Source organism: Siphateles boraxobius, unplaced genomic scaffold (assembly GCF_051911475.1).
Source record: "Siphateles boraxobius isolate OS27281-9 unplaced genomic scaffold, OSU_SipBor_1 65, whole genome shotgun sequence".
Taxonomy (NCBI): domain Eukaryota; kingdom Metazoa; phylum Chordata; class Actinopteri; order Cypriniformes; family Leuciscidae; genus Siphateles; species Siphateles boraxobius.
Window position 1 is genome coordinate 3,742,501 of NW_027509192.1, and position 262,500 is coordinate 4,005,000.

General features: G+C 38.7%; 8 protein-coding genes across 17 annotated transcripts in view; 4 read left to right on the top strand and 4 right to left on the bottom strand.

Moving 5' to 3' along the window:
* Positions 1-24,885: 24,885 nt before the first annotated feature.
* On the bottom strand, positions 24,886-45,993 carry rhcgb (Rh family, C glycoprotein b). Its single transcript, XM_077210189.1, has 11 exons — positions 45,698-45,993; positions 42,486-42,678; positions 41,791-41,941; positions 40,760-40,907; positions 40,430-40,596; positions 29,112-29,249; positions 28,536-28,672; positions 27,921-28,045; positions 27,524-27,597; positions 26,262-26,338; positions 24,886-25,680 (listed from the first exon to the last, which is right to left on the bottom strand). Exons 1-11 carry the CDS (start codon positions 45,912-45,914, stop codon positions 25,650-25,652), a joined length of 1,458 nt encoding a protein of 485 aa, XP_077066304.1. The 5' UTR covers positions 45,915-45,993; the 3' UTR covers positions 24,886-25,649.
* Positions 45,994-52,369: 6,376 nt separating this feature from the next.
* gdpgp1 (GDP-D-glucose phosphorylase 1) lies at positions 52,370-53,698 on the bottom strand. The gene has a single exon (XM_077209889.1). The coding sequence runs from the start codon at positions 53,569-53,571 to the stop codon at positions 52,525-52,527; it is 1,047 nt and encodes a 348-aa protein (XP_077066004.1). The 5' UTR covers positions 53,572-53,698; the 3' UTR covers positions 52,370-52,524.
* An 834-nt stretch (positions 53,699-54,532) lies between these two features.
* unc45a (unc-45 myosin chaperone A) lies at positions 54,533-62,634 on the bottom strand. Its single transcript, XM_077210188.1, has 19 exons — positions 62,449-62,634; positions 61,937-62,138; positions 61,685-61,860; positions 61,506-61,595; positions 61,252-61,419; positions 60,989-61,157; positions 60,133-60,303; positions 59,820-59,991; positions 59,399-59,699; positions 59,205-59,299; positions 58,238-58,379; positions 58,009-58,149; positions 57,573-57,700; positions 57,238-57,304; positions 57,008-57,121; positions 56,817-56,932; positions 56,371-56,488; positions 56,122-56,277; positions 54,533-55,302 (listed from the first exon to the last, which is right to left on the bottom strand). Exons 2-19 carry the CDS (start codon positions 62,136-62,138, stop codon positions 55,021-55,023), a joined length of 2,808 nt encoding a protein of 935 aa, XP_077066303.1. The 5' UTR covers positions 62,449-62,634; the 3' UTR covers positions 54,533-55,020.
* Positions 62,635-63,174: 540 nt separating this feature from the next.
* On the top strand, positions 63,175-92,178 carry man2a2 (mannosidase, alpha, class 2A, member 2). 6 transcript variants are annotated; one of them, XM_077210190.1, is made up of 25 exons: positions 63,175-63,292; positions 64,992-65,843; positions 68,302-68,457; positions 69,538-69,795; positions 70,994-71,138; positions 73,083-73,254; positions 73,835-73,962; positions 74,081-74,254; positions 75,236-75,422; positions 76,736-76,913; positions 78,641-78,843; positions 80,767-80,949; positions 81,126-81,240; positions 81,325-81,392; positions 81,468-81,633; positions 81,716-81,952; positions 83,039-83,161; positions 83,240-83,354; positions 83,474-83,607; positions 83,795-83,936; positions 85,555-85,688; positions 87,754-87,831; positions 88,428-88,622; positions 90,069-90,182; positions 90,286-92,178. In XM_077210190.1, the coding sequence occupies exons 3-25, from the start codon at positions 68,326-68,328 to the stop codon at positions 90,436-90,438; spliced, it is 3,534 nt and encodes a 1,177-aa protein (XP_077066305.1). In that variant the 5' UTR covers positions 63,175-63,292; positions 64,992-65,843; positions 68,302-68,325; the 3' UTR covers positions 90,439-92,178. The 6 variants fall into 6 exon arrangements, with proteins under 6 accessions (XP_077066305.1, XP_077066307.1, XP_077066309.1 ...); XM_077210192.1 differs by having other exon boundaries at positions 90,072-90,182; XM_077210194.1 differs by lacking the exon at positions 87,754-87,831.
* A 3,961-nt stretch (positions 92,179-96,139) lies between these two features.
* On the bottom strand, positions 96,140-205,456 carry furinb (furin (paired basic amino acid cleaving enzyme) b). Of its 2 annotated transcripts, XM_077210326.1 has the most exons (17): positions 204,962-205,383; positions 198,367-198,645; positions 176,244-176,387; positions 136,728-136,826; positions 130,170-130,265; positions 126,296-126,424; positions 125,044-125,120; positions 115,615-115,703; positions 114,347-114,519; positions 110,725-110,937; positions 107,158-107,258; positions 102,670-102,773; positions 102,444-102,561; positions 102,079-102,258; positions 100,223-100,347; positions 99,621-99,749; positions 96,140-97,370 (listed from the first exon to the last, which is right to left on the bottom strand). In XM_077210326.1, exons 2-17 carry the CDS (start codon positions 198,544-198,546, stop codon positions 96,718-96,720), a joined length of 2,610 nt encoding a protein of 869 aa, XP_077066441.1. In that variant the 5' UTR covers positions 198,547-198,645; positions 204,962-205,383; the 3' UTR covers positions 96,140-96,717. The 2 variants fall into 2 exon arrangements, with proteins under 2 accessions (XP_077066441.1, XP_077066442.1); XM_077210327.1 differs by lacking the exon at positions 176,244-176,387 and having other exon boundaries at positions 204,962-205,456.
* A 2,293-nt stretch (positions 205,457-207,749) lies between these two features.
* Positions 207,750-262,500, top strand: part of accs (1-aminocyclopropane-1-carboxylate synthase homolog (Arabidopsis)(non-functional)) — a 258,310-nt gene continuing 203,559 nt past the window's right edge. Inside the window, exons 1-15 of one of the 2 annotated variants that reach the window (XM_077210325.1) lie at positions 207,750-208,683; positions 211,045-211,649; positions 212,728-212,787; positions 214,017-214,087; positions 214,201-214,270; positions 214,391-214,457; positions 215,913-216,010; positions 216,118-216,195; positions 217,008-217,108; positions 218,649-218,738; positions 219,059-219,104; positions 219,190-219,331; positions 221,819-221,961; positions 222,082-222,235; positions 223,160-225,102. In XM_077210325.1, coding sequence (XP_077066440.1) covers positions 208,071-208,683; positions 211,045-211,649; positions 212,728-212,787; positions 214,017-214,087; positions 214,201-214,270; positions 214,391-214,457; positions 215,913-216,010; positions 216,118-216,195; positions 217,008-217,108; positions 218,649-218,738; positions 219,059-219,104; positions 219,190-219,331; positions 221,819-221,961; positions 222,082-222,235; positions 223,160-223,566 — 2,745 coding nt within the window. In that variant the 5' untranslated portion in view covers positions 207,750-208,070 and the 3' untranslated portion in view covers positions 223,567-225,102. Of the gene's footprint in view, positions 208,684-211,044; positions 211,650-212,727; positions 212,788-214,016; positions 214,088-214,200; positions 214,271-214,390; positions 214,458-215,912; positions 216,011-216,117; positions 216,196-217,007; positions 217,109-218,648; positions 218,739-219,058; positions 219,105-219,189; positions 219,332-221,818; positions 221,962-222,081; positions 222,236-223,159; positions 225,103-262,500 lie in introns of those variants that run through there. The other variant, XR_013196616.1, reaches the window with a different exon arrangement.
* On the top strand, positions 233,736-237,208 carry LOC143720409 (uncharacterized). The gene is made up of 4 exons (XM_077209890.1): positions 233,736-233,826; positions 233,929-234,110; positions 235,581-235,772; positions 235,859-237,208. The coding sequence occupies exons 2-4, from the start codon at positions 233,933-233,935 to the stop codon at positions 236,167-236,169; spliced, it is 681 nt and encodes a 226-aa protein (XP_077066005.1). The 5' UTR covers positions 233,736-233,826; positions 233,929-233,932; the 3' UTR covers positions 236,170-237,208.
* Positions 256,244-262,500, top strand: part of rag1 (recombination activating 1) — a 7,287-nt gene continuing 1,030 nt past the window's right edge. Inside the window, exons 1-4 of one of the 3 annotated variants that reach the window (XM_077210197.1) lie at positions 256,244-256,406; positions 257,490-257,810; positions 257,938-259,073; positions 260,385-262,500. The exon at positions 260,385-262,500 is cut by the window's right edge and continues 1,030 nt beyond it. In XM_077210197.1, the coding sequence (XP_077066312.1) occupies positions 257,509-257,810; positions 257,938-259,073; positions 260,385-262,132 (3,186 nt within the window). In that variant the 5' untranslated portion in view covers positions 256,244-256,406; positions 257,490-257,508 and the 3' untranslated portion in view covers positions 262,133-262,500. Of the gene's footprint in view, positions 256,600-257,486; positions 257,811-257,937; positions 259,074-260,384 lie in introns of all 3 variants that reach the window. The other 2 variants (XM_077210198.1, XM_077210199.1) reach the window with 2 other exon arrangements.

The following is a 262,500-nucleotide window of genomic DNA, read 5'->3' on the forward strand; positions in this document are numbered from 1 at the left end:
TTAAACGTTCAGGTGCTTGAGGCTCCCATTGTTCTCTCAGGATGCATAATTAGTCGATTTTCATACCACAAGTGTGTATCCATCGAGTTCTGTAAAAGAGAAACAGATCAATGCTTTACCAGAGGTGCATTAACTTACAATCTAAAAGACCTGCTTCCTTAAACAGTGATTTTTTTTATTGCACAGTCATTATTAGTCAAATGATCAGGGCCGTTGCATCTGCCGCTCAAAACACAATCCCGTACAGCTTCACACAGAGACGTAGAGGACGATGATACAATTTTAATATTTTCACGTTCCACGCTCATCATAAGCAAAATAAGTGATCCGTAATCAATTTCTTTCTCTCTTATTCAATGAGGCTTTGTAAACAGTGTAAGCGCTCTGTCACAGTGTTCAAATATTATGCATAGAGGTTCCTGATGCCTTTCATTACCACAGGGGAGCAGCTTCAAGTCTTTCTCTGTTAATTTCCACCCTCTCCTCTATATGCGAGCTCTCGCTTTCTCTTTCTGCCCACACAACGTAGGATTTGTCCTTTTTTTTCTTCCTTGTTGTTTTCCTCCGAACACCCTCTTTGGGCTCCATGCAGCTTATGCAAATGTCTCCTTTTATTATAGGCTACCCTCCTGCTGCCCGACAGACACACACACACATTCTTACACACAGTAATTCTCTTTCCGACTCCAACACGCACCTTCAGAGCATCGACAACCAATTACAAAACCGACAAGCGACGCCGGTCTTACTTGGCAGATCTCCATTTATATTTACTGAGCAGTGCGTAAAAACACACATGCATTACCGCAATTACAACTAAACCTTTGCACCTTGATATTATGGGACTAGATTTGAACTTGGGCCCAGAGCGGGATGGTGCAGATGGTGGGGTGAGAATACGGCTAGACTGAGTCTCGGTGGGGGGTGGACCAGGTCTGAGCCCGAAGATTCCCAGGCTCCGGGACCGTGCCCAGCTGCGGAGAGAGGCGGGGAGGGGGGACGTCACTAGACAGTCCTGACAGCACGGCCCTTTCACGGGAACATTACTGAACCCTCTCGCCCACGTTCCATAGCAACTTACGCACGGGTCAAAGGGCAGACAGAGCCCCTGAATGTAAAGAAAGAGGGACGGTATAGAACGGGACGGGTCTAGACATCTGTGAACTTGAACTTGACTTCATTGACTGTTCGCATCGTTTCGTAAAATCAGTCACCCTTCAGAAGTGGCTAAATTAGTTAAGGCAAGACACCCCAGGTAAATAGGGTTTTTTAACTAATAAATCACCATACTTCCCTAATGTTGAGACCTTAAAAATCGTCCTTGGGTTTTGGAAAGGGACTGTAAAAATAAAACATTAATATTATTATAAGTTTAAGTTTTCTGAAATTGTATTTAAATATGCAAATGAGGATTTATCTTATTAAAAATGCAGTAATTTGCATACATTTCCAGAACTACACAATTTGACACAATGGATAAAGCCAGGTTTTAAAAAATGGTTTCATCTCGCTAGGGGCCGTTTACACAACACTGTTTTCAACTAAAAACAGAAAACTTTTAATGCGTTTTGGCCATTCAATTACACGACATCGGCGTTTTGGGAGCCTGAAAACGCAAACTTTTGAAACGGGTTTCAAAGTGCAAGTTTTTGAAAATGAAACCGTTATCAACTCTGTGTAAACTACAAAAACATAGATTATTATGTATAGATTTTGTATAGATTCTTTACAAAGTGACATCGCCATCTACTGACCTGGCAGCAGAATACAGTGTTTTTTGGTATCTAAAATACGCGCATCCGTGTGAACGGGATCGTTCTGACAACGTTGTCATTTGTCAGCGAAAGTTTTCAAAAACACATAGGAAAAACGTTTCCGTTTTTAGTACATTGTTATTGTGTAATAGAGTTAAAGATTTTGCCTGTAGTGTCTTGCCTTAAAGAGATAGTTCTCCCCAATATGAAAATTATATTATGTTTTGCTCGCTCTCACAAAATAAGATATTTTTAAAAGATGTCTGAAAGTTCCCCTTAACTTTCATTATATGGACAAAACAGAGGAAAAAGAAAGTCACACAGGTTTGGAAAGACATGAGGAAGGTGAGTAAATGATTACTGGATTTTCATTTTGTGGGTGAACTATCTCTTTAAGTCCTAGTTTAGCTGATGTTTGAGCTGTTGTCTTCACCAGGCTTTTCCTGCGTTTCACCACAGACGCTCAATTAAACTCACGAGCCTCAAGGGTTACAGGCGCTTTGCATCAGCTAATGAGCGGCCCTAATAAATAAACTATAAACATCTTTTTCAATACTCTGGTAATTTAATTGGCTCGTGTGCTAATGCACATTTCCAGCGACTAAACCATAAACAAACCAACATATATCTGTGGATGAAGAAATCGGACAACTGAGCGAAATCTCACACAAAAATCAGGTCAAGTGCTTCTCGTGAGCTTGTTCTGCTTTGCCGCTCATCTGAAGGGGGCTTCTTGATAGATTAGTTCTTCATGGCCAATGTTATATTAAGAGACTAAGATTACTGTCAGGACTCTGAATGGCACACGACGGATCTATCTATCTATCTATCTATCTATCTATCTATCTATCTATCTATCTATCTATCTATCTATCTATCTATCTATCTATCTATCCTGTATCTGTTTGCATTTCTATCTATCTATCTATCTATCTATCTATCTATCTATCTATCTATCTATCTATCTATCTATCTATCTATCCATCTATCTATCCTGTATCTGTTTGGATATCTATCTATCTATCTATCTATCTATCTATCTATCTATCTATCTATCTATCTATCTATCTATCTATCCTGTATCTGTTTGCATATCTATCTATCTATCTATCTATCTATCTATCTATCTATCTATCTATCTATCTATCTATCTATCTATCTATCTATCTATCTATCTATCTGTCTGTCTATCTATCTATCTATCTATCTATCTATCTATCTATCCATCTATCCATCTATCTATCCTGTATCTGTTTGCATATCTATCTATCTATCTATCTATCTATCTATCTATCTATCTATCTATCTATCTATCTATCTATCTATCTATCTATCTATCTATCTATCTATCTATCTATCTGTATGTCTATCTATCTATCTATCTATCTATCTATCTGTCTGTCTGTCTGTCTCTCTGTCTGTCTGTCTATCTATCACACGATGCTTACATGTTTAACAGCTAAATTGATTACATGGTAAATAAAGGAATTATTACACAATATAACTTATATTATTAGAAATACTATTTTCTGGTGATAAGTAACTTTACCACTTGCAGTTAATGACTTTAACACTTAAAGTGCATCCTATATAAGAGCAGATGCAGTTGATAGAACGACTTCAGCCCGGTTTAAAGAGCACACTGTCAAAGATGTCTAAAGAAGACAGACTTCTGCTCATGGCTGTTGACCTAAATACACAGCAGACGTGATCTTGATTTAATCTTACCGGACTGTGTTAACAGATAAAGCAAGACGCTTCTCTTAATCCAGCTTGCGATCAAACAGCGTGGTGATTGTCTACACAGTCAAGCAGGCGACGGATGGATTGAATATCACAAAACAAGCTAAGCTCTTGGTTAACAGAGAAACACATTTCGAAAATAAAATAAACCCAATAGACTTTCAGTGAAATACTTCTGTTTTATTCAGTGATTAGCATGTTTTTGTGATCTTTTTTGATATTAGACAGTAAAGAGAGGTCAGTCAATCCACTGTATCACAGCAATTAGCACGTTTTAATGCAAATAGCATAATGTTTAGTGAAATTTATATAACCCAATTACAAACCTTTTTCACAGCTTGTATTTCTTTTCACACACTTAGATTCTCTGATTACTGTGATTAAACAAAGGGTTAAATCTTTAATAATATCCTCCTGCTGGGTTTTAATTAGGTCAGAGGAACTTATTATAAGAGTCTGAAGGCCAAATAAGAGGTTCATTTAAAATGACTATTATCCTTGTCCTTTTAATTCAAATATCACTGTCTGTGGTCTCAGGGAACCCAACCATTAAAATCAATCTCAATAGAAGATCACCATTGGTTTTAGATATTACATATCACACAAGCATTCAAAAGTTTAAGGTCAGTAAGTTTTTTTTATTTTTTATAAGAAATTAATTATTTTATTCTGCAAGGACATTAAATTGATCGGAAGTGACAGTAAAGACATTTATATTGCCAAAAATTTCTATTTCAAATAAATGCTGTCTTTTTTAACTGTCTCTTCATCAAAGAATCCTGAAAAAAGGTTCCCACAAAAATATTAAGCACTTTTCAACATTGATAATACAGTAAGAATAAATGCTTTTTGAGCATCAAATATCAGAATGATTTCTGAAGGAAGACTGGAGGATGACACTGAAGACTGGAGTAATGATGCCAACACACAAATGAATTACATAATAAAATATATTCAAATAGAAAACAGTTAATATAATAGTAAAATGTTTACACTATTACTGTTTTACTGCATATTTGATCAATAAATGCAGCTGTGGTAAGCATAGAGACTTCTTTTTAAAAAATCATTATAAAATGTACCAAACCCAAACTTACTTGCTAACTATTAACTAACTAACTAATAACAAATGAATCAAATAAATTCTGATAGATGTTTTTTCTCCTTCTCTATAGGTGTCCAATTAGCATGCAGACCTGTGGTTTACAAAACATGGCTCCTGGTCACATGTCCACCCCTCCTTCCTGCCGTCCTCTGAATCTATCAGTCTTGCAACGTGTCACTAAAACCCGTTCCTCTATTCCTTCTTTTCCTTTTTAATTTTCAAACCTTTCTTAGTGTAATGCCATATTATCCGCAGCATTATGGTTTTCTTTGACTGTCTTTGATGAGGTGAGACTGAGGTGGGCTTGATGGTTTCTTTACTCCGCCTCTGATGTCATATGACCTTCATCACGGTGCCGATGCAAATCACCAACCCATGCAGCCATGTACATTTCCCAGAGGTCTATTCATTCCATCAACAAACAGTGTCGCTCTTCACTGTATCTGAAGAGACTGATGTCTGAGGACATTCCTCAATTATTTACACCATCAGTAAGTACCACAAGTACATCACTGCAGTTCCACTGGCACAACGATCAATTTATATTGTTTGGTGCCTGTTAAATATACAATATACACTGCCAATATGATTTTTAGTGGCCCCAAAAAGTTCTAAGTCACACTTAAATATGTTTGATAAGTATGTGAAATATTGTGCTTGAAAAATGTATATGTGTGATACAATAAATAATGTCACTCGGCTTAATGTTTTGTTATTTGATGATTTTCATACTGTATATTCTGTGTATATATATATATATATATACACACAAAAACACTACAGTTAAAAAAATTAGGGTTGGTAAAAAAATATTCATGTTTCAAAGTCTCTTATGCTTGCCAAGACTGCATTTATTTTTGTCAAAAAATAGTTAAAACATAATATTATGAAGTATTTTTACAATTTGATATAACTGATCTCTATTTTAATATAGTTTAAAATGTAATTTACTTTAATACAATTTTTTGATTCAAAGCTGAATTTTCAGCAGTATTAATCCAGAAGTCCTTCAGAAATCATTCTAATATGCTGATTTGCTGCATATAAAGAAATATTTCTTATTACCACTCTTGTGATATTTTAAATGTGTTTACTGTCACTTTTGTTCAATTTAATGTATCCTTGCTGAATGAAGGTATCCATTTTCAAATATATATATTATTGACCCTAATCTCTAAAACTTTTAGGTTACATTTTAATCGATAACACTTTACAATAAGGTTTCAATAATTAACTACAATAGTTAACATGAACTAATAAAGAAACTGCACCATTTATTAATCTTAATGTTAATTTCAACATTTACTAATACATTATTAAAATCAAAAGGTGTATTTGTTAACATTAGTTAATGCACTGAGAACTAACATGAACAAATATAGAACAGCTGTATTTTTATTATCTAACATTAACAAAGATAAACAAATACAGTAACAAATGTATGGACCATAGTTAGTTCATGTTAGTTAATCCTAATGCTAACAAATGGAACCTTACTGTAAAGTGTTACCAATTTATCAAATCTAAAACAATAGAGCGTTTATTAAAAACTCTAAATGATTTTAACACAGCTAAATTTGGATGCAATAAAGAAATGAAAATCAACAAAATAACCTTAAGCACATTGTGTACGGCGAAGAAAAAAACACACACTTGGCACATTTACATCTGCATCCCACTCAGACTCAGACACCTATTAACTACATGCAAGCTAATTAAGATGATCAGGTGGCGTACAGCCTCCGTCTGTAAACATACACACCCCTGTACACACACACACACAAAGGGCCCTGCGATCTGCATAACCGTCTCGTGTCTTTGGCATCTGGTGGTGTCTGGTCTGCATCGGTGTTTCCCACCCTGCCCCCTCTCTCGTGCCGCAGGAGCAGCGGCCCTGACAATGGTGGGAAAGCGGAGCTCTTTATAAAGGAGGGGGCCTCCATTGAGCGCGAGGGACCAGCCGCGAGCTGGGCAGAATATTAATGGCCGACACCACGTTCTGTTCATTAAAGCCACGCATGCTGCAGCTGCCGGCCCTCATACCAGCTTCACCCTTCACAAACCCCTCGAACCAGATCGCCAGGGGCACGACGGGCCGTTTCTGCCAGGGCCTGGGACACACGCTGTTTGGAAAATTGCATTGTGTCTGTGTGAAGGCCAAAGAGCAAGATCAAGATACTCTGACTTCCACGAGTTTAGCTTTTTATGAAGATTTTAGGTTCAAACCCTTAATTTTAATATATAAGGGAAAGGATATATAAAATCATTTAAAATATTATTCCCCGGTTTCACAGACAAGGCTCAATCCTAGACTAAAATGCATGTTTGAGCCGTTTTAACTAAAAGCAACTTGCACTGACATATCTTAAAATATCTCAGATCCACTGTTTTGTCTCAAGGTGTTTTTTTTGTTGTTGTTTTTTCTAATGCATGTTTATAAAAGCTACTTACATGTCCAAATTAAACTAAGGCCTAATCCTGGCTTGATCTAAGCTCTGTCTGTGAAACCAGGCCTTTAGCTGTTTAAATATTATTTTTGACTATTTTGAATCACCTTTTCTGCCTTTACTAAACTGAAGAAAATTTGGTGTTGAAAACATTTTCTCTCAGAAATTCCTAGTCAACAGAAAGTAGCACATTGAATTAAACAGTAACACTTTACAATAAGGTCTCAATTGTGAAATAATGAAATAACTAACATGAACACTGTAAAAAAAAGGTTTCTGCATTCAATTTTTAAGCACAATCAACTTGGATGTTTAAGTCAATTCAACTTAAATTACATTAAACCGACTTAAGAAATGAGTTGAATCTCGTATAACTTATAAAATAAGTTGAAAATTGCTTTTTGATGAGCAATGTAAAACTTATTGATCATATAATTTTTTACAGTGAACAAATGCGGATATACACCGCATTTATTAACGTTTGTTAAATAGAAACCTTCATGTTCATGCTAGTTCACAGTGCATCAACTAGCCTAATGTTATACAACTTTTGATTTTAATAATGTAAATGCTGAGATTAACACTAAATGGTGTAAAAGTTTTGTTCATTGTTAGTTTGTGTTAACTAATGTAGTTAACTAATGAAACTTTATTGTAAATTGTTATTTTGAAGTAGAAAGACTGAAATTTTGTATTTTCTTGTTATACTCAATCTTTGTATTTATATATATTTAAAGTATGATAAATGCATTTTAGAGTAAAAACATTCTAGCTATTCTCTCAACTGATCTAAAGACCATAATAATATATAAAATTACATACATCGCAGGCCAAGTTTCCATGTCAACTACCTGAATATCTTATTAATTTGGCAAGAGGTATAATATGAATATATATACATTTTGAATGAGAGGAAAATGTTCAAAGCAATTCTAAATTGCATTTGACAAAATGTGATTATCTACATTCAGATTGATTGCATTTTTCAAAAGATTACACAGTCACATGTACATTCCCTAGTTCAATCGTGCTCTTTAAACATGCATTTGTTCGTTCGTAATTATGTTGCCTGATTTGGTATTCTAAAACTTTTGAATGTGTGAAAATAGAATAAATCCCGTGAAAATAGAATAATGCTGGGACGCGGCCTGTCTCTTGAAACCAGCCCTCACCCTCATTCACTGCATCTCTGTCAAGAGGATCTTAGCTTAGCGCCACTTATTAGCCCTAGTTTCATTATTTTCTCTTTTTTTATCCTCCCAGCCCTCGTTATCCGTCCTCAGCTACAAAACTATTTGCTATAGGAAAAAAAAAACTTAATTGTAAATGAGCCTGCTAGAAGTACATTTATCTTTTTGTGGGGAATAAAAAGGACTAAAACAAAAGTGTAGAATAATTTTTCACTTCTTTAGGTGCATAAAATGGATTTCATGTGGCTTATTGAACTGCAGAGCACCCTGCAAATTTATAAAAATATCTAATTACAATTATAATTGTCTGATAATCCTTATTAAATTCTTATTAAAATGATTTTGTTATATGTGTATAAATATTTTTTATTAAGAATTATCAGATATATGTATATATATATATATATATGAATGGATGGATGGACAATGAGACAAACCTAATTTGTGAGTTTTATATTTTTTGGCGATGAATCTTAACGAACACTCTGAGATCTCTGTTAATTCATTATGGAGGCACACTGCATCTTTAACAAAGGAAGATGGCAGTCGCTGCTACAGTCATTGCCATTTATTTTCTTTGCTTCCCTCCCTTCCTCGCCAAGCTCCCGCCAAAACTCTCTCGCTAATTAGTGTAGTAAGATCAGATAGGCTAGAAGCAGGGGGGGGGGGGGGGGGGCTATAAATGAAGGGGGCTATAATATCCCCCATAAACACACACAAGCACAAAAAAAGACCATGATGCAACTCACCTCATGTGCCAGCCCAGCCATCTTAGCTTCTCGTGTAAGATCTCCGTCAAGATGGCCTCCCTTCTCTCCCTGTGCCGTCTGTGTCGGGGATCCAGCAGAGGGTTGTGTCGCCGCTGGCACTGGCACGGGTTCTCTCGCACCCCACAGGGGTACAGATGGCACTGGGTGTTTCTGGGTATAGGCGGAGAAAAGAAGATGTAGCAAATGGAAACTGCCATGTTCCTCCAAGCATCTCTCTCACTGATGGCTGTGCCCTTGTTGTCTTTATTGTGCCATATTGTGGATGGAATTAAGAGTCTGTATGAAAGGCGAGAGGGAAAGAGTGAGTACAAGACAATGAGAGAGAGAAAAAGAAATGGTAATATCAAGAAGACAGATACAAAATGAAAAGCACACTTCATTATTATTGCCAAGCTGATTCCATGGCATTTATATATATATATATATATATATATATATATATATATATATATATATATATATATATATCATAAAATAAATAAATAAATAAATAATATTAAAATAATTGTAATAAAATAAATAAATGATATATATATATATATATATATATATATATATATATATATATATATATATATATATATAGGCTATAGAAACAATATACATAATATAACAAAAATATTAAAAAAACTATTAATAGATGCAAAATAAATATTATAATATATTAAACTTAAAAATTCTAAATGATTGAATATTTTACAAAATATATATATATATATATATATATATATATATATATACATTACATAATATTTATTATCATATTTGTTATAATTTTTTTAAATATATAGGCAAATTTGATTAAAAATTAACCACAAACATGCATTTTTATATGCATGCTTTTGAAGATGTCCAATCCAGAAAGTGCAGAAGCGCATGAGAATATCCTCATGTTACTCTCAAGCTATAAAATGCTCTCCATTGAGTCTAATCAATTAGCCAGCGTATATCATTACCCACTGCAATGGATTTCTGTTCTATCGAGAGGTTTTTCCTAAAGAATTAAACGCAGCCTCATTTAGGCAGCCACTGAATGCAATGATAGGCCGCTTTCCCTGTGTGTGTGTGTGAGAATGAATAAGTGTTTGTACTGCTGCCATTGTTTCTGTCTTTCACATGGGGAAATCCAGCAGAAAGAGTCTAAATGGGACTACAGGACAATCCTAAGGCCTCCGTTTAGGCTACAGACCACCACAAATAGCCTTCGAGTACCTCTTTTAATGCTGAGCTATAGTGAGTGTCCCACCAGTCAGAATCCAATGCCTTTCAACCGACGATATCATCAAAATGAGCCGAAATGAGCAAAATGGACATCTCTCGAAAGTGTTTGAAAAGCACTGCATGATTTTGTTAGTAATAGTGCAGGTCCATCTTTTAAAATGATTGTCAAGAGAAAAGATCAAAAAGACTCTCATTACAAATGCAGATTATCCACATTTCAGTGGAGACAATGTTCTGATCTGCATTCGCACTGCTTTACACTGCTGACTAAACATCATTTGTGAATTAACATATTCTGAAAAACAAATCACAATCTGGAATAATTCTAATTTGATGATTTAAAAAAATAAATAAAACATCCATGTGAAATTACCTGAAGTAAAAGCGGGTGTTCTCTCTTGCTTTCAGGGTATTTTCAACAGATTTTGAGAATTATTTCTACTTTCGGTTATCTAGCTTTATGAAAAGTGTTAAAACTCATACAGCTAGATAACCAAAGAGAGAAACCAACCCTCGGAAAGAGGTTTCAGGCCATAGAAGTGTGTGTTCGTACATCGCTGGTCCGGATGTTATGACTGCAGAAACACATCTACAAAAAAATTGCAAGCATTTCGTTAAAATATATTATCAACAACCAAAAGAAATGGCAAAAAAAGCAGAAGAAACACATCAGCAGGCCAGAACTAAAACACACACACACACACACACACACACACATATATATATATATATATATATATATATATATATATATATGTATGTTTGTATGTATATATATATTTTTTTTTATATTGTACTTTTAATATTTCCTTTTTATGTACTTACAACACAATTGTAAAATGTGTGTATCATTAAATAAACTAAGCATATTATTGAACAATATTTATTATTATTCAAATTATTTTTCTATGGTGCTCAAGTGACATTGATCAGATTTTTGTGTATATTTATATAATTCTACTAATATCTAATTTCAAATCTCACATTTATGTAATGCCAACTCCTGCAATCCGAAATTAAGCTTTTTTAACAGTCTAAAATACATATTACAGAACAAATCACTACTATAATCAAACAAGATTCATACTATAAAGGATATATGCCTTATATATATTTGAGAATAAAAAAGATGATTATGTTGTGCAAAACCCCACATATTCAATGAAGAAAGTACATTTCTAAAAACATACACTCTTATTGCATGTCATCTCACCAAAACACACACACACACACACACACACACACACTTTGAGTTTAAGGCACCCATGTGTTCGGGTGACATCATTTAGTGATATAGACCTATATGGAAACTTTTATTTCTTTATGCTATTATAATTACGCCTTTCATCAAGAACACAGGCAAACTCCCTTCTATTAAATCTTATTTTAAGAATATTCTCTGATGATGAACTATACAACCTCTGACCACTAGTTTACTAAACACTCTTTAAGCTAAAATATGACATTTATTAGGCCTAAACCATCAACAATATGTGGGATATTAGTCAGCTTTCATGTCTGAGAAAATAGGTTATCTATTGACTCAACGGTCAAGGATGAACGAACTCCATTGGGTTTGCTTTTTTTTTGTGATCCAATGTAAAATTTTAGGCGTTTATAAAGGATCCACTTTAATTAAAGCGAACCACTAAATTCGCAAAGAGCCAAGTGCATGATAAATCTATCAATAATGAGGTTACAATATTTAATTCTGGGTTTTCTTAATTCAAATGGACTTCAATCAAAAGGCATTTGAGATGAAATAGTGCACGGCTTACCTCATGAATCCCTCCGTGCAAATGGCATCACCATCAGCATCCTCGTGCAACTGCACATGGAACACACGAAACATGCAGCATGCCTGTAATCCACAATGTCTCCCTTTCTCCCTAAATGTGCCTCTCAGGCTCACCAAACAATGGATTTCTCCTCAAAACAAGCCCGCTCTACTCTTTTTGGTCGCGTGCTGCCCGAAACATTTACAACAGGTGGCAAACTCTCCTCAGCAGCATTGATTATATTGATTATGATGATGCCGATGATGCTGGTCTCGCAGCTATGGTACCAGTCCTCAGCATCATGCCCAGTATGTTCTCTCCTGCAGTGACGTGAGCTGCGGACCGGCCAATCACAGCCTCGGCTGAGCGCAGTGCTGCGGAGTGGCCAATCAGAGCGCGAGGACGCAGGTCGCTTTTGTGCGCCGGGTATGAGATGATGTGATCGAGGCTCCGATGCCACGTTTCTTAATGAGCAGATGTGGATGAGTTTTGATCAGCTTGTTTATTCATTTACTGACTATTGTGGCTTAAAAAATGGTTATGAATTAAACACGCAATTTATTGGTTAGATAAAACGCGACTTGGCCAAAAACGTTCTGAAAAAATTAGACAAATCTATTAAAAATCCCATATTAATCCCTTGATTAAAAATACATAAAAACTAGCTATACAAAGTAGCCTACTTTGTGATTGTGTCATTTCAAAAGCTGATTTTGCAGCTTTTTTTAAATTACAACAAGTAGCCTAAAAACAACAAAACACAGAAGACGAGCATTGGACTGATTTAAACAACTGTGGAAAAAATATTTTGCTCAAATATAGGCTACATTAAAAAAATCTACAATTTTATTTGCTATAAATATTTTCCAAAACAAATACAGAGAAAGAATGGTTGAACATGTGCGGGGTTATTTTGTCTGAATTGTATTAATTGTTAAAAGTTCATCTGCGTTCAACACAAAACACCATTGTCTATTTTTTTAAATAAAATCTAACAGTTAAAACCAACTGAAGCAGAATGAATTAACTATCAAATCAACGACAATCAGCGTGTTTACACATTGTGCGTAAAAAGGTCTATTTTATCTTTCTCAAAACGTTGTTTTTATTATTAGTTTTCGTTTGAATCTATATTATATTATGTTATTATATTAGACTATATTATATTATATTATATTATATTATATTATATTATATTATATTATATTATATTATATTATATTAGCCTATATTATTATTATTATATTACTATATTTCCTTACACGTGTCTTTTCCTTTCATTCACATCAGCATTAGGCTACATTTAAGGAGCTTTAGATTGTACGAACAAGTGCAACAATTGTCCTGAAAACAGATTTTAAGTATTTTTTCGTTAAAAAAATGACTATATCTGTAGGATTAGAGGAGCATAACGTATTGAGAGATCGAAAAAATGGTCAGATGTCAAAACTTTAGTTAATCGTCAATTCAGATGATCATGTTTAACTAAAACATCGAAACGTTATTTTTCCAACATATAGCTAACCAAGTAAAAGAGAAGGAAGAAACAATAAAGTTAAATTCAAAAAGAACGTTTATAAGGGGAAAAAAATAGGAGGAGTTCGTTAAAAGGAAAAAAAAATGTTTTTAAAGCGCGCTGAATTCAGCTCTTCTCGCTGTAAAAGGGAGACCGGGGCTAGTTGTCACACTTTTACTCCACTCTATATTTTCAGAGCGGGTTTATATCATTTTCTGCACAGATAAGGTCTTGCCTTGAAAAAAGAAAGCGGTAAAACTTTAGATAGTTAACATTAATATACTTCTTTAGTTAACATGAACTAAGAATTAACAATACTTCTTCTGCATGTATTAATCTTAGTTAATATTAATTAAAATTAATGGTTGTATTTGTTAACATTAGTAAATGCACTGTGAACGAACATGAACAAACAATGAACAGATGTATTTTTTTGAACTAACATTAACAAAGATGAAAAAAATACTGTAACAAATGTTTTGCTCATTGTTAGTTCATGTTAGTTAATACATTAACTAATGTTAACTAATGAACCATATTGTTAAGTGTTACCAAAAAGGCTATTGGACATTTGCACTGTTAAAGCCCAGGAAAAAATACAGATATTCAACCAAACAGCATAACAATCATAAAACACAAAACAATTCAGGAGTATGAAAGGAAACATAATCTGGTCAACAAATATTGTAATTGATAAACTGAATAAACAACTCTTAAACATGTTAAAATGTGACAACTTGCCCCAACTTCACATTTATGAAAAATACTTTTGTCCCGCATGTTTAACTTCAGTTAAAATTAAGGAAAATATGCTGACATGAATTTTAGTTTGGATAGAATTCACAAAAAGTATTTAAAAATATATATCTACATTTAAATAAGGTGTTTGAAACCAACAAACACACTGCTGTAGAAATCACACATTTGTGTAAATATAATTTTGACTAAAAAAACAGTTAAATTGATCTGTCTCAGATAACTGGACTTTCACTGAACAAACGTTTTTCAGACAATTGAATGACTTTGGACTTGAACTTCAGCTCAAGGACATCCGTCTCTTCACAGAGCAAATGTGCTTTCAAAGCTCTTTAAAACCATCATATCACGAAATTAACAAATCAAATATGAATAATAGGCTACATATCAGATTTTATATGTACATTTGAAACATACTTTATAAAAAAAAATTCTATTCATCATGAAAACATTACATTTGTATATAAATATAACTTCAAACTAATATGTTTCTTCATGACCAAGTTTTGAGCAGTTTTAATACATGCTTACTTGTTGCAGTATTGTCTCTCTCTGATGAGACGTCCCGAGGAATGTCCGTCTGCATTCCTCCGTCCCTTAATCAGGACTATAATGCAGCAGTGGGGTGAAGTGACAGCTGGTGTTGACCTCTGACCCCTGCTGTCTGGAGGCCTGCGCTCACACAGGGGGTCATGGTTCTCTCAGCCCCTGTAGGGAGGGTGGCTGTCTGGGAAAACACATCCAGACAGTCCTAGAGTATAGGGAGGAGAGCGGAGACATGTTCGGGACAATGTGGTACCCATATATCCCAGAGTGTGAGTAAGGCGCCCCACCTCAGGGCTCTGACTGGGGCACGGGGGGGGGGCAGACACCAGGAGTGTGATCAGCATACACAAACACACACTGACACGGTATGGGAAAACAGCTACCTTTATTCATGGCATGATTGTAATATTAATGATAAGGCATCATTTTTGCAAAGTTGCAAAGCATTCAGTTTTGCAAATCAATGAGAGTGTTGAAAATATTACATCAGGCTCTTGTTTAAACGTTTTTGAATATAGAAAATAATGTGACGATACATAATTAATTTTGACATAATTTAAATAGATTCTGAAAAATATATCAGCATACAGGAAAAAGACAGATGTTTTAGTAAATGGTCTGGCTTTTCTGATGTCATAATATTCCAGACAGGTGATACATTTTAATGAAAAAAAAAAAGTTTGTTTGCAATATTTGATTAAAATTACTGTTTTGTAACAAACTTATCTGAGTATTTTGATGTTAAGATACATTTTAAGAACATTTAAACTTTTTAAAAATTAATATTTATAAATATTATTATTATTAAATTATCTGATTGTCTTGATTTAAAGATATTAAGAAAAAGAATTCTAAATTCTTATTTGAAATATTATTAATATTGTAATCTTATTGTATTATTTGATATTTATACATTATTATTACATTTATCAAAGATATTAGGACAACGTTTTTAAGTTAACTTTATTTTTTTAATGAATGTTTATTTATTTATTAATTATTTTTAGTAGTTGTAGTAGTATTAAATTATCTGAATGTTTTAATATTAAAAGTATTTGGAATTTTTATATTAGGATACATTTAAAAACAAACTGACATTATTTTTTAAATTAATATTTTCATTATTATTAAATTATCGGAGTGTTTTAATAGGCTATTAAAACATTAAGAAATATTAGAAGAAATCATTAAGAAAAAAGTATTTAAACTTTTTTTAATTAGGCTAATTCTAAATTGTTGTTCTTATTATTATTACATTTATCTGAGTGTTCTGGTATTTTTTCAAATTACATTTTTACATTTTTTAAAACATCTATTATTATCATTATTATTAGTGCTTGCATCACTTTTGTTCTCCTGCATACTTAGCTTTACAGAAAGTGCATTTGAGAAATGTACATAGAAAAATACAGTTAGTTAATCATGTAGTAATTTACGGCATAACATATTGCCGGCGTTGAGTCTTCTCTTCACAGGCGTCGAGTCGTCTCTTCACAGGCGTTTAGTCATCTCATCGCAGGTGTTGGGGCATCTGAAGTCTCCGTGAGAGGCTGGATACAAACTGGAGCTGACGAACGCCGTTTACCTCGGGACTAGCGTCCCGAGATAACAGCAGAAAAGCAGATGGGAGAAAATTAGCATAGCTGCTGTTCATTATATTAATGCATTAATGATTAATGATCTGATTCAACAGTGGTATAAAAGGTAAGCATTAAGTGAATGCTTGGCTAAAGAGATGCGTCTTTAATCTAGTTTTAAACTGGGACAGTGAGTCTGAGCCTCGAACAATATCAGGAAGGCTATTCCAGAGTTTAGGAGCTAAATGCGAGAACGCCCTTCCTCCTTTAGTGGACTTAGATATCCTAGGAATGACCAGAAGCCTCGAATTTAGTGATCTTAAAGAGCACGATGGATTGTAGGGCGATAGAAGGTCCATTAAATACACATGAGCTAAACCATTTAGGGCTTTATAGGTCAGTAGTAGTACTTTGTAATTGATACGGAACTTGATAGGTAACCAGTGTAGAGATGATAAAATAGGTGTTATATGATCATATTTTCTTGACCTAGTAAGAACTCTAGCAGCTGCATTTTGCACTAACTGTAGCTTGTTTATTGAGGATGGAGGACAGCCAGCTAATAAAGCATTACAGTAATCTATTCTCGATGTCATGAATGCATGAACTAACTTTTCTGCATCAGAAACAGATAGCATGTTACGTAGCTTAGCAATGTTTCTAAGGTGGAAAAAGGCTGTTCTTGTAACATATGAAATATGATTTTCGAAAGACAAGTAGTGGTCTAGTATAACACCCAGGTCTTTTACTGTAGTGGATAAAGTAACAGGACATCCTTCTAAATTAAAGTTGTATTGTACGAGGTTTTGTGGGTAGTTTTTTTGACCAATAAGTAATACCTCCGTTTTATCTGAATTTAATAGCAGGAAATTACACGTCATCCAGCATTTTATATCTTTGAGACACTCTGTCAATTTAGATGAGTTAGTGTTTTCATCTGGTCGTGATGAAATATATAATTGAGTGTCATCAGCATAACACAACACATGTTTTCTTATAATATTACCAAGTGGCAGCATGTATATTGAGAATAGCAGAGGGCCTAACACCGATCCTTGCGGCACTCCATAGTCTACTGACGTTATCTTCGATTTTTCCCCATTTAAACAGACAAAATGATAACGGTCTGATAAGTACGATCTAAACCAGCTTAATGCCAGTCCCTGAACACCACTGTAGTTTTGTAGTCGATCCAGTATTTTATGATCTACAGTGTCGAACGCAGCGCTAAGATCGAGTAGAACTAGTATTGAGATACAGCCTTGGTCAGAAGCTAAAAGTAAATCATTTGTAATTTTAACTAGCGCAGTTTCTGTGCTATGATGCGGTCTGAATCCTGACTGAAATTTTTCATAGATATAATTTTCTTGCAAGAAAGAGCAAAATTGAGCGGACACAACATTTTGTAGTATTTTAGACATAAATGGAAGATTTGAAGATTTACAAATTATAGGCATACATTTTTAACTCCTCTATTAGTTGTTCAGAAAATTCCCCTTCAGCTTGGTTGATTAAAATGCACTAAAAGCTTTTTGAGCCCAAAAAAATAAAAAATAATCAGGCCATAAATATTAAATGCGATAATGATTGCAGTATACACATGCATGCATAACAAATACAATATATGGTGAAGATCCACTATAAATCTAATGGTTGCACTTTATTTCACAGTCTGTGTACTTAAGAAAACACTGTGTAATATAAGGTAACTACATGGGCTAAGGTTATAGGTTTAGGTGTAGGTTCAGGGTTACGCAGTAATTGTAATTACTGTTATAATTACTTAGGAAACAGGACTGTAAAATAAAGTGCTACCAATGCAATGTATTGAAAACAAAGCATCTGCTTCCACTATGGCTGTGCTTTCAGAAAAGTATGGGATCATCAAGGCAGGAGTCCAGCCATCCAATATTACGCAGGCGGTGCTCAGGCCGATGCCCTCAAACGGAAGTGTGTGTGATCTCACAGAGCATGATGGGAAACATGGCCTCCACACCATCTTCAGGTCAGAGGACTCAACACACTCTCAGACAGGTGCCGGGGAGCCGAGCGTGCAGCCTCACGTCAGTCAGACGCTAACAGAGACGTCTCAGACATCTGCAGTGGCATCCTCCTCATTTATCCTGTGAAAGAGACCCTTTGTCACAGAGAGCCATTCAGAAGCCAACCAGCCGTAGTCACCGTACTGAAGCGAGGGCTTTTTTTCCTGGTGGGCTTCTATTCAGGCCAGGGATTCCAACGCTGACCTGAAAGCCACGGCTCCTCCTCCAGGTTGAAGGAACAGCGAGAGGAACGCAGGAGAAGGATTGAGTGGATTGGATTAGGGTTAATCTCTTGTTCCTCACTGCGGTGTGCTGACAGGGGCACTCACCGACCCTTTGAGTCACCGGATACCTGGAGTGTGCGAGGCGCACAGCCGGCGGCGGGTCGCCAATTATGACAGGTGGGGGGGGTCTGGGTTCAGAAGGAGGACATTGTACAAATAAACAAATAAATCAAGCAGGAACACCTCAGATTATACAAATAATTGGCATCTCACTTCTTAAACATGTATTCTTGCTAAGAAACTTCAAGCCACAATCAAAAGTGTAGATAATAATATTCAGAAATGAATTTTATTCTTTTATTCAGCAAGGACGCATTCAATTGATTAACTGTAACAGTAAAGACATTTATAATGTCACAAAATGGTTCTATTTCTAATAAATGCTGTTCTTTTGAACTTTAAATTCAATGTATCATGGTTTTCACAGAAATATGAAGCAGCACAACTGTGTTCAACATTGATTATAATAATAATAATAAAAAGTTTCTTGATCAGCAAATCATTATTTTAGAATGATTTCTGAAGGATCATGTAACACTGAAGACTGGAGTAATGATGCTGAAAATTGATTGTGGTTCTGTTGACTGGATGAATGTTATCAGCTGATGCTTTAGGGCTCAAAATACACAAACATTGACAATCAGGCTGGTCGATATACTGGTCCATCACTAGAAACAAAAGAAAAAACCTCAGTTAAGGACTGATAAAACTAACGCTAATCAGGTATTTTTTTACTGAAGAGCTGCATCCTAACACAGGGCAGCAATCATTAAAAGGTTTTACTGCTGCTTTTCCTGAATGAGATTTACACCAACATCCCATAATACTTACAGATTCCTCAATGAAACTAGAATGGACCTTTGTAAACGTGTTTATGGAGCTGTGTCTGGATTTACAGGCTGGTTTATGAGTGCAGAACACAGAAACACTCATGACCTCACAATCTTACTGGGTTCCTACACATCAGACCAGCAGAAATACAGTGGAAAACATTTTAATTGTACGATTAAAACGTTAAACGCAAAGCTAAATAAATAACGAATACTAATTTCTATTATGAAGCTACATCAAGGCACCCCAAAAAGTATTTGGACACTAAGGATATGTTTACACGACAACGATGTAATAAAAATGGAAACGTTTTTCCTTTGCGATTTCATGTACAGACAACAACATTGTGAAAACAATCCCCGTTCACACAAATCTGTGAAAACGACTAAAAACACTGTATTATTCATGCCAGGCCAGTAGATGGCGATGTCAATTTGTAAAGAAACAGGACACGGCTATAGACTGAACACGTGATTTGCATGCACATGACATCACCGTTTTCACAAATTCGTTTCTTTGTTGGCCCCCAAAACATCGTTGTTGTGTAAATGAATGGCCAAAAAACATTTTTCACAGTTTTCCATTTTTAGTTGAAAACTGTGTGGTGTAAACAGCCACTAAAGTTGCACATAACTTTTCTGATCCATTTTTGCAATGATTTTTAGGGTACATTTAAACGACAATGATGTACTTAAAACAGAAAAAAATTTCCTTTGGATTTTTCGTGTACAACATGGATCCGCGAAAACGACTAAAAATGCTTTATTATTCATGCCAGGCCAGTAGATGGCGATGTCACTTTGTAAAGAAACACTACGCACCTATAGACTGAATATGTAATACACATGCACATGACATCACCGTTTTCACAAATTTGCTATTTTGTATACACGGAAACGATAAAGCTATCGTTTTCAAAACCGTACATTTTAAAACCACTTTTCAAAAGTTTGATAAAATTTTCGGGCCCCCAAAACACCGTTGTTGTGTAAATGAACGGCCAAAACGCATTCAAAGTTTTCAGTTTTTAGTTGAAAACGGTGTAAAACGCCCCTTAAATTTGTGTCAGCAAGATTTTTATTTGATGTATGAAGTCAGTTCCTCCTCAAATTCACATTGTTGTAGTAAACTATCACATTTTCTATGAACACTGCTTTAAAACCTAATAATAATAGTACAATTTAAATATTATATTAGACACTAATATACTGTATGTATATGTTTATAAATATTTGTATAATAAATGTAGGCCTATATGTATTAGTTTTGATATTTTATTAACTGCAATAAATGGTTTTAATGTGTGGTTTGAGCATCTCAACACATTTCAGGGCCATAATGCCCACGTTTAATTCCACATTATCCTTTCTAATCTTGGTAAAACATTTATCTGTAATATTCAGCGTGCTGCTGAGCGTCTGTAACGGTCACAGCTAATTTACCGGCGTGGAGATGCTCACCAAAGCCTCTCTTCTCACACACACACACAATGTCCTAACCTTCATTTCTCACAGCTCAACATCAACCCCACCCAGAACTTTCCCACCCTTCAGCTCCACACTGGCTGTCAATCAAAAAGCGGGCAATCAGTCATCAGCCGTGAAAAGACCTCGCCCCACTATCCCCTCATTCCCTCCTATAACGCTCCTTTATTCCTTTATCCCAGCGCTTCTGAATGGGCGTGACATATTTTAATCTCCAGCACGCCTTCTCTAAATTCCCGCCGTTGGGCTCGCCGTGTCTGCCATTGGTCAGCTTAATCACCAGAGGCAGACACTGCTGTCTTTTTTAGGGGGCTATAGGATCAAACTCACCCCTCCCTCGCTCTACCCTTCTCTGCGTCTTCAGGGTCACGGCCCCCCTGAGACCGGGGCCCTTTGAGCCTGGCGAAAAGGATCATGTCATGAATGGAGCTTGATTTAGTTTTAACAGGGTGCTGTGTCCGTCCTTTAAGTGGTAAATGAATATACATTAGCCGCGAAAGGCCTGCAGGGACGAGAGAATGAGAGCGAGGGATCTGAATGCTGAGAAGGTGGAGAAGGGGAGTGTGAGTGCAAATAGAAAGGAGGGGGTTTCCCGCTTCCCTCTGCAGGATCCCAAAGCAGTTAATTGGAACGTTTGTTTGTTCCTCGCGTCCTTTGACGAGATGGGAGCGAAGATCTAAGTATGTCACATGCTGACTTCCCAGAGAGGGGAAATTAAAGGCTTGCGTTCATGGATACAGACGGGAAGACAGTTTGATTAAATGTTGTGTTTGAAACTGTGAAACGACACAAAATGGAACGAGAATTGTGTAGTGAACAACTTCAGGAAAGAGTTGATGTGTGCTGGGCATTTGTTGGCTTTTTTTCTTCAATAACTTATCCTCTCCATCTCTTTAAAAACAAAAAAGCTATTTTTTTACTTTATAACTGTATATTTGAATGCATAGGCACAATGTAGCCTATATGTGTCTACAAAAATAACTGTAAGCATTTAAGAATAAACCTTCTGATCAAACATTTCAAAACGAGAAACAAATTCATTCATTTCTTCAAACTTTCGGCTGTTGTTAGTTTCATTCATTTCAAATATTTTCACTGTTAATAAAATAAAATAAAATAAAAACTGTCAAATTTTTGAAACATTAAATTTTTTTATGTTTTTGAAAGAGGTTTATTAAGCTCACCAAGGCTACATCTTTTGATCAAAAATACAGTAAAAACTGAAGTATTGTTAAATATTTTTACAAATTAAAATAACTGTTTTCTATTTGAATAATAATTCAAAATGTAATTCATTGCTGTGATGCAAAGTTTTATTTTCAGCATCATTACTCCCCCAGCCTTCCGTGTCACATGATCCTTCAGAAATCATACTAATATTCTGCTAAATATTTTGAATATAATTTCCTGCAAAAAAAGACTAATAATATACTGTAGTGTATAAATAATAATAATACCGTTTATTTGTAATGCACCTTTCTTAAACCCAAAGCGCTACAGTAAGATAAACAGAAACAACAAGGGCAATAAAACAAATGAAAGAAAAACAGCCTTAAATAAATGTGTCTTAATCAACGTTTTAAAGTGTCCCAACACTGGTGCATTTCTGATGGTAAGAAGAAGCACATTCCATAGCTTGGGGGCTTTGCATGAGGCTCTTTCCCCCATGGTCTTGAGCTTACATAAAGGCTGATGTAGTAAAAGAGAGTTAGCAGAACGGAGAGAATGTGATGGAGTATAAGGGCCAATGAGATCACAAAGATACTCTGGTGCAGTCCCATATAGTGCCTTGTATGTTAAAATAAGAATTTTAAAATCAATTCTCACATTTATGGGAAGCCAGTGCAACCGGTGTAATGTGTTCATGAGGAGAAGTACGAGTGAGCACACAGAATTTTGAATGTACTGTGTGGTGTTTGAATTTCAAATGCTTATACTGCATTCCTCTACCCTCTGACCTCCAACATCCAGATATCTGTTTGGTCTTGTGTTTAATGAGACAAACATGTGGCAACATCACCTCTTTCATCAACCAATCGACCCCAGACAAGCAAAGGTCATGACCTTTCACCCTGATGGGCACTATGAGTCTATAGGGAGGGACATCAAGATGGTCACTGGCCAAAAAAGGACTGGAATCCTCAAAAGGGTCAAAACAAAGTTTACACAGCGGAACATCCTTCCTCTGTGAGACAGTATTTCAACAAGTGCACTTTCTTTAACAATTATCTTTTGTAAACTTTTAGAACAAAACTTTCAGGGGGTTCTAGACACAATTTATAATGCCAAAAAGGTTCTATATAAGGAGAAACGATTGAATAATACTTTCATGTTTAAAGGATATTTCAATTTTTTGTAGAAAAAAAAACGTAGCTTACGTGACGAGTCTTTCAAAACGGATGCATGAAAAACGGATGCATTGGGCAAGTGTCCATGCAGGGGCACCACGTAAATATTGTTTTCTCTTTTAAGCCATTCATTCTCAAACGTATTTCTACCCTAGGCCTATATATAGGCTATATAACGTTATAGGCTATACACACGCGCCCTTTCATCGGAAACGTTCTACATTCGCTGAATGTTTTGTTGAAAGTGTATTATTTTAATTATTTTATAAGTTGTTTTGTTGTGTGGACGCGTAATTTACCGCGAGATTCACACTTGAGTACATGCGTTTGATTTCAACGCCCATATTCTTACACTAGCGTGTCCACTGGCACCGAGCAGACCGAGTGTTTTCAATTCATTCAAAATCGAAGTTGAGCTTTAGCTCGTGACGCTAAACTTCTACATGAGGTGAAAACGGTTTTGCGTCCTTTCAATCGAAATGAAACTGCCTCGCGATGCTCATGAAGGTGCGAATCCACTGCAGAGCTACAGCCTTGCACTTTCACGTTGTAGGCCTACTTTGCAAAAAAGTTGTAGAAAGAGGCAGAGTGTAAACAAGTGACTTTTTACATTTTATTTTCAGTCAAGGGCAGTCTAAAACCTTGGCATGTTTGCATTTCATTTTTCAATTGTTAAGATTTAGTTCAGTTATGTTTTGCAGCATGCTTTGTTCAAATGTATATCATAGTTTGAAGTGAAACAGATGTTTATTATATTATGCCTGTAACAGGGTTCACTAGTTATAAAATGTTTAAGGTTACATACTTGTAGCAGGTTATCTATAACATTTGTGTTCACACGTTTATTTATTATCATTTATAGAGTAGGCTACATTGCAAAAAGTGGTAACCTGATTTTGTAAGAAAGTTTTCTACTTGAGCTAACATTGATGTAACCCTCTGTTGTCAGATAAGTTTATTAATATGAATTACTTTGGAATAGGCTATAGTAAATTAATAATAACTGAATGTACATTTTCACATTAAACATTAATTAATAAATTATTTATTTCTTAGTGGTTAGGGGTCAGTGCTGAAAGTTGGGTTCTCGACGGCAACTAGTCTTAATCCGACACAAAAAAGGCAGTTTTAAGAATTACACAAAAGAGCATTTGAAAATACGATTTGAGCAGCCAGAACATCTAATCAGAAGCATCTGTAAAAGTCTGAGTGGAATCACATTTCAAACCAACACCAAATGTGCGGTGAATCAGATTTAAAAAATAATGTTTTTTGTTGCAAAAAACTCATCTGAATAAAATCTGGCTATGCAAAATAAATAAATCAGATTTAGCCTAAAAGATTAGCCTTAATGAGCAAATCAAAAAACAGGACCAAATTAAATGTGCTATACTTTATGTGCTAGGAATGAGTGTGGAATTGTAGAAGGAAAAAAAGCACATTAACCTGAGGCAAGAATCACTTCAATAATTGAATATGGTATTGGACAGTAGTGAAAGTTTTAATATTATTTATTTTTTTACAATCCTACAATAAAGATAACGCATTGAAAGTTGAAAACAAACTAAATGTTACATTATTAGATACAGGAAAAACATGTAGGGATATTTACATACAGATATTGCACATTGTTGCCACCGTTTGGTCAAATTTGTTAAAGCATTAAAAATGACAAATATTGGATTTAGCGAGGTTATGGGCATGCTGATTGACATGGACAAGAAAATGATTGGGTCTATAAATAAAAGATTATAGACTTTTGATTTTATATGTAAATACAACATGCGGTTTCTCACCTACAATTTTAAGACAAACATTTTTATATTCTTATAAAAAAAAATAATTACATCATAATGACAAGAAAAAAGCTTTAATAACAATGCTTAAATGAACAACTGTAAAATTAATTTAATTAAAAATGTAACAGCTTGGAGGTTTAGAGGTTGTGGGTTTTTGGCCACATTTTCTCTCAACACATTTACAGGAAAGTCACTGTAATCTAGAATCATTTCCTTTAAGATTTTTTTTCTTTTTCATTTTATAATTCTGATTAATCTGATAATCTTTTTGAAATGCAAATATATTAAGTAGTTATTTGGATCTGCAAATTGGATGAAAATAAATGCATTCTCTGTTTCATTAAGATATTGTGGATCTGTGCTTCATGGGTTCTTTCTATTTTTTGTCCGGTAGTGAGTCTTGTTGTCTTCAGGGAAAACAGATGTTTCTCCCAGTGACACGGATCTGATTCCGTGTGTTAATGCTGCTCCACGAAGTTTGTCTCTGTCCTGTATGAGAAACCATGTGTTACTTTCAGCTTTCAGTTTGATTTTGCTGGTCCGAAAATAAACGCGGTCATCAAGCGCCACCTTGTGGTGGAGAGATCACATGATCTGAGATGGCCAAATAGAAATACTACACATCAAAGTTATCTTTCAATCTTTCTTTTAATAAAATAAATTTAACATATTTATTATTATTCATTTTATTATGATAAAGATAACAACAAGTTTCAAATACAAGTATTACTAATGTATGTATTAATTCACTGTGCAGTTTCAATTCAGTGGCTGTTATGTATGCTTAGCATTTTAACAATTAAGCTTTAAACAATTGTTGCATTTAAACAATTACACTGTTTAGTGTACAAATGTCTCTAAAAGTGAAAAAAGCATCCTGAACTTTAACCAATGCCTCTATTGTCCTTCTAAGCCCTCGTGTGCCCCCTGGTGGATATGTTATGTATGACAAGTAATTGTTATAGGATATCAGATATAATTTTACTCTAGAATTCAGATAAACAAACCAGCAACTGAAGAAGACATGTCCCATTTTAAAGTTGGGCTTACAGTTTTATTTCTGTACTCACATGTTTGCATGTTTGTTGTGGATCATGTGGTTGTTGTAGGTAAGGATGGGAGCAACACTTTCTTCATCCTCTGGAACCTGCAACAAAGTAAAAAAAGAAAAAAGAAAAAAAATATATATATATATAATTTGTATATAAATAAAAAAAATATATATATTTACCAAAAAAAAGTATATAAAAAATATTTCTTTAATAATATAATATATTAAAGAAGTATTTTTACATAATTTAATAATAAAAATAAGTTAACTTCTCTGATGTCGTTAATGACATGCAGGTAAATAATTTTTTTGTAAGTTTTATTTTGATTTATATATACTTACAAAATGTAGTTGGTTAATTATTCCAAATTACATGACAAAAATTCATATAGTAATGTAATCCATTACATTTATTACACATTTAAGGTACAGTAATATATCTGATTGCTTTTTGATTATTTTAGATTACTTTTGATGTAACTCGTTTATCACATTGATTTGTAGAAGATAATCTTGTACAATATTGATATAAAATTTAAAGAGAAAGAATATATTATATTCTTTGTTATCAATAACCAGAAGTGCATTAAATATTACATTGCGTCAGGGTTTCATGATGGAACTGCAGGTGATTTGTGAGTTTAATGAAAAGCTATTAAGTAATAGCTAGGCTAAGCTAATTGCTAAGTAGTAAAATTATACATTTTAATAATTTTTTGAATACAAATCAAAACTTACAAAAAAGATTTAAAACCATATGTTTTTCTTTACCTGCATGTCATGTGACCATTATCTGACCTCACAGAACTTAATTGTATTATTAACTTCAAATCGCAGGCGGTACTTCAAGTAAATATATTGGGGAAAAGAGGTTCAGCGGACAAAAAAAAAGTTGGGGAATCCCTGCATTACATGTAAATATGAAATGACTGAAATTGTACATTTTAATGTGCTTGAAAGACAAAAGCCTTCCACAGAAATACATGGTTAATGGACTCCTTGAGTGATAATTCAAATTAATCAAATGATAAACAACGTGTTCATCAGTAGTTGATATATATATATATATATATTACACATATTTATATATACAAATACGGATAATTGCTGTTTATTTTCATGTTAAATATTTATTTTTTCTCAGATAGAGAGCGAGAGAGAGAGAGAGAGAGAGAGAGAGAGAGAGAGAGAGAGAGAGCGCGAGAGAGAGAGAGAGAGAGAGATATTAGCCTTGTAAAACAATTTCTCTGTAAACATTAACAGAAAAAACATTTGTCTGACCTCCCAATAGATCTCGTCCTCAAAGCAGTTTTCGTCTGCAGGATCACCCCAGATGGGCAGCTTCAGAACAAGGCCTGTTGGTGGAACAATACAGCTATGTCAACATGATAAATGTGACATTTCCATTACAAACTGAAATCTAATACGCCTGTCCATTCACGTTAGCTGAAGTTCAGGTGTATTTGTAGACCGACTACTAAAATGTCATCCTACACTTTCCTCTCTAGATTTAATGTTACAAGCACCACACCTGTGCCACGACAAAACAAACAGATTGCAACAAAAGCCCTTCAGATCCGCAAGCTTTTCATAAGTATTGTATGGTGTGCTGCGGCATACAATGAGAATCCATCACAGTATTCACTTAAAATGGATTCATCTCTCAAATGACTCTTACCAACTAATATACCGCCTCCGATTCCAAAACACAAGGCCACACAGAGTCCTGCAGCCTGGTATCCTCCCTGCACAGAGGGCACACGTTTCGCAATAGCTCCCGTAAAGTCAAATGTGTTTTCCAACCTGAAATAGACAAATATTGCAGTGAACAAACTGGGCACAATAATAATAATAATAATTTTTGTAATAAAATTACTACTAATAATAAATTATTAATATTACTACTTAGTCTTTTTTAATTATATTAAATAATAATGTTAATATTGGTACTGTTGTTGATTGTTGTTCGTGTATATTATTCAACTATAATCAATAACATTAATATTAAATACTATTGTTCATAATAATATCAACATTTAACAATATTAATATTGTTATTTAATTATAATACATAACATTATTAATATTAAGTACTATTTTTAATAATAATAATAATAAACAATATCATTGTTATTTAATTATAATAAATATTATTAATAGTAAATACTATTAAGACAATTGTTATTATTATTATGCAAAGGTTATTTTTTTAATGCAATCTGAAACTTATATTTTACATGAAATACATATATTGTAATTTTTATTTATTTATTATTATTTACAGTTTACTCACCCTAACTCTCCATAAACGGTGCTGGTGGCGGCAGCGGCTGAGATGGCACCCACAATTCCTCCAATGACCCCTGGCATAGCGTGCAGGTTATGGATTCCACACGTGTCCTGGATCTTCAGTTTCTCCTCTAAGAACGGCTGAGGAGCAGAGACCAATGAGAGATTTATGTAATGATAAGGGATAGTTCGCCCAAAGATGAAAATTCTGTCATCATTTACTCACCCTCAAGTTGTTCCAAACCTGTATGAGTTTCGTTCTTCTGCTGAACACAAAATAAAGATATTTTGAAGAATGTCAGTGACCACACAGTTGACAGTAGCGATTGACTTCCTTTTCCCATACTACCATCAACTGTTTGGTTACCGACAATTTTCTAAATATCTTCTTTTGTGTTCAGCAGAAGAAAGAAATTCATACAGGTATGGAACAACTTGTGAGTGAGTATCCCTATAACATAAGACAATTTCTGCAAAGCTTTCACTGTCACAATGTTCTTGATCGGTAAATAATTGAAGAAACGCAGATGGTTTAAAATAAGAAATAACTGGAATAATTCATCTGACAGGGAAGACTCACCGAAATAAAAATGTAACCCATCGTGGAAATAATGCCACAGAAGAAACCCACAATCAAAGAACCGTATGGCATCAGCATAAACTCAGCGGCTGTTCCCACAGCGACTCCGCCTGCCAGCGTGGAGTTCTGGATGTGAACCTGGAAGGAGAAAAACATGGCATTTTAACCTCTAGCAGGACTTGGGTTCAAAGTCACATATGCACAGTGCTCGAAGTGGGGGAAAAACGTGAGAAGTGTCAGTACGCAAGAAAAAGTGAGGGTACGCGTACGCACTGCATATGCATTACTGACTCTACAACTGAATTACTGACTGGACAATCATAAAAATTTGTTTTTATGATAGACTTGTACTGTTATTGCATTAACTGGATAATAATAATAAATAGAATGTACATTTCCAGAAGAAAATGTGAAGTGGTGCTGGCAGTGGCAAAACTCGCCACTCGGTTGCTAGGGTGTGGTACATGATTGCATACGAGCCAACAAGCATGTCTCTATGTTCTGGTGCTGAGATATGGCTTATTCATGTTGTTCAGGTGGTTGCTAGGTGGTTGCTAGGGTGTTCTGAGTGGTTGCTAGGGTGTTTTGGGTGGTTGCTAGGGTATTCTGGGTGGTTGCTAGGGCGTTGCTAGGGTGTTCTGGGTGGTTGATAGGCGCTTGCTAGGGTGTTTTGAGTGGTTGTTATGGTGTTGCTAAGCGGTTGCTAGGGTATTCTGGGTGGTTGCTAGGGTGTTGCTAGGTGGTTACTATGAGGTTGCTAGGTGGTTGCTATGAGGTTGCTAGGTGGTTGCTAGGGTGATCTGGGTGGTTGCTAGGCAGTTGCTATGGTGTTTTGGGTGGTTGCTATGATGTTGCTAGGTGGTTGCTAGGATATTCTGGGTGGTTGCTATGGTGTTGCTAGGCAGTTGCTATGGAATTTTGGGTGGTTGCTAGGGCGTTCTGGGCAGTTGCTAAGGTATTCTAGGTGGTTGCTATGATGTTACTAGGTGGTTGGTAGTTGTCACAGATGGTTACTATTGGAGTTATTAGCATTTTCTTGGCATGATTTAGCACTTACCTAATTGCTATTAGCATGTAGCTATTCACAGCTAGCATGTGTACCATTTTGGAAGTCCTGTTTGCTAGCATGAGTCAAAAGAACCAACCCCCATCTCTATACAATGTTCTGATGCAGAGATATAGGTCTTGCAAAATGGTTGCTAGGATGCTCTGTTTGGTTGCTAGGGAGTGGCTTGGCAGCTGCCAGTCATGAAACTGAAAAGGCTGATTGTCAGTGTGAATGATATAAACCAACTCCCATGCCTCTGTGACATTCAGAATGGAAGATATCCCTCTATGGATTTTGGTTGCTAAGGTGCTCGACAATGGTTGCTAGGGAGGGGCTACGTAGTGTTGAGGTGATTCATTATTGGTTGTTTACTGCCCCGAGTCAAACGAGTCCGCCCTTGTGTTTCTATGACACTTCTATCCGGAAATATGCTTTTGATCTCTTTCAATAGAAGTCTATGGAACTTGTTGCTAAGGTGCTCTAAATGGTTGCTAGGGGGTGGCTTAATAGCTTCACAATGATCCTGAGAGACTGATTGGTCATCTGAGTAAAATGAGCCCGTCCCGTTGTCTCTATGACACTGTGATCCAGAGCTATGTTCAATACAAAATCCCTATGCAATGTGTAGAACGGCCCATTTCATGGGCCGTCCTACACCATAGTAAGTCAATGGGGCAACTTTGAGCAGCTCCTGAACCCCAGGGGTGCAACTTTTACCCCATTGTGAGGTATGTTCTTACAGAGCCTGTCAGCCTCTTCAAATGTGGCAAATCACACGTTTCTGTGAAATCTGATTTCTGAGCTATGACTCGTCAAAGTTTGTTGCAATGTTAAGTCTATGGGATTTTTTTGGACGCTTTTTTGCCCCTGGGGCAATTACCGTACCCCCGATCTCTTAGAAAAGATGTAGCACACCTCTCCTCAATAAGCCGCACGATTTGACGCCTTTCTCAGGGGTCCCTGATGTCAGCATGTATTTTTTATAACATAGTAAAAGATAGTTACTATAGAGTTATTATAGAGTTCTTAAAATATTTATTAAAAAGTGCCTTTGGTATGGCCTACGGTTGCTAGGGTGCTGTAATTGGTTGCTAGATTGAGGCTATGAAGATTTTAGACCATTACTTATTGGCTGCTTGATAATATAAATCCTCTGAGGGAGAGAGAGAGGGAGAGAAATGCAGGGGTGTCAGGCCCTTTGTGTCTGTGTGTGTGAAAAAGTCGGTTGGGATTTGAAATTCTGAACATTCCGCAATGTTAAGTCAATGGGATTTTTTTGGCCGCTTTTTCGTCCGCTGTGCGAACATCGTACACCCGATCGCTTATAAAAGTCATAGCACACCTCTCCTCAATGAGCCGCATGATTTGACGCCTCACTCGGGGGTCTGTGACAAAATTTGCGGGACGAGTTATGCGCCAAACTTTGTCCAGAATAATAAGAAGAAGAACTAGAATGTACATTTCCAGAAGAAAATGTGAAGTGGTGCTTGCAGTGGCAAAACTCGCCACTCGGTTGCTAGGGCGTTGCTAGGCGGTTGCCAGGGTATTCTGGGTGGTTGCTATGGTGTTGCTAGGCGGTTGCTAGGGTGTTCTGGGTGGTTGCTAGGGTGTTGCTAGGCAGTTGCTAGGGTGTTGCTAGGGTAGTTGCTATGGTGTTGCTAGGAGGTTGCTAGGGTATTCTGGGTGGTTGCTAGGGTGTTGCTAGGCGGTTGCTATGGTGTTCTGGGTGGTTGCAATGGTGTTGCTAGGCGGTTGCTAGGGTATTCTGGGTGGTTGCTAGGTGGTTGCTAGAGTGTTCTGGGTGGTTGCTAGGGTGTTGCTAGGCGGTTGCTAGGGTATTCTGGGTGGTTGCTATGGTGTTGCTAGTTGGTTGCTAGGTTGTTCTGGTGGTTGCTAGGGTGTTCTGGGTGGTTGCTAGGGCGTTGCTAGGCAGTTGCTAGGGTGTTCTGGGTGGTTGCTAGGGTGTTGCTAGCGTAATCTGGGTGGTTGCTATGGTGTTCTGGGTGGTTGCAATGGTGTTGCTAGGCGGTTGCTAGGGTATTCTGGGTGGTTGCTAGACGGTTGCTAGAGTGTTCTGGGTGGTTGCTAGGGTGTTGCTCGGCGGTTGCTAGGGTATTCTGGGTGGTTGCTATGGTATTGCTAGGTGATTGCTAGGGTGTTCTGGTGGTTGCTAGGGTGTTGCTAGGGTAATCTGGGTGGTTGCTATGGTGTTACTAGGTGGTTGGTAGTTGTCAAAGATGGTTACTGTTGAGTTTGTAGCATTTTATTGGCATGATTTAGCACTTAGCTAATCAATATTAGCATGTAGCTATTCACTGCTAGCATGTGTAGCATGTAGCAAGTCCTGTTTGCTAGCATGAGTTTCAAGTTTCAAGTTTACTTTATTTATATAGCACATTTAAAACAGTCGCAGACTGACCAAAGTGCTTCACAACAAAAGAACAGAACAAAATAACATTAAATGAGCACAATCCACAATAAGGCATACAGTTTCTGGTCCAACAAGGTTTCCATATTAGGCAATACTACAATCCTAATATGCCAAAGAGAACAAATGAGTTTTTAAAAGAGACTTAAAAATGGTCAAACTCGGAGCCAGTCGAATTTCCACTGGTAAGTCGTTCCAGAGGCGCGGACCGATTACCGAAAAGGCACGGTCACCTCTGCGTTTAAGTCTCGAATGTGGAATTAAAATAAGATTCTGTTCTCCAGATCTTAAGCTTCTTGATGGGATATACTGATGCAGCAGGTCAGATAGGTAGCCAGGTGACTGAAAGTGCAATGATTTAAAAACAAATAGAAGAATTTTAAAATGTATTCTAAATTGCACTGGCAACCAATGAAGGGCCTTTAAAAGTGGAGTGGCGTGATCCCTTTTCTTCTTTTTCAACAGAAATCTTGAGGCAGCATTTTGAACTAACTGAAGACGGGCAATTTGGGCCTTAGAAATGCCACAGTATAACGAATTGCAATAGTCAAGACGTGACGTGATAAATGCATGCACTGCCATCTCCAAAGTCTTATCAGTAAGGAAATGTTTAATTTTTGCAAGTAGACGGAGCTGGTGAAAACTGGACCCAACTACTGAAGAAATCTGTTTATCAAATTTTAAAGAGTCATCCAGGATAACACCCAGATTCCGTGCCTGCGAGGACCTAAAAGTCGATAGTGACCCCAAATCCATGTTAAGTGATTTCGTATTTTCAGAAGGGCCAAAAACAATTACTTCGGTTTTCTCCTTATTTAAGGATAAAAAATTTAGAGATAACCAGGATTTAACCTCATCTAGACAAAAGGAAAGAGCAGGCATGGCCAATCGATCATTTTTTCTGAAAGGCAAATAGATTTGGGTATCATCGGCGTAAAAATGATACGACACTCCATGTTTTCTAAAAATAGATCCCAGAGGCAGCATATATAATGAAAATAGAGAGGGGGCCAAAATCGAGCCTTGAGGAAGGCCACATGGGAGAGGAGCAGTAGAAGATAAAAATTCTCCTGTCCTAACCACAAATTTCCTGTCAGATAAAAATGACTGGAACCATTTTAGAACTGTACCAGAAAGACCCACCCAAGATTTCAGTCTATCAATTAAAACCGAATGGTTAACAGTGTCAAAAGCAGATGATAGATCTAAAAGAACGAGGACCACAGAGCTACCCGTATCAGTTGCCAAATAAATGTCATTTAACACTCTCAGAAGGGCTGTTTCAGTGCTGTGGGCAGTTTTAAAACCAGATTGAAAATGTTCAAACAAAGTATTTGCAGCTAGGAAGGATTGTAGTTGAAAAAACACAATCTTTTCCAAAACCTTGGAGATAAAAGGCAAAACAGAGATAGGGCGATAATTTTTTAAAATAGACAGATCAAGTGAAGGCTTCTTTAAAAGAGGTATGACAGTTGCCACTTTCAGAAAAGCAGGAACCACCCCAGTTAGAAGACATTTATTTAAAAACGACATTAGACCTGGCCCAATTGAGTCAATAATTTGCTTTAAATACCTAGGGTGAATAACATCATATGAAGAAAAGGAAGGTTTCAGCTTGGCAATGATGTCACTGAGTGTCAGAAGGGAGACAGGTTCAAAGACATCCCACGATATAGACAACTGTGGATGGAGAGGCAGCTCAATAGAGGGAGTATGAGTTACTGGTCCTAAATTAACTGCTTTATCCTTAAAAAACCTCAAGAAGCTTTCAGAAAGAGCAGCAGAGGCAACAGACAGAGTATTGACTGGAGGGTTAACAACAGAATTAATAATGCATGAGTCATGCGCATGAGCATGAGTCAAAAGAGCCAACCCCCATCTCTATACGATGTTCTGATGCAGAGATATTGGTCTTGCAAAACAGTTGCTAGGGTACTCTGTTTAGTTGCTAGGGAGTGGCTTGGCAGCTGCCAATCATGAAGCTCCAAAGTCAATGTGAATGTATCAACCAAACCCCATCTCTATACGATGTTTTGATGCAGAGATATAGGTCTTGCAAAATGGTTGCTAGGGTACTCTGTTTGGTTGCTAGGGAGTGGCTTGGCAGCTGCCAATCATGAAACTCCAAAGGCTTCTTGTCAGTATGAATGATATAAACTAAATCCCACGCCTTTGTGACATTCAGAATGGAAGATATCCCTCTTTGGATTTTTGTTGCTAAGGTGCTTGACAATGGTTGCTAGGGAGGGGTTAGGATGTGTTGAGGTGATTCAGGATTGGCTGTTTGCTGCCCCGAGTCAAACGAGCCCACCCTCATGTTTCTATGACTCTTATATCCTGAGATATCCCTTTGATCTGTTTCAATGGAAGTCTATGGAACTTGTTGCTAAGGAGCTCTAAATGGTTGCTAGGGCGTGGCTTGATAGCTTCACAATGATCCTGAGAGACTGATTGGCGGTCTGAGTAAAATGAGCCTGCCCCTTTGTCTCTATGACACTGTGATCCAGAGTTATGTTCAATATAAAAGCGGTTTCTATGGTGTACACCATAGTAAGTCAATGGGGCAACTTTGGGCCGCTCCTGCCCCCCAGGGGTGCAACTTTTACCCCATTGTGTGGTATGTTCTTACAGAGCCTGTCAGCCTCTTCAAATGTGGTAAATTACACGTTTCTGCGACATCCTCGTTCCGAGCTACGACTCGTCAAAGTTTGACGCAGTGTTAAGTCTATGGGATTTTTCGGCCGGTTTTTCGCCCCTGGGGCAAACATCGTACCCCCGATCCCTTATAAAAGTCATAGCACACCATTCCCGAACAGGCCGCACGTTTTGACACCTCATTCATGGGTCTGTGACAAAAACTGCGGGAGGAGTAGCGCGTCAAAAAGTGGCCAGAAGAATAAGAATAAGAACTAGAATGTACATTTCCAGAAGAAAATGTGAAGTGGTGCTTGCAGTGGCAAAACTCGCCACTCGGTTGCTAGGGTGTGGTACATGATTGCATACTAGGCAACAAACATGTCTGTACTATGTTCTGGTGCTGAGATATGGCTTATTCATGTTGTTCAGGTGGTTGCTAGGGCATTGCTAAGGTGTTCTGAGTGGTTGCTAGGGTATTCTGGGTGGTTGCTAGGGTGTTCTGGTTGGTTGCTAGGGTATTTTGGGTGGTTGCTAGGGCATTGCTAGGGTGTTCTGGGTGGTTGCTAGGTGGTTGCTAGGGTGTTCTGGGTGGTTGCTATGGTGTTGCTAGGTGGTTGCTAGGGTATTCTGGGTGGTTGCTAGGGCGTTACTAGGCGGTTGCTAGGGTATTCTGGGTGGTTGCTAGGGCGTTGCTAGGCGGTTGCTAGGGTGTTCTGGGTGGTTGCCTGGGTGTTGCTAGGCGGTTGCTAGGGTATTCTGGATGGTTGCCAGGGTGTTGCTAGGCGGTTGCTAGGGTGTTTTGGGTGGTTGCTAGGGTGTTGCTAGGTGGTTGCTAGGGTGTTCTGAGTGGTTGCTAGGGTGTTGCTAGGCGGTTGCTAGGGTATCCTGGGTGGTTGCTAGGGCGTTGCTAGGCAGTTGCTAGGGTGTTCTGGGTGGTTGCTAGGGTGTTGCTAGGGTAATTTGGGTGGTTGCTATGGTGTTACTAGGTGGTTGGTAGTTGTCAAAGATGGTTACTGTTGAGTTTGTAGCATTTTATTGGCATGATTTAGCACTTAGCTAATCAATATTAGCATGTAGCTATTCACTGCTAGCATGTTTAGCATGTAGCAAGTCCTGTTTGCTAGCATGAGTAAAAAGAGCCAACCCCCATCTCTATACGATGTTTTGATGCAGAGATATAGGTCTTGCAAAACGGTTGCTAGGGTACTATGTTTGGTTGCTAGGGAGTGGCTTGGCAGCTGCCAATCATGAAGCTCCAAAGTCAATGTGAATGTATAAACCAACCCCCATCTCTATACGATGTTTTGATGCAGAGATATAGGTCTTGCAAAATGGTTGCTAGGGTACTCTGTTTGGTTGCTAGGGAGTGGCTTGGCAGCTGCCAATCATGAAACTCCAAAGGCTGCTTGTCAGTATGAATGATATAAACCAACTCCCATGCCTCTGTGACATTCAGAATGGAAGATATCCCTCTTTGGATTTTGGTTGCTAAGGTGCTCGACAATGGTTGCTAGGGCGTGGCTAGGAAGTGTTGAGGTGATTCATGATTGGCTGTTTGCTGCCCCGAGTCAAACGAGACCACCCTCATGTTTCTATGACAATTCAGTCCAGAGATATCCCTTCGATCTCTTTCAATGGAAGTCTATGGGAGTTGTTGCTAAGGTGCTCTAAATGGTTGCTAGGGCGTGGCTTGATAGCTTCACAATGATCCTGAGAGACTGATTGGTTGTCTGAGTAAAATGAGCCCGCCCCTTTGTCTCTACGACACTGTGATCCAGAGTTATGTTCAATATAAAAGCGGTTTCTATGGTGTAGGACGGCCCATTTCATGGGCCGTCCTACACCATAGTAAGTCAATGGGGAAACTTTGGGCAGCTCCTGCCCCCCAGGGGTGCAACTTTTACCCCATTGTGTGGTATGTTCTTACAGAGCCTGTCAGCCTCTTCAAATGTGGTAAATTACACGTTTCTGCGACATCCTCGTTTCGAGCTACGACTCGTCAAAGTTTGACGCAATGTTAAGTCTATGGGATTTTTCGGTCGGTTTTTCGCCCCTGGGGCAAACATCGTACCCCCGATCGCTTATAAAAGTCATAGCACACCATTCCCGAACAGGCCGCACGTTTTGACACCTCATTCATGGGTCTGTGACAAAAACTGAGGGAGGAGTAGCGCGTCAAAAAGTGGCCAGAAGAATAAGAAGAATAAGAAGAATAAGTATGCACAATAACACTAGTGTTGCTTTGCCATAGGCAAGCACCACTAACTAGAAACAGAGCATTTCCTGCGGAACATGCGTGTGAATGCTTAAAATGCTTAACTGAAATGCAAAGAAAGAAAGAAAGAAAGAAAGAAAGAAAGAAAGAAAGAAAGAAAGAAAGAAAGAAAGAAAGAAAGAAAGAAAGAAAGAAAGAAAGAAAGAAAGAAAGAAAGAAAGAAAGAAAGAAAGAAAGAAAGAAAGAAAGAAAGAAAGAAAGAAAGAAAGAAAGAAAGAAAGAAAGAAAGAAAGAAAGAAAGAAAGAAAGAAAGAAAGAAAGAAAGAAAGAAAGAAAGAAAGAAAGAAAGAAAGAAAGAAAGAAAGATGGATTAGTTAGAAAGAAAGAAAGATGGATTAGTTAAAGAAAGAAAGAAAGAAAGAAAGAAAGAAAGAAAGAAAGAAAGAAAGAAAGAAAGAAAGAAAGAAAGAAAAAGAAAGAAAGAAAGAAAGAAAGAAAGAAAAAGAAAGAAGGATTAGTTAGAAAGAAAGAAAGATGGATTAGTTAGAAAGAAAGAAATATGGATTAGTTACAAAGAAAGAAAGAAAGAAAAAAAGAAAGAAAGAAAAAGAAAGAAGGATTAGTTACAAAGAAAGAAAGATGGATTAGTTAGAAAGAAGGAGATTAGGTAGAAAGAAAGAAAGAAAGAAAGAAAGAAAGAAAGAAAGAAGGATTAGTTAGAAAGAAAGAAAGATGGATTAGTTAGAAAGAAAGAAAGATTAGGTAGAAAGAAAGAAAGATTAGGTAGAAAGAAAGAAAGAAAGATTAGGTAGAAAGAAAGAAAGAAAGATTAGGTAGAAAGAAAGAAAGAAAGATTAGGTAGAAAGAAAGAGAAAGATTAGGTAGAAAGAAAGAAAGAAAGAAAGAGAGAAAGAAAGAAAGAAAGAAAGAAAGAAAGAAAGAGAGAAAGAAAGAAAGAAAGAAAGAAAGAAAGAAAGAAAGAAAGAAAGAAAGAAAGAAAGAAAGAAAGAAAGAAAGAAAGAAAGAAAGAAAGAAAGAAAGAAAGAAAGAAAGAAAGAAAGAAAGAAAGAAAAAGAAAGAAAGAAAGAAAGAAAGAAAGAAAGAAAGAAAGAAAGAAAAAGAAAGAAGGATTAGTTAGAAAGAAAGAAAGATTAGGTAGAAAGAAAGAAAGAAAGAAAGAAAGAAAGAAAGAAAGAAAGAAAGAAAGAAAGGTTAGAAAGAAAGAAAGAAAGATGGATTAGTTAGAAAGAAAGAAAGATTAGGTAGAAAGAAAGAAATAAGGATTAGGTAGAAAGAAAGATAGATTAGTTACAAAGAGAAAGAAAGAGGGAGGGAGAACAGGAGAAGCAGAAGCATAAATGCAACAAAAACCTGTAAAGTTCCTTCAGAAAAGAGCTCAGTGACTGTGCACCAATCAGAACACAGGACCAATTATGTGTGTCTCCCTTTGATCTGTGCCCCTTTGATCTGTGCTAATCAACATCACCTGTGCAATCAGCTTTCCTATTTAGACAGAGGGCAAAATCGCTGATACTTGGCCTCGAACAAACCTCCCTAGAGACAAAACTATAGGTTGTATCGGCGAAATGACCTGACCGTGAGCGAGACAAGGCCTTTGTGAACGATGTGATGTATTTTTTGTGTGGATAGAGTTGAAAAAAGAGACCACTTTGGCAAGTTGAAAAACTAGTGATCAGAGCATTACGGACCAAAGTTTGACCTGAATTTATAATTGCTGCCAATGGAGGATTGTCTGTCACTCTTGTCCTTTGGAAGGACACAGAGGAAAAACTGTAAGTCCGAGGGATTTACTAAACACACGTGAGGAAGCACAACAAAAATACCTACGTTTCAAGTATAATTACATGCCCGAAGAGTTAAAATTGTGGCCAGGCCAGCGATTTAAAAACTATTTTTTACGATTAGTTTTCAAGCTGGCTCACTCTAGCAGATGACATCACGTGCTCTAGCTCTGAACAGTCTCTCTCATCCGCTTCCATTAAAATCTGAGAAACGGCTTGAAAAACTTCATGAGACTAAAGTAGAGATTGTGAAAAAAGTATAGAAGATTTCAAAAAGTTGAATACAACGTTAATAGCTTAAAGATTTCTCAACATTTTAAAGTTGAAATGACAAAAATAGCTGAAAGTATGCAGAAGTAGTGGGCTTTGAAAGCAGAAGGAGCATAAAGCAGGATTTGAAGAATTCTCCATTGACTTACATGTTAAAAAAAATGCACAAAAAGATTAATAATTTAAAAAGTATAAAAGTTATAAAAAAGAAAAATAATAGCACACATGTCCTTGAAAAGCTGAACATTTTGATACTTGAATGGTTTTTGTAGCACAAAGTAGAGAGGAGTTGAAAGCGACCACGGAAGAATACGGAATAATAATAATAAAGATTTGAATTTCAATAGTGTGAATGCTTGAAAGCATTCACAGTAATAAGTATGCACAATAACAATAGTGATGCCTTGCCTTTGGCAAGCACCACTAATAATAAGTATGCACAATAACAATAGTGATGCCTTGCCTTTGGCAAGCACCACTAATAATAAGTATGCACAATAACAATAGTGATGCCTTGCCTTTGGCAAGCACCACTAATTAGAAAAATAAACTAATAATTTAAGTAATAGTTAGGGGTGTGATGATACACTTGGCACACAAGACAATACACGATATTGAGTTCATGAGAACGTACAATATTTTAAAACCATTTTTTAAGAAATCTTCAATGACAAAATATGGTGTGTTATTCGACTTAAAGACGTCACAATGCAGGTGCATTTTGAAACGTTTCAACTATTCTACGGCTGTCAAAGATAATTTTGGTAATCGATTAATTGGTCGATTATTTAGCGATCTAAATTCTTATTATTCGTTATTCTTCGATCTTTTCAGATCTTATTTAAGTATTACCTTATGCATAAGTGAATCAGGTCTGCCAAAAAAATAAAAATAATAATAATAATAAAGGAGGCTCACCATGTCAAGTTTCCCAGTTTTCTCGAACAGGCTGGAAATGGCGACAGTCGTGAGGACGGTGGAGGCTAAGGCCAGGTATGTGTTGATGGCAGCTCTGTGCTGACCGTCTCCATGATCAGCAATGGCAGAGTTGAAACTTGGCCAGAACATCCACAGGAAGAGCGTTCCTGCACAAGACACCAGAACGATCATGTAAACACTATCTGAGCCTTCAATAAAGCGAGCTTTAGTTCGAGCTGCACAGAATGTCCAGTTGTCCTTTCAGTTTCTAAAACGCTTCATGTTTAATCCTAAAATATAACGCAAGCTTAAGCTCAACAAGACTCTTACCAATCATGGCGAACACGTCCGAGTGGTAGACGGACCCGTTCTTATGTTGACTCTTATCCAAATCAGGGCGATACAAAACCCATGAAATGGACAGACCATAATAAGCTCCAAAAGTGTGGATCACCATGGAGCCGCCAGCATCTTTGGCCTAACGGGGATTGAATCATTGATCAATATAATAGTATAATATAAAATAATATAATAGGGGTGAAACAATGTATCGTGTCACAATATATCGCAATTCAAAAGTGACAATATGTAATGTGTATAGTTCACCCAAAATAAAAAATTTTAATTTTAGTGTCAGTACTACATTAAACCACTATATATAATGTTGAATATAATGTATAATAATGCAATGGGGGAATATTTGTGGGTCCTGATAATGCCAAATGTCTGATGTTACCAGTAAAAAGCCTGGCCTATACATTCTTTTAAATGCATCTAGTCAGTGAAAGAGTGCAAGCATATTCATCTAAAATAATTCAGTTTTTTCAGCTTCAGAATCATGAATATTTTTATGCTGTTGTCACCATTGTCCTGTGCATTGGGTTTCCAGCACCAAGTTCAAGCCTATTCATTTACACCCACAAATGTAATACCAAATGTAGCATTTTAATCAACAGTACATTTTTGTTAACCGTGTCTAGGAGTATCACATTAATATCGTATCGTGAGAGGTATGGAATCGTGGGATGAGGGTATGGTCGGTCACACGCACACGCACACGCGCACGCACACGCGCACGCACACGCGCACGCACACGCGCACGCACACGCGCACACACACGCGCACACACACACGCACACACACACACACACGCACACACACACACACACACACACACACACACACACACACACACACACACACACACACACACACACACACACACACACACACACACACACACACACACACACACACACACACACACACCAGTGATCGTAAATGTATAAAACACTTTGTTAAAACATTTGAATAATGTCTTAGGTGCTTATTATCTTTGATATTCTAGCGATGAGACTCACACGGAGGACGCTCAGGATGATGTTCTCTTCAACAGCGAACAGTGTGACTCCTAACAGCGTCATCACCAACAGCTGCACGGGACTGACCTTCCCCAGCACGGCCCCGTAGGCGATCAGACACCCCGCCACACAGAAATCTGCATTGATCAAGCTGAACACAGGGGACATCGCTTCAATCAAACATTCGTTCCATTCGTTTCAGCCCTGAACTTACATTACGTTTTGATTTAATTCAGTTTGAAGAGTGTACTTTGTACACAACCAAAAGTGTTACATGACCATAAATTTGGCATTTTTATATGTTTTTCAGGTTCATGTCCTTCATGCAAAGTAACAAAAAGTGATGATTACAAAATAAAGTGGTGCCTGCATCTGCAAAATAGGGTCATTCACTTTCCAGTTTGGTCAGGCTGTTTTTCTAATTACTGTTTAAATGCAAAACAAAATCCTTCATTCCCGCAGGGAAGTGACACCTGCAAACTGGTTTGTCTGTATAGTGTCCTAAGTTATCAACACTACGTTCACGTGCAAAAACTGCAGCTTTTGTACATAAATCCTCAAACAAATGTGCAAATCAGCTCATTCTGATGCAGAGATTTATATATCAGTATTAATTAGGAGAGTATAGGTTTTAATTTAAATAAAACTTTTTTGGCCCCCTTGACAACTGTAATAACTCACAAAAAAGAACATACTTTTCTATCCCAATCTTGATCTTTCCATCAGTTGGGTCCAGAGAATGGAACCAGCCTTGCATCAGAAGAGCCCACTGGATGCCGAAAGCCGCAATCAGGAAGTTGAATCCGACGGCGCCAAAGCTATAACGCTTCAGGAAGGTCATGAGAAACCCAAAGCCCACGAAGATCATGACATGAACATCCTGAAAACCTGCAGAAAAAACATACAAAACGTTTCCAATTCAGCCAATCAAAATCATAGCGAGGATCATAAGAAATCAAATAGAAAGAAGTGTTGTCAAGGGTGTAAACACATATTTAGGATTGAAAACCCAAGAACCTTTGAAAAACATCTGAATATTTGGTCTATGGTGGTTAGGTCCATAAAGACGGATGTCCTTTAGAGCCAAGGACACACACAATTGATTATATCCTTCCGAATATATAAAGGCAGCTCAATTATACATGTACAGCTAAATATTTTTATGTAGATTACAGTTTAAAAGTCACGTCAGTAAGATTTTTTTACGTTTTTAGAAGTCTCTTCTGCTAACCAAGGCTGCAATTATTTGATCAAAAATATAGTAAAAACAGTAATATTATGAAATACGGTTACATTTTAAAATAACTGTTTATTTCCATATATTTTAAAATATAATTTATTCTTGTAATCAAAGCTAAATTTTCAGCATCATTACTCCAGTATTCAGGGCAACATGATCCTTCAGAAATCATTCTAATATGCTGATCAAGAAACATTTATTATCGACGTTGAAACCAGTTGCTGCTTATTATTTTTGTGGAGACCGACACATTTTTTCAGTATTCTTTGATGAATAGAACAGCATTTCTTGTAAATATTTGTGTGATTTTTTTGTAACAAGGTGTTCACTGTTACGTTTGATCAAAGTTTTCAATGGTAGTGTATAAAAAATATTACTGTGTGAGAAAATACTAAATCATTTTAAATCAGGTTAAAATAAATAAAAATAAAACAAAGTGTCAATATATTAAATCAGACCTTTATATTCAGAAATATTATCTGAATTACAATATAAACTATTTATATTTATCATTTTATTTTTTAAGTTACCATCATAAACTTCACATCCGCCTTTAGAAAGCAAAATTAAATTGTACTACAGACAAATGTGTTTTAGCAAGTCACAAACTGTAATCTGAGCCCTTTGGTGACATAACTGCGAATTCGACTAAAATGTAGCAGAGATGAAAAGTAATGATACTTCAATTTCTCAGAACAAGACCAGGCGGGGCTGGTTACTGTGAAGATGTTCTGGTAGAAATGCACTACAAGGACATCTAGATGCTTGTAACACCATAGAAAACCGCGAATGAAAACAGACAGTGCTGTGGTTTCTGAACAAGCCCTTATTTCCACAGAGAAAAAGAGTTACCGTGAAATCTCTCCCAGAAACTGATAACACTTCTTGCTTCTTTAGCAAGGTTGTCCTTTCACTCTGGCCTGGCATGAAGCTTCACCTTGAAAACCTTCTCAACCGATGATGCAGGTTTCAGGTTGGTGTAAAAAAAAAAAACATAACTCCTACAGTAAAAGCTGCCTGGGTAAATTATGAATCTTACTAAGTTGTCTGGACTGCATTTATACACAAAGGACATTTTCTGTGACAAGTAATTCAAGTTCATTCGGATGTAGCAGGTGTTATTCATTCATTTTCAGGTACATTTAAGGATTAGTAGTTTATCCAAAGGTCATGTCGGCTCCAAACCCTTTCGTTCATCTTCGGAACACAAATGAAATATTTTTGATGAAATCGGAGAGCTTTCTATCCCTTCACAGACAGCCACGCAACTACCACTTTGGCGCTTCAAAAAGTTCATAAAAAGATCGTAAAACTGATTCATATGAATTGAAACTTTATAAATGAACGGATTGAATTTAGGCTTTTATCCACTTATAAATATTAATCAGCAAACATAAACAGAAGCTCAACCAAACCTGCTTGATGCGCGAGAATGAACCTAATTGGTACTTGCTGAAGCTCAAATGTGTACAGTGTAGTCCACATTTTTTGAAGAGACTTTATATTTTGAACGGATTAAATTTATTCTTTTATCTACTTATAAAAATTCATCAACTCACACATCAGTTGTGGTAAACGGAAGCTCAAGCAAGTTCACTTGACGCGAGAACCAATGAGGTTCATTCGTGTGTTACGCAGCACGTTTGAGCTTCAGCAAGAACCAATGAGGTTCATTCTCGCACATCAAGCAGGTTTGGTTGAGCTTCTGTTTGCTGATTAATATTTATATGAGGATAAAAGCCTAAATTCAATCTGTTCATTATAAAGTCTCAATTCATATGGATTAATTTTGCAATCTCTTTATGAACTTTTTGAAGTGTCAAAGTTGCATAGCTGTCAGTGGAGTAACAGAAAGCTCTCAGATTCCATCCAAAAAAGATCTTCGGTTTTGTTTTGAAGATGAATGAAAGTCATTGTCAGAAATTACAGAATTTTCATTTTTGGGTGTACTATCCCTTTAAGTGGTTTCATATCACACTTCTAACAAATGAGCTCAAGCTTATCATCATTGCTCTTGTGTATATACCAAGCACTCCACAAAATCCTTGCTCTATCAGTGAACATTTTCATAACCAGTCTGAAAGTGGACTTCAAGAAGATGAACTCCAACAGACTTCTGCGGCGAGTCATACCTCAGCAATGACAAAACACGTCCAATGACATCTGATCAGTCCGCAAACAATAGTTTGTGTCCGAGTTCATACACCACCTGTCATCCAACACATTGATAGTTGGAGAACAGTGGATAGTTTGACCAGAAGACTGAAGATCACATGACTGAAAAATTCAACCACACCTTCAAAGATTCAAAAGATGACAATGGATACTGATCCTTACATAATCATAGAGCAAACAAACCCCCTGTACCACTGTCCCCAATGTGCATAAGGAGGTATGCATGTTTTCGAGAGAAAAGCTTACAGATGAAGCAACTGATAAACATTAATACCACAATCAATGAAAAGTGATGCATTTGTTGGATTTTTAAGAAAGACAGACAGACAGATGGATAAAATAAATAAGAAACCACGACATTAAACCAACAAATATTAATAAAATATAAGTTAATTATTTTGTCGGTATATACATGATTTTCATATTGTAAATATATATATATCATAGATTCTTATATTTATCTTAGATTGATCCATAAAATGATGCACTTACTTGGATATCTGAAGTAGAAGTCATTCTCAATATCACTTGTGATATTTTTCTCCTTTCTGATGTCAACCCAGTGCGTGTCTGACTCCTCATCATACCGCACAAATACCCCAAAAAGAATTATCATAGACAACTGCCAGACGAAACACACGGCAGGTAAACTGAATTTGATGTTAGTGTTCTTTGACCCGTTGCACCTGTTTCCAATGCAGTTCCCCATGTCTGCAGGTTGTTCTGAGGACTCGTGATGTTGTTAGGAGACGTGGACGCGCATTAGTGTCACTTTTAAACGGTGGGAGCGGGAGGTGTGTCTGCATCTCCAATACTCGCCCCCTTCCTCAGAAAAGAAAACATACATTTGCGACAAATGTCTAAGGATGAATGAATGCTAAGTTATGCAACATGTTGCTAATTTAGGATGCTTTGGAGTAATTTTTAAATCACCTGTTTTCTTGCAGGGGAATTTGGAGTCAGTTCAGATCTGATATGTGTATACGATATTTCGGGGTAAAACTTCTGATTGATCGCACTGACGCCATACTACGCCATCAAACGCTACAAAGATGTCGTAATTTGCGCGGGAAATTATTTGGCTACGTTCTAAATGAACAGCTAGTGTGCTACTTCCCGAATTCCATGAATACTATACACTCAGGTTTCACAAGACGTTTTAAAAGCATTATTTTATTCATTTTTGAAAAGATACAAATCACGTGATTTGTTGTGAGAACTCGATAAGTTTGACTCATAACATAAAATTACCCCCCCCATTTTATTTATTGGAATTATATGTTTAAATAAATACATACAAATTAACATTTGGTAAAAAAAATTATTGCTAGATTTATTTAGGCTAAATTTGAAACTGTTTTTCTGTTAATAGAAAATGAATGCCATACATTTTGTGTATATTTGATGAAATAATAATTATAATTTAAAATGCTTTCTTGGAAATACAAACATAGTCGAAATGGCTATAGACTGTCAAACTTACCTCAAAAGTTGATATGTCAATGCTTGGATTTTGTTTAATACGAATTCATTTATTTAAACATTTTTACAGAACATTTTAGGAACATTTAGTTTTTGCTGGGATTCTTCTTGCAATTGTTTCTGAATCAGATGGATGGATGTATTTTGCTAAAGAAGGTAATTATCCCTATTAGTAGAGCATTTTTAAACTTTTCACCAGTTTCATCATTGGTACATTATACACTAATTTGAGCAACGTGCACGTATGTTACAGTTAAACTTGGTAAGCTTTTCTTTCTCCAAGCATTGACTCAATGGATGTGTTTGATGTCAGTGGATTAAACTTGTTAATGATTGATCTGACAGAATATGTACTTGTGTGCATGAATGAGACCATTAATTTTCACTGTTTCCCCTTGTAATTAATTGTGAAGACTGAGAACTTTAACATGGTGAAGGAGTATTTCCCGAGGCTCAGAATATTTTTAGAAAAGGGACACACCTTAAACCTCCTGCTTAAATGGAACATTTACTCTCTCCATTGGGTATTTGACATTGTCCCAAATGGCTCACTTAATGTGTACTTGTGGTCTTACGATCGTTGTCAAATGAGCCGTTTGTTCTGACAGGCTATGTGGCATTACGTCACCAAAGTATGGACCAGGAGAAGGACAAGCAAGGTCTTAAGACGCCATGCTTCATGGGTTCCTAAGGCAGAGTTTATAGAGTGCAACAGTGCTTGCCCACTTTTTCAGCGGGATTGGTTCTGGAAGTATTTTTTCCATTCATTTCTCCAATGGGGATTTCAAAAAAGGGAGAGGGTGCTTTTCTGTACAGCTTTCAGGATTATTAGTTCTAGTCAGTTTCGTTTTTTAGATCTGCCTCGGGTCTTGCGGTCTCCAGCTCCACCTTGACAAGGGGACAAGCCGCCGAATCCGGCATTTCACCTCGCCTTGTTGACCAATAGGCTCCACCGGTCCACCTCGTCCCTCGGGCTTCGCCTCGGTCAGTCATCGCTCTACCTGCGCCATGGACTCCGCCTCAGTCCTCTGGCACCCTTGCTCCACCTCGAATGTTTGATGCTCTGGCTCCTCATTGGTCTCCAATGTCATCAGTGTCGAGTGGTCTCATTGGCTCTTCGGGTCTCCACTTCCTTCAGGTCCATTTCAGTCTGTCATCCCTCACGAATCCTCCCTCCTTCAACTCCGCCATGGGCATTCGTCCTGCTCTCTCCCTCCCTCGCTGCCAGGACATACTATACCGGCAGGAGGGAAGGGGGATGTGTCCGGGTTATGTTCTACAGTTCAGTTTTCTTGGTGTTTCATTTTCATTCTGTTTCTTGTTCTGTTTGCTACTTAGTTCGCTTAGTTGCTGATTAAGTCCACCTGTTGTTCATTCAGTTACCTCATTACTCCCTGTGCATTTAAGCCCTTAGTTTCCTTTGTTCATTGTGCCGTGTTGTTTTTGTTATAGTGGTTGTAAGTTTCTTGCCTGTTCCCTTTGGATTTTGTTTATTAAAGACTGTTTTGAATTCTCCATTGTTGTGCGCTTTATAACAGACAGTCAGTGTGACAACAGCATCATGGGTAATGTAGTTTTGACCACAAATTCTACTGTTAAACATGATTATTTTAAAATAAGCTAAAATAATGCAGGCTGATGTCTTCAACAGAAGCAAATACCTTCGATTAACAACCTACATAGCTCACAGTAGGTCTGTCTTTAACACTTTATAAGTTAACGTTAAAAAATAGATTTTCCTATGAAGAAAATAAATGGAGTTTTTACTTCCAGAACCCGACTGTTGCACTCTATCCCACAAACCGGACTCGATATGCTTCAGGGAATTGCTGTAGCCACTATAACCTGCCTAGACATTGACATGTTTATGCTCTTGTTAGATCCAGACAGTTTATTTAGAAGTTGCGCTGGAGGGTTTAAATGTTTCATGTGTAATGTAAATGTTAACCGTTGCGCTCTGCTAACGTTCTTCTCTCTGCAGGCGTCACTGAGTGCTGCTTATCCTGGATCTTTGAGTGCTGAATAATATTTGTTACTGATTCATGGAGAATGTGGCTTTATGCATGAGCAAGACTTTTCTTTTTTATTCTTTATCTTTGCAAATGTAAAAACAAAACATTATTATTTGCTTTAAAGGTTCATGCATACTCACTCCATTTAAGTTCAACTTCTGTTTTCCCTTGTTTAAGTCCCAAGGGTCACTACATTGTGAGGAGAGGGGGTCGTAGTATATATATTCGTATATATGTGTGTTTTTCTTATAAGATTTATTTCACTTATGTAATGCATTGTACCAATTAAAGAGATTAGCCTAAAGGGTAGAAATTATTCATCATAAATTACTGCCACCTCCGGTCCTCCAACCTTGGGTGGTGATGGCGCAGTGGATGAGACACATTTGGTGTGAGAGACCCGGGTTTGAATCCACTGTGAGACACCAATGTGTCCCTGAGCAAGACACTTAAAGGGTTAGTTCACCCAAAAATGAAAATTAAGTCATTAATTACTCACCCCCATGCTGTACCAACCCCGTAAGACCTTCGTTCATCTTCGGAACACAAATGAAGATATTTTTGATTAAATCTGAGAGGTGGATCACTGCTACATAGGCTGCCAGAGGGAATGAAACTTGACGGCCCAGAAAGTCATTAAAGAACATGTTTAAATATTCCATGTGCCTACAGTGGCTCAACTATAAGTTTATCAAGCGACGAGAATACTTTTTTTCCGAAAAAAAAACATAATTAACGACTTTATTCGACTATTCCTTTTCTTCCTTGTGGGCCTGAGACGAGAGTTCAAGAGATTTCCACGACGCATGCGCGAGAACTGAACAAGAAGTATTAGAAGAAGAACGTCCTCTTCTCAGTTCTCGCGCATGCGTCGTGGAAATCTCTTGAACTCTCGTCTCAGGCCCACAAGGATGAAAAGGAATAGTCGAATAAAGTCGTTATTTATGGGGTTTTTTTCGGAAAAAAAGTATTCTCGTCGCTTGATAAACTTATAGTTGAGCCACTGTAGGCACATGGAATATTTAAACATGTTCTTTAATGACTTTCTGGGCCGTCAAGTTTCATTCCCTCTGGCAGCCTATGTAGCAGTGATCCACCTCTCAGATTTAATCAAAAATATCTTCATTTGTGTTCCGAAGATGAACGAAGGTCTTACGGGGTTGGTACAGCATGGGTGTGAGTAATTAATGACTTAATTTTCATTTTTGGGTGAACTAACCCTTTAACCCCTAGTTGCTCCAGAGGCGTGCGACCTCTGACATATATAGCAATTGTAAGTCGCTTTGGAGAAAAGCGTCAGATAAATGTAAATGTCAACCTATTTTGTATTGTTTTAGTATTGGCCAATTAAAGTCCTTTTTGGTAGGTTTGACTGGAATTTAATAATATTGAACTTTTTGATACGGATTTACTGATTGGACAAATGATATATAAGCATGTCCTCTGTTTAGGTGTTATGAGGCGCCATCAAACCCTTATTTGGACCTTGTTTAGTCATCACTGTTTCATTGATTGATGCTGAATGTACTTGAAATCAAGTCAGGGTTTGACCTCTATTGGTTGATTCAAACCTAAGCAACAAGTAGGATCAGTTCATTAAAGTACAAGGCCAATGTATCACCTCTGGAGTGTTTGTGGTACCAGGTTAGATTGCAGATAAAAGATATCTACAAGATACAAGATACACAGCAGGGCTTTTGTTTGGTGGCGTGAAACAGATGACACAGGTCTCCTCAGACCGGTTTAGTGTTAGTTACAGCAACCATCACCTGGAATTAATAGGTATTCTCGGCCACAGAGAGCGTTTAAATGATGCCAGAGTGGTTTTGCGTTGTCTGGGATGGATCTTCTCAGGCGTGCGGTTTCGATTCGGCATGTGGGAGGGATATTCACCTCACTGAGCTGTAAACAGGACAGTCAAACTGTGCTTTGAGGTGAAATTCCTGTTGAATAACTATTATGAGCCGCAAGGGAAGATTAATATCTTTTCACCATCAAACTAGCTTTTCTTTCAGGCTCCTTTTGTAATGAAGAAACATACACCTCATGCTTGAATGAGCGTTAGGTGTAGCACAACCTGTTTTGTTCATCACGACACGATCCGATCAAGAACGAATTCAGACAAATTATTGTCCACTTACCTGGAGTTTCTATGAAATACTGCCATTGTGTACTTGAGACATCAGGCTGCTTGTTTGGATGGAACATTCCGTAATGGAACCATGATATTATCAGAAATCATGTTTATAGCGTATTAGTCCTGATCAGTGTTGGGTGTTATTATTTAAGCATAGCCTGGATGATTTAAGCAGGCTAATCAAATTACAATAACTTAATTAATTTTCCCTTGAAAAAGTAAAGTAAGGGATTACTTTAGAATGTTCTGTAATTCATGAGGCCTACTTCTGATGTAACTGCATGTAGCCATGTAGCCAGAACAAATCTACAGGCCTGGATTTAACATCAAAATGTAATGTTAAAATGTATGTTTTTAATGTAACCTTCTTCCTTTACACAGTTTGGCTAGTTCAAGAAAAATGTATGCAATTGTATATCGTTTATTTGAAAGAATCAAAAGTGCAGTTTTGTGTCTTGTTTTGTTCAACTGGTTAGAGGTTGATATGTAATCAAATAATTTTGAGTTAGTTCAGTAATCTAACACTTTTAAAAGGTGTAGGCCTAATTAATACTTTTGTAGAGTAACTTCACAACACTGGTCCTGAGATGGACAAAATAATGGTTGATGAAATTTTATAATGAAATAAATGAAGTATTGAATAAATGAAATATCATTAAATTAATTAGACATTAATGTAGCCTAATATCCAATTAAATGCTTATTTTATTTCCCAAATCTAAATATTTTAACCTCAAAGACCACTAGAGAGAGCTATAGAGTAGGATATCAAGTATTGAGCTTTACGGAAGCATACTACTTTGCTGTAGTATATGCCATGTATGTTGTGCACATGATTTTTTTTTTTTTTTTTGCATATATAAAATACCTATTACCAAATATATCTGCTAAAATAAATGCTGAATTTAGAACCACATACTACTTTTACCACACCTTTCAATGGCAGGAATAGTAGTTGTAGCCTATGCTAGTTTGGAACTCCAAATTCAGCAAAAGTATCCAACACAGATTATTGCCTGGAATACTGTATCCCACAATACAATGTCTTTCCTTTTACAGTTAAAAAATGTACAGTATTTTTGACTCGATATTTGATCTGACTTCACAAAATTGGATTAAAAAGCAAAATGTGAAGTGATGAGGTCACGAGATAGGGACTGCAGATGAAAATGAGCTTGTATGGCTAAATCTGTCAAATTGACATGATGGACACAAGTGCTAATATTTATTAATGTGCATTCTCTTTAAAAAACAAACCAAAAAAACAAACAAACATAGCACACAACTGTTTGAAATGTTTATTATATTGTTGTAGATGGCATTGTTGTAGAATACAATTGTATTAAATAATCATATTATCTATTAAATATTATACATGTATATTAATTTAATAATGTATATAATTTAATACAAATGTGAATATACATAATTTGTTACCACACATATAATTTTATTAATACTTTAGTTTTATTATATATATATACACACACACACACACACACACACACACACACACACACACACACACACATATAATCTTATGCAGCACTTCGCAACTTCAAGTGACAGATTAAAACATTTGTGTTCATACGTCATTATATTTAATACCCCAAAATGTTTTATATATTCCCTGAAATTCTCATTCAGATAAAGGATAATTTGATGTGTGCTTAAAATAAAAGTGCCATCTATAATAAACATTTCGTGACATGCTTTTGCAATTCCCTGAATTCTTCTTGCGGCAGCAAATATTTCCGGATGATGTCTTGCACCCCGTCCTCAGTGGCTGTGTCATAGTCTTCTCTGTTTTTGAAGGGAAGGTGACCGGCGAGCTCACACAGGGCCACATTGAAGGCAGACTCTTCTTTGGCCCCAAAACAAGACAACCGGGGCCATACGATAACCCTCACCCCGATTCGTGATGAAGACTGTTCATGCTCCCTCTGTGGAGAGCAACCTCGGGTGAAGAAGAGGTTGTGTGCGATGTTCCTGTCAACCAGAATATCAGTGAGATTGCACACTGCATTGACTGTCAAATCCAGGTTTGGTCCCTCGGTGTAGAACAGAAAGCCTGCTGGGAAGTCCAGGAGCTCGTACACGTGTTTTTTAGGCAGGATCGGTTCTGCTGGGGAGCTCTCAATCCTCAGTTGGTGCTTTAGGTAGTAGCCGTGGAGATGGAGATGGTTAACTGAGGCAAACCCACCCAGGCTGTTGAAGCCCACCCTGAATCCTGGATCAGCGCTCAGCAGAACCGTTTCTATCCCCATCTGGACCGCCAAAGGGGTCAGTATCTGTGGGTGACACCGGTCCGGTTCAGGTACGAGCAGACAGTGACCGAATTCCAGCGGACTCACGTTTATTATAACCTTGCACTTCCGTTTTGAAGCATTTTGATGGCACCCCTCTTCACACTGTAACTCAAAGAGCAGCTCTTTGAGGTTGATTTTGTTGAAATTGAACTGCTTTGGGTCAAAGTTCTGCCGGACGCTCAGGATCTCCTGAGGTTTTCGTCTCTCGATGCCTCTCATGATGTTCAGCTGAGCGATGTATCCACAGGGACCAGGGAGGATCCGCGTCTTCAGATCGTCCAGCTGGTACCGAAACAACCCGGTGTTCTTCCTCTCAATCCATCCGGACCGCAGCGCGATGTCAAATCTGGACCGGTTCGGATTTCCGGAACAAACATCATTTATAAAGTCCTTGTTAGTGTAGGTGAAAATGGCACAACCATCCATAGTTATATATTACACTTGTAAATAACTATTTCCCTATTCAAAAAACGCCAACGTGAGTAGCATGAATGAAGCAGAGCCATAGAGAAGAACTACAACTCCTGCACGTATTGAACGTCTCTGATTGGTCACGAAGAGTCATATGACACAATTGAGAACTATGGAAAGTGAGAGGGCTCGTGCCGCTTGTTTCAACGCGATTTGTAGTTAATTTACACTACTGTTCAAAAGTTTGGGGTTCAGTATTTTAAATAACATTGAATACTTTTCTAAGAAAACAGGCATTACATTGATCGAGTAAAGACAAGATTCATATTTCAAATGAACAGAAGTCCAAAAGAACATTGGAGTTTCTGTTAATCAGAGAATCCTGTTTTCAACATTATATAATAAAAAATGTTTTTTGAGCAGCAAATCAGCATATTAGAATGATTTCTGAAAGATCATGTGACACTGAAGTCTGAAAATTCACCTTTCGCCATCAGGGGAATGCATTTTATTGTAAAATAAATAAAAATAGAAAACAGTACTTTGAATTATATTTCACAATATGACAATTTTTACTTTATTTCTGATCATATAAATAAAGCTTTGGTGAACATAGGGGACTTCTTTCAAAAATATTAAAAACATTTTACTGATCCCAAACTTTTGAACAGTAGTGTATGAAAATAATAATTTAGTTTTTTTGTTTGTTTTATAATCAGAAAATCAGTTAAAATATGTTTATTCAACAAAATACAAAAAACATTTTTTTAATGTAAATTAATGTTTTGTCCCTTTTAGGAAAAATATTTTTTTAGAAAACCCCTCTCAATTATCAGCAATATCACTTTAATCCAAACTTTAAAAATCAAGTATTTTCACCAGTAATATACGAGAAAACTGCCACTAGAAAATGGCCTCTGAAATATTTAAACCAATTCCCATGTAAGAGGAAATGGCGATAAATTAAAATTAAATCTTTAGAAATTAAACATTTTATTAAGTTATTTTTTTAATGTTTGGAAGTTGCAAAACAGTGTGAAAAAGTCAACATTGTTAAACCCAAACAAATCTACTTAATCTGGGAGTTAACAAAATCAAGAATAAAAAAAAAAAGACCACCGCACCTCAAACAAAAGTAGTGTTTATATAAAATCAGAAAGCATAATTTCACAATTCACATTCAACAATTAAGACTTGAATACACATGGTGAGGTGGTCAGACAAAGCATAAATAACACAAGATTAATAATTTTCAGTGTGTGCTGTTCACACATTTAAGTAGAATAATCGTATAATATCTTGGAATGTGCATGTAAAATAAATTGAGTGCACTTAATGGAATGGAAGTGAACAAGCTCAATATTTGGTCTCTTTAGGCAGTATGAAATGTGTGCTATATTTTTATCCATTATGGATAAAAGGCTCTAAACCTCCAGGTTGGGAAATTAACCCCATTAGACGGCATTACATGGAATTACCATTAACTCCTCCCTCATTGTTTCGGATGAGGCCGTACTCCATTGCCAGATCCAAGCAGCGCTGGGCGGCTTTCCGAACAGAGTCCTGGTTGGGATTGTCTCCTTTAGCCAGGACAGACAGGATCTCCAGTGCCTCACTCTCAATCAGTTTCTCTGCCAGACTTTTGTCAGCCTGCATGATGTTCATTATGATGACCACTCCACGGTGCCGCAGGTCCAGGTTTTCGCTGAGCAACAGAGCCTGAAAGATCTCCAGCCAGTGGCTCGTCTAGAGAAAAGGAGGAAAGAAAGTGGGCTGAGAATGAGATGAAGAATGTGAGAATTCCACTGATTACGCTTTTTCGAATATTATCTTTCATGTAGTTTGTAATATAGCTGTTTGTAAATATGAAAGCTCTGTAAAGTTTCAAAGATCAAAGTGCACGATAATCATTATTGTCTCACAAAAAAATAACTAGTCATCAGTAATTCCAGTTTTACTTCCTGCAAGAACCTACTAAGGGGTGTAACAAATTTTGCATAATGCCAGCCAATGGTCTTCATTGGCTGCCCAATGAAGTGCCCAATGGCCAATGAATAACGTCTACTTTGACCCTCAAACACTGTAGTCGTAGCTGAAGCTGGAAGAGTTTGGTTTGTGTTGACAATATATCAAGAAGACCCTGTTTTCTGTGTTGTGAAAGCAAATCCACTTTGATGCACTTGACTCAAATTGATATGGTAAAACCAACACCATCGTTAATGTTCATATCACTTTGTAACAAGCCCGGAGGAAGATGAAATTCGGATATGGTAATGGCCATTTCATTTCCGACATGTGCTATAAGCAGTAGACCAATCACAACAGACTGGGCCATCTGACCAATCAGAGCAGAGTAGACTCCGAGAGAAGAGGGATTTAGAAAGACCGAATCCTTTATCAAACCGTTTCAGACACTGTGAGAAATGAGGTGATGTGCAATGTATATTATGAGAAGAAAAAAAAGTTTTTGAATGCATGTAAACCTATTGCAGAAGATCCCCGAAACAAATTAGGAACCTTTAAAATAGCATAATAGAGGCGCACTTTAATCAAAGTGTTACTCACCGTGTCAGGAATACGTGTACACAGCTCGGGCATTTCCCCTGTCAGCACAGCCAGTGTGCCTGAAGCAGCCTTCCTCAGTCGCTCATCATCTTCACCACTGTAGAGCACCAGCAACTTGAGACGGTCACTGTCTGTAACCAGGTAACTCTTCTGCACCTGACGCATCAGCAAAACCAGAAAAATCTGTCTTTTCCAGAAGGATTTACCTCAAAATTAGGCCCAAAAACTGAATACTGTCATGTGACATACCTCAGCGCTTAAGGCCAGATTGCACATACACTCTGTGGCAGCAGCACGCACCATCTCGTGCTCCTCAAACATGTAGCCCTCAACTTTAGGCACAGCTTTCTCCTTAATGATCTTCTGCCTGTGGGGTTGAAATGTGGTTTGACTGGGGCTTGTTCTACTGTTCAGTGGCTTAAAGTCACCATGAAACCAAAATGGACAATTTTTGTTTTTTTAATGGAATATTGCAATATTTATTATAAAAGATTGATCATTGCACATTATATTTTTTTAAAAATCGATGTATCTTCGTAATCTTTAATCAAACTAACTCTCTTCTCTGTTGATGTGTTTACAGATGTGAGGGCGGGACAACCTGTCACTGACGGACAAAACCAAGTCTCGCCCTACATTTTTTCTTGTTCAAGAAGCTATACGTCACAAATTCATTTTAGTGGGTGACAGCTGACCTGAGTCTCTCACTGAAACCAGCCAGGTTGGTGAGGGCCATCAGAGCCTCGAAGTTCTGCAGCATCGTGCAGTCAAGCGCCAAAAGACTGACCAGGGGTCTCACCACCTCATAGACCTGCACAAACACATACATCATCATATAATTCCTGATTGAAATCAGTGAGAAAGGTTGAACAGGTTTCTGACGTACCCTCTCGCCCGGAAATGCGATCTCAGGGTTGGATGTGATGGTGATCTTGGCTAGAGCTTGTGCTGCTTTGATCTTTCCTCGATCTGTGCTCTCAGAAACCAATGGTAGCAAGGCCTGCATCAAGCAAACAAGAAAACTGTCGTGTACTACTACTCTCAAGCTTGAGATCAGTAAAATTTGGCCCCGGGTGGAACTGAAGCTTAACGGGCATGATGTGAGAATATACCTACTTTTCCTCCTCCTTGTGCCACAACTAAACCTCTGTCCTCATGTCTCTCCACCAGAGCCAAAATCACCCTGTCAGGAAGAGACAGAGTGTCGCTCATTTCATCTGATAAAAAGGCCACTTCCTTTGATGGAAATCAACCATTTTGCACACTAAAATCCATTTTCAAACAATCTCGCCTGATGGAGCAAATTGATCCAAGGCTTAATCTGAATTTGGGACAGTATTTGTGCCAGCAGTGGGAAAGGGCCAAAGCTGAGTGCAAATAAAGTACTTTTACAGTAGCAGTAGAATTCTGCCAAAATTTTCCAAATTGATTGAGCTTCATAGTGAGCAGACCTGGCGATACACTCTCTGCAGGCCTCCGAAAGAGCGGGACTCTCGTGTTTCACCATACAAACCAATGCTGACACCACTCCAGCCTCCAGGAGCTTCATCACTCTCTTCTCTACAAACGATTGGGCATCCTACACAAAAACACAAGAAAAAATGTGGTCATTTATTCTCCCTCATGACGTTTCAAACCTGTACGACTGACTTCTTCCAAAACAACAGGAAAGAGATGAGCAAGACAGGAGCTTGACAGGCCCAGGTCAATAAATACTTTTGTTGTACGGAGGATAGCAGCATGAACACTCAAAAAAAAAATACAAAAAATAATGATACAGGTTTGAAATGACAAATGGATACAGATTACATAAATAATGATAGTACGTTCATTTTTGGTGGATGTATCCCTCCTCGGTGGATATATGATTGAGTGTTTATGTGTTACCTTTGGATGCTCCTCGGGTACATGCTGTTTAGCATATTTAGCAAGTTCCACCATCTGAGGGTCTGGTTTCTCAACATCATAGCTGTTGGTGCAGTTAACCAGTGTAGATCCGACGGCAAATAACACTGTTTTGTCCTCAGACTGCAAAGAACATGAGGGAGTTGCTGTAGCTGTCAAGGATTAGTATAATGGGGGATGTGCATCTCTAAAACAGCAGGAAGGGTGGTACCTTAGCCAGCTCAAACATGGCCTGAAGGGCTTTCTTATCCTCCACCAGGTCCTCTTTCACATCGGCGTCCAGCGTGAGGTAGGCCAGGCCCTCGATGGCCCAGCGACGGGAGGTTGGAGGAAGAGCTTCGTTGCAGAGCCACCTGGAAGAGAAAGACGGCTAAAGGCCACCTGCACATAACACCTGAGCAATTATAGATCAACCTTTTTAAACCTTTTAGGTCTAGATTACACATGCACTCACAGTTGCTTTTGCTGCAGCTGGAAAACTAAAGCATGGTACATGGTACTGGTACATGCAGCTCAACACGAGCAGATTCTGATGGTACTGGTACATGCAGCTCAACACGAGCAGATTCTGATGGTACTGGTACATGCAGCTCAACACGAGCAGATTCTGATTTGTACAAATATGACAGACTTCCTTCTTAAAATATAAAGGCAACAATATATGTTAATGTGTGAAAAATGTGTAATGTTTCATGTCTATAAGACATTATACTATTATAAAGACTTGATGTATGTAAAGACGTATAGATTCTAATATTACATAATTGTATATTTTTTTATTTTATATTATCAATGTAATAATGTAATAGAAAATAATGACTTAAACAATAAATCAAATAATTCAATAAAAATAATAAAAGCAAAATGAATAGAATAAAATAATTTATTAAATAAATATTATTACATAAATTAAAAATATTTACAGAATAACAATTAACAATACATTAATAAACACATTATAAATATATAAATTATTTCATTAAACATATTATTATACAAAGTAAATATGTTACATTGAGAGTGCCTAAAAACATTGTGCTAAATCTCCTTTTTTTCAGCCCCCTGACATCAGTTTGAAAATGAAAACACATTCAAACTAGATTTTTTACTCACTGAGTGTGGTTGCCTAATATGCATAACTGATTGCTAAGATGTTATTAGCAAAGCTCCAAACCTACTTCCTGCACTGCTTGGCGAGTTTAAGTGTTGAACCTTCTGCAAACTGCTTCATGCTGAAATCAGTGCCTCCAGCAGAGCCAAGTTTGCACAACCCCTAGAAAACACACACACACACACAAACAGGGGCACCATACAGTATTCCTCAAACAAAGCCTAACTCCAAACGCAGATGTCTGTGAGTCTGAATACTCACCACCAGCGCTCGCACACGTATTCGGTCATTTTCGCTTTTCTTGTACAGGTCTTTCAGCAGAGCCACACCATTGGCTGTGATGAATGATGCTCTCTTGGCTTTGCCCGCAGCGTGAATGAGCGCCTCCACTGCCACCTGCTGGTGAGTGATGTTTTCAGACGCACAGAGGGAGATGACGGCCTCCATGATCCCGCTCAGCTCCAGGGTGCAGTTTCCCACATCACTGGGGCCCTGCAGCAGAACAGAGACCGTCTGTATCGCTCGAAGTTTCCTCTCCATGTCTGAGCTGCCAAAGTGATGCCTGTAGAAAACGTCAATGGACAATGAAAAGAAAATCAAAGTATTTTTCTAGTTTCTACCAAGCAATAACAGATATAACACAATACATATAAGTATATAATAAATATAACATGTCACTTACTGGACATATTCCTCACAGAGCTTGCTGAAGTTTTCCCTCTCTTTATCACTCTTCAGGTCATCATAAAGCTTATTAAGTAGAACGGAGCAGCTCATGGGAGTGTTGTCCGTGAGCGGCAGCCCACCCTCGACCTCAGGAACAGTTCCTGCTACTTCTAGAATCTTTTTTAACCCTAAAAGGAAAAGGAAAACCATGAAATAATCTGTTCAGGTTTCACAGATTGTGTAGCATCAGTGATTTCCACAGGGAAAAACCAGTCCACAGTAAATGTCAAATGCGAGCAGATCTTGTGGTCAAACACTGTCAAACTTACCCTGGTCGATGACCCACAGTGTGAGCGAGTTGTCTGGGTTTTTCAAAGATTTTCGCGGCACCTGTTTGACCAGCAGGTTGATGGCGCTGTCACGGCCGGCTCCAGACACGCTGGACGCAGGGAGCATTTCAATTAGATGACGCAACATGGAACGCAGCTCACGGGACGGTTCTGGAATGCAAACAAAGCATTTTCAAAATTGATGCCTTTTCAGTTATTCTTTACACCAGTTACACCAGAAATGTCTAATTGTATTAATATAATACCAAGGGGTGTTTTGCATATGTTATTAAAGTATTTTCCTACAGTTATGTTTTAGAAGACTGTTTTGCATTGGACTGTTTGCAGACTGGAGGAAATATAAAAAATGTGAAGAAAATGATGCCATGGCTCTCTGGAATACTTGAATCTGATTGGTCAATCGCAGAATTCTGCAGTGAAATATTTGTAATTTTTCAATTTTGCTGTCTCAGGAAATCGATTTCCTGCATAGCTGTGCTAGATTTTCATATGATAATTTTTCATATCACTATTTCTTCTATAATACAATAAAAAAACTCAGTATTTCATATATATTTTATCACAATTTCATCAATATTTATGCATGTTTGTATTTCTTTGTTTACTTATTTGAGTAGTCATGTAATAAGTGTGATAATGGGGGTCTGATCCACCTGTTACGATTATATGGTTATATAGCGATTATGGCCATAAACACGAATTTAAGACTGTACACTGCCATAACCCAATCTTAAAGAAGTAGAACAGATATTCTCTGCTGGAATTTTTTTCTGGCCTTGTCATGGGCTTAAAGTAGGTCGCTGAACTGAGCTCTCAAAGTGAAGGTCGGTCTCACCTGGCAGTATGGCTTCATCTTTCCCTCTGATCTCTTTCTTCATGCCCTCCGTAAGAGCCTCAAACATGACCTGGAGCAGATGGCATGCTGAAAGAGACACGGTGGAAGCAGCAGAACCCATGACGCCACACAACCTGTCCATGCCGACTTCATTCACAATGGCCACGGTCTACAACCACAACAATTTGCATAAATTGAGAACCTTCAGATACCATACCTGTGGGCTTAACTATCAAACTTGATTATAATGGGAAGCTATTCACCCTCGACTGGTGTCCGGTACACAGGCCAACCAGAGTTCTGAGAGCAGAAAGGATCAGTTCCTCCTGTTGGGACTCAAGAAGCTTTTGGAGGAGTTTGACTCCATCATTCCTGAAGATCTGCTCTGCGCCTGCATCCTCCCGTGAAAGAAACACCAGATTCTGAGCAGCCTGATTAAAAATGCAAACATAAGCAGAGAACATCACAAAGACTGCATGTTAAAAGTCATAATAAGTTTAATGGTAGTCTTGCCCACCTTATGTCTGTCTGAAATCGATGCTGAGCTGTCCAGAAGGAGTTTGAACATCTGTTGAACTCGTGAGTCTGTGGAGGAGAGCTGTGCTGCCTATGTATAAACACAATATGGCTTCATTTTCAGATCACAAATAGTAGCAGTGATATGTTTCTTTGCAAGAATCCCCCATGACCTCCCACCTTCTGTTGGATCTGTGCTCCTAACTGTCTGAGGAGATCCTGGAAAGCTTTATTCTTGGGTTCCAGCTGTGCACAAGTCTGAGTGTCCATAAACGCCTGATCCAACCGTCCGAGCTTCTGCAGAGCCTGCGCTCGACGGAATCGGGCCTTGACGTCACCTGGATCTACGTCCAAAGCTTGAGGAACACAACTCGGTTAGAGTGATGAATGAGATTGCTGATGAAGGTAATACCCTAAAATAATTTTATTTACCTTTGGTGGCATCAGCCTCTGCTTTGGTATAGTCCTCAATTTTAAGATAGCATGCTGCTCGGTTGCGGTAGAGAACTGCACTCTCGGACTGACAGTCGCTGATCTTCAGCGCTTTGGTGTAGCAGCTGAGAGCTTCTTGCACATCACCGGCTTTAAAATGGCTGTTTCCTTCCTCCCTCAGCACAGAGGAGTCCTGGGTCATCTAAATATTCATAAAAACACATTACATTTGGAAACAGAATAGAATACAATAGAACAGATCTTTTTTTTGCCATTGACTGTGGCTAATCGTACATACTGAATAGGTACAATTGTGAAGTACAAATGAATTTAAAAATAAAGGACAATAAGAATCAATAAACATAAAGTCCTGAATTATGTTAAATGTTTTTGCAAATAATACACATTGCATTATGTATTAGTATAATATACAGGCATCATAACATCTGTGCCTAGAGCTGTAACAGTAACTATGGTGAAGTTGCATGGTGACCATACATATACCATCTCACCTTTCTCCGCGTCTTTGTCTTTGCTTTTCAGGTTAAAAAAAATACTTCCGGGTATTGTATACAGTCTACACTGTTTGTATATTTTAAAAACGCCGTAAAATATCCCTAGTTGTACAAATAGTTGCAGTAGTTCTGTTCACTCTGTTCTCGACTGTTCTGCCTGTACACTTCCTGGTTTTGAAGCGCAATGATGACGCTACTGAATCTTACTGGTCAAACGTCTTGTTACTTCATTTATATTCATGAAATTCTGGACTACTGTAGGATTCGAAGCTCCGCCTCATTTTCTCGTCTTGACCATATAAGTCCAGTAAAAGCCAACGTTAGAGTTCAGTTGCACACTGGTGATGAATAGGACTGAATATTTAATTAGCTATCAATATGTGACAATTAATTATTACTTAATTGCTAAAGCTCTCATTATGCACCATAAGAAATGTAGAATCTATCTATCTATCTATCTATCTATCTATCTATCTATCTATCTATCTATCTATCTATCTATCTATCTATCTATCTATCTATCTATCTATCTATCTATCTATCACATTGACTTTCAACTAACCCCGGTCTTCATATAATGATAAGGGAGTTATAAAATTCATCATCTGAATTATATTCTTATATATTTAACTATATATGAACTACACTCTTTAACGCCTACAATAATCTAACCAATCAGAGACAAGTGCGCCTCAGCCCTCAGAAAACTTCACTTCCCACAATGCTCTGCTCCATTCTCAAGCTCTTGCACAGGATCACAGACGTCTTTCAGAAGGAAATTACGGGGAAATATTTGATGTCCCGTGACTGCTTTCTCGTTTAAAATCCTCGCCACCAACAGGTAAGCCGTTTCAAAAAGCGTTAGAAGTGCATTGTAATGATTTTAAACGTTAGAAAGGTGTTTTCTGTTGCTTGATCGCGCGTTTGTATTGAAGAATAGAGCAGAGGCAATGTATTTACATGCTCCACGAGAATACTACGCGATCTTACCTACGGATCTAGCTGATAAACTCTTATATATGTCTGATCTTGAGTGGGAATGTCAGCTAGAGGTGAATAGATCCGATCTAAAGCGTTAAACGAGTAACTTGCATCCATATGCAGATATAGGCTAACTGTTAAGGCTTGCAGTGGATATCAGTGGATCTGTCTATGGCAACAAGCTGGTTTAATGACGAACTATGTGCTTCAATGGTCTGTCAGATATCAGTGCTGTTGATAAAATTCACACATAATTATTCCAGGCATATTTCTAGGCAGTAGGCAAATAATTCTCCTGCAGTTATGTTGAGGTCTGTGAGACTTTCAGGGCAAGATCAGGCTGCTGTAGTTTTACATACTGATCTCTTTCCTCACTTATGATTGCTTATCTTATAGTGTAATATATATGTATATTTGAACCTCTTCTTCTTTTATTCATTATTCATTTGAAAGCAGTCAGTGATTCTTTCAGTTTCGGGGATGCACCAATATAATGTTTTTTTTATTTTTTATTATGGGCAAACTCCGATATTATAAATCTACACTCTTTTCTCTGTTCAGTGTTCACAATTAGGCCTAGTGTTTGACCAATGTGGGATTTTAAATGACTGATGCCAATACAGATGGTGTTGGATGACCAATATTAAGAAAAACATTTTACACAATATTCATTCAAAATGTACTAAAAATGTTTATTACTCATTGATGAGGCTTTTTGGAACTAGCTTCTGATAATCAGTTAAACAGACTTAATTATCTGCCAACTATATTAATAACAGCCAAATAATCAACCTGGCCGATATATCGGACTTTCATTGTTCACTGTGAAGCTCCAATCAATTCTTCATGCTTTATTTAGATATTTGAAAGGATGATATAAAGAATGGATGAAAAACTATTAGTGATGCACCAAAATATTATTATTTATTTATTTTTAAATGTTTTTACAGAAACCGATAAAGTAAAACATTTGAAAAATAAATAGTTTTTATTTACCCCAATCGAAATTGAAATCGCAAATATAGTTTGGGTAATTGCTGCTCAGTGTGTTGTGTTCTCAGCTGATAAATTAAAGCAGTCGTAGTAAAGATCTTCAGCAACAAGCTGCCTCTCGATAATTCAGTTGAACAAATTGTACATGTTTTAAATCTAGCCTCATTTTCATTTTTCATTTTTCAAGTGCTTCCCGCTGCTTCTCTAACGCATCATGGGAGAAACATTAATTAAAAATTCACTGTTTTGGTCAAAGATTTTGGCCCTCAAACATTTTCGACCAAAACCGAAAATTCTATTTTAAACTATTTTAGACAAATATTTTTGTTTTCCGAAATCCTCTTTGGATCACTAATAACAATTTAGTATGCTTTTTAAATTATAATTTAAAATATAAATTATATCATTTAATATTATATGTTCACAAAATCTTTAGCTTGTGTAATAATCAATAAATTATAAAAAAAAAAAAAAAAATATATAATGTAACAAATATTGACTGCAATTGTTAAGATTTCCGCTTTAGTAGACGCGCATTAAACTACACTGTTCACTTGTTTCAACAGGGGCTCGGCTCTCCGTTTCTGACACTTGCTGTGGAAATCTGAGCTTCAGAATAGAAAACATGGAAGAAAGACCTTCAAACCAGTCCTAATCATTAGTTTTATAAAACTAGGTTTTCCATCTTCCGTTAAGAGCAGTTCCATTAAGATTCCCTTTTGTAGCCTTCTTAGTTTATGTAGCCATTCCTGGAACCTCTCCATTTTGGACATGGGATCGTTTGAGCCGTTTAGCAGTGCTGGAGGAAAGGCTTAATCCCAAGTCTTTCTGGAGAGCGCTAAGACACTGCCTGACGCGGAGTTGACAGGATTACCTTCATATTAGATTTGTGAGACAAAGGAGGAAGAACACCTGCTTGTTTTTACAGGCAAATCCAGGCCACGCTGCTCTGGGTTTGTCTTTCTTTTTCAAATCTTGTATGCGAGACGCCACCTTCCATTGTCAAATTTTGCACAATTCGTGCACTTCCCAGAATTGCCTCCTGTTGTAGGACTTTATAATCCAAAATCATTCAGAATCAAGGTCAGTCGTCCAAGAGTGTAGAAAAGGTACGCTAGTCGTGTTCGGCCGCAAAATATTAAAACTAGTGACTTTGTTGGATACATTATGGAGTTTAAAGGATAGTGGACAAGCAGATCTGCATCATCAGTGTCCGAGAAGACCCATCAGCCAAGCTGGAAAGAGAGAAAAAAAAAGTACAAGAAAGAGCCAGGTCGTTCTTATTCCACTCTGGTCCTTTCTCTGCTTGGTGGGAATTCATTCTTGAATTGAATTGGTGGTCTGCATTCGTTACGATGGATCCTCGACCGACTCAGACTGGAGCGACCACTGCCGTGTGAAGAACTACACTCTACCCTGTAAGTGAGAACACACACACACACACACACACACACACACACACACACACACACACACACACACACACACACGGGCATCACAAGGTTAAGACACTTGGGTGGTACTGATGTGCTGGTTGTGACATCATAAATTGGAAAAGATTATATATATATATATATATATATATATATATAGTCATATATATATATAAACAAACTTTTATCTTGGATGCGATTAATCGATTTGACTGCACTAATTATATTATATTAAATATATATTTTTATTATATTGTATAATTATGCTTTGTATTTTATATACCGGTATATATGTGTGTGTGTGTGTGTATATATACACTCACCTAAAGGATTATTAGGAACACCTGTTCAATTTCTCATTAATGCAATTATCTAATCAACCAATCACATGGCAGTTGCTTCAATGCATGTAGGGGTGTGGTCCTGGTCAAGACAATCTCCTGAACTCCAAACTGGATGTCAGAATGGGAAAGAAAGGTGATTTAAGCAATTTTGAGCGTGGCATGGTTGTTGGTGCCAAACGGGCCGGTCTGAGTATTTCACAATCTGCTCAGTTACTGGGATTTTCACGCACAACCATTTCTAGGGTTTACAAAGAATGGTGTGAAAAGGGAAAAACATCCAGTATGCGGCAGTCCTTTGGGCGAAAATGCCTTGTTGATGCTAGAGGTCAGAGGAGAATGGGCCGACTGATTCAAGCTGATAGAAGAGCAACTTTGACTGAAATATCCACTCGTTACAACCAAGGTATGCAGCAAAGCATTTGTGAAGCCACAAAACGCACTTTCTACATTTTTCTATTTGGATAGAGAAAATGTATTTATTTATTTAAAAAAAATGTTATTTCACATCCTGCTCAATGATATCCAAACAATGTTGATATTGAATGATATGGAAACAAATATAGGGAATGTAATGTAGGCTATGCAATATTATGTGCAAAAAGGTGGTTAAAATCACATTGCATCCTAACATTGTAACATTACAAACTAAAAACAAAAATAATGCTTTTGTTTTTAAAAATGACTAAAGGCTAAACTAAAAATGAAAATAAAAACAAAAGCACGAACTAATAATATTAGCCTGCATTTGATTACCCCATTATAATGGTCACTTTCATAAAAATATACTTGTAGGTTTAAAATTCCACATATGGCACATTTATTGTCTCCAACAACAAATATTTGTTTTCTTGGCACACTTTGGGCCCCTTAGTGCCAATTGGGCATCGTTTAAATGCCACGGCCTACCTGAGCATTGTTTCTGACCATGTCCATCCCTTTATGGCCACCATGTACCCATCCTCTGATGGCTACTTCCAGCAGGATAATGCACCATGTCACAAAGCTCGAATCATTTCAAATTGGTTTCTTGAACATGACAATGAGTTCACTGTACTAAAATGGCCCCCACAGTCACCAGATCTCAACCCAATAGAGCATCTTTGGGATATGGTCGAACGGGAGCTTCGTGCCCTGGATGTGCATCCCACAAATCTCCATCAAATGCAAGATGCTATCCTATCAATATGGGCCAACATTTGGAAAGAATGCTTTCAGCACCTTGTTTAATCAATGCCACGTAGAATTAAGGCACTTCTGATGGCGAAAGCGGGTAAAACACAGTATTGGTATGGTGTTCCTAATAATCCTTTAGGTGAGTGTGTATATATAAATATGTATGCATGTGTTTATGTATATTGTGTTTTTTGTGTGTATTAATATATATTCTTTTATCAACCTCATTTGAAGGGTTCTGGGTTCTAATTTGCCCTTTTATATAAACTTTAAAATAAAATAAAATTTATAACCAAAATTGTCACTGAACATCATTCGATGAATTTCATGAGTGGACGGACATTTGTTTGCATTTAGTTTTGTAATTTCAGTGTAACGATGCGTTTCTGAGAGCAGAGCAGGAATGAACATTACCTAGTAACAAAATGAAAACTGCCCAAGAACTGGAGATGCTTCCTCCGTATTACATCCACCCCTGTCGGAAGCTGTTTGATAAAGTGCTGGGGACATGTCCTCACCGAACGACATCTATATGCACACACACACACACATATAGACAGGCTTTGCCGGAGGGACACTAGATCCCTGTCTGGGCTCCCACTGTTTAGAACCTGTGTTATTCTTTTCCCCCCTCTTCCTTTCTTGGGTTTGAATGGTTGAGGACAAGGGGCACTTTGAAGGAGGCTGAAATTAGCTGTGGTTTGGTCACAGTTGACAGACTTCTGCTGGGCTCCCACTGATCAGTGTCCCCCGTGTATATATACACCGCCCCCCCTATCCCACGAGCCCCTGCTATAGAATAGAGAGCAGAGGTGGACTTTAAACATCGCTGACAAATCCCATCACAGAGTTTTTTCCAGCAACACTGCACTTTTTCCACTTTTGGGACACGCCTTCATCAGACTTCTTTTGTCTCTCGACATCAGCGTCCGTGAGATAAGCAGAGGAGGATGAAACTGAAGAAGCAGGTGACCGTTTGTGGCGGGGCCATCTTCTGTGTTGCCGTCTTCTCTCTCTACCTGATGTTGGACCGCGTCCAGCACGATCCCGCCAGGAGACAGAACGCAGGGAACTTTCCGAGGGTGAGTCAGTGACTTCTTTATGAATTCCCTTTGTCCTGGATAAATATATATATATTTTTTTGTGTTGGTCTGTTTGAATGGCTCCATTTGTCAAAGCCTTCGGTGGATTTTTCTTTTTCTTTTTCAGCCTAGCAAGTGTAAAGCTAGAGATGTGACCAATTTGTTTCTGGCTCTGTCTGGAGCCAATTAACTACTAAATTAGCTTGTGAATAACTCTATGTGAGTGCTGGCTTTTTTTTCCTATCACAAACCAAAGGCTTTTTTTAAATGCAAAAAACCTAATTATTAGAAAAATGTGTTGGTGTTCTTCTAGAAATTGCATTCAGAATGACACATAGTTGATGGTGTGGGAATTAGCACATTTTATGTGCTTCATATCGGAAGCCTCGGGAAAAAGAACGCACATTATGCAAATGCAGATATTGTTTGTATCCAAAGCCAGTACTAAATCTTTTTTCAATTTGATTGTCAGTGAGCTTTGCACCAGCGAACACTTACAGCTGCAGTGACACTTGATAATAGTAACACTTGCTAAGGCAAGGGATTTAAACAAACTTCCAATCCTAAGTTTTATGTTAACATCTAACTCATCCCTCACTCTTTGTACTACGGATCTAAATGATACCTCAAATCGTGCAATCTGTTGAGAAGAGGTGTGCTATTATTTTTCTAAGCTATCAGACTTGTGATCTGCCTGGGGGATGATAAAATGGCTAAAGAAATCCCATAAATTTAGACCGAAGAATGGACCTGTGACATATCTAAGTACCAGAATATATCATTTCTTTTGACTATTAGGGGGCAGCCCTATCGGTTTTCGACCATAACTTTACAGGAATTATCATCAGCATAAATTATCAGTGCATTCCTACTCAGAATCACGAGGACACTACTCAAGTTTTCTTTCGAAAATGTAAAAGTTTCGTTTGTTTATGATAGTTGTAGACGTGTTAGATGCTAGCCATGCCTGTCCTGTGTGCCTTGGTGTGCCGTCCCCTCTAGAGCGCTCAGGTCAGTTGTGTGATGTTGTAGATTGTGTTGGTAGATAGATTACACCTCCATCCCCCTCCTTGTTTTCAGAGCCAGATTTCGGTGTTGCAGAACCGCATCGAGCAGCTGGAGCAGCTCTTGGAGGAGAACCATCAGATCATCAGCCACATCAAAGACTCTGTGCTGGAGCTCACAGATACAGGGGCCATCTCTCCCAGCGGGCATCTCCCCTTCCGGAGCGCCAATGGCTCCTGGGTGCTGCCCTTTGATGGCAGGCCCACCTTTCTCTCCGTCAAGCCACTGGATTGCCAGTTCGCACTTGGCCGCAGGAGCCAGACTGACCTGCAGGTGAGAATCGAAACAGCGTCTCAGTGGGTTGGAGTGTGTGTGTGGAAGGACTACAATTGAATGCAGTGTTATCTGGGAGCGGATTGCAGTGCGGCTTTGGGATTCCCTTGTTGTGGTTAGAGTAGTCAAAAAGTACCGACTTCGGTACCAAGTCGATACTGAAATTTAGTGACGCTTTGAGCGCTGTTGAGCGGAATTGTAAACACCTCTGATTGGACATTGGTTTCACGCGCTCATCGGATATGTCTGTGATTGGCTACTATGACCAACGCATGGGAGCGTTTTAGAACACACAGAAGTGTTTGAAAGTTTTTTTAAAAACGGTAGCGAGAGGTTTTGAAATCACAAGCAGGTGTCTATCAGTGGACCACTCCGGTGATAGACGCCTGCTTTCAAACGCTCACGTGTGTATCTGTGCAAGCGCTCGGTGAAGAGCGTCATTGATGTATAGGCTATTTACAACGTTTTTGAAGCATTGTAGCCAATTACAGACATATCTGATGAGCGCGTGAGAACAATGCCCAATTCAGAGGTGTTTACGATTCCGCTCAACATCGCTCAAAGTGTCACATTTTTAAAATGTTAATGTCTTTTTGACATCTCTAGTGGCAGTTATAGAATTACGTCAGTAATCAGAGTTTTGAATCTGCAACATTTGACTTTGCCTTTCTGCAGTTACATGACTAATAGTGATGACTTGTATTTCACAAGGATGGCAATAGTATTCTATTAAGCTTGCTTTGTCATGTGCTCCTACACAAGATATATTTCAGTCAATATAATGTCTAATGTGCTTTTTTTAAATAACAGTAAAACTGTTGGTTTTTGAAATCAACCCAAACAACCCTTTATTGCTCAGCCCCCAAAAAGCATGAACACACAATTCATGGATGCTTGTGAACAGGCACTTTTTGTCTCCATTGGGTGCATTGTTATGCTTCAGTCAGTCACGCCTACTCTAAATACAGTTCTTTGTCATCTGTCAGTTATATCAAATTGCCATGAGATGTATTTCTAAGGAAGTCCGCGCCATGTCCTGTTTTGTGGAAAATCGCTGAATGTAACGTCTTTATCACATTTTTGTGTCTTCAAGTGGAGGTTCTGAGGCTTTTGTAAAGATGTTTAGAATTTTGAAATGGATCAAGTCTTCCAGATGAATCAGTGGAATGACATCTCTGTATTGATTGTTTGGCCATAGATGCTGGATGTATACTCCTTGCTAAACTTCGATAATGTGGACGGAGGTGTTTGGAAGCAAGGTTTTGAGATCACCTACGAGCCCAACGAGTGGGACGAAGAGCCCCTGCAAGTGTTTGTGGTCCCTCATTCGCACAACGATCCAGGTAGGGATCGAAACTTCATTCACTCAAACATGCATCAACCTCTTGTACTGAAGAATTTATGAAGTTGGGTCTGATTCACTCTACACAGGCAACATTTAACCCTGAGTCAAGCCTTTAGCTGTGTTTATATGTCAAGTTGTTGAATCGGAATTGTGCTGCTTAATGCTGTAATCGGATTTCTTGCTACATGCATAATGCATTAGTGTTAAGCGTAACTATAGTTTTGAGATTTCTGTTGGTGTAACTGGAAGTTTCAAAACGGACACACAAGTACAATTAAAGTATCAATAGTTTCACTAATAATGTTTATCTTCCTTAGATTTTCAGTTAACCTCCCACTGGAGAAGGTTTTCATTGAGTAAACAAATAAAATTTCTCATTTAGAGCTATCATATGGCTTCAGAAGCACATGAGTTGTATGGACCTTTATGTAGCAATGCTCCAATCAAATGGCTGCTAATTGGTGATCTTTCGACTTCGACGAGCACATAACTTATTGATATTTTGATGCAAACCTACTTGACCCCACTTTCAGAGGTAGAGTATGAGAGTTATTGAGACTATGAACAGCTTGCAAAACTGTTATTTTTGATGTTCGCCAACAGCTGAAGCAGATGTGGCGAAATAATAATAACCCCTGGTTATAAGTCTTTATTAAAAAAAAAAATCCTGAGCAAATGATATTAACAGCAGCAGCTGTTCATTCGCTTTCTCACAAGTGCATGTTCCCTTCATTAAAGGAAAAAAACTAAAAAATATATAAAAAAGTAAAATGTAATGGAAAAAATAATAATAATATTGGTAACTAATAATAAAATATACTATAATACACATGTCACATTAATTTTAACTACACCTATAGTTTGTATTTAATATCAATTTGTATTTCCTTATAAACATGCCTTATAGATACTCATGCTCACCAGGGCTGCAATGTATTTGATCAAAAATCATTAAAAAAAGTAATATTGAGAAATATTATTACAATTTAAAATAATTGTGATCTTTTTCAGGATTTTCAAAGTTCAAAAGAACAGCATTTATTTGAAATGGAAAGCTTTTGTAGCATAACATGGTTTGGATAATATTTCATTAAAGACAAAAATGTAAAAAAAAACATTGCCTACTTCATGATATTTTCTTATCCTTTTTTGAAGTTTAAATGACTATAATTTCTTTAAGAAACCTAAACATGTCGTAAAGTTTCAATCTCTCCCATAAAGTTTTCACCCACAGTCCTTAAGTGGATGCAACATTATTCATTTTACTTTTCCTTAGTTGTTGATGCAGCATCCTCAGTCTAACAGCTAGCCATGTGTATCCGAAAGAGTCGTGCAGGTAAAGTGGGTCAATGCTGGGCTTGCGTTTTGCAGCGTAGGCACAATTTGTGAAGCACCTTATGAAAAACACAATGCGTATCACCCACAGGACAGATACGTTTCCAAATCTGCTTGCGAAACCCCTGCAGTTGGCATTTTTTTTGCAGCATTATGATTGAAAGAACTGTAGGACTGAATCGAATACATTAAAGTCAGTGACCCGTTTCCCTGTTGTTTTATTGGTGTCGGTACCGTGTCACTGGTCTTTGTGGTGATGCTTGTTTAATGCAGATTGTGTAATTCTGAAAGCGTTCCAATATGTTTCTGTCAGCTTTCCGGATCTGCCGTTCTCAGGGTCAGCACGGATCTGTTCTTCCTGCCCTGAGATCAGCAGTGCCTCTGAATTCTGAACAGACAAGTTTTATTTTGAACAGATTGTTCTTTGGAGAACAAAGTGCTGCCAAAAGGCTATCCTTCTTCTAAAGTTATTAGTGTTTTATCAAAAGAACGTTTGTTTTTAGCACAGATTCTGTTGTCACTTCATTGTGTGGTGGCAGCTACATCAGATCTGGATGCCTTCCTTTGATTTTAACTGTGATTTCATGCTGCACTTCTTTTGCGACAGGATGGATCAAAACATTTGACAAGTACTACTATGACCAGACCCAGCATATCTTCAACAACATGTTGGTGAAGCTGGCGGAAGATCCTCGTCGGAAGTTCATTTGGTCGGAAATATCATACTTCGCCAAATGGTGGGAAAGTGCGGACGTACAAAAACAAGAGGCGATGCGCAAGTGAGTCATTTTTGTATTAGATAAACATTTGAAGCTAAAGGTCTAAGGGTGTCTTCGTAATCTTTTATCAAAATGTAATGACTTTCTACACCTCTGAAATTACAGTTTTTTTTAAATACATGGCTGCTGGAAATTCAGCTTTTCCATCACAGGAATAAATTGCATTTTAAAATATATTCAAATATAAAACAGATTTTTAAAAATTGTAATAATATTTATTTTTACTGCATTTTCTGATCAAATAAATGCAGCCTTGGTGAGCATAAAATACTTTTAAAAACATTAAAAAAACAATTTAAAAATGCAACCCCAAAATCTTGAACGGTAGTGAACCATTTTTCAGTTCAATCAATCCAATCAGCGCTCTTGTTCACACTGTTGTGTTTTGATTCAGTCCCACATTCTTGATCAGTTCATCTTCTTAACTCTGTAATCTGCTGACGGTTCATTAGTCCATATGCTTGTGGTACAAGTGATATGCTCCTTATATAGCCTGATCTAATGTTGTGGATTTCCTCACCTCGTCTTGCGACCTGTGCTTTCAGTTTTAAGAATCCTCTTTAAACCCGTTTTCTTTCAGGCTGATCCTCAGCGGACAGCTTGAGATGGTGACAGGAGGCTGGGTCATGACGGATGAAGCCAACTCTCACTATTTCGCCATGATCGATCAGCTCATTGAAGGCCATCAGTGGCTGGAGAGAAATCTGGGTATGATTATTTTGTGGGGTGGTGTGGCTTAGTGGTTACCGTATTTGCATTTGCTCTAGATATGGGAGATGCAGGCTTGATCCTAAAAGTGGAATATTTAATCTGTGTGTTACTGCAGGTGTGACCCCTCGCTCAGGCTGGGCCGTTGATCCGTTCGGGCACAGCGCCACGATGCCTTACCTACTGAAACGGGCGAACATGACCAGCATGCTGATCCAGAGGGTCCATTACTCCATCAAAAAGCACTTTTCTGCCACTCGGAGCCTGGAGTTCATGTGGAGGCAGGCCTGGGGTAAATGACTACAAATATAAAAACATGCATTCACATTTAATCCACGCGGTTTCAAATTAGTACAGATAAAATGCACGAAGTTACCTTATAAGCATTGCTATTTTAGTATTATTTTTAAACTGTAATTTATTCATATTTTTTTATTTTCAGATTCTATTTCAATTTTAGTTTATTGTAGTAATTTTGTTATATGCTTTTGTCATTTTTATTAGTTTTTGCTTTATTTTTTAAATATTTTTATTTAGCTCAATTTAGTAGTTTTAGTACTTCTTCAACTTTTTTTGTTTTTTTGTTTCGGTTAGTTGCCAAGGCTATATTTTTTATATCCTCATTTTTTTTAATATAGTTAAGTTTTTTTTTTTTCAATTTACAAAAACAATTGAAACAAATTAGTTTTATGCTACAGACATGAACGATATATCCTTATCAAAATATCCTTTAGAATCGCTTTGAATGGACCAAAGCCATATCTGGAGAGCAGAATATCATAGATATTTTGGGTATGTGCTCTTGACCTGGGCCAATTAGCTGCCTAGTAACGCCCTAGAAACCGTACAGCAATAGCAACACCTTAGCAACAACCCTAGCATTGTGGCAGTGTGTAAACCTCACTCCCCTGGGCTCAAGAGGCACACCTGGGCTCGCTAGGAGTGACGCTAGAGATTGCGGTCTTCAGTGTCCTTGTTAGTGTGCCCGCCTCCCATACCGAAGAACGCCAATTCGAATCCCACTCAGAGAGGGTCAAATTGAACCGGTTACACAAGCACCACTCATATTTCTTCAAAAATGTTACAATTTTGTTAATGGCTATTAGATCAGAATAAAGCATTTATAATCATTTTCTACATGTTGGAAATGCTTTAAATGTCTAAAGAAGTTTTAAGAAAAACACAAACCCTTGGCAGCCATTTTTGAAAGCTTTGCCAATGAGTCTTGCCAACCCATCTCAGAGTTTGATTAATTCTTTTTTTTAATCTACAGATATTGAATCGAGCACAGACATGTTCTGCCACATGATGCCGTTTTACAGCTACGACGTGCCGCACACGTGTGGCCCAGACCCGAAGATTTGCTGCCAGTTTGATTTCAAGAGGCTGCCGGGCAGTCGAGTCAACTGCCCCTGGAAGGTGCCGCCCCGAGCAATCTCAGATGCCAACGTGGCCGAGAGGTGAGGCAGGCTGTAGGGCTGATTAATACGCAACCAGGAGATTAATGTGATTCGGGGGAGTTTAGCCAAAGAATGAATGTAGGTTAATTTCCTGTGTTAGCCAACAAAATTCATTTGTCCATCACCCAGCTGATGCCAGCTGTATTTATATGGGTTGTGCTTGAACTGGGCTCAAATTCAAATCCATCCCTCTCTCTCTCTCTCTCTCTTTAGCTCCATAGAGGAAAACCCGGATATTAACAAGCTTGTAGCAATTAATTTGCACCTGTCCTTACACTTCAGAGGTCTTTGAGGTTTACTGGAATAGGTAGAGGGTTTTATGAGGACACTTTTAGCTTCATGAGTCATTTCCTCCCAAATGTTCAAATGTGTAGTCTTCCTTTTCGGTATGACTACAAATGTAACTGCTGAGATGGAAACTAGGGAATTTAAATACATTCATTCACTTGATATTAATTTATATACAATTAAAATAATATAATGATAGTAAATTATTAAAATGAATACTTTAAAAAAACTATTAATTTGATTTGAAATTAATATCTTGTATTTACAAAAATTTATTAAATGAGCACAATTAATGATGCCCCCTACATAAATATATCGTCATGTATTTAAAATAAAAAATTTAAGGTTATATATATATATATATATATATATATATATATATATATATATATATATATACTACCATGTGTAAGAAATGTTTTTTTTTAAATAAGTTTCTTTTGCTCATCGAAGGCTGCATTTATTTGATCAAAAATACAGTAAAAACTTAAAATAAAAATTTAAAATAAATCTTAAAATGTGGTTAGAGAAAATAAAATGTTCTATTGTAATATATTTTAAAATTTAAACGCAAAGCTGTATGTTCAGCATCATTACTCCAGTCTTCAGTGTCACATGATCCTTCAGAAATCATGCTAATATATGCTAATACTTATCTAATTATTATCAATGGTGAAAAAAGTTGTGCTGCTTAATATTTTTGTGGAAACCGTGATACATTTTTTTCATTAATCTTTGATGAATAAAAAAAATCTATATCAAGTAAATGCTGTTCTAATGAACTTTCTGTTACATTATAAAATGTCTTCATTGTCCCTTTTGACCAATTTAATGCTTCCTTGAATAAAAGTATACATTTCTTTATTTAAAAATCTGCTGAGCCAAAACTTATTGATTTAAGTCTATTTAATACTTAAATTGTTTTAATCGATTGACAGCCTTAATATATATATATATATATATATATATATATATAAAAAAACAATCCAGTGGATTTACTTTATATTTGACATTTTCTGTTTCAGAGCTGGGGTCCTGCTTGATCAGTACCGTAAAAAGTCCAAGCTGTTCCGTAGTAAAGTGTTGCTGGTACCTCTGGGGGACGACTTCCGCTACGACAAAGCAGTAGAGTGGGACCAGCAGTACTTCAACTATCAGAAACTGTTCGATTACATGAACTCTCACCCAGAAATGCATGTAAAGGTATGTTTACAGATGTAGGATCTGACCTGTCTATCGATACACAACTACAATAACCAGTGTAGGCAGGAACGCTACTGCCGTACGTAACGTTACTAGTAACGTATTACTGTAACGCAGTTACTTTTGACAGTAACTCATACTGAAAGGCATTACTTTTTAAATAAATTAACTCCGTTACCGTTACCATACGGTGCGTTGTCCGTTACTTTTTTAAATTAATTAATTTTGGCTGAAGTGTAGCCTACAACCTAACCTGTTTGCAGCAGCGACGCATTGTAGGATTTGTGGTAGGGTTGCTTGCCACCCGTCCCTTAAAATACGGAATTGTCCCTTAAAATACGGAATTGTCCCGTATTTACAAGTAAAATGATGCGTCCCGTATCAAATCAATAAGGGAAACGATTTGTCCCGTATTTTACATAAGGCCCACACATAGCCTAGTTGTATAAAAACATAAGGATTTACTATACTAATAGCAAATAGCCTATAAAGAAATACATTTTACAATAATGTTACATTATGATTAGAATCAAATTATTTTTTCCATTTTCTAAGCTTAGAAAATACACATTTATACGGGCTGAATTTTATACGCCTAAAATATTGTTTAGTAATTCTGTGAATTACACTGCGCAAACCAAATGATGATGAAGGGTTGGCTCTCTCCACAGAACAAAATATTTATTTTATTTTATTTTTAGTGTTCTCATTTATGAGGAAGAAACAATGTTACGGACGTGACAGTTCTCCGTACGTGAGCGCTCTGAAAGCGGCACTAAAAGATGCTTTAAAACTTTCACAGAGACATCGAACAGAAAGCACAAAACCTTTCTTTAAGGTGAATTTCGTTTTGTATTAATTGTATCTTAATTTTAATCAATGTTTCATCAACCAATTGCCTGGATTTAATAAATAAGAAGTAAATATAGCAGACGAGAGATAATCACGAAACGGAGGCGCCGGCGCGTGAACTGGAGCTCGTCTCATAAATGAAGTGAAACTCGGCGTATAAGGTAACCTACTTGCCTCACAGACATGTCTACTTTTAAACAGAACAATTCAAAACGATAGAAAACAGACTACAGACTGCTGTCTGCTAATGTAATCCGTATGAAATGTGCATTTCTCTCTGGCGCGTCTACTGCGAAGATCACGAGTCAGCATAGCGAGTCACCTCAGAAATCCTTGTGATATATTCAGTTTGTGCTGGTCTGACTTAAATAAAATAGTGTTTAAAAATTACTTTCTGTTTAAGTCAGTTTTGTGTTTGTGTAGACCATAACGCATAAAAGAACATTAATGGGAACATTAAATAATGGTTTTTTTTAAAAAATGTTAAAATGTACTTTTAACAGTAATGTACTTTTCTTACTTTTTGGTGTAAGTAATCAACAAAGTAATTGAGTTACTTTTTGAATGAAGTTAGTAGAAACTGTAACTAGTTACTATATCTTAGTAACTAGCACAACACTGACAATAACTGCCTGCATGTTTGTCAGGAGGATTCTTTAATCAGGTCTGGACCTATTGCTGCAATGTCAAAAATAAAGTTAAAAAAAAAAAACAACAACACCGCTCTTTTACCTCAGCATTGATGTACAACTAGGAATAATTTAAATGAATAATTTAACTTGTTTGTGAGTGAAGAAAAGAGTGAAGATGTTTTTGATTTAGGAAAATGCAGAATTAATTGGAATTGCCCTATAAGCAAATCTCTGTGTTCTCAGGCCCAGTTTGCAACGCTGACAGACTACTTTAATGCGGTGTACAAGGCTAATGGAGTTGCCCAGGGGACGAGACCACCCGATTACCCAGTGCTGAGTGGAGACTTCTTCGCCTATGCGGATAGAGAGGACCATTACTGGAGTGGATACTATACCTCACGTCCCTTCTACAAAAACCTGGACCGTGTGCTAGAGTCTCACCTACGGTTAGTCCGAGAAACATCCAACTTATGTCTAATATCTCACTGTTAATAGATGAAAAGAAATTGATTTAGCCAGGGATGCGTGCTATATTAGTATTATAGTTAGTAGCTTATATACACTCACCAGAAACTTTAATAGGTACACCTTGCTAGTACCGGGTTGGACACCTTTTGCCTTCAGAACTGCCTTAATTCTTCGTGACATAGATTCAACAAGGTGCTGGAATTATTCCTTTGAGTTTTAGCTCCAAATTGACATGATAGCATCACATTGTTGTTGCACATCCATGATGAGAATCTCCCGTTTAACCACATCCCAAATCTGCTCTATTGGATTGAGATCTGGGGACTGTGACGGCCATTTGAGTTTAGTGAACTTGTTGTCATATGCAAGAAACCAGTTTGAGATGATTTGAGCTTTGTGACATGGGCCTGTTATCCTGCTGGAAGTAGCCATCAGAAGATGTGTACACTGTGGTCATAAAGGGATTGACATGTTCAGCAACAATACTCAGGTAGGCTGTGGCGTTTAAACAATGCACACTTGGTACAAAGGGGCAAAAGAAAATAGAAAAAAATAGAAAAAGAAAATGCGCCCCACACCATTACACCACCAGCAGCCTGAACCGCTGATACATGTCAGGATGAATCCATGCTTTCATGCGGTTTACGCCAAATTCTGACCCTACCATCTGAACGTCTCGAAAGAATCCAGATTCATCAGACCAGACAATCTTCTATTGCCCAATTTGGATGAGCCTGTGTGAATTGTTGGCTCAGTTTCCTTTTCTTAGCTGACAGGAGTGTCACCCGGTGTGTTTTTTTTTGGCTGATGTTTATTTGTTCATGCTCATTTCCCAATTTTTACATGTACATTACATTTGCCATCATCTAGCGGTCAATTAAAGTGAATCAATCTATTGAAAACCCTAATGATTTTATTATACTGTTAAATGTAATCTTTAGCAAATCCTATATTAATATCTTTTTAACTGTACATTATAATTTTGTGACGCCTAAATTCACTTGTAGCATGTTGTAGCATGTGTTTTATATTACAATTTTCATTTAAAAGCATCTTCTAAAGCTGCTTATTAATCTTTAAACACTAACAATTTAACAACCCTGTAATCTGAAAATCTAAAAATGAATATCCATTTTTTATACTTTACATGGTTTTGATGCCTAAATTAACTTGTAGCATTTAAAATTATTTGATTGTGGTTTTAGTGTTTTATTTAAAAGTATTAAATATTAATAGCAGCTATTTATTGGTTTTTTGCTATTTTGTATTTTTTTAATTTGTATTTATCCTTATTGGCCAAAACGTTATTAAAATGTAATTTTAATCAGTGCATAGTGCACAGCGTTTAGTTAAAATTCTCATAGAAATCAAACTACAAATGGTTCATTTATAACAGTCTCTGCAATTTAAGCTGGGATTGAAGAGCTTTTTTGCACAAAGCTGTTATTTAACACATTGTTAACAATTCAACAAGTAGCTTTCAGTCAAACAGTTTTGCTAACAAGGTTTTGTGGAAGCTTTTTAATTTTTAATTGGCAACAATTTAAATTTGCACTGACAAACTGCCATTGGGGTATCAGAATTTAATCCATTATTTTAGCAACTTTGAAAAGTGTCTGTTTTTATTTGCCAGAGATTCAATTATGTTTTGAATAATGGCCTGTTCTCTGCGGTATTACTGGGGAATAATTAAAATAGTGATTCTCCACGTGGGTGAGCGTTTTTCTCCTAAATTAAGCACGAGGCATTGCCTAATTACTGTTAAATTACTCGTTTTTTTAAATTCTATTATCATTGGTTTCTTTGCTTGTCTAGTCTTGCTCTTTCGTTCAGTGTCATGCATAATTGCATTTGAAAACTGAATGCTTGTTTGGTTTTGTGTATGTCTTCGTTTCTTGTAGAGGGGCAGAAATTCTCTACAGTTTGGCGGTGGCTCACGCACGACGTGCGGGCATGGAAGGGCGTTACCCCATTTCAGATTACTCCCTCCTGACCGATGCCAGGCGTAACATAGGGCTGTTCCAGCACCATGATGCCATCACGGGCACTGCCAAGGAGGCTGTTGTCATCGACTATGGAAACAGGTCTCTGGATAAAAGCTTGCAGATTTGATCCTCATTAACTTGAAGATGTTAAGAGATCGAAGGAAGTCTCTTAGGGTGATGTTTGTGAAATATCTTTGACGGGCCATTTTCAGGATTGGATTTAAATCCTTTCGATATGTGAGCGGTTCTTAATTCGTTTATTTTCCCTTCTGCAGGCTATTACGTTCTCTGGTCGGTCTGAAACGAGTAATCATGAATGCTGCACACTTCCTGGTAATAAAGAATAAAGACATTTACCGCTTCTACCAGACGGAGCCTTTCTTAGAGACGGTGAGGAGCAGCGTTGGTTTTTCTAAAAAATCAGCCAGTGTGTTTTAAGAGTCTGACCTTTGACCTCTGTCCCTGTGACTGTAGGACGATAGACGCGCCACACAGGATTCTCTCCCGCAGCGCACACTTATCGAGCTGGAATCTTCTCCCAGGTGAGATGCGTCATCCACAGATCTTGAATGCCTCAAATGCGGTCGTATGATTTTCATCATCTTCCTCTTCCTCAGGTATCTAGTGCTGTTTAACCCTGTCGAGCAGGAGCGTCTGTGTGTGGTCACCGTTCTGGTGAATTCGGCGAGGGTTAGGGTGCTGACAGAAGACGGACAGACGTTACCGGTTCAACTCAGCGCACAGTGGATGTCCGCCGTTGAGATGAGTGGAGAGGTTTACCAGGTGTGTCCAGTTGTGTCTATTTTCTTTGGAAGCATCTTAAATAAATGTAATCTCAAAACCTAATGCTTGTTTCTCCCGTCAGGCCTCTTTCATGGCACGCCTCCCCGCTCTGGGATTGGCCGTCTTCCACCTGTACGACTCTGCTGACTCGCCCATGACCCTGCGCTCTGATACGCTGCTCAGGATACCAGGACGGGGTCAGGGCATACGAGGGTTGGACCCTCTGCCCGTGCGATCGCAAACGGTAGACGCCCAGCCGTTCTACATCCAGAGCCAGTCTCTCACTCTAGGCTTCTCTGGAACCACAGGCCTGTTGGAGGTGAGATGATATTTTTGATGCATTATCTTTGATTTAAATTACAGGAAGTAAAGTGAGAAATGAACCAGGGCTGAGGGTAAAATGCAAAAATGTTTAGTGAATTAAGAATAAAATTATTACTAACTTTTTTATTTATTTAATACTGTTTGTTATTTTTTGTTTTGTTTATATGTATGAGTGAATTCACTCTATGGTTTTTATATGAAAAGAAAAAACAGGGCTGTCCAATATAGTGTTTAACATTTCAATATTAGAAATGTTTAATTCGACATCAGCCTATATATAGCTGACATTATATATTTGCGCATACTCATTTCCCATATTTTTTTGCAAATCTAACAATGAACATCCTTTTATATACTTTACATTGATAATGTTGTGATGCTTAAATTCACTTGTAGCATTTAAAATTATATCTTTTTTTAATTTATTTTGGCAACATAGTATAGAATTTTAATATTGGCCATTTATCAGTTATCAGCTAATATTAGAGATGTTTAAGTTATATTATATTTATGATTTTAAATTAAAATTTAAGATATATTTTATTAATTTATCAGTCTATATGGTGTATATATCAGGTAGTATTGGATATTTAATTGTGCATGCTCATTTCATGTTAAATGCTGTTAAATGTAATTTTTTAGCAAATCTCACAATGAATATCTATTTTAAATACTGTATAATGTTGATGATAATAGTACTGAATTTTGATATCGGCCATAATATGAATTATAATAATACATTTAACGATAATTATCAGCCATAATTGTAATATCTGTGCATCACTAGAAAATATTTGGAAGGAAAAATGCCCTGAAAAATGCCGAAAATCAACTCCACGGAGCAAATATTGCATTGTTAATAAAAAGGAAGTTTCCAAGCTATGACATCAGCATTCTATTTTTATGTTCAGTCATCTGGAGAAGTGTTTTTATTTTTATTGGTTGCCAAATGAAATGAAACGCATCCCTGTCCTATTTTTGCAGTACATATGCTGTCGTGTCCTTTTTTAGAATCTGAGTCAGCAGGTAAGTCTATAATGATTAATTCTCTCTCTCTCTCTTACACTCTTTTCTCCATCAGAGCATTCGACGTAAAGACGATCCCCTGGAGGTGAGGGTACAGATTGAGTTCCTCACATACGGAACTCGACCTTCCAAGGACAAGAGCGGGGCCTATCTCTTCCTGCCGGACGGAAGTGCCAAGGTAGTCTTGACTGGGGTGAAAAGCGATTTATCAAACAACGTGGGGTGAATTAACAACTTCCTTTCCGCTCGTTCTCAGCCCTATTTGCAGAGAGAAGCCCCTATAGTGCGTGTGGTGGAAGGTCCTCTCTTCTCTGAGGTTGTGGCACATTATCAACACTTCCAGCAGACGGTCCGCATTCATAACGTTCCAGGTACTCTCTCCATCCTTCAGGCGTCCATCTGTTCGACACACAAGTTCGATCGCCCAGGGACATCTTGTCCTGTCTGATCATTTATTCCTGACATATCACTCTTTGTCTCTGTTATTCAGGAGTTGATGGTCTTTCTCTGGACATCACCACCATGGTGGACATCAGAGATCAAAATAACAAGGAGCTGGCCATGCGGCTGGTTACCGACATCCAGAGCGAAGACACTTTCTACACAGACCTCAACGGCTTCCAGGTGAAGTCCTCTACAAACTTTTAATCTGTCAGGTTTAATCAGATGTGGCACATCATACTTGCGTGCTGTTCTTTTGAGTCTTTAAAATGATAAAATAAAGCATCATGGAGCAAAAGTTCATAGGCCTAGACCCAGATTACTCTACCAGATAATCAAGCTAATGCTACACCGTTTCCCTCCTCTTCAGATGCAGCCTCGTCGGTACTTCCAGAAACTTCCACTGCAAGCTAATTTCTACCCCATGCCCACCACGGCATATATTCAGGACAGCCAGTACCGACTCACGCTCCACACGGCCCAGGCACTGGGGGTCAGCAGCGTGTCCAGCGGTGAGTGGGGTTTGCAAATACTGATGTTACAGTGGTCCATGCCAGATCAGTGAAATTTCATGCACAATATATATCGTTACCATATTGCTTATTGTCCAGTGTTATTGTTTTTTTTATTAACTTTTATTTATCATTATGCTGGTATATTACAATATTAATTAAGTTACATCATTTTTTTGATACAAATTTATATATATATTTAAACTAAAATGCCATTAAATCAGTGATATCACTACCAGGGCTTGACATTAACTTTTTTACCCCCAAAGTTACTAGCCGCTCAGCATTTTCACTGGCCACAATTTTGACGTTGATACCATAAGGGCTAACTGCCATATCTCTATTTTTTGCAGTAGGTAAATTAGGCTGCTTTCACTTTAAGACCTGACACACTGATCCATAATACTGTTACAGTACAGTATACTGTGTTTTATTTCTTAACTGTTTACGTTCACTTAAAACATAACCGACTGTTTATGTGAATACTCACCAAGACCGGCATTTTGACATTTTGTGTCTATTTGACGGTTTAGGCGCAATAAGCAGCAAAAATAATTCAATTTAGTACTGAGAGGCGTATTTATGTGCATGCACTTTGGGTGTGAGAACAAATCTGCGGGAATGAGTAAAATTATGCGGAATACGTGCCCGTCCCATGGCAAAATTCAAGTCCTGTAACACCAACAATGTTCATCCGGAGCAAATGAAGCGAGTGAGTGAGGAGAAGGAGGGTTTGTGTGTCACTCTGTCTGAGAGATGACAGAGAGTGAGCAAGAGCAGCTGGAGAGTGTATCTGTTCTGCGGAAAATGAGTATTGGAAGGTATTTCAGTATCGATATGTATTGAAAAATCTATATTTTTGACAAAATAACATTGCATTTAGTTTATTATATCAGATGCCTTTTTAAATAAAAGACTACAATTGAAATGTATAAATTTCATCCCGCTAAAGTGGCTAGTAATAGTGACTGCTGAAATCCACCTGCATTTGGCGGGTGTTTATGTCAAGCCCTGATCAGTACCTTATTAGTTATCGGCCAGTATTAGAGATTTTTATTTTAAATTTTTTAAATACAAATTTTGGTGCAAAAACTAATTAAACACACCACTTTAATAGGATATTATTTACATAAACTTTAAAATGACAGCATGTAGCCCAACTTTTTAATTGGTTACGATGCTTCAGGAAGGTTACTAAGCAACAAAAGCATGTCCTAATAATTAATATTCACGTGTTGAGCCTTTGGCGTGGCAGGATTCAAACTTTTGTTTGATACAAACCTATGTACTGGGTATCGAGCTGCCAATACTGTTGAAAAACTTGCCTTTTTATGCTGTTTTCAATTGAGTATCGACTTAGTAGCGAAGTACCGGTACTTTTTCGGTCCGTAGCGGTGAGTTCTTAGCAGAATGTGAACATGAATCAGGGACTGAGACGGCAGGGAGGTGGAAAACACTAACAGTGGGACACAGCGCTCAGGTTTTATATTGATTTGATGCAATGTATCCAATAATGAAGATGAAGTGAGTGTACTGTCTAATGCTTTGCCTCCCTCTATCCTATTATCCTCCTCTACCTCTTCATCTTTCCCTCTTATGCTCTTTCCATCTTCTACAGGTCAGCTGGAGGTGATTCTAGACCGCAGACTGATGCAAGATGATAACAGGGGTCTAGGGCAGGGCCTGAAGGACAACAAACGAACGGCCAACCGCTTCCGCCTTCTGCTGGAGAAGAGGAGCAGCAGTCAAGATGTGAGTTCTGATTGCACAGGCACATGAATGAACTAAACCAGTCCATCTCAAACTTTGGTTGATTTACATGTCAATCAGTTGGCGGTTCTTGGTCGGAATAAGCATGTACTATTCTAATCACACAAATTAAAATTACATTTAAAGGTACAGTATGTAATATTGAGAGCTAGTGGTTGAACTCCGTACGCGAGTCCAAATTCAAAATATTGGAGAGGGTTGTTTCTCCCGCCCCCTCTTTACACTCGTTGCTCATGCGGGTTGCCACATTGAGGACACACAACAAGAACGAGCAGAATTGACAGTAGAAGGTGACGAGCTTTACACTGTAAGTTGATGAGTTGACTTAGCCGCGTTTTTATATGCCTCTGGACATAGAGCTTTTTAGATGGATGCCGAGGCTTTTTAGTCGGGTATAATATGCGATCTCTGACTCGGTTCGTTTGCTGGCTTCCATGGCTACAATACGCTGTGTTTTCCGTCAAATTGCAACCCAGGGTGTTGAAATACTATTGGGTAAATTGGCAGTGGGCGGGATCACAGAGACTAAAACAATTAGACATTCAGACACGAAGCGCGCATTTCAAATTAGAATAACTGGCTGTAGCATTGTTTTTTTTGGAGAAACAAGTATGTGAACTTAACATGTTTCCTAAATCTCAGCAAGTTTTAGTTTAGTCAAAACATACATACAGCACTACATACAGCACCTTTAAGATTCTTCTGTAATAATAATCTGTAATGATAATAATTTAAAATAACATTAAAAAACTGATCACAGATTACTTGGTACTTAGTAGCTCAAACTAAACAAAATATATTTTAAGAATTGGATGTCAAAATTCATGACTAGTTCTTCTCCGGGTTTTTGGTTAGTACACGCTTATTCCCACCTACTTAGGGGAAGAGATTGCCTGACAGACATGTAAAGCAGCCTATCACACAATATAAATTAAATTAAAACCAGCCTATCACACAATATAAATTAAATTAAAACCAGCCTATCACACAATATAAATTAAATTAAAACCAACCTATCACATAATATAAATTAAATTAAAACAAGTTAAAATCCTGGCCAAATTTGCCCCTTGGGCTCTGTCCATCATGGCGTCCTAATCATCCCCATATACTGATTGGCTTCATCACTGTCTCCGGATGTGTGGTTGGCGTTCTGGCGCAGTATGACTGCCGTCACATCATCCAGGAGATGCTGCACATTGGTGGTGGTTGAGGAGATTCCCCCTTCCATGTAAAAGCGCTTTGAGTACCCAGAAAAGCACTATATAAATGTAAAGAGTTATTATATTATTTATTATTATTATTATTAAAATGAAAAGATCTTTTAAAGTAAAAAATATTTTTGTGGGTCGAGGAATGTCTTATTTCTGGGTTTTTTTCTATAATAATAATAAGTCTATAGATAAAAAAAAAAATGAACAAGGTTTACATGCTCCTGGGGGTCTCAAACAAAAATTTAAAATATTTGAAGTATTAGATGTGACAAACCATGATTAGGTCTTTCTCAGAAGTGCAGCCCAATACCTTTTTAATACATTTTTATTTCCTGGCTGACTGATAAAAAACCTGTGCACTCTGACTGGCACAAGTCGTGTAGCAGATGATTAATCTGATTGGAGCCTGCAATTTCGGCTTCACGAGAGAGACACTGTTATGCATACCAAAATATGTGTGTCCTGTATGAGTGTGAGCAGTATATAAACTCTACTGTCACTCTGTGGCCTGTAGGGGGCTCTCTATCGTTACTCATGAGAGCTTTGTGAAGGCTCCAGGGACAGTATGGTTCTTAGACTAGTGTCTAAAAGCTGGCAAGTGTGTAATAATAGTTAATGGGCTTTAGAGTTTTTACACGCCGACTCGAATTGATTTGATTAATATACTTTTTCATTCAAATCATGCTGTCGCCTGAAAGATTATAAATAATATAGTGATATTGGATAATAATATAGGGGCTTTAACAAGGCTCCCATTTCACAACCTCTTTTTGTTTTTTTGTTCCTGTCTGTCTATCACTTATCATCATGTCTTTCTCCCCTCATGCATGCAGCCTGCTGGCTCCTATGCCAAATTCACCAACATGATAAACAAAATCATTGCAGGTATTTTAGGAGACGACCAGGAAGAGGTAACATTACTGCAGTGGTGGAGATTAGTGCTGTGTAGCAGTTTTGAGAGCCCTAGTTCAGTTTGTTACCATAGCAACAAGCGACAGGTTTCCACCTGGATTAAGAGGCCAAAGGTCGTTGCCTGTCTGCTATCTCTCCCTCTGTGGCTGAGCCCCCAAACCTTTTATTCACCTTATTTTATAACATAAGAGTTGGCGAGGCCGCTGCTACTTTGGCTTCTGGAGTCATTCGCTTCCAGATATTTTACTTGTAGAAAAACAGTCAGTTATGCTGCATGATTAGCATAATCATGAACACTGGTATGTAGATTTTTAGATCTATCGTTACTGCACTTTGTTATTCTTCTAGTTACTTACCTATAGTGGCTAATGAATCAGAAGTCTCACACACTCAAAGAAAATAGCCTGCTTTTGCGTTGCAAAATAAGGTGGATAGTATAACAGGCAGCAGATCAGTAGTATATAGAGACAGAATCTGACCGCATACAGTGACCCCAAAAAGTGTCCAAATTCTTTGGTATGTCAAGTGAAGGTAAGTGCACTTTCATCAGGTTGTTTTACTTGTGTGTTTTCTGATGCATGTCTGTGTCTTCCAGCCGGTGGACAGTAGACCAGTCAGCTTCCCGTCGCTGCTCAGTCACATGACCTCCACCATTCTGAACCACGAGGTGCTGGCACTGCCTGTGTTGCCCAGGAAACATGGCGTGCCACCCATGCGTACCTTCGCTCCATTGGCTGGCACCCTGCCCTGCGACTTCCACCTGCTGAACCTCAGGAGCATCCAAAGCCCGGTAAATGAGAGTCCTGAGAAAAAGAAAAAAAAAGTGTGTCCGTATTGATTTCACCTGCGGAGCAACTGATGAGGACTTGAGTTCATAATGAGAAGGAGAAAATAAAAGTCACACTTTAAAGCAGAACTAAGTAACTTTTTTACCTTAGCCGAACAGCTTTGGAGTCATTGTAATGTTTATATTACTGATTTCGTGTTGAATGGTGGTCGTCTCGCAACCCCCTGGTGCCTGTGAGCCGCAAAACCACCCTTGTAACTTTGGGCCGCCGGCCTCAGTGTTAGGAAGTATCGTGTGATATCAGGTCTCGCGAGGTAACGAATTGCTTTACGGCACTGCACGCGTACACGCCCCCATCCAGGATACGGCTAGCTATAAGAACAACTATCGTCCCATGGCAAAGCCGACATATAAGAAGCAGAAAGCTAGAAAAGCATTGTCGGAGGAACAGAGAAAGAGGAAATGGCAGACTGACCGAGCGAGGAGTCAGACACGAGTAAACATCGGACCTGCGTTTTCAGAATGGCGGAAAAAAACGAAGAAAGCGCGTTCGGAAGAGTCTAGAAAAAGGTAACGAGAATCTGACAGCACGAGGAACCGGACAAGAGTCCCACTTGCTCAGTCTTTCACTGTTAAAGTTGATTCCTGCGATTATCATGAGTACAGTTGGCAATATCTCACATAATTATCAGGACATAAATAAGCCTACATGTTGTAAATAGTGTAAATGAGCGCAATTTGCTAACTATTATGATAAATTTCAATAATCATATCTAACAACATCATTTCGGACATTGTTACGAAATCAGGGCTCTCAAGTGTATCGCATTGAGCGTGATAGTCACTCATTTTGGTCTTTTGTCACGCTCTCCTGCCACACATTGTATTTCTCACGCTGAAAAACTATTTGTAATATATTTAATATGCCAAAACTCTTGCCGCGCCGCTCTCACTGTGGAACCGGCAGGAATCAAGCGCGTCTCCTCTGGTGTTGTTCGTCGAGCTACACAATAGCCAATCAGAAAATAGCACTATTGTATCTGGGTAAGATTTAACGCAACAATCAATGACAAAAATGTATCTGTCGGCTGGATGTCACTCTTGCCTGTCTTCAAAACTTGAGAGCCCTGCGAAATAATGCGACGTACATGATACACTTTATTGGTGTCATCTGGCATTTAGGCTCAGGTAAGCCTAACGCGGTAGGCTACTTTATTATTATGAAGTGCAGAGGCCGTGAGTGCAGATACGCTCTGCGTGAGTGGTGTTTACGACAGTAACGTTAAATACAAGTACTCTACAGCGACTCTAGGGATCGCTGTTTGACAAAAACAGAAATCCTACATAGTGCTGCTTTAAGTGTTTGAGATCTTGTGGATTTATTGTGGGTGTGTTTGGTGGGAGATCTGTTTTAATCGACATTTATTTCATATTGTTTAATTTTTTCAGCAGGACGCTCACTCTCCATCTCCTCATGCGGCTCTGCTCCTCCATCGACTGGGCTTGGACTGTGGTCTGGAGGCCCAGAACCCTGGTTTCAACTGCTCCACCACGCAAGGCCAGGTCAGTGTCCTTAGAGAGCACACACACATGAATATACATAGTGTGTGGATGCATGTAGGTCTGATAAAGGCTATTTTTAGTCATTCTAAATCTTTCTTCCTAGCTCTCCATTTCTGGGCTGTTCCGTGGGCTGGATCTCCAGCTCCTGCAGCCCATGTCTCTGTCTCTAATGCACTCTCAGCCTCCGCTCTCCAACGACTCCTCCATCAATCTGGAGCCGATGGAGATCTCCGCCTACAAGCTCAAGCTGTGCTAGAGTGGTGTTGCACCAGAACCGGGCTCTCCGTGTGGACCCTCGGAACCTGTGCTAAAGCAGAGAACCACAGCTGGATGAGCAGAGGACTCTTTCGGAGATCGTTTATCCAGACTTAACGTATCTGAATCAACACAAAGGCGCTAACTATACCCTCAAAATTGGGGGGAAACAACTTGAGGAGGAGAGCGTTCCAGCCAAAGTCATATTTGGTAGCCGGTCCGGGTGCTGAGATAAGAATGTCCATGATTGTTTTTTTAAAATCAGGTTTTAGTAGGCAGAACACTAATTGATCAACATCTTTTTATTCCAGCAGTGCTGACCGTTGTTTTCAGCTTGTCGTATTGTTTTTTCCCCTTTTGTCTTTGGCTGGAACCGCTGACCGTTTCACAATCTTTTTATCATTCTGTCATCCCTGCACTTTGTACTGTATGTAAATATCTCAAAAGCTACATTCACAACTGGATCTATACAAAATTGTGGGACTCAGTGCAATATGTGAAGCTTCTCTTGCTGTTTTATTTCTCCATTTTATTTGTTTTCTACTCCTAACGCCCCAGAAGCTAGCTACGCTTGAATCTGTGTCATTGTCGTTTTGAGCTCACGCAGTTCTATTTCTTTATCTCGACTGTGGACGGTTCTGTCTACGCTCGGCGGCCACTTGTTTTTTTTCTATGAATGTCAATCACCATGCTCGGCCTGCGAAGGCTGTCAGTGCTGTAACAGACGCGGCATTTACAGCTCTTTCTTTCAGGGCGGCTCGCAACACTTCGCTGACAGCAGAAGACATCCACGACCCAGCAGCGGTCAGGTCTTCAGATAGCTCCTTCATTGTTTTTGTTTTTTTAATAGGTTATTGCTCAAATCGCATGATGAGAGCTGACTCAGTGTATTCGCTTGATATACCTTATCACAATATTTTCAGGTAAAGGTACCAGTGTGGGTAGCAACGGGTTCCCGTGGTCAAATTTAGCCAATTTCCCACATGAAAATGCGTTTAGGCCTTATCTCGCTGTAGAAAACCCATCTGTAATGTGTAGCAGAGCCATCTCAGTCTTTGTCTGTCACCTCGGTTTGCTCGATTCTGATCATTTTGAACATGAAAATGCAGTCTGTCAACCTATCGTGTCGTCTTGTGTCTCGCCTCTCCTATCCTGTCTGTCTGACACAGGAAAATCTGTACTGTCTCTGATTTAAATTACAGAAAAATATTCTCACTTCTCTGACTTTCAACTCCTCGCCTGATTATCTCTTTGTACGCCCACGTCCCTTTACATCAGTCAGACCATCAGCCGTCTTCTCCAGCTAATCAAGTTCCAGAAAAGCATCCTATCAGGAAGATAATTCCTCTCAGGAGGAACTCCGAGTATGGAGTGCCAAACGTCTGTCCGATTGCTTTGGAACAGATTCTGGCGCGTTTGCTATTCCAGAATGTTCTCCCTTCTGTAATTCGGTCTCGTCTGATTCAAATTTCACTGACATGCTTGTTTTTCCTGTGCATACGCTTTCCGATCTGACAGATATCTTTGTTAATGTCTTTCATTTCTGTTGTGTGTTCTGAGATGGAAAAGATTTACTGTTTTCATTTTCTTTCTTAAGAAATTAAAGTGAATTGAGAGGTTTGAGCTTAATTTTTTTTTTCTGTTTTGGTTTCCTATTGAGAGTGTTCATAAAAATGACTCGTACAAGCAAATACAAAGACATTAAAGTGGAGGTTTATTAAAGATCACACATGATAAAAAAGGAATTCTTGGTTGTTGTGCACATTTTGAAGTGATATTTCGCATTTGTTTCCCTTTGTTGCCAGAAGCTTAATTGTTGTGCTCTGAATCTCAGACAGGGGGCAATAGGGAGTCGTCTGCCATTTAATGTGGCTTGAGCGGGAGAGAGGCGTGGGGTGTGAAATGTTGAGTTCAGTTAACAAAAGCTCACAAGAGATGTTGCTTTTTATATCTAAACATCCTCCATGATAGCTGGGATATCGGGTACTGATTTACCAGAGAGCTGGAAATTCCACCATCTTCTCACTAAGCTGACAGGTCTACTGAAATCACACTGGCTTTGTTTTTTTTGTTTGTATATATTTTTTTTAGATGCCCTTTCATGCTCAGTTGAGACCAGATTCGGTTCCCTCCACAGCAGATGGGTTTGTGTGCTAAAAGGGCGACTTGCTCTCTGAGCCTAGGCGTTTGAGAAAGGCCATTCTTCTTAATAAGTCTGAGGGCTGAGACGGCAATAAAACTCAATTTCGCCGCTGAGGATTTCAATAAAATGAGAGAGGCGCTGATAGAGATTGAGACGTTTTTGAGGAATTAGTTGGCATAAAAATGAAAATGCTGTCATTTATACTCACTCTCATGTTGTTTAAAACCCGTGAGAAGAATTTCAAAGCTGCAGTTTTCCTATACAATGAACAAGTACAGTAACCATGGACTGCCGAGCTGTGAAAATGTCCAAAAAGCTCCAGAAAGTAGTTCACGACTCCTCCGCTGTATTCTAAACCATTCTAAGAGAAACAGAATGAAATTTAAGATATTATAACCACTGAAAATTATGTTCTCTGCCTTAGTTCTTGACACAAAAATAATTAATGTAAATGATTGGTTCTTGCATGTCTCGTTACCAAACACAATTTTTGCAAATGTGAAAGTGAAAAGGATATTCGAGAGGATTTTTCGGCAAGGCCTATTCACATTAACGATAACTAATGATATATAGTGTCCGCACAAATGCACGATAATGTTCTTTTATTAAAGTGCGTGCAGTAGATATGCCTTTTAAAGGGCTGTTCACACCAAGAACGATAATTATATATTACCCACGCCTGCTGTGGTTTTGTCGTCTGCGGCTTTAAAGCACTAGTTTGGATTCTGATTGGCTCTCAATGTTTCCATTCATCAGCTGGAAAAAAAAAATGTTCTGAAAATGATTCCAATTATATCGTTTCTTTGTCTTGTTATTGCAGTTACACAAATATAATATGGTTTCAGAAGACTTGGAAAACAGCACACAAGTAACATGGAGCAGTTTTATGATGCTTTGTTATTTTTGGAGCTTTGTTAAAAACATCTTATGCGCTCAATAAGAATTAAAAACACAGGCTTGGAACTGAGTTTTCACTGCAATAAGATCAAATCAAATTTGTGAGTAAATAATACTCTATTATAAAATAATAAGTAATAAGCTTATGACAGAATAAAGCTGAACTCAATAGCAACTCATCTCGTTGAAGTGTTGACTAAACATACTCACACCAACTCCACAATTCCTTATATTTGGCTTCAGATGCAAGTCGAGCTTCAGTTCAAACAATCCAGCATCACCTTGGTTCTGAATGTCAGCAGAACTTTTTTTTTTTTATCTTTGAAGGGCATGTTGAGCCTTTCCTCAAAGAACATAGCAAACACATTACATCACGCTAAATTCAGCCTAATAGAATCATTTCAAAAGAACAGAAATAGTGCCTCGTCTCGCAGGAACTAAAAGATCTGTGCCTCTCGTTCAGCCCATGAACGAGACTGATAAAACCTTTTAAGTGATTGTGGAACATCTAACATCTGCAGGTTTTCTGCAACACTAGAAGTAAAAATACAAAATTGCAAACTGATTGCAGTACTGATTCTTGTACTATTAGTCAAAGACGTGCTTGTTACATTAGCGGTTGGATGGCAAATCAATGGGAGTGAGCTGAGCATGGTGGAAATATATATTTCCAATATTCCCTTTAGAAGAGCAGTGACGATGAGAAACAACATGACATCACTCTCACGAGTAGCTGGACCATCCATATTTCTGTCTTATTGCTCAATTAGTATGTATGTAGCAGCCTCAGCCTCACTTATAATGCCAAGTAGGCAGAAGCTTCTAGCGCAGAATATGAGATCCTGTCCCTCTCAGCTGAACTAATTACGGAAAGCATTTTAAAAGTGCCATTTCCATAAACTAGATCTCTCCTCCCTCTTAAGGGAGTTGGAATGAAAAACAGTCCATGTAAGTTTTTCTCTGCCTTCATGGAAACATGAAAAGTGTAGGCCATCCTATAAAGTACATATGAAATATTGATGATCCTGCACTGCAGACTTTGTAGTGAAGTGCATAATGTGTGTGTTATTAATTTAGATTAATGGTGCGTGTCTCTGTGTGAGTTATGGCAAATTGGCATCAATAAAAAAAAACCTTCCAACAGATATTCAAGTACTTTTAAATGGCATCAAATATCAATGCAACAGATGTTTGTAATTAATTTAATGACTGCAGTATTGGCAGCAGTGACACACGTTAAATGCTTTAATGTAATGCTGAAAGATCTGTTAAAATGAACCATTCTTTTGATGATTACAAAAGAAGATATTTTGAAGAATATGGGTAACCAACAGTTGATGGGCCCAATTGACTTTCATAGTATGGAAAAAATAAATATTATGGAAGTCAACAGTTTGGTGTGTTGTTTGATCAACTGTTCATCAACCTGTCAACATCAACTGTTTGGTCACCCACATTCTTTAAAATATCTTCTTTTGTGTTCAGTAGAAGAAAGAAATTCATACAGGGTTGGAAAAACAATGTAAATTATGACAGAATTACATTTTTTGGGTGAACTAGGCCTTTAAGTAGTAAACAGTTAAATAAAAATGAGCTATTTTACCCATTTTTGAGTGTGTTTTTATTCTTAATAGAGTATTGCATCATTAGCTAAGCAGCATGCAATAGTCAACTATTTTAATTAATTATGAGTTTGGATTTCTTTGTGGCTGCTTATAAAAGAGCTCTCCAAATCTGTCATTTATGAGGTTCTCCATCGGTAAACAAGCTGCCTAAGAAGGTAGGATACTAGCTTTCTGGATCAGTTGAATTGTAGGGTTTGTAGTGCAATTGTATTTCTGTCCGACTCAAATGTCACATGTATGAAAGAGCCCAGCAAGAGCTCCTCAAATAGGAGTTGAATTCATGTCTCAGGGCTGACATTGACCCTTTGAGAAATATATATATATATGACACATTTCCTCTTGAAGCCCCTCTGCTAGGGCAGACGAGTTTTGAAGTGAAAGTCTGGTGTGAAAATCAATAAAATAACCTCTGGGACAAAGTTTCTTTTTGTTCAAACACTAATATTGAAAACCCACTATGAATATCCACTGAGCCATTTGAGAAAGAACAAGCTAATTAGCTCAGAGAAAAAAACAAACATAAATGATCTATAAAAATAAAATTAAAATAAAGTACTGTAAAATAAAGTTACGGCAAAACTTTTGATATAACAAAAAAAATCATAGTATGGGATGTTTGTCAAGTTTTTTTTTTTTTTGATCGAGAGCTCCTCATATCCACCAAAGATGGTGCTGTATCTAGCTTGACTGACAGATAAGATCTCTGCACATCGAGCCGTTTCAGTTCAGCATTTCGATCGTTTGTATGTCTATGATTCCCACTGTTCTGAATCCGTGCCGGAGGCTCTTAGTAGGCAGAGGGTTGTGTGTGTTATCTAATTCCATGATGTTATGGTTCACTCTGCTTATGTTGTTGCAACATTTCTATTGCAACAGAAATTATGCAGTTAAATCATCCCTGATCGAATCAGCGGAAATGTCCCGGAGCTGCCTTTGACTAGCAGAGAGAGCAGAATGCTGACTTTATTGTCAGGATACAAGGACTTATCGCACAAATGATGCCAATGGCGAATGTAAGTAACAGAAAGTGCAAGAAGTTTTGTGCATAAAACATTCCAAACTTTTAATAAAAAGATGACTGGAACAAATTACAGCCCTTTTCGTGTTACAAAGTCTGCTCAAAGTTTACTCAAACCCTGCACGCTCACAACAAACACATCAACGCGCTGTGGCACGCAAAGAAAAACACACCCACTTATGTTATTGATCCTCTTTAGTGGTTGGAATCTCAGGGCATTAGAGTCAGACCACCGGGACAAATAAAAGTGAAAATAAAGGGAATCATTCAGCACAGCGGAGACGTCATAGGTTTAATGACATTCGGGTCAAACCGCCACGGCAACATTATAGCTCATATATAGCGTTGTCTCACACACACACACACACACACACACACACACACACACACACACACACACACACACACACACACACACACACACACACACACACACACACACACACACACACACACACACACACACACACTCACACACACACACACACACACACACACACACACCTCGCAGTGGATCTATAAGTCTAAGTAGTGCAGACTAGTTCTGTGTCCCAGTACGAGAAAGACAGATATACAAAAAATGCCCAACATGGGGCATTAAAGGGCACTCTGAGTCCGTATAAAGGCAGTCTTTTCGCTGTGATACTCCAGCTCTTCGCTTTCAGACTCAGAGTTCATCGCAGTATCCTCGTCCCCCCACACAGTGGGGATTCCCCGGTACGACACTTTACCCCGGCTAAGTCCAAACCCAAAGCCCACTCGAATCCCCCCTCCGCTTGTGTCCGTCACCGGCAGTTTGGTCCTCCGACAGAACGGGGTGCTGGCTGCTCCGGAGTGCAACTGAAGCAGCACGAAAACGGCTGCGAAAGTGGCCAGGATGAAGGCACAGCTGAGCACTGCCACCAGCGCCGGCAGTCTCGAGGACAGCCCAGGTTCACGCAAGGATTCCTCCGAGCTCGGATCCACCTCGTGCTGGAGCACAGGAATGCTGGGGGATTTCCGCTGCACCTGGTTCTGATGCAAGCAAGAAGTGACCGTTAAGTGACTGTGGGGGGGACAGGAAAGACATTCGTTCTCCCCAGACCCGAAGCACGTCAGACAGGCCGGGTGGCAGGGCAGGCACGCTTGTACGGTAGAGTGCTCCACCCAGTTGTCCAGCGACAAGTTAAGCACCTGCAGCCCATAGCTGAAGCCGGGAGGACAGGACTTCACACAGCCTTGCAAGAAAAGCAAGAAACCCGTGCTGCATTCTGGAAAACAGAGATCAGAAGAACGCTTAATCGCAGATGTTACGAATCTGTAAAAAACACGAAATAGCATTTTAAACATATTTTACTTCTGTAATGTGACAATTTTGTGAGAAACAAAAAGGATTGTGGGCTATGATATTGGTTAATATTATTTTTGCCCCACTCATGTCAGCAGAAGAGAAATGGTTGTTTCAGAGGTTGTGATTAAAGTGAATATGGAAATAAACATTTTGGTAACACTTTACATTAGTTACCATTAGTTAAAGGTGCAATGTGTGATTTTTAGCAGCATCTAGTGGTGAGGTTACGAATTGCAACCAACAAAAGTTACGGTGGCCGACAGGAAAATATGTCATCGTCTGAGACGGCAGAGAGTAGCCAGTTCAGCAATGAGGTTTCTTTACAAGTATAAATTAATAAATTATGTCTACTTAATTATTCAGTGAAACTATGTTATTGCGAATATTATTGTTACTTGTTCATCATTGTGTCGGTGTTTTATTCGCTGAACTAAGCTTGCTTCCTTACACGAAGAGCAACATATAGTAACGAAATGTGTTTGTCCGTTTAGGGCTACTGTAGAAACATGTCGGCACGTTTCAATGTAAGGGGATCCGCGGTGTATGTAGATAGAAACTGCTCATTCTAAGGTAATACAAATATAACGGTTCATTAAGTAAGGTCTTTATACACCACTGAAAACTTCTTTTTCAAGGCAGTGACGAAACACGATCTGTAGCGCTGTTTGTTCGCTGTCGGCTACGGTAGAAACATGACAACACAATATGTCGACCTTCATAGAAGGGGGTGCCCGCGGTTATGGAGATATAAATGTCTCATTCTAAGGTAATAAAAACATAACGGTTCATTATGCAAGGTCTTTATACACCACTGAAAACAAAGTTATGGATCTTATATTGCATTTCTGTCAATAGATCCTATAAATATCACACAATGCACCTTTAATGCAATAGGTATCATTAACTTTTTTTTGTTTTTTGTTAATAATTTAGGGCATACCAGCTACACCAGCCATATTCATAGTAAGAGTGAACAAACAACACACACACACACACACACACACACACACACACACACACACACACACACACACACACACACACACACACACACACACACACACACACACACACACACACACACACGCTAGTATATGTAGAAATTAACATCAATGCTATACATTGTATGAAAAATGGAGTGTTCACTGTTAATTCATGTTAAATATTATGCTGACCTTATTGTAAAGTGTTACCACATGTGTTGTATAAAGAATAACATAAACCAAAGAATAACCTAACACAAGTACATGATTGCAAATTTTTCTAGCTATGCAATTTTAACATCACACAGAGATCTGAAATGTGTCAGAAAGCAAATAGCGGCCATTTAGGTAACTTGTCAGCTCAACTACTGCCAAGGTGGCAATTAACTACAGTTAAACTGTCAACCTATTTATAGCTAGTTTCCTGGTCAAAAACAGTGAAGCAGAAATTTAAAGGAATTTACTTTGCACCCTTTAGTATTATGATTTGTTCCCACTAAAGAAGACACAGTAAGTACATACTACGGTCTGCATACTTTCAATACATTAGCTAAACATTCACGTCAGTATTTCATATGTTTTTGGAATAAGACCAGGTACATTTAATAAAGTCAATAGGGTCAATTTATACTGTGCTCAATTTTTTTGTCCTAATAGGACAATTTATTGACCTTGTAAAATTCAGTAGTAGCTACCTGCAGTCAGAGTGAGAACACCTTATTAAAAATGAGTGAACTAACTTTTTAGCAAAGTTTGTCCTTGAGTACTCTGCATTACTGCAGGCACAATATGAGGACATGATGGAGAAATCCATCATCAAGTCTGCTCAGCAACTTTAAATAATACAATATTCGTTTAACAAATTTAAGGTTTGTTTATTGCCCTCTGAAGGTTGAGAAGGTACGACTTCTTTAATAATGCACAGTTTATTTAATTTAAAGCTCTCTGGCATCACTCTGAAATGCAATATTTATACTCATAAACGTATATTAATATTCATAAGCAAAATGGGTAGTCATACTGAGAAATATAAACATTTATATATGACAGGTTTTTGCCAAGGGAATTACTGTGTTTGTGTGTAAATATTTCCTTCTGGTCATGAATATCTTTCCCTATAAAAGCTTGTCTATTAAGGGTTGTGTATGTTTATTTGAATGCCCTTTGGTCCAGGGCATGTGTCTTACCAATGCAGATCTGCTGGGTGTCAAAGGTTTTGCAGCTGTTGTTTGAAGGCCGGGTGTAATCGGAAATGGACGGATCTGTTGCACTAGAGCCGGTGCCATATAAGATGAGTGTGAACTGAGAAAGAACACCTGTGGAAAAGACCTTGAACTTTAAAGACGCTGTGACCGTCAACAAAAACCCAAATAGAATTCACACAGCACAAAAATCCTTTTCTCAATCAGTGTTTTTTTTGGTCTTGTTTTGCAGTAAAGGTAATTAAATAGCCTTAAAATAAGATCAATACATTTAAGAAGCAATTTATGTAAGATTCAGAGAATCTATCTTGAATTAAGTTTATGTTTTCTTATCCCACTGGCAAATTGTTTTTTTCTTTCAAGCATAATTAAAACAAAATTTATGAGATTTATTTTTAACACAAGAAAAAGCTATTTGCCAGTGGGGTAAGAAAACTAAACTTAATTCAAGATTTATACTCTGAAATGTGTTTTATCTTCTTCCCCACCATTTTCCTTTGTCACATAATTTTATCTAGTTTTAAAGGATGTTTGAAGTAAAAAAAACAAGACAAAAATACTGATTATAAAAAAGCTTATTGCAGTACCATAGTCATTAAGTCCAGCCACATTCTCGATCTCCAGGGTCCATTCTCCTCGAGGGTCCTCGTCCCAGGAGTGCGTGGTCATGAACGCCCAGTCGTTGAAGCCTTCGGCTGAGTTATCCTGAGGCCTGAAGACAAACAGAAGACAAAGAAGATCTCTATGTGTGTGCAAGTCTATCTGAGAAAGTGTCAATAAGATGAATTGAGTATTTACAATACAAATAATTATGTTTTTATGGAGATAATGGTGTGAATTGTGTTTGTATGTGGCCAGAAAAGTGTGTAAATGTGTTTTCTTGGGCATCAGATGTATTTTTTTAATAGAGCTGATGAGTTGATTTAGAGTCTATGCATGCTACGGTTCATTGATTAGACACTACCATTCAAAAGTATTTTATTCCGCAAGGATATATTAAATTCATAAAAAAGTAAAGACTTTTATGTTAAAAAATATTTCTATGTAAACAATCATGTTGTTTTGAACTTTCTAAAAAAGGTTTAAAACATTTATTAGTTTTCAACAATTAACATTTTTCTTGAGAAATATCAATAAATTGGAGTGATTTTTTAAGGATCATGTGACACTGAAGATTGAAGTAATGCTGAAAATTCAGCAAAAAAAAAAAAAAAAAAAAAAAAAAAAGGTTATTTGAGATTAATAATATTGCACAATATTACTGAAGGGTTGGGGTCAGAATCCCTTGTCTCATAATGTAAGCACTCAAAAGGATATATAGATATATATTGATCTATATATCCTTTTGAGTGCTTACATTATTTCTATAAAATTACTAATCAAGTATAAGCATGTTTATATAATCATTTCTATATTCAATGAGTGATTCACATATATTGTTAACCATATGTTGTTGTCAGCATTTTTACTAGTTTCTTTCTAAGTGCATTCCTATTAGCTGTGACTAATCTTTATGGCCCTGCACGAGGATCCTGAGAACTGGCTCTTTGTGTTGGGGAAAACAGGTAATAAGATAATAAAAGAGGTTAAGTCTAAGAAAGACCCTCATCAGATGACCCTATGTCTGTTTTCTGCTGACCAAGTTAAGGGTATAGGGGTCATTCACTACGTCACTTGCGTGACCTGATTCACAGAGTTGTACTTCTTTATGTGTATTTTAATAATGAATAAAGTGAACATTATCTGTTTTTCTTCCTGAGGAGGGAAGGTTTTATTAGTATGTTTTGGGTAGTCTGTCCTGATAATGGTTAGCTCAGGCCCACTTCAACCTTGGAGGAACGGCTATTCCTTCCTTTCGGCTTTGTGTGTGCGTTATATGCCTTGTACAGGTCTCGTGAGATGCCACAGCAGACCCCGAGACGCCTTTCTACGACCTCCAGGGTCACATACTGTACGGATTAAATCTCGAATTCTGATGACAACTATCTTTTTTAAATGATTTACCCTCTTGTTTATCTATATGTATGGAATTGTTTAGACTTTATGTTCTCTTAGCCAATCAGAAGTTGTCAACATGTATGGACTGATGTAATTGACGCCCTTGGAAAGGGTATAACTGGTGTGAGATTTTGTGTAAGGTAGAGTCTCTGGCCTGCGACCTCCTCGTGAGACTTCAAAGCCTGGCTCTACCGATGAAACTGCAAATTATTCTTCAGTAAATTTTTATCTATTTGATTGAACCTCACATCTTCTTTCATCATATCTGCTCCTGGGTCTTATACTGTTAACCCCCTAACATTACTGTTTTGATGTATTATTACGATCAAATAAATGCAGCCTTAGTGAACATAAAAGACTTCTTTCAAATCTTCCCAACCCTAAACTTTTGAACTTCAGTGTATGCAAATGTATATATGCAAATAGCGTGTCTGAGTGTGTTTACCGTGCAGCCAGTAGCGTGGAACGAGTTCCCAGTGGGCTGATGAGGTGAACAGCCAGGTTTCCTCTGTGGTTATAGGAGAGGGTGAGTCTGGCCTGCACGTGCTCCAAAGAGCTCACAAAGTCCTGCTGCCCAGAGCAGGCCTCTACACTTCTGCTAAAGATCAGGTGGTTTCTTATGTCCCTACAACACAGAAGAATCTGGAATTATACTCCATTCTCACAAGCAACTGTATAATGAATATAATATAATCTAGTATTCCTGTCCTTAAAAGGTGACCTCTGTCTCCCCAGGTAGCAAGCATAAGTGGGCATTACCTATCTGGTGTATTGATGTATTGCCTGTGCTGCATGAGGCTCGGTCATTACCTGGGCTCGGTCAGCATATTGATGACACACTTGTGCTGCGGCCCAATGCTGGTCCAGTTCTGGGCCCAAGTGACCATGGCACTTGCATCCAGCAGACCGTAGCCGTAAGAATGGCTCACTGCCACACAGAGAGAGACAGAGAAATGGAAAAAGTAGCAAGGTCAGACATGTCCAACGAATAAATAAATGCAGCTCTAATTGATTGGTCACGTGAATTGTCATCTACCTAATCGGCCCACACCATTGGTCCTCCAGTCGTTGGTTATTAGGTGGGCAGGACGTGAGGTTCTTACTACGAGATGCTGCATGTCTCTCCAGGTCAGGTTCATGCTGGATGTCGTACAAAAAAAATCAAAAGCGATATGAGCATTACATGGCAGCAGGGCCACAGATTTTTATATTCAAAAGATAATTTGCACATAATTATCCTCTTGGATGTGACAGGATGTATTTTTGAAAGACACATAACTAAAACTTTTCTTTTACCCGAGTCACAGAAAATTGTATATGGAAATATTCCATCCTGGGGCCATGCATCATTTTGCAATTAAACAGCCGACGAGGCCCTTTTTCCCCTTACTTTAAAACCCAGAATTGTATTCCCTGAAAATGCAGCAATATCAGATTCAATTTATAACTGTATTTCCTTGGTTCACGACTCCAGCTTATTAGTTTGTCGGCTGTAGCTCTACATGGTGGAAACAAGCGGCTTTGGGACTCGTGCCTCCCATGGGCAAGGTTGAAAAGCCCTGTTATTTCTCAACAGGGTATTTCAGGGTAAACCACGTCTGTGATTGGATAAGGCATTGACAAAAATAACTGCATGACAAGCCATTTCCACCCAAATTAAATGGATTTAGCGAAAAGATACGCCATAGGACAGAATAAAAAAATCCTGCTCTGGCATTCATATATTTTTCAGGGTGATTTATGAAGAAGGTGATCCAATTCATAAGCTTTCAATATTTTTGACCTCACAATAAATGACTTAAAGGGCAAATTCATGACGCATGCACAATTTATGAACCAAAAGACACAGCACAGATACAGCGATTTACAGATGTTAGACTAATGAAATTCTCATGTTGTACATTTACATTGCACAGATATTGAAGAGATACCCCTTTTTATATGGATGAAGTGCCAGTGCTGGAAAACATGCCAGACCCTTTAAACATACTGGACTCAAACCAGGAATCTGAAAATTAATGGACAGGGGGAAGAATGTCCTCACCACTCAAAGGTTTCATAAACATCAACAGTACGGCTAGACTTCAGCAAAGCACCACTAGATCATTCCTATTATAAACAATAAATTACAATAGAAGCTTTGAGAGGCGCATTCATTTGGCAGACACCCCAATCCTGCTTTTCTTTCTTTCTTTATATATATATATATATATATTAGGGATGTGCATCTCCATGACTGAGGCCGATGCGATACACATCTCGATGCATAGCCAACGATACGATACATTAAAGATGCATATAAGCAGATACTGATGCGATGTATCTGTCATTCAACGAACAATCAATGTCATTCAATGTCATTCAACGAACGAAATGACTCGAAAAAAGATTTGTTCATCTTGATGAATGAGTTCGAACAGGAACACAAACGTGCATCACAGAACAGAGCAAGGCGAGCATTTGTGCTTATAAAACTTAAAGTTTTTTATTTATTTTTGAAATGGCCGATCGTTTCGCAAGATAAGACCCTTATTCATCGTCTGGTATCGTTTAAAGCCCTTTGAACAGGGTCCGAAATTAACTTTTTGGCTCACCTGCCACGGGGACTGGTAGATGAAAAAATTCACCAGCCAAGCATATTTTTTACCGGCCAAAATAATAAACAGCCTTTTTGTGTCACATATACATTCATTTCAGTACATTTAATTGAGATAAGTATTATGTTGAATGAATAAAAGTACATAGAAGTCAAATCAGAGCAACAAATAGTAAGACATGGAAGATGTGAGCATGGAACTAGTGCTCAATTTGAAGGTTTTGTAAAACTATCAGATACTTTACCGAAAGTAAACATTTTTACCGATTACCGTTTGTTTGCTGCATGGTTAAAAAAAACAGTATATAGCCTATATTTGTTAAATCATGGGGTGCGTCGACACGCGCAACCACACGCGCCTAAAGACATATTTCGCTGAGCAAGCACAATGAAGCAAGCGAAAAGAAGTAGCTACTGTGTTGGACCATTTCGACAGAAAGGGCGACGAAGTTACTTGCAAAATATGCTACGTGGTATTAAAATAGCAGTAGGCCTAGTGCAAGTACAATGCAATATCACTGGCGAAGCAAGCATCCACAAGCAAATGAAAGGCGCTTTCCGAAGTTGGCCAGTCTAGCGAGACGTTATCTCTGTATTCCCCGGGACATCTGTGCCATCGGAGACCCAGACTCACCCCACATCATGTAGACATGTTGCTTTTTTAAGTAAAAACTGGACAAGCTGTGGATTGAGGTAGGCCTGCTATTTTTATTTGACGAAAAAACGTAGTCTGATGAAAAAAAAGCTGTTTTTTCAAAACTGATTCAGTGTTTTCTTTTTGTCATCTTAATTTGTTAATTATTTAAGTAAAAAAAAAATATTTAGTGTTGGTCTATTTTTGGTGTGAAGAATGTTCACACACGCTTCTTGAGGCACACACACACACAAGGTCTCTCCCTCTCTGCAGTGCGCGCTACACGGTTTGGAGCACAGTATGAGCGCGCTCTTACTCGCTCGCTCTAGATTTTAACTAATTTGCGGGCATCAGGCAGCCGCTATCAATATGCGGGAGACTCCCGGAACTTCCGCAAGACTTTGGATGTCTGGAACATTCACCTGCCAGTGTGGCGGATAGCCAATTGAGATTTACTCGCCAAACGGAAAATATACCCGCATTTGGCGCTTGACGGGTGTTAATTTCGGACCCTGCCTTTGAAGCTGCACTGAAACTGTCATTTGGTCCTTGAAACGTTTGTGTCCTATTGAAGTCCATTATATGGAGAAAAAGCCTATAATGTTTTCATCAAAAACCTTAATTTCTTTTCGACTGAAGAAAGAAAAACATGTACATCTTGGATGACATGGGGGTGAGTAAATTATCAGCAAAAGTTTTTTTTAAGAGTGAACTAATCCTTTAACGTTATCTAACTAGCTATTTATAACTTATAGAAAGAGTGCAACGTTATAAAGTTACATGTATTGCAAAATACATAATGATTTGAGGACCAAGTTTGTAGTCAAAGTATCGGCAGGCCATAGTCAATGTAAAGCATATTGTTGATGTTTCGTCACTATTAGTGAATGTTCCATAACTGTTTATAATCCGCCGTCATCGGTGGTCCTGCTTACTAGCCTGCGCGTTCACGGCAGGCTCCGCTGTGGGGGAGGAGCTGTGGGGGGAGGGTTGTAGCGCAGCAGAGAGCAAGGGGGTTGGACCTGTAAGTTGTGCTTCTTCAAATTTTCAGGCTAAGTCAACATTTTCTCAAAACTCCCTACTGCAGCTTTAACAGTGAAAAAAATGTAAGGATGCTAACAATGAATAAATGTTTCATAACTTGCCAGCAGGCTAATGTGATTTCAGCAGGCAGGCTAACTCCGTGAGCAGAAAGCAGGTGGTATTTTAACATTAACAATAATAAATAAATAAACAACTTTTCACAAACGGGTCTTTCATAACTGTATGAAAAACAAAATACTGTATGAAAATGTAAAAAATATATATATATGAAAAACATTTACATTTATTAATTTAGCAGACACTTTTATCCAAAGCGATATACAAATCTTAATATTATTTCACAATATTGTCGTTTTACGTTTTTTTTTTTTCTTTATCAAATAAATGCAGCCTGGGTGGATATAAGAGACTTCTTTCAAAAACAAAAACCTCTTAATGACCCCAAATCTATTTATGTATACACACAATTTACATTTTACATAATATATTTTTTAATGTTTGTTATATTACAAATTAAAATGCAAAATTACTTCTGAGACAGGTTCAAAGATCCCCTGGCCAAGCACTGGCTCAGGCACAAACACATTTCAGTGGAAAATGAGTATGACTGCTTTTCTTACACACAGACGTTCAAAAGTCACCAACAGCGCGACATCACAAAGACTTCTGCAAGATGAAAAGAGCAGAGTTGTGACAGAAAGAGAATAGAAATCTAGGACCTTAGAAAATATTTCACCAAAAACATCCCTGTCTCTTTCATTGTGGGGCAAGCACAATCAAAGCTAGCACCAGCGGGGTTTACAGCCCTGAACAGCAGGGGCCGAACTCACACATAAACAAACACTGTGTACGAACTGGGAGCCCCGAGACTCCACCACACACAAAAAAGACGAAGGAACCCGACGCTAGTGTGAGACGTGAAATCCATGTCTCATTACCGCCTCACAGCATACAGGATTAAATACTCTGCAGGATCTTTTAATTGAGCATGATGACTTGATGTTGTATAGGGGCCTTGAGGTCAGTCGGCCCTGAACGAGGAGTGAAGATTGGCAGCCATCACACGTCTCTTTCCATCTCTCTGTCTTTATTTTGGATGAGCAATGTCAAGTCAATGTCAGAGTGTGTCGGAGGGCTGAAGATGATGTGCATGGGGTAATGAAGTCTAACCGATGAGGGGGAATGATGGACTGGAGTGGGTAGAACATGTGTGTGTATGTCTGTCGATAGAGACAAGTGTCATCACTCACTTGGCCTCCAGAGCGAGAGCGATGATTCCAGCTGCCAGGGGAGCCGAGGCGGACGTGCCCGTGTGCGAATCTGTGCACTTCTTCCTCAGGTCCGTCGTCACCTGTACAAACAAAGTTAGATGGAAAGGTCAGACGTGTTATTGGCCAGTTATCAGAAAGGACATAGGTTGTAGCTATATATGAGGTGTTGGTGTGGGCGTCTATCAGCCAGAGGCGCCTGTCTAAGTGCCTGACAACAATGCAAGTCCGAGAGGGAAGAAAAAACCTCATTCACTGCTGCTTCTGTGATGAGATGTGTGACAGCTTGGGAGACTTAATAAGCTGGCACCTCACACCTGAGGGTTTGGGGTTTTAATCATGCCGTAGGAAACATGGGAACATGTATGATTGACAACGGTCAGGATGAGAGGAAGTCCAGCCCGAGGCTACAGAACCATCAGAGCATACACAGGTGAGTACCTGCCAGACACCCACACATACTCGTTCTTTATCATAGTTTTATTTGTCTCTGTCTCTTTCAGTCTGATTTAAACATGTACAGACACATAGGCATATAAAATCCCACCCCACTGCTGTCGGCAAGATTGCGTCGATTTTTAAATTGAATCTGTTATTGCCTTTGTCATCCTAATGGGACAGGGGGTCTCAGAAGAGGGAGAGGGGGAGCTATCGCAGTCAAACATACTGGGACAGACTTGACATCAAGCAAACAAACACTCTAAAGCCACCCGAAACATCTCAGATGAGCTTCAGTGAGCTGGCAGAGATAGACCTGCCTGGAGAGTCTGAAATCACTTTCACAGGAATGAGCATATCAGAGATTCAAACAGAGTTCGGATGACTACCCACAGCACAAGAAATCATATTTTCCCCTCAATGTGAGTTTGAATTGAACTGAATTAAATTGGTCAAAAAGACCCAAGTTATCAGTTTGAATATCCACGAACAAAATTCTTGCCAAGATTTTGCTAGATATATAAAATTAAGGAACATTAAAAAAAATTCAATTATTTTAAAACACTATTTATTTGTCCATTAAAAATATCTAAAATGTGTCATATTTTCAGTTAGCTCTTTTGATCAGATCTTACAATCAGTGACTTAAACAGATCATTCCAATTACAATGAACAAATCATTCACAAATTATGAATCACTGAATCAAGTCTTTGAATTAATGATTAACCGCATCATTCAAATTCCAGTGAACAAATCATTCGATCATAAATCAACAAATCAGATCTTTGAGTCAATGACCCAAACAGATCATTCCGAATCATTCATAAATCAGATGGCTCATACTAATTTAAGTGAACAAATCATTCATAAATCATGAATCAGTGTATCAAATCTTTGAGTTAACGACTTAACTATATCATTTCAAATTCAGTGAACAAATCAATCATTAACCAATGAATCAACCAAGTAACTGAATATATCAGTTGATGCAAATGAACAGCACACATATGTAAGAACCAAAGAAAAGCTAGGGGAATGTCAACATGTTTCAGTGAATAACAACTTGCCTATTGCTCCTCACACAACTGCTATTTTATGACTTCAGAAGACTTAAAATATTACACAAGCTATATGGAGCACTTTTATGGAGATTGATATCCCCAGACCTCATACACTTTTATTAAATAGAAAAGAGTGACTAGGGAATTCTTCAAAACAACATGAGTTTGAGTATTTGACAGATTTTTCTGAAAATACTTCTAAATTTAGCAGGAAACACTGCCACAGTGCAAACTAATAGCAAGAATACTCCAGATGATCCAAAGGACCATCAAGATGACTTTTAGAACTTCTTTTTATAGGCGTCTTTTGACCTAATTAACTTGCCCTAATTAAAAAGCCTGCTCAGACACTTGCAAATACAGCTTCTGCAGATAAAACGAAGGTATTTAACTGAAAACGAGAAAAAAAAAACTTGCAAATAAGATCCAAAGATTCTGCAATGCAGCATATTTGGTATTCAAAAATTGCTGTCTCTGTCTTTTGCTTTTTCACTTGGTCTAATTTCTCTGCACTTTCTTTCTTTGCTGCTTTTTCAGACACTCTTTTCTCATTTCCATTCTTGGAGGACACGCTGGGGACAGAAAAGCAGATGTGTACAGCATGCAGCAGCAGCACCTCTGATGGGGAAGTTTTCAGACGCTTCTCTAAAGTGATTTTTTGCCTCCTTAGGGCATGGCGTTCTTGAGCTCTTTTTCATATAGCCCACAGGAAATCACAGCAGCAGATGTGGAAATCATTTCACCGCCTGACACTTCATCTTCACAGCACGCTGAATGGGGCGGCACTCCATCACTCACTTTCCCCATGTACAGTCGTGACGTGGCCATTTAAACCATGTGGAATATTTGGCACACACGAGCTGTTTGCTCTGACATTTACAGTTCTGCTGAGAATGGCAGTATTTGTGTGAAGAAATTAAGGTTTGTCTGTGTGCTGTTAATGTGTGAATGCTACAATGTGAATTTATTCTATATATGGTGCCTTTAATGAGACGTGGTTGTGGCAAAGTGTATATGTGTTTCACATGATCCTTCAGAACCAGCAGCCATATCACCCTGTAGCCCAAGACTAATTGCCCACTAAAGCTAAGCAGGGTTGAGCCTGGTCAGTACCTGAATGGGACACCTTCTAGGAAAACCAGGTTGCTGCTGGAAGAGGTGTTCGTGAAGCCAACAGGGGGTGCTCACCCTGTGGTCAGTGTGGGTCCTAATGCCCCAGTATAGGGATGGGGACACTATACTGTAATAAGCACCGTCCTTCGGTTGAGATGTTAAACCGAGATCCTGACTCTCTGTGGTAATAAAAACTCCAAAGGCAAAGAGTAGGGGTGAGACCCCGGAGTCCTGGACAAAGTCCCTCTATTGGCCTTCCTCAATCATGGCCTCCTAGTAATAATCCCCATGCTTTCAATTGGCTCTATCACTCTCTCTCCTCTCCACCTATCTGGTGTGTGGTGAGCGCACTGGTGCTGTTGTACTGTGGCTGCCGTCGTATCATCCAAGTGGATGCTGCACACTGGTTTAGGGGAGACCCCCTGATATGATTGTAAAGCGCTTTGAGTGTACAACCGTACATAGTAAAGCGCTATACAAATGCCTCATTTCTAATTTCAGAAATCATTCTTATACGCCTATTTGCAGCACAAGAAATATTTCTTATTATCAGCTTTGAAATAAGTGCTGCTTAATTTATAAAAAAATAATATTTTTGTCAAGATTCTTTGATGAACAGAAAGCTCATAAGAATAGCATTTATTTGAATATTACATTATATATTTGTTTTATAAACTGAAAAATTGCCATGTTCATGCTTAAAACAAAAAATATTTAAATGTAATATTCATAACTATTAAATTATAAAAACTCTCAAAAATTATTTATACATCTATATATATAATATAAAAATAGAAGATTTTCTGTGAGAAGATGCAGTGTTTAGTATGTGTTTCTGTATGAAAATACAAACAATAATGTGTTTACTATATGACTCTATTTGACAATTACTATTTGTTTGCACATACTGTATGAATGTGAGTGTTAAACACATACAATCTGTTTCTCGTTGAGGTTTCCGCTGCTGTAGGTGGTGGCAAGGGTTGAGGAACAGGCCTCGCTGTACCACGGCACATTGCCATACTGCGTGGTGCTGCTGATAGAGAGCGTGTAGATACTGTTGGTGTATCCATCACAGTTGCAGCTGTCCCGCTCTCGCCCTCCGTTACCCGATGCCCACATGAAGATGGAGCCCAGTCCACCTCGACCCTAAAACAGATGCACTCAACCTGGTCATTCACTCTTTCCAATGTGTAGTTCATTCAAAAGCTTGCCATTTTTGTTCATGTTTTCAAATAAAGTCTCTATTACTCGCCAAGGCTACACTTATTTGATGAAAAATGCAGTAAAAACAACACTTTTGTGAAATATTATAATTTATGCAAATCTGACAACGCTGAATTTTCAGCATCATTACTCCAGTATTCAGTCACATGAACCTTCTGAAATCATTTTAATATGCTGGTTTGATGCTAACGGAAACATTTCTTTTTTTTACTGTCACTCATCAATTGAATGTGTCCTTGCTGAATAAAAGTATTAATTTCTTTAAAAAATTAAAAATCTCTTCCTGACCCTAAACTTTTGAACAGTAGCGTAAATAGAGACAGACACCTGCTGTCTAAATGTATTATAGTCTCATCCCACAGTCTGTTCACATAATTGGCACGCGGCAACTGAAGACTGCCAGTTCCAATCTGATTGGCCGGCCTTTTGAGACTTGGTGCACAAGTTGTTACTGCCGGAAAACAACTGCTGGGCTGATAGAAACATTCTAAGGTAGAACTAATCACAGGATTTGCGAGATCTGTGGCATCAAATCTTTAAAAAATATAAGTGGGCGATTCTTGGCCGTAATAAGCTGCTGATAGTCTTTATGCAAATCAAATGTCTGGCTATGTGAGACAAATGTATTTATGAATCAAACATCTGTGTAGTGCCCATTAATGTCTGTGCGTAAAGGCCTCATCTCTATTACAAAGGCCCACAAAAATCCAATTGAACGAGCCAATTATGGCTGTCATGATTAATTTAAAACCAATACTGTGACCTCTGAAATCTGCTTTATTTAATGCTTTAGTAATATTGGCTGGACAACTGACAAAGCTCCACTTTTCTTTTCTCATATATTAAGTCTCCTCTCGCGCTGCAGTCAAGCACGTCGGCAGAATTTGATTAAAGTTTCTGTTCTATCTTCTGCAGTCCATATGGGTAATGTTTACAGCTGACTGACTCAGGATTATTGTGGCAATAAATGGGTTGTTTGTTTGTTTGTTTATTTGAGATGCCGCAATTGGGTTCAAAATATTCAGAGGCACAATTCTAAGAATGAAAAAATTGGGGATAAAAAAACTGTAGTGCAGAGAAATAAAATGCGAGTCGCTGCGCTGAGGCAGATGTTTATATGATGCGTAATTTGAGTAAATTACTAGAGGGGGAAATCAGTTTTAAACTCCACCAAAATTAACAGCAGTCAAACTCATTCTGCACGGCTGTTTCATAGTTCCATTATTCTCACAGGCGAAACAAAAGATTCAATCTTTTTGTAGCGCTCCGACAAAAGCTTGTCTGTGATTACCAAGGAAACGTTCGGGATGAAACGGAAGCGGCACTCGCAGTGGGCAGTCGTCCTAAAAAGGTCAGATTCTTTGCCTGTCAAACACGACGCTATATTCTCGCTGCATCGAATCTCATCATTTCTGCAGAGCGAGACAAAGGCAAGTGGTTTGGATTTCATTCCATTTAATATATTTTACTAAATTACTTCGAAGATAACGCAAGCTTTCTAAATGGCTGTCAGAATGCGTCAACACACTCACGGGGGTTGAAGATGTGCAAATTTTCATTGACGCTGCCGTGAAATTCTGTCTAAAGAGATTCTGAGCATATGCTTTAAAACACTTGATAGCACAAGGTTTATAAAAGGTAATGGAATAAACATAATATTGTAATGAACAAACAAGATCTAGACTTACACATCTGGCTCAAGTATCTCTTTCAATAGTTTTTTTTCACTTGTTTTATCATCAACCGGGGAAAATCACAAATTGGTTAGAAAAGTAATAGCGCTCAGTAATAGCCTCTTCTCTGTAAGCTGCACGATTTGAGGCATCATTCCTGTCGGTAGCACAAATGGTGCGTGATGACTTACCCGCTGAAATTTAGGGGTTTGCTTATATCCATAACCGTACATACACTACTGTTCAAAAGTTTGGTGTCTGAAATACATCTTTTGAAAGATAATAATACTTTTATAGGAAAGACATATTAAATTGATCAAAAGTGACAGTAAAGACATTGCAAAGACTATGATACAAAAGATTTCTATTTCAAATAAAGTTTCAAATGTTCTTTTGAACTTTCTTATTCACTAAAAATCTTGAAAAAATGTATCATGATTTCTACCAAATTATTAAACCGCACAATTTCAACATTGATAATAATGAGAAATGATTCTTGAGCATCAAATCAGCATATCAGAATGTTTTCACAGGAATACATTCTACAATATATTAAAATAGAAAACAGTTTTTTGAAATTGTAATAGTATTTCACGATAATACAATTTTACTGTATTTTTAATCAAATAAATGCAGCCTCGGTGAGCATGAGAGACTTCTTTCAGAAACATTTAAAAAGTCTTAATGGCAAACAGTAGTGTTTGCCTTAAAAAACACTACAAAGCAGTAGAAAAATGGGAAAAGACACTGCCAAAAGAATAGGCGAAAGGCACAATACAGCCTAATTTTCAAATCATGGATAAAACAAATTGATTTTCATATTCATAGTGCAGTGCAACGTTGTGTATGCTGAAATTCTATCAAGGTATAAACTCACAAGGGATAAGGGTATGTGTGGCACACAAGAAAGAATTAACATATCAAAAACGAAAACAGAAAACAAATGCTCATCTCCTGCCAAGATCACAGAAATCTCCCTAAATAAAGTATTCTCTTTAGTAATCTCTACGTTTGTGTTTCTACAATCCTTCTCAATTCTCTCTCCGTAAATGCATTTAAACAGGCGATGACATCTTCAACAGCTCATCCCGTCCAGCCCAGTTCCTGTGTCGGTGGTGCTGATGGAAGCCGATGGCAGCTGTGACACATTTAGCTGATCTAAAATCTGCTTGGCTGACCTGACATGAGCATTCATGCTGACATTGACTTGAGGCGACACTGCGAATAGAAGTCATTCATTTTCAATGAGATTTGGTGATTTCTAGTGACATGAGCGATTTGTATGCGTGTCCAGTGATTCAACAAAGTTGAGAAAAAATTTAATTTATGCAAATGAGCATCAAAGTGTTTCCTATCAGATAGTTGAGAGGACTTGTTTCTGCCCACATGCAGATATAAAAAAATAGATAAGACAGAAAAATTCAGCATTTATAATGTATTACGCACTGATATACAAATGCTTTTTAGCAGGAAGGAATTATTGTAAAAATAAAAATAAATCTTTCTGTTATCAGCAATACATCTCATTTGTAATCAGATTTTCAAAAGCTATGGCCAGTTACGCAATCCACCAACAACGATAAGGCTTACAGTGGCAGAAACGCCAACTAACAACCAACAGTACTATGACTAGGTGACCTCCAGTGGTAAAATCTGACCTCGGTGACCCCCTGCAGGAAAGCTTCTTTGGCCAGTTTGGCAGGTCCATCCACTGTCTTCCCATCATCCTCTGGGCCCCAGCTGGCACTGTAAATGTGGATGTGCTGGGAGTTCAAGCTCAGAGATTGAGCCTCCACAACATCTGTTACCTCTCCGTCCAACATCCGCACACCTGCATGCAGAACAGAGGCGGACAGAAAGCACGTTAATGTAGAAACCAGATAGAAGGGAAAAATGGGTTTTGTAAAAATGTACTGTCTGTAAATTTGATGGATATTTGGAAAAGAGAATGAAAAGCAAATGGGGAAGTTGCACAAGTTTCCAGAAAAATGTCTTTATTGGCACTGAAAGTGAATATGCTGTATAAAGACAAAACCACAGTCAACCAGAATATTTTTGGATTTGACTGAGGTTTTTAAACTTTCTGATGCCAAGGACCCACAAATATGATGATTCACTTGTGAGGAACCCCTTAAAAAAATATTATAATAATACTAAATACAAAATAAATACATAAATATTGCGAGAAAGAAATGTAATAATAAAAAATAACAAAAATAAGTGTTATATTATATAAAAAAAATGTTTTTATACAATCAATTTCACTGCAAAATGTTAATTAAGTTAAAAGATTTTTTTGAACATTTTATTTTCAAAAGTCTGACTTCTTTAGTCTGAGATTATTTGCTTGTTGCAGTGTCGTGTCCTGCTAGAACATGATGTAAGAAGGGAGAGAGCATCTAATTAATAAGAATGATTCTGTGGCTATTTATTTGATTAATAATAATCCTAGCAACAGGATTCAGACACTTCACGCACCCCCACACATGGCCCAGCGGCCAATTAGAGTTCAGCAACATCTGCTCTCTTTATACACACACACACACGGGCAGACTTACCCTCTTTTTACAAAGATACACACACAATAACACAGAAATTACATGCAGGCTCAGGCAATGCCCCCAATGCCATAATCACCCTCATCTAGATGGAAAAATATTTTCCTACAAAGACTATTAAAACAAGAGATGGAATTTGTGTGTGCCTGCAGCGATGTCTGGCCCTCAATGTGACCAGAATAGCCAAGATATTTCAAAGATTTCACCTTAATAGATGTGTTTTATAATTGAAAGATAAAGCGTTTTAGATTAGTCCAGAGAAGCGTGATGACAGATGCACAAAGGGCAGTTTTAATGCATGACCTCTTTGATTGATCCTATTACCATATGCAAAAGTCTAAGGCCAATCATTCGGATTCTTCACTCACCTCCAATTTTGGCATTGTAGGCCACACCCACTCCACAGACACCATTGTTTGCTGCGGCCGCCACCTCTCCGGCACAACGTGTCCCGTGTCTAGAGAGACAAAGAGAGAGTTTGCACTGGTGAACAGTGTGGCATTGGCAGGGTTCACATCCAGGTCACATTCAGTCAACTCAATTCAAATTCAGTCCACGTTTGTACAGAAATTCCCGGGGCGCTGTCAACACAACGGAGAGGCAGCTCTCAGGGCACCCAAATACAGATGCATTATCTTTATCCTTTAATTAAAATCTAATTAGATCCTTGCAGGTGACAACAACTACAATAAATAAATAAATAAATGGCTGTCACTTGTGTCTGAATCGTCCCTACAGTACTGCAGACAAATCTCAGCAGCTCTGTGTCATGGTGGGGATGAACTTCACTGTTTAAAGAATAGCAGCTGGCTTTGGGTTTTGTATGTGCACTGCAAGAGCTATTCTCTCCATTCATCTGCGTCCTATTGGAGCTCATTGTTTCGTCGAGACAAAGCAGAGAAGAGGACGATAGAGACCCCAGAGTAGGACTGGAGAGCCTATGAGACTGCAGATGTTTTTGAAACGGCAACATCTCTTTACCAGAGCCTTCACTACATTTGCCATTTTACACAAAAACGGAGACAAAAAGCACACAAGAACAAGACATAAAAACAACATAAAAACGACACAAAAGAATACGCTTCATACTCTTGGCTTCTAAGCACTCAGCCATTGTTGCTATCAAAAAAAAATGCAGCAAATGCAATAATAAATGTATATAAAAAAACATTCAAACTAAATTATATTTATTCATATTTATCATAGATAATGATATTTTAGTATTTCTTAAAACAAAGCATGTAAAATGCCAAAGGGTACACCCAGGAACACTTTAAGTGATAATACAAGCACATCCCAAATCAAGTCAAATAAAAGGAATAAAATAAAATAAAATCTGTCTCATTATACTCACATGTCATAACAAATGTAGAAGGTACAAAAATGGGTGATTTCTTTAAGTGTGTAAAGCTCAGGTAGGCAATAATAGATTCTAATTAGGGCACTGGACGTATTGCATTTCATCAAATCAATAATTGCTGAGGATGGAGGTGTCCATATGCAGGTTGTTAAGATCCGTTTCTGATTACTGAGCAAATACATGACATGATAACACTCTCAGCCTTCCACAAAACCTGCTGTATACAAGTAATTGAAAACGAACTGTAATTGTGTCTAAGTATTCTCCAGGGCATGTGGAATTACAGTATATACCTTCCGGGTGAAGTCCTTTATCATATAGAGAAGAAATCGAGTCATTCGGTACATCCATCAGGATCTATCTCTCTCAAACTGTGAATGAGATTTTGACAACTATTTTATGCCAACAAGCATGTTAACTGGTTAACCTGCCAAGCAAGCAGTTAAATGTGTCCCTTTCCTCACAATAGATATAATGCAGACACATTTATCCAAGCTCATATGAAGGGCAACAGCCCTGAATTTCAACAACAAATACCTTCCGTGCCGAGGGTGTAAAGCCTTCGTTTGCAATAATCATCATTTTCCACCTTTTGTCTTGTGTGCGGTGACAGGTACTGTATTATGATGAATAGTGGATAGCAGGGAACAACTCATGAATAAACAATACAGTTTTTAAATCAGCTTGTTTAGGATGTTGTTTGCAGCTATAATGTATTGCATAAGGGAACGGTAAAAGAGATTTTATGCACATCTTTTATATGAAGATGTTACTCCATTTTGAGGAAGGCTTCGAATGGCCAACTAGTCAGGTAGAAGTACGGTAAACTAGAGTGTTCAGTACACTCTGTGTTAACTTTAACTGTTAAGGTGCGGCTACATTAGTGTAATTCTGACAAAATTTCACGAGCAAAAAAAGTTCAATTGTCTATTGTCAATAGTGCAAATATGTACGAAGCATACCTCACACAGAAGTCACTTTCAAACCAAGCAACTTTCTGTTGGTCAAAATTGGTGAATTCGCATAACCAACTGAACCAGATGCAAATTCTGTGTTGGGAAATCTTTGGTTACACTTAATTTCGAGTCTACTTTAGACATTCTACTATAACTATAAGTAACTTTGCAATTACATGTCAACTAACCCTCATTAATTTGCAACTACATGCCAAATAACTCTTATTAGAGTATTAGTAGACTGTTAGGTTTGGGTTACAGTGAGTAGAATAATTTGACGTACTTGCAAAGTCACTTATAGTCAGTAGAGTGTCTGTTGAGGGACGAACAAAATAAAGTGTTAGCAGATTTTAAACAGGCAGTCAACTAATACTCTAATGACTGGTAGTTGACATGTAGTTGCAAAGTTAAGGTTGACAATTAAAATTAAGTGTTACCATGTATGTTGCCCTCACACGAAATTCCAGTTTGTGCCAATTTTAATTGTACAGAGACCCTAAAGGGACATGGAGATGGAAAAAAATATGTGATGGGAGAAAGATTTATATTTCAATGCTTTTGAGTTCTTCCACAAATGTTTTAAATTCCCCTAAGAAACTCAGTGCTCACTTACAAAAAAAGGTTTTGTGAGGAAATTCAAAGTTTCGCAGACAAACTCAACACTTTGGCGAGTGAATGTAAAGTTTCTTGAGGGAAAAATGTTCTTATATTTTTTCCATCACCTTGTACTTATTGGTGCTCTGTACTATTGAAAATTATTTGCCAAACAATGCTAAGTGTGAATGCAGCTTTAGACTGCAGGTTAAACTCAACCCCTTTAAAGCAAAACAATTAAAATAGCACAGGACTTCCTTGAGATTGACTGATAGTGATTCAAAGGGGAGTGACCATATAATCTTACAAGGATGTGTAATGTTCAGACTATTCGTTGAAATGCACCTTGTAAGAGGTCTGATGCTGTGATATTGCTTCGATTTGCATATTCCCATCCACAACTTTCAAAGACACCCACATGCAGTCAGAAAGACAGATTACTGGCCGTTACCTGAACTCGAGGGCTTAATAGTTATCATTATGGAGTCATGGCACAGCCAAGGATAAGGGGAGTTCACAGTGACTTTCAAAAGAAGTCATAGGACCATAACACAACCTTTTAAATCACAAACAGTCCTTCCTGACAAAAAAGGAAAAAGTCTTTCCTTCTAAAGTCAGGAAACACATCAAGGTCACTTGACTGGCAGCCATTCAGGCATAAAAGCAATCAAACTATCATTTACTCCTGAGTGTGGACAGCACAGCCTGAGCCTGTCAATTCGTAAAAAGTTAGTGTTTGTTCTTTAAAAGAAGTGGTGAATGTAAACCTGGGGCACCAGCATTCATTCATTCACAACGATAATTGATAGTGACTCGAACCTTGGCTTTGTTTCATAGCTGAGTCCATGTAATGTTTCACAATCAGACTTTATTTGGCACCTTGTGACCATATCAAATCTACGGCTTTATAAATCCGAAACCTCATTCCAGATGATTAGAGCTCCCTACCACAGAGAAAGCTTTTTCCACAGAGATGCTGTTCAGTTAATTTACCTTTCACAGCTCATCGAGGTGCAAAAACACTAATTCAGATAACTGTGGTCTCAGTATTTTTAAAGTGCCATGCGTCACAATAAAGCTCACGAGCTGAAAACAACTTGATTATGTTTAGTTGTAGAAAAGAATGCTAACATGAGATGCAAGTGTCCCTTTCTCCCTTTACATAAATGATGATCCAACCATAAAACTGTAAAAAGACGGAGGGGGCAAAATGTTAATTGGCTACACATCAACGTCAAAGTAACTTCGACACAGTGCACACATTTGGATTTGTGCTTAATGAGAGAGGTTTATTTGTATAGCGCATTTCCCTCAAACTGATTCAGTTACTCTTTAAATTATTTTGTTTATGCTTGGCATTTATAATAAATGTTGTTTGCCACTATGATTTATATAATGTCTATGTAATGTTTGTATTATACTTTATTTTTCTGAATACATTCAATTTAAAGGATTTGTTGTGAGGGGAGCTAAAATAAGTGATACAGTGTTTATATTGTTTGTAAATGTTATAGTTTGTAAACATTTTGTTGTACTTGTCAGTATTTTTTATAATTTGTGAATGTAATAATAAAATGTGACTTGCACTTTTACATACATTTAAACAACGTATCTGTTTCTTTAGCAACTTAAAGTCAGGAAAATACAGTACCTTATCTGGTTCCAAACATGTGTGACTTTCTTGTGTAACCCCTCCCCCCGGGTCCAACACGCCCCGCTCTGTGCAGGCCTCGAACCCGTGGCTCGGGCGTGAAAGTCAGACGCTCTAACAAGGAGGCTAAAGACTGCAGGCTCTAGGGTATGTCGCTAGAGCGCCTATTGAGATCAGAGGAGTGAGGTTTACTCGCACAGCGACTACTAGCTGGCCTCCGTTGCACTTCCTTTAATGCCTCTGTGTTTTTTTTTTGTTCATACATTTAGAGTCGATGGGAATTAAAAATTCTTCAAAATATCTTCTTTTGTGTTCTGCAGAAAAAAAGTCGAATTTGGAACAACATAAAGGTTGAATAAATAATCTTTTCTGGGTGAACCATCCATTTAAAGTGTTTGTGGATACAACTTACCTCTAAGAAGAAAAAACAACATGTTGAACTGGATCACTTTCTCTACTTCCCTCCCTGTCTTACCTCTATTTAGGTGCAAAATTACCAAAAATCCTTCTCAACCTTCCCTGCGGAGACCACAACAATCTGTCTAAGGCCCACCAGGGAGAGGCAGAGAAGAGAGTGTAAATTAACTTGAATGGAAGTCGAGTTTTTTCTTTTCCTTCCCTGCCAGCAACAATCCCACCACACTGAAACTAGGAGCGGAGACATGCTCTAATTCTTTCCGTCTCCTTGTTTTTTAGCCCTCTATCAGCTTGTTTTATGTTCCTTTCAATTCCCTGATTCATGCATTTACAATTCCCCTGCTCAGAGGCATAGGGTGCCCTTGAAAACTCGTGATGAGTCTGTGTACAGTATGCTATTTGGCAGACTCATGGAATCCATCCATGTGTCGTAGAGTAGAGCATCTCTATTCCTCTCTTCAATAGGCCTGGATTAGGAAGCACTCTAAAAAAGATTAGTGCGTTTTCCAGCCATCTAATCTCAGCCCTTGAGCAGGGTTTCGGAAACCCACATGTCCTGAATGAGAAAGGGATATGGAGAAAGAGAAGGAGGTAGAGAATCAGCAAGAAATAGAGAAAGAGAATCTATGGCATGAGAAATGAGAGGGTGACGGAAGTGGCAGCGAAACCTTCGCCAAGTCTTTGACTCTACTACAGAAGCACATTCCAGAACTCAGAAGCACCGTCTCTAGCCTGTCATGGTTAGTCTCTAGCTTCAGTTGCCTGGCTGGCATGGAGCAGTGGATGCTAGGGCAGATTTCCAGCATCTCTGATGAGATTCCAGTGGCCCGACAGCGCTGGAAAGGCAGGCTGGCAGGTCTGGGTCACGTGAGGCGAAGGGTTGAGTGGAGTGGCAGAGGATTTGTGCCTACCAGTGTTGCTTAGACCTCTGGCTGACAGCCATCTCACACAATCCATCCATCACAGGCGTTATCAGAATTAAAGAAAGCGAAAGGAAGGAGGAGGACTTTTAAGGTGTTTTTATTGATTCAATAAAGCCAACGAGACCTGGATATTGATGTAAAAAAAACAAAGAATCTCCAAGCTGACTTCTGCCCAATTACAAAAGATTAGTCACTTAAACAACACAATTAAGACAACAAATAAACAGTTAAGATATGCATATAAATGGCAAGCCAGAAAAGCCTGTGCCACAATGCTACAGTGTTCTGGATGGTTGCAAAGGCATTACTAGAAGGTTTATAGGGTGTTATTTTACAATTCCACACTTATAGCATTTAAAACAATTGATTTAATTTAATTTTATATATATAAAAATGACATAAAATCAGTTATTTTAAATGCTACAACTGAATCACAATATTATAATGTGTAGTATAAAAAAATGAATATTCACTTACAGATTAAATCAGTCATTATGTAATTAAAGATTAAGGATAAGGAAAGATTAAAGAAAGGTATTCTAAATATAAAAATTGAGGAAATAAGCATGCCTAATTAAAATTCCAAAATTAAATGAAAACCAAAATGCATACATTTATTAGCAATCGTTGGTTCAAGCGGCAAAAAAACGTATAAGAACAAGTACGCCCATATTGTTCCAACTAACCCACGACAGCAAGCGTTTCACTTATCATAACTACAGCACAAAGAGAGAAAAGTAGAGAGACCCTTAATGTCCTTACAGCTCTCAGTCTATGCCAAACCATTTCTGCCACCGCTATTTGAATTTGAATAAGCACTTTACTGTCCAATCATCATTGTCAGAGAGTTCAATACAAATGAACTAGACCCACTGAGAGCTGCTGAAATGGGTTATGGGGGTTCTGATTAAAGCAGGTGTATGGGTGGCTACTAAAACAAAGGACGTACGTCATCATCCTCCACCCTCTTCAGTAGTTGGATGAATATCTAACATTAGCATGATGCTGCTAAAATGACGCAGAGCATTCAGCTCACTTGCACTGCCTGTGTGGAGTAGGTTCAAAGAAATGTAAGCAGCATTTTGTGGATATCAGACATTTATACACAAGAACAAAGAGAATATGAAGGACGTATAAAAGAAATGAACTGAAATGAAAAGAAAAATCTTACGATGCCCTTCAATACAGGAAACTGTCTCTCTAAGTTTCTGTGTTTTCTTCAATCTCTCTCTCAATAGATACGGATTCAAATAGTGTCTTGGTGCCACATTCTGAGAACGTATAACAGAACGGCAGCTGTCTTTGGATCAGCGCATTATTTTGAGCACCTGGCGATGTCCCGTAGGAAAGAACATGATATGTATTAATATGAGATCTCAATTGTTTCTCGAAGATAGAAATGGAGAGCAGATGTAGAACCATCTTCTGCTTTATCAGATTTTTCTCTTGAGAAAAAGACTCTCAAATGTGTCTCTGTTAGTTTCAGAATAAACCTATATCGGCAAATCATTGATGGTGAGCAGGTTAGCAAAGCAAGTCTGGCTGGTTAAGTTTATAGGTTAAGCCTTGTTGGGCACCTAATGTCTGTAATGAGCATCTAAAACAAAACATTTTAGTAGAGATGCAATCCAGATACATTTTTAAGCTCTACATAATTCTATGTCTTATTTGTTTATAATTTAATTATGGCTATCAAAATAAGACTAATAAATTCATTTTAATCGACTGACAGCCATAATTCTTATTTATTTTGAGGAATTTTAGGACAGTCATCAAGGACAACAAAATCATCATGAGAATCTTGAGCTATAAATTGTCCAATATTCATTCAAATTTGATAAGGGCCAAAAATGTGTTCAGTTCCTTTATAAAGTGAGACTGCAGAGAAAAATACAGTGACAGACTGAAAGCTTTTTTCTGTAAAAAAAATAAAAATATTAAATAATCGGTCTAAAAGCTGTACTACCCCTCAATCTTCCTGACAAAACAATGAAAAGCCTCTGCTTCTAAAAGCACTAGTAGCCATCTGTGCATAAAAGCCATGAAGCCAACAATTATTCTTCAGTTCGGAAACCTAAGCCTGTCTCAATACACAGGCAATATATAAAATGTGTTTTTGTCTTCAAAAAATGCATGAACGCTAACCTGGCAACACTGGCACCATCTCCAATTTAACCACAGTGAAAACACTTGATGACTCTCAATAGCCGAGGCTTCAATTTTATCTCAAGATCAGATTTTACAAGGAATTCAAAGAAAAAAAAACAAGCCGCCTTTCATAAGAGAAGCCCGTTTTCCGGTTGCTCTTTACAAAATATAATTTTGATGAGAATCCATAATGTGCCAATGAATAAATCCCTCTGATGTAATCTGCCTTCTATGAGACCGCCTCAATGTTTCTGGCTATTGACACAGTCATGCATTTTGCTTCTCATTTCATGGACTCAGATTCAGGATAATGATCTTGACAGCCAAGGCGCACGAGATGTGCAGCACTTCCTGTGTGCCGGGTTGCCGAGGTGTGGGGATGGATTCCCCCATTTCTATCCACTGATTGATCATGATATGTGTGTGTGCCTGGACACCAAAAGGGTTATGAATGCTTGTTAAAGCTCCACTGTTGCCACGGAGCGACTGTCACACTTTAAGTAGCTGCCGAGGGTATTAGCAGGTATGAAGACAGTAACTTCAGCGAGTTAGAAGCTGAGTGAGGCACTCCGTCACAACTATGGCAGCGTTAACAGATTTGCTAAAGAAGATTTGCTTCTGCATCTTTGTAAGCTGAACTGTTCTGAGGAGATACTGAATTTGGAGTCTCCATGCTTCTGCTGCGAGATTCTGAACATAATAGGAAAAAAACAAGAGAAAGTAACAGGAAAAAAGATTTCTGGCAGGAAGCCCAGAGTGGAAGAGATTTGAAGCAAATCCCCCAGACAGCAGAGTGATGGGCTGCTGGGAGATGGGCTTCAGGATGGAGGGATGAAGAAACGGTCTGGGGGTTAAAGGGACAGAATGGATCTTCCCTCCATTACAGTTGATCAAGTGACGCTTAATGGGCATGAGTCTATCAATAAGAAAGAATAAACATCCCAACGTCTTCAGTGCGCTAAATTAAATCTGAGCCGTTTTATGGAGCAATAGGAAGATAAGATGGAAGACAGATAGATTGTAGATTGTGCATCTCTAAATAGTGCTCAAAATGCTCTTAAAACATAATGATGTAAAAAATGGAAAGTGCCATGGAGAGTGAAAGACGAGAGAGAGACTAGTCAGTTAATTTCAATGGTGCTGCAGCAGGCAACTGATAGGCACTACATGATAGACAGAGATGAAAAAAAAAGAAAGACAGTCAAAGCAAAAGTCTGAGGAAGTGCTCCCTATGGAGAAACCGACGGCACATTGTGCAGTTATGAGATTTCCTCTGAAATGCATTTTTCATGAGTATTTAACAGCCGTTGGTGCACGTCTCTGAACTGCAGGTGCTTCGCTGACAGCATTAAACCCACCAAACGATGCGGTTCCAAACCACTTTATATCCCTAACAAAACACTAAAAGCTGCAGTTACTCATGGTACATCACAGCTTAAATCAGTGCACCAAAGAGGAGAAAAGCAGATGCAACACCTATGCGATGTGAGCAGCCTACCTTGATCACAAGCACCAAAAAGGCTATCTAGGTAAGTGGCTCGCTAGCCTTTCAAACACAGTTAGCAGTATGCATGTTTACACAACGACAGATTCTGGCTCTTACCTGAAAGAACCTCTAAAACATTTACAACCTAAGAGCTTCGGCAATATGGCATGTTTGTTGCAGCCCCACAGATCTGGCAACCCTGCTGTGAAAGCACTGATTGGAACGGCAAAGAAAGAGACGGGGGAAAGAGAGAGATTCTTACCTGTTGTCATTCAGCTGTGTGTATCTGGGCTGAGGGTCTGGATCTCTGTCATTCACATCATAACTGGCATCGGGATCCTTAAAATAACACACTGCATTTTTAGGCATTGCAGACATATTTGGATATTCACACTATTATTAAAAATACATATTTTAATAATCAAGTAGTTGGTATAATTAGGATAATTCAGGGTCATATCCACCGCACCAATATGTCTCTTAAGGAGCTAAATGCCTGCTCAGTTGAATTCAATTGGTAGAGATGGCCATGGTGAAATGCCGCAAAGCCCTGAGACACCTGAGGCAAGAACAATTTGAGCAGAGAGTATTATGGGATAGAATGTACAATAAGGCTGAACAGAAATGTTCGGTAACATCTCCAAAAACCTCATGAAGCCTTTGTGAAGAGTCTAATTTCTATGCAAAACTAGGTATTATGCAAAGTTTCGTTAATCCTGAGTATATTACTGAAACTACATTTCTACTGTGCAAAGTACTTTAACAGGAAATTATGTTTTTGTGAATCAAAACATTAAGAATTCAGTGAACCACAAATGTTGAAAATTACATTTCAAAACGGACTAGTATGTGGGCCATCTGAATGACTCATCAGTGTTAATATAGCCCTGTATAATTAGGCTGATTTAGGGTCCAATCCACCAGACGCAGATCAGATTGGTTTATTATCGGTCGCTCATATAAGATGTGTTATAAGAAGTGTGATTTAATTTGTTCTAATGTTATGAATTTAAAATGCAACTTCAGAGATTTTACCCTGACAGTGCTGACAGTCTAACAGCATAACATGCCAACAACAAGCTATAAATATCTCCAAAAAGTTGCATCTCTTAATTCATCACCTTTATCACACCACACCACCACCAAAAAAAAAAAAACGATGACAAGATCAGTTCATGCTACCAAAGCTGCATTTATTTAAACAAAAATACACTAAAAAGAAGTAATATCAGTAATATTTTAATTTAAAATTACAGTTTTTGATTATAATGTATTTGTATATATTTCACTTTTGATCAATTTAATGTGTACTAGTATTAATGTCTTCATTAAGTATTAAAGGAGTACTTCACTTTTTAAAAACTTTTGCTGATAATTTACTCACCCCCATGGATGTTTGTGACAAAATGAACGAATCTTTTTTCGAGTCATTTCGTTCCTTCATATCAAGTATAGTTATCAATGCCTGCTCTTCAAATAGCTTTCTTTACTGTTTGTGAAAAAAGATGGCTCACATAGTTTCTCGACAGATCAGGGTGATCTTTCTCAATGCCGTCATCAAGGATAGTCACAACCACTCCTCTTCCTGTGAAGCCCTGAGCCCAGGCCTCCTTAACATTCAGATCTCCGTGACTGGGATTGTCCTGCAAGGAAAAAGACTCTTAACCATTAATAATGATTTACATGGAAGTTCACTTGAGGTGGGCAAAACAAGAAATAATATTTCAGTTCTTTTATTTCCCCCTAGCAAAGGCAAATGTTGGACTCAGCAAAGCTCCTGCGTGCGGCACAGAGGAACGTGAGCCCTCCAAGCCATTCTGGGAGGAGGGGGAGTTAACTGAGTCTCACACAATTTGACCGAGACCTCCCAGTAGGGGAAAGCCAACCTGCAGTACTTTACGCACACACGCTGATATTTTACCCTTGCCATTGAGAAAGGTCCAGCCGCAGGAGCTAATGTAAATGAAAGATGACTGCTCACACGGTCACACACTTTTCCCTCCCAGATGGCAGCCTTTCAGCAGGAAAATCCCAACAAGGTGCAGAAACTCATTCCTTTTAACCCAACAGCTTTTTCCCCAGTGAAGTTCTTGTGCTATCTCCTTTTCTCACTCTATTTCATTTCTTCACACTTTGCTTTATGTTCAATGCCATCTGTTAAAATGGCACAGCTGAATATTTCCTTCAATGTGGAAAGACGAACATAAAACAGAAATGTGGAAATTGGGTGCAGAAACACAATGAAGAACTTAAATGGGCACGTCTTCAGGTAACTGCCATCTTCGCAAACCTTTTCTCCCCAACAAAAACATAAAAATAAGCAGACAGAATAAAATTGCTCATCATTCAGTGTTGGTTCTTCAGAGTAAACAACTTAAAAAGCATTCATTCCCTTGTCAACAATGATACAATCTCCATTTCTAGTGTAAAAGCACAAAGCACTAGAGTTTCAGATGATGTTTGACAGTAACACGTACAGATGTGGTTTAAACAAGGTTGTGGAGGAGCCGAAACTTAAACAAATTAGTATGCTAATGGGGAACGGCAGCTCTCGCATTTGTTTTGTCATCCTTGGCCTAGGATGCTCTTTGGTCGTTCGGTTCACGCATTAATATGTTTTAGACTACGGCTTGTGCTCTGAATACAGAATGTAGCTTTAAAAGCAGTTACGCAAACAAACATTTGAAAACACACAGATGTGAGCGGGCATTCATGCATACACCCACACACAGTAATTATTTTGTGTAAGTTTTTGATATACTCAGTGAGTCAGACTCTGTCATCACGTAATAAAACTATTTAAAAGATTCTGCGAAGGTTAATATGATGTTGTGTCTTCTCTGTCAGCGAACGTGACTGTCAATACATTAGCTCACTTCACTTTTGGTGACTGCCTGTGTGTATGTGTGTGTGCAGGTCAAGGGACTAACCTGATAACAAATATGTATATATGCATGGCTTATGTATGCCACTATTTGATTTGAATACATCTGTGATGTATTTTAGAGAACTAAATATTCTGCAGGAAATAATATAGGGCAGGACTTGTGTTATCCACTGTGATCTGACAGGATATAAACACATTAAGCTATAATACTACTGCATTTAATTTTCTTTTTATAAAATTTTTTTTTTTTAGCTAATTACTATTAAAATAACATTCTATACATCCTAAAATTCATATATTTAAATGTATGCTTATCTGACAAATATTTAATGTCTTAATTTGTATATATCTACCATTCAAAAGTAAGAGCATGAGGTTGGAAGGAATTTATCATATGCTTACCAAAACTGCATTTGTTTGATGAATAATACAATGAAATTAATAATGTTATAATAATAATGTGAAATATTATTACAATTTCAGTGTTTCCACTACAATGTATTCATCAGCAGCGCAGCGCTGCTGCAAAATCTTTCCGTGATCAGTAATATCACGACATTCACTTCATTCACTTACACACCTAAAAACACTGAGGCATGGCGACCAGTGGCGCTGCATGTGGTGGCTCTGAATCAACTTGTTAACAAGAAAGGAGGAAAGAGCCACATTTGGAAATAATTTCGATTAGACTAATGTCACGTTGCCATAAGGGGCCGTTCACATAGCGTGTTTTTTGCGCTAGGAAATTCGTTATTTCAAATGCGGCAAGCAGGCTCATAATAGAAGTGACGCGGCGTGCTCGTTTTTCCAAGCGCGCCTCTGTTCATGGTTGCATAGCAACGACAGACGCCAAGGGAGAGCAAGTGCTTGTGGAAAGGAGAAAGCAGTATGAACTGCGCTCTCCATGAGGACGAGGAAGTATCACCTACTGCTCATAGTCCTGATAGTTATATCATATTTAATTTTTAACAGGCGGATGGGGACCATGGAGGAGCTGAGGTTAGCAGGCATGTGCAGAGAGGGGTGGCTTTGTCACTTTGTGGGGCTTCAGTTCAGTGTCACATGATCCTTCAGAAATCATTCTAATATGATGATATGTGATGCTCTTTTTTTTAAGATTCTTTGATTAATAAAAAGTTAAAAAGAACATCATGTATTAATATTTCACAATATTAGGCTACTGTTCTTTCTATATTTTTGATTAAATAAATGCAGGCTGGATGAGCATAAGACTTCTTGCAAAAACATAAAATACCCCCACAATAGCATTCTATTACCAAAGAGCCTTATGGCGCTTTCCCACTGCATGGTACGGCTCGGTACGGCTCAGTACGGTTCGGCTCGGCTCGGCATGGTTCGGCTCGCTTCGCTTTTCGACTGAGTGGTACGACTCGGCTCGGCGCGGCACAGTTCGCTTTAGCTCGGTTGCTTTTCCACTGCAGTTAGTACCGCTTCAAAGTGGGTGGGATTATGACTGATCGTTTATAGTTTATCCGCTCCTCTGCAACCAACAAGAGGAACGTCTGCGCTTCTCGTCCACTTACCACGATTCAGCCATTTCTTTTTGGAAGTTTTTTTTTCTTCAAGCAAGTCAAGCAAGTAGTTGTAAAACAGGTATTGCAGTGGTGGCTGTTACTGGCTATTTAAATCTAGCGGGTTTGATGTCTCGCAAATACAATGACGCTGGTAGTGACGATTCTGTCTGTCTGACCAATATAGATCTACAGTGCTTCCACGTCACATTTTAGTATCGGTACGGTACGCTTGGAACCTCAACAGAGGTGGTACCATTCAAAGCGAGTCGAAGCGAGCCGTACGGTACCGTACCATGCAGTGAAAAAGCGCCACAAGTGAGCCGTACCGTACCATGCAGTGGAAAAGCGCCAAAGCGTGCAGTACGGAACCGTACCGTACCATGCAGTGGAAAAGCTCCATTAGAGATCTTCTATGAAAAGCCAAGAAAAATTAAGTGCTCACAGATTGGGTTTGCCCTTTGCCATTAAGATAACATTTTCAATAAATGGCAAATAATCTTTTTCTGGGTTGTGCCGTTTCATTTTTCCCCAATCAATTTCTACCTAGCTGAAAATTAACACAAAAGAAAAACATGAACAATCCTGTCTAAAATTATAAAATGAAGGTTTCTGATTGTGACCAGTTCAAGGTACGTGCTGCAATAATCATGCCTTGAATCTGTTTATGGTATGTCATATTTGTTTTTCTCAAAATGTCTATTTCTAGCCACAAAACTTGCCAGAAGTCAAGGATAAGGGGTTATTTAAAAAAAAAAAATTCTTCCGGAGCTGCATGCCCCCGGACCCCCAAATGTTTATATATTTCAAAACAGACATGGGGGATTTAGAGCGGGAAAGAATCAGAGAGAATGTGAAAGCTCACAACGGGTGGATGCCTTTACACTGAAGAAGCACTTTAAGATACATTGCATTTAAAAGCTCAATGTACAACCACAAAATAAATATATACAGTAACTTTTAACATACCAAGTACCACTGCTGAGGGAATTTTGGATCTGTGGGTTCAATATGAATGTCTCTCTTGCATCTTCGCTTGGAAATCTGCTGTTCTGCCCAAATCACCTGAAAACACACACACACACACACACACACACACACACACACACACACACACACACACACACACACACACACACACACACACACACACACACACACACACACACACACACACACACAGATTAGAGGCAGTCTTTTAAATATTACACACCTAGATCCTTGAAAATCACACTCTCCTCTATTTTCACCTTTAACTCAAGGTGTACGTCCCTCCTGCACAGCTTGTCCTCACTCCGAAAATACCCACATTTCACACTATCCCCCGCTGGTCTTTTCAATCTGCTGTATTTTACAGCGTTTCATTTAGCTCTGTGTGAGCATTTGCACATTCTTTTTTTATGTGGTTCTGTGTCCTACCCAAATAAATAAACAAATAAATAAGATCTCTTTGATATATAATTTCTATCTCTTAGACAGCAATCTAGAGTTTAAAGACTTTTCGACAATAATGCGACAACATGTAAGTCTGTGTTAATTCTATTGCCTGATCTGTGACCAGTGATTTCTGATATATAATGATTAATACACTCAGATGTTTTTTGCGTCAGTAAATCAAATCAGTGACTAAACGGTCAACTTTATATTGTTTATCTTAGTAGGATGAAAATAATCTATTATTTAAACTGTGATTAAATTACATATAGAAAGCGATCAAAGAACGCTCCCTTTGCAATAGCTGGAGCTGTCAATCAAACAGTGCGGATTTATCAGGGACTGGGTTCTGGACTCACACCAAAACTCATTCTGTTTGCACTGTTAGTTATGATGAAAGCATTCCTGTGTGCAGAGATCGAGTTGCAATAACGAGATCACTGCATTCATGCGCTCAACATGTCTTTGATTGACTTCAATGCACATCACTGCAACCTTTCATGCCACGATCTAAATATAATGCTATAGATCTAAATAGGGCTGAACAAATAATTGCATTTGCGATAATATCGCGAAATGATAAAATGCGATTTTCTAATCGCAAAGGCTGCGATTAGACATGCCCTTGACATGCGCCAGTAGTGCTTTCTGTACACCTAAAGACTTTGAAAAGATTTAGAAAAGACTTTATAAGATTATCACATCTAAAGACTTGGGTTCACAGTTTTTAGTCTCAGACTAAAGACTTGCGATAATATCAAACATGTTTGATATGAAAGACTAGAGAAAGACTGGCATAAATCGGGTCGCCGACTGCAGATTATCACCTCACATTTAATGATCGAGACGACGGGAGCGCGCCGAGACTCCAGTAAGATTCCTAAAGACTGCCGGTCTTTAGTCTGGGACTGTGAAAATCCTTTGGTGTACGCCCGGCATAAATCACGCGATATGATCAAACGAGACAGAACCAGAAACTGAAGGAATGTTAGTGTCAAAGAGGAACAGTACATCAGTCGTGTGGGACTATTTTGGCTTTAAAAAAGATGATGTTGTATTGTGCAAAACCTGCCTTGTTACAGTTACTTCACGGGGCAACACTACAAGACATCCAAAGTCTCCCGGAAGTTCCGGCAGTCTCCCGCATATTAATACCGGCTCCCTGATGCCCGCAAATTAGTTAAACTCTCCCGGAATCTAGAGCGAGCGAGCAAGAACGCGCATGTGAGACAGAAGAGACTGTGCTCCAAACCGTATAGCGCGTGCACGGCGGAGAGGGAGAGAACCAGTACCAGAACCAGGCTTCTGAACCAGTATCAGTATATACAGATAATCAAGATGTTCAGCCAGTTTTAATTTAAAAGTGTGTATATATATATATATATATATATATATATATATATATATATATATATAAAATTTTATTTAATATATTTTACAATTGTTTTTACAATTGTTATATTGTGTTAACTTTGATTTACCTAAATATTTTCAAAGAGGTACAGGTAGGTATTTGCTCTCGTTTATTTTTCTGCACTTTGTGTGTAATGTTACTGACTGGAGAGATCAGTAAGGTGTGTAATTTTTATTATTTATTTATTTATTTATTTAAAGACTAGTCTAGCAGTTCACAGATGGCATTTAAAAAGTGCAATCCACATGTTCATATATGACATTTCTTAAAGTGAATTATCTGAAAAACTGAGTGTGGTTAAGCCACATATTTTTTTCATATATTTATGTTTTGATGTTTACAAGATTTGAAGTTCAAATATACTATTGTGATTGATGTAGTTGAATAAAAATGTCATTCATCAATTCATGCATCACCTCATGTCATCATAACAGAGGCCTGGGTTCCAAGAAAGAAAGAACAGTTTAATACAGAAGACAAAAAGCTTAAAAAAATAATCGCATATCGAATCGCAATCGTAATATTGGTGAAAAAAAAATCACAATTAGATTATTTTCAAAAATCGTTCAGCCCTAGATCTTAACGTAATGATAAAGATGCAAATATAATGCTATAATTAACACTTTTCACAATTAGTAAACCTTGAGAACTGTAATAGTAAAAATGTGCTAAAAGATTTTGAGAGTTAAACCTGTAATACTTAGCTATTTCATATACAAAAGATGAAAGTCAATCACAGCAGTGGGCATTTCACTAAAGCCCCACAGCAGACTCACTCCTTTAAACAGAACATTAAAATCAGAGGGCTAAAATCAGAGTGGGAAAAATACCTTTTATTTCTAAATGATGACAATAAAAATAAAATAAAAAAAATCACACAAACATTATAAGTGCACCACAGGAAACATTGTATAACTAAAAAACAATGCAGTTCATGACGGCTTTAATCAGCAATTATGAAAATGAGTTCTCAATATTTTCTCCTAAAAAAAAAGATCAGTAATCACACACATTTCTTGTCTATTGTTTCGAAAGAGATCTCAAAACGCCTCACATTTAGCTCAGATTAGCAATGATGCCAAATCTGCACTTGAAAAGTGAGAGATCTGTATATGAACTCAAATAATTATCATTCATCTCTTCTATATCAAATTATCTGAGCAATATTATCCACTTACTGTTTGTCTATTTTTATCTCTAAGGGAATTGTATTTGAAACATCTGAGACAAACACCTACAAGAAACATAACATAGCTATTAAAGAGCAAACTCTGAGCAAAGTAACTGTCCTATGGGGCAGTTTTGTGTGATGAGATGGACATGACTAACAGCCCACAGACAATAGCATTCGCACTAACTGAGCGGTATTAGCAGTAGAGTATGAAATCTAATTAGGGCCCAAAGACTTATGTACGTATGAAGTGCACTCTCTGCGTAACAAATGTTTTAATCGAGCTTAAAGGTCCATGGGCCCTCTGCCTCATATACAGGATTCATTTTTTCTTTTCACAAGGGGACGACCAGAGAGCCCACAGATTAAATCGATTAACTCTTGCCTCTTTCTCATTCTTAAGTCAATTCTATCAACTTCTTTGAAAAAAATCCAACAAATAAGTTAGAAGAATCTTTCTTCTTGGAAATGACATCTGAAAACCACTGTGGCGTTTCACCACACAGCATTGTTTACATAATTACATGTGTGCTTGGAGGTTGTAATTTACTCTTTTTTTATTTCAGTGTCTGTGGGAAGAAAACGAATCATCTACTGGTTAATGGATAGGTGATACGAGGAAGTAAATGGTATGTGACTGTTTTGTGTGTCTGTGTGTGTGTGTGTATATATATATATATATATATATATATAAACATACACCTGTATTAGCCATGCACTGATACCAGAGATCTAGGCCGATACCGATACTAGAAAGTATTAATAGTGTTTGCCTTTCTGTTACGAATAATATAAAAGCAAACACTAATGCTTTTTCATTTACAGTTTACCTTCTTTGTTTAACAGTTTTATCTAGTAACATATTAGATAAAACTGTTAAACAGAGACCATAACTAATGAAGACAGAGAATGGGAACGCTGTGTGCTCAGGCGTTGCTGTTCTCAGAGCCGGCGTTCTGTGCACAGTCAAAATTAAATTCTTGCTTCCAACATATCGGCCAAACAGAAAACTTATTGGCTGATGTCGATATTTAAAAAATGCTAAATAATGTCCGATATATCGACCTTGGCGATATATTGGTCGACCACTACACAAAAAGTTGTCAAAATCCCAGATTTGCATTACCAGCTAGCATTACCAGATGGCAATGTAATGTGCTTCAAACAAAACCAAAGGATCATCTAAAAACTGCTGTGTATGTGTGCTTTTTGTATGTCAGTGCAAAACAATGAGCTTAATCCTTCCAGTCTAACAATACAAATCATTTTAATAGTATATACTTTTAAGTAGCAAGCGTTCAGAGCGAGTGTTCTGCTGAAAGACGAAGGAGATTCACACAAACACAATACACACACACACACGCACACACACACACTCAAAATCTTTTGAGTGAGTCGTCCTTTACGCCCTTGTTTTGCAGTAAAGCCAGCATTGGTCTAAGTTTATCATGAAAACAGCAAATGTGGACTAGGTCAGATTTGGAGGAAGAATGCATTTCCTGTTTCTTTCACATCTTGCTGCCCTTCGTTTAGCAGCAAACCCTTGAGAACTCCAATTTGACTTCTTGCGAGGGAATGAAATTCCGGTTAGCAAGGGAGTAGACGTTCACGTACCTGCATTAAATTTCGTATAAATTCCCATTGCTGGAGGGAATGTGCTTACAAGCGGCACCCTTCAGAAATCTGCTTTAAAACCATGCTGAACTCGGAATGCAGAGCATGTGTTGCATGTGTGTGCGTTGTACGTGTGAGGCTTGTGCCAAGATGAACCCTGGCAACAAGAACGCCTGACCCACCGCAACAGAAATGGGCCCAGAGCGGAACCCTGACGCCGTTAGCCTTGCATAAATAGAGGCTAGCACACAAGGGAGCAGTAATCCAGCTTGTATCTTCCCCTCTCTCGTTCTCTGTTGTCATGGATCAATGTTAAGAGTCATCAGTGTCTTTCGCTGGCATCTGGTGGGCAGGTGGGGTCTGGAAGGGCATCAGTATTAGCCATGTAGTTGGATCTCCGGAGCGTGCACAGAGTTTTAACTAACGGCTGAAGCTTCAGAGAGTGAAGATAAGAGGCTGGTCAGCAGGAGATCTATGGGAGCCTGCAGCCAGCGGCCTAAATACGCAGTCGCTTGGGACGCCTGAGCTGCTCTCAGATAACTTATCGGCACAGCCAGAGTCCTGCTCTTCAGTACTACCACACACACCAAATAATCACAGGCAGTCAATCATGAGACTCTGGCCCAACTACTTTGTCATGGCATGCTAATGACTTCTCTAGTCTGGCCTCCTCTCCTTCTTTTCATCTAATCTCCTCCCCTCTCCTCATTTTGTCTCCTAATTTATTCTCATTCTCCTCACTATCTCCTCTTTTCCTCCTCCTCTTCCCCCCACCTTTCTTTCAATATCTCATCTCCTCTCATCTCAATTTCTCTCCTACCATCTAACCTGTTTCCCTTGCTTCTCATTTTTTCTTCTTGTCTCCATCTCTCTCATTTCATCTCTTCCCGTTTTATCTGTTCCTCTCCTCCCTTGTCCCATTTCAGCATGTATCCTCCCATCTTGTCTCCTATATTTTCATATCCTCCTTTCATCTCTTTTCCTCCACCTCCCTTTACACCTCCTTTCATTTTATCTCCAACCATCCCGTCTTGCCTAATCTATTCCTCTCTCCTCTTCTCATGTTTCCTTTTGATTTAATTTCTTCTGTACTTCTTTTGTCTCTCCTTTCCTGTTGTCTGGTCTTGTCCCATCTCCTCCCCTTTCATCTCCTCTCGGTCTCATCTCCTTTCTTCTCGTCTTCTATATTTCATATCCTCTCCTTTCATTACTTCTCCTTCTCTCTTCACATCTCTTCTTCAACCTATTTACCTTGTCTCAACTACTCCTGTATATTCTTCTATCGTCTCTCAATGTCTCCTTTGTTTCTTTCTCCACTTTTTTGTTCCTCTTGTCTTGTCCCATCTCCTTTTATCTAGTCTTTTTCTCTCCCTCTCTATTCCTGTCTCATGTCCCCCTTCCTTCTCATTTTCTCTTCTCACATCCATCTCTTCATCTCATTTCATCCTATTTCGTCTGTGGCCCTTTTCCCTCATCTCTTCTCCTCTTGGTCCCTTTCATCACATCTCCTCCTGTCTTGTCTCCTAACTTTTCATATCTTCCTTTCATCTCTTCTCTTTTCTTCCACCGCCCTTCACATCTTCTCTTCTCTCATTGAATCTCAAACCTTCCTGTCATCTCACCTCTCATCTCCTGTTTTCCTCTTCTTCTCTCCTCTTTTTCCTCTTAATTTCTCCTCAGTTCTCATCTAGTCTTCCCCCCTCCTATCTTCTCCTTTACCTTCCCCCTTTCTCTTTTCATTCATTTTCCTCTCATCTCCTCACCTTTCGTGTCCTCTCATCTCTTCTTGTTCCATCACCTCCCACCCTTTTCTCACATCTATTCTCCTCCGATCTCCTCTTTGTGAGCTGTACAGTCGTGTTTGTGTGTGACTTTGCGTGTGGCTGGTTTTTACCTGTGGGTCGGCGTGTAGTCGGACATGAACCCCTTGATGGCCAGACAAAGATCTCCTCACCACACCCCTGTGCTGGAAATGGTAATAGTCCCCGAAAACCTGCAGACACACACACAGAGGTGATATATTAGAGTGCTATTCCAAAGGAGCCATGTCTTACCCACCACACAAGGTCATATGGTCTTACACTCTAGTGGGAAACACACTCATTAACTCCAGCACCTGCTCACAGACCTGGCCATCTTTCTCTCCAACACACACACACACACACACACACACACACACACACACACACACACACACACACACACACACACACACACACACACACACACACACACACACACCCTAAAAAAATCTTTCCACTGAGGGACAAATTCTGTGAAAATTATGAAAGGCGGCTTCAGGTTCTTTTTGCACACAAAACAGAGAAATATACACACACAGTTTGAAATGTGAGCAAAGCAAAGGGGATGGATAAGTGAAAAGATAGGCCTTTCTTTCATTAAGCTGATCCACAGAAGCTGTGATTTTGTTGTGCTTCGGTTCAATAAAGCATCACCCAGAAGCAAACATTTCACTGTATCTGGACTGCGACACACTGATGTGTGGGATCCGGCACCCAGCAGGGCAGCTCATAACCCTGTGTACTTTGAGCTTGTGTGTGCGTATGTGAGAGAATCATGCCTCTATCATTACTCATCTTGTTCTGTTCCCAGTAGAACACGGAAAGCAACTTCTAGATGGGCGAATACCCACACACATCTTTCAGAAGTGACGTCAATGAATAGATCCTGCACTATATAGTCAAGTGTCTCCTTCCTAAAATGACATTCATTTATCAAAATGCTTCCCTGCTGGGCTTCTGTTCCCCTGATGCTTCACTGCAGACGGCTCTCTCAGTTTCCTTTGCCGTCTCCGTCTCTGTCTCTCACTCCATGTCCTTGTGATCAATAACATGACCTCTGCTGCCATCATCTACTTGTCTCGCTGAAACTACAGAGGTGTCCCCTGGGATCATAGGAGGACAGAAATGCTTTCCGAGACCAGCAGGACTCAGCATGAGCGTCTGAAGTGCTAAATTGGGTAGAGTCTTGCCCGGTGTTCTGGAACCTTGCAGAAAAGAAAAATCACTGATCTCATTAATATCTCAGTTGTTTCTCCTAGACAGCAGTGAGAACAAAGCAAATAGAGATTTTTGGTAAACTGTCTCCTAAAAAGATCTCTACAATGTCACAAACAGTGCCAGCTGTTGCCTGCAATCAAAAGTATTATTATTAATAATAATAATAATTTCTCATTAAGTTCTGCAGAAAGCAAATTATGTGAGCTTTGATATTTATTTTATAGCTCTATACTCCTACTTTATGTCAACTAGCCTAATGTTTGCTGAGCTGCTGAATGTACAGCGCCACGGCAAAACAAATTATATTTTATCTGAGTTATGAGTTTGCAGACTGATTTGAATGTGATGAGATAAACAGATCGGGGTACCACGAAAATAATACAAAAACACATGCAATCTTCAGAATGCAGAAACAAACATACAGGATATCTAGCCTGTGTAGTCCAATTCAGGAACAAATCACTCGTATGAACCAGTTCCTTCAATAACATCCTTCAAAAACATTCACAAAGTTTAAGTTTGGTTTGAATCTACTGACAATTTGCTCCCTGATTTCTTCAGGGTGGTAACAGAATTAGTAATTAAATATACAAATACATTTAAATAAATATTAAATAAACATATAATGACTTAAAATTTAGTAGTATCTAGTTAGTATTTCATACAAATTTAAAAGTTATTACTCCTCAAGTAATTGTATAAAAAAAACATCATTGCTAAAGTTACATAACAGCTCCATTAAGCCTCCTGGGGTATAAAAGAGTAACCTGTAAACAATAAAGTTTTCTCTGATCTGCCTCAGAGCGGTGGACTGGGTCTGCAGGACTCCTGTAGCATGTTGTTAACTAGGATGAGGTCTAACGCTCTGGAGGCTGAGATCAGCTTCTAGCTTTTACAGCTCAAATCACAATCCATGTGCTGTCAGATGTGTCACACAATTCACACAACACTCTTTTCACCCTCGTTTTATAATTTATGAATCACAATTATTCTCTCTTACACCTATACTAAGATTTTAATACTAGTGTTTGTGAGCACATTCTAGCATGTTTGAGTGTAAGAGAGAAAAAGAGACAGGAAAGGATAAAGATGAAAGCAAAAAGAGAGATGGAGAGAAAGCTGGATAACATTTAACTTTGATCTACAGAAGTTAAAGTGAACATCATTACTCTCTTTGGCCTGATGTGCAAGTGTATAATTCATAAACTCAGACCAGAAATCTGAAAGATTCACTGCTCTCAGAGCCAATTCCTCAGGACATGACACATACGGAGAAACTTTACCTTTATTAGATCTAAATATGGTGAGGACGCTTTTACTGGCAGCCTGCTAGCACAGCACACCAAGGAGGAGTTATTGGACTAAAAGGAAGGTTCACACATAGAAACGTCTGTGAAGTGAGGCATATATGTTACCACAGTGATTTACTGCTGTAATTATTGCATCCTGTGAAAATAATGTAAACTTTTAAAAGGGTCATATTCCACACTTTTGAACCAGTTTTTGTTAGTCAACTTTTCTGGTTCTTTCATGGTCATTTTCCACACTCTCTAATCTTCTGACCTAAACAGGATGAAATCATTTTTAAGTTTTCCATATGAGCTAAATCTTTAATTTAGACTATTGAATGCAGCTTATTTTGGTCAAGAGCTGCCTACTTGTACATGAAGAGAACATTTCAGTAATTTAAAGGGGCAAACACAATTCATTTAGCTTAAGTGTCACTTTGGGTGGGTTTATATGAGATAGATGAAACTACATAACAGGTCATCTTGAGAAAAAACAACAACAATCTCGTCCCATGAACGGTTGTACAGACAACATTGAAAGAAAAAAATAAAGAGCAGAAATGAATGCAGACTTTTGTCCGAAAGTAACAAGTTTTTTTACAGACAAAGAAAAAATGTAAAATACAGTATTGATTGTGGTTGTGTTTGCTCAGTACTACTTGCATTAAACAAAATATTTGATGCATCCAACCTGACAAACGTATTTTTTCACAGAAGATTATATTACATCAGCAAAGTACCTTTTAAACACCCCTACTCTCAAAAGCTGCATGAAGCCAGCCATCATGCAATATGCATCAGAGAATAAAAGTGACAGAAAAATAACAAGGAAAAGAAAGAGATCATTTTTTTTCTTTCAAAAAGTCTAATTGGCTTTAGCTACACCGGCAATTGAAATTTCAATTCTCCAAATAGTTGCACCACTGCCAAATTTTCTATACATTTTTAATGATTATGATCACAACTTGTAATAATTGCGTTAATTAGATCATAGTTTACGCCTGAATTGAATTATCTAACTGCATTATTTGTATTATCTTAGAACTGTACAATTTTGACATTTGGACACAGTTACCAGTAGGGCTGTGCAAAAATATTGATACAGCTATCCCGATTTTTTTTTCACAATAGTGTATCGATATTCTAACGTCTTCGTCGTCAGTTAGGGACGGGAAACTACGGGATAATAACACCAACAAGCTTCCGTCTACGTCAGCTTGTGCAAAGAACATAATGGAATATAACGGTGGTGCATTTCATTTTTTAAGGATTTGCGGCCGTATTGTTGTTGAAAATCCCGGCTTAAGGCATATGGTGAACACTATGGATACACGCGCTGTGATCCCGACTCGGACTCACAGATGAGTTTTCAAAATATCAAAAAACTGTTTACAGCACAGTAGAGCATAAGTCGCCTTTATTTATATAGCTTAGCGTTTTTACAAAACATAGACACAAAACTGCAGCTCTGGAGAAAACAGTGATGTCATCGATCAGCTCAGTTCGGTTTTCATATAATGGTGTCAATGCAGGCAGAGCAATAATATTGTTAAATATTAAGCACAGGCTAATGACTACACAATATGCACTTCATACATTTCAGTGTGTTCACTGTTCAGTGACAGGGTGCAATGCAAATAGCTTTGCTAATAAATTGGAATGGAAGTTATAATGTTTTTTCGGAGTTATCAATATAATCTGATACACATACCAGAATACCTCAGGTGGTACACAGCCAAGTTCTATTTTCACCTCAAAAATGTGATTCTTTTTAAACGTATTGCAATATAGCGTGATGTGACACATCTATCGTGACCCGCTATGCCAATATCCAGCCCTAGTCACCTCTGATAACTCTAAATGGTAAATGTAGAAACATGCATTTTTTTGTAAAGCTGCTTTGAAAAGATACGCATTTTGAAAGGCGCTATACAAATAAATGAGAATTTAATTAAATTAAAGCTCTTTGCACCCTCAAGCATTCTTTTATTATTATAAGAATAAATATTTTTCTATCACCTGCTTAAATTGGTTTTCAGGGGCGCAGTCCTCATTTCCAGTCTCATGTTTAGAAAGTCATGAGATGTTTTTAATTTAATTAGGACACTGATGTAACCAGCTCCAGCACTACCAAACAGAATGCCAAATCTCATCTGAAAAACATGCGACAGCTATTGATCATGTTACTCACTGCCATCAATGGTACAGTTGGTGGGGGAAAAAAAAAATTCTGGGAAATCATCTAAACAGCCTTTGCTGCCCCACTTGGCTCCAAAGTAAGCGATGGAGTCACTGACGTTGAGCTATTGATGTTCTACAGCTAAATTCAATTCAGAGAAGCCAGAACACCTTACGAATACAGAACTGAAGCAGAAATGGCCTTCGATCAATACGGATGTTATCAAGCATCCTTTTCAAATCCCATTTTTTGGGAGAATGAATGGAGTCAAGGCCCAGGTGAGGGATAGAGAAGGATATTGGCAGTGTTTCTGTGGTTTCCGTTCTTTGGATTCTGATAGATCCTGATTCAGACTAAACCAGACTTGCCTGTATAAGTCACTCTTCCTCTTCTTTTTCTGAATCAGTTTCTGGTTCAAACATATATGACTAGATTAAACCAATATCTGTGTGTCCTGATTATATGACTAAATTAAACCAATATCTGTGTGTCCTGATTATATGACTAAATTAAACCAATATCTGTGTGTCCTGATTATTTTAGATTTGCATTCAAGTTATTTGTGAAATAACTGTAGCGAGCACATCCACAACTTTTAATACCATGATGATGGCGACCTTTGATTGACATTCAATGATGTTGTTTAATAAGGATTGTGTTTAATTAACCGAAATGTTTGTGTGCATTTGTGTGTGACAAATCCAGAAAGACTGCAGCAGCAAATTCAAGGGGATCCATATGGTTGAATCATAAGTTTCAAACCTCCCATTGGGCTGAAGAATATGTTAAACTAAATTAGTATACGCTGCATATTTCCTCAGGTCGATGATGCATAGAATATGAATCTGCTGGCAGTGTTTCATACGTTTTTTCGCCTTAAAAATGAAACACTCTTTTACACACACTCAGATCTAAGAGTTGCTTTACAGTGGCTGACAGGGGTGATGGAGCAGTATTTTTGTCCTACCTCCAGTCACGAGGGATAATATTAATCTAACTGCGATTAGAGAGAATTTCATTCAACCTTTTTCAACCATGGAGGTTTTCTTTGATAATATTATTTTTTTTAGAATAAAATGAAGGAAGAAGGAAGGGCAGAAAGAGAGAGGAAGTGGAGTGCAATGAAAGCACATAGGTGTGTATTATCTTGTAGAGGTCTTCACGAAGGACCAGAGACCCAAGGACCCGACCTGTGACCCGTACGGGTTGGGGTCTATATTGTCAGCCAGGTCCGGGTCGGGTCCCAATCTATTACTGCGGGTCCTGGGTATGTTTAACATTGTGTGTAATACCCCAATCGATCGAAAAAAAATCTGGCCGTAATCAGAGTCACTCAGCGCTGTGAGTTTGTTTTGTAACTTGCAACTTGTAAGCCGGGAAATAAGGTGAAAAAAAACACAAGCGACTCCAGCGGTCAGAAGCAGTGCGGACTGAGTTAATGCAAGGTCACGGTGATCAAGAGTTTTCCTGTTCCTATTGTGTGCAACAGTACATGCAAATAAACTTAAAATCTCAAAAACTGCTTTCAGCCTTGCATACTCTGTCTCAAGCACTTTCTTTCTCCTATTTTATTATTAATATCATAAAAGAACCGTCTAGTTAAAGCAAAAATTTTTGGTCAGACTCGGCTCAGAGAGCACAGAGATGATCGCAAATAAGTATTGCTAAGGTCAGCAGCCTATGCACTGAATGAGCATTTATTATTATTATACTTCAAAAGGGCAAACAGTCACCTTCATTTATATAATGCTTTTAACAATATGGGCTTTACAGTGATAATAGGAAATTAAAGTAACAGAGACTGTTTTGGCTTTACAGCAGCTCTAGAATAAAGTTATTGTCCAGCTAAAGTTAGTTTTGATCAATTCACTTTTGTTGCAAAGATCATTAGTTATTAACTTAGGGTCAGAGTCTCCAAGTGGCCTTTTTTTGGGAAGCGCCTAGACATAAACTAATTTTTTAAGGTATTGTTATAAAATTTTAAATTGGGCTTGATAAGGCCCAACATGCTGTGATCCCACTGTGTTTTCCAGCTAATAGCTTCCAGCTATAGTTTATCTGCAGGCATCTGTTTACAAAAAAAAATGTAGGCGGAAAGTTTTTTTCCTCTTTTTTTAGTGTGTTCAAAGTTCTATTACTCAATACCAAGACTTACAGTGATTCTGACTGTTTATGAACTAAACTCAAAGTACCCCCTTTCAAAAGAGAACAAAACCATGCATATACTCCAAATGGTTCAAGAACAGCATGCAATTTATTTTGGGTATGCTTTTTTTTAGGTGTTTTAGGGCAAATTTTACAGGAACGCTAAGGACTACACTAGTCGCTTAGTATATTTTTGATTCAACCATCTCATAAGGGTAATTTATTCAGGACTCAGACTTCACTGTTGGCACATAATATTTTGATTCACTAAAACGAACAGTTTCATAAGAGTATTTCGTACAGGAATCGAACCAGATAGCTCACATTGTAGTTTTTTGATTCCCTAAAAAGAATGAGCTGGAATCATACTCAGTGTAAGACACTTTCCCTCGATTTGTGACCAAGGAATAATGCACAATCTGTTTATTCTATGTCAGGCGAAACCAAAAAGAAGATATATTGAAGAATGTTCAGCTGTTTTTGCCCATACAATGGACACCACTGTAGGGACAAAAACAAAACACTGAGACATTTAAAAAACAAACAAAAAAAACCTTTGTTCATTTACATCTTCAATCTGGTTTCAAGCTTTTGGACCACACTGCATGATGTTATAGACCAAATCAATAATTTAAAAACACAGTGCTAAAGCCAAAATGCTTTCTTATATAATATTCCTCAGTCAAGGCCAACAGATCAGTTCAACAGAAGTCGTATTGGCAGACTCGCAATATCAAAAAACCTTTTGCACAGCCACAGTAATAACACGCCATTCATTTCTCTCTCTCTCTCACTCTTTCACGCACACAGAATCTAACCCTTACTTTTCTTTTCAACAGTCCATAGACTTTTTCTGTTTCTGCAGTCATGTTGTTTCTATTCTGTTTCCCTGAGACACACACGCACACACACTCGCTCCAGTCTATATCCCCACAGACTGTGAGTCAACACGTACGCCGCACATTCGCTCCTTCTCCATCAGTCTATTTTCTTCTCTTTCCTCCATCTCTCTTTCTCTACCCAAATCTCACTCGTCTCTGTGTTGAAGAAATCAAATCATCAGGTGTGCCATGTGACAACAGCAAAATTCTCATTTGATAATGACTTTCCTGGGAGTAAAAAAAGAAAAGAAGATTTGAGGCTATCAGAAAAAGTCACGTTGGCTTTAACCCTCATCTGACCACAGATCAGATGACTGGTGTTGGCGATCGTTATCAAGATGAATTTTTCCATTTCACCTAATCATCACTTTCATTTTACGCAATCAGTACAGCAGGATTGATTGGTTATCCATTACAGTGACACCCCAAGATCCTCAATGTCATTGTGCGCACCAGGTGAACGCACGTCGGTTTGAGAACAAATTCATGGGAATTTTATATGGGCGAAAATTGGATGCAAATCAGTCAACGATGAAAATCCATGACTGGAGAGTAAATTTACGACAACCGAAACATGTTTGCATTATTAAGACTATAACATTTTATAGCTCCAAGATAGAAAACATTAGTTAGAACAATTATTTTCTAAATTAGAGTTTGTCAAAGACTAATGCAAATTGTCAGGTAACCACATCTGAAATGCTCTTGGGAATAATTTGTATTACTCAAGGACAACCAGGCAGTCCAAGGTCACAAGAAACACCTCACAATCAAAAGGCAAATGACTGTCTGAAGCCAAAAAAGAGAGAGGCAGAGAGAATGATACAGTCACAAAGTCAGACTGCTGCCGAGAGGAAAGGGGCCATTACCTGGGAAACGGAGACAGAACTAATGACACGGAGAAAGACATTCCAAGTTTGGAGCACACACACACACACACACACACACACACACACACACACACACACACACACACACACACACACACACACACACACACACACAGACACACACACACACACACACACACACACACACACACACACACACACCTACCCAAAAACACATGTACACACGGACAAAACGAGAGATCATTAGCACTCTGCTCAGTTCCACTCAGATGTGAGGGAGTTTCAGATGCACACACACACACACACACACACACACACACACACACGCACACACACGTTAATCTCTCAATGTATTATTCATAAGAAGTCGTTATTACTGTCATTAAAATCTGCCTTTGATTCATTGAAATGATCAGTGGGAACTGTGAGATCTTCACTGTCTTCTAGACCCCTACTGAAAGGGTGACTGAACTAATCTGGTAAAACAACTCATTATATACCATCAAGGATTTCCATGTGAAAGGACAATCACACGGCATCGCTCCAAGCTAACAGTTAATCAGAGCTTGTGTTAATCAACAGGTTTCGGTTTCTGAAAAACAGACAGTGAATGAGAGAGATATCATTTCATTTCATTTATTTATTTGACAGGGACAATGCAAACAAACAGTGTCAAAACCAAGCATGTCACGGATGTGTTGCACATAAAGTTTATAGCTATTGCTAATTTTCAACTCCTGTCCCTGGAAGGGCTTTTATACACAATAATATTTACAAGATTAACTACTTCATTAAAAAAAAAAAAAATATATATATATATATATATTAAAAAAAAATAATAATATAAACATACATACATATTAGGGGTGGAGCCGAACCCGAATACGGAATTCGGAAAGGCACAAATAACGTGTTTTTTACGAATACTTATTTCGAACAAATACTTTAGAAAATATTTGTATTCGGGAACAAGAAAAACTTTATATCAAAAAGCTGCGTTTCCTCACGAGACCGCAGTGCGCGAGTGAGTGAGTGACGTTCAGGAAGAGGTGACTGACACAGGCTGCTCCACACAGCAACAGAGAGGGCTCGGCTGAGCGAAAAAACACTTAACTGCATTACTATTTTTGTTGAATAGATTTTTGTACCTTAACTGGGTTCCGGAGGCAGTTTATAACTTTCGGGAAGTGGAGTTTGATCGGGAGATTATTTCATTACGCTGCATTTTTGACGTCTGCAGCCGGGTGCTCTCATGTTCGCTCTGTTTACGTAGCTCTGTTAGCTCCGTAATTATTTGTTTTTATTACATGGCTTGGTTGAATTCTAATGTAGAATGTGGTCTGTTATTTCCATGGTTATTTCTTAATAACAGACCGCTGCTAAGTATAACACACCGTTGCCACGAAAAACAGAGCGTTGCCATGGATTCTAAACGTAGAGACGGAACGGACTATTTTTTTAAGCGGAAGCAATACAATCGTTTTTAAATCAATAAACTCCTTTTTAAATCAATAATTTTGAGTCAAATTATTGATTTATTTGGTAGGTAGCCATGTAGTAAGCGGGATAATGTATAGCGAAGTGGTTGTTATAGCGAATACAAACCCTTCAGGCTGATTCAAGACCCCTCCGCTTAGCGTCAGGCTCATAATCAACCGCCTCGCTATACATTATCCCTTACTTATTCTGTCTGTTCAGCGTCCTCCAACAAGGACGGGGGGTAGTGGGATTCATAATGTTCACAATGGTATTTTATTAGTTGTTGGTTTAACCATGGATGAGGTAATGGCTGTTATGTTATTTTCTTTTCAATGACGTTCCTTGGTACATGTTCATTGCTGGATTTATATAATTAAAGAATACTTACACTATAACGTAAATTAGAAGTGTAACGCAAAAAAACTAGATTTTTACGCCTATTTTGGATTTTACTCGAATACAAATACAAATACAAATACTTTCCCCCCCTCAACAAATACAAATACAGATACAAATACCGGCTGCTTTGCACACCCCTAATACATATCATATACAACTTTTATAAAAATTAAAAATGAGTACAGTTTTGGTTTATTTTTAACCAGTTTTTAAGCCTGGAAGTGAACATCTTAAAGTCAGGCAGTCTTGATTTCAAGAGGTAATGAGTTCCAGAGTTTAGAACTCTTCACAGAGAAGGTCGTCTGTGCAAAGCTGGTCCTGCAGTATGCTATTTTACAGTTAAAATTTGTGGAGCTCCTAGTGTCTCGGATATTGTCCTGTCTCTCAATAAATGTACTTAGTGGCTCGGGTGCTAAATGATTAATGCACTTATAAATTAGTTTAAGAAAGGAAAAATTGCTAAAGCTATCAAAATTCATTAAATTATATTTCTTAAAGATGCTGCAATGATGATAACATAAAGTTTTTTTATCCAAAAGTTTTATTGCTCGATTATATAAAGAACCTATGCGTTTGATTGCAGTGGGAGCGGCTTGTGCCCATGTTGTCATGCAATATGATATATGAGAAAATATCACAGCATGCATGTACAGCAAGGCTGCCTGACTTGGTATGTAGCTTCTAATTAGTTTAAAATAATTGAGATTACTTTATAATATTTTTAGGATTTTCTTTATATGTTTTTCAAATTTAAGTTGAGGATCTAAAACTAATCCTAAATATTTAAATTCTGTAACTGGATGAATTTCTTTATTTTGTAACTTAATATTAAATCTTCCTTTTATATCTATTTTTTTATGGAAAAACACATGGAAACTGTTTTTGAGAAATTTAAAACTAACTGATTTTGAATGAGCCACTGTTGAATGTCAGACATACTAGTGGACAGTACAGCTGCAGCCTGCTCAGGTGACTTGGCGGGTACATAAAGAACTGCATCATCCGCATAGAGCTGACATCTGGCACCTGAGCAGTGCAGAGGTAAGTCATTTATAAAGAGACTATACAGCAAAGGGCCAAGTATAGAGCCCTGTGGAATGCCTATTTTTATGTTTGAAAGTGCAGATACCTTTTGATCAACTTTAACACACTGCACTCTAGAGTGGAGATAAGATGTAAACCACAACACTGCCTCATTTGAAAAATTAAAATTTAACATTTTGGATAAAAGCAAACTATGATTGACTGTATCGAATGCTTTTGTAAGGTCGATAAATACGGCTCCTACCACATTACCTTTGTCTAGGGACTTTTTTACATTTTCAATTAAACAGCAGTTTGCTATTTCTGTCGAGTAACCTGGTCTAAACCCAAACTGGTGACAATTGAGGAGCTGTCTGGCTTCTAAATGGTCCAACAGTTGCACTACTACTACTTTTTCAATTATTTTTGATAAAACCGGTAAAATCGATATAGGGAGATAGTTGCTCATAGAGTTTTGGCTACCACCTTTAAACACAGGGATAATTATTCCTTTCTTCCATGCACTGGGAAATGTACTGGTTCTTATGGAGAGATTAATGAGATGGGTCAATGGTTTGACGAGAACATCTTTATAATTTTTAAGAAAACAACTATTCATCATAAAAATGTCATTTGTCTTGGAATTTGAAAGTTTATTAATTATTTCTGCAACCTTTGCTTCCGACACCTCTTTAATATAAAATGAATCTGTTGAGGTGTCTCTCAATGAAAGATTAAAAGGATTAATGGGCTGGAAATCTTTTGATAATTGTTCAACTGACTGTACAAAATAGGAGTTGAATTCATCAGCCATAGTGGCACGATCGGTTATACTATTGCCATTGATATTAATTTCTGTGATCTTTTTATGTTTATTTGATTTTTTGGTCAAATTGTTTGAATGCTTCCATAGTGAGTTTTTTTATGCCTTTGGAACTATCAATTAAATTAGTGTAATATGTTACTTTTGCTTTCCGCAACTCAAATACAACTTTATTCCTTAAACCTTTATAAATCAAGAAATCTGTATTGAGTTTAGATCTTAAAGATGTTTTCAAGGCTAAATCTCGCTTCTTCATGAGAATCCGTAATTCATTATTTTTCCAAGGCACCGTATAATCCTTTTTTTTTCAATTTGATTTGCTTTGTAAATTTTTCCATCAGACATGTAATAGCTGTAGTCAAGGAATTACAACATTCCTCTACATCATCTAGTGTCAAAATTTGTCCCCAGTTTATATTTTTAAGTTCTCTTTCAAATTGTGCAGTATTACATTTATGAAGAATGAAATGTGTTTTTTCATGATCAAATTGACCAAAGTACTGTAGGCGCTTCTTCGTCAGTTTCCTAACAGTCAAAGACATGTTATGGTCTGAGAGTCCGGTAATCAAATTATAAGTCCTTGTAATTCGTTCTGGTCTATTAGTGAAATGCCAAATCAATGAGGGTCTTAGTCTGTCTTGTTATTCTTGTAGGTCCTTCAATCATTTGTCTATAGTTAAATTTTGTCATAAGTGCTTTGAGTTTAAGTTTACATTTTTTTATCAGAACAACAAATATTATGTTGTCTCCATACCATATTGTCTCTCTATAAGAGTCCAGTTGTTTAACTACAACATTTAGGTCATCATACAACTTGACCTTATAAGAAGGGGGATTGTAGAGGACAGCAATATTAAAATTTATAGTAGGTGATAGAGTTACATTTAATGCTAGACATTCCAGGGGGGTGTTCAATTCAATTAAGTGACATTTTAATTTGTCTTTAATGTATATTAATACTCCTCCTCCCTTACTTGTAATTCTATCCTTTCTAAAACACTGATACCTAGCAATGTCAATCATATTCGTTGGAATGTTTCTATGAAGCCATGATTCCATTAAACAGAGATAATCCAAGTTAGAGTCCAGGAGAAGTGCAGAGACCTGATCACGTTTAGGGATAAGGCTGCGTATGTTTAACTGTCCACCTAATATTCCCTTTGGTTTGCACTTTACATCCCAAAGCACACGGGCGTGATTAGCAGTTTGAACTTGTAGATAATACCTTTGTTTCTGTGCAGCGCGACTATCCGAGCGTGTATGCAGCGTGTTGACTGTTACCCCAGACTCAGAGAGGTTAGCATGCTCCGCCATGCTAACGCCGCTGCATAATCATCCGACCGAGAGCAGAAGCCCTCTGCGCCTCCTACAGTCGCAGTAGCTCCCGGTCCAGGGAGCTAATCGACTGAGCGTGTGCAATTACCTGCGTCTGTCTTTGAGGTCAAGTCATATATTTGTAAAAAAGTTGCCGTGTCCAAGGACCATAAAAGGCATCAGCGGCAGCACTGGTCAGCATTCCACAGTGCGAGGAAGCCGCGGGAAACAAAAATCAGCGAGTCACGCATTGAATGTCACGCGAGTCCTGCTCCCTACACATCGGCCAAACGGAAAAGCTGACATTTAACAAATACCAAATCGACCACTACAATGATAGACTACCATTTAAAAGTTTGGGGTCTGTGATTTTTTTTCTAAAGAAACTAATACTTTAATTCAGCAAGGATGCATTAAAGGTGCAATAGGTGATTCTCCAAATTTTTTTTTTTTAATAATGCTTGTTGAAAATCTCTTCATATCCTGATAGCAATCACTTGGTCAAGCAGTCTAAATGTATTTTTATAAATATAGCCTACATCATCTGTTGAAGACTTAGGACCATAAAATTATTTCATTCGGTCCGAATGGCGATTTGCAGGGAGGGATCGTATGCTTTCAATGGTAGCAGGCTAAAGTTAGCATTTACCAGATCCCCTATTGCACTTTTAAATTGAACAGAAGTGACAGTAAAGATATTTATAATGTCTTCTATTTCAGTAAAGTTGGCTATCAAATTTAAAATAAATGCTGTTCTTTTGAACCTTCTATTCATCAAATAATCTTGAAAGTAGCACAACTCTTTTTAACATGAATAATGGGTAAACGTACCTATTAAGCTCAAGTACCCATTAACCCTCTGAGGTCGACTATCGCGCGGGCGATACTCTGTTGATTTTGATCTTACATATTAAGTGTTGTACATCATTAGATCCTGATCAGTGTCTATTTTTTTGTGGATACTCACAATAAAAACAAAGTGTTGTGCTTTTCGCCAAATAAAGAAAAACAAACATGATGCGCGTTCTGCCTTCTCTCTGTCAGTTAAGTCCATTCTGAAACGCGTCCGAAAATTAACTGTAATTCCGCGAATACTTGTCATACAGGCACGAGTGTTTTTCCATAATGAAGCTTGAACTCTCTTCTTTTAAATGAGTTAATTTATATAAAAAACAAATATTCTCAGTTTATGTAATCTGTATGAAAAGAGAGAGATGTCAGTCTTTTTCTTTCCAGCTCATTATACCTCATTACGCGCTAATGTGCCACGCCCACGGAGAGCGCGCCGTATTCAAACGCAAATGATCTAAGGCAAGCCATAAAACACATCGTGTTTAGTAAGTATCTTGTACAGCTGTGTACACAGCGTATCCTTTCGGTGTGAGCAATAATACTATCTAATAACCCTGGAAAATGTACGAGAAGTGGTAGTTTCATTTCGAGGAGCAACGGATCCAGCTGATGTAGTAAGTCATTTATTCTTAAGTGCTTTGTTCTAATCGCGATATTGAATAGTGTCTGTAAACCGCAAAAAGACTGTTTAAATATGAATTGCGTGTCTGTGTGTAGGCTAAATGATGAATGAACGGCACAGGCGCGCGCGCTTTGTTTACTACAGTTATAGAGCGCGTGTCTGTGCCGTTCATTCACTCTCGCACCTACATTAGTAAACGTTATGTTTACATGAACACATCCAAACTATATTGCTATAGCCTACTAAGATGAGTAAAAATATACTGAAATATGTTGAAATAAAATGTCTGTATAAGCAACAAACTGCAAATTAACATGTATATGCTAATATATCAAAAACACGATATGTTACAGACTAAATATGAATGTTTAGACAAGATTTTGTGATTAGTTTTGGATAGATTATAAAGTTTTGACTGTAAAAAAAGACTACTGTCACATTAAATAGATAAGCTTTTGTTCACCAATCTCTGCTCATAGTTAAATATACTATAGTATGATGTTTTGTCAAAAATAAAGTAGGTATATTGAATTATTAACTAAGATGTTATTATAGTGTTTGTTCCAATATACAAAACTAATGAATCCTTACCTTTTTTAATACGCATGATAAAATGTATATGTGGCGAACAGGACGGCCGAGGGACGTGAGAGAATGGCGCGAGGCCGGTGGTGCGATTGATAATGAGCAACACCTGTGAGCACACCGGTCTCGCATCTCTCACGGAGGAGCGGAAGCATAAAGGAGGAGCGACGACGTTGATGATCGAGAGAGGAACAGGCCTGATTTTAGTTGTTCTGGTTTTTGTATTTGTGTTTTATTTTAGCCAGCAGTCGTCCGCGAGGGGCTGCTGGCCGTTATGTTTATTTTGAGTAAGCCAGCAGTCGTCCGCGAGGGGCTGCTGGCGGTATTTTAGTTTGTTTATTTTATTTTAAATAAAGTTTGTTAAATGTTCGCCGGTTCCCGCCTCCTTCTTCCCTGAACATTGCTACACTGGTGCCGAAACCCGGGAAGAGGGAGGAACGCGCTGTCAGAGAGTCCTCGCCGCTGTGGGGAATCCGCGGTGTCATCGAGCATGGTGCGCGAGTCGCCACCGCTCGCCGTGGGCCGGAGCCTGCTGCCATCCGCCAGAAGGGGAGGAGCAGGGAGCGGGGGACTCGCGGCCATGGACGCTCGAGGCGGTGCGCTGGAGAGAGTTGCCGGTTGGACGGTCGAGCTCGCTGCCGGCCGCCTGTGTATTGGAGGGGCGGCTGCCATCCGGGAGGGAGAGGAGGAGTCGCCGCCGCTCGCCGTGGGCCGGAGCCTGCTGCCGTCCACCAGAGAAGGGGAGGTGCAGGGAGCGGGGGACTCCTACCGTCTGCCCAAGGCACCCGAGGAGCCGTCGCCGTCCACCGGGCGGCGGAGGAGCGTCGAACCGTCCACCGAGGGCCATCCAGCGTCACCGCCAGGCACCGCGGAGGAGATCGCCCAGCTGGTGGGGGACCAGATGGCAGCGCGTTGTGGGAACCGGACCATTTTTTTTTTTTTTTTTTTTTCCTCTCTCCCCTCTCTCGATCTGTCGCTCCTCATGCTTCCGTCTCCATTTCCCTCGGCTTGTCGGTCCATACCCCCCAGGGATCGCCGCCGCCGGGGGGGGAGTAGGCACAGGCTCGTGGGTACCCCCCGGCCTGTGAGGGGCGATGGGGGTATGTGGCGAACAGGACGGCCGAGGGACGTGAGAGAATGGCGCGAGGCCGGTGGTGCGATTGATAATGAGCAACACCTGTGAGCACACCGGTCTCGCATCTCTCACGGAGGAGCGGAAGCATAAAGGAGGAGCGACGACGTTGATGATCGAGAGAGGAACAGGCCTGATTTTAGTTGTTCTGGTTTTTGTATTTGTGTTTTATTTTAGCCAGCAGTCGTCCGCGAGGGGCTGCTGGCCGTTATGTTTATTTTGAGTAAGCCAGCAGTCGTCCGCGAGGGGCTGCTGGCGGTATTTTAGTTTGTTTATTTTATTTTAAATAAAGTTTGTTAAATGTTCGCCGGTTCCCGCCTCCTTCTTCCCTGAACATTGCTACAGTATACTTTTTACAAAGCAATACACTTGAAATATTGTTAAAATTGTAATTGTTGTTGTAATTGTAACCTATTTGTAATTGGTTACAATTTCTAATTGTAAAATATGTATATATAGATCATTTCTTTTGTCCTTGCATTCTTTGGGACCCTGTGACACACCATGTGTGAAAGGGCTAATTAATATGCAGCTCATAATGCGGCACATTTTCCTGTGTCTTCTCAGGTGTGAACACGCCTCCACGCATATTGCCTTTCCAAACAAAAGGTGTCTTATAAAATTTAAATCAATGTATTGTTTTGTGTAAATGATTAGGCAGGATGATTTTCAGATCATTTTGAAGCAAAAATTCTAGGCAACAACACTCATTAGTCAAAAGTCTTGTGGAAACATATTTAGTATGTCTTTTGTGGCCTTATTTCAGACACTTTAAGTTTTAGTTTTTTCAATATCCATGCATAAGCAATATTCTCTCAAAAATACAAACATGTACATACATGTTGCTCACATATTACGGTAGCCCCGTTTGTGCTATATAGAGTGAATTTACACCTTTGCCATTATCATGTTTGTAAATAACTGAAAAAAGCACAAATGTCAGAGCATGTCAGAACACCTCAAGGACCCCAAAAAACCCTTAGACCTGAGAGGGTTAAGCACACTTCCATATTTCAGCTCAGATTTGAATAAGAAAAAAATAATGGTTTATCCTACTTGATGTCTTAACCAATTGATATGTTTGTTACTACATACCTCCTGTAATTTCAAGCAAATCAGACCATTGCACACTGAGATATGGGTCTATGTGTGTTCACACTGTCTGGTGGCCATTTTGAAAGCTGTCTGCAAATTTTCACCAAAAGAGGAGCCCCTTAAGTGTGCATTTTCTAAAATGTTTAAGCCTTTATTTTGGGTTAGTATAACTACTTCCTGCAAAATTAAGAGATTAATGTTTAGACCTTTGCATATTATAACCTGTGACATGGATGTGGGAAATAATTACAATAGATCCAAAAGCTAGTTTTAGTAACATAACGCAGATGCTACAGAACATAGTTACCTTACTAGCTGTATAAGATTGTGTCCTACACTAATATATTACTTCACAGGCATTAATGGCTTGTACTTTTAAATCCAAAATGTTATAAATTTACAGTTTATTGATGGTCTGTGATTTTACACTAATTTAATTTTAATAATATTTCATATTATTGTAAGGTGAGCTTAAAGGGGGCACTATAATGAAAATCACAGAGCTTCAGGGTGACATCAATTAGAAAAAGTATAATTTCACAGATATTGTAAATAATAGTTGTTCATATTAAGATATGTATTAAAGTGATACATGACCTAGATTATTTATTTAGCAAAATATTGTCCTTTAAATTTCACGTAATATTTATTAATTCAAAATTGTTGCTGCTCCAACTAAGCCTCAGTGTGCTCCCTTTTAGCTCATCCACATTGAACGCCCCTATGTAAATACCTCATAAACAGACTTTAATATTAACTGATGGTTGACACTTTAAGTTAATCTTTATAAGATAATTAATAACTTATTTTTTGACAGCCTTGAGATGACAAAATCTAGACAGAATTATAGTCTATTCTGATATAAAGACTTCGGAGCTCTTACACATACACACGGGAAAGCAGGCGTTTGAAAGCAGGCGTCTATCAGCGGATCAGTTTATCAGTGGATATATTAGGGATCCTCTGATAGACGCCTGCTTTCAAACACTGATAAGAAAAGCGCGCGGTGAAGACATGTTTTGAAGCGTTGATCATTGTAGCCAATCACAGACATAGCTATATTGAGCGTGTGTGAACGCATTGCCCAATCAGAGGTGTTTAAAGGAGTAGTTCACTTTAAAATGAAAATTACCCCACGATTTACTCACCCTCAAGCCATAGGTGTGTATGACTTTCTTCTTTCAGAAGAATACAATCGGAGTTATATTAATAAACACTCTGACACTTCCGAGCTTTATAATGGCAGTGAATTGCAACCATCAGTTTGAAGCTCAAAAAAGTGCATCCATCCATCGTAAAAGTGCATCTATCATGATAAAAGTGCAACCATCATCATAAAAGTGCATCTATCCATCATAAAAGTGCTCCACACTGCTCTGGGGGGTTAATGAAGGCCTTCTGAAGCAAAGCCATGAGTTTGTGTAACACAAATATTCATATTTCAAACTTTATAAAGTAAAGTAACTAGCTTATGGTCAAACTAGCATACGGATTCAACTTAAGTCTAAAGCGCAACTTATGCGAGTATTGTGAAACACTGCTGATATTTACGCTACACCATGACACACTTCGCTACTTCTGACATCACCAGTTGGGTAAGTTGCGCTTTAAACACAAGTGGAGTACCAGATCTGATCTTTTAGAATCTGTGCTTGATTTAAGAGTTCTGTTGCTTTTGTGATTGACTCTGTACCTTCAAATAAAACATTTTTCAATTATTCTTTAAAAAGGTTACTTAAAATAAACATAAAACATGTTGTGAGCTTATTGGGAACAGGGGTGTGCTTAAAGGGTACAAAATGTACCCATTAAGCACAGCCAGACTTTTTATATTTAATGATGTACATTGAAATACTTAATTGAAATACTTTTGACATTTAAAATAAAATGAAATATTATAGTGTGAGAGATTAATATTTTATTTTAAAATAACTTCTTTTACTAAAACCAATATATAGTGCACTAAAAATGTCTCAATGTAGATTTTGGTGAGCTTAATAGGTACGTTTACCCTATAAGAAATCAGAAAATCAGCATATTAGAATGATTTCTGAAGGATCATGTGACTGTCACAGAGTTCTCAGCAGCGCCTCCCTCAGGCCTCATCCGTTCCCTATCTCCGGAATATTAAGACTGCATTTCCCATCTCTCCCTCCGAGTATTATCCATCCCCATCCCTGCCTGGTTAATCTAATTATCCCCATCACCGTCACCTGTTCATCTTTACCTTCCCTTTATATGGACTCTGTCTTTGACTGTGACTTTGCAAAGTCTTGATTTGCTCAGCTGTCAGTTCCACGCGTTATTCTCCTGTCTCTAGTTATCTGGTACTTTGATCTCTGCCTGGACTCTAGTTTTGTGAACCTTTTTTTTTGCCTACCCTGACCCTAGCCGGAATATCGTTACGAACTTTGGATTGCCCCTTTACCTGCACAGTTTATGTCTGCCTATCTCTGCTTCATTGCATGTGTGAATAAAATACTGCGAATGGATCTCAACGCCTCTGACTCTACATTACAGTGACACTGAAGAATGTTGTAATGGCTTCAATAAAATCAGCTTTGCCCTCACATCACAGGAATAAAATACATTTTAAAATATATTAAAATAGAAAAGAGTTATTTTAAATTGATATAATATTTCACAATAATTACAGCCTTGGTGAGCATAAGAGACATCTTAAAAACCTTACTGACCACAAAATCTTGAACAGCAGTGAAGAAAAACATAATAAATGTCAAATTCACTTGTTTATTTTAATTTATTTAACATTTGTACACTATTTTTTCTGCCTTTTTTTGTGAAAGAGGCTCTCTACATTAATAAAGACAAAAAAGGTCTTATTAAAAGGCACAGGGAAAACATTTTTCATCTAAAAGCAGAGCACAGAAAAGGCAATCAAACATTCCCAAGCGTTGTACACAGGAATAGCCTGCACAACAAAACCACGCTGATCTATTGATCTGACCTATAGTGGAATTTGGCATCTGCCAATTACTCCTGTTTACAACAGCGTTTTCATGCTGATCTAGGTGCTGCTTTCATCCTCAAATCCAGTTGTAAGCCAGTGTAAGGCAGATGACAACCAGCACTAAAAGGATATCGTCGCTCCCTTGAGCAGGTCAGAGTTGCAGTGAAGAGGTGAGAGAATGCTAAGCTCTCCTGAATGAATCACAGTGTTCTTTTTTCATTTCATGAAGCAATTGCTTCCAGCTTTCTCTCTTCCTCTCACACACCACTGAGGCTGACAGACAGAGATTTACACGTTCTGATGGTGACTAATGAGGCTTGTTTCGCTTTAGTGCTTTACAGCCACATTCAGTCTAAACCAATGGTTCTCAAGCTTCTCCGGCCAAGTACCTAGTCACAACAAAGCTCCCTCTAATTTTCATAATTATGTGAGCAAATTAATAATCAGCACTGAGCACACTGTAACGTTTTCCCAAACTCGTTATGCTGGGGTGCCAGACAGGATTTCTGTCATTAATTTAAGTTTCAGTTAAAGAAAACATACAAATAAAATAAAATACACATATAATTACATTCAAATATGTATATTCACAAGATCAGGGCTCGACATTAACTTTTTGAGGCACTTGTCCTTCGGACAAGTAAATTTATGTTTCACTTGTCCATGCACAAAAGTCACTTGTCCGGGTAATCAATTTGCAAGTCCTGTCAGTTTAAACATGAAGTGCAAGAAAACTGGAACTTGCCCACTGTTTTCTGTCAGACTTTCTAAACCGAATTTTTGCCCCGCCAAAGCTTTATTTGACCAGTGAGTGATGTAGATGAGTGATGTAGATGAGTGACTGCTGCGCTTGTTTAACCGAGAGAAGGAGCAGAGAGACGGTGCTGATCCACTTGTCCGACACGACTGTCGCGTGGTGTTGCGACGCCTCCCCACATTTGTACGTTGATGGGCGTTCATCTGTTTGACGCTATGGGCGTGGTTTTGACCGAGCAGGGAAATGTTTGCGTATCAGAACAGAGGACCTGCGAGAGACATTCCTCCGTCTCCATATGCTCTACTTCTATTGGATAGACGCCTCGCGTTCAACGGACTTCATTTGCATAAAGATGGGCATCGGCCAGCTACTTGACGCGCGGCAATTTTCAAAATGAAGCGCCGCCTTCCCGGAATGCTTTGCGGGCGCGACTAAGTCGCGTGACGTCACCCATAGGAATAAAGCGGAGCGCGGCGCGACAGAAGTGTCGCACGGACAAGTGGATTAGCACCCACGTCTTCAAACTATCTTGCTCTCTCTCCCTCGCGCATATTAATGAATTGAGTTGACTGAATATCTTTGAGAATACACAATGGTAAAAGGTCGGAAGACTGAAGTTTTTTTTTTCTGAACTACCACTGGTGAATTGTGCTAAAATAACGTTGCCTTATCTTCTCTGAAAAGCGTTCCACACATTCAGATGACATAAACCACACTTTCAATAAACAAAAAAAAATCTATCCAGTGATGAAATGTTTTCTGTGTTGACACCAATCTTGTGCGATGTCCTAAACTGCCTGTATAATCACACAACATGTGTCGTGGTCCGTTAATGACACGTGCGATTCGCGAACTAACGTTAATGACTCCTTTAAACCGACTCACTTTAATGAATGGTTAAAACAACTGAGCTATCCAACACTAAACTCAAGAGACATCGGAATCACTATACAATAAGCAGGGCTCGACATAATGGCCCGATGGCCCGGGGCCAGTAAAAGAGTATGTCGGGCTAGCTGATTGGCCAGTCACTGGCCCCGCGCAGGCCAGTGACTGGCCATCAGCAAAACAAACAGCAAACGTCATATACAGTGGCGCGAAGAGTGTCAATGTTACTCCAGGTTATTTATAACGTGTTAAAATGTCAAAGAACTACAAGGCTGATACGAGAAAGAGGACATTCCTAGTAGGGCTGGGCGGTAAATCGAGTTTGTACAGTATATCGATTTTAAATTGCCCTAAACATGACACAAGCTAGCATTACTGATACTGTCGCTGACTGACAGATAAGTACTGGCGCTGTTTAATGCGTTTGAGACGTGTTGCTTTCCTCAGTGCTTAACTTACATTTCACTGGTATATTCTCCATCTGTAAATGTTAGAAAGTCAAACAAATATGTCCATATCACTGTCAGGAGAGGACAAGCTTCTGCAAGTGAATCTCCTCTAATATTCAAGCTTCCGTTAATGAGCGCCGCCGCGCGCATACCCACCAAACAGACAAGCACACTAGAAGAGTAGCGCAATAATAATTCTGACTAAAATATACATATTGCTAAAATATTTGTTGTTGGAGAAAATAAATGTGCCATATGTGGAATTTTAAAAACTACAAGTATATTTTTATGAAAGTGACCATTATAATGGGGTAATCAAATGAAGGCTAAAATAATTAGTGTTTGCTTGTTTTTGTTTTCATTTTTAGTTTAGCCTTTAGTCATTTTAAAAACAAAGTTTTTAGATTGTAATGTTAGAACTGATTATTTAGCATTCTATTAATATTAGTTTCTATGCGGATTTACTCCATGACAAAACCACCCCAGTCATTCTAGAATGATTCATTCTTTCCAAATAGATCTATTCAAGTCATCTGGTGTCACAGTGTCTGGTTGTGTTCCCTTGTTTGTCACTAGAGGTCCTCGTTATCACTGTGTCCTTCACTATTGACTTCATTTCCCAGCATTCTGTCTGTCACTGTCACTCATCAGTTCATTGCACTCAGCTCTTCCCCGTCATCATTGTTCCCAGCTGTTCATTGTTAGTCTTGTTAGATCTGTGTATATATTCCCTGTCTGTGTTAGTATGTGTACGGATTCGTTGTTAGATGTCACCACTTCCTTGGTCGGTTTTCTTGTTGGTTTGTGTTTTGTTTTCATGTTTGGTTGGATTATTTGGATTTTGACCCCTGCCTGGAAGACTACGATTTGGATTACCCTTATATTAATAAACTGCTGCAAATTGGATCTTTTGTCCCGTGATTGTCGTGACATCTGGTGAAATTGTTTTTATATCGCATTATTTCATGGCTTGGTTGAATTCTAATGTAGAATGCAGCCTGTTATTTCTTGATAACAGACCGCTGCTAACTTAAGTATAACCAAAGTCCTTATCTCTGGTATAACACACCGTTGCCATGAAAAACAGAGCGTTGCCATGGATTCTAACCGTAGAGACGGAACGGACTATTTTCTTTAGCGGAAGCCATACAATCGTTTTTAAACCTTTTTAAATTAATATTTTGTGTAAAATTATTGATTTATTTGGTAGGTAGCCATGTAATAAGCGGGATAATGTGAAATTAGAGCGAGGCGGCTGTTATAGCAAATAAAACCTCTTCAGGCTGATTAGGACCCAATGCAAATCGAAGCTCGCTCTACATTATCCCTTAACATTACATATACATCGCTCAAAAATAAAATATAGCAATGTAATTTTTTACCGATGTCGTGCAGCCCTAATACAAATGCTGTTAATGGTTGTTTACAATACACGGCTAGCTAGCTAATGTCACTTAGCTTGTCGGCCAGGTTGGGTTGCCCCCGACAAACGCCACAGAGCATTACACCGTCTTTATAAATAACCCAGTCGAATTCATCTTTCCATTTGGTTACAAATTTTCGTTCCCGTTTTAATTCGTATGGTGCTGTTGGTGTAAGGTGACTTGTTTTTGGAGCTTTTCCTGGCGCTTGGCCGGGCTGCAGAGCCTGAAGAAACATCACTCTCCACTCCAGTCTCCACTGTTCTTGAGTCAGGTAAAAATGTTTAAGCTCCTGATTGGCCAATCAAAGCATTCTGAGCTGGACGCTGGTTCGACAGATTGTGGGGAAAAAAATGTGTTTGTTTCAAATCGATCAAATTAAATCTGTAAAATCGACGTAATGAGTGGCACATAACGTGAAGTTACATGCCATGTTATTTTGTTTGAAATTTAACTTGTCCAGTGGGACAACTAATTTTCTTTTCCACTTGTCCTACAAAAAAATACACTTGTCCCGGACAAGCGCTCCCGAAAAAGCTGTCGAGTGAACCAACTTGCTTTACAGGGACTTTGACACGGTCAAAATCTTACCACTTCACATTGCACATTGTAGGGTATAAACCAAGATGCACAGAGAATTATAGATAAAACAGGGGGAAAAACACCAGGTCTATGAAATAATTCATTTCCAGAGCGTTATTTAAGCACCATCTGGAGCATTCATTAACATCCACCCAGGGATCACTCTTATAAATGCTGCATATAACAAACTATGACCTTTTAAAGAATACCTAAAAGAAGATGTCTTCTCCACAGACCCAGAATTACATACCCAAAACCCAGCGTAAATGCTCAAAAGGGCTCATTACTCAGATCGCTTCTGCTGACAATATTTCGCTACGTCTCCAAAGAGCCATTACCAGTCCAGACCAGCCTCAGTCCCGACCAGCTTCTACCTTATTCTGAAACATCCTCTACACAAACACCATAATGACAATGATTCATTCCCTGTGCGCTTCAGAATTGACACACAGGAGATTCGGTAACAAATCGATGGGGCTCAGATGTCCATGAGCAAGAGTTAGTTATGCCCATCGTTTCTCCACAGTGGCTCATTTTCTTTTGAACCTCAGTTGTGTGTGTGATTTATAAAAAACACAAGGTCTGCTTGTTGATGTTTTATTCACGCGTGAAACTAACAGAGGCGAGATCCGAGGATTGATGATTATTGGGCCGAGGTTAACCATACAGACACTCATAGGCTATGTTTCCCAACAGAATGATGGCAGTTTGAATTATACTTAGCATCTCTAAATACTTGCTTGTCATAGAGGTGGCGGACCTAATTATGACCAGAAAGTCTACTCTTTTACTTTATATTAATGATGTAAGATAATTAAAATTACTTACTAATTAACTGTACTGGGAAAGTACCTTGAATTAAAATGGAACCTTCCAATTTCGACTTGAACTGTGACAAAAACCACTGGCACTGATCCTCAAGCGGTCAGTAACTTTCTCCAGTTGCTGGGACCAGATTATACAGATGACATTCAAAGAGAAAAATCTCAAAGTGACACCAATATAATTCTCTCAGTAGACATGCCAGCTGAAGATGAAACATGCATCTGTGTATGTTTGTGCGTACGTCTATTCTATGTGGGAATGATGGGACAGGGAGAGAAAAAAAGAGAGAGAGAGACCACATCATCCACACTTTAATAGCAGCCATTTCAAAGGTGTTTGTACCTCAGAAACAGGAGGTTCTCTCAGCCTCTTTTACCCTGACAAGCTTTCTCTCTGCCTCTGTGGAAAAAAAGCTCAGCATGCCATGAAAGAGTAAGAAAGTCTGCTTTCTTTCAAAAAACTGGCCTTTTGAAAAAAACTGGACTTAAACATGGCATCATAACATACATAGCAAAATTGTGAAATATTACAAAAATATTACAATTTACAAAAACTGTTTTCCACTTTAATATATCTTAAAATGTAATTTATTTCTGTTATGGCAAAGCGGAATTTTCAGCAGCACTACTAGTCTTCAATGAATAGAAAGTTAAAAATAACAGTATTTATTTGAAAAAGAAATCTTTTATAATGTCTTCACTGTCCATTTTGATCAATTTAATGCAGCCTTGCGGAATTTAGTTTTTCTTAAAAAACAACAACAAAAAAACGTACTGACCCAATACTTTTGAATGCAGTGTTTCCCCTATCATTTTTTTTAAACATATTTTAACACACCTACTGTTCATTCGTGTTTATTTAGTATTAACTAGTAAAGAGTAAGAGATATTCGGTTCAGGACCACGATCTGTCACGTCCTTTGTCTATGGTCACGTCACATTTAAAAGCGCCAGAACGCTATTATTTGAATTTCATAATAGAATTGACAGAATCTGAGAGCTAATGATTTGTTTCATATCTAAAGTAACCTGCTCTGTCTAGTCTGTCATTGTGAGTGTTCTCTTTGCTTCGCGATTTTTCTCTGCATGAGAAAATGAATGTGTGGCGTGAGAGCGTGTGAAAAGTTTCAATTGCGTGAGTCTCACTCTGAATGAGTGAGAGTTGGCAGCCCTGCTCTCTCTGCTCAGTGTCGGTTATCTTATAGCCAAAATATCACCATTTAATAGAGGTAGATTTTTTTTTCTGCCCACTAGTTCAGTGTCCGTCTGCGCGGCATCCATCTTCACCTGTTCTCCGCGCTGCCGGAAAAAGTCATGTGACCATACGCGCCACTGCCTAAACTGAAACAGACTGGTCTTCTTTTTATTAGCGGAGTAGAAAATGTGCAAACAGCTCTCATAGAGAATGGGTTGTCATGTCCACACATGCATTTATTTATTTCATAAAATCGCAGCATTTTCCGTCATATAATCGCATAGGGTTAAAGGAGAACCCCGGCGCAAAATGAACCTGGGGTGTAATAACACATTGGTACCGAGTCGACTGTTCTCTGGGATTTGTTTTCATGATAATCGAGTGTAAAGAGTTTCATCTATAAAAACTGTTTAGCTTATAACGCTAGTATATGGGGCATATAATAAGTAGAAAGAGATCGCTAGTTAATACCACTAACAAGGCTCAAAATAGCCCCACACTAACACGGTAGCTTAATGAGGGTCTCTACATACAAACCGAAGCACTGAGAACTTTGTAAGTGTACAGACAGTTTAATATAATATACTTTATAAAGACAGTACCATCGAGGAGCCATCTTTGGAAAACAGTCTCGATCAGTCGAACCACGAACGCCCTGCTACGAGCTGAACTGTGACTTGGAATCTCAGTTCAGCTCACTTAGCATGCCGTTAGTGGTTCGACTGATCGAGACTGTTTCCCAAAGATGGCTCCGCGATGGTGCTGTCTTTATAAAGTATATTATGATTAAACTGTAGGGCTGGGTATCGTAACAACATTTTCGATACCGATACTGATACCTTGACTTCGATACGGGTTCCTGAACGATACTTTTTTCGATACCAATTTTACCAACTTTTATTTTTTCAGTTTGTTGACTTTTTTACACTCATATTTTGAGTCTGTAAAAAAGCACCAATGCTAAAGTTTTCTATGTTTCCTAATCATTTAACAACATTTATTCTTTACTTCAATGAGCTCATTGTTTCTGCCTTAACTTAATACATTGTTTAACAATGAAAATTAATGAAAATTAATTGAAATGCATTACACACAGTCACCCCTGATAACGGATCACTCTAAATTGTAATTTAGACACATGCATTTTCTGTAAAGCTCCTTTGAAACGATATGTTTTGTGAAAAATGCCATACAAATAAATGTGAATTGAATTAAATATAGGCTACTGGGGTGCGTGATATATGCCTCACGCTCAGCACACATGAAGCTTGCGCAAAGCACTGGCAAAAGTAGCCTAATGATTATGGATGTGTCGGGAAACGATAGCAAGGAGATATTTTAATTGTTTATTAATGAACAAGTGTTTACTAAACGTGTTGGCTGCAAAGATGATTATTGCGAATTTGCGATGCTGACTCGTCATTCCTGCTGTAGTGAACGCGCGCGCGCCTATATGGATTAGGAAATCAAACTATTTATTTCTAATTGTTTCGTTTAAAAGTAGACATATTTTGAACATATGTGACCAGTCACGGAAACTAGGGACACAAGTCGGTTCTGGGGCATTTTGAGTTATTCATAGATTCTGAGAGTGTAATATCCAAGCTTTCCAACGATGTGTAACATGTGGAAATCTGATAATATTTGGAGAAGTTGTGGCCATTTTAAAGTAGGCACTTAAAAAAGCTCAAAGAGGAGAAAACGAGCTCTAAAGATTGTGCAGTTCTCACCTGTCTCTGCTGCTGGGGGTGACAATAGGGCTCATTTACATCTCATTTAGATAAGCCATACCCCCTGTAAAGCTCCTCCATGTGCTTTACAGCTTTTTTTACACTTCGAATGAGTGCACTTCTGCCGCACTAGGCGAAAAACAATTGTGCTGCCCCTCTATTTGCAACGTACCAGCAACAACACACAAAGACCAATAATGCCATATAGCCTGCATATAACACGAAACCAGCAACAACACATAAAGACCAATTTGCCATATACATATAACGCAAAACCAGCAACAACACACAAAGACCAATATGCCATATAGCCTGCATATAACGCAAAACCGGCAACAACACACAAAGGCCAATATGCCATATACATACAGTATAACGCAAAACCAGCAACAACACACAAAGACCAATATGCCATATACATATAACGCAAAACCAGCAACAACAAACAAAGACCAATAAGCCATAGGCCTACATATAGCGCAAATAGTACGCAACGCTCGTGTGCCCAAAATGTCAACAATATTAAAGTTTATGTAGGAGGCAAATGCCTGCTGGCATTTTTCTTTAAGCAGTCATTTCTGCAATTTTCCAAATAATCACATTTCACCTCCTCAAATTACTGTTGCAAATCTCTTTACACCACTTTCTTATGTGCGTATACACACACAAATGAAATGTCCGCAAGCACTTATATCATCAGCAGGTTCAGCATCTTAAATAACGACTAAAGAGCAAATGAAGCTTAACTTACATTTCAGAAACACGCACGGCAGGCCTTCATCGCAGCAAAGGTCTTAACTGCATCCTCTATTTCGATTCTCCGTCACATATGAAACAGCCAGCCACCGCTGTCAGCGAGCCGAGCCGCCGTATTGAAGCACTGAGGGCGCGCGCGCTGCGCCCATACCTCCGGTTCAGTTTCCCGAGCCCACGAAGTGCGGCGAAAACATTTTCGGTGTAACTGCCAGACGGTTCATCTCGTCTGCGACAATCTTTGCGGCATCCATCTTCATTGAATTTTGATATCAGAGAGAGCCGGCCAGAGCACAGCATAATAAGTAGCCATGTGGTTGACTTGGAGGGCGGGGGCAAAAGCGCCGGGTTATTCAGTATGGAAATACACACAGACAATGACACGCCACGCCCCTACTGCATACTAGAATCTCCGAAAACAAGCCGATTTCAACCTCAAAATGTAAGCTTTTAAATATACCAATACTGCTATCTCAAACATGGAGAGGCTTCTTCGTGATTTCAATTAACAGATTCTCCAAAAAATTGAAAATCACCAATTTTGAAAAAAAACTCTTCTTTCTCATTTTGCTCGAAAGTTGTGCTGCCGACTTGTGTCCCTGGTTTCTGTGACGGGTCACATATATAGAACTATTTCTCATGTCTGTGAGGCAAGTATCCTATACGCTGAGTTTTGGTTTATATGTGACGCGCTCCAGTTCTTGTAGTCGAAGGCTGATAAATTTTCTACTCTCGAGTGTATTCTGTGCGCTTTTAAGTGCCTTATCAGATTTACCGTGTTACCGGTCTGGGCAGCAATTATCTTGTCGTAAATATTGCATCGTGTGCTTATGGCATCGAGTCGGGTACATAGGTACACTTTTGATCATTTCCACATATTTTCTATCTATCTGGGTTGGACGCTTACACACACACACACACACACACACACACACACACACACACACACACACACACACACACACACACACACACACACACACACACACACACACACACACACACACACACACACACACACACACACACTACAGCCTCACGTGCGACGAGCCACGTCTCTGGGCAGCCGCGTAAACTAGTGTTTTTCCGCCACAGCCAATCATTCTGCATGTTTATTGTTTCACTGACGTTGACGAGATTAACCACTTAGGTACCGAAACTTGGTACCGAAAAACAAGACATGTTTCGATACTCGGTAGTATCGAGGCAATTCGGTCGGTACCTAAAAAGTACCGAACTCGGTACCCAGCCCTATTAAACTGTCTGTACACTTACAAAGTTCTCAGTGCTTCGGTTTGTATGTAGAGACCCACATTAAGCTACCGTGTTAGTGTGGGGCTATTTTGAGCCTTGTTAGTGGTATTAACTAGCGATCTCTTTTCACTTATTATATGCCCCATATACTAGCGTTATAAGCTAAACAGTTTTACACTCGATTATCATGAAAACAAATCCCAGAGAACAGTCGACTCGGTACCAATGTGTTATTACACCCCAGGTTCATTTTGCGGCGGAGTTCTCTTTTAGCATCGCGATTGCGATATGATTAATCGTGCAGCACTAAGAGTGTTTTAGGCTACCAGCTCTGGTAGCAACACGCAAGGCCAGACATGACCCGCCACATATGAGTAACTGAGTATCTCCTCAGCAAGCCAACGTGCAAACTGCTGCAAAGGAAACTGAAAAGTTCTGCACTGCATCCTGAAGCTCAACACACATAATCATCTTCATTAAGAGTAGTGAGACTAAATGATCTTACCAGTGCTTATTCAACTTTCTCTCCTATTGTGATCTTTGATCTTAAAATTAGCTGATGTCTGTTGCTTTTGAATTGAAGAATTGAAGTGTTTCAACAAAATGCTATCTGATCAGTAAAAATGCATAAAGTGACCAGGAGCAAATAGACCCTATGGTGTTGTCAATGTGTTTCTAGCTTAGGTATAAAAAAATGTTTTGTTTGGTTCCGGTTTCCGACCGACCCTGTCAATTTATGTGCGACCCAAATTTATTTTATGAGCTGTGGGAAGAAATAATACAAATTAAATAAAAACACAAATAAAAAACTTTAAGGCGAACTATAATTTATGTTTTTGTACAGCACCGTATTTGTATAGCCTGTTGTCCTCCAGCAATGCGAACAAACGAGGCAGCCACGGGCGTTCACACATCGTTGTTGTCATGTAGATGCACTTCTGCACTTGTGACAGGGCGCATGAACTGAACAACCAGAGATAGATAGAGCTCCGGTCGCGCACGCGCACTCTCTCTGCGGAGCCAGGCGAAAGTAAAGGCTTCACTGTCTCAAAACTAAGCACTGTCTTGCTCTCTCTCCCTCACACATATTAACGAAAATAAATCGACACGATGGCAAGGTCGGAAGACTAAAGTTTCATGTGGAGCATTCGGAGATTTCTTTTTTCCTGAATTACTGCTGGGTGGGAATTGTGGTAAAATACGTTGCCTTATCTTCTCTGAAAAGCGGTCCATTCAGCTGACATAAACCACACTTTAAATAAACGAAAAAATTATCCAGTGATGTAATGTTTTCTGTGATGATACAAATCTTGTGGGATGTCCTAACTGCCGGTATAATCACACAACGAGCACACTTCCAATAATGACACGTCTAATTTCGCGAACCAATGACTCATTTGAACCGATTCGTTTTAATGAATGGTTAAAACAACTGATCTTTCCAACACTGAACTCACGAGACGTCTGAATCGGAGTATAACTAATCGGTAACACTTTACAATAAGGCAACCCCGCTTGCCCCCGCGCACACATTTAAAATCAGCGTGTGTGTGTGTGTGTGTAACATGCTGGGACACACAAGGTGGTAGAGTACATGTACAGGTAGGCTATGTTATGAAAAAAATAGAGTAGCTTATCCAACGCTACTGTAAATTAAAATTAAAAAAATATATAATAATTTCCTTCCTATCCCTTGCTGCCACTGGAGAAAAAAAAAAAGTCCCTACCGACCCATGACCTCAACTGACAACCAACCGGAACCAAACTTTTTTTCTTTATGCCTTATCACTTTGTGGTTGCTAGGGTGTTTTAGGTCGTTGCTTAAAAGAGCCCAGCCCCAAGTATCTAGAAATGCATCGGGTTAAATTTTCAAATTCATACACTGCCAAGCAAAGGAGATGACAATGAACGCTGAGAAAAACCAGCACTGAACATTACAGTCATAAATCAGACCTCAGATCTGTTTAAAGATCACTGGTTAAAAAGAAAGAAAGAAGATATTTAAAGCTGGGATGTGACATTTGAAAAACAGTAAATAACCATTATGTTTCTTTGGAGATGTATGTCAAGCATTATAATATGCCCTGCAAAGCTCTTCCTCCACGCAATGTTTGTGAAATCATTACAATGATAACGTTTGCTTCGCTTGAAATCCTTCCTTTGTGCCTGTGGACATTTCGGAGGGGGGAAAAAAACTACCACCTCAATTTTATAGACTTTTTTTCTAACAGAGAAAGGAACATCTTCCCTGAAGCTTTAGTGCTTATTGTGAATGATTTTAGAACAGTAATGACTATAATAACTAGCCAGTGCATTTACTTCAGTCTTTCTGTCTGTGTGATACACCGCTGTAGTTGAGAGATGACAGCTCTGGAGGGAGTTCTCATATGGCTGAGCTGTAATAAGACTGAAAACATCCTCTAACACTTCATGTTTCTATGGAGACTTTCTCTGTAGTATACAGTTGACAGTGTGAAAAGAAATAGGCCTGGAAGATCAGACATGTTTTCAGTGTATTTTCAAAAAATATGATGTATTCATCAGTCCAGAAAAACAGTGTGCATGGACAGACGAAAGACTTGTTTTCTTTTCATGCTCGAAACATGGGTTGAGTGTCTTTGCAGCAAGATCACTGTACCATGAATGAAGATCCGTATTCAAAAGCAGCTTGGGGCAGTTTCTCTAACCACTGCTGTTGAGCCCCCGAGCAAGAAGCCTCACACATCAGGGATGTTTTCTTGTGGGTGTTTGCAACGACTTTTCTTTCTCTGTCAGTCTGTCCATCTATTTGACAAAATCAGGAATTTATTTCAGAAATTAATTATTTTAAAGTTGTTAGGGGTGATATCTGGAATATTTGCGAAATCTATTATTTTATACAACAAATTTTATTTTGCTTTAGAAATATTTTTTTCACAATCATTTGAATGCATTTTATATTTGGCCATTAAGTTTCCAAAATATTGTAGAAATAGACCAGCTTAATGTTTACTCTTAATGTAAAAAATATTTTTTATTTATATGCATCAATATACCATGCAATTATTCGTTCACATGTTTGGGGACAGTACGACTTTAGTGTAAGAATGGACTTAATTGATCAAAAATGACAGTACATGCACTCATGTTATTACAGATAAATGCTTTTCTATTCTAATAATTATTTAAAACTGTTATTTAAAATAATATGTCACAATATTATTTTTACAGTATTTTTGATCAAATAAATGCAGCCTTGGTGAGCAGAAGACACTTCTTTCAAAAACAATTAAAAAAGATCTTACTGACAAAAAAGTTTTGAACAGTAGTGTATATAGTTATATTGGTGCGTATGATACATTATATATATATATATATATATATATATATATATATATATATATATATATATATATAATGTATCATACGATGCGCAATTTGCGCAATTCCAATGTGTAGCCTAGTATATTTGACGCCGCACCTACTGTCACAGATCGCGCAGCAGGGTATTTACCTGTCAGGGACACAAGGTGTATACTTTTACATGTTACGTTGGGCGACGTTTATGGGCATGAGCGATGCTCAATTTACAAATGAATCACTCTTTTCAGTCGATTCTGTTCAAAGACTTCATCAAACAAGTTGGCAGATCTGTCTAAATCGGTTCGCGAATCAGTATGAATGATCTGTTCAGTTCCTGACGCACTGAATCGTCTGAAGCGCGTTCAATCACACTCGACACGGAGTCGTAACAGGAAGATTTAAGAACATCAAGAGCGGTGGATGAAGTGGCAGTGGATCTACTGTTTAGTCTAGTGAAAGCAAATCTGCAAATGCATCATATTTTTGCCAGCGATGAATATATTTATTAGTTGAACATCTTCGTATGCTGTCTGTGAATGAATGATTCCACAGGACGATAAATTCGATTTAATTTCATTCAGGTAATACATATTACAACCAAACAGATTATTACGCCACGATAGCACTACTAAAAAGTATGACACTATCCATTTTTTGGACATATACATTAACTTATAGGCTACTAAAAAAAATGCTTCAGAGCGTCGGCGCACATGCAAAGGTTAACAGTTTAAATAAGCTAACGTTACCATTGTGTACAGTTTATGAAATGAACACCCGCCACCCCGCGGTAATGTGTGTATATTGCGCAGGGGCATAGTCACACGAATAGTTTACCAGGCATGTGATTGGCTAAGGACAAAAAAAGCAGGAAAATATACCGAGCCACCCCCCCCCCCCCTCCCCAATTTTGGCTGAATATCGATATATATATCCCGATATTTTTTCCGCAAAGTGAGAGCAAATGTTCAGTCAAAGTCAAAGCCAAATATAGTCTTCACTGTATAAATTATACATTGATTCTTATTAAAGCTACTATTAAAGTTCTCAGTCAAGAGCAGTGAGTGATTACCTCTGTGTTTTGTTGTTTTATTAACATTAAATAGATAGTTCTCCCAAAAATTTAATTGTCATCATTTACTCTCTCAAGTAGTTTTAAACCTGAATAAGTTTCTTTCTTCTGTTGAAGTTATTTGGAAGAATGTGGGTAACTAAACAGTAGATGTACCCCAGTGATTTCCATAGTATATTTTTCCCTATGGAAGTCAATGGGAACCAGCAACTGTCTGGTTACCCACATTCTTCAAAATATCTTCTTTTTTGTTCAGCACAAGAAATAAATTAATACAGGTTTGGAACAACATTACAGTGAATAAATAATGACAGAATTTTTATTTTTGGGTCAACTATCCCTTTAAGGACAAGCGCCTGCATGTTTATTATTGGGGCTACGGTCTCTTTAAAAGACCTGTACGCGACGCGTCTAATATACACGAGCATTTGACAAGCAGATTTCTCTCAGTTTTCTCGGTTTGCTTTCAGTTTAGACATAACCAACTTTCCTTATGTAAACCTTGTGTGTATTTGAGAGTATTAGCGAAATAAGACTCGAAAGATAACTTAGTCCAGTAACCAGGCGCTGTTAGACAGGCTTTTAGTGCATGTGCGCGTCGGGTGTTCGCGCTCAGTAAAGCATGTTAGAACAGCGCATCAGCAGTGAATGACATGTTTAACCGGCAAGGCTTTAAAGCACATGCAAATAATTAACTTTTGTGAATTCACTGAACTGATGTGTCCCGTTCCTCTGCGTTAACATTTGATGTGAGTATTTGTCGCGTTGTACACTAATGCTGTTGAGACGGATGCGCCAGAACTGCAACTGATAGAATGCACGATATACTGTACATATTTCTACAAAAGCAGTCAGCAGCTTGCTTGGAGCAAGGATCACAGCGCAAATTTGAACTATATCGATATATCGCCCCGCCCTACTGGTGGCCTAACGCCGATGTTCTTGTCAACTGACAACGATACCACTGTAGTGCGAGAGCCACTGAGGTACGGAATTGAGCAGGTGAACAAGCTGAACGCAAATAACGTTACGTCCTCGTTGATACTTGGAAAGGAAGGAAAAATCTGTACGCACGTAGGCCTGTTATGTCCTCATATCCTCTCCTTTTCACTCCGACAGCCGACACCTCCCCTCCCTTTTTTTTTTACAGATCTGCATGATTCACGTAGGTCACATTTTCAGGTCGGAAAATCCGGAATTCCGGATTAATCCGGAAAAATCACATCCCTGGTTTGCATTGATTGAAACTAATTGGTTTAAAAGGAGGAGGCTATTGCCGGTAAAGGCAGGTTCACATAAAATCATTATGACATATGACATTATTTTTTGATCTAACGAGCATCTGGTTTGGCGAATCAAAAACGGACTTTAGCTACGTCGTGCTTATTGTTTTTTTCTTCTTCCAATTAGCCTACTATGTTAAAAAAAACGACGAAAACATGTTACTTGTTCAATTAATAAAAAGTTTGTTTGATGACAAATCGCTAGATGAAATTGGCCTCCCTTTCTGTAATTGCAGTGTGCGTTTTTTTTAATTATTTTCTTATGATATTCGACTTTTGCTCCTCTATTGTCGAATGGCATTTTTGGCAGAAATTCACATCCCTACACGAGGCAAACTATTCTCAAAGACTTACTTTTAGTCATTATTTGGGTAGCACACATATTCTGAATGCCTTCGGCAGAATTCAAATCAGCCATTTTAATCTAGATTAATTCCAAGATTACAGTGAGATTAATCTAGATTAAAAAAAATAATCTATGCCCACCTCTAATAAATATATATATATCCTAGTCAAAGTCATACCTTGAACGGTTGTAAAGATATACACATTTGAATTATGGTTGTCTGCCCCGAGCCCGTTGTGTCTGAGCCCGGCCCGACACATTAACTGTAATTATGAGCCCGAGCCTGATTTAAACCCGACCATTTTTAATACGTGGGCCGTTATAACCAGGGGCGACGCCAGATCATTTTTTAACGCAGGTGCTGAATGGGTGCTAGACCATTGACGGTGGGGAGCTGCGCAATTTTATATATATATATATATATATTATATAAATACTATTAATAAATGTGCAAAAATTGGCCACTTAATATTTAATATTCTATTATTTTAATTATCAGCATTCAGGATTCAATCAAATATTCTTAAAGATTCATTATTATTAATAATGTTATTTCGACTTATGTGTGCGTGCAACAAGCAAGATGTGAATTTGTAAATTCGGTGACAAGCATGCCGAGAATTGATTAAATTTTATGATGAGATGGCTCCAGTTCACGTGCTATGGTGAACGCGGCTCGCCGCCACCTCCATGTCATGATTATTGTCTGCTATATTTGCTTCTTATTTATTAAATCCAGGCAATTGGTTGATGAAAAATGTATTAAAATTAAGATACAATTTATACAAAACGAAATTCACTTTGAAGAAAGGCTTTCTACAAAACAAAACATAACGAAGTGGTCAAAATCATGCCTGAACCACTCCATGTCTCCTGATATTGCGCATACTCCTATCTACTCTGTTCACTTTCATAATCAACATAGATGGAAAAAAATAACATTATAATATTTTAATAAATATGAAACTAAATGCGCTTATTTAATGGCTACAACACGTACATACTCTCTAGCAGCGCGCCGCACTTGCACTCTACAAAGCCAACACATATGATGTCACTGCCCACGACTAGTTTAAAATATTTCTATACCTCCGACTTTCCTTCATACTTGCTCAAAGTTAATTCTCCTGTTTTCATTTTTTTCTTTACTTCTTCAAGCTCCATGTTGCACTTAAGCTACACAATACAGCACGGCGTGCGAGTGGAGGAGACGCTGCGCGTGACACGTGACGTGCTTGATCAAGGGCCTGACCCGACCTGACCCGACCCGAGCATAGTGGCGGGAAATACTGGCCTGGCCCGGCCCGCGAGTCGGGCTCGGGCAGAGAATCCAAGCCTATAGTCTGTGTGTGTGTGTGTGTGTGTGTGTCTCTGTGTGTGTGTGTGTGTGTGTGTGTGTTTGTGTGTCTGTGTGTGTGTGTGAGAGGCAGAGAGACAAGGAAACAGAGAACAAATTTTTGTGTAGGCTAGTTGACAATAACAGTGTAACAAATTCATAATGGAGATACCAACAGTTAAAACCCTGTATTGGGTTAATCAAACACTTGTAATGGATTCTCCTTGCAGATACATAGCTACACTCATTCACATTTGCAATCACTCACTTCCATACACAGTAAATACACTCACTCAGTTTCAAATTTGACATTAAATTCACCTTTCAGCTCTTCTCTTCTAAGCTGGGCAGGGAGAGGGGCAACTTACTTTCTCAACTGGCGGTTTTGGGCAAATCTCACGGATATTTTTCTACAGATAAAGGCCATTGCACACCGAGTCTGAAATTCGCATCCCAAATTTTCGCACGTAAAAAAAAAAAATAGACCTCACGTTATGTCAATCACCCTTGCACACTGTCTACAAAACTTTCATCCGTCATATAAAAAAATATCATACGTTTTTCGCATCCGTAGCAAGCTGTTTGAATGGTGTTTTGACAATTCGGAGCCACCGAATCAATACGAAAAAAACGCGGACTCAGTGTGCAATGATTGGCCAGGGGGCTTGATGACGCTTTGGCAACTTTGCTCTCTTTTGACAGATATATTTCTCAAATTAATAATATTTAATCTTTCTGAGGAGATCTGCTAGCTTGTTTATTACAGACTCGCTGCGAGTCTGACAGGAGGGTGGCTGGACCAATCGCGTGCCGGTCACTCGAAACGGCTTCCCATCGACAAATGATCAGTATTTGTGTACATTTCTAAGCTTTTTGATTGGTTCCATACAACGTGTAACACCATTTGGAGAGCAGAGATAGTGACATTTCAGGGGATACCCGGGAAATGCTCAGAGGTGACGATAGGAGTTGAGAAAAGCAATGTTCATTTCCAGCGAATTTAGTAAAACTTTGTAAACCTTGATAGTCATTTAAATACCTTTACTCAATTATCTGGACTACGAAACTTTGGGAGATTATTTCTGAATGTCTGTTCTTTGAAATTAGCAACAACAACAACAAAAAAAAAAATCTATTATTTCATTGTTTTTCCACATAATCGGCCCCTATCTTAAAACCCAGATCGGGTCACATATTTTGAATATTGTCAAATGGCTGAAAAACAACAATCTTTTTTTTTACATATGAATCACTGAGCTCTATTCCTATTCCAAGAGTTGAGAAAGGTCTGAAAATATATAAAAAAATGTTGCATAGCATAGGAAATAAGATATGGAAAAAAAAAGTAAAACTGTGAAGCAAAAAAGATAAAAAAAGAAAAACGAACAAGCAGAGATGGTGAAAGGAGAAAGAAAAAGCAGCAGAGAACAGAAGCAGTGGGAGAGTAATTATTTGGCAATCTCCTGTGAGGAACTTCTTTACAAAGGCAGAAAATACCCTATAATCAGACATACTCACTTTACATTGTTGACCAAGGTCATTTTCACCATGTGTGCATCCTGTGTGCGTACTGTTCAAATAACAAGCTTGGGATACAAAAAATTCCATCACTGAAGACAAATGGTACCCGTGTGCTCCAGACGGGGTGTGGTGCCACTGCACCTAAAATTGTAAATGAAAATACGGAAATGAGCAGATCAGGATGCACTTTGGCACAAAAAGTATGCCGGTGAACAACCTTGTTATAAATTCTTACTATACTTAACCTTTTTTGAGGGAAAAAAGTGGAAGGATGCGGCATGATGTGGCCTTGACCGGCTATTCCCAAAATCCCTCATCCAATATAAGAGGAAAAAAGCATAGATCAGCAGAGAGAGAGAGCAGGAAATTTGCTCTCTCATTTTTTTCAATGTAAATGATTTAATTTGATTGTTAAAAGCCCTATAGTGTCTTTTTATTCCAATTGAATGCATTGATCAAATTTGAGAATTTGAAATGAAAGATGGAGGATACATTTAATTCATTCAGGGGGAAAAATGCCCTTTATAAAGGTATTCTAACCTATAAAGGTATTATAAAGGTATTCTAAAATAAATATTCTAACAAGAGTGTTTTCCAACAGTGATGTAATGAAACATTGACAATTTAGGTTTGAAGGCAGTGAAGCCTCTGTTTAAGCTATTAAAGAAATGTAATTTTGCCAAAAGAAGAACTTTTATTTTAAATAAATGTTCATTTTAAATCAGCCTACTTCAGTTTGATATGTTACCATATTATCATGCATAACACCAAGAATTTGAATAATTGTAATGTGATGATCAGGTGCAGATATCTAAATCAATGAATATCATATAGGTTTGGGCGGTTGGCGAGTGGATTATTTATTTTTAACAGCGTATTCGGGTGACTCAAAGTGTACCAGATTAATGAATTTATCTTTAAAATATACAACATTTTCTGTTTGATTAATGTTATTATAGAGATGGGAGCAGGAATATAAGGCCTTCGGGTCTTCTTGTGTTTGAATGGTTTAAAGTCATATTAAAATACACACAAAGGAATCGATAAGAGGAATCGAAATGTGTGCGTCTTATCGAATTACTGGACACCTGATGCAAGCTCTCTGGTCCTGTTCTAAAATACAAAAATGTTGGTCTAAGGTTCATAACTATATTCAAGATGTGGCAGAATGTTGCTTTTCATTCTGTCCAGGTATTTATGTCCTTGAAGACCCATCTTTTCTAGGCTCTGATGTAGAGATGACGAATGGATTCAAATAAGTATCATGATGTAGAGACAAATTATAAGTTAGACAAAAAAAGAAATAACATCAAAAACTAAATTCTGCAGGAAACACTGATGTATAACTGTGAGAACATGCTCGAGGCAAGTAATTTAACATCCATCAGGAACTGTCTTAATATACTGAATGCAGTGAATAGGTTATAATAGTACGAAACATGAGATAACCTGAAGAGAAGTTACATCTCTAAATTCATCCCCTTTAAACCAGTGCTTGAAAAAAAAGAAAAAAAATATATATATATGTTTGATTAAAGTTAATAAAATAATTTATTAGATTAATATTTAATAATAATATGAAAACACATTAAAGCTACAAATAAAAAAAATCTATTCCAAAAATCTTTTCCATATTTGTAACCAGACACCTGTTTGAGAAAGCGAAGGATCATGATGTCATCCCCTCTTGCAACAAACAATGCCTGGCGGTGGCACGTGAGTTGATAGGGATGAGCAGTCCTGCTGGTTGGTTAAGGGAGTGTTCTTGCTGGCCTTATGAATATTAATTCCCACCCCACTGTACTGTGACTCACTCATCCAGAACAGCTCTATCTGTACCGTGAATTATGGAAATAACGATACAACATCACCTTTTATTGTGGAACGCCGGTACAGAGAGAGGAAGGCGACATGTAATAGAACGGGTGAAGATGGGCGATAGGGAGGGAGAGTGACAGATTGCTTGATGGAAAAGTTCCCTTTCTGACAGCTCTCTTTGGAGAAAGGTGCAGTCAAGTAACAACACAAACAAATAAGATGAAACAGACTGGAAATAAACAACAGTTTTTTTTTATCTTCTTGTTAATAAAACCCTAATCTTTTTGTGCTGTGTTTAAGAAAGTCTTTTCACAGGCGTTGAAATGGATGTATTCCTTTGAAATGGATGTATTCCTTTTCAAGTCTAAAATCTAACTCCTGCCAGAAAGCAAATGATCCAGCTTCTTGATCAGGGCATCACTGCATGAAGACATCCAGAATTTCCAGCCGCTTTGGGTTGCTGTATTATTTATGAGAAATAAATTCCAAGTGATGAAATGACAAGTCAAATCTCTGTTCTGAATGTAGAAACTATGCATTACAGTATGTGGGGAATTGATTTAGAATTAATTGTGCCCACTAATAGCACTTTTTACAGAGATTTAGCAACCACATGACTAAAGAAATCATGCAACTCTGGTAACGGCAAAGGAAACACACAAAAAAAGAAGGGGAAAAAACGTGTTAAACATACTCTGTATGCCACAATCTTGCGAGTCAGTTCTGAAAGCACTGAATGGATGCCTCTGAGTGAAGTTACTGCACACACACACACTGCTTAAGTGCTCTCACTTTCTTTCCTCCACACTCACTCCCTAGAGTCACACTGAGCTCGCCAGGACATGATATTTCAAGTTCCACCAACTCTGCTGATCGTATCAATCTCACATCGACCTCCTGCAGAACATCAGACAGAATCGTCTCCAGCTGCAAGACAGACTCTCTTTTCCTCTAGTTAGAGTTGGCAAAAGGAGAACTTTTTCATCAAGCGCTTTGTAACTAAAAGTTTTCTCTCAAGTGCTGTGGGCTACACAAAACAGATGAATCCTTTAAAGATTAGAGGAAGTGCTGTTTGAGGCTGATGGAAAATTAGTCTTAAAAATTAACGCGTCTTCTTTGCATACTTCTCATCATCTCAAATCAACAAATGCTCTTGAAATCTGCTGTGAATTGTGTCAAAACCCAGGCAGACTTGAAAAGCAATGAAAGCTCCGGGTCACGGCACCAGATCAAAGCAAACATTCTAACCGACCCTGCAGCAAACAGCACAATCCAGTATTCCCCTCTATTACCAGACTGCCAGGAGGGATCAGATGTTCAGAGAGAATGCAGCAGGCTGAAGGGCCTTTCACAGAGGACGTGTTCATGCTTAAGAAACAGATATATAGAGCGCAATGGAATAGAACAGAAGGTGTGTTTATTGGCGTATTAACTTCTGTACACCATCGCTAATATAAACACTTCACTTCTCTTTATGTAAATACACTTGTTCATTTATAAATATGCTTAGCCCACAGATTCTTCTGATAGGCTGATATTTGATCTGATCCGATATTTGTATCGGGTAGTGGGTACTGCCATTTTTGCCGGATCGGGTATCGGTCAGGCGAGGCCGATCCAAATCCGATACTGTGCGACAGTGTGCGTGTACTATTCTGTGTTATTGTTAAAGGGTCATGAAACCCCCCTCTTTCAGCTCAAGTTTAGCTCACAATCTTTTTGAAAAATGCAACTTAAATGGGTGTGGATGGTTGTGAGAAGAAGGGAGGGAGTGGGTGTGGCACGGCAGGGGAAAGGGGGATCTGTCATCAGCCAGTGGCCCATGCATATCGACTGTCACTAAAAATCAGTGGTAAAACGTGAAGAAATGCTAGATTTTTTTTATAGCTGGCAAAGTTAGTCTAATGAGATATACAATGACACTTTATTGTTGTCTTTTCAAAAGTAATTTAATGCCCTGCTACATATATTAGCCTACAGTAATCGTAATTCTATTTAAAACATATTAATGTACATGTCTAATTTTAATGTCTTTATAAAATATATATTTGTATACATACACACTATAAATGCATATATTTGAAAATAATTAATTTTCCGCTTAAAAAAACGTTCCGTGCATAGCCTATAGATCTTCCCGCCCCCTGAACCCCAATGACACATATTTAATTACACGAATTAACCATACAATTGATGTATTATCGAAATATCTAAAATTTTAATAACGAGTGCTTATTTAACAAAAGGCAAGTAAAACGACCAGGGTTACAGATAGACACACACATACTCGCATGACGTAACTTGCATTTAGGGCTGTGCAATTAATCGAATTTCAATTTCAATTTCGATTTTGGCTCCCAATGATCTGAGATTTTTAAGTTTCAAGTGAAAGAGAGGTTTACTTGCCCGACCGATCAGTCAGTGTAAACAGAGATTGGTAATGGATAGTTTCTGGAAGCTGCGATGCCTGTCTATTTGTGAGAGAGACATTAGTGGAGAAATCAAAACAAATGAGCCTAACCTCTAAAATCCACTGGATCTGTCTACGGCGCGGAACGTCAGCGCCACGTTTTTGATGCGTCCCTAGCTCGGCGTCAAAGTCCACTGGAAGTGTCAGACGCGTTTCAGCAGCGGAGCGTTGGTCTCCACAGGGTGTTTTATTTTGAAAATCAGCCGGATCCTCTATGCTGGTCTGTGTCTGACTTCCTGCCCGGTACGTTGTACTCTGTGCTTCTTAACGCGGCAAGCGGCGAAAATAGACCTGCTACCTATTCTCTGCGGAGCGGAGCGGAGAGACGCTTCTGGGACGCTTCTGAGACGCGCTGTGTCCGCAGCTGGTGGACTTAAAAGCATTGACTATAATGGCCACGATTAGCTCCGGCATCCGCGACGCTGACGTTCCGCGCCGTAGACGGATCCAGTGGATTTTAGGGGTAACAGCTCACACAAAAACTCACAGAAGAAACATACTGAGGTAGAAATGTTGAGTTTTTTTTATTTATAATATATGATTTAGTGAAGTAACATAACACAACTAAGGGCTATAATATCACGATTGCAAATGTTGAATTTGAAAATTTAATTTATAGTTTAATAAACAAATAGTCTAGTTTTTATGTAGTAACTTACATTTTAGTTGCAATATTGACTCTTTTTTTTTCTATTTCACCGATGAAAATAGTTACAAAAGAAAAGCAACACTATTGCGCTGTGTTTTGTTACTGGATGATTCATTATTTTGAACGAATCGTTTTAATGAATGACTCAATGATTAATTTATTAAGACGGTCACTTGTCGCCATCTATTGATTTATTGTTTAAAGGTATCATTGATTATATTTTTTATTTTATTATTTGCTCAAACATTAATCTCATAATATTTTAACAGTTGTAATTTTGCAGTGTAAATTAATGGATAACAGCCCTTTTTATTAAAACTGAATTTGATCAAATGTAAGAATTTGACATAAAACATATATTTAGTAAGGTTTAATAAATTGTCCTTTATAAAGGTAAATAACGCCCTAGTGACCCCCTACAGCAAATTACTTTAACATGTTACCTTTTTCAACACTTGTGAGTTTGCAAGGCTGTTTAATAGTTCAAAAAGTACAATAAATGTTCAAATTTAAAAAAAATTAAGAATTGTTGAAAGGTGTCTTTTAATAAATGCAACAGGTTCCCAAAGTCATGTGAAATAATCGTGTTACATAATCGTGATTTCAAAACTGACCAAAATAATCGTGATTATGATTTTTTCCATAATCGAGCAGCCCTACCTGCATTGGTCATCGACAAGGCCGAAGTCCCCCATTATCCAGTTCTCGAAGCTCTCTTGGGTAAAATGTTTACGGCACACGTACAGATTAGATGTGTCCGTGGTTGATTGCCAACCGCTGGTCCCGTCCAGTCCCGAGCTTATGCATCGCGCCATACCCACCGTACCAGTGGGGATCTTGGTAGTGCTTGAAGAGGAGGATTCGCTTATTCGATCATCGCTGATCCAACCCAGCCCCAAGTCTTCACTGCTGGTCCCAGTCAGCCCCAAGTCTTCACTGCTGGTCCCAGTCAGCCCCAAGTCTTCACTGCTGGTCCCAGTCAGCCCCAAGTCTTCACTGCTGGTCCCGACCAGCCCCGAGCCATCATCGCTGATCCAGCCCGGCCCTAAGTCTTCGCTGCTGGTCCCAACCAGCCCCGAGTCTTCACTGCTGGTCCCGTCCAGCACAGAGCCTTCACCGCTGGTCCCAGCCAGCCCTGCAGAGCCTTCACCGCTGGTCCCAGCCAGCCCTGCAGAGCCTTCACCGCTGGTCCCAGCCAGCCCTGCAGAGCCTTCACCGCTGGTCCCAGCCAGCCCTGCAGAGCCTTCACCGCTGGTCCCAGCCAGCCCTGCAGAGCCTTCACCGCTGGTCCCGTCCAGCACAGGGCCTTCACCGCTGGTCCCGGCCAGCACAGGGCCTTCACCGCTGGTCCCGTCCAGCACAGGGCCTTCACCGCTGGTCCTGTCCAGCACAGGGCCTTCACCGCTGGTCCCGTCCAGCACAGGGCCTTCACCGTTGGTCCCGTCCAGCACAGAGCCTTCACCGCCGGTCCCGTCCAGCACAGAGCCTTCACCGCCGGTCCCGTCCAGCACAGAGCCTTCACCGCCGGTCCCGTCCAGCACAGAGCCTTCACCGCCGGTCCCGTCCAGCACAGAGCCTTCCCCGCCGGTCCCGTCCAGCACAGAGCCTTCACCGCCGGTCCCGTCCAGCACAGAGCCTTCACCGCCGGTCCCGTCCAGCACAGAGCCTTCACCGCCGGTCCCGTCCAGCACAGAGCCTTCACCGCCGGTCCCGTCCAGCACAGAGCCTTCACAGCCGGTCCCGTCCAGCACAGAGCCTTCACCGCCGGTCCCGTCCAGCACAGAGCCTTCACCGCCGGTCCCGTCCAGCACAGAGCCTTCACCGCCGGTCCCGTCCAGCACAGAGCCTTCACCGCAGGTCCCGTCCAGCACAGAGCCTTCACCGCTGGTCCCGTCCAGCACAGAGCCTTCCCCGCTGACGCCGTGCAGCCCAGAGCCCTCGCCGCTGACGCCGTCCAGCCTAGAGACCTTTTCACGGCTGGCGCCGTCCAGCCTAGAGACTTTTTCACCGCTGGCGCCGTCCAGTCCCGCGAACCCATTACCGCTGGTTCCGTCCAGCCCAGAGACCCTTTCACCGCTGGTTCCGCCCAGCCCAGAGACCCTTTCACCACTGGTTCCGTCCAGCCCAGAGACCCTTTCACCGCTGGTTCCGTCCAGCCCAGAGACCCTTTCACCGCTGGTTCCGTCCAGCCCAGAGACCCTTTCACCGCTGGTTCCGTCCAGCCCTGAACATTTTCCTGACCCAGTCACTCTCCCCATAAATTTTTGTGGGGGGGCCCAAGGACCCTCGCCGTGGGGCCCCAAGGGCCCACGGCCACCAGAAGGGTCCTCACCGCCATGGCCACCCGAAGGTTCCTCACCACCATGGCCACCCGAGGGGTCCTCACCGCCACGGCCGCCCGAAGGGCCCTCACCGCCACGGTCGCCCGAGGGGCCTTCACCGCCACGGCCGCCCGAAGGGTCCTCACCGCCACGGCCACCCGTAGGGTCTTCACCGGTACGGCCGCCTGCACGTCTTGCTCCTCCCTGGACGCCCGAGGGTCCAACAGCTCCGCCCTGGACGCCCGAGGGTTCGTTTGCTCCACCCTGTCCACGCACACGTCCTGCTCCGCCCTGGAGGCTTCCTGCTTCCTTCTTATCCACAAGTAACGCGCTAGTTTTCATACAAAATTATTATGTAACATAATTAGGTGCTTCAGTTATTATAACACAATAACGCAACTCATGCAGGCTACGTTTCTCAACACTGAGAATGAATAAATAAACCCTGTTTGCAGACTCGCCCTTATCAGTAAATTAATCCACAAATCACAGCACTTCCGTAATCAGTAAGCCATAGCGATCTTAATTTTATTTAGATTTATTGTTCATCAATACTTAATCTTTTTATAATTTGCATGGCTGTATGATGTCTTCATCTTATCTGAGTGACATGAATGACGGAGTATTTTAAGATAACCCATGCGATTGCGATCACTCCGTGTGATAATAGAATCCAGATTAAGTTAACTCAATACAATACTTCAACTTTCAACATCCATCCCAGCCTTACCTTAAGGAGTCAGAAGTACCGTGACTACTGTAGCCTACTGTCCTCGCTCATGAACTCAGTCAGAGGCGGCCGCGGGAGTGGAAGCGGGATCGAGCGGACTTCTTTATTGCTGTCGATTTTCAGTCTCTTTTTAATGATAGGCCTTAAGCATCTTTTAATCATACCCGCTTGCTATTTGGGGAATGAACCCAGCGCTATGATTGGTCGAACTCCGCTTCTTTTGCTGTTGCTTTTTTTTTTTTTTTTGCAGACACGTCTGTACACCGGAAATCCGGCGTGGCGCCGGAGCGCTATCAGGCCTGCCTATACATCAGTAAACACATAGCGTCTGTATCTCACTACTCTAAGTTACCCTGCCAGTACATAAGTTACAAAAATAGATCTAAGTGACATTACGTTAACCAAGCATTCAGAAACGTCCTGTTCAAACCTTAATTGTCGAACTTCTTCGGGGCCGTGGTTGCTCCGGGTCCGACTCCGGTTCAAATTGATACGGTTGCACACTCCGCTGCCATTCTTGTTGCAAAATATACCCTCAACTGTTGTCAAGGCAACACTCCATGTTCGTGGTGTCAAAATGCCCCACAGAACAGAGGGGCGGAGAGAGTTAAGCTCATTATCATTTAAAGGCATATGCACTGAAACGGCGTACTGGAAACAGAGCGGTTTTTGACCATGTAAAATGAGTGTTTTCTTACAATACTAATGATAATTTTTAATAAAAGTATATTACAAATTTTCATTTAGACCCTAAAGATTCATATTAACTTGTACAAAAATTGCATTATATGACCCCTTTAAGAGCTGCATGGATCCAATATAGGCTACTGCTAATCATGCATTTTATTTCTCGACTATTCAGACATAACGGACTCCTTACGAGGAAACTCGCCCATACGGGCATTTTGACATAATTTTGTGTGAATATGCCCAATCAAACACAAGAAGACGTGAATTTTTGCAATTAGTATTTGTGTTTGAGGCGTGGCTTTCTTGGTGCGTTCTTCGGGTGTGTGTTGCACACACAAAACTTGCGACTGAATATTTAAATTGGTACGGCTTAAAACATGTTTAAATGATAAACTTTTGTGATGATGCAGCACTGGATATTTACAGTCGTGGAGTCGTTCACACTGTCCCCAGGCAGTCTTTATTGTCAAGCCCTGTGTAAATTAGGAATGGGCATTTTTCAAGAGTTTTTGTCACCATTTCTGAACAAGCTTACGATTAGGCAATACACACAACAAGCTTACGATATATCTTAAGGTTTTCTTTTAGTTGAAAACATTGAACAATATGTGTAAAATAAAAATATAAAGAACAAAAGCATTTAAGCTCAAGCAGCGCGAACGGGGAAGAAAACGTTAATAAAGCAGACTGCGCCAATTATCGTACAGAATGTACATATAGACTCGAGTCAGCATTTGGTTATCGTGTTTATATTGTTTCACGTTCATGTTGAGAAAGACAATAATATCCACATGCTCGAGTGAGAAAACGTGCAGCGCTCACAGACGTTGCAGAGTGCCACATTCTGATTAGAAACTTAACTCTTCTAACTTGATATCTTGTTTTCCCTGTTGGACACACATTGCTGTTTTGATATATTATAATAATGCTATTTCTATAGCATCATCTTCACAATGATTGTTTCAACCACTTTTACAATTAGAAATTATGCTGGAGTCATTTGAGAATCTTTCAAAATCACATAAACATTTCCTTTAGTCTTTTAGCACCAAATCATCACTCCATTTTAGGTGTTACGTGTACTTGTGCGTTCAGCCAAACACTAAAATCAACACTGTAAGAAAGATACCAAAGACTTGCTCTGTGTACCAAATCTCAGGACCTGTCTGATTCTAAACTAACAGAAGACAATGATATCGAGGCACTGTGGCAAATGCAATCAGCCCACAATACACCAGCCACCATTTCCCTCACCAACAGCTATGAGCTCAGAGAGGCCTTTGAGAGCTGTGCTCAGCGATGGGAGCAATCAGTGTTTTTGTGTGCAAACGCATAGAGGTGGGGAGAGATGGGTGAAATGTGTCACTAAAGTGTGCTGATCAGCTGGCTGTTAAGCTGTAATTCACACACACACACACACACACACACACACACACACACACACACACACACACACACACACACACACACACACACACACACACACACACACACACACACACACACACACGCAACAATAACACAGCACATGCAAAAACAACACCAACTGCAGTCAGGACAATGAAAAGCTGCTCAAATCCCAAATTAAACCCTCAAAAATGCTAGAATCCTGTTCCAAATGCAAATCCCCAACCCTCCTCTTCTTTTCTGAAACAATGCCCTCGGCATTCAGCGCTACAGTCTTTGGTTTAGCCCAATGAGCAACTGGAATAGTTTAAGGGTACTGGAAATATAATAAAATGCTTTTTGGGGACAAGAAGTAGAGTGGCAGATAGCTTGTGGGACCTCAGGCGTTAGAAAAGTAAAAGGTAGTGGATAAAAACCCATCAGGGTGCTATATTTTATCAATTTTCTATGTATAGCAAATCACTACAGATACAAAGGTATGCTAAATGACTGCTGACTTTTAAGACACATAAGGTGTCAATGGTTTCTGAAGCTACAGCAGCGAACCACCCTACTGCAAAACTAGAGCATATGGCGTTACTATGCTGCTAATTATTTTATCTCTTTTCCACTGAATGGGTTAAGCAGCTGTTCAAAACTCTCTGGTTGAGGATTCATTTTCCTGAAATGCTCCCTAAACTCATTCCTTTTAGTTGCAGTGATAAGAACCAGTTGTTTCAAATTTTTTCCTTATTCCCCATCTGAACATCTACATCTCTCAGGTATGCTCATTACAACAGTGGTGGAGAAAAGTGGCAGGTGTGTGGACAGTGGGAGGCCCTTGAAATGTCTAGTAGTCATGTAGATGGGAAAGTCAATTTGACTGTTCCCTGTTTAGCTTGTGTGTTACACAGTGAATCAGCGTATCTGCACTTGTGACAGCTTTAAAAATTGGTGCTGGAAATGACGGGGAACAGGTCAAGATGTATTTAACTGAACTGTACACTTACCTGCTCAGCAGGAATTTTGCTTTAGTTATGGCCACGGATTGGTAAGGTGTTGAAAGCAGGATTAAGAGACAATGCACACACACTCTTCACCTGTTCAGTGACATTCACAGCCTCCAGCGTGAGAGCGTGTGCGGCCCAGTCTTACTACCCCCCGAGTCTCCTCCACCTTCCTCCACCTCCTAACAGGAACATCCTATCGCTCTGAGGGATGACAGCTCTAGAAACATGACATTTAAGCCCCACTCTCACTCCTCTTATCTCCATCTATCTCTATCCTCGTCTGCAAACAGGCCAAAGCCTTCCCCGCAGGATTCCAGACAGGCAATCAAGTAATTATGGGCTTGGATAAATGTCTCACGTGTTTTTCAGAAGAGAGTGACAGGAGCTTTCAGAGATGAATAAGATGTCTTCTGTCATTTCAGATGGGTCATTTGTTGACCTGATGTCACTTTTGTCGGTCCTAATCACTGTTTTGGGCTAATGCTGAGCCTCAGGGGCGACCAAAGACACTACAGACTAAACAGGTGTATTTTGTATTATACTGAGTGGCATGAACCAGGCATGACTCAATAAAAAGTGTTATACCTTTTTGTTCTAATCAGGCCACAATCTCCATCTCTTCTTGCATTATTTTGGTCTATGTCTAATATCTTGGTCTTTATACCCCCCTGCCCATTTTTTGCTCAACTTTCCTGTCATCTCAGAGACTTACTGCTCAGCTGTGAATAATTTTCTTGCTTTCATCCATTTTTTTGCCTACTTATTCTCTTCCCATTTTCACAATCTCTCTACTTTTCATCACAGCCTCTCGCTTTCTGTTTTCCACCCTCTATAAAACACATTTTTGAAGCAGTGTAGGATTTCTGATGCAAGGAAGCTCCACGCCAAGACACGGCCACGGCAGCGGCTCAGATTAGTGTGCCACGCCTTCTTACCCAGAGACCTGCATCGAAAATCTCTTAGCTCAAGTCGCACTATCTGAGCAAAAAAAAATAATAACATCAAATGGAGGAGAGAGAGATGGAGACGAGAGAAAGCACCATATGGCATCAAAAATTCAACTCAGAACACAGGGATCCTTCAAGGACTCTCACAATCTGTCTGAGAGTCTGAAATGAATAATGAAAAATCAATCCGCTGTGCTGGGTGTGAAAGTGTCCTGTGTTTGATTGACAGGTCAGTGTCAGGCATAAATAAATGGAGATGCAAGAAGAGCTTGTTCATTATGCCACACTAATGAACGCCAGAAATTCTGTGCAAACACAAAAACAGCACGTACACACATAACAGTCTATCACAATGGAAGCTTTTTAACAAGGATGGAGTAAAAAAAGTTTTCAAGCTGTATAAATCAAACTTTATGCGTGTCTACGTGTGTCTACGTGTCTACATTAATCAGTCATTAATGTGTCATCTACACTCACATTTTTGTTTAAGAGCACTCATATACCTACATTAAAGTTAAAAAAACAACTTTGACCGTGCCCCTACATTTTTGTTTTTCTTTAAGTTTAAGCCATTAATACTTAGGCTACATTTAATTACTTTAATTAAAAAAAAGACTAAAAAGTCAAGTCAACCAGTATAGATTTGGGCAATAGGAGAAAATAGATGAAAGCTACGGTGGCTACAAAAGATATTTGGACAGTGAATTATTTAAAATTTTGGATTTTCAGTTCCGTTTTTCAGTCAAGTGCGTCCAGAATTTCTGGTTTCGGCCCAGAATATTTATTTCGGTGCATCCCTTGGTGTCAATTGCGTGAGTCTCACGGTGAATTCGTGAGAGTTGGCAGCCCTGCAGATTCAGTTTGTAAATGTTTTTGGCGGGTGTACTTGTGCTGCCCCAGTCTTGTTCATTTGCCATTTTCTTTGTGTATCTCTATGGCAAACGCTGAGCCCGTTAGAAACTACAGGAGCCTTAATTTTGGTGGATGTTAAAGAGAAAAACGATTTTCATTCAAACAAGTCGACGTAAACTACAAATTCGAGTTAACCAATAAAATCGATTTATCGCCCAGACCTACAAGGAGCTAATCAAAATGAAATTCAACACTGCCCGTATATTAGCTTCTGAAGAGCTGCCTTTCACCAAATTTACCTCTCAGATATTACTAATGAAGAAAATAGATTGGGTGTGTGCAAGACATACTACAACGCTTATAGGATGCATTAGGAGGAGGCCAAACTATACTCATTGGCCAAGTGATGCTGACCTTATTATGGTTTGTGACACTGGCTCAGATTCTGTGAAAAGAACAATTCTTTGTGACTGTATGTAGTTCTCCAGTTGGAAAAGCAATTCAGTTCCTACTTTCCCAGGACATCTACAAGATGGATGCAGATGCTGTAACAGGAGGGCAGAAGTGACAACACATGACAAAATTAAAACACATTTATTTTTTTGTGGCACTTAAAAAACAATATTTGGCGCCTAATTTTTTCCCTTATAGGATCCAATGGGTCCTTAATTTATTTTTATGTCTGGAGCCCTGCATCTGTAAATTGACTCCTCCGTAAATGGTAAGAAATAAAGGTGTGAGAGGGTGTTATCAGCTCCCTGTAGCCAGATACCAGAGCATGACTGCGACACGCAGCTCCACAGATATGGCCTGCCGAGATGAGCATCTCTCTTCAGCAAGCAGAGGCGCAAACTGCAGCAAATGAAACTCAACATTCAGCATTTGTGGGAATTGAAGATCGGATTTATATTTGTTTTGCGGAAACACATTTATGAAGCCAACTGTAAATGGAACAGTTTGAACAAATCAAAACAGCTATCTTACACATGAAGTGACAAGTGTAAATAGGCCCCTAAAATCACCTCAGATGCTAGACAGACCATAATGGAATAGAATAAAATACAGAGTCTTGAGATGCTTTTTAAAAGTAAAATATTCGGTGGCCTTGATAGAATGGCCAAAGGCATTCATGCATGTGTATTCTGACCAACAAACTAAATAACACATTTTTATCCTGAAGATATTGTATACACAAGTGCAAAATTATTTGAAGCGGTGTGCATAAAAAAAAATGCGAGATTTGCTCACATTAATTTTCACTGGCACTGTAGGGCACTGTTTGCCTTTTATCACCCCACACACATAACCATTAATGTGACATTCTTCCAATGGAAACTTTTACATTCACATGCCTCTATTAATAGTAGTGTCCTTTCCTACTGATCGGACACCAGTTATTTCTGTTTTCCATGCAACATGCCATATAAGACAATATCATGACTTTGGATCAGAGGAATAATTGAGGTTCCACCAGAATAGTTATTTTAATGTGTTTGGTTGACTTCTGACACTGCATCAACAAAGGAATTAAAACTGAATTATCTAATACTGCTACTGCTCTGAGATCAGAATCGCTGATTTGTATCGGTCAAATATGAGTGACTTCATTTGTTCAGCTCTATCAGTTTACATTAGAGAGGCGACTTGTGATAGATTAGATAGATAGATAGATAGATAGATAGATAGATAGATAGATAGATAAACAAAACCCTTTAATGACAATAATAACAATACAATTACAAATTATTTATACTACTAATAATAATTATAATAATAATATCACTAAAATGATATAGGCCTAATAACAGTCTATAGTTCCGAACACAGCACAAATCAGTCATCGGTTAAAGGGCCTCGCATTTTAGGTGAAATAATTCTATGCAACATGACATTTTTCTTCATAACCAATTCCATCTTTGCTCGCAAAATGATGGAAAAAGATTATAATTCTCCATGATTATAAAACGAAGTAAATAATTCAATAAACAAATAAATAATCAAATAAGTAAACTATTGATGACAGGATGATATGACCATGGAGAACATCACCCAACACTAATTACCAACCTCGTTTACGAGCCAAGACAGACATTTTGACAATTTTGTGTCTGTTCATACACAAGAAGACACAAAGGAGAACTCAGACAGACACGATAGAAGATTTTATGGAGTTACATTACTGCAGTTTTATTTCTTATTGCAAATTTATTTTTGGAAAAAATAATAAAAAAACATTTAATAAAAAATATTATTATTTCTATAAAAACTTACATGATAAAAATAAGAACTGATCATTTTGTGGTGGGGCCAGTGAAAATGTTGGCAGGGCAAGTAAAAAGAATTACTGGACCAACTAGGTCAAGAAATGTTTTGGATTTGAAACGTCTCGGTTACGTATGTAACCCTAGTTCCCTGATAGGGAACGAGACGCTGCGTCAAACGCTGCGGGAACGCCCCTGCGTTGTGCGTCATGAAGCACGTATGGAATCAGCCCAATGGAGAGATGAAACGTCATAGGCGGGTGACGTCATCGACCAGGAAACTATAAAGCACCCCAAAAACACAAGCGCATTAGCTTCTGATAGGCTTGAAGGAAGCGCTAACGGGAGTGCCGGGAGTATGGCGGAGCGACGCAGCGTCTCGTTCCCTATCAGGGAACTAGGGTTACATACGTAACCGAGACGTTCCCTTTCAAGGGAACTTCGAGCTGCGTCAAACGCTGCGGGAACGCGAATACCCACGTCGCCATAGGACCAAATGACCGTCATGTGAGACTAGCGCACAGAGGACGAGAGCACCTGTGCCCCAGGGGTAGAGCTTAAGTCTAGGTCATAGAACTTAATAAAAGTATGCGGTGAAGACCATCCAGCCGCATCACAAACATCACTCAGGGAAACCCCCGACAAAAGAGCTTTAGAAGCAGCCATACTCCTGGTAGAGTGAGCTCGGACAACCAAAGGTGAAGGCTGGCCAGCCGACTCATAAGCAAGTGAGATAGCCTCAACCACCCACTTGCTCATTCTCTGTTTAGACGCCGGACACCCCTTCCTGGGTGGCCCGAAACATACAAAAAGTTGTTCTGATTTCCTCCACAGGGCAGCTCTGTGGACATAAGCGTCTAATGCCCTAACAGGGCAGAGTGAATTAAGTTTCTCCTGGTCCGATGACATAAATGGAGGAGGACAGAAAGCCTGCAGAACCGTAGGTCTAACAATATTAGTAGGAACCTTAGGAACGTAACCTGGTCTAGGATGCAGAAAAGCTTTAACCATGCCAGGTGCAAATTCCAGGCACGAGGGTGAAACCGACAGAGCCTGCAAATCTCCGATTCTTTTTAGTGAAGAGATAGCAAGCAAAAAGATAGTCTTAAAAGTGAGAAACTTCTCGGGAACTTCTTCGATAGGTTCAAAAGGAGCTAGGGAAAGACCTTCTAATACAATGGCCAGATCCCAAGTCGGCACCCTCGTACGAACTGCTGGCCTCAGCCTCAAAGTGCCACGGAGGAAACGAGTTATAAGCGGGTGTCTCCCAAGAGAAACTCCACTGAAAGGGACGTGGTAAGCAGCTAGTGCCGCCACATACACCTTTAGTGTGGAGGGGGATAACCCTGTGGAGAAGCGCTCCTGCAGGAATTCCAGCACTGCACCCACTGGGCAGTTAACTGGGTCCTGCAGGTGTTCTCCACACCAAGAAGTGAAAAGTTTCCACTTCAAGGCATAAAGCTTCCTCGTGGATGGAGCTCTGGAGTTAAGAATGGTCTCAACAACCTCGGTTGAGAGACCGGAGTCTATGAGCTGGGCCCCCTCAGAGGCCAAGCCCACAGTTTCCACAATTCTGGGCGGGGGTGAAGTATCGTGCCCCCCGCCTGGGAGAGTAGATCCCTCCTGACCGGGAGCTCCAAAGGAGAACCGTCCAGGAGAGAAATCAGGTCCGCAAACCATACTCGGGCCGGCCAGAACGGGGCTACTAGTAGTAGACTGACCCCGTCCCGGCGGACCCTCTCCAGAACTCCTGGTAACAGAGCAATCGGGGGAAAGGCGTACAGACGTGACCTCGGCCACGGCTGCACCATAGCATCCAACCCCAGGGGGGCTGGAAGAGTGATGGAGAACCACCGATGACAATGAGTGGTCTCCTTGGAAGCGAATAGGTCCACCTCGGCGCGACCGAAACTCAACCAAAGGAGCTCCACCACCTCGGGGTGGAGTCTCCATTCCCCTGGCCTCGGCCCCTGCCTCGACAGGGAGTCTGCTACCACATTCAAATACCCAGGGAGATACATTGCTCTCAGAGATAGTAGCTTCCCTTGGGACCACAGGAGGATCTGACGGGCCAACTTGTAAAGCCGGCGAGACCGCAGGCCCCCCTGATGATTTATATAAGAGACCACCGACGTGTTGTCTGATTGAACTAACACATGATGGCCTCTCAGGTCTGTTAGGAAGTGTTTCAGAGCCTGAAACACAGCCAACATCTCTAGACAATTTATGTGCCACGAAAGATGATGATCCTGCCACAGACCTTGGGCTGGGCGACCACTCATGACCGCCCCCCACCCTGTGAGGGAAGCATCCGTCGTTAGCGTTATGCGACGACAAAGAGCCCCCAGCACAGGACCTTTGGATAGGAACCAAGTTTCTCTCCACATGACCAGAGCACGAAGGCAGCGCCGCGTGACTTTGAACGTGCGGAGCGGATTTCCCCTCGGGGAGAATCCCTTGGTCCTGAGCCACCACTGTAGCGGTCTCATGTACAACAGGCCGCAAGGTATAACGTTGGACGCTGCTGCCATCAGACCCAACAGTCTCTGAAACTGCTTGACAGTGAGTAGCTGGCCTAGCTTCACTTGTTTCACAGCTGAGAGAATCGAAGCGATGCGGGTCGGAGAGAGTCGCGCCCGCATCGATACCGAATCCCAAACGACACCCAGAAAAGTGGTCTTCTGGGAAGGAGATAATACACTTTTCTTTGCGTTCAGCCTCAACCCCAACTTTCTGATATGAGCGAGGACGACATCTCGATGCCGAACCGCCATCTGCTCGGTCTGAGCTAAAATCAACCAATCGTCGATGTAATTGAGAATACGAATGCCCTGAAGCCTCAGAGGCACTAGTGCTGCATCCATGCATTTCGTGAAAGTGCGGGGAGATAAAGCTAGGCCAAACGGAAGAACCCTGTACTGGTACGCCTCGCCCCCGAAGGCGAACCTCAGGAACTTCCTGTGTTGTGGAAGGATGGACACATGGAAGTATGCGTCCTTCAGATCTATCGTGACAAACCAGTCCTCGGACCTGATTTGAGACACGATCTGCTTGATAGTGAGCATCTTGAATTTTAGCTTCCCTACCGAGCGATTCAATATGCGCAGGTCTAAAATTGGACGCAACCCCCCATCCTTCTTTGGAACGATGAAATATCGGCTGTAATAACCTGACTCCAAACTGGGAGGAGGAACCCGTTCTATAGCCTCTTTTTGAAGGAGCGTTTTCACCTCTTGTTCCAATACCAGAGCCTGCTCGGGGCCCACCACTGTGTGCAGAACCCCTCTGAATTTTGGTGGACGACACCTGAACTGGATAGCATAACCCTTTTCTACTGTCTGCAGGACCCAATGAGATATTTTTGGAAGGCTTTTCCACTCTGCCAGAAATTCTACTAAGGGTACCAGCCTCTCGAGACTGGCCTCTGGTGTAACTTGAGCAGCAGACGCAGCGCCCTGTAACGGCGCACCGGCAGGGAACAACTGGTCTGACCGCTCTGAGACCCTCCTCAGAGGGAGCGAGCGTCCCTCGGGAAAGCGCTCGCTGGGATCGTCTGTGCCCCGGCATAAAGGCGGGGTTGGCAGAACGAGCCCCTGAGGGCACCGAGGAGGAATGGGCACCGTAAAAAGAGGTGAACACCTTTCCGCCTCGGTGGGGACCACCCTCAGCATCCTGAACGGCTTGGCGTCAGGACTTCTTCTTAGCCGAAGCCTTCTTAGCCAATATAACTGTCCTCAGATCAGTTCTACTGGGAGAAGGCTTCGGCTGAGAGTGTCGCGGCTGAGCCCACTGTCCAGCAGGGGGAGCACGAGACGCGACACTCTGCCTCTGCTGCGCTCTATGTGATGAGCTCGAAGACGGCCGGGGCTGCTCCCGCCCAGCAGCCCCAGGGACATGAACTTTAAGGGGAAGAAACTTTTTAAAAGCTGCAGTTTGTTTCTTTTCTTCTTGGAATTTATCGATAACTGAATTCACAGCATCACCAAACAACCCCATGGGAGAAAGAGGAGCATCTAAAAGAAAAGCTTTTTCTCTCTCTTTAATATTAGTCTGATTTAACCACAAATGTCTTTCTGCGGCCACCAGAGCTGCCATAGAACGACCCATTAATTTGGCCGATTCTCTGGTGGCACGCAGGGATAAATCAGCAGCCTGACGCAGTTCACGAACTACGTCAGTACTGACCTCCTCACTCTCACTCATGTCCCTTAGCAGATCAGCCTGGTATGCCTGCAAGATTGACATAGTATGCAGACATGACGCAGCCTGACCTGCTGCCGAATATGCTTTACCCACTAAAGCCGAAGTGTTTCTTAAAGGCTTGGTGGGTAATGCCGGTGCCTTAAAAGATGATGCTGCTTCGGGGGAGAGATGGCTCGCAAGCGTCTCTTCCACACGAGGCAAAGCACCATAACCATGAGCCTTGGCTCCCATAATATTAGCGTATGTTGAAGTCTGGGGACTAAACACTCTATATGACACCGGTTTTCTCCATGATTTCGACACCTCGGTGTGGAGATCATGGAAAAACGGCAGGCACCGGCGTGGAGGCTGCACACGTGACGGCAAAAATCTCTCATCCAACTTTGATTTAGAAACAGACTCCTGTCTAGTCACTGGCCATTCAATATTAAGTTTTTCAACAGCTCTTGTTAACACCTCCATAAGCTCATCACTCTTAGGAGTGTGGGGTGGCGAATCCTCCACATCTCCCTCAACACTAACAACATCAAGTTCCTCAGAACTGGATAGCTGCAGCATTGGTGCCTCAGCCCGAGCGGAAGAAACCGCAGCGCGTGCTTCCGAACCCGGGACTGAGGCACTGGATCTCACAGGTGAAGGGAGAGATAAGGCAGAGCCCGTCTCAAACCCCGCTGTGAGATCCATCTGCGATCCCCACGATAAGCGCCGCCGCTCTGCCTCGGCAGAAGCGGGACCCGAACCGCGGGGAGCGCGCACCGAACCGCTCTCCTCAAAGAGCGACCGGCGGGAGCGGAGCGTCCTTAACGGCAAACGCTCGCAATGCTCACAGTCTGCTCCCTCGAGAGCAAACTGGGCATGCTGAACTCCCAAACAAACAACACAAAGATCATGTGTATCCCCGCTCGTTAAATAACGCGAGCAGGGAGGAACACACTTTCTAAACTGCTGTTCGTCCGCCATAATCTCTCAATATATATATATATAGGGATAAATTGTTTGTGTGGTGCAGGGTATGTAAGACAGACAATATCACACAGGGACAGATTCACATGTAGCGCGACTGAAAGCACAGAAGCTAATGCGCTTGTGTTTTTGGGGTGCTTTATAGTTTCCTGGTCGATGACGTCACCCGCCTATGACGTTTCATCTCTCCATTGGGCTGATTCCATACGTGCTTCATGACGCACAACGCAGGGGCGTTCCCGCAGCGTTTGACGCAGCTCGAAGTTCCCTTGAAAGGGAAATCTGGATTTCAGCAGAGTCAGAAGTGTTTATTGTCTGATTTACAGTAGGGTAATTGTGAAAGGGAAGGAGAAAGGAGAGGAGGAGAAGAAGGGAGAGGAGAGCTTCATTTTGGCAGCTCTTTCCACTCCTGTCCTCCCACATGTGCTATTCACAGACTCCTCACAGCGAGCTCAGAGGGCATTGCACTCACAGGGATTAATTCACATACAATGTTTCAGCTGTCAGATACATTCCTGCTTTTCGTCTCCCAGCTAAGCGTTTAATACCATAACAACAGAAGAGGGAACATCTGGCGAGACAAATGAGACAATGCGGGCAGCAGGGAAAAAGAATACAACATAAGCCGAAATTAATTTCCCCAATCACAGCTGACGCATCTATCTCCATTTCGAAAGGATTGAACAGTGACAAATGAAAGGGAAAGGCGACTCGACAAGCATCTACAAGGGCTTTTCAATGCCGAATTGACCATTCGCAAAGACCCGCGCCCCTTAGTTACTGTCGCTATGTCCGACAAGCTACGCCGCTCTCATGCACACGCCATGTTCTCACGCAGTGAAAAATACATTGCGGATCAGAGAGGAGACTGACAATACGCTGACAGACAGGACAGACCAGGTTACTTTTCGGTTACTTTTGATATGAAACATATTAAACAAAGTCTCACCTTTCAAATTTGGTCATTTTTAAAAAGAAATTTAAACAATAAATACCGTTTAGTGGCTCTTTAATGTGTCGTGACAGATCGCTGTAGAGCCTCAGTTAAAGATGCTTGTGAACCGATTATCTCTTCCTTCTAGTTCATTTATAGCATCAAATAAACATGAATGAACATAAGAAGGAATGTTGTTTTAACCGCGGAAAAGCGTCAGTTTTTTCAGTTCAAATCCTCCCATGTTAATCTACTAACTCTCTTGACTGCTTTGTCGGACAAAATGGCGGATGGCAAAGTGTGATTGGTCAGATCACCTGTCAATCAAGCTCCCTGCGAAGGGTCAATTGTTGCTTTGCCCACTTACCACTTCAAGACCATCTGTAAAACATTGCCAGCTCAACGTGCGAGACGAGTGAGTGTGAGTTGCTTGAACATACACAGCAAAGATTCTAGAGCGCTACGCGCGTAGCGCTCTAGATTTGATATACAAAGACACCATATTAGGAAAAAGGGGCTGTCTGATGCTGACCGATTTATTACACATCCAGAAGAATACATTTGAGTCGTTATGGGCTCTGGTAATTATGGAGCATAATAGGAATAAAGTTGTGACAAAAAAATTATCAGGGAGGAAAAATCTGAGGGGGCACGTGCCCCCTCACTTTGAATGGGCATGACGCCACTGATCTTGATTGTGTGGGTGTGTGTTTGCGCAAATCTGTCTTCCTCTTGTGTAAAGCAACAGAGCTTGACAGCAAGAAGGTGAGTGATGTACTGGAACATCACTACAAACCTCATGAAGCATTATCTCCACATACACAAACATAGCAACTCTCACAAGAAACAGGAGATGAATCTTTGATAAACCATTGATACCACTCACCTGCCCATGACTGATGAATCCATGTTTCTGTGCAATCCTCTCAGCCTCCTCGGCTCCCCCTTCAATGTGGACAGCCCACGTGTTGGTGTAGATGCCTTGGCCTGTAATCAAGCGTACCTCAGAAGCCAGGAGGACAAGGTACGCCCCCAGAAACAGCGGCAGGGTCCAGCGGCCCTCCATGAACAGGAGTGCTTCGTCTCCAAGCCTTCTGGTCTTCTAGATGGAGTTTGTTTTCTAACGCATCTGTGGGCTGCACTGTAAATTCAGCACTGTAATAACCTGGAGAAGATAAGACAGAGTGTCAGAAAAGAAATACTAGAGCACCAAGGAGGCCCATCGTTTTCTGTAAAGCTCAGGTAATCTAAACATAACGGTTCTGTCAGAAAACATCCTCAGAGGGACCTTGGCGAGTCATATATTTTCATAAAGGTGTCTTGAGTGCTATTGATAGCGCTACACAAAGGGAAACTGGGATACAAACAACACTTTGTAGGACAAGGAGGAGAATGTGCGTTTCACAACTTGTACCCACTTATGCTTGTATCTAGAGCAAGTTTACAAAAAAGGACATGGTGATGTTGCTTGTCTTAAAGGAACGGTTCACCGAAAAATTAAAGCATGTAATCATTTCCTCCCCCTTGTCATTCCAAACCAGACTTTTCCTTCTTCTGCGAAACAAAAATGTGCAGTGTTTTCTATGCTCTTTCACGCAATTGCATGGAAAAATAAAGCTTTCATATATCAAAAGGGCATAAAAGCACCATGAAAGTATCATAAAAAGTAGTGTGATCTTTATTCCAAATTTTCTGAAGCCATTTAATAGCTGCGTGTGAGATATAGATGGAAATTCAAACAATTATTCACTGAAAACCTTAATATCTGTCCTAACTCTGGCATGTTAATAAATAGTAGTTTTTGTCAAAAAATTATTCTTCCGAACTGGATGAATGAACTTTTGAATCAGTTGCTTCAATTCACACAACTGGTCAAAAAGATTCTCTCAGAAATCAAATTAATGCTGTTCTCAAAGCTATAGTATGACTTTAAATTAAAAAAAAATAATAATAATTAAAAAAAAAATACATATATATATATATATATACACACACACACAGGTGAAACTCAAAAAAAATGAATATCGTGCAAAAGTTTGTGTATTTCAGTAATTCAAATTAAAAGGTGAAACTAATATTGTCAGTCTTCATCTGCACCAGTCTGTCTTTGTCTCTGCACTACACTTCCCAGCATCCCTCAAGTTTACACACCTGCCCGTCATAATCGTTGTCACCTGTGTCTTGTTAATCATCATCTGTTTCACCTGTCTTCACCTCGTTATTGTTCATCAGTCTCTGTATTTAGTTTGCTTCAGTTCAGTTTGTCTTGGTTGGTCGTCATCTTTGTTTAGTTGTATACTGAAGACCTGGCATGTTTCCCTTCATCTCTGTAAGCTAAATGTGTAGATAAAGCATCTAAATTGAGTTCCTTTCGTCCTCGTCTTCTGCATCCTGCACAACGCCTGACAAATATATTTTGTATATATAACTTTATACATATGCATGATTATACTTTTCAGAGGGCTGACATTTCTGTATTTAGAAATCCTTTTTTTATTGATTTCTTGTAATATTCTTATTTTCTGAGATTTTGAATTTGGGGTTTTCATAAGCTGTAAGCCATAATCATCAAAATTATAACTTTTTCACGATATTCAAATTTTTTGAGTTTCACAATTCATAAATCTAATATATATATATATATATATATATATATATATATATATATATATATATATATATATATATAATTCTGACCACAACTTTATACTGTATATAGACTACCATTCAGTAGTTTTGAAAGAAATGAATACTTTTATTAAGCAAGGATGCATTAAATTGAACAAATAATAAGATAATAAAGGCATTTAAAAAAAAAAAATATATATATATATATATTTTTTTATATATAGTTATATATATATATATATATATATATACAATTTATATACTGCTATAGTATAGTACTGCTATATATCAGTAGTTTTGAAAGAAATGAATACTTTTATTAAGCAAGGATGAATTAAATTGAACAAATAATAATAAGATAATAAATGCATTTAAATATATATATATATTTAAATGCCTTTATTATCTTATTATTATTTGTTCAATTTAATGCATCCTTGCTTAATAAAAGTATTCATTTCTTTCAAAACTACTGAATGGTAGTCTATATTCAGTATAAATTTGTGGTCAGAATTATTGGCACCCCATGGTAAATATGATCAAAGATGGCTGTAAAAATTAATCTGCATTGTTTATACTTTTGATCTTTCATTCAAAAATGTTTGCAAAACTCCAACCTTTTATTGAAGTGAATGAATTGAAAGTGGAGTGAAAGTCACATTATTAAATAAATGTTTTTTTTTCCAAAACACGTTGGCCACAATTATTGGCACCCTTTTATTAATTATTTCCTTTATGCAACCTCTTTTTGCCAAGATAACAGCTCTGAATGTTCTCTTATGCTTGATAAGTTTGGAGAACACCTGACAAGAGATCAGAGACCATTCCTCCATATAGAATCTCTCCAGATCCTTCAGATTCCCAGATCCATGTTGGTGCTTCTTCTCTTCTGTTCAGCCCACTCATTTTCTATTGGGTTCAGGTCAGGGACTGGGAAGGTCATGGCTGATTGAAGCTTTCTTTTGTGCTCAGTGACACATTTTTGTGTTGATTTTGATGTTTGTTTTGGATTGTTGTCCTGATGGAATATCCAAGCATGGCCCATTATAAGCTTTCTAGCAGAGGCCATCAGGTTGATTTTTTATCTGTTGGTATTTGCTAGAATCCACATACCATGTATCTGAACAAGATGTCCACGACCTCCAGCAAAAAAATAGGCCCACAACATTAAAGATCCAGCAGTATATTTAACCGTGGGCATGGCGTACTTATTATCCCTATTAAAACCAAACCCATCTGGAGAGTTTGCTCCTAAAAACCTCTTTTTTAGTTTCATCTGACGATCGAACCTCATCCCATTTGAAGTTCCAGTCATGTCTGACAACTGAATATACTGGAGTTTTTTAAAATGAGCGAGGAGGATTTTTCTTAAAAAACAAACAAACTCCCAAACAACATGTGGTGATGTAGGGGTTGTTTGATTTTTTTTAAGGCTTTTTGACCCCAAGGTTCAACAATTCTCCATCTGTGATCCTTGGAGAGTCTTTGGTCACTCAATCTCTCCTCATCACCGTGCATTAAGACAATATAGACACAAGTCCTCTTCCAGGCAGATTCATAACATCTTTTGATAATTGGAACTTCTTAATTTTTCCCCTGATGGTGGAAATGAAGATTTTCAATGCTTTAGCAATTTTCTTACAGCCACTTTCTATTTTGTGAAGCTCAACAATATTTTGCTGCACATCAAAACTGTATTCTTTGGTTTTACTCATTGTGATGGATGATTACGGGAATTTGGCCCTTGAGTTTCCTCATACTTATACTCCTGTGAAACAAGTCATAGCTAGACAATCTCATGTTCCTAGTCACCCTGGTATGATAAAAAATGTAAATATTCATGAAAATATACTTCAGAGATATTTTACTCATAAAAAACTCTAGGGGTGCCAATAATTGTGGCAAACGTGTTTTGGAGAAAACCATTTATTTCATAATGTGATTCAGATCAAATAGATAAACAATGCAGATTTATTTTTACAGCCATCTTTGATCATATTTACCAGGGGTGCCGATAATTCTGACCACAACTTTAAGTATGGACTACTTTTAGAATGCCCTTGAATTCTTCTACCAGAAGAACATTTTAGGAACAGCAGTCAGGGTCTGCGAAAGACAGAATGTGTTTTATTCAAGGTTTGACATATACATTGGGATGATGACCATGTAGCTTGAGTATTGCACCATCCATCAGAGAAGCTCTCCGACAGCAAGAGGGAGTCCTGTGAGAGTTGAGCAGCTCCTTAGAGACAGCTCAGTTCTTGCTGACTGTGTAAATAAGCTCAAAGCTTGGTTCAGGGCTTGGTGTACAACCCCCGACACCCTCTACAACAAAACAGAGCATGAACAATACAGCCTTGCGTGTGCTTTCAAAGAAAGCAAGCGTTAAAATTCATAGTATTTTCCTGCTAGAGTGAAGGCATGACACACAAGGACTAGGAATAGTGTTAAAATTATAGCTCTGACCTGCACAATGTCGTTTAAAACAAGAGAATGTCATTAGCAAAACAATTCCTCCGAGTATGACGGCTACAATGCAGAGTTTAGCATTTAAATAGCAGCTCCTGGTAGGAAGAAGTGAGGATCTTGGTAAAAGGCTTGCTGAAGAAACAAACAAATCGTCACGTCTAAAATCTGCATTACAGAGCTCATTAAGGGCTGGCACAGTGCAGTGAGCTGGAGAGGAAAGAGGAGAAATCCATGTGTGTCTTAGTGATGGAACCTGTGAATATCACACCTCCGCAAGCACAGAAAATAAGAGAGAGAGAGAGAGAGAGAGAGAGAGAGAGAGAGAGAGAGAGAGAGAGAGAGAGAGAGAGAGAGAGAGAGAGAGATACTGTACCTGCACGTTTTACAGTAACAGAAAAAGCAATGCCATGTCATATCTAAACCTAATCGATTGTTAAAACCAATTAATAGATTTCATTAAGCTAATTTTAAGCAGACTGAGTAAATTAGCAGCTAAGACAAGTCTTCAAAAGGTAACGGATAAGAGGTCAGCTCTTGGAAAATTATTCGCCGCCTCTAGCACTCTTAAACATAAGCCATTTTCAGCACTGTCAAATAACTCCCTTTCAGGTTAACCATCCCAATCTTTCGCCTGTCTCGACAATACTAATTTAATAATGCAGCCACTTGTGGAAGCATCTCCTAATGGATAAATGTTGGAGGTAATGAAGGGCTCACCTTCAGAGCGCAACATATGTAAGATGTGACAGAAAGGCTGTTAATTCCTAGTCTGTTGCTGTTCTGACATACAAACAGGGCTTGTGGCTAGTCCTTTCTTCTCTTTATTAGGTCTGACAAGGTCTTTGTGTTCCTTTTTGTGTTGGAAACAACACAGAAAAACACTTTTTTTTTTAGCTTACAAGCAGAATGTGGAACCAGTCCAGAGGGAATTCTGGTAATTACATGGAAACCGCAACACTGACCAGAAACGATCAGAATAATTGGTTATCAACAGCCTTCCTAGAACTGAACATTTGTGCATTTCTAGTAAATCATGAATTCCTGGTGCTTCAGGAACAGGTCACATAGCCAAAATGACATTCAAATGTGAAGCCAGTCAAGTAGAACATCTTGGAGGTCGGGCCATCAATGTCGTTCAACACTTCAAATTACTTATTTTTCATATTAAATGACTATGAGCACCCATTAAAGACGGAATCGAATGCAGAGTACGATTATCTAACTGTCTTCGAGGATTTGACAGATTGCATGCTTGCAAGAGGCGAAGTGCCGGGCGATGCTACTGTATGCTGGCTAGGAGGGCCAGCATACAGCATTTTATAGCGTGCTCTCTGGGGAAGAAAGAACAGTAATTACTATGCCTTAGTAACTCCTCATCAAACACAACTACAACTAAACCTTTAATGATCCATGATGGCTTGGTAAGGGCAGGAACCGAAGTGCTTAGTCACTCATTAGAGAGGGACAGACAGCGCACAAATACTCTGTTTATCTCTACCTCTTTCTTTCCTCTCTCTCTTGTTAAGATCAATCCAGAAAATGACCACACTGCCTGTTCTAAAAAAGCCTTGTGGGTAAAAAAAGACACTTAATAATAATGCTATTCTATTCTGAGGATCATCACAGTCATCATATTAACATCACGAGACAAAGAATAGCACAATACTGCATTTATTTATTGCCCTGGACGCTATGAATTCACGGGTTAAGAGGAGCTCACGTAACGTTACATCGTAAATCAGTCAGACCAACGGAAATCATTCAATTATGCTGAAAGCACTGGGCGTGCAATACGATGATAAATCTTTAAGGATTTTGAGTCAGTTTAAAATGTTGTTATGTGCTAGAACGACTTTCTTTCTTTCGTGGAAGACAAAAAGAGACTAGTCCCCATTAGTAGCATGAAAAACAGGTGCAATGAAAGTGAACAGTGACCGTTAACGTTACGTTACTGTGCCGAGCATCTCCTCCTTTTGTGTTACTGAGGAAATAAAGTCATTGGCTATTGGTTTGGAACAACATTATTTCGGGTGAGTAGGATGACCGAATTATAAGTTTTGAGTCACATTTTTTGACATTACAAAATAACACAAAATAATTCATCAAACCAGTTTAACAAAATGTGCACGTTAAGGCAAAACTTAACGGTCGAATTGTCGTGCCGCTCGCAAAAACACAAATAATGTACGAATGAATAAAAAATGTTTTAAAAAAAACACAAATTATTTCGCTCAAATTGTAAGAAGTTGGACGAAAACGTAAAAGCATAACGTTAACTTACCATTGCAAAAATTCAATAAATCAAAACTTTCTTACCGTTAACTTCACCTCAGTTTTCCGTTCTTATTAGATTAAATGAAGACGACACACGAACTGTCATTTACCTCAGAAATGAGACCGTTGACCCCTCCTCGAGCACAGACCGAGCTGTCATTGCGCTTCAACACAGCCTCGGAATCCGGTAACGAGCTCACATTTCTCAATAACGTTGCAGCTCCGGAATGGACTCCATTCACGACAGAAATGTTAAGTATATCCACTGAGAAACCATAACGGAGAATATTCGCGCCGTTCCGCGACACCCCGCGAACTCAACTCAGCATCACGCGGCGAGCGCGCGCAGATCGATGAAACTTTCAACAGTGCGCGCGTCTTCCTTTAAGGTAGCCCTTTATTTTAATTATTTATCAATCTTGTGTCTCCGTGCTATACTTATCTAAATGTTTGCAAATAAAATGAAAACCTCTGTGCCGGTGTCATGTGTCATCGGTCGCGTCTGCTTTATTGTTACGGGATGCATCCGTATAACGGGAATAACGGGATACATCCGTACACAAATCTCTAGTAATCACAAATGGCCTACAATTCCCAGGAAGTACGTCATGGTATGAGGCTTCTGGACTATTTGTGGTCCGCTATTCGCGGGCTCCATCTGCAGGATTCAGACACACTGTTTCAATAAAAATAATTATTATTTTACCTAATCGCAAAGCTATTTCAAATGCAGTAGCAAGTACAAATGTATTTAATGTTACTAGCGTCGAAATGCAATTCTTAAAGAAACATTTCACCCAAAAATTAAAATTCAGTGAAATTGTTGCCATTATTTACCCATCCTTAATGGTATTCCAAGACTTATTTTCTTTGGAAATATGTTGGGAATGTTAGGAACTGTTCTTTTTCATGGAGTATTTGTCCACACAATGAAAGTGAATGGTGACTCTAACTTGATGATACAAGTAAATGATAACAGAATTACATTTTTTTTTTTGCTGTGAATGATTTAGATTACAATTGGATCCTTCTCAATGTGGAGCAATGGCTACACGTAATCATCAGCATCGTTTTTGTTTTGACAGACAGATTAACAGTATTGCCAATACTTTTTACTCTGAAAGCAGCAGCATGCAAGTCACGAATGAAAACAGAATGTCACCAAAGGATTCCTCTTCGCTGACCCAGCTCTACTCCTGCTAAGCTGATTTTATTAGTCCCTGCGGCTCTTTATTATTATTATTAGGTGTTCAAGCACTTTAGTGTTGAAAACCTATTGTATTTGCTATTTGGGGAAAAAAAACGGCCCTAAAACGCATCGTGCAGCCCAAACCGTAAGGCCTAGAGACTTGAAACTCGGCCAGATGGTAGGCCACACTTTTGGGGAGAAACTATCAGAGTATGACCCCGATTGGCCCATAGGTGGCGCTACAGCAACCAAAAGTACTAAATTGCTCATAACTCCTAGACCGTGGTCCTAGCCTCAAGCTTTCTACACCACTGTGATCCTTGGCTCAAGACGAACAAGATGTATGTCTCAGATTTCAATTTGGGCCTAAAAAAAAAATGTTACGTCCAATTTTGTCCAAAACCTACTTTTGCGAACTAGTCCCTGGTTTTTCGCCCGATCGGAACCAGACCAGTCTAGGACAATTCTCTGGACTCTCTAGATCAATAATTATCGAAAAAAGGTTGAAATTTTGCAATTGGGTGGCTGTAACAGGGTCATTTAGAAAAAGGGGCGGGGCAAAATACACTCAAAAGCCTATAAATCATAAATAAAAACTCAGAACTTCACAAAAATTTATGAGCATATGTGTCAGAACATGGTGAAGGAGCATGCAAAGTTTCATGGAGATCGGACCATAGGTGGCGCTATAATCTTTAAAACCATGTATTTCCTATGGTAAATTGCCTGTATTGGCTGTAAATGGTGCTTTACATTTATTACGTCAGTGGTTAAATGTATGCTAAATAAAACTTAATGTCTTTTGATGCTTTTGTGCTTAACGGCCTTAAAGGCCTTAACTGCTTGAACACCGCTAAATGCTGCTTGCAGCTTTAATTATTATTATTATTATTATTTTTAAACTTTTGTTTATTTATTTTTTATTGCCAAAGTTATCACAAAAAATGTAAATGAAGAATAAATGCAAAAGTACAGGCCTTTTATAGTTAATATAGGCTAGGAGTGAAAAGCTCCAAGTATAATATGAATTATATATATATATATATATACAGGTATATATTTTTTTAATTATTATTTATTATTATTATTATTATTATGAAATAATCTCTACAAAATAAACTGCATACTTTAACAAAATAAATGAAGAGGGCTGCACAGGTTAACGTGTCTTAAGCCTACAGCTCCCTCAAATACTAAACCATGCTTTATTTACATCACATTTTCAATCTCTTTTAGAAAAGGAGGGGAAAACAAATATTTCACAGGTAATCCAATTGCAGGATCACACCAATTATGGTCTATCCAGTAGGAATAATACTGCAATAATAAAAATCACCATAAGAAAACTTTCAATATTTTACGATAATGTCCCATTAGTTACCATTAATTTACAAACATTAACTAACAAAAAGCATTACATTTATTACAATATTAATCTTTGTAACTTTAATATAAAATACAACTGTGCATCAATACATCCAGACACACTAAAGAAATTAGGAAAAAAATAGTTTAATTGTCATTATAACATATGTTCATTTTTCTGTTGTCTAATTCAACAATATTAACAAATGCCAATCCACCTCACTAATAAGTAAACGTGAATAAATATCGCGCAATGGCTCAAAATGCTAATGTATGCACTAGATGGCGCGCCCGAGCAACAAGTGAGTCTCCTCAACGGGCCTCTTTCAGCGCATGCGCAGCGCCGTTCTTTGTTGTCACGGTCCAAATTTATCCCGGAATAAGGACAGCACGCATGTGCCGTGAACCCGGATGTATCAGGACTTGTTTGAATAAAGAACAAAAGCATCGAGCTGAAAATGCATCAAGACTGTTTTAGAAAGTAAAGGAATCTGGTTCGGGTCTGGGTAAAGTAGGCTACCAGTGCTCGTTTTAGATGATTGATTACAGTAACACACGTTGGAGTTTTAATATTTTAATGCATTTGCTGTTAATCACATAAACGCGGTGGCATACCAATGCGTGAACATATTTGCAGCAATCTATAAATATAATACTGTAGCTTTATGTGTAGTGCTGCGATGCATTTGATTCACGTATACGGTAAAAAGTACGAACGCGGCAGCAACTGGTCCGAACCAGAGGTACTGGAGCTGCTGCAGATCTGGTCGGACGTGCCGGTCCAAACCGAGCTGGTAACCTGTCTCAGAAACCAGCATGTGTTCAACAGAATAGCCAGCACTCTGCGACAGAAGGGCATCAACCGGACCGGGGATCAATGCAGGGAGAAGATCAAAAAGTTGAAGCTTGAGTACAAACAGAAGACTTTGAGATCCGCGAGGTATTACGAGCTGATGGAGAGGGCTCAGAGTAACCGATCAGCCGCAACCTCGGGTTCTACTTTGCCTTTGTGGAGCGGTTCGGTTGCGAACCAGGTGATCGGACTGCAGGGGTCAGAGACTAACCCGCCCAGAGCGGGTGAAATCCTGGAGATCAAGACGGAAGTGATGAGCTCGGATGATGAAGCGGCGGGCCCTCCCGAGATGCTCTACGAGTTCGGACCTGTTGATGAGGAGGATGAAGCCGGTGGTGAAGACAAAAATACTGGTCCAAACACAGACGAACAAGCTGAGATGGACGGAGAGCAGGGAAACACACGTGTCATCTGTTCCCCATCAGGTATCATAAACATTCTGTAGATGAATAGATAAACAAACATGGATGTGTATGGATGCATATTTCAGTAGTGCAACAGCAACCAAATACATTACCAATTGGTTTGTAATGTTCTACTCTATTCTATTAATTCATGATAAAAAGATGTTTTTGCTCACAAGGCTGCATTAATTTGATTAAAAATATAGTAATATTTATATTGTGAAATATTATTTCAATTTAAAGTAATTGTTTTCTATTATAATATAATTTTAAAGATGTAATTATTTCCTGTGATGACTGCTTAGTTTGTCATGTGGAGACATGTGATTTTTCAGAAATCATTCTAGTATTCTGATTTGCTGCTCAAGAAACATTTATTATTATCAATGCTGAAACTGATTGTGCAGCTTAATATTTTTGTGGAAACCATAATAACAATTTTTCAGAATTCTTTGATGAATAGAGAAAGGTATAAAAAAAGAACTGCATTTATTTGAAATAGAAAACATTTTGTATCATTATATACTTATATTTTTTATATATATTCTTTTTGTTCAATTTAATAAAATATTTACTGAGTTAAAGTATTAATTTCTTTAAAATAAATATCTTACTGATCCCAAACGTTTGAACATAGTGTATGTTTTATAAATTAATGCATTTGGCATGTTTATTATTACTTATTTCTTCTTGCACTGCAGTGCAATCAAATTGTGCATTTCTTTAGTGTGAGAATGAAACCCATGACCTTGTTACCCAGTTGAGCTTCTGGAATCTTTATAATATTTTCATTGCAACAGTGTGCAAAAAAGTAGCAGTACTTGGATGTAGCCTTGATAATTTGAAAAACATCAAGATTTTTAGAGGGATAGTTCACCCAAACATGAAAATTCTGTCATCATTAACTCATCCTCACGTTGTTCCAAACCCGTAAGACTTTTGTTAATCTTCGGTGCACAAATGAAGATATTTTTAAAGAAATCTGAGAGCTTTCTGCCACTCCATTGACATCTACGCAACTACCACTTTGATGCTTCAAAAGGTTCATAAAGAGATCGTAAAACTAATCCATATGAATTGAGCGGTTTAGTCCACATTTTCTGAAGAGACTCGATTGCTTTATATGATGAACAGATTGAATTTAGTCTTTTATTCACATATAAACATTGAGTTACACATCAGTTGTAAATGAAATCTCAAGCATGTTCGCTTGGTGTGTGCGAGAACCAATGAGGTTCATTCTCATGTTTTATGCAGCACGTTTGAGCTTCCGCGAGAGGTTTGTTCTCATGTGTCAAGCAGGTTCGGTTGAGCTTCTGTTCATGTTAATCAATGTTTAAATGTGAATAAAAGCCTAAATTCAATCTGTTCATCATATAAAGCGAACGAGTCTCTTCAGAAAATTTGGACTAAACTGCTCAAATCATATGGATTAGTTTTACGATCTCTTTATGAACTTTGTGAAGCATCAAACTGGTAGTTGCGTAGCTGTCAATGGAGAGTACAGAACTTGCTCAGATTTCATCAAAGTTCTTCCTTTGTGTTCTGAAGATGAGCAAAAGTCTTAGAGGTTTGGAACGAGATGAGAGTGAGTACTGACAGAATTTTCATTTTTGGGTGACCCATCCCTTCATGTTGATCTATGGTCCTGGGCCATGGATAGATGCCTCATTAGCAGCTGTTTCTGTGGGCCGCTATACGTAAGCCATTATGAAGTTAGACGCATATGAATATCTATATCTGCTAAAGACTTCAGCAGATGATTTTGCAAAGCGAACAAAATATAACAAGAAGGCATCCGCTAACAGAACATTAAAAAGTTAAATGCCATAGTAAAAGTAAAACCATTAATAAGTACCATAGTAGAACCTGTAATATTGTTAATGCAATGCATATAATAACACAAACCGAACACAACTCACTTTTGAAATGTTGCTATGCAATGTTGTGGCATTATTGATTTTTACTGTGATTGACACACGCTGAATACGGGCTGCAGTATCTGGACTGTTCGAATGTGGCTTCTACGTATACATATCTATGGACCTGCACCTGTCCTACCAGCTTTAGCTGATAATCCATATTTATTTAGACGGACTGTCTAAATTTTATTTAACAGTGCATAGGCATTGCAGTGTTTATGCCAAGTGAATTGTTGTGTCTGCTGTTGGCACAGTTTGGTATTCAGTGCCTTACTTTCAGCACCGCAGATGTTCTCGACAGTATTGGCATGTTATCACACCAACTGTCGTTTTAATAGAATTTTGAGAGGATTGTTTAATTCCTAATTATGTTTTCAGTTGATGAGGATTTTTTAAAAACTTTAAACAGGACTGATTTAATGTTATTTATTTATTTATTTATTTATATACCACACCACAGATTGCAGTGACCAAAACATGACTGGCTCCTCCGGCGCAGGTGTATCCCCAGCAACTGCTCCCACGACGATGAGAGATGGAGGTAGCCATGGTGACCAGGAAGGGGTTTCCGGATCGTTCCATCAGAGGAAGCGTCGGCGGGTGGTTCGCGGGGGGGATGAGGGCTTATCGAGCGCTCTGGCTGGGTATCTAAGCTGGCAGCAGACAGCAGAAGAGCGTTTCCTCGCTCTGGAGGAGGCCCGGATGCGGCAGGAGGCGCGGGCCGAGGAACGGAGGGAGCAGCAGGAGGAGAGACGAGCGAAGCAAGAGAGAGAACATGAGTTTCGTCTTATGTCCATGTTGACCAGAGTCCTGAGCTCGGCACGTGGGATGGAAGACCAGAGTGCCACCACGAGCAGGGAAATTCCCCCTGTGCCCAGCTCCTCACAAACCCTGATACCCAACAGTGCCAAAGCTGTACCCAACATGCTTTGGGGTGATCAAACACCCCAGTACAGCCCGTACCTGTCTCGACGTGGCAACAGCATGCGGCTGCATCAGGGAATCCTGCAGGAAGGCTACAACCAGTATCATGCCAACAAACACGACGAGAATTCAAACCCTCATGTTAGTCCCTGGAAACAGTACCAATTTATTATTATTATTCATTATCAAGTGTTTTCAAAATTGAATGAAAATGTTGCAAGTTTACATTTTTATTTAATGCATTTTACTTTGCAGTACAAATCATATTATCAGCATAACAATTTAGGTGAAGTTTCTCATGTCATAGTCTATGTGCGTATGTGCTGTCAAATCATCAAACATAAAAGTTTGTATGTAATATAACTTTTATGTTAGATGTGATAAGTTATCGATTAGACAGCACCTATATATAGAGAGATAGATAGTTTGGGGGCAGTAAGATTTTTTTTATTTGATATATATTCAGCAGTGATGCATTAAATTTATCAAAATTAAAAGTAGACGTTTATAATGTCTTGCAAACCCCAAACGTTTGAACGTAGTGCAAGTATATGAAGTTGTAAAATGTATAATTTATTTTTCCAAATCTAGACATACACCATCAGTAAAAAAAATATACATTTTACTGCACAGTTCAGGCCCGCATGGTAGTAAATCATAGTAATGTATAAGAATTGGTTAGTTAGGAGGGGCTATATACCTAGTTTAAATTAACTGAAAATTTCATATTTTCAAAATTTTATTTCAAGTAAACATTTCTTTGCCAGGCCTTTTTGTACAATTTTTAATAATATTTTTCTTTAACTAGTTCATTTTAAATCATCTTGCAGTTTGGCATTAATTTTTAAAACAATATTCCAATTACAGGATAATATTCCATATAATATCTGATTTAATGATTTCATAAAACCTGCTTGTATTAGAGATTATTGAGACAAATTACTGCATTACATGTCAACTACCCATTTGTAGTCACTTGCTTAGTTCATTCTCTGTCTCTGTCTGAGAGTTCTCGCTTGTTCTTATATTTTAAGCTTTGTATAAAGCAAGTCTTGGTTTTAAAGGCACTGCTTTGGTTGACGCAGTGGCCACAAGTCTCTTGGGAAATTCAGCTGAAAATCTGTGTGGTTTTTCTCATTTTAATACACTTTTTTGTGTGTGTTTATCTAGCTTCTGCTGAGCGGTAATTTGCTGTGGTTTTTAATATTATTTATTTCAGGGCATTATAAACTTGGGAACCAGTGAAAACAAGCTATGCTTTGACCTCCTACAGAAAAGGGTAAGAGATGTGATTTACTTGTTTTGCATTCATTAGCGAAGATCCTTTTTCATTCATTTTGTTTTCATCTGGTTGGCAACAAAGTGGGTGAATAAAAACTGTTAAACTTATGCTTACACGACAGATGTACTAAAAACTGAAAAGTTTTTAAGTTTTTTGGAAAAGTTTTGCGTACAGGTGATAACGTTGTCAAAACCATCCCCGTTCACACGGTTACGCGAAAATTACTAAAAAAAAGTTGTTCTGCTGCCAGGCCAGTAGTTGGTGATGTCACTTTGTAAAGGAAGACAGCTGTTTAGCTGAAACTTCACTTTAGGGAGTGAATGTAAACGAGTGAGTGAATTCGGACAATGAGTGTGCTTGAAGGGCTGAATGTTTTCGTAGTTTGTGCTTGCTGTTTAATAATCATTTGAAACTTTGCAAACTGGTAGCTCCAATAGTAATGAAAAGAGTTCTATAACTCTGTCATGGAAAGTAACAATAAATAAGCCCTAATTAAGCAATGTAATAATTAAGTAGGGATTTTTACATCCATTCATTTTCCATACCGTTGGTCCAATGTGGCTACAGCATCATATCATACAGGATTCAGCTGCAGGCGCCATCTTCTGGTCAGACACGGAATTAAACGGTGCGACTCTCACAGTGCATTATGGGTATTCTCTAGCCGTTGAACGTACATCGGTTTTAAACTCGTTTTGGCGGTGCATTGTGGGATTGAATGAGTGCACTCAATAGTGTCCATTTGAGGCTGTCCCCTCAAATAGTGCACCATTTAAGGCTACAGGGGGCGATTTTGGACACAGCCTGTGTCATGTAAGCACTCCCTTACTTTAGAAAAAGAATGTGAGATATACTTTACAATATCATGGAGTCTTGAGGATGTGCTATTTTAGCCAGTGAGAAACCACCCAAAACACGCTAGCAACTGAATATCTCGCAGAATGCCTCACAGAGGACTATAGCAACCGCATACCATGAATAAAAACAAGCTAAATGCCACTCAGAGCACCTTAGCAACAGCATACCAATGTCCTAGCAACCACCCTATTAAGTTTTGGACATGCAAGTGTCACTTGCATTGTCTTCAGAAGAATAATAAAGTGTTATTACAAAAAGAGAGCCTTTCAAAAATCTTTGCATGCACAAAAATATAAAGGATTATCACACTGCCTGGATATCACTTTTCAATGTTTGTTGCACATTGTGATTCTTGGTTTCTCCGTCAGCTGATGCGACCTGACATGCTTCACATTGACCCTGCTTTCTTACAATACCACGATTGGAAAGGCCACAGTTTGTAAGCTTACATTACCCATAACTGTGTAGAAACTATAATTCCTTGAAATCAAGTGCTTAGGTTTTTGTTTCACGGTATTGATGTTCTTGTGTCTGAATTCTTTCCCCCCAAAGCCTTCGAGAGGAAGTTGCTAAGTTCCTGTCAGACTACTGCCATTCTCCCAAACCTCTAAAACCAGAGAATGTGAGTTTTTCTGCTTTTGCACACATCAGCATGATGATATTAAACCATCCGTGTTATTTCTGTTAGTTTTCCTCTTTCTTTAAAAAGAGAAATCCAGTTTACATGCTTGTTTTTTTGCAGGTTGTTGTTATGAACGGTTGTGGGTCTCTGTTCTCGGCTTTAGCAGCAACACTCTGTGACCCAGAAGGTATGAGACCAGGACCATCTGATCACTACAGAATACAACTGCTCTTTTATTGCTGAATATGCAGATTTTTCAGCATCATTACTCCAGTCTTCAGTGTCACATGTTCCTTCAGAAATTATTCAAAATGCTGATTTGCTGCTCAAGAAACACTTATTATCAATGTTGAAAACAGTTGTGCTGCTAAATATTTGTTTTTCAGGATTCTTTTAAAGAATAGAAAGCATATCAAAATATCAGCATTTATTTGAAATATAAATCTTTTGTAACATTATAAAGGTCTTTACTGTCACTTTTGATCAATTTAATACATTTTGCTGAATATATATATATTTTTTAAATCATATGAACCCCAAACTTTTGAATGGTAGTGTAGTGTATATTGGCCAGGCTCATTAATCTGTTAATATTTAGCCATTTTGAAATGACTTGCATAGACCAGTAGCATTGGCTGCTTGCCGAATAACCAAGTGTTAGTTCTCCTTTGTGTTTCAAAATATATTGAAAGCATTGGACATGGATAAACAATTTCTACAGTATTTACAGACTATTGTATTGATTTGAGAAAATATGTACATCTTTATTTTTATTTGTTAGCTTTTTAAGTAATTGTGTAAACATTGAGCAAAAATAAACAAAATAAGTGACTGTATGTGTCTGAAAATAGTACCTGATAATGTGTGCTTGTTTTACAGATATAAAAAACAAAAGATGGAATCCACACACCAAAGAAGTTCAAGATCCATCGAGAAAATGTTTTACTGAAGATTCTCATGTAAAGTAACATCTTCTCAATGCATCTTGGACTTTGAACTATTTTGGTGTGTGGATTTCTTCTTTTGTTTTTTATATTATGTGAACTGAATCTGTGTTGAGTTATCTGGGAATTTTACACATCAGTTTCTGCTTTTAACTCGAAAAAAGCTTCAGCCAACCATAGGGGACAACTCTAAATCAATTTTCAGCTCTTGTATTTGTCAGATTAGACAGTAATTGTTCAGTTTGGTTCAAGTAGATTCAATTAGGTTGATAACCATCAGTGTCGGTGACGTTACCGATTGCTGATGCGTTTCCTGTCTTGTGTGTTACTCACTGCAGTCTTTTAATTTTTCTGTGTAAGATATCTTCATACAGAAACTACTTGTGCATTAAATCCACGTCGATATCTCCCTGAAATGATCGCATTTTCCAACTTTCACTGCACTTTAGTTCTGCACTCATGCATCTGCCATGTTAGTTTCGCTTTCTTACGCATTCACTCGGTACTTTCCGTTGCTCTTCGGCACTCTCCGCCACTCTGTATTCTCCGTCAGTCGATTTTCTCAGCCCAATGAATTCAACTATTCCATTTCAATGATTTTCTTTAACAGTGCATCAATCTCAAACACACATCTGTGTTTTAGCCTCACATATACAAATTGAAGGACGTTTTTCATATTTTTTTTGCTTGTTTTACAGATGCCATTCTCATCCCGTCGCCCTTCTATGGTGTTATAACGGAGGACGTAGGCTTGTACAGCAGTGTCATGCTACACCATGTGCCACTTTATAATCAGGTGCTTAGCGAAAGCTCAGGTGTAAGATTTAATAATGTAACGCTGACATGTTATAGTGGTTTTCTGTTTTATTTAAGATTTATACTTATATATTTGTGTTTGTGCAGCTCACAGGAAGTGATGTCAGACCTTTCCAGCTAACTGTTGAGAAACTGGAGAACTCCCTTAAAGATGCCAAAAAAGAGGTTATTTTATTTAAAGTGCTCCTGTTATGCATTTTTGAATATTACCTTACATGCAGTGTGTAATATGGCTGTTTGTGAATGTAAAAGGGTGGCAAAGTTTTAAAGTGCACGATAAATACATTTATTGTCTCCCAAAAGAAAGAATAGATTCTGAACTGCAGAAACGAGTCGTCAGCAATTCCAGTCTCTCTTCCTGTTACAAATGTATGTAACAAATTTGCATAATGTCAGCCGATGAACAACGTCTACTTTTACCATCAAACACTGTAGTTGTAGCTGAAGCCTGGAAGAGTTAGGTTTGTGTTGTCAACATGTTGAGAAGGTCATTTTTAGCACTGCAAATCCACTTTGCGTGCAGTTCAAAATGATGAGGACTTGCGTTGGAATTGACACCGTCGTTACGGTTTGTATCATTGTGTATCAAGTGCTGAGGAAGATCCGGAGCTGAAATTCAGATATGGTAATCGCCGTTTCGTTTCCAACACTCATTGTAAACAGTACAACGAAGCGGTGACCAATCAGAAGTTCCCAACAGACTAAGTCGTCTGACCAATAAGAGCAGAGTAGGCTCTCGGAAAGGAGGGATATATAGAAACTGAATCTTCAAACGAACCATTGTCAGACTGAGAAATGAGAAAATTCAAGTGTTTTGTGACCTTTAACGTATTTAAAACTATTTTAGGAGACCTCCATAACACAGTTAGGAGCCTTTCAAATGCATAATAAAGACACTTTAACTTAAAGATGCAAACATATGTACACACTTAAAACTCAATGTATGGATCTCTTAAAATTGTATTTTCTTTATATAGGGATTGAACATCAAAGCCCTTATCCTGTTAAACCCCCAGAATCCACTTGGAGAAATGTACTCATCTGAAGAGATGATCAGCTTTCTACAATTTGCCAAAATGTGAGTTCAAACAGTTTCTCACAAACATTGAACCAAAACAATTAGGTGTGTTTGACTTGAAGCGGCGCTGTGCAGACCAATCGGTGTATGACATCAAAGTACAGTGAGAGCGATTTGAAAGCATATGGATCCGTCGGCTCTTACCCCTGGTTTCACAGCTTAAAGGGTTAGTTCACCCAAAAATGAAAATTAAGTCATTAATTACTCACCCCCATGCTGTACCAACCCCGTAAGACCTTCGTTCATCTTTGGAACACAAATGAAGATATTTTTGATTAAATCTGAGAGCTGGATCACTGCTACATAGGCTGCCAGAGGGAATGAAACTTGACGGCCCAGAAAGTCATTAAAGAAAATGTTTAAATATTCCATGTGCCTACAGTGGCTCAACTATAAGTTTATCAAGCGACGAGACTACTTTTTTTCCGAAAAAAAACACATAAATAACGACTTTATTCGACTATTCCTTTTCTTCCTTGTGGGCCTGAGACGAGAGTTCAAGAGATTTCCACGACGCATGCGCGAGAACTGAACAAGAAGTATTAGAAGAAGAACGTCCTCTTCTCAGTTCTCGCGCATGCGTCGTGGAAATCTCTTGAACTCTCGTCTCAGGCCCACAAGGAAGAAAAGGAATAGTCGAATAAAGTCGTTATTTATGTTTTTTTTTTTCGGAAAAAAAGTAGTCTCGTCGCTTGATAAACTTATAGTTGAGCCACTGTAGGCACATGGAATATTTAAACATGTTCTTTAATGACTTTCTGTGCCGTCAAGTTTCATTCCCTCTGGCAGCCTATGTAGCAGTGATCCACCTCTCAGATTTAATCAAAAATATCTTCATTTGTGTTCCGAAGATGAACGAAGGTCTTACGGGGTTGGTACAGCATGGGGGTGAGTAATTAATGACTTAATTTTCATTTTTGGGTGAACTAACCCTTTAAGCTAGTCCCAGACTAAAATCCATTTTCGCGCTGTTTTAACTGAAAGCAACTTGCACTGACATATCTTAAAACATGTCAGTGTCATTGTTTTGTATCAAGATGCTAACCAGTAATGTCTAATATAAGGTATGTTTATTAAAGCTACTTAATGATTCCAAAATTGAAAATGATCATATATTATTCACCCTTATTCCGAACTTAGACTTTCTTTTGTGTAATGCAACAGCTGTTTTTAGGAATGTTTATGCTGTTCTTTGTCCATATAATGAAAGCGAATAGTGAGAGCAGGCTCAAAGTACCAGACAAATCATTGCTGCTCTAGTCACTTTATATTTGTGAAGTATGTAAAATGGCGTTCATCAAACTTTGAAGGTTTCGAACAACATGAGGATGAGTAAACGATTAAAAAAAAATCTCTTAATTTTTTGGGTTGCTAACTAACTGGGTCTCTGATCACACTTTGTTTTCCAAATGTTTTCATGCGTTTCAAGTTGCACATTATTGATGAGACATTGCATTTGTGTTCACGCATGTCATTTGAATGTTAATTTCTGGCCTCAACTGCACTCATTTACACATTGCTTCTCTCTCACATGCTCCAGGCACCAGCTTCATGTGATCATAGATGAGATTTACATGCTCTCTGTGTTCAGCGAGACAGACACTTTTCGCAGTGTTCTCAGCTTGGACGGGTGAGAGGCATGCACATAAATTATCTCTCTATTATTATTTTGTTTACTCTAATTTTCTTAGTCTTGCGTATATTTATCTGACATGCCCTTTGCTTAAATTGAAATATACATCATTAGGTGTCAAGATAAATTGAATTTTTTAATGAATACAAGTCAAACCACTTAAAAGTGTACTTCACCCAAAAATGAAAATGTTGTCCAAATTAAAATTTAAGCATTATTTTAATCTTTATTGTAATGTCAGAAGTGGCTGCTTTAATTCAGGGTGCATGTGAGTGTGTTTGTATTAATCATCACAAACTACACTAATGTTTCCACAGGTTGCCAGATCCCCAGAGAACCCATGTTATGTGGGGCGTCAGTAAGGTAATTTGAACTGTCAGAAAAGCCTTACCTCAGATTCTTGGCATTGCAGCACTGCATTCAGACTTTCTGTTATGTACAAATATAGGACTTTGCAATGGCAGGGATGCGAGTTGGCGTGGTCCACTCGGAGAACAGGGATTTGGTACAGGCCCTGGATCAGCTGGGCGCCTTCCACGGAGTCCCGGGACTCACACAATACCAGATGGCCCAGCTTTTCCGAGATAGAGGTACACATTTTTTTTCCTTGCTTTGTTTAAACACATTATTTCCTAATAATATTTCCTTCCAGTGGGCAATTAACCATTGCTACTGGATCATAAAAGTCATTGAGTTGAACTCAAGTACCATAAGAGCCTAATTCATGAACAAATCGTTTAGACCAGTGGTTCTCAAAATGGGGTCCGCGGACCCGACACGTTGCCAGGGGGCAAAATAATTTTAGAACCTTATGAACGGAATCGCGGAATCCAGTCCATTGGGGAAATTCTTGGCAGAGCGCTCCTGCTCTCTCTTTCTCTCCCCCCACAAACGCGCGCGCATATCCAGAGAGAAAAGTGAATCCGCGAATATACAGTAGCCTAGTTGTAAAATCAAAGCTAAGAGGCTAGGTTTAAATTTTCAGTTCTTTTTTTTTTATCTGTCAGTTTATTTAAACTTTTTTAAATTAATATTGTTTAAGACGTTTAGTAGCTTGCCTATGTCATTTGTAATGGAAGCCCGTTTCCGCCACTGAATACAAAAAAGAAAAAGAAAAGGTAATTGTGACTTTAAAGTCAGAATTGTGAGGTTAAAAAGTCACAATTAAACTACCTTTTTTATAGTTTTATATGGCGGACACCGGCTTTCATTCTCTTTGATAGGCGGCATAGGCCTACATGAGTAAAAATGTATGAGCCTTTTGCCTTTACACAAGAGCGTCATCTCCAGATATGAGTCACTTTGAGAACGTTGCAGCATTTAATTTGATACAAAAATAGGGGCGGTTCTAGGGTCAGTGGATATTCGGGGCTTTAGCCCAAACTAAAATTGGGTATTTTTATTTAAATTAATGAATTGATTATAAAAGCGATTTAAGGGAACACAGAAAAAGAAAGGCTTATTGTATTAATGAAATAATTACAGTTGTCAAATATTAAATCTTTATTTACATTTTACCAGGCGTTCGTTCACTGTTAACATCCTTCTGTGAACGGTAAGCCCCGCATTCTTTAATCATTTTGACATTGATGAGCTAACGTTAGACCGCTGAACTTTTTGTCATCCAACAAACAGAGCGGTGCGTAATGGAGTGCATCAGAGCAGCATCAAGAATATCAAATACATTGCAGTGAATCTCTTATTTGCATCTTAAGGTTATTGCCAATAATAATGACAGGTTTGCGAAAAATTTAGAACTTGGTGAGCTCGCGCAAAACACATCTTCAGCACAGCGACTCGTTTAAACTCCTCTGATTGGCCGATGCGTTCAACAGACATGTCTGTGATTGGCTACAATGCTCAACGCTGCAAAAGCACGTTGTAAGTACCTTTAATGCAAAGGGTAAAATGTAAATAAAACTGTAATATGCACTTTTCATGATTAGGTAATCACGGCAGCTGTAATCTTATTCACATTTGTTTTTCTGATTAATTGTTTTGCTCTATGAGAAAAAAAAAGGTAGCAAAATATTCAGGGCTTTACTAAAAACATACCGCCACTAGGCCTACATAAATAATAACAATACAAAACATTTATTCACTACAACCCGCCAAAATAAAAGTTTGGTTTAACTTAATTACTAGGATGGGTTCTGCAACAGTGTTAATTCTGTTATGATTTGTTGATTGTTCTGCCATTGATATAAGGTGCAATGAGTTCATTATTTTAAAGTTGATGCATGTAAACATTACATAATTTAAATGTTATTTTAAATGGATGGTTCACCCAAAAAAATGAAAAGTGTCATCATTTGCTCACCCTCATGATGTTCCAAACCTGAATGAGTTTCTTTTTCCTGCTGTACACTAAAGAAGATATTTTGAAGAATGTGGTGAAACCAAACAGTTTCTGGTACTTTTTTTAAAAAAAACATGGAAGTCAATGGGGTTCATCAACTGTTTGGTTACTGACATTCTTCAAAATATCTTCTTTTGTGTTCAGCAGGAGAAAGAAACTCATTCAGGTTTGGAAAAACTTGAGGGTGAGTAAATGATGAATAACCATTTTGGTTGAACTATTATTTTAATGTAAAATGTTAATGTTTTAATTTTAATTATAGGGAATTTTAATGTTTGGTTCTATTAGAAAAAGCCTGTGCTTGCTGTCTTGCTGTTGATTTTATGAAAGCTTTTAAGATAAATTACTTAGTGTAAATGCTATGGGTCTTTTATTCAAATTGCATTTGGACTCAACTGTTTACAAGTATAAGTGGTATTAACATGATTTAAACTGACATGTGTTTCTGTTCTATAAAACAGGTCTTAATTTTTTAGGGTGAAAAAGATTACAATGCAATTAATTCCAATGGCATTTAAGAGTACAAATAGTTTTAAGCATATTAATCACAGACAGTTATTGTTATGAGAGGGGGTCCTTGGAAATCTTTCTCTGCTCTAAGGGGTCCCGGGTCCCAAAAAGTTTGAGAACCCCTGGTTTAGACTGATTCATTGACAAGATCTGACTCAAAATAATTATTCGTTCACAACAGCAAATAACGAATTCTTGCTGTTTCCAGACTGGCTGAATAGTGAGTTCCTCCCGGAGAACAGACGCAGGCTAAGAGAGGCTCACATCTTCCTGACGGAAGAGCTGAAGAAACTGGACGTACCTTTCCTGCACAGGGGCGCGGGATTCTTCATCTGGGCAGACTTGAGTAAGGTGAGGTCACAGGAGGCGTTTACATTACAGTTTACACTAACCACTCATAGCACGTTTAGAAGAGATGTCTGCATCTGAACTCTTTAAAGTGCAACAAGTTTGTGTGTGATGTTTGTGTAGTATCTGAAGGAGAAGACGTTTGCTGAGGAGCTGTCTGTGTGGAGGTGTTTCCTCAAGCACAGGGTTCTGCTGAGCTGCGGTCAGGCCTTCAGCTGTGGGTCTCCAGGCTGGTTCAGAATCATCTTCACTGATCAACAGCACAAACTACAGCTAGGTTTGTTGATCGATCTCATATCTATTTTAGTTCCTGTCTTCTTGTAGTATCTTATGTAGTTTGGGGGAGTGGGGAAAGATGTGGGTAAGCTCGGTCCCCAACACCCCCCCCCCCCTTTTTTTTTTAATGTGTCCATTTTATTTATCAATTTTAATAATGATACAATTATTAAAAAATAGTGTTTGTACAAGGTGCTTGAAGTACTTTGACTTTTGAAATGGAAGTCCTGGAAACCCTTGAAAATAGCCATATTTTTGAAGAGGTATTTAAAAAGTGTTTGGATTATTGAAAGACAATATAAATGAAGTAGTGTTTAATTTTTTCAATGAAACCATTTTCATGCAAAATAATGGTTGCTGATATAGATATGAAGACATTTCACATGACTATGAGCATTATATTTGCTCATGTAAATATTCAAGTATTTGACAGCTTTCATTCTTCAGGTACATCATATATTCATGAAAAAAAATCAGTTTGAATAAGGAAAGCGATACCTTTGTCATAGTTATCCTTTCAATGGTTGAAGTTGCCACAGTCATTGTATACTTTGATTTATTTGTACATTTTTGTTTTATTAGTATATTGTTATTTATCTGTTGACCTTTTTTAAGACCTTTTTATTTGAAAGATAAGAAGGTATCCAAAAAAGGTATCTGTGGGGTAAATTGTTTCACCGGGTTTGGGGTAAACTGTGCCATGGACTAAACTAATAGGAAGTTTTGCCTCCAAAGCAGGAAATACTATGACAAATGTTTCTATTTAAAAAAAATAATAATATTGCAGATTGATGAAAATCGCTTTTGAAAAACATTTCCTAATTTATCAAAATGCAAGTGTTGTGCAGCAATTTAAATAAGTGGCATAGCTTACCCCAAACCATCTGACATTGGCATTAATTCTTCTCACATCACTGTTCTTCAGGTGTGCAGAGGATTAAAAACGCATTAGAAGAGCTTCAGGACTCTTCGATTCTTGAAACGCAGCGGACGACGGACAAACGGGATGACGGCAGCGGGACAGCGAGGAGGGAAGACGCTAAGACAATAGATGAGTGCAAAGACCCAACACTCAAGACCTCAAGCGTTCAAACCAAACTTGACAATGTGGACATTAAGGCAGAGCCCGTCTCATTGGCTGATGAGAGCTTTGTGATACTAAATGGCCAATCCGACATCCGTTCAGAGAGTCTGGACTCTCTGATAGGTACTCTGCGGCAGCAGATCCGCTCGTCTGATTGGCTGGAGAAGCACAAGCCTGAGCTAGCTGCCGGAAAGGACCCAACCCAATTGGATGTTTTCACAGACCTGCTAGAAAAAGCCAGGAAATAGTGACAGTTGGTAGAAACAAGTTACAATACAAATACTTTTTTAATGAATGATATGTTCACCTTATGTACAGTTTAAAGACAAAGTCTGTTATTGCAGAAGCAGCACCACTGCGAACCCTGTAATAAGAGATTGAAACAGAATTGTGGAGAGTCACCGCAGCAGTATAGGAAAGTGTTGTTATTCTTGGATGTGTTATACTTTATTACCTTGGCCGTCACTGTAATCGGAGACTGGCCCTTTAATTGCGCTCATATCAAATTGTAAGTATCCAATCTGTTGTCTTTAAATTGATTTAAAGGGGTCTTATCATAAGGAACCAGTTTTATTTTTAAAAAATGAAAATATATTGTAACTTTCAGATCCTAAAACTTGCCTCTCAGTGCTACTCGCTGCAAAAACAATCCCAATATTAATTTTCCTCTCAAAATATCAAAGAAATCCTTAAAACAAGAGGAATTTACTTAAAGGGATAGTTCACCCAAAAATGTAAATTGTCATCACTTACTCCCCCTCATGTTGTTCCAAACCTGTATGAGTTTCTTTCTTCTGTTGAACACAAAATAAGATATTTTAAAGAATATCAGGAACCAGACAGGTGACAGTAGCCATTGACTTCAATAGTATGAAAAAAATAATAATATGGAAGTCAATGGGGTCCATCAACTGTCTGGTTTCTGGCATTCTTTAAAGTATCTTATTTTGTGTTCAACAGAAGAAAGAAACTCATACAGGTTTGGAACAACATGAGGGGGGAGTAAATTATGACACAATTTTAATTTTGGGGTGAACTATCCCTTTAAGCATCACTGCATATATGATTAATACAAGTGAAACTGTATTTGATAGTGCAGCAAGACAAAAGTCTATTCAAGATAGTCTATCAAGTCTTAATCTTTCATGCTATTGCTTTTCAAGTAAATTTATCCTGTTAAAGATCCCAACATTTGAAACGAGAGACAGATATTTATTTTTACAAGACCCTTGAACTTTTCAGTGAAATTTTAACAATTTGAGCAGTAATTTGAGCTGTTAAAAAAAATCTGTTGCAGCTTTGTGAAGAGACTTTTATTAAATTAATAACTTTTATTGACTAAATGCTGCAAACAGACTTAATTAAATGTCAAAGAGTGCAAAATGTACAAAAAAGAAAGATGAAATGTTACTAACATTATAAAATGAACCTCAGGTGAAATGATAATGTATATTATGACCCCTCTAAATTGATTTTTAAAAAAAAATTCTTTTTGATTCTGTTGGAGGAAAAAAGCATTTTAATTGACTAGGCTGTCTGTTTTGGGATAGAAGTTAATGTTTGAAATATTTCTTTACTTTCCAACACTTTTATCTTTACAAGATTAATTTGTTACATAAATGCCTTGTTTTTGACACCGTCAAAGGGTGTTTTTCAGTTTCTAAGGAAAACATCTTTGGAAGCTGTTTGTTTGAGATGGTGTTTGATTGGTGTTAAATGTTTTAAGGGCTCCTGACTGAACGAATGAATTAATCGTCAATTAAAATGTTTTATGTTAAATTATATTTTCATTGTGTTATGTTGCTCCTTTACAGAGGCCGCTGTCTCGCATGTATTTGTAAGACTATGGCAAAACTGATCTCAGCTCTGTGGCAGAAAGCAAGCAACAGGAAGTAACCATTTTAGGTGTTTCCTGTGAGCCCACCTTGCCGGAGAGAGGAGAGCTGTTCCTTCCTGTGCCGTTTAGCCGTTGCCGTGACGACAGCAACACTTGTGATGTATTCCGACGGTCACTGTGGTTCAGCCTCTGGTGTCACCACTATGAAAATAAAAGCAAAAAAGTATGAAGTGAGGGGCCGTTTACATGTCACCGGTTTCAACTAAAAACTTTTGATGCATTTGGTTTTTTTGGGGACCTGAAAATGCACACTTTTAAAAAACGTTTTCAAAGTACAAGTTTTTATTGTTATTTTCTCTGTGTAAACTAAAAAAACGTTAATTTGTGAAAACTGATGCCATGTTTATGCGTATTACATGTTAAATGGATAGTTCACCCAAAAATGAAAATTCTGTCAGTATTTACTCACTCTCATGTTGTTCCAACCCTGTAAGACCTTCGCTCTTCGGAACACGAATCAAGATATTTTTGATGAAATCTGAGAGCTGGATCACTCCTCCATAGGCTTCTTCAGGGATTGAACTTGCCAGCCCCGAAAAGTTATTAAAGACATCGTTAAAATAGCCCAACTGACTACAGTGGCTCAATCTTAGTTTATCAAACGACGAGAATAATTTTTGTCCGCAAAAGAAAAACCTAAAATAAGGACTTTATTTCAACTATTAATTTCCTTCTCTATGGGCCTTGAGCAGGGGCGGATCTACAGGGGGGCAAGGGGGGGAAGGTGCCCCCCACTCTAGAGCCTTGCCCCACCAGCTGCACCCCTAACTTTGATGATCCAAAAACTGTACTTGTAAAAACAACCCGCTATTATGTCCACAAGCTTCTCAAAACAGTGAACTAAACAATACATTTACGAAAAGTGAAGAATTTAATTTTTAATTTTAAATGTATTATCAGCCCCTCCCCCCTGCCCCTCACTGATTCAAACGTGCAGAGCGCGTTCGCTCAGTCTGGCTCACACACACACAGTGAGTCTGCAGCGGTGTCCCTGCAACCCGACTGGAGAGACTGAGCTGCCCCAGGGCCTCTGAACAGTGAGTTTCCCCAGGTGTAGTTTAAACACACGTTTAACTTAAAGTTACATTTGTAATGAATGTATTGTATGGTAAAGACGATTCAGCATCATCAAAACAGCGAGTCTATTACGTTAGCCAAAATCAGCGGTCAAATCGCTCCCTCGTGGTTTGTAGAGCACTCTTCCCTTTGATTAGCCTAAGAACAGCTTAATAAAAAATATAAATTGTTTGTATCCATAACGTTTACTGATGGTCACCGTTACGCCGTAGTTACATTAACACAACACACAATACAGTTAGGAGATCGATCAGTTGATTAGCCAAGCAGTCCTATAAATCATATAAATCCAGTTCCTTCTCAGATATCACAGCAATGAAACCAGGTTACAACTGGGTGGGGAAATAACAAATACAATATTAAATAATCTAAACATAACGTGTGTGCATGTGATAAATCTTTCTGATTTTATATTTGTTATATAGGCTAACGTTACTTATTAGCTACATATGGCCCTACAGTGTTAACAGAGGTTTTCACATATTGACTTTTGCAGGCAAGAGTAGTTGAAGAAAGTAGCTGGAGCCATGAAAAGGAAGGCTAAAAGTGGGGATATTGCCAGCTTTTTGCAAAAAAAATTCAAAGTAGGCCTACAGAGGAGGAAGAACGTGAGGGAAATGAAGGAGAAGGCAGTAAACTAGAGAGACAAGGGTCAGAACAAGAGAAGACAGAAGAAGAAGAAGAGAAGGAAATAAGCGAGGGAGACGAGGAAATAAGTGAAGGAGATGAGGAAATAAGTGAAGGAGACGAGGAAAAAGAAGAATCAGTGAGGGATGAAGAGGAAGCTCCAGATTCAGAGAGAGGGACAGAGGCAGGGAGTGATTAGGAGGAGGAAGATGACCGAGAGGAAGAGGGTAGACCTGCAATTCCCCCTGGACCACATGGTATGTTTTTATTCTTCTTCCATGTAAATTGCCGTACAGTAGGATAACACATAATGCCACTTCCCTTACGAAAAAGAAGTATACTTCAAGTTAATTTTATGAAGTATACTTAAGTAATGTTCAAGTATATTTTTAAGTGATTATTATATGTTAATTTATATGTTTAAGTGTACTATAAAGTGTAACAGTAGTAAACTTTATGAATTATACTTAAGTAATGTTCAAGTATATTTTTAAGTGATTATTATATGTTAATTTATATGTTTAAGTGTACTATAAAGTGTAACAGTAGTAAACTTTAAGTACACAACTACTAGGTTTCTCATTTGTAATACATCTGTACTACAAATAAACTTATAAGTAAACTAGTAGTTATTTTAAATAATTTAAAATAGTAACTATTTTTATACAAGTAGTACATTTTTTAGTTTATGAAAGTATACACTGACGTGTACTCTCAGTAAACTAGTTTAGTAGTTTATACTGCAAGTATACTTGTACATTTTCTTTAAGTGACCACAACATAATACTTATAGTTTACTATTTATTTATTATTTTTGCACTTGCAGTATAGGCTACTACTATATTCAAATGTAATTTTTATATACTTTAAAAATACCTTTAACTGTACTTTAACTAATTTTTAAAAACATTTGATTAGCTTCATGCATCCTTTTTTATCAACACTTGAATGTCAGTAAGTTTTATAAAGAAAGGCAACATTTTAAACAAAAAAAGTTGAGAAAAAAAAATTAAAGACTACGCCTTGATCAGATTCAGAAATATGATCAAAACACAGATGGAGTAGATCGAGTCCAAACACCCCCAAAGCTTCACAGTCGTTTTCTCTTCATGGGTTCGACATTTCATTTACTAACATCAAGCAGTTTTGATTTACATGCTGTTTAATGTTTGATGATCACGTTATTTTACTTTTGTGTGAGCAGTCTTCTATCACTTGTTTCAGTTTCTTCTTCTCCTGTGTTTTGATCCGGAGATTCTGTACTATAAGTTGTGTCATAGCGCCCCTACCTTATAACAGTGAAAACATAGATGGCTGGAAAATTGTCAATGGTGGGTAAAAAGTAAAGTAGAATTAAAGTAAATTCCTATGTACACTACCAGTGGACTAGCCTACACAAATACGCAGAATTAGAAACATATCTTATTCATATCAATATTTTCAAACAATGTAAGTTTCATAAGACTGTATATGAAAAACTATGTAAAAAAAAGTATATTTAATAGGCTACTCGATCAAAAGAGTTAACACAACTACAAGCCAAGTATACTTTGAATACTTCATTGGTGGCCATTGGGTCTGTGAAAGCGCTATATAAATGCAGTCCATTTACCATTATATCTTGATTAAAAGATTGAGTACAAGTACAGGCCAAATATACTTGGACTTTTCGCTCAGTATAAGTCAAGTACTCTTAAGGGAAATTGTAAGTATATTTTTGAGAAGTACATAAAGTATATTTCTGAGAAGTATATAAAAGTATACTTTCTTATTTTTAGTTTAAAAGAAGTACGTATACTAATAGAACACTTGAATAAACTTCTTATTCGTAAGGGTTATATGCATTGGCTATGTCCATGTACTGTTCAATTGCATTAGATAATTACATTTGGCACTCTCCTCTTTCTTTATAAGATATATCAAAATGCAAAGGTGATGCAGCAGTGCAGCCTGATTTAAAGACATTCCCAAAGACACAACATGGAGCAGCAAAAAGAAGCTTCCACAGGGAGTGGTACAGTTCTCAGCCATGGCTTAAATATTCAATGTCTAAATATGCAGAATACTGCTTTGCATGCAGACATTTTGCACATGTAAAAAAGAGTGTATTCACATCAGAAAATGGCTATTCTAACTGGAAGAAGGCCACTTCCAAAGACAGTGGGTTTAGTGTATATGCCAGATCAGACACACATGTGAATGCGATGATTGCATGAAGTGAGTTCAAAAGAATGGCCAAGAAAAATACAACTGTCTTGGGAATGATGGGAAATGAAAATCAGAAACAAGTAATCGAAAATCAAAAGTACATTAAAACGTTGGCTGAAACCTTGCTGTTGACAGCCACTCAGAATATTTCCCAACGTGGCCATGATGAATCGGAAAACTCAAAAAACAGGGGGGATTTCCTTGAGATTTTAGATCTTGTGACTTAGTGAAAAAACGGCTGTCACAGGGTCCCAGAAATGCTAAATACACAAGCAAAAGCACTGAAAATGAGATTTTGGAGAGTTTAGCAGAAATGGTGAGAGAGGAAATTATAAAAGAGGTTAAAGCAAGTGAGCACTTTTCTATTTTAGCGGATGAGACTAAAGACATTCAAAAAAAGGAGCAGCTCTCTCTGGTCGTAAGATATTATTATAATGGTGTGGTTCAGGAGAGCTTCCTTGAGTACCAGAAAGCAGAGCACTTAGATGCAGCCAGTTTGACAGAGAAACTTATTTCATGTCTGGAAAAGTATGGACTGGAATACAAAGAGAATCTGGTGGGCCAAGGATGGGGCTGCAGTCATGAGTGGCAGGTGCTCTGGGGTCCAAACAAGGGTTAAGGAAGTTGCCAAATATGCATTTTATGTTCACTGACACTGTTTGAATCGTGTCATTGTGGACTGTGTAAAAAATGTCCCAGAAGCTGCATGTTTTTTCACTTTGCTGGAAAGACTGTACACATTCCTGTCAGGCTCATATGTTCACATTAAGTGGATGGATGTTCAAAAAGAAATGTTCAGTGGTGAGGCACCACGAGAACTTCCAAGGCTTAGTGACACTAGATGGGCCTGTCGCTATGCTGCATGTAGAAACCTTATGGACAGGCTGCCTGCAGTAATAAGAGTGCTGGATGAAATTTCAGATGAGGCCAATCCACAGAGAGCTGTAGACGCCAGAGGACTACGTTCTCAAATTGATTTTAATTTCATAGGGCTCCTTGCAGTCTTCAGAAAAGTGCTAGGTGAAACCAAGTTTTTATCTGAGATGCTCCAGTCAACTAATGTGGACCTTACCAAAGCAGTTGACCTTACTGAAACCCTCAGACAGTCATTGGAAGATTATCGCAAAGAGGAGAGCTTTAATGACCTGTGGAGTCTAGCAATTGACACATGCAATGGTTGCAACATTTCTACCATTGTCAAATCTAAAAGAACCAAACACACTTCTAGGAGACTAAATGATACTCGTCACATCTACACTTGGACAGCAAACACATGTTGACAGCAAAGATGCCTTTAGAATAGGTATATTCATTCCCATCATAGACTCAATGATCAGTGAAGTAGACAGGTGCTTTTCAAACTCTAGCAGCAAGATAATGAGGGGTATACAAGCTTTAAACCCATCAAACAATGACTTCTTAAAGGAAGAATTGGTTTTGTTAGTGGCTGAGGAATATGGCTCTGACTTGCAAGACTTGAAAACTGAGATACACCAGGCAAAAAGACTTCTTGAAAGAAACAGAGCAAATGGCAAAGTAAACCCGTCCAGTCTGACTGAGTTTGGGACGTTCTTGGTGCCTTTTAAAGAGGTTTTCTTTGAGCTTTTTCGCCTGTGCAAGATCGCTATTGTTTTGCCAGTGAGTACTGCTGGGTGTGAGCGAAGCTTTTCAACTTTAAAGCTTGTAAAAACTCACCTGCGCTCAACCATGGCAGATGACCGTCTGAGAAATCTAGCTGTTCTCAGTATTGAGAAACAGCGTGCAAAAGCACTTGATTTAGATTTGTTTGTAAAACGTTTTGCTGCAAAGCACAACAACCGTCGCCTTAAGCTTTACTAAAAAAGATGGGTGATCATGGGTCATTTGTAGACTATAATTATACGTTTTTAATTATAATAATAACTTTAGTATTGCCCGCTGTTCTTTACTTGTAGTTCACTGCATCTTGGACACAATTATTTTACTTTTTTTTTATATTTTCATTTTTCTTTTTATACTTTTCTTTTTTTAAAGATGCACAGTTTTGTTGTGTTTGAACACTGCACTGGGCTTATTCATGTTGTGTTAAAAACCTTTGTAGTGTGTTAGGTTATGATTAAACTATAACTACTGTGTTTTTGTGTTTGTTTTGCTAAAGCTATTCACATATAGTGATTCCCATGTACCGTCTACCCCTGCCACCCTGCCAAGACCTCTTGCCACCCCTTTGCCCCCCCCCATGTAAAATTTTCTAGATCCGCCACTGGCCTTGAGTCAGTTCACTAGTTTAACAGCGTAAGCTTCTGTTGTTGTACGTCACATGCATCCCACACATGACCATAGTTCGAATTACAGGGGGTACTGGGGGGTACTATACCCCCCAATGAAGACCCAGTACCTCCCAAAGGGACAGAAATATCAGTTTTGGGGAGTTCAACTCCAGTTTTCAAGTCAACTCCTATTTTCACTGTAGGAACATTGTAAAGCGATTTCAGACACCCCTATTGTGGACCGTACCCTTTTTAACCACCGTGGCTAGAAGCAACGGAGATAGAGAACGGTTTGCTGCTGAGGTGCATGGATAAATGTAAGTTGCTAGCTGAAGCGTGATCGAACTGTGTGTGTGTGTGTGTGTGTGTGTGTGTGTGTGTGTGTGTGTGTGTGTGTGTGTGTGTGTGTGTGTGTGTGTGTGTGTGTGTGTGTGTGTGTGTGTGTGTGTGTGAGAGAGAGAGAGAGGCGCGGGCGCGATCGAACTGTGTGTGTGTGTTTGTGTCGTATGACTAAATCTGTTCATATTTCCTCAAAACTCACTAGAAGACATAATTTGAGGGGTCTTTTTTTTTAAACTCCTGCGAAGCAAACCCCCCAAGAATTTCTTTTTCACAAAGTACAATTTAAGTATAGACTACACAGACTGTTGATAGTGATTAAACCGAGAAAGGGTCCACAATTCACAAATTAAGACCCACACCATCCAAAAACCCAGTTACATCTCTGATTTGACTCCCACTCCCTGTAATGTAGTGTAGAGAACAAAACAAATTCAATGGAAACCGTAGCATTTTAAATTATGAATAATGTCCATGGCCCCATGCCACCCCAGGTGGTAGTATGGTTTTTCATAGTATGCTCCTTAATCACATTAAAGATTGTGTTGATTTGACACTGACTACCATAGACTATAATGGAAAATTGTTTTCTGTTTATACAGCATATGAGTGGGTTGGATCTTACCTCCAGGTCTTATGAAATCTAAAAATAATCCAAATCAATATTTCATGAAATAGGCAATAGGCTTCTTGAAGAGGTATTACTTGTACTAGTAAATAGAATGGTATTTCAGTGCACTTAACTTCTAACTTTTGGGAGTTGATCAAAACAGTTCTCTTTTGGATATAATAACAATGAGATATTCGGCAGCCTACTGATTATCAGTTTGTCGCATGTTTAGACCTTGCACTTGGCGATCATGGTGGGGATTGATATGGTAGTCGACCATGATGGTCATAGAAGTGAAGGGGCAGTACCCCCCCAATTATGGTGGGGTAATTCGCACTCTGCACATGACCAGCGTCGGCCAATAGTGAGCCTACGTGTGACGTAGCTCTACGCAATTACACTAGTTTAACTGACTAGAGGCCTACAGAGAACGAAATGAATAGTTGAAATAAAGTTGTTATTTTTGTTTGTTTTTGCACACAAAAAGTATTCTCGTCGCTTGATAGACTTAAGATTGAGCCACTGTAGTCACTTGGACTATTTTAACGATGTCTTTAATAACTTTTCGAGGCCGGCAAGTTCAATCCCTGAAGAAGCCTATGGAGGAGTTATCCAGCTCTCAGATTTAATCAAAAATATCTTATTTCGTGTTCCGAAGATGAACAAAGGTCTTACAGGGTTGGAAAAACATGAGGGTGAGTAAATACTGACAGAATTTTCATTATTGGGGGAACTATCCCTTTAAGTCTATAGGCGCATAGTGTGTCTTTACAAAGTGACCGCCAACTACTGGCCTGGCAGCATAACAGTGTTTTTAGTCGTTTTCACAGATCCGTGTGAGCGGAGATCGTTGTCGTCTGTATGCGAGGAGGAATGCAAAGGAAAAACTTTTCCGTTTTTAGTACATTGTTGTGTAAACGTACCCTATTGTGTGTGTGGGTGTGTGTGTATATATATATATATATATATATATATATATATATTATGTGTGTATATATATATATATATATATATACATATATATATAGCCTATATATACACACACATATATACATATACACAGTATGTGTGTGTGTGTATGTTATATAGCTTGTGATAGTATCTGTTTCTTATAATCCAGTTCTGGATGTTTGATGCAAGTATAGTCAAATATAGGCTAAACATTCTTCTCTGAGCACTGTAGACTGATTTATAAAATATCATTTTCACTTTCCAAACCACACGGGTTTCTGGGGGAATTTAACCACTCGCACAACGCACATGTTTATGCGAGGGGGAGTTTCCATTTCGAGTGGGTCTCCACTGTGGGCAGAGGGAAATCTTTACAGTCTCATATTACAGCATCGTGAGGGGGAAGTGAGAACACGTCTGTACATCCTCATAAATCTCTTGTTTCTGCCTCTCTGACTCATTTGATATTTGAACGTGATCAGTTACTGTCATTGTACTGTGTGGAATCAAATCATTTGAATTCATTTTAAAGACTTCACAGCCATTCAAGGTAAGGAAATATATCAGCGATAAACAACTTTAAGTTTCCAGCTAAAATATCAACTTTGTTCAGTTAATATTATGTTTAACCATTATTTTTTTTAATCATCAGAGCAATGCAAGGACCAGAACTGGTGGACTCGAGGAGTCGTTTTCGATGTATTGAGTCATGTCTTGGCTTGATGGGCTGTTTGTGTATCAGCTATGCGATCTGGACACCTCAATGGCTGGATGGCAGGGGTCTGTGGTCCTCAGGGAATGAGACCACACCGGACACCGAGGACATTACTAAAGGTGTGTGATGTGTTTGCTTTTCTCACATACCTTTGGGAATGAAAGATATCCAGAAGTGTCATTCAATATATATATATTTATATTTATTTCTGGTCATATTTTGTCTTGTATTGGCAAAAAAGGGAATCGTGACTGCTATTAGTGCCCCCTCTAAAACCATGTGTTCATGAAGCCTCCGAAGCTCTTTAACTTGGCTTTGACCTGTCTAAATACACTTGAGGGACAGAAACATTTCAGTAGCCCTCATGTGGCCCACATTAATTTTATACAACTGCTTTGGATCTTAGAAACTTGCATTCATGTGGCTTCTATAAAAGATACGTTATTAATATGCATTCCTGATGTATCTTTTTTAGGCCTTTGATAACTTTGCTTTTTGGAGTCTAAAAATTCCATACGGTCTGATCATGGGAGCTGAAAGCTTTAGAGGAATTTTGCGGCATTTTTTGCAAGTTTTGACCTGCTGAGAAGTACAGAGCAGCCAAATGAGAGGAATTGTGAAAACATCATCTGAATTTTTCTGAAATTTCCAATGTGGTTTTGTGCTGGAGGGGTTTCTACACTTTGGTGGGCTGCAGCAGACAGGCTATGAGATGCTGAACTCACAATATTTGCATGTTTTATTAGTTGTAGCCTGTCTGGTTTTCCCCTCAGGTCATTTCTTCTTCAGAACAAATGAAAATGATGTTGAAATTATGACAGATCATAAGTATGACAATGTGATGTTCTTCAAGAGCACTCAAACTGAAATTCCTTGTCATGAGTTTACGCTGGATGTTCTTAAAGGGATAGTCAACATTTTGTAAATACAGGTTTGCATAATGATTTGGAATGACACGAGGTTGACAAAATGATAGCAAAACATTCCGTGGACAGTGTCTTAAGGCGTGACTGTGTGTGTGTGTGTGTGTGTGTGTGTGTGTGTGTGTGTGTGTGTGTGTGTGTGTGTGTGTATATATATATAATGTATGTATGTATTTCTATACACACACACGCGCGTGTGTGTTATTTAATATAGCTGTAATATATACTGTATCTTACAAAGTATACAAATATATAGTTTTATATATATATATTAGGTCTAGATTTAAGTATATGTTAGACTATAAGATATGTTGCATTAACATTACATAATTTAAACTCTTTATAGAATAAATATAAAGAAGTGTGTGTGCGTGCGTTTATATATAAATTATTGTATGTAATGGTAACTCTTTTTTGTATTGAATTAATTAGGTCATTTATACACTTAGGGTCCATTCAGTTGAGAATCATCATCATAAAATATTTTAACCCAAGTCTAAACTCAATAACTGTTTAGTTTCTGAACAGGGTCATACTTAAATTCAGTGTTTGTATGGGGTACCCACTTCCTTGGGGCCTAGGGGCCTAGTGAGCAGGTTATACAAAACCACATTCGCTGTATATTAAATTCTTGAATATTAAATGTGTTTTGGTCTGTTTCAACAGCTCTGGAGGCTAAGAGAGTGTTTGCTGTGGTCGCTTTCCTGATGTCTGTGAGCTCTGGAGTGCTGTGTCTCATGTTCGCCTTCTGCTGGACGTCTCAGACGGTGCACTCCTATTCCAACACTCGCTCACTGCTGATGTCAGGCCAGGCGCTTGACCCGACCACCCTGCTACTGCTCACACTAGTCCCTACAGGTCAGGACCTCCATATTTAGCTTTCTTTTTGCAATGTACTGCTAATGTTTTAACCTTCTCCCCATTTTCTTTTTTCCTCCCCACAGGATTTTTCTCTTTTCTCAGCTGGGCGCTTTTCACCCATCAACATATTGGTGAGATCAGGGATGACATCACTCGCCTTGGACTGTCCTATTGGCTGGGAGTGGTGGGTTGGGGTTTGCTATTGGCTGTGTTGCCTGTAGTCTTCCTGGCGGAGAAGTTTGTGGTTCCTGACATCCTGCCGGAGCTAATAAAGTCCACTGATATGTGGTGGAATGCCCCGGAGGTTGCACACGCACGATCGCTTAGTGAAGGTTGCCCTCCTTCACAGCACAAGTCTCATCCTGACTTCAGGAGGTACATGTCAGTGCCTTGAACGAGAGGAAAGAGGTAGCAAGGAAATGCACAAGAGAAGACACTCTGGTCTCGTTGGTCCTGTAGCCAAATATATGAGCAGAGCATATGTCTCAAAACAGGTGTCAAGAACCAGGATGAGAAACCTCTAACTGTTCTCCAGGATATGGGACACAAAGCTACAGGAGATATTAAGGCTCTGTGCTGGCTTTGGCAGTGGTTTCACAGCTGTACTTGGACAGGATGCCCCAAAATGTGTTTTTTACACATCAGAGTTCACGATCTAAGTGTGAAACATAAAGTTGAAAGGATCTTCAAACGATTATTTCTCCATAACTTTTCATAGTCACCTGCAGTTGTCAATGAGTTTATCATTTTTTAGGGAGGTCAACTTAAATGCATTTGTTTAAAAGTTGAAATGCCTTTTAAATCGATTATTCGCGATTTATCACATCTATATATACACACAACTAATTAAATGTCAGTTATCTTTAAAAAAAACACTAAATTTGTATTTGCAAACCTATAATAAAGTGATGTATAGCAATTTATCAGCGTAATGGCTGAAATAGATTGCGATGGGAATCATTCAAGCAGTGTCCTGTTACTATGGTTACCTTCAAATTCCGCAATACCTGGTAATAAACAATCTGAATAACTAATTTCATTACTGAAACATTTGAAAAACCATAAGAATTATAAATGTTATTCTATAGAATAAGAGACACTAAAGATCCACCTTTTGTTCTATCTAATTTGCAAGTTGGCAGTTGTGATCGTTTAATTCCAGAGTGTTCTACAGTTTTACAGAATATCCTGATTCAAATAGTCTCAAAGCACTTTTATACTGCTAACACTTAATGTGAGGGACTCCCAGGTGCTAATGCAGAATTCAACACTACTTGACGGTGCTACAGTTGATTTTTTTTTTGTACATCTCTTTTCTTTTTTTTCAAAAGTGCCGACAGTGCTCCCTACTTGTGATAGTACAAAGAGCATCATAAACTATTTTAAGTATTCTTTTTGTACTTTTTTTTTAATAAATGAAATGAATACATTAATTTGAGTCAGTGTCCATCTGTCCGTCTATCTTTCCGGATGTCTGGTGGTGGGGTCAGACATCTGAGACCATTAGAATCAGTTGTTTTGTATTTAAATAAGTTTTCTGATTTGTATGCATTTTTTTATATATAAATATAAAATATTAATTTATATTATAATTTCCTATTTAGCTTTAATTTATTTGTTTGTTTTTAGTGAATTAACCTAAACTTTAGTTCAGTTAGTTATTAAAGCATTTTTCTAAATTTCCGTTTAAGTATTTAATCTAATATGTATGTTTTATTTTATTTAAGCTTTATTTTCATTTGTATTGAATTTATATTAATTCTTTCGATGCCATGTCTATATGTTTCTATTAAAATAAGCTATAGGCTAATTTGTGACATTTTACCACGTGACTCCTTTTTTAAAAAGAATCACACATGAAAAATAGATGCATTATCACTTTGGTCTCAGAATTTGGACCGCTTTGTATGCAGATCATAATTCATACAATGAAACATAAGTTATGTTCTAAGACTGAGGTCATGCCCTCTGTCATTAGCTACACTTTTCATTATCATGGAGACCAAAAAACAAGATCGAGAGCTTTCTGAACCTGTAGTGTTTACATTGTGATCCCACCCAAGACGAGATGAATGAACTGGCCGTGTTAACTGTGCATTAATCAGGTACGGGTCTAATTAAAAGGCAGTTCCGTCCTTTTAGCAGGGCTTAATGAGTTTGTTATTAAATCCACAGAGAATAGTTTTTTTTTTAAATTTACTATCAGGAAAGCGATTAATTGGCCCTCAGAACACAACTCGAGTGTCCTTGAAGGTTGTGACGCCGGGAGAAGAGCACACCGTTTGACATCGACGGTTCCCGGAAGGGTTTATGAAAGCAGCTGTGTGTGGAAGGTGTGTATTCTGGATGCAAGAAGCCACTTAAATGATAGTTTGAGGAGAATTTCAGTGCAGTGCAACTGTCAGAGCAGAGGAACTCGCTGTCCACAATGCTGACATGCAGGTGTGCTCTTTTTCTGCGGTGTAGGCTATGCTTTTAAGTGTTAGTTATTTATGATTGTTTGTTCCCATGTTGGGACCTCTTTTTCCACTTTTTTCCAAACACTGCTAACTTGAGCCTGGCCTTAAGTGTCCCCGTTGGTCAGGGCATAGGCCTACTGTTCAAAATTGACTTCTGGCTACCCTTATAACAGGACAGCCAAAGTTCCTACACTTACTACAAAAATACTGTGGTAATTTGGTATTTGGTCCTTGTTCCCTGCGTGAATAGTGAAGTCTTTGTATTTCCTTATTGGTACATAAGACAATGTCATAAAATTATATTTTATTATTTCTGACACATACTGTTTTCATTTGCATGTAAGTGTTGGTAGCCTAGTTCAACTGTGCAGATGCAGCATGTTGCTGTTTTTAAACACTCTAGAACTGTCACAAACTCCTTCATGACAATTCACAAGATGTTGTGGGAAATAGTTGATAAAAAAAGAAAAGCATGCATGCATTCTTGGAAATGGTACCTTTCACATAATATTTGAAATTGTGATTTGGGACACACTAAACCTGGGGCCTATACCATGAAGCCGGTTTAGGTGGCTAGCCAGCTATGTTTCAGTTTAGTTTGCGACAACCCTGGGTTTTAGGGACCATGAAAGTGGTTTGGCTTTTAGCAGTGTTCATCGCCATAGTAACTTACGCTCCACGGCTAACCTGGTCCGGGGCAGGTTATGTTCTAGGTAAGAGGTTGCAAACTGAACTTGGACCAATCAGCTGTGAGCAAAGTGACACATGTCTGATGCGATAAAGTCAAAGTTTCTACTCCAAATTAAAGGTCACTACATAGCAAATGATTTTTAAAGACAAAATCGTCTAGTTTTTAGTGATGCTTATTTAGAATAATAAATTTGTATGATTTAGATATTATTTAGGCCTATGTAATTATTATACCCTTAATCAATCACAGATGTACAATTTTAGTTCATCAATTATTATTACGCAGTTTAATTGAATAAATATATAAAGGTAATATAAATACGCTTTAGCATCAATAGATGAAGCTATAAAATGATTACATGTGAGTTTAAATGTTCAATCTCTCTATACCTTTATCAGCTGTATAAAATAACTTCACAACTTTTACTTGCACTGATATACAGTAGCGAGACTTTTTCTTTTAGTTGTCCTCTTTCATAGACAGCTGTTTTCTTCTTGCTGTGTAAATTTGTTTAAAGTCTTACTATTTTAATACTTTTATTTAATAAGTGAATTGCGCTGCTTCTCTCGCGAGAAATTAATCTCAGTTTCACTCTTTCTCAACATGTGATTGGCCGTTTGCTACTGATGTCACACTTAAACTCCTAAACTCAGGATCAACGCCTGAGTTGACAGAGAAAGTTGATGATCAGCATCATAGTACCAACAAAGCCGGGTTGGATTGGTTTTGTTTTGTCAACTCTAAACTAATCCTGTAACCCTGAGTTTGTTCAACTACCATCATGGTACAGGCCCCTGATCTTGCTTGCATACTATTAAGGGATGTGTGCTAGTTATGACATGGCCATTGTTTTAGTAGGCTAATATTGCTGTGTTCCATTTGACTGGTAAATCAGAATTTCCAACTCGGACAAGTGTAAGTAGTGAAGTCATGCACGAATCACGTTTTTTTTATTTTTAAAGGTGCAAAACGCAAGTCTCTGAGTTTTTGCAGAACTACGCCCCCTCTGGCGACAAGCGAAACTGCAACCATAGTTGTGCACGCTCATGGACCACACGCACACGCACGCATGCACGAGCACGAGCTGTTCATAACTAAAGGAGCATCTGCCGCACAGATCTTTGGTGTACAGCCAAAATGTCTTCAGTGGTAATAAAGTTATAAATCTGCAAGTCATTTCAAAAATATGGAAGGAAAGACATTTGAGTAAATTACTCTTATGTGTGAGGGGAAAAACGGGGGTAGTAGAAAACTTTATTTATGTTTTTACTGTATCCACCTATGATTGTATTGTTATGAAAACACGTTCATGAACAATATAATTGATTTCTTCGCAAATGCTCAAAATAATAATCATACCATACACAGTTGGTCAACAACGTTCACTCAAATGTCTCAAGGTAATAAACAATCAAATGTCACCATGACGTTTTCATAAAAGCCAAACAGGCTAATCCGCCGAAGACTTGCGGGGTTCAGCCTGTTATTGATCTGCTAAGTAGAATATTCCAATAAAAATACATCCTTTTTCTGTTATAATTTACTCAAAATTTCTGTCTAATTATCGGTCATTTTATCAGCATGTTATATCACACTCAAGAATCTTGAACTGTTTTGCTAATCACTAAACTACATGTAGCGCTGATTTATTTAGTAGATATTTTGACAGGGACAATACACACTGACAAACATTAATGTGAAATGTGTCAATACTTTTAGTAAATAGTTAGTCTGCTAAACAGTATGAGTAAAGTAAAAATATTTACCCCTTTACCATTGTATTTCCCTTCCTGCAATGTTCAGAATAAAACATGTATTTTATCACAATACCAAAATATTTTACGTTTTCCTCGTTTTGATAGAATACGAGCTCCCACATACCTCATATATACTACATACAAAATGTACCACATTCACGGGAACAATTTACTATTTTTACCGAAAAATACAATATAGCCAATGCAACGGCGTTCTTCCTTGTTGGTCAATGACATGAACACCTTAGCATGTTAGCAATGGACACAAGGCTAACGTTACCGGTAGGCCATACACAAAAACATAGTTAGCATCTTTTATTGGATATGTTTTATGTTTCATGTTGTACTATTCTTCCGAATACAATTCCTAGTTTATGAAACTGTTCACTAACAATGGTAGTAAAACCAATTCTGATTGTACATGTATCTAGCTTACGCTAAAGCATTACACATTTTACGCATCGTCATTTGTTGTCATACATAGATTGGCCGTATCAAACATTAGAGACTGGGCTATATCTTACCGTTTTATCAAGAAAAAAGCCAACTTAGGATCCCGTTTGAGACCAAGAGCAGACCGGAGATCTCTCCATTTGTTGAATGCCTTCCCGAGGTAGACTCTCGTCTTACTCCGACGCCTGTCTGACTCCAATTTGGACCTTTTGGTGGCACTAGACGACAATTTTCTTTTCTTTACTTTACGTGGAGTTTGCGTTGGGGTTTGGAATGGACTACAAGCCGGTCTCTTTGAATCCATCTTCTACCTTTGACGCACGAGTTGTCTTCGCTGATGCGGAGAATGGCGGCGCCGGCGAAAACACAAACCTGCGAGACATAGCCTGGTGAGCGTGAACGCGCATGACGTCACGCCCAGTCTCAAATTCGAACCCGAATCCCTCTTATTTATTTTACTGTACAGGATTATAGAGGCAATTGCAGTGATCAGAGAAGGGCTCATTCAGTCCATCAGGCAATTGTTTATGCATGTATGGGTTAGAAAACGTGTATTTTTAACATGAATTGTTGCGCAATGCACCTTTAAGTTTCCTTCAATGTTGTTGTTATTGTTGTTGTTATTTAATAACAATAAAATAAGATATATATATATTTTTTATTGCCTCTTTAGCTGATGTCACAAATCCCTTTTACTGATCAGGCCTGTTCATCAAAATGATATGGCTCCATTTATATGGCTCCCTGTTTTCATGATCAATCAGTTTCAAATGGATAAAATAAAATTAAATCCTTACATTAATATAAGGACTTATTTTACCTATACTCTGCTATGATAAAAGCTATTTAGCAAACATTTGCAAAGACGGGCATGTAAAGCACAGTTAATGAGCTTCTTTGTTAGTAATCTAACTCCTGCTAAATAAGTGCTAGCAATGCCACTGTGTTTATTTCTATATTTTTTTTCTGAGATTCTGAGATTTCAAGTAGGAATATCTCAGATCTGAATTTAAATGGAATGCAGCAAATTGCTAACCATGGTGCTTTGTAGAAATTAGTTTAATTAAACTGAGCAGTATATTGATAGTATTATTAGAATCTTAGTTCTATACATGTTTGTCCACAAATAAAAATAAATAAAACCGGACCTCCCTCAATAATTGGTTGGAGGCGGCCATTTTAATGCCAGTGGGATTGATTGGCAGCTAGGCCACGCCCACTTGCTCAACATGTGTCGCTACGTGAGGCCTCAGCCCTGGCGACACTCTTCATATCAATTAAAGCCCAATTAGGGAGCCATGTTCAGCTAATTATGCTACGCTTCACATTCCCAGAATAAAGTGAGCGTGTGTTTACTGAGATAAATAAATAAAGACACAGGCTGCCAAGGCGATCCGACCTTAATCAGATTTTCAGTGCTTTCTCTCTCCCTCTGTATGTGTGTGTGTTTATTTTTTCTGCTGTGCTCGAAACAGGTGTAATTATATGGCATCGCCATTTGGTGACAGTGTTGTAACGTGTCTTGTGAAAAGGTACCAATTCCCTGTCTCATTTCTTCCTATTTGAAGAATAATAAAATCAAGAAGGTTATTTCATGCAGAGAGGTTGTTTGCTATGATGTGTATGAGTAGCGAAAGAGAAAAAAAGTGTGGCTACACCTGTGGACTGCTTCATCTGTTTAGACAAGCACATTTGGACAAAATGACGCCTAAAAACCAGACAGTATTCAGTATTCTGGAACATAATAAATATTCATTCGCTTTTTATAAAATGTTTTCGGCCTGGTGTAATTGGACTTTTTTTTAATGGTTTACCAGGCATGCTTTCAGCTTTAACCACAAAGAGTCATACAATAAAAGAGAGACAGCCGATTCTAGACAAATTGGTATAAAAAAAATGGCGTGATGGAAAGAAAGAAAACCTGATATGAGAGAGGAGATGAGTGTAAAATAGGATAAAATCCATTGAGTGTCACCTTAAATTTGGATTATATTTGACTTCCTGTCTCCCAGCAGGTCCTTGTTCCCTCGCTAAAATGGACTTTGAAGTACAATTCACTTATTATTTGCAAAAATCCTCTTTAACCTCCTCTCTTGTCTTTCTTAACAGATTGTGTACGAGATGAGGATAGTTTTTCCACTTCGTGTCCTTGCTAATGGTTAATCTTGTCTAGCCATAGACTTGAAATCAATCTATGCCTGTGAGACTGGCTCCTACATTGGTCATTTTTATGACTTGTCTTATGTAAGGTGTCAGGCTGATCATCTACACCACTAACAGCTGTTATTGATCATACTCGTTTCTTTTTAGCACACTAAAGCTTTATTACCTGGAAGTGGGGAACCAGGGGAAGAGCTTTGGGATTGAGCTGGGACTACTCCACCAACAAGACCAAATCTCAATACGTTACGGTCCTCAATCTGTCACCTGGATTTTTTATCATCAGGGGAGTAGAGTAGCACAGGTGCAGTTGCATACACTTTTAGCTAATATTATTTACAATAATTAAAACAATAGTTACGCTGGCAATTTGTTTACAAATGTTAACTTGATGAGAAAATGTGCGTAACAATACTGTTACAATGCCAGGTACAGTAGTTGCTAATGTGTTAAAATGTATGTTACTTGCTTATATTTTAGCATATAAGTCTGATCAGTAAGTACTGGCACATGTCTTTTCGAATAGCTGAATCGCTGCACAAGTGAACGGTTAGCAATGATAGCTATGATTGCTCTAGCAAACACTACTAGCTAACAATAATCGTGAGAGTTTTAGAGAAATTTTACTTATTATTAATTTCTTTTGACTTCGTCTTTTGATGAGCGAGTAAAGGTCGGTACGAAGACGTTTCAACCTAAAAATGCTCATTAAGGATTTGTTTAAAACCTCTGTGCAAGTCCACTGACAACGGCTTGTATTAAAAGGATCTAAATCCGCTTCCTGGTACATATTTTCAGTGTTGGCAGTATTTTCTTTTATAGGCTTTTTGATGGGAACGAAGCATCCTTACACAACAGAAAAGCTTTCTGAAATGTGTAACTTTGCCAATAAATTGAAGTTCAGGCCTATCAGTCACATGCTCTCAGGAAAAAGAAAGACATGGCCAGAACTAGCTCTTATACAGTATGTTTTCCTGTTATGGCTTAAAGCTATACCTTTTCACTATCTTCGACAAATGACTAGATTTTCAGGAGAAAGTGTGAGTGGTGCTAATGTAGCAGTTAGTATGCTATGAGTGATTTTAGCATGTTGTTATGCAGGGTGTTGCTTACTGGTTAAACATAAATATAGACACAAATCTTTGTTAAAATTCTGTGCAAAGGTTGCAGCCCTGTTGTATATAGGCTACTTGGTATGCATTTTTGGACTGTTGTTGTGCTAACAGACCGTAGCGCTTAATATGGTAATTGAGTTCAATTAAACCCTAATATTATTCGGGTTGCTATAAACATCAACTGTTTAGCTCACAGTGACATTCTTTTGAAACTGTTGTAGATTAAAAACTGACGCAAAGGTTTATGCTAATACCCACTATACCACTAAAAATACAACGTTGTTGTGTTATGAATTGCTACGACACATTTTTAGGGATGAAGTTTTCCATGAAAGCAAGCTCGTGTTGCTAAATCAAGCTTGAGAAGAAGCTGACAGAAAGCTAGAGGTAAAAAGCCCACTGCTGAAAATGCAACTTTGTGGTGTTATGAATTGCTATAACGTATAGCTAAATGCTGTGTGAATTATACTGCTAAGAATACTTTGTGTTCTGAATTGCTATGATGTACGAAAGCTAAATCAAGCTTTCTTGGCAGAAGCAGACAATTTACGCTAAAGGTCACAACCACTTTAAATGCAGCTTTGTTGTCTTAAGAATTGCTATGAAGTACTATAGCCTATCTAAATCAAGCTTGCTTAGCGTAAAAGCAGACAGTTACGTTGAAGCCCATTATACCACTTAGAATGCAACTGTTTTTTATGTTATGAATTGCAATGATGTATCTAAATCAAGCTTGCTTAGCCTAGAAGCAGAGTTTATGCTAAAGCCTGTTAAGAATGCAATTCTGTTGTGTTAAATTGTTCTGACACATTTCAGAATAACACTGTGTGAAATAAAACTTGCAAAGCTAGCGTTCGCGTTCATATCATAAATGTTTCAGTGCTGTATACTGTACATCCAAAAAGGCTTATGAATTTCTTAGAGTTGTAGTAGTTGCTATGATTAGCTAAGATTGTATATATTTTGACTCATCCACAAGCATGTGGATACAGGATAAATCAGACCTGTGTGCCATTTCTGACACTCTTGTGCTAACCTCAGCTACTCTCTCAGTTGTTTTACGTGTTTCCATTCTGAGTCAGCTCACTTCAAGATTGTCTGTTGCTAATTGTGAAGGACAGCTTCATGACAGCGAGTGGGCGCTGTGGGGCGCATCTGCGGCGGATAAGTGTATGAGCACGTGGGCGTGTTTTGAAATGTGCATTTCTGATAATCAGCTCAATAACGAAGAGAGTATAGTTCTGTACAACATGTCACTCGTCTGTTTTACATCTGTTTGACTGCAAGGTTTTTGACGTTTTTACCTTGCAAACACAGAATGCCCCCTAATGTTAGTATTTGGTTTCCCTTTACTTTCTTCTTTTTTTTTTTGAACTAAATAATAACATTCTAGGAACCGTTCTTTTTATAACTTTTTCTAGCGACGCAGTACTCGTTCCTGTAATCTCAGGGAACCGAGGTTACGTTTGTAATCCGAGTACATTTTACTATCATTCATTTATCTATTTCTTTATTGAATAATTACTTAATTAAAGGTGCAGTGTGTGATTTTTAGCAGCATCTAGTGGTGAGGTTACGAATTGCAACCAACAAAAGTTACGGTGGCCGACAGGAAAATATGTCAACGTCTGAGACAGCAGAGAGTAGCCAGTTCAGCAATGAGGTTTCTTTACAAGGATAAATTAAGAAATTATGTTTACTTAATTATTCAGTAAAACTATATGTTATTGCGAATATTATTGTTACTTGTTCATCATTGTGTCGGTGTTTTATTCGCTGAACTAAGCTTGCTTCCTTGCACGAAGAGCAACATATAGTAACGAAATGTGTTTGTCCGTTTAGGGCTACTGTAGAAACATGTCGGCGCGTTTCAATGTAAGGGGATCCGCGGTGTATGTAGATAGAAACTGCTCATTCTAAGGTAATTGAAATATAACGGTTCATTAAGTAAAGTCTTTATACACCACTGAAAACTTCTTTTTCAAGGCAGTGACGAAACGCGCGCTGTTTGTTCGCTGTCGGCTACGGTAGAAACATGACACAATATTTCGACCTCCATAGAAGGGGGTGTCCGCGGTTATGGAGATATAAATGTCTCATTCTAAGGTAATAAAAACATAACGGTTCATTATGCAAGGTCGTTATACGCCACTGAAAACATAGTTATGGATCTTATATTGCATTTCTGTCAATAGATCCTCAGAAATATCACACAATGCACACAATAACGTTCTGTGAACTTTAGAATAATGTTCTACATGCCAAAAACTAACATTCTATTTCAGTTCAGAAAACTTTCCTGGCTAACCAAAAACAAACCTTAAAAAAGAACGTTCTGGGAATGTTTGAGTAACGTTAAGGGAACGTCAGAATATCGTACTACAAACTAAAAACTACTGTTCTATATCCGTTAAGAAAACTTTCTTGGCTAACCAAAAACGGACCTTAAAAAAGAATGTTCTGGGAACCAAACATTTTTTTGGTTACTCATTCCAAACACAATTTTGTCAACTTGCTTCATTTCAGAGGCCTAGAGACATGTTTTTTTTATCAAACAGGCAATGCTAATCAGACAGACAGGCTAGGGTAAGGCAAGCGACAAATCTCGTCTACCGTGATAGTGAATAAAAGGATTTGATTTGTAGTAGTGTAGCCAGAGATTATATGTCAACTTGACTCTGAGAGTGGCTGCAACATGGCCAGCACACACTCCTGGCATTACATACCCATACCTACAACCACGCAAACATGTATACTGTTGATTATCGTCCGCCGTTGTGTCAGCTGTGTCACTTTGGCCTGATCTCGGAAGCTGCTTACCACAAATCAAATCTATTTCAGCCACCTATTTTAGAATAAACAACTCACACTTCCATCCTTCATTCATCGGTTTAGTGGAAGAGAATGAAAAGCCATTTTTATTAGAACGATGCACTCCCCAGGGAGCCGAGAGAGGAAATGTAGAGAAGAAAGTGAGAGACAGAAAGGGGAAGAATTGTTTCCTTCCATCATTACAATAAGTGGCTCATTTTGCAATGTGGTTGTAACAGGAAGCATCGCTTCAATAATTGTACCACTGTCAGCAATGTGGAGTCACGACAAACTTGCCATGATTCATCAATCCTCTGAACTCATGCGATACCATTCCCAAGACAGCATCCCTATGAAAGGAAAATCACTTCTTGGTTGTTTAGCATAGACTGAAATGCTAGTTTGTCATGATTGCAAATTTTATATTTTCTAGTTGTGCCTGTAATTATCTCTTTCTTTTTTTTTACTTTGATTATTTATTACTTAGACTTTTTTTTCCTTCCCACTCTACCTTAAAAGTGCCATGTGTAAGAATTGAGGTAAAAATATCCAAAAAATTAGCTACACGCATCAAAAGAATGAGAAGAAATAAGGGCGATGATGTCATTAAAAAAATGACAAGTTATAGTGCTGCAGAGATATCAACCTGAATTAGCATGCTAAATTACTAGCCACGGCCCGACAGGTGTCATAATACCAGTTTCGGCCATGGGAGGCGGTATGCGGGCAACGTAACCACCAGCCAAACTGCAATACACGAATAACTTGCGCGGCTTGTGGGCGTACTTGAACCTGATGTGTTTGATAGTTAGCTCTACCCACAGATCCGATCCGGTTTTCACCTGTTATCTACCAGAGCCCGTGTCTACCAAGCTGATGATAAAATGTAACATTAGCTAATTATATTATGTTTATTAAATTGCTATCCTGAGGTAAATCTGACATATTTGTTCTCCAGCTATGTTATTGACCTCTGCACGCTGATTAAAAAAAAATGATTGGTCGATATTATGTATGAGGAATACATTTTGGTAAGTTGTAGCCTACTGTATCTTTCAACAGTGTTCGTGTTTTTTACTATTAGCTAGTAGAGATGATCGGTTCACGTGCACTAGGGATCTATCGGGTAACATTTACAAGCGCCAAAACGGTATTTATTGTTTGAAATAAAATTGAATCTGAGAGCTGAGATTTTTTATATATCATAACTAACCTGCTCTGTCTAGTCTGTCGGTCTCCGTGTCCTCTTTGCTCTGCAATTTTTCTGTGCACGACAAAATTGATGTGTGGCGTGACTGAGAGCGTGTGAAAAGTGTCAATTGTGTGTCTCACGGTGAGTTCGTGAGAGTTGGCAGCTCTGAATGGCGCTAGCTTGGTCAACATCAGCGAATGCTGTCTGTCAAATTTAATGTAATTCAAACTAACAATAAAAATGTAATATGAACAAAACGAATATGAACATATTCACTGGTAAAGGTGAAGGGGAGTAGCTTGAAGATGTAATATTTAGAAATCACTTGACATCAACCAACGTTCCTCTGGAGTCAAAACGTCCTCTATTAGGAGTTGGCTCGGCTTCGGCTATGGATCTAGGGTTGTTGTGAAGGTAGGGGGTTTCTCGTTTGTTACTCTAGAGTAGACCAACTCACTTTCTGGAGGTATACTGCCCCCATCTGGTATGGAATGTGGAGTATGAATTGATTTTTTGGCGGACATGACATAAGGCACCTTTAATGTAACTCTCACATTTGCAGAGATTAAACTTGTTCACAATTACCTATTTATTTATCATTTTCATGTATTCATTTTTATACTTTAAACTATATCACCGTTATCTTTTATTATTTTTTTTTGTTCTTTCTTTTTTATACTCTAATTTCTGAAGTGGAAACAGAATTTTTTTTTTGTAGTTGGTCTAAAATACTACTTTTGTGCCTTTTTTTATACTCAAAACTCTACTTAAAAAAAAAAAAAATCAAGACCAAATTACCTAAACGGCTATATACATTAACTTTATAGTGCTATATACTCTTACTGCATGTCACATTTTTATTTCTCTATTTTTAGGTTGATGCATAAATGAGAACTCTGAGCAATGATATCTTCCTCTGGGGTGCCACAAAGCGGCCCATTCCTGAGTCCTTCACCCAGCATCTGCTCGGCTTCTCCGTCTCTGATCGACTGCCACGCTGTACCCATCAGCGGCCGCCATATGCTATCCCAGCGGCCATCTCTTGCTGTAAACAAACAATATATTTTGACAGATGCTCACTTGCCAGGATCTCAGGCCCTTGCCTGACCGTATCGCGGTGCTCTGGACACAGTTCTGTGCTCTGACTGGTGGACCTTCACCCCTCCTTCCTCCAGTATAATTACAGAGCGAATAGATTTAAAGATCAGACTGTTTAAGGTGGCCCTGAATTAACAGCTGTCAGGGGGTCTATTGTCTTCATGGCTGCGGTGTGACACCAGCGCCTCTGAAAAGGCCACAGCAACCCTGCCATTTCTCATAATAGACTTTAAGTTAAAGGACAGGAAAATAATAAGCAGACTTAATCACGGAAAGCGGACGTCGTTTGTCACTCCTGCAGAATCAACTTTGGAGGGACAAATGAGGTTCAGTTGTGATGACAAGACAGGGCTGCTCTTTTCATCTTTTCATTCTCACACACAGACAACCGGAACACCTGTTTTATTATATATGTATCTATCGGTCTAGCTACAGGGTTTAGAAAGGTATAGAAAAGTATGGAATTTGATATCAGTAATTTCCACGTCTGGAAAACTATGGAAAAAAGAAAGCAGAGTATGGAACAGATATTTGCATTTCCAGACTATTGCCCTTTTTAGTTTTTTCAATAATAGAAAATTAAGAATTTAATGAAAATAAAACTACCTCATAAGATGGCAACTGTTCAGTGATTCTTTAGTGATTGTCAAACAAGACAGAATGAATTCATGGTGCACTTTTTCATTATGCAAAAATGCAGGTTATAAGCATTTTGGTTTTCATGATGTTCTTAGCACCGCATTACAGAGCCTCTAAAAGGACCTTTGCAACAAAGAAAAAAATATATATACAGACTTTCACGTGCGTGCGAGAAAACCATTAAACTTAGCATATATATGACAATGCACACTGAGCCACCTATTGCGCCATCAGCCCATTTCGCGGTGTGGTTTCTTGGCCACCACAGAGTATGTATTAAAGCATATCTATGGTCTTGAAATATGACATATTGCTCTATGAAAGCCAGATTTTGAACACCTTTTTACAGTCTTTTCTGTAGACCCTTAAACTTGCCAAATAAGACAATGCACACAGCCGTATTGTGCCATCAGCCCATTTCGTGTGATGGTTTCTCTGCCACCGCAGAGGATGCGTTAAATTGGACATTACCATACCATACCACTTTATTTGTTTAGCACAATTTAGACAAACAGCAAGATTACCAAAGTGCTTTACAGAGATAAGAGTAAAATAACAACACAATAACAACACAAACAAATAACATCAACAATGACATCAACAACCAAGATCACAGCCGCTCTCATGGTAAAACAAAAGCCAGAGAATAAAAATGTTTTCAAACGAGATTTAAAAGTGTGGAGGGTGGGTGCCGCTTTAATATGTGGAGGTAAATCATTCCACAATTTGGGGGCAACTGCTAAGAAAGAGCGGTCGCCTCTGGTCTTTAGCCTGGTCCTGGGCACGTTCAGCCGCAGCTGATCAGCAGACCTCAGTGACCTTGACGGGGTATGGGTATGCAAGAGCTCAGAGATGTACTGAGGTGCCATCCCATTAACTGACTTAAAAACAAACATCAAAATCTTAAATTGTATTCTAAAATGTACAGAAGCCAGTGAAGTGAAGCCAAGATGGGGGTAATATGTTTGTGTTTCCGGGTCCCTGTTAAGAGACGAGCAGCTGCATTTTGGACCAACTGTAGGCATGAAAGGGAGGTTTGGTTCAAGCCGATGTAAAGTGCATTACAATTGTCCAATCTGGTCGAAATAAAAGCATGAATTACGCACTCAAAAAGATCAAAAGATACTACAGGTTTAATTTTAGATAAAAGCCTTATATGATAAAAACTGGTTTTAACCACCGTGTTTATCTGCTTATCAAGTTTAAAATCACTGTCAATTTTGATGCCTAAATTGGTGACTACTGGATTTTACATATTGCTGCAGGGAACCAAGATCTACGGGGGGGAACCACAAACCCGACTTGGTCCAAACACAATGACCTCAGTTTTTTCTTCGTTTAATTTAAAAAAATGAACAGACATCCAGGCTTTAATATCCTTTAGACATCAGCCCTTGATATTAGAGGTACTACCCTATAAGGCAATTTTGAAATAGATCTCTATTAATTAATGTGCATCCATGCTCTTGTTTTCTTACTAGTAAGATGGCAGTGATGCACAAAGGGAAATAGCTTATAGTATATATAAAACGAGAAATTGTATTGCGTAAGCACACAAACAATTCCCTGATGTGTTCTTGTGAATAGTTTCTCAAGGGCACAAGAAGTTCTCGTGTGCATGCAAAAGTCGAGACCCTGGGAAAAATAAAAATATTTAATTTGTATCTGTCTGTCTGTTCTTTCTGTATATCTGTCAAATTTCATTGTGTGCTGATCAAGTGAAAATCTGGTAGTTTCAATGTTCAGTTTTCTAAGCTTTTCTATTTCAGAAGGCCAGCTGTGTAAACCAGCATTAGTTTGGAATAAAAAGCTCTCTGACAGAGTGTAAAGAAGCAATGATTAAACAGAAACCCATTCGGAGGAGAGACTTTTGTGGGGCTGCGAGTCTCCAGCGGCTGTCTGATCCTGCGCCTCTCTCGGGGGGGGGGGGGGGGGGCAGATTTAATTAAATCAGAATTAAAGAGCATTGTTATTTTGATTGAAGACACCCGGCCCCGTTCCCTCCACTCTCTCTCTCACCCGACTGTCCCGGATTCAAGCTGACGGGGTTTGTCGTTGAAGGTACATAGCGTGCATCTGGTGTTCTCCTGAGCACACACGCAAACACATGCAGGTCTTACTACATGTTTGAGGAATACAAACACCATCTTCTCTGCTGTAGATTGAGTCTAATTCTGTATTATTGGATAATGAGAAAAGCCTATACGACACACAGACTGGCACAATGTTAGAAGTTAATTAAATTTCGGTAGAGTGACAGAAAAGATCCTGACAGAACCTGAAGGCAGCATAAGAAACATCGGCCAGACAGAAACAATGGCATGTCTGTTTTTTCCAGGCCCTGGCTACATGGCGTGAAAGAGGCCCTTCAGACCAGACAGACAGACAGAGAAAAAGAGGGATGGAAGGACAGTAATGAATAGTGTGTATCCTGATAATTGCATTAATGATTATTAGGCAGAGCTCAGGGGAAGGTGATGAGAGAGAGAGAGAGAGAGGGAGAGTTTCTGTCAGCTAACTTTGACTAATGGCTGTTCACTCGGGGCCACTGCTTGGAATATTAATTTACAAAATAAACTTTAAGGAAGCAGAGAGCGAGGAAAGAGGAAAAAGGAAGGTCTGCGAAGAATTAATTTGTTTAACCCCTTGAAACAGGGCCTCATCCACTTTGGAAAAACATCACAGATGTATTTTTTTTAACATATTTTACCGTACATGTTTTACATATTTTAGATGCATGACATTATTGTTTGTGAAGCTACTTTAGCTTTTTAGGTTATATACTTCTTATAATTTAAAGATGAGTTTTAATAATGAGTGTTATTTCAAGAACCACTTCAATTGTTGCGGTTATAATTGCTATTTTCAAACAAGGAAGTCAGATATACCCGGAGAAACATTTGTAGCATTCCCGTAGACAATTGCTCAGTTAGCACAGGAGATGTGCATTTTGAAATGTGCCATTTTGGATGCTCAGTTTTGTACTACTTCACAATATATTTTGGAATATCACCACAAGACTGCATACAGCTAAGCTCTTCATTAGCGACTATTGTGAGTTTTTATTGTGAAATTGTGACTTTGTCAGAATACGCTTAGATGGTTTGTTTTTGTTTTTTTGCCAGCAGAATGTACCAGCAGGGGGTAGGGGCTAAGGGCTAGGCTAACTAGCTAGACATGCTAAACATTTCCCACCGAACCATGGTTCCAACATTTCGGTAGTCGGTACTAATACCAGTAAAATTTACCAGTAAATATTTCAGCATATTCTGACTAACTTACTAGTATCTCTGATAGGTCATTGCATTAATGTGCTCAACAGATATGATTGCGATTGGCTACAATGTTCAACGCTTGTAAAAACACACCGTTAATAGAAACCTTTGTCACTCAGAGTGCGCTAAAAAAAAACACATCTAGCAGCGCCAATCAGCGGGTTCCAAATATTCACGGTACTCGGTACAACCAGTAGCTTACTGCAGAAATCCTGGTACCATTAAAAAAAAATGTGTCTGATACCGGTAGTACCGCTACGTATACCCCAAACAAACAAGTAGCTTACCGAAAAGTTGTGGTATTTTATAATAGCAATATGCTTTGTTAGCAGTGGAGCTACTTCCTATAACTGCATGGCATTGTGGGATAGGTGTTTACTCTGTGAATCCAGTGAGTTACCCGATAAAGACGAAAAATGGCTGATTGACGTCATAAAAACATCATATAAATGTCAGAGGATGATAAGCTGTTTAAACAAAGATTAGTGCCCTTTAAAATATAGGTGTGTCAATGATCCACCTTTTCACTCAAATAAAGTGTTTTGATTGGTGTGCAGCTCGATTTTGCCCTCTGCGTTGACACCAACATCTTTGACCCCACATACCAGGTGTCTCCTCAGGTGGTGATAACAGCACCTCAACAACTTATCCCCTAAAACTCGCACATGCAGTGGAGAATAAACACCCTGCTTAATGCCAGGTGTGTGTCGACTGAAGGCATTTTTCACATAAATCAAACTGCCATTGGGCTTATCAATAACAAGTCAATTAGCAGGCGGAGAGAGGCGCGGATCTCTAGGGGTCAACGCTTGTTTGTTAGATGGACATCTGCAGCTCTGTTTGCTTCGCCATGGCAACAGACCTACAGTTTCTCTCTGTTTTTCTGTCTCTTTCTCAGTTGTCTCGTTCTTTAGGTTGGTGATGACAGAAGGCTCTGGCAGGCCTAACTACTGCTTTAAAGTGCAAATTTCACCCTGAAATTAAAATTATTTTATTTACTCACCCTCATGTTGTTCCAAACCCATTTGACTTTTCCTTTATTAAAACTCAAAAATTGCATGTACTTTTGTTTTTCTAAATATTTTTTGTTTAATCGTGTGAATCACCGTCCAATTTTATTGGACAGAAAAGAGTAGCTTGGACATTTAGCAAAATGCCTCTTTTGTAGGCTATTCTTCAAAAGAAAGAATGCCATACAGGTTTGGAACGACATGAGAGTGAGTAAATGATGACAGATTATATCAATAAACATGCGCACATGTGACCTTTTATCGTGATCAATATTTTTTTTTTTTTTCAATGTTTTCAAATGTTTTTCAAGCCCTCAAGGAATCTTAGTGAAGGATGAAGGAACACTTGTAAAAACTGGTATTTTCAATGACCTTTCTAATTTTGCTCAGTTTATAGACTTGTCTATTATAATTTGGCCGAAAGCAAACTCTTTTGCATAAAAATGACTTTCCGTCCCTTTATTACTCACAATAATGAGACTTTATTTATTTCCTCTGGGGGTTTTTTTCTCTCTTTGTCTGTTCATCCAGTTAAATGTATTCAAATAATGTGAATTTAAATAATTGTTTATTTTTCATATTAATGTGTGTATTATATGGGTCATTCTACTATATGACTGGTGTTGTAAATATTAACACAGAGTAAGTATTTTTAAAAATATATATATAGGGTACAAATAGCAACCATGTTGTAGAATGACCTATTATTTATGATGTTTTCTCTTGTTTATTTATGATGTTTTCTCTTTGTTTGGTTTGCAGAATTTGTGACTCTCAGATGAGACAGGCCACCCAATGCTTGCAGGCATATGGTGACTATTGACTAGTCTGTCAGAAGTCCAGACAGAATAGCACCTCAGAAATGCACAGGACCAATTACAGCATAATAACTCTTCTGCAAATACACCCTTGCTTTATTTATCAACGAATAAATCCATTTAATTCATGCTTGCTAATGACTCCAACACAGTTCATAATGGGACTGCAACAAGGCCCACTTGTAGAGTTAATGCTCATTATAGTGACGTCCTAGTTTCCCCTACTTTATAAAGTAAACGAAAAATAACCATGTCTCAGCAGGATTCTGAAATTGTAAAATGCAATTGGACTATACCTTATATTTGCTATGCTTTTCCAACTTTTGAATATACCATAAAGGACATTTTAGTCAGTCAGTCTTGGTTGTCAGCTCTCTTTTAAATGTATTCCTTTTGGTGTCTGTTTTTCTATATAGAGGGGGATCAAATAGCAAAGCTGCAGCATGTTGGCTTGGACCACCTCCTGGAGATGAGTTTCAGAGAGCACCGGGGGAAAACAGCAGGGGGATGCGTTAGTTTGTATATACGTGCCTTGTACTGACACGTTTATGATGCAGAATGTGTATGTTTCTGTGTCTTAAAAATACATGATTTATGTTGTGTATTGGAGTGTACGGTTGTTCAGATGTTAGGTCTATGATGTCTCATATTGGTGCATATGTGTGTTAGGGTTTGCCTTAAAATAGTTTGTGAAAAAAATGTCAAAGAAGTTTGCTAAATATTACATAATTTGTCCATTTGCCTTGATCTGGAAAAATAGTTTTTTTAGGGTTAGATTTAATATGTATGCCAATTATAATTAGCATAATGTAAAAAACAAGAAATATATGGCATGCCCTTATTAGGTAGCTTAGTAAAAGTGTTTGTGTGTGAATGTGGTTAGCATCACCCCCACCCCCTTCCCGAGACCTCCAATGTTTTTCAGGTGCTAAAATGTGTCGGTTAAGGACCCCACAGTAAGGTATAAATAGGACTCTGTTCCTATGGAGAGACACAGTCTTTTATAGGAGCATCAAGTGACTGAGATCCAGCCAGGCACTCTTAGATAGAGAGCCTGGAAGACATCCGCACACAGAAACGCACTAGGCCTCCCTTGTGCCCCCATGCGGAAAGACCCCAGGGGAGAATTCGCCAGCTGAGCCTCAAAAACAAGGTAGGACAACCCAGCTGACTGACAAACTGAATGCTCTCAGCTGTTTTTGTGTATGCATGTCTCAATAGTTCACTTCAGAGCTGATAGCTGGAGAAACCCAGGGTGCAAACACAAGCTGAGTGGGAGAAAAAGAAAAAGAGAGGGAGATAAAAAAGAGAAAATGCCAGCATGTACTCACCATGGGAGTGTTATGGTAAGCCCTTGTTGATTTATTGATCAGGATAGAGGACCGTTTTGCCTTCTTGTGGATGGGATGAGAGAGGAGTGTCACATCGTGAAACAGTTGTTTTGTGAATCTGCAAGGGTTTGACAGCTACTGCTAGTCCGAGTGATGTGACTTCTGAGCTAGTCCTTGTTTTTATTTGCCTGTTTATGCATATCTGCCATAGTCAACCATGAGTGACATGGTTGAAACACAGGATAAAGTTTGATTCATAGGGAATGGCTGGCATTACAATTTCTCTTCATCCGACTTCAGTCAATGGCTGTGCATCATAAGACTGGACTCTCTCTCTTTCTCTCGAGCACTCCGTTAAATGCCAGCAAGCTCCTCTACGGACTTAAACTCCTGTTTCAGCACAGTAAATGACTATTATAACTGATTGACAGCCCTAGAGGTGTCCATTTAACAAAGGGGGGGAATGAAACAAAAGATGAGGGATAGAAAAAGGGACATGGTGGGTCCCTGAGCGAGTATTAGGAAGAAGAGAAATGAAGTTTTCAGCAGTGGATCGATTTCTGAACGCTTGTCTCATGCATTTTACAGAGGCACTAAATGCCACTTATGGTATAATGCTGTACTCTGGGTCAGAGCAAAGCTCTCACCCTTGGGCTGGGATTTCAGGGCTGCTTTTAACAAACAATGCCAGTAGACTTAAGTAAATCTGTCTGGTTGTGTCACAGCCTTGGAAATAATGTTGTTTTCCTATACTTTTGTGGATTTGTAATCCTGAAACCACCCTTTTCTATTACACCTAAGAATATTCCTTTGCAGCCAAACTAATCTCATAGTCTCATAAACTCTCAATTCATAAAGAATTAATCTTATTCCTTCTCACTTTCTTTTCTCTCTCTTGAAAGCAGCTGAATCTAAGCTGACGCAATGGAGAAAGGGAGGTGCAGTTCTGAAGATGCTCCCAGAGCCTCCATGCCTGACGAACTGTCTCATCCTAAGTTTTCGGAATGGAAGTTTAAGCTCTTTCGGGTCAAGTCCATGGAGAAGGCTCCTCTGTCTAATGAAACACAGATGGAAAAGGAAAACCAGCTTGAGGTGGAGATGGCAGGATCTCCAGGCAGTGTTATGAAGCTCTGTTTCGGAGGGAAGAGTAAGGAAAACGTGGAGAGCACTCGAGAGAGAGTGGACCTTAAGCTGCAGGAGATTGATACACATATGAATTTTCTCAAGTGAGTCTAATAATAATATTGAGTGATTTATGAATTCTGAATGTTCAGTTGACTTGTGCACTGTATTTGAAAGCATATCATTGTTAATCAGAGAGTCAAGCTTAGTTTTATCTTGCGTCCTTTGCAGAAGCCTGTGTCGTCTTTGTGGCCTCACAATACGGAGGACTAAAGGTCCATCGCATGAAGTCCAGGGAGACTTGGAAGAGTCCAGCCGGTTTGCCTTGCGCAAAATGGGCTGCAAGTTGGTCACCTGGCCGGAGGTGATCTTGAAGGTTTTCAAGGTGGACGTGACAACTGACATGGAGACGGTACATCCGTCTTTGTTTTGTCACAGATGCTGGACTGCTGCCATGAGGGGAGGGGGTTTCTGTTCTTTCACTAGGACCCGGATCCCAGACTGGAAGTCCCACACTTCCAACTGCAACCTCTGCTTCCCTAAGAAGAGCTCTCTTCAGCAAATGGGAAGGAAGCGGATCAAACCACTTAAAGGTGCACACAGCCTTCCAAAGAGAATCAAGAGGGATTCCCCAGAAACTTCAGGTGCCAATAGATTGTGGAGACAGACCACAGTGAATCCTGTGGGATCAGGTGGGAAAGAATGGTTAAAACTATCAGTGCAGAGAGGACAATGGGTAAAGAATATCACACAATGCCAGAGGGACCATCTGAGCGCTAAGCTCATCCCTCCCGAAGTCCCAGCGGACTTGTTACGTGCTGTTACTTGCCAAGTGTGTGATCACCTGCTTTCCGACCCTGTCCAGTCACCCTGTCGGCACCTGTTCTGTCGGGTCTGCATAGTGAGGTACAGTCGAGCTTTGGGCCCGAACTGTCCCACCTGTAGCCAACACCTGAACCCATCCCAGCTGACCAGGCCAGCCAAGTTCTTCCTTACCACCCTCAGCGCACTTCCTCTGCTCTGCCCCAGCGAAGGATGCAGCGACTGGGTCCGATTGGACTCCTTTAGGGAACACTGCCTTAACCACTACCATGAAAAAGAGTCCCAGGAAGAACAAACACCTTCAGAGCAGAATCTCAATGGTTACTTGCCAGTCAACAAAGGTGGGCGCCCTAGACAGCACCTGTTGTCGCTGACCCGTCGGGCTCAAAAACACAGGCTGAGAGACTTGAAGAACCAGGTGAAGGTGTTTGCTGAAAAGGAGGAAGGAGGGGATGTGAAGTCTGTCTGTTTGACGCTCTTCCTTCTGGCATTGAGAGCCGGGAATGAACACAAACAAGCAGATGAATTGGAAGCTATGATGCAAGGTAATGCCAAGAAACACGTCACCCACAATATGTGACTGTCAAAGCAGTTGTTGTCAGATAAATACAACTAGAATGAACAGATAATGCATTATTGACTTACATAAGCTTGAGAGCAACCAAGAATAACGTTTTTACAACCTAATATATGGTATCATTTGTTTTGTATAATGACCTAGCCTAATTTTCAATGCCTGACTGCAGTTAATTGTATTCATTTTTCATGGAACAACAACTTTAACATGTAATTTTACACAATTATGTTTAGGCTACTACCTGCAACTAGATATGAAAAATTAAACACATCCACGAGGTTGTCTATACAAAAAAATGTATGAATTATTTTCCTATGTGCCTCACTGTCAATTTAAATAGAATAAACACCACTTTACTGAATGTGCGCGCACGCACACACACACACACACACATACACGACCTGTCAAAAGTTTTGGATCGGTAGGATTTGTAATGTTTTTAAAAGAAGTCTCTTCTGCTCACCAATGCTGTATTTATTTGATAAAAAAACAGTAATATTTTTAAATATTATGACAATTTAAAATAACGGTTTTCTTTTTTAATTTATTTTAAAATGTAATTTATTCCTGTGATCAAAGCTGAATTTTCAGCATCATTTCTCCAGTCTTCAGTGTCACATGATTCTTCAGAAATCATTCTAATATGCGGATTTGTTGATCAAAAAACATTCATTATTATTATCAATGTTGAAAACAGTTGTGTAACATTTTTTCTTCAGGATTCTTTGATGAATATAAAGAAGAAAAAAAAACAGCATTTATTTGATATTTGCAACCTTGGTAAGCAGAAGAGCCTTTTAAAAACATTAAAAAATCTTACAGATTCAAAACTTTTGACTGGTAGTGTATGTGATACTCAGTACTCAATAACAATTCTTGTAAAGAGCCTGTTAGAATGAAAACAACCTCAGTAGCCCTTGTATCTGCAAATGACATAGATGCTGTCTAAACCCTCCAGGGGAACAGAGCCCAGCTGGTGCCTGTTTTCATCAGCAGCCAATATCAGTATTTCCAGCCCAGCTGAGTCACCTCACTTCTAACTTAAGCATTAATAATCTCTCTGATATAGAACAATTAGGACATATTCCATGCTGCAGTTATAATCAGAATTACAGATATTGTTGCCTTCAATTGCTGGTGCTCTAAAGTCAGTCCATAATCACACATTCAGGCTCACAGTCTCACTTATTTTGAGTTTATTCTGGAAAAACAGTTCTGTGAATTCAAACTTCTGACTCTATCTCACACAGTTTTGTTTTCCCTCTGTATTCTCTTTCAGGCAGGGGATTTGGTCTGCATCCTGCAGTGTGTTTGGCTATAAGAGTCAACACCTTCCTTAGCTGCAGTCAGTACCACAAGATGTATCGCACTGTGAAGGCCACTAGTGGCCGCCAGATATTCCAGCCCCTGCACACACTACGTAATGCTGAGAAAGAGCTTCTCCCCGGGTTCCACCAATTTGAATGGCAGCCAGCTTTAAAAAACGTTTCCAGCTCCTGGGATGTGGGCATCATTGATGGCCTCTCTGGTTGGACAACCTTTGTTGAGGATGTCCCTGCGGATACCATTTCCAGACGATTCCGCTACGATGTGGCACTGGCTTCTGCATTAAAAGACCTGGAGGAGGACATAATGGAAGGACTAAGAGAGAGGGGGCTAGATGACAGCATTTGCACCTCTGGCTTTACTGTGGTGGTGAAAGAATCATGTGATGGTATGGGAGATGTCAGCGAGAAGCATGGAAATGGTCCAGCGGTTCCTGAGAAGGCAGTGAGGTTTTCCTTCACAGTCATGTCCATCTCCATCCGAGTTGAGGGTGAGGATGATGGTATCACCATTTTCCAGGAACCAAAGCCAAATTCTGAGCTCTCTTGTAGACCTTTGTGCCTCATGTTTGTGGATGAGTCAGACCACGAGACCCTGACAGCAATCTTGGGACCCGTGGTAGCAGAGCGAAAAGCCATGATGGAAAGTCGACTTATCATATCTGTTGGTGGTCTGCTACGCTCATTTAGATTCTTCTTTCGGGGAACAGGCTATGATGAGAAGATGGTTCGTGAAATGGAAGGGCTAGAAGCATCAGGCTCCACTTATGTATGCACACTCTGCGACTCAACCCGAGCTGAAGCCTCTCAAAACATGGTGCTTCATTCCATCACACGTAGCCACAATGAAAATCTTGAGCGCTACGAGATCTGGAGGAAAAATCCTTTCTCAGAGTCCGCTGATGAACTCCGTGACCGGGTCAAAGGGGTTTCCGCAAAGCCTTTCATGGAGACCCAGCCTACTCTGGATGCCCTGCACTGCGACATTGGCAATGCGACTGAATTCTATAAGATCTTTCAGGATGAGATCGGCGAAGTCTACCAGAGGACCAATCCGAGTCGAGAGGAACGCCGTCGTTGGCGGTCAACCCTGGACAAACAGCTAAGAAGCAAACTGAAACTCAAGCCTGTGATGAGGATGAATGGAAACTATGCGCGCCGGCTGATGACACGTGAGGCTGTGGAGGTGGTCTGTGAGTTGGTTCCTTCAGAGGAACGACGTGAGGCACTAAAGAAACTGATGGAACTCTACGTCCAGATGAAGCCTGTGTGGCGTTCCACATGTCCCTCCCGAGACTGCCCTGACCAACTCTGTCGATATAGCTACAACTCTCAGCAATTTGCTGACCTCCTTTCCACCACATTTAAGTACCGCTATGATGGAAAGATTACCAACTACCTCCACAAGACTCTGGCCCATGTTCCTGAGATTATTGAGAGAGACGGGTCTATCGGAGCATGGGCCAGTGAAGGCAATGAGTCTGGGAACAAGCTGTTCAGACGTTTTCGGAAGATGAATGCGAGGCAGTCCAAAACATTTGAACTTGAAGATGTACTGAAACACCACTGGCTGTACACCTCCAAGTATCTTCAGAAGTTTATGGAGGCTCATAAGAATTCAGCAAAAGCAATGCAAGCCACATTTAACCCAGAAGAGACCCCAGATGAAGTTGATGTGGCTCTTGAAGTTCCAGATTTTTGAGTTTTTCTCTGATTGACTTTCTTTAATGGACCGTTTTTCTTGCTATGGAAAATATTGTTCCGTAATTGTTTTTGTTTCTTGAGATGACATGTAATATGACATTTAATGGCTTTATTATTCACTTCATTATTTTTTTGAAGCCAGTGCATAAACGTGAGCTAAATTGTTTTATGGCAGAGATAAAATTATATGGGCAGAGCTTTTTTTCTTCCCAGATTTTACAGGCAAATGGTGTGTGTTTTATCTCTTGCTACATGTGAAATATGAGGGATTTCATTGTATTGCCAGGTTGTGACAAATTCACGAATTCATCCAGAAGGGTTGTTTATGAAAACCTATGAGGGAGTTGTAACTCACTTAAACTGTTT

What these genes read in the sequence shown, in the direction of transcription:
- furinb (XM_077210326.1), bottom strand. Translation starts at nt 198,546, where the DNA reads ATGGAGGGCCGCTGGACCCTGCCGCTGTTTCTGGGGGCGTACCTTGTC. An exon ending in TCCCTCAGCAGTGGTACTTG is followed by an intron (nt 126,425 to 130,169) that starts GTATGTTAAAAG and finishes TTTTCCTTGCAG; the next exon opens with GACAATCCCAGTCACGGAGA. An exon ending in ACACAGCTGAATGACAACAG is followed by an intron (nt 115,704 to 125,043) that starts GTAAGAATCTCT and finishes TTGTCTCTCTAG; the next exon opens with ACACGGGACACGTTGTGCCG.
- rhcgb (XM_077210189.1), bottom strand. Translation starts at nt 45,914, where the DNA reads ATGGGGAACTGCATTGGAAACAGGTGCAACGGGTCAAAGAACACTAAC. An exon ending in CTTCTACTTCAGATATCCAA is followed by an intron (nt 42,679 to 45,697) that starts GTAAGTGCATCA and finishes TTTTTTCTGCAG; the next exon opens with GTTTTCAGGATGTTCATGTC. An exon ending in ATCAAGATTGGGATAGAAAA is followed by an intron (nt 41,942 to 42,485) that starts GTATGTTCTTTT and finishes CCCTGTGTTCAG; the next exon opens with CTTGATCAATGCAGATTTCT.
- LOC143720409 (XM_077209890.1), top strand. Translation starts at nt 233,933, where the DNA reads ATGCAAGGACCAGAACTGGTGGACTCGAGGAGTCGTTTTCGATGTATT. An exon ending in CACCGAGGACATTACTAAAG is followed by an intron (nt 234,111 to 235,580) that starts GTGTGTGATGTG and finishes CTGTTTCAACAG; the next exon opens with CTCTGGAGGCTAAGAGAGTG. An exon ending in GCTCACACTAGTCCCTACAG is followed by an intron (nt 235,773 to 235,858) that starts GTCAGGACCTCC and finishes TCCTCCCCACAG; the next exon opens with GATTTTTCTCTTTTCTCAGC.
- unc45a (XM_077210188.1), bottom strand. Translation starts at nt 62,138, where the DNA reads ATGACCCAGGACTCCTCTGTGCTGAGGGAGGAAGGAAACAGCCATTTT. An exon ending in TCGCATTTCCGGGCGAGAGG is followed by an intron (nt 56,933 to 57,007) that starts GTACGTCAGAAA and finishes GTGTTTGTGCAG; the next exon opens with GTCTATGAGGTGGTGAGACC. An exon ending in GGTTTCAGTGAGAGACTCAG is followed by an intron (nt 56,489 to 56,816) that starts GTCAGCTGTCAC and finishes TCAACCCCACAG; the next exon opens with GCAGAAGATCATTAAGGAGA.
- gdpgp1 (XM_077209889.1), bottom strand. Translation starts at nt 53,571, where the DNA reads ATGGATGGTTGTGCCATTTTCACCTACACTAACAAGGACTTTATAAAT.
- man2a2 (XM_077210190.1), top strand. Translation starts at nt 68,326, where the DNA reads ATGAAACTGAAGAAGCAGGTGACCGTTTGTGGCGGGGCCATCTTCTGT. An exon ending in CATGTGGAGGCAGGCCTGGG is followed by an intron (nt 74,255 to 75,235) that starts GTAAATGACTAC and finishes TTTAATCTACAG; the next exon opens with ATATTGAATCGAGCACAGAC. An exon ending in GAGCTGGAATCTTCTCCCAG is followed by an intron (nt 81,393 to 81,467) that starts GTGAGATGCGTC and finishes CCTCTTCCTCAG; the next exon opens with GTATCTAGTGCTGTTTAACC.